The sequence below is a fragment of the Danio aesculapii genome, chromosome 10 (genome assembly GCF_903798145.1).
Source record: "Danio aesculapii chromosome 10, fDanAes4.1, whole genome shotgun sequence".
NCBI classification, from domain to species: Eukaryota; Metazoa; Chordata; class Actinopteri; order Cypriniformes; family Danionidae; genus Danio; species Danio aesculapii.
The window spans coordinates 31,432,887-31,700,386 of record NC_079444.1 but is presented as its reverse complement, the minus strand read 5'-3'; the positions used below and the strand labels follow the sequence as shown (position 1 = coordinate 31,700,386).

General features: G+C 35.4%; 5 protein-coding genes across 5 annotated transcripts in view; 2 read left to right on the top strand and 3 right to left on the bottom strand.

Moving 5' to 3' along the window:
• Window positions 1-49,671, bottom strand: part of foxo1b (forkhead box O1 b) — a 65,424-nt gene extending 15,753 nt beyond the window's left edge. Inside the window, exon 1 of the mRNA XM_056466133.1 lies at window positions 48,947-49,671. Coding sequence (XP_056322108.1) covers window positions 48,947-49,504 — 558 coding nt within the window. The 5' untranslated portion in view covers window positions 49,505-49,671. The remainder of the gene's footprint in view (window positions 1-48,946) is intronic.
• A 4,298-nt stretch (window positions 49,672-53,969) lies between these two features.
• vps26bl (vacuolar protein sorting 26 homolog B, like) lies at window positions 53,970-63,626 on the top strand. Its single transcript, XM_056466134.1, has 6 exons — window positions 53,970-54,431; window positions 55,494-55,650; window positions 56,168-56,332; window positions 58,599-58,774; window positions 58,896-59,038; window positions 60,446-63,626. Exons 1-6 carry the CDS (start codon window positions 54,209-54,211, stop codon window positions 60,569-60,571), a joined length of 990 nt encoding a protein of 329 aa, XP_056322109.1. The 5' UTR covers window positions 53,970-54,208; the 3' UTR covers window positions 60,572-63,626.
• A 15,147-nt stretch (window positions 63,627-78,773) lies between these two features.
• On the top strand, window positions 78,774-106,499 carry fez1 (fasciculation and elongation protein zeta 1 (zygin I)). The gene is made up of 10 exons (XM_056467372.1): window positions 78,774-79,031; window positions 83,192-83,561; window positions 88,787-88,886; window positions 91,255-91,341; window positions 92,931-93,096; window positions 95,292-95,566; window positions 100,287-100,367; window positions 100,479-100,554; window positions 100,775-100,840; window positions 105,596-106,499. The coding sequence occupies exons 2-10, from the start codon at window positions 83,245-83,247 to the stop codon at window positions 105,610-105,612; spliced, it is 1,185 nt and encodes a 394-aa protein (XP_056323347.1). The 5' UTR covers window positions 78,774-79,031; window positions 83,192-83,244; the 3' UTR covers window positions 105,613-106,499.
• Window positions 106,500-108,052: 1,553 nt separating this feature from the next.
• esama (endothelial cell adhesion molecule a) lies at window positions 108,053-190,954 on the bottom strand. Its single transcript, XM_056467116.1, has 7 exons — window positions 190,519-190,954; window positions 124,632-124,780; window positions 117,464-117,665; window positions 113,769-113,924; window positions 113,136-113,258; window positions 110,902-111,031; window positions 108,053-110,824 (listed from the first exon to the last, which is right to left on the bottom strand). Exons 1-7 carry the CDS (start codon window positions 190,589-190,591, stop codon window positions 110,371-110,373), a joined length of 1,287 nt encoding a protein of 428 aa, XP_056323091.1. The 5' UTR covers window positions 190,592-190,954; the 3' UTR covers window positions 108,053-110,370.
• Window positions 190,955-204,542: 13,588 nt separating this feature from the next.
• On the bottom strand, window positions 204,543-212,981 carry LOC130236223 (myb/SANT-like DNA-binding domain-containing protein 2). Its single transcript, XM_056466877.1, has 4 exons — window positions 212,529-212,981; window positions 209,322-209,577; window positions 206,298-206,361; window positions 204,543-206,215 (listed from the first exon to the last, which is right to left on the bottom strand). The coding sequence occupies exons 1-4, from the start codon at window positions 212,967-212,969 to the stop codon at window positions 205,357-205,359; spliced, it is 1,620 nt and encodes a 539-aa protein (XP_056322852.1). The 5' UTR covers window positions 212,970-212,981; the 3' UTR covers window positions 204,543-205,356.
• Between the last annotated feature and the right edge of the window lie 54,519 nt (window positions 212,982-267,500).

The window sequence follows — 267,500 nt, the reverse complement described above, 5'->3', positions numbered from 1 at the left end:
TTATGTCAAAATAATATTTTGCAATTTTACAGATTTTATTGTATATTAGATTAAATAAATGAAGTCTTGTTGAGCAGAAGAGGCTTCTTTTTTTATAAACATTTTAAAAATCTTACTGATCCCAAACCTTCTCAATGCATTATATGGGGCCTTTGCCTCTCTCTACCCTATGTCTTATCACAGGTATGCAAGGTATTTCAAGGCCACGGGATGACCTTTGGTCACAGATCTGGGATCTCCCCTACTGATACGCCACAGCAAAGAAAAATGTGCATTAAAATCCCCTTTAGGTAAGATCTGAGTCAGTTGAAGTGTGAGATGAGAAAACCGTGGAGCTATGCACCAATTTCTACTACACAAAGGTGGGAAGTGTGCTCAGGCTTGCACAAACTGAAACTCTTCTTATTTCAGACAGTTACATAAAAGCTTGTCAGTCAGACAGAATCATTTCCACAGGCAAAGAAAAAAAAATCAGTTGATATGAAGCATTTCTCTGACGTGCAGCCATCAGCAGGAAAAATGAACTTTCAAAACATGTGGTGTTTTACTTATCATTTTTTAAAGTTGAGCAATAAATAAAATACATATATTAGATAAAATAAATAATATATTTAAATACATTTCATTTATTATTCAGATGTTAAAACATTTGACATATTTATACATTTAAATTTATTTCTTTTATTTAACTATTTATTTATTTATTTATTTATTTATTTTCTTATATTAGCCCTCTTGTGAAATTTAAACTCTTTTTAAAATGTTATAATATTCATAAAGTGATGTTCAATGGAGCAATGACATTTTCACAGTATTTCCAATATTATATTTTAACATTTTGTTTTAAATAATTCTTAATGTCAACATTATTAGCCCCTCAAAGGTCAGCTATGTTGAAAATCATGTTTAGTAAGCTGTTTGGACAGAACTGTGTGTAGGTATAGTGTGTCCACAATCCTATTAGAGTGATATAAAGACAATAAGTCTCTTTTTTTTTATTTCTTGACGTTAAAATAGGATGCAAATCCCTCCCATTGAGGCCCACCAAATTGATTGACAGACGTGTATTAACATGTCTCACATGACGTGCGCAAAGCAACTGGAATTAAAAGATCTGTTCAGCTCGCTGTGATCATCAATCATCCTCAAATGTGATCAAGAATCAGTTTTTTAAAAAGTCTAAAACGCTTGTAAAACAGTTCATGTTTATAATGAATTACAGCAATTTCACCGTCTTTACTTCATCACTGCAGCCACGTGTCAGTACAATTATAAAAGACGACTCTAATTTTGTAGATTAACATAATGGATATCCATACAGCAGTGGATATTAACGTGTATTCTGTCACATTTGCCATGCAAAAACAGTGCAAAGGTAAACGCGTGCTTTGTAACAACATTGTGTGTGACTCATCGTTGCAAAAAGGCTTGAATTAACTCCACAACAAATACATCAAATAATCATTGTGAAAGTTCTTACTTTAGTATTTCTCACAAACGTTACACAAGATCTGTGTCCTTCATGTCTGTCACTGTGCTGTTTATCTGACGCAGACGAGGCAGAGATTGAGGCACACTCTGACTGGCGGGGAGAACTACCATTAAAGGCACAGGCAACAAAAACAGCCACATTGTGTTCAGAGCAGAACATTCCAATATTCTGAAAGGTTTAATAAATAATCTGATGGATGTTTTGAGGTGAAACTTTAAAGACACATTCTGGAGGCACAAAAGACTTAAATCTAGAAAAAGGGTAAAATAGGTGGCCTTTAGGTAGGGGTGTCAAAATTAATTGTTTCTTCGGTGCACCACGATGCAGACGTGGACAATTAGGTATCAGTTCAGTAATAATCATAACCTGTTATCATGTACTGATGTCATTAATCTCATATGCGCTATGACGCTTTAGCTTACTATGGCGAGGGAGGTGAGCAAATTACAGCGCTCCAACTATTTAAAAACGCAGAAACTGTGCACAATTTCACTGCGTGTGTGTTTTCTGGATCAGTCTTTCACTGACACTTACAGCAGAAACCCCTTCACTGCGATTGAGAGAATGACAGTAAACTCCATTTCTCTCTCTCTCTCTCTCTCTCTCACTGTGGCCCATTTAACCTGCTGGCATGACTTTTCCTCTCCTTTTCCTCTTCTTCTCCTTTTGGCTGTTTTACAGCGATACTTCTGGATACGGACACTAGCCCGTGCCTGCAAAGTTTTCTCCATCGTGTCTATAGCTGTGATTTCTGCTGCCGCTTTCAAGTGTCACTCATCTGTAAAGAGCGCAGTGAGCAAGAGCCCATTTTGTTGAGCGCATGACCAATCAAAGGGGTGAAAGAGAACTTGGTAGACAAGGATCAAAAAGGGAGCGGGATATTTATCTTTGTTTATATTATTTGCTATAAATGCTCATGTTGTTTGAAGGTACAGTTTATATATCTGACTGATGACAAAATGACAAAATGTATTACAAATAGTATTTAAATATAAATATATTTAAACATTTTAATACGAGAATTGCTGCTGTGAAGAAAATATAAAACTATATGGAAAGCATCGTCGATGCACCGTGATGCACCGAGATATCGAATTGAACCGAATCGATGGCATGATAATCGTAACTGAACCGAACCGTGAGACCAGTGTAGGTTCACAACTCTACCTTTAAGACTTTTTTTCTCCGTTAAACAGGACTTGGGAAACATTTGAAAAAGTATTACAATTTCAGAGGAAGGCTAATCATTTTGCTTTCAAATATTCACTAAACATATCATCAAAAAAAGTTATTTCTGCAGGTCAGTATATGACAAACTGGTAAACAGAAGTGAATTTGCCTTTAGTGCCAGGTGCAGTCTCAAATAAGTGTGTGTGACACTATAATGTATGTGTGTGTGTGTATATGTGTGAAAAACACATTTCTATTCTAATCCTCAGAGCTATTTCTGCAGTGATAGATGCCAATAGGCCACGCTTAAGGGGTCACTATGTGTTTGAGCGAGTGTGTGTGTGCACGTGTGCAAGCGTCAGATCTCCTGAGGGATTTATAAACAAGTCCGAGAAACCCCATCTGTATCCTGTCTGACACCCCAGACAGCACACACTGACTGCCACTCAATAACAAGCAGGCATTATTAATCAGCCATCACCTTCACAACTTACAGCTCATCGGCAAAACCAAACCAACACTCACACTCGCACATCAGGTGCTCAAAGAAAACCATGCTTTCAAACTAATCATCCTAATTAGATCATGCAATTTTGTTCCGCCATGGTATAAAGAAAAAAGAAAGATAACTGTTAGATAACGCTAACGATAATAATCAAAAACAGATATATATAAATTCGGTAACACTTTACTTGATAAACAATGTATTTGAAACATGTAATAAATGTGAATGAGATTTTATGCATGCTTATAACACCTGTCATTAAAGGTGCAGTAGGTGATCTGCCAAAATGCTAGCATAATATCTTTGAAAACAATCGCTCCCCTGCCATCCAAAGCCACGCCTCATGAAATCACGAACAGGCACCTTAAAGACGACAGTAGACAACCCACTAGATGATGTCATTCGCACTAGTAAGAAAACTTTATAGTACTTCATAATACCACAATTCCGAATAAAAAAACTGTATTATACCTAGCACGCTTTCAGTTGTGTATCAAGCTAAACTTGTCATAACGTGCAATATTTAATGCACGCAAGGATCGCTGGTCTCACTCTCTCACACGCTTTGTTCAAAAGCGACTACTGTATGCTTAGTGCTTGGCTGGCGGTGTGCAGGAATTACACTTATTACTAAGCCATACTTACATGCTATTTCAGAGCGAATATTCAGAGTAGCACGGTAAACAATATAAGGAGCGCGTCACAATATAAAACCAACTTCACCTCGGTAAAGCAGGCTAGGTGGAATAGCGCTATTTACTGATGTTTGGTTGTTAAACTAAATAAAAATCTACATTATTGATGCTGTAAATAGTCACGTCAATCTTTCGCCGGAAGATTTCAGTGGCTGAACAATCTGTGCATTTAACCCATTCGTAAAACAACACAATCTAATGTTATATAAGCTTTATGTGACTAATATAGTTTTAAAACATAACATTACCTGTCTAAAAGAAATACTACAGCCATGGTGTCGTCCTATCTCCTGCGTGCAAAACTAACTCCAATATTGATTCATGATTTGAAAAGGTTTTGATTAGCATTTGTTTTACTGCTGTCACTCCCTCTCTTGTGTGCATGCCTAAACGACTGATCTGCGTAAACGGGTGCGCGGATGTACAAATCTACATTTGTTGACAAAGAGTTTGGGCTACTTATCAGAATTATGAGAATTATCGGAATGACAAATTTTAATTGGATGAACATTTTTTAGTTTTATCCCTTATCCGGAATATAAAAATACATACATTTAGATTATTAACTTTAATCATTACTATTGAAATGTGAAGAGACTTTTAACCAGCACAACAAAAAATGTTTCTGAAGACAATCACCTACTGCACCTTTAAATTTCAATCGCTCAGTTATGACATTTTAAATGCAAAAATGACATTGTTTGTTATGCCAACTTTCATTCATTCATTTTCCATCAGCTTAGTCTCCATTTCAGAGGACGCCACAGCCAACCGCCAACCATTCCGGCATATGTTTTACGCAGTGGATGCTGCATCAGTATTCGACTGACACATTAAGAGGTATCGAACACAAAAAGTTGCATTATGAAAGGCTCAGCCCCAATTATGTGATATAAAATTATATTTATGACACATTAAGTCACTATTATGAGATATAAAGTCATTAATTAAGATATTAAGTTGCATGATGAGACATTAAATCACAAAACTGTGAGGCATCATTGATACATTAAGGGATAGTTGTCCCAAAATTGAAAATTGTGCCATCATTTACTCACTCTTAACTTGTTCCAAACCTGTTTATCTTTCTTTGTTCTATTGAACACAAAAGAAGATGTGTTGGAAACCTGTAACTATTGACTTCCATACTATTTGTTTATCCTACTATGAAAGTAAATGATTACAGGTTTTTAGCCTTCTTCAAAATATCTTCCTGGAACCACTTGAAGGTTTGTAAATAGGTATATGTCGAGCTAGTGCGTTTCCCATACTGATAAACTTCCGGTGACCTGTTATTGTGAGTTTTTTTCCATTTTATACGGTTCCTTTTACAGGATGTAATGAAATTAAAATACAATCGGTTAAACAGACTTTGGCATTCATTTAGTTGCTCAAGCGTAAAACGAGACAAAAAGCCATTTACTCGCACGCGCCCGTCAGAATCGGCAGGCTAGCGCAGAAGCTCCATTGAATATACTGTGGTAAAATAAATGTTCATATTATAAAAACATGGCGGGGAAAAATGTTATTTAATGCAGTGCTTCTTGTACCATCTGAGACCCACTTTATATCGGTTATCCCTTAGCCAGTGGAGATCGCTGATTTTTAAAGAAAACAAACCTTAAACGCGCCGATTTTGCATTGGTATAAAATTCACCAGAAACGATTAACCCAGGTTACTGGCAAACTAAAAGTCCTATTAGCATGCTTCGCTATATACCCCATAGTGAGTAAATTTTCACTTTTGGTTGGACTATCCCTCTAAATTGCAGAATATAATGCTCAATTGAAAGATATTTTTACCATAAAACAAGAAATGGAAAGTGTAAAGTCATTATTATTGAAACCTAATGCCACTTTTGAGAGTTATGAAAACTTTCAGGATTACAAAATAATGATATGGACACTTAGAGCTACTTTATCATCAGTATTCAACTGACACTACATGCCCTACAATTCTTTATAGAGTTGCTTTATAATGCTAATAACTGGAAGGCTCTTCTAGATTGCTGTGTATATGTGGTGTAAATGCTCTATTGAGAACACATTCAAACATTGGCGCCGGTGGACTGCATCAGTCCTGCACAGCTGTTTGACTGCAGTCGGTCAGGCGTGACGTCTTCACAACGAATGCCAGTCCAAGTAAACAAGCAGAGACACAAAGACCAGGTGCGACGTGACAGACACACACATATAACATACACCTCCCTCAAGCCATACGTTTACAAAGCGGCAAACATGCATTAGGCAAGAGATCGCAAAAGTTTTTTTGAGAGCGAGAGAGGAAAGTATTTGGATGAAGAGATGAGGAATGGATGTTTAATTGGTCAGCAAATGCTTTAGAAAATTAAATAAAAATTGGAAAATAAGTAGCTCTAAAGTTTTATGCACACCAAGACATAACTAAACATAATAGTTTTAATAACTCATTTCTAATAACTGATTTATTTTACCATTGTCATGATGACAGTGCATAATATTTTACTAGATATTTTTCAAGATACTAGTATACAGCTTAAAGTGACATTTAAAGGCTTAACTCGGTTAATTAGATAAGTAACTAAGTCATTGTATAAAAAAAAAATTGCATAAGGGGGCAAATAATATTGACCTTAAAATGTTGTAGATTACTTTAATGCTCTATTGGCTGGTGACCCAGCATCCTCTATTAATGAACTTCATTTAGTGCAAAATGCAGCTGCCAGAGTTCTTACCAGATCAAGAAAATCAAGAAAGATCAAGCAAAGAAAAATGACCATATCACCCCAATTTTGTCCTCCTTACACTGGCTGCCAGTTAAGTTCTGTATTGATTATAAAATATGGCTTCTTACCTATAAAGCTTTAAATAATCTAGCTCCTGTTTATCAAATCAACCTTCTGTCTCCCTTCAATACAACTTGCTCTTTAAGATCTTAAAACTCAGGCTTCTAGTAGTACAAAGGACAGCAAAGTCAACTAAAGGAGGTCTAGCCTTCTCATTAATGACTCCTAAACTCTGAAATAGCCTACTTGATAATGTCAGAGGCTCAGACACACTCTTTCAGTTTTTATAAATTTGAGTAGATTGAACATAAAGCAATTAAGTTGTCCCAACAAAATCTCAAAAATTCTGTGGTTTCAGTTCATTTTATATAAGTTGCTTGAACAAGCAATGAAACAATTGAGTGCACTCCAAAAATGACTTTAGAGACTTGTCTAAACTAAAAAAACTGTTAAACTGAAGACTGCTTTTATCCTAAAACAATTAAGACTTTCTCCAGAAGAAAAAATATCACGGGAAATACTGTGAAAAATTTCTTCTCTGTTAAACATAATTTGGGAAATATTTGAAAAGTAAAACTGCACAAGAGAGCTAATAATTCTGACTTTAACTGTATATATGTTTAGCTATGATGTCAAATTAGCAAAATGAGATCCTGTATCCATGCGTACACAGATGCTCTGGTCACGAATTCTGTTATTATAATGTGGAAACCACTTAAAATACACATTTCTTTGCATAAAAGTGAAAAAACGTGTAAGGAGCATGTGTATATTTGTATATTATCGATGCATATTAAATACAAAACAGTGTGCTTTTATAAAATAAGCAGGAACTTGTTCATGTTGTCTGTTGTTTATTAGTATATCTTGTAAAAATGACATTGAGGGTGGCACGGTGGCTCAATGGTTAGCACTGTCGCCTCACAGCAAGATGGCTGTTGGCGTGGGCTTCCTCCAAGTGCTTCGGTTTACCCCACAGTCCAAAGACATGCGTTATAGATGAATTAGATTAACTAAATTGGCCGTAGTTTGTATGTTTAAATGAGTGTGTATGGGTGTTCCCCAGTACTGGGTTGCGGCTGGAAGGGCATCCGCTGTGTAAAACATATGCTGGAATAGTTGGCGGTTCATTCCGCTGTGGCGACCTCTGATAAATAAGGGACTAAGCCGAAGGAAAATGAATGAATTAATGCTACTATTAAAATTATTATTATTTATATAAATGAAAATTATTATTACAAAACAAACTTTCATCCTTATCAGTTTCCTTAAATTTTGCATCAGAAAAGTATTGAAAACTTTTAGAATTTTTTTTCTTTTTTAATGTTAATTAATTAAAATTTTTTATTTCAGTTCCTTTCTTTCTTTGAAATAACTTATATTTTCTGCAGTGTTTGTGGTATTTTTTAGAAGGTCACAGGCATTCATTTTAAGTTAACGTTACAATCTAATCTTGTCTATTAGGGTTACTGATCGATTGACAAGCGTTGGTGTTCGGTGGGGAAAAATAACTGAAATGTACACCCCTAGAATTAGAGCAATATGCAGGTCAAGCCCAAAACCGTTTTCTCTCGCTTTATGACTAAGAAATGTGACTAAAAGTGCTTTTACCCCCCAAGTTCTGATCTAGACAAAAGTGTCAGTGGGTGAGATTTGAGCGAGAGGAGATAAACACAAGTGGAATGCACAAGTTCAACAGAGAATGGCGAGAGGTCCTCAGAGATAAGCTGTGACAAGAGACTTCAATGGGCTAACCACTTCCGCCTGCGCACATCCGCTTTATCTCCCTCTCTCTCCTTCATTGTAAATATTTAGCACTCAAGTGAAAAATAAGACAATAAATACGTGTGTGTGTGTGTGTGAGTATATGTGTCAGTGAAGAGGTTATGAATGGAAAAAACAGAAAAGGAATAAAATTATCTTGATGAAGTTTTATATGACAGTTTTTCCATCAATCTGTTCAGTATTTTCTGTGTGAATGTTTGTGTACACCTTGTATTCCTCATGTTGTGGGGACCAGATGTCCCCATAAGTAAAGCAAAACTAGTACATTTAGATCTTGTGGGTATATTTTGTTGGTCCCCATGAAGAAAACAGCTCATCAATTATACAAAATTGAGTATTTTTAAAATGTGAAAATGCTGATTGCTTTGTGTGAGGGGTAGGGTTTCTTTAAGGGGATACACAGTCTGTAAAAACCATAACATATATGGGAAGTCCACATAAAGATAGTATGTGTGTGTGTTTCCAGGTAAAGTGATTTAAGAATTGGGTTACACATTATTTCTATGATCCCCTTCAGTCATTCTGTTGATGATAAGGACTTTTGCCACTATTATTAGCAGACTTTGTTTATGTTTGTGAAATAGGTTGACTTGCACTAGCAAGGTTTACAGTAAAAAAATGGAGGGTTCCACACAATTCATTTATGTTGTCCCAACACAAATCATTGAATTGAACATAACACAATTAAGTTTAACCAAAAAAAAACCTCAAAAGTTGTGTCCTTTCAGCTCATTTTAAATAAATATGCAGAAATAATAATAATAATAATAATAATAATAATAATAATAATGATAATAATAATAATAATAATGGTGATAATAATAATAATAATAATGATGATAATAATAATAATAATAATAATAATAATAATAATAATAATGATAATAATAATGATAATAATAATAATAATAATAATAATAATAATAATATAAATAATAATAATAATAATAATGATGATGATGATGATAATAATAACAATAATAATAATTATTATTATTATTATAATAATGATAATAATAATAATAATAATAATAATAATAATATAAATAATAATAATAATAATGATGATGATGATAATAATAATAATAATAATAATAATAATAATAATAATAATAATAATAGATTTGAGTGTTGCTTCTAGTTTGGATACTCTAATGACTGCTGAATGATATGGAGTTACTTACAGTACAGTTATCAAATAATAAACTGTTCCCATGAACAGACCTTGCAGATGACTTGACCATAGCAACAACCCAGAACACCCTATAAGCCGCATAGAAAACCACTAAAATCTAATTAAAGCACCTTAGCAACCACATACTGTAGGTAACCACAGGCACACATTAGTTGGTGAATTTTGCATGGATAAATGTGCTAAATACATAATAATTTTGTAACATTGCTTTATTTCATTATGAAAAAAAAATATTTTACATACGTAGTTTGAACAAGCACCAAAAGTATTTTTGAGTGTATTTAAATATATTAAAATGTTTATATTGAAAAGATTTATTTGTTTAACTTTTAAAATATATATTAAAAAGAAAAAAAAGTGGTAAATATCATTATATATGCAAACAAATCCTATAACAGACCTCAAGCACTTTTCCTGCCTTTCCATGCCTGCACATTTATATAGCACATCTATTGTAAATTGCCATACACCCATTAAAACATCCATTAAAACAGGAAGTAATACGTCAGAGATGTAACCAAGCATGATATGTGAATCTGATCTAGCATGGAGGAAAAGACATAGGTGAAAAAAAGTTGGTGCACAAAGGAGTTCTTGGAGCTTCGAGTGATTACAGTTGAAAGCACATGGACTGTTTTGACAATGGTTCAATTTCAGGATCGTTGCTGTCTATGATGGATGAGAGAGCTCTTGGATTTCATCTAAAATATCCTAATTTGTGTTACGAAGATGAACAAAACTATAAGAGGATTGATTAATAATGACAGAAAATTAATTTGTGAATGAACTAACCCTTTAGTAGGGCCAGACAGAATCTGCAGACATTTTTTGCTATTTCTGCTGAGAATTTAGTAAAATAGTCTGCGGATTTAGGAGTATCGTAACTAAATACATAAAAATAATAACTTTTATTTAACGTTTTCAATGCAAATCCAATTAGATCCACTAATTTGGTAAACAAAGCAAGTCTCTCATATAATATATCAACTAAAAGACGAAATATTACTTTACAAACTGTATTGTAAATAAAGCATTTGAACATTTTCATTCATTCATTCATTTTCTTTTCGGCTTAGCCCCTTAATTAATCAGGGGTCGCCACAGCGGAATGAACCACCAACTTATCCAGCATATGTTTTACGCAGCGGATGCCCTTCCAGCTGCAACCCATCACTGGGAAACATCCATATATACTCATTCACACACATACGCCACGGACAATTTCGGGTGCCTTCACACTTAGTTCAATTGCCTGGACCGTACCCAAATTCGATTGTCTCCCTTTGCCACGTTCTCGGTTGGTTTGTGTGGACATCATCTTTTTCCCTTCTGAACCCCGGTACGCTTGCATCATCGAGCTGTTTTGTGTATGGTTGTTGCTAGGTGACGGCCACGAAAGCAAAGCGCCAAAATGCAAAGACGTACGCACATCGCGGCCGTTTTGCTTTTACTGAATCTTTTGGTTTTGGACAGAAAGCGACTGGCATCTGTCAGCTGCAAAAATATTATAAACATTCAGAACATAACGTGATGTCTGCAGAAGCTGTTTTTGGTGGAGACAAGCAGACATTATCATTGTGTTTGCCCTGAGTTAGTCCCGCTTGTCACCAAGGTAGAGTACGTGATACACACACACACACACACACAGACGAATGAACGTTATGAACGTTTGTTGTACGGTTAGCGGTTCATTTCCATTATTTTGGTACGATTGCATTTATACCAGAAGTGAACCAGACCAGAGTTCGCACAAACCGTACCCCAGACCATCTCTTTCAGTACGTTTCGTGGGTGTGCACCAGAATTCAGAAGACATGTTCACACTAGTTACTACTCTGACATCAAACGAACCAGGGTGCAGACTAAAATAGTGTAAAAGCACCCTTAGTTTACCCAATTCACCTATAGCGCATGTCTTTGGACTGTGGGGGAAACCGGAGCACCCGGAGGAAACCCACACCAACACGGGAAGAACATGTGAACTTCCACACTGAAATGCCAACTGCCCCAGCTAAGGTTCGAACCAGCGACCTTCTTGCTGTGAGGCAATCGTGCAACCCACTGCGCCACCGTGATGCCTGAATATTTTCATATAGAGTGGAGGAACTATGATGTCAATTTGTATGCAAAAACCCGGGGACCTCGTCCCAAAGTCAATGGGTATTTTGAATGGGATTTTAGTAAAATCGCTTAAATAAGCTTCGTGGCAAACACAAACTCAAAATACTTTCACGTTTTGTTCTACGACATAAAACACATCAGTTACACCTCATTTTTGATTTTTAAAATCGGTTACGCTTCTTTATAAAGACGTTTGCTATCACGTTGTCGGAGACATTATACGTCATCGAGCTAAACTGGTCTGGAGAGCAGCTCGATTGTGTTGGGCATTTGGATTTGTCTGTTATTAAAACCTTTTCATGAATAGTGTTTTATAGTTTGTAGTATTTTTTTCTAATTAGGAATTCATATTGTGTGTAGATAATGCCTTTACTTGTAAAGACTGTCAAGACAGATTCATTTGTTAATCATTTATTTTTAATTAAACGATATTATGGGGACACAGCTTACCAGTGCAGCCTGTCTCTTTCCTGCTCTCAGTAATGCAAACGTGTGAATAAATGTGTAAGAAATACATAAATATTAACTGCCATTTTAACGTGGTCAATACATTTTTCGTCATTTTTTCTTCATCTAAACACATTTAACTCTGTCATAACTGCAGTGTTTACACTCCTTCTCAAAATTTATAGCATGTGACTGTATGGGCTGCTTTTCACTGTGCTTCGTGACAAAAAAAGAATATTGAATGTTGTTCTCCGTCTATGATGGGACTTACAGGCATAAAGACCTCATTTCTGTCATTTAAGGTAAGCCGGCTGTGTGCATTTATTTGTTTATAATATATAGCGTGGATTATAATAAACAGAGAGAGTAAATCTTTGTCATGGATCATATTTCTAAAAATAAGCTTGAAAAGTTGTCTGTAGCAGGACGGTGCTGACGTCACAGGCGAGCGCCCCGAAGGCACTGTAGTCCGTTTATAGCCTAATGTTAGCTTTTCAATTCTTGCGTTCGCGTTTAAGACCCAAAAGTAATAAATGTTGTATTTTTATGTGAGGATTATCTGGTTGGACAAAACGTATAAGTGTAATGAACAGTGTTTGAACACAGAGCTTATTATTTGCAATTTTAGAAATGCCTATGGGAAAATCCTATGGGGATTTTATTGAGAGATCCAGTTTTATGCTAGCAGCCGATTAGCCTACAAGGTGACGTCATAGTTCCTCCACTCTATTGGTCAATAATATTACTAAAAATTAATTTTATATATTTACACAGTTGAAGTCAGAATTGTCAGCGCCCCTTTGATTTTTTTTTTACTTTTTTAAAAACCATTTTAAGTTCAAAATTATTAGCCCCATAAGCTATATATTTTTTCGATAGTCTACAGAACAAACCATCGTTATACAATAACTTAGTTACCCTAACCTGCCGAGTTAACCTAATTAACCTAGTTAAGCCTTTAAATGTCACTTTAAGCTGTATAGAAGTGTCTTGAAAAATATCTAGTAAAATATTATTTACTGTCACCTTGGTAAAGATAAAAGAAATCAGTTATTAGAAATTAGTTATTAAAACTATTATGTTTAGAAATGTGTTGAAAAAATCTGCTCTCTGTTAAACAGAAATTAGAGAAACAATTAAACAGGGGGGCTTGGAAATGATGGGCAAAAAATCTGTAAATCTGCGGATTTCTGCGTGTGCAGATTCTGTGTGGGCCTACCATTTAGATATAAATACAGGGGGAAACATTTGATTATTAATGCTAAAGAGTAACAACTAATCGATAAAATCAATAATTATAGATTATGAAATTCATTGTCAACGACTGCCATCATTGGTTATTAGAGCTGCTCATGTTACATCATGCAACCTCAAGCACTTTTCCTGCCTTTCAATGAGTTCAGTAAGTGACGTCTAAGGTATTTTCTGAGTACTACAGATAACCAGTAGCACTGCCCTCTACTATACGTTCTCACTGCAGTACTGAAAGCACCTGCGCTTCTAAAGAAATCTTTAGCTACATTAAACACACAAGGCTGCACTTTACCTTCATTTCATGTGGTGGAGGGACAGGAAAAGACAAAACGATAGACGCAATATGACACACACACTCACACACACAGTCTCTTTGTATGCTGAGAACTGTAATCGGTCTGATACTGTAAAGAATAACACAATCCTGCTCATGCTTAACGTAAGGGATAAACATATAAACTGGGCAGATAATCTTGCTTGTTCAAAGTCTGTTTGCTTTCTTTCTTTTTTTGGTTAGTAGTTAATAAGCATGAGTGTAAGTGCATGTCTTCTGAAACTGAAACGGGTGACAGAAAGAGAGAGAACTGGGCAAAGTGAGAAGAACAAAGAGAAAAACTTGACGTCCCACATGCGTAATTTGTGCCCTCCATGGCCCATCCGTTCAGGAAAAGCTGCACGGAGCTGATAGGAGCTCTGTCTGCCCTCTTGCTCGGGGCTCCGCATGGGCACACACACCAGAACCACACAGCGGCCCACAATCAGACTAAAAATGCCCTAATAAATGATACTAAGACCTATGATGTAGTAGAGAGACAGAGTGCCAAACAGGAAGTTACCTTTGATAAGAGGAAGCGCTTCTCTGTGTTATCTGGCATGTGAAGAGAGTCCTTGATTGCGGTATTGTTTATCAAGTTGCTCTCTGTAATGAGTAAATGACGTTTTTCGCAGCTCTAAGCTCCAGCGCTAAGTAGCCCGGCGGCGAAAAATGACTGATTAACTGTAGTTTCAAATAAAAGTAAGCCATTTAGCACTTTGAACCCTTTAATCTCGCCCCAAGAAACTGTTTTATTGCTCAGAAGTTGCCCTTTTACAGGATTTATTGGTTTTCAGTTTTGACAATGTCAGCTTTGTTTAAAAAAAATGTTTAAAAGATTACACTCATTAAGCCTGCATTTCTTTTCATTAAAAAAACTTGGTCCAAATAGTAATACTGTGAAATATTATGGTAATTTAAACTTGTGTGTTAATTTAAAGTGTTAATTTGCCCAAAAAGCATCCTTTGTTCATCTTCAACACAAGTTAAGATATTTTAGATGAAATACGAGCGCTCCCTCATCCTCCATAGAGAGCAATAATAATAATTATAATAATTCCTTACATTTATATAGCGCTTTTCTAGACACTCAAAGCACTTTACACAATTGGGGGAATCTTCTCATCCACCACCAGTGTGCAGCATCCACCTGGATGACACGACGGCAGCCATATTGTGCCAGACCGCACACCACAAACCAGCTGATATTTGGCACCCCCCACCAAAAACCCCACCCTTATTTTCGTTACCTTATGACATTCTGGGATTTAACGACCACAGAGAGTCAGGACCTCGGTTTAACATCTCATCCAAAAGACGGCGCTCACGAGCAGTATAGAGTCCCCATCAATTATACTGGGGCGTTAGGACCCACACAGAACCGCAGGTTGAGCGCCCCCTGTGGGCTCACTAAGACCACTTCTGGCAGCAACCTAGCTTCCCATGTGGGTCTACCATCCAGGTTCTGACAGAGCGCAACCCTGCTTAGCTTCCAGTGGGCGTCCCATGTGAGAGTTGCCGAGAGCTAGCTGCTGAAAATGGTTGCGGACTCGTTTCAGAATAAAAAGACGACAAAATAATACAACTTTTAAAACAGACCATATGCTTTCAGTGGTTCAATCGAAATAAAAACATAGCTATGAAAATTCCTTTTTTTGCACACATAAGAGAAGATAACAGCTTTATTCAATATCATGGCAAATATAAAATAAATCAGTTATAAGAAATGAGTTGAAAAAATCTTTCCATTAAACAGAACTTAGGAAAAAAATAAAAAATAAACAGGGGGCTATTAATTTTAGGAGGGCTATTAATTCTGACCTCAACTGTATTTATAACATTTTTTGCGTATTGCCATGCACTCATTAAAACACATGTTAAAACAGGATGCAATGCCGGCACCAATAGCCTAGTGGTTAAAGTGCTGACACAAGGAAAAGTAACACTGAGGTGCTCACAGCAACCTGAGTTCGATTCCTGGCTCGAGGTCCAATCCCGAATCCTCCCCCTCTCTCTGCTCCCCACACTTTCCTGTCTTTAATCTTCACTATCCAGTCCAATAAAGAGGAAGATAGAGGAGTAGACAATGGCGAACAAAGTCCTTTTAACAGTTTTTTGCCGCACAAAAGTGTTCTTGGAGCTTTGTCTGACTACAGTTGTAGTCACATTCAATGTTTTGACAATGCGCTCAGTTAATTTTCAAGACCGTTGCTCTCTATGAAGGACGAGGGAGCTCTCGAATTTAATCAATAATATCTTAATTTGTGTTCTGAAGATGACTGAAGATCTCAGGAGATTGATTAATTAATGATAGAATTTTCATTTTTGAACGAGCTAATCCTTTAGATATAAATACAAAGGGAAATGTAAGAATTCTTAATGCTGAGAGTCTAGAGCTGCAACAGCTAATCTATAAATCGATAATGAAATTCGTTTTCAATGATTGCCGTTGGGCTGCTCATGTTACGTCACGTTATGTTACACAGCCGCTCGCATGGCTTAAAGAACTGAACTGGCTGCTAGAAAAAGCCTGCATCCCAAGTACAAGAAAACGGCACGGCAGCTCAGTGGTTAGCACTGTCACCTCACTGCAACAAGGTCACTGGTTTGAGTCCCGGCTGGGCCAGATGGCGTTTCTGTGTGTAGTTTACATGTTCTCCCCGTGCTCACGTGGGTTTCCCCTGGGTATTCCGGTTTCCTCCCACAGTCCAAAGACATGCAGTTTAAGTGAATTGAATAAACCAAATTGGCACAGTATATAAGTGTTTCAATACTGGGCATACACCGCATAACCATATGCTGGTATAGTTGGCAGTTCATTCCGCCGTGGCCCCTAATAATCAAGAAATAGGCCGAGTGAGTAAATTTGGGGGAGCTCTCAAGATCTACCTGAGCTCAGACTCGCCTCTCTCCTGATGAAACAGAAGGGATCTCCAGGCTCAAGGAAGTGTGAACTTTTGAAAGATGATTAAACTTGTGGCTTTTATACATAAACAATAGCCTGATTTATGGTTTTTATATAGTTATAATAAGCAAAACATCAACAAAAACAAAAATAATATCTAATTAATCAATTAAGTGAAAAAACAATCACCCAACGAATCTATTATCAAAATAAACATTAGTCACAGCCCTAAAAGACCCCAAAATGCTCTACATTGAACTTCATTGCTGACTAGAAAAATCAGCAGTGACAGAGATTTCATTTGTGTATTTTGTGGTTCCACACATTTATTTCACACATATGTATACAGGAACAAAGACGGCAGGCGGTCGCAATCATCTCGACACCCGCTGAGGTTTATCATGCTTGTCTAACTGCTTTCCACACCCCACCCAACCAATCCAGTCCCACCTTTACAAACCAACTCTCTTACACACACAGAGGCACACACACATACACACGCACGCGCAAACACCTGGGCTGAACTCAGATCTGTCGTTTTATCATTTCATGCGGCCGTTCTAGGGAGGGGCAGGAAAGGCAGAGACAACTAAAAAGCTTGTAAGGGAACAGCTTGAAACCAAACTCGCCCTCAGTGATTCAGCTCTTCTGTTAAATCAAATGATTGGCTGATTGGTTTACATTTTCATTTCCGATGACAGATCGTGATGTGACATTTCAAATAAATTATATATTTATATGTTTTTGAAAGAACGTTTGTGTGTGTGTGTGTGTGTTTTGGGGGCTGAGAAACCAGAGCAACCTGCTGCGGCTTCGTTTTTTTTCTTCTACTCATTCCGCTCCAATAACAGGGTGACCCGACATGAACTCTGTCACTCACAAAATCACTTTGACTGTTCAATTTACCCTTTTAAGTCTTTTGCATTTTCTTCAACTTGCTCTCATCTTTGGCTCTGGGTCAATTGGAAAGACTTCGGCTTATGGCACACTGTTTTTTAAGCATATACACAGGAGAAAGCTGGTTTGTACTGGAAGAGCTTCTGAAGGTCTCAGATCTACACTCCTTTGTCTATTCAAGGGTGTGTTTATACTTGTCACTTTAAGCATTTTCTCAACACATGTTTCCACCTGATATTAAAGGTCCCGTAAAGTGCTTTGAAATGTGCATTTTTATTCGATGTTTGATGTTGTCTCAGACCCCCTAGTTTTTCACGATTATTTTTGTGATTTTTTGCGATAAAAATGACTGATTGTATGCTGGTAATTCCCAGAAATTTGCAGATAATTTAGCGATTAAAAAAGTATATAAATATAAAAAAATTATTATATTATTTATTATTTGTTAATCATAAAAATAAAGCTTCTTTATTTTGGTCTCTTGTCAAGACATGATCTAAAACAGATCTAAAACTGTAGCGATTAAGCCAAAGGAAGGTTGTATAACTCTTAATTTTATCCACGATCTTACTTTCTCTCAGATTTCACTCCACCGAGCATCTGACATCATGAACCTCACTAGGGCACATTAGGGCTTTCGCTGCCGTAATACACCTAAAACACAGACTGCCATAAGACTCGTCAATGGCAGGGAAGCGTTTTCTCTCGTTAACTGCAGGGAAAAAGTTCAGCGAAATCATTTATCAATTTTACGCAGATCATAATACCGACCATACATGTAAAGCACAAATAATGTCTTTCAATTTGGTAACGCCCAGCAGCCGTCATCTTTGAATCGACCTCCATCATTGTAAGCTGCTTGCTTTTCTGTTTGTTCCATTGCTCCGTTTGTTAGATGTTTGCTCCAACTTTCTTTTGCAGTCTGAAGCGCACAAAATTCCTAATTCGCGCCACATGATGCATTGACTTCACATGTAAATCACTCGTGCTTCATCCGCGTCTGCTAACTGCACAGGCTGCAAAACATTTCCCGCCAACTCTCATGTAATGTTTGGTTAGTGATGGCGCAGGTGACGTAATTTTTTTGAGACAAATACATCACATGCGCTGCGTATGCAATGTCTATTAGTCACTTTAAACAACTAATTACAAACTAAAATACATATAATTTGATTATATGGTTTGGAATTGGATGTTTTATGAGATTATTTATATTTTTTGCAATTATTTTGCTTTTAGATTAAGAATTTTGCAGGATTGCAAAAATTTGCGACTTCTTGTTGATTTTGTGTTGAATCACGAAAAACTGTAGGGTCTAAAATCTCAACTGAACCATTTTTATAAAACAGCCAATAGAGTTTTGCTTTATCACCACTATGCCAGTGAGAGTGGTTAAGCTCAAGCGCACAAAATGAGAAGCGTCTTGAAGGGGCGGGGCATGCCAAATACTAGAGCACTTCATCGGTCACAATGTGATGAGAAACTGAAGGTATGAGGTGATGTGAAAAAAAAACGTTGATCCATTTATGACAAACTACAAGCCTTACATATTCATATCCATTTTATATCTTCTAAATGTGAATTTTGTCACTGTTTTGGAGCACACTATATCCCAAAAATGAACAACACTGATTTTAACATATGAAAAACTTCATATATATCATTTTTAAGTGTCCTAATATTGTCTCTGCCTCCCCTACAACAGGTTTAAATGCATCTAAGGTTAAAAAAACATTATAATATTTTAAAATATAATATATATTTTTAAATTAATTTAATATTATAATAGTGGCAACACGGTGGCTCAGTGGTTAGCACTGTCGCCTCACAGCAAGAAGGTCGCTGGTTTGTATCACGTTCTCCCCGTGTTGGTGTTTCTACAGGTGTTCCGGTTTCCCCCAAAGTCCAAAGACGTGCGCTATAGGTGAATTGAATAAACTAAATTGGCCGTGGTGTGTGTGTGTGTGTGTGTGTGTGTGTGTGTGTGTGTGTGTGTGTGTGTGTGTGTGTGAGTGTGTGTGTGTGTGAATGAATGTGTATGGATGTTTCCCAGTACTGGTTTGCAGCTAGAAGAGCATCCGCTGTGTAAAACATATGCTGGATAAGTTGGCGGTTCATTCCGTTGTGGCCGTCAAAGTGAATAAATGAATGATATTATAATAGTTTTAAAATGATTTTAACGCAGTTTGTTTGAATCAATTCAGGGTCTAAGGTCTGTAAGCCCCTCCCATTTATAAGCCAACTCTGCTCTGATTGGTCAGCCGGACAAGTCTGTTTTGATTAGTCTTTCTGTATATGTATTCCATGTTGATAATGAAATTTCATGGGCAGGCAGATATGTTACTTTTATTGTGTAGATCTAGGGCTGGGCGATATGGCAAAAATGCAATCTCGATAATTAGTTTCCATATTGAACGATAATGATATGAGTAATTCCAGCGTTATGGATGTGACATATGCAGTAAAAACTCAAAACATAAATTCACAGAGAAAGTATATGTGTAACTTTATATTGAAACATCTGTTTATATTTTCCAGAACAACTAACCACAGAGTTGTGGGAGCAGAAAAATATCAATCTGTAAACACTTTTTATATTTTAAATGAGGAAAATAAACGTGTGCTATGGATGTGACAAAAAAAGTTTACAGTATACAACATACTTTGTAGAAATTCTGTGAATTAAACTGCACAACCCAAAAGAAACAATGCTAATCAAAAAGATAAGAGTCAGCTCACTATAAAACAAAAATGATTGACTTTATTTTATTGAATATTATTGGATTTATGAGGAAAACGTGTTGTTATGGATGTGACACCTCTCCGTTATGGATGTGACAGAAGTGAAATTTCCACTTGTGTGACTTTAGTAGATCAAATATAATAGTTTGAAAACACTGACTTTCAGAGAACTCTTAGTATTTCTAAAGTACTGTAAAATACTTGCTTACACAAAAAACTTAAAAATGGTTTCTCTATTTTGGCGAAAACATAATTTTTTTCATGGCAAGATGGACATTTGCATGGAATTGCTCATACATATTTTGATATAAGTGGTTAATGCTTCCAGATTTTAAAAGGGTTTCCCAACAATGACTGAAGCCACAAAAATTAGAGGGTCCATTAAATGGCATGACAGTTTTGACGATACATTTTTGATGGCCAAAAATTAGGTACATCTCTAATATCAACACTCTTTTAGATTCCCATTGTTGCACATTTTTGCTGTGTGATTGGCTCTTCAGAGTTCAGAGCTTATCCTTGTTTTTGACATAAAATTATATCACGATTTGATAAAATATCATTTATCAGCCCAGCCCTATGTCGATCACTGAGATTTAAAAAAATTGAATTGTCGAAAATATAATGACTTCATAGGGTGACTGAGAACTTACTTTTTCCTTTTGAGAGACAATCTCTTATTTATTTTTTATGCATTTTTTGATGAACAACTTCACATAGAAGGACAGCTATGCTACAATGTAACTGCAAATAAGATATTTAAGTACAATAAAATACAGATCTGTGCATTCTTTTCCAATATCTTTAAGTAAAAGATCAGCTTTACATGTGAAAAAGACTGAAATTGAAATGATCGCTCACAGATAATCTTCACTGCGTTCATGTATTTGCTTATTTAAGCAATGTTTTCCAGTGTCACCAACATCAAAACGACTTCAATCAAGTTTAAATGTACTTGAATTACTTAAAAGGGCAACTGCATGACCTTTAAAGCACTTTTCTGCCTTTTTTTCCAGCTTAGCAGTCCTGTTCACCCTTTATTTTCAATGTAACAGCACAATGGGATTCTGGAAAATAACTGCTTTTGTGCACCACTAAAGAAAGAAAGTCTAACCAAAGATATCACATAAAATGAATTATTGTTGAGTAAACAATCCCTTCATGATTTGCTAGCTCTAAAACAGCTCCCAGTCTTGCATACATTGGGGCCCATGAAGAAGTGATTACCGTCAACCACACTTAATGTAATACAATGAGCCAACATGCCTCACATACCAGTGTCACACAAACACTCAAAGACCCCCTGCACTGTATTCAAGCGAGTCCACACACACGCACACACAGACCCTTACAACCCATAAACTGAACACTCACAGAAAAGTCTCTGCAGTTTTCATTGAGTATTTTAAATGATTTACATGGCTGGTTACCTCCAAAATCAATAAAAAAAATAATCAGGTTTTACTATACTTGTGGGAACAAAGTGATGTTGTTTTAGTTTAAGACAGAAATTTATATTTTTGGGCAAACTATGTTTTTGTATTTTCTTTCTTCATGCATATTTATGTTTTATTATGACCAGTGGTGTAAAGTAATAAATTCTCTACTAATACCCTACTACTGTAATTGAGTAGTTTTTCTCAGGAATTGTAATTTATGACGTAGTTTTAAAAATGTGTACTTTTACTTTATCTTGAGTACATTTTTAGTGCAGTATTGTTACTTTTACTCCACTACTTTCCTTCAACCTGCAGTCACTACTTTATTCTTGTCTATGAGGATTAGAAAAAACAGTCCTGTGATTCCTGTCCCATCAAATCGCACATAGAAGGTAAATCGCATCATAATGAACTACCTCAAGACATTGGCGATTTATAATTGCAGCAAACTGTTTGGAAGCATTAAAAGTGTTCAAGAAGATGTCCAAAATCTTTACATGCAATGACCCAGAGACTGTTTAGATGCATGTCACTGATGAGAAGATGACGGATGTTTACTGTATGATGACCGAAATGACCTTAAACACCCAGCAGGTACAAGACGTCAACATGATGTTAAATTGAAGTTGTACCTCAACGTCGTGGGGACGTTGCGTTTTGTTTGGAAATGAAAATCAGGTTGACGTCAGAACTCAACGTCAGGCCGACATCAATGTCCAACGTCCAACCTAAAATCAATCAAATATCAACGTTTAATGATGTTACAGTTTAGTGAACGTTACCACTATGACGTCTATCAGATGTTGGATTTTGGTTGCCATACCTGAGGAATAAAAGTCAGTTTTTGACATCAATATGAGTTAAGATGTTGGCTTGACGTTGGATTTTCATCACTTTCCAACACTTAAAATCAAACCTAAACCAACTTAAAATCAACAAAATATCATCACTATTTGACGTTGTTATTGGTGATATAAATAACGTTGTCCTTAGACAATGGCTGAACATTGAATGTTGGTCACCTGACGTCACAACCTAAATCTAACCTACTAGTAACGTCTTATGACATTCTGTGCCTGCTGAGCAATAACTAAATGCACTACAGAATGTTACGTTTACACACATCCACAAATTACAAGTAAACGCATCAGCTTTTTACAATGTAATATACACTACTCATGAGTACTTTTGAAAGGGCTACTTTTTACTCATACTTTGAGTGATATTCACAACAGATACTTTTACTCTACTTGCACTACATTTTTAGGCAAGTAATGGTGCTTTAACTTAAGTATGATTTTTCACTACTCTTTCCACCACTGGTTATGATTTGTGTTGTATTTGTAATTAATCAAACAATAATTTTGGTTTGAATATCTCAAAAACTACACTTCTGATGGAAACGTTTGGGGTCTCTTAGATTTCTGCAAGTCTCTTTTCCTCAACATTTTATGAAATCAAAAAATTGAATTAAACTAATATTTTTTAAACATAAAACAATGACTTCTCATTTGAATATATTTTACAAATGCAATGTATTCCTGTTAATGACAAAGCTGAATATTCAGCATTACTCTTCCAGTCTCCAATGTCACACAATCCTTCAGAAATCAATCTTCAAGGCATCTTTGAATAACAGAAAGAACAAAAGAATAACTTTTATTAGTCATAATGTCATCACCTTGGAATTATAAGGTTCTATTTGCGTTCTGAAGGATTTTGAGATATTGAGCTTCAAAGTTTTTGCATTCCAAAGCAAACAATATGTGTAACATTTGTTTTTTAAATAAAAGACTTAAAATGTAAACAACTTAAAAAAAAAACACCCATAATGTAAATAAGTTGCTATTCATTAAGAATATGTCAATGACTCAATTTTGACAAAAATGTCAAATAGAACCTTATAATTCTAAGGTGACGATGTATTATTATTATTCTGCAGCAAATGTAACAATTATTGCCACTTTTGTTCCGATTAATGCATCTTTTATGGATGGAAAAAAATATATATCCCAAACCAAACTTCTGAAATATACATCTTGGCAACAGCTCAATGAAATATCTCAAAAACAAGGACACACATAGGAAGTGACAACACAACTTTGCGGAGGAAGAAGAATGGACACAGAGTTCCAGGCCAAGGTCATGCGAGCTTGCCTTATCTACAGAACGCTCTCCTCATCTCGCAAACACAAAACCATGTACACACACACATACACACACTCATCCTCTTTATCACAGCTTTCCCACATCAACAAGTGTCTACTCACTTCCTTTAACCCTCCAGGTGAATGCTGATGAGCATAATGCTTTTGAGAAAAATGTACACTTTTCTAACACTCATATATGTTTGAAAAGCGGTCGCGTCGTTGATGCAGAACCTGATTTGACCAAGTGCATCTTTGTTGATCTTGAAACAACTTTCCAAACAATCAATCAATCAGATCTAAGGGGAAAGTTTACAGTTTATGTTCTGTCCAGGCTTGCAATCAGGGTTAGCCGTGTTTACATCAATATTTTTAGGATATCACTTAAAAAATACTGAATGGAAATACCAGGATGTGCTTCAATTATACAAATCAACTGAGTCAGATAAATGTATAATCCAGGGAAAAGATACATACATATAAGCTTTGACGAAAACACATTTAAAGAATAAATAAACGTAATAATGTGCATTAAAAAGTCATGTGATTTTGCTTCAACAGTTGGATTACTAGGCTAACCAGAAGACTGATCTGAACATCTGAGCAATTTAAATCTCAAAATGATTTCGTACAGTTACCTCCTAGGAGGATGTTGAGGCTTGTGTACACTGGGATGATTTTCGCTCACTGTTTAATGCTGTGTGACTAAACAAAAGATGTGCCACTGTGAGTGTACACACCAACGCACAAAATGCTTGCCGAAAAATTCGTTTTTAAAAATGGCTTTTAAATTAAAATGTAAAACTTCTCAAAATGTAAAAATCTTTTTTGTTTTTGGTTTGACGCAACATGATAAATATGTTGTGTAGTTGTGTTATGTTGCGCAGAACCAACTTGTGCACGAATGTATTTCTGTTTTTCCTTCTAGTGCTATCTAGTGTCAGGGAGTGCTTTTGCACTTGGTTCATCTTTAGGGAAAATCACTTCGGTCTCAAAAAACACCAACAACACTATCCCGGTATGCATGAGCCTCTTCAGTACAACAATCATTTTACAAATGCAAACTCCCCAAACCCATAACATGAGTTTGATATTGTGTGTCAAGGCACAACTGATGTACAATGGAGGAAAAAAGATTTCTCAGCTTACAGAACCGATCATTTTTGTCATTAACATGTTATGCTATTTTCCTTTATGACACATCGAAAGGAAATGGGTGGTGTTTTTCTCACAAATGTTTTACACAATTAGCATCTTTGCATGGAAACATAGCTATTTTCATTCACCTATTAATTCTCTAAGATTTTATGAATAAATTATTGGTAGGGTTAGGTTTAGGTATAGAAATTAAGGATCTATTTTTTTGTTGTACGATATATTGCATCAATATATTGCGATAAAATATATTATTGTCATTTTATAATGCCACGCATTATAAAATGCCAGAATGACAATATAATATCCTCACAATGCAGATACACTCCTCCAATATTTTATTCTTTAATTTAATTATAGTTGTTTTAACAATTTAATAATTAGTTATTGGAATTAAGATAACACTTTAAGTGCCAATACACACTATTAACTAGTTGCCTATTTTTACTGTCTAATATTAAGATATTAGCTGTTTTTTAGTACTTATAAAATACATATTTTTCATGAGCTTATTTTACATCTCAAATCCAATACATAAACCCAATTATCCCTTATGAACAGGTTATAAGCAGCAAATTAGGAGTTTATTGAGGCAAAATCATAGTCAATGGTTTATTAATGTACCTTAAAAGGTGCCATGAAGTGCTTTGAAGTATGCATTTTTATTCGATGTTTGGCATAATCTCAACCGAAACAAGATGAGAGGGTTGGACAGCTCCTCCCCTTTTTAAAAAACAGCCAATAGGGTTTTGTTTTATCACAGCTCTGTCAGTGAAAGTGGTTGAGATCAAGTGAATCAAATGAAAAGCAAATGCGAAGTGCCTTGAAGGGGGCGGGGCATGTCAGATACTAGAGAGCATTTGATTGGTTATGATGTGATGGGAAATATAAGGTGACGTGAATAAAACCGTTGATCCATTTAGGCGAAAGTGAAGAACTACTGTACAAGCTTTACATGTTTATATCAGTTTTATATCTTCTAAATGTGAATTTTGTGACTGTTTTGGAGCACACTAGCTTATAGATATCCTAAAAACAAACAATACTGATACAAACATCTAAGAAATATGGTAATTTTATGGGAATGACGTTTCAGGATGAACAAAATATGTTGACCTAGGAACAAGTCTATAGTCTAATTCTGCAAATTCAGAACGTGCGCCAGTTGACATACTGCACGTGTGTTAACGGTTCATGTCACAAGCCACTGAGAAAAACACAGACTTCCAGTAAAGCGCGAGGCATCGAGGGTCTTTCTGCGGACCGGTATCCAGTGAACAGCAGCTCCCCTGAGAGAAAAAGTGAGAGAAATGGAGCGGAGGGACCCCCGCGTGAGGGAACACCCTCTGAAGACCAGCACCTGGCCTTTATGTGAACGCATTCGAGCAAACGTGCCTTTGAGGGTGTGTTTATGTTATGAGTGTGCGTTTGCACGTGTATGTGTGTATGTTACAGGATGCGGAGCCCCCGCAATGAGCCCCCAGAGGCCGGCAGGGGTGTGTGCGTGTGTTATTGTGAGACGTTGTAAAGAATAACACTCCTCCTGTCCACTCCCCTGTTATTTCTTGATCTGTCACTCATTCTCACCCCCAACCAAAATAGCTTAAATAATAATAAATAAAGCGACAATTATTACTTGTAATATTTGTAATACCCTTACTTGTAATAATTGTAATACAGTGTCATTATTATTACTGTGTGTGTGTTTCTATGGTTGATCAGTGATTTTTTGTCATCAGTTTGATCTCAATATTCATATTTTTTGCCTAATTTTTGGTTGAACGTTCTCTTTAAATAGCTTATTTATTTATTTATTTATTATTTATTTTATTGGTTGAATGATGAATGGGAAGGGAAATATTATCTGTTTAAATCAGAGGCATATGAATAAATCGCCAGGGAAATTTAGTGCTTTTAAACAATTAATCACAATACAAAATAAAAGTCTGCATTGACATAATACAGAACACACAAAAGTATTATGTATATTGAAATACAAACATTCATGTATGCACATGTAAAGTTGAAGTCAGAATTATTAGCCCCCCTGTTTATTTTTTTCCCCAACTTCTGTTTAACGAAGAGATTTTTTTTCAACACATTTCTAAACATAATAGTTTTAATAACTCATTTCTAATAACTGATTAATTTTATCTTTGACAGTAAATAATATTTTACTAGATATTTTTCAAAAAAATATTAAAAAAATAAATAAATAAATTCAAAGTGGAGCTAATTATTCTGATTTCAACTGTTTTTAAAACTGTATTTATATTTATAGCACATTATATATATAAATATTCATATTATGGATGCTCTGATCAGGATTTTTGCAGCTCATACGGAGTACTGATTCCTTGTCGTGGTGATCGGCCGATACTGAGTACCGATTACTCCTGAAAATGTATCTATTTAGCTTGGCTTTTTAATATTTTTTAATAGTCCTTTCTACTGCTTCTTTTTTATATTTATTCAGTTGTTTCTCCTGGTTTGTTTTTATGTTTTACAGCACTTTGGTCAGTCTTGTGGCTGTTTTTAAATTTGCTCTACAAATAAATGAACTTGCACTTGATTCTGATTCTTCAAGCTTTATATAAGTTTGCCATTGCATAAGCACAATTACCCTTTAAGTATGAGATCTTGATTACCCAATATAATAAAGTAAGGATGTTGCATACATGTAATGGTCAGAAGCAGCTTTACAAACAAAAAAAAAAATAGATAAAACAGATTTTAAAAAATGGTATGAAAAATGACTAACAATGCAATTTGGAAACATTGCTCATGTTGTAGCGCTGCTGATGCATCGCCCGGGCGTGGACGTGCATCTTCCTCTGAGTTTGTTATAAACTTGTGAACAAACACTTGCAATCGGTTCATGAGATCAGCCAGATCAATGAGTACCGATTGAGTCATGAAAAGTGATTATCGGCTGATACCGATCTTCTGCCAATCCCCTATTAATATATATGTAAATAACTGTATAAAACATATACACAGTTCACGCAAAATTATGAAAATTCGAACTTTTATTTTTTATGCAGTTAGCCATGATTAATCACTATTAATGAAATTTACCAAAATTAAATTATACTAAAGGGCACCTATTTCACCCCTTTTTCAAGATTTAATTTTAAGTATTTTGTGTCTCCAGAATGTTTCTGTAAAGTTTTAGCTCAAAACACCCATCAGATTATTTATTATACCTTTCAGAACAATAGAATTTTCTGCTTTGAACCCAATGTAGCTGTTTTTGTGGCCTGTGCCTTTAATTCTAGTTCTCCCTGCCCACTGTTCCCATGTGCCAGAGTGTGTCTGAATCTCCCGCTGCATCAGATAAACAGCACAGTGACATACATGAAGGGGGCAGATCTCAAATAAAGGTTTGTGAGAGATACTACAGTAAGAACATTCCTATTGATTTTTTTATGTATTTGTTGTGTAGTTAACTCAAGCCTTTCTGCAACGAGTCACACACTATGTCGTTCCTATATTCACACACAGACACACAGCGTGCGCATTTAACTTTGCACGCAAATGTGACAGGATATACGTTGATATCCACTGCTGTATGGATATCCGTTATGTTAATGTACAAAATAAACTTGATTTAACATCCACAAACCAGGATTGAAGCGTCTTCTTTTATAAGTGTACTAACACACAGCTGCGGTGATGAAGTAAAAACGGTAAAATCGCTATAATTCATTACAAACATGCATTGTTTTAAAAAGGTTTTAAACTTGTAAAACTGATTCTTGATCACATTTGATGATGATTGATGATCACAGAGAGCTGAACAGATCTTTTAATCCTAATTGTTTTGCGCTCTTCCTGTCTTGTTGATATGATTATACACTTTACTATGGAGACATGTTAATATGTGGCTGTCAATCAATTCGGTGGGCGGGGAAACCGCACTCCTATGTCACGTTGCCGTGGACCTCAAAATGGGAGGGATTTGGATCCTATTTTAACGTCAGGAAATTAAAAAAGAGACTTATTGTGTTTATATCACCCCAATATGACTGTGGACACACTGTACCTACACACAGTTCTGTCCAAACAGCTTACAAAAGATCATTTTCATCATAGCTGCCCTTTAAAAATAACATTTTTCTCCACTAAACATCACAGACATCACATTGAACAAAATGCTTTTTGTCCTTTATCTATTCTGACTTAATATGACCCATTTAATGTGTTGGTTAATCTGATAACGCTTTTGGAAGATGATAAGTGTGTAGGACTTTTATTTCCATTGCACAGAACTGCACTGATTTTCCATAGACAATCAGTGCATAACACATGAACAAAAGCACAAATAACTCTGGACATTTTTTCACAAGGATTTTCCCCATCCTCAGCTTAGAGTTTTATCCAATCTGAGTGGGAGTGAGGATCCTCATCTTTAATTTCATGTGCTTTTATTGTACAACTGCTTCATACAGTCGAGTCTGTATTCTGGAATGAACCAGACAGGCTGACGACGAGTTTTGTTGTCAAACTCTGGTGCCCCCCGTCTCTCTGGCCAGGGTTAGAGACTTTTTTTTCAGGGAAGGGAATGTCGCTATTTTCCAGCCACTCAGCAGGAAACGCATCATCACTCATTGTGGGAGACGTGTGCACTGTTTTTACAGGAAAGTGCAAAAATAACCTCAAGCCAAAGGTTCCACCAGAGCCACTGGACTCGACATGACAAAGCTTCAGTAGCGGCTTAAGTTTTATTTGAAAGGAAAAGGATATCATTGTTGAAGGGAGAGAAAAGGGTGATGCTTGATTTTGTCAGGGTTTTAATGATGCCTCTGGGGAAACATGTTTAAGATAGTAAGCACTAAGCAGAATTTTATATATTAACTTTATATATATATATAAATATATAAATGAACAAATTAATATATATAACAAATGAAAAAAAGCAAAAAAGTTCCTGGACAGTTAAAATCAATTGTGAATATGCTTTCTCTCCTATGGAGTTCCTTAAACACAACGCAAGTCAGTTTGGATAAATGTGTCTGCCAAATAAGTAAATGTAAATGGATGAAAAGATTAAGGCTTTCAAATGTGACAAATCGGATCTGTTCTATGACCGTGTAAACACAAAAAAAAAACGCATGCATTCGGATACTTAGAGATTGGTTTCATGCCTCCTTCACGTGTGGAAATAAATCAGATATAAATCGGATATGTGACTATGCGACTATCATGTAAACAGGCAGATCGGATTTATTGAGGCATTCCGTTTTGTAGGTCATTAAACTTGAGATAATGCGGTACTACTCCGCGGTTTATTGACATAGAAGGAAGAGCGTGTGTGGAGAAGCCGACGCAGTAAACTACAACAACAGAGAAAACATGGAGGAGGAAAGTGGTCAGTCGCCACAATTTGCTCCCTCCAAACCTTAGATCTCTCTCGTACCCACAAATTCCACTGAATGGTGGAGGACACCATGTTTAAACCATAGGCGCAAGTTGCGATGATGACCCTTTCCCTCCTCCTCTGCGTCAAAATCATTTTAAAGTTGAGCGAACTTCGCATATTTAGCAGAGCCAACAGCAAGACAACTGCTGCGTCCAAAACCGCATACTTCCATACTATATAGTATGCTAAAATCAGTATGCGAGCCGAGTAGTATGTCAGAATTCATAGAATTCGAAAATCAGTATGCGAGAAGTACCCGGAGGACTTACTACTTTCGGCGAGACTCTGAAGTGAGCATCCCATGCATGCTGCGCTATCCCATGATGCCCCGTGAGAGAATTCATTAATGGGACTGAAGTGACGCAACTGACGCATGTAGGTCACGTAACCATGAGAAAATGGCAGATGTAGTACATACTTCTCACATTCAAACTGTATAGAATGTACTTTTCTAACGGCTGAGTAGTACATTCAAATTCAAATGCAGTTTGTTTCGGATGTAACCAATTTCTTCCATCATGGCTAGTGTGACAAAGACGCTAGAACCCGCCTTTACACATGCGCAACGTCAAAAATTGTATGGCAAGTGTAAACACATTAGAGATGCCACGATTCTCAATATAATAATGAACCGTTTTGTACGACATCCACGGTTCAATACGCGCTTGTAAATTGTGGTTTTCTCGGTTTTACGTTCAAATAATTTATGTGCGTTTTATATCTCCCGAATTGATTGTTTGCCTGTAAGTCTACGAGCTGAAATGAGGAAACTCCTCCCCGCGAGTAAATATACAATCACTATGCTCTAAAGATAGGGGGCGCTTAACCATCATTCCACACTTTAACATGGTGAGCGGCGGTGAAGTAAGGGCAACAGTACGAGGAAGCGCCGGTGTTTTTCAAATCTGCGGTGTTAGGACATTTAGATTTGCCGGTAAGTATAATGCCAATGAAAGAAAAAAGGTGAACAAAAAAAAAAACTGTAAGCATTGTTTTACACGTATAACCATGACTGCACATCTGCAGCACCATCACCCAGCAATATCACTGTCTGAAGGCAGGATAGCAGAAAAGGTAATAAAGTCTTCCAAAAAGCAACAATCCCATGGAAGTGGGGGTGTTCATTGCTAAAGATCTGCAGCCGTTTTTGGTGATTAGAGATGCGGACTTTTGTCATCATATAAAAGCACTCGATCCGAGTTACAGACTACCATTTCACACTTTTTTCAGCACCAAGATAATTCAGATGGTTTATTTATGTTTACTTAAGTACAAATATGTTTATTTGAAATGGCCATTTTATCTTTATTAACTTCACATGTATGTTTATTTTCAAAATGTAGGAATGTGTTCCCCGGTTTGTACATAGACTAACGTTACCAGCAGCTGTGAGATTTCAGTGTTAATTTTTATTTTACAATACACAAGGAACTAGTGTACTTTTCTTGGCTTTTATGTAAAACAAAAGGAGTATTACAATAAATCGTTTTTATTTTTTTCTCCTTAACCTCTTACTGTTCCTGTTGCCTATAGAACAACAAAACAAAAAAAAAAAAAAACACGTGTCAAGCCATGAGAACCGAACCGAAAACCGTGTTAAAAAACTGAGGTATGTATTGAACCGTAGGCTAACAGTATTGTTGCATCCCTAAAACACATGAATTGGATATGGGTCACAATTAAAAGAAGTGTGAATGGATGGGCAAAAAAATCTGATATGAGCAACAAATCGAAATCGGGCATCATGACCTGACAGTGTAAACGGGGCCTAAGCATCTCTTTTTTGTGAGTTTTGCAGGACTGAGCATTATAACCAATCACACACATTCCTGCTGACATTATAAAAGTAGCAGCCAATCAGAGGTGCTTAGATTAGTCATTGCTGAAGCTGCAGAAATTTTGTTAAGTGCTCATGCTTACTCACTCAATTCTGCATGCTTTCTCATAAGAGGTGCTAAAACAAAGTAAGAGATTCCTTTCACAACTTCAGTGATTATAATAAGAACTATTGCATAACTTGTGCTAGGCTAGCATTATTGATCAACATATTTTCTGTGTGAAGCCGGAATATGTTGTGCCATATCGCTAAACGTAGTACTAAAAAATAAACATTTATATTTGTGTAGCTGTCAGACGCATCAACAACACGCTCTAAATTGGTATCAGCTTATATATTACAAAAATCTGTAGTCAATATTGGCCATGCCAAACTGTTTCATGGTTCCATGGCCATTAAGCAACCTTTTTTTATTATTTGTTGGATTAAAATGTTTGTATTTATATTTAATTGTATGCTGCAACAAAGTAATTTTAGGTGGTTCTTATGTTATTTATATATATATATATACTGTATATATAAATACTAAAAGAAACTAATGACAAAATATTCATAACTATTTACAAAAATGTGGGGGGGAGAGTGTGTGCAGGAATTCTTTGAGCACGAATTACTCACACAGGAAGGACAAGCCAAGTCTAATCAATTCTGAGAATGATTAGTGTTAGAAAATAAAATGGGGAAGTTATTCATCAGTGTTTTCTCAGATACTGCATCTCTTTAACAGAGAAGCAAGAGACACATTGCTAGATCAGTAACTCTTAAGAAGAAGGAAAATTTTGAGTCACATAAAACAACTTTTAAAGGATATTATTTAAAGTTAAAAAGAACCATTTGACTTTTAAAACACTCAACGGAGATGTTGTGAATAATCACATATAAAATCTAATCTACAGTAAAAAAAAAATGCTGGGTTGTTTTAAAGGGCACCCATCATGAAAAATTAGCTTTTGGAAAGCAGTTTGGACAGTTGTGTGTAGGTATAGTGTGTCCACAGCCATATGGGAGTGATATAAACAAAACAAGTCTCTTTTTTATAATTTCCTGATGTTAAAATATGATCAAAATCTCAGCAATTTTGAGGTGGTTTTCAATATTGATTGACAGGCACGTATTATCATGTCTCATAATGAGAAAGAACCAAATCTCCTACCACAGCTATGGTGATGACACTCAGATCTACTTAGCCTTACTGCCTAATGACTACAGCCCCATTGACACCCTCTGCCAATGCATTGATGAAATGAACAGTTGGATGTGCCAAAACTTTCTTCAGTTAAACAAAGAGAAAACTGAAGTCATTGCATTTGGGAAAAGAGATGAGGTTCTCAAGGTGAATGCGTACCTTGGCTCTAGAGGTCAAAGAACAAAAAATAAGGTCAAGAATCTTGGTGTTATTCTGGAGTCAGATATTAATTTCAATAGCCATGTCAAAGCAGTTAGTAAATCAGCATACTATCATCTCAAAAACATTGCAAAAATTAGATGCTTCACTTCCAGTGAGGACTTAGAGAAACTTGTTCATGCTTTTATCACCAGCAGGGTGGATTACTGTAATGGACTCCTCACCGGCCTTTCCATAAAGACAGTCAGACATATGCAGCTCATCCAAAACACTGCTGCCAGGACTCTGACCAGAACCAAAAAAATCAGAGCACATCACGCCTGTCCTCTGGTCTTTACACTGGCTCCCAGTTACATTCAGAATACATTTTAAAGTATTATTACTGGTCTATAAATCACTAAATGGCCTAGGACCTCGAAACATTACAAATATGCTCACTGAATACAAACCTAACAGACCACTCAGATCTTTAGTATTTTATAAACTAGAAATTCCAAGGGTTCAGTCAAAGCAGGGTGAATCCACCTTAAGCTACTACGCCCCATGCTGCTGGAATCAGCTTCCAGAAATGATCAGATGTGCTCCAACATTAGGTACATTCAAATCAAGACCTAATACAAATGCTGCGCCTGACAGATCACACCATTATGTCTTACCTTTCTTTTATTACCTGTTTTGACACATTTTAATCTGTTTTTAATCATTTTTATTCTTTGTTTTTATTCTCTTAAGCTTGTCTCTTTTATTCCGGTTTATGTAAAGCATTGTGTATAAAACTTGCCTTGCCTCAGTATTATTGAGCATAATCATGTCCACAAGACAGTATTTGCAAAGAAACTGGAATTAAAAGATCTGTTTCAACTCTCTGTGATCCAACTGCATTTCAAGAAGCAGTAAGTGCTACTCTTTGTGTTTTTATAGCATTTTCAACAATACTTTTTGAGCTACGTATTTCATAAATCGCTGTAATCAGCACAGCTGCATAGTGTGTACAACTATAAACAAGGCTTAGGCTCCATATGCGATATCTAGTGTATATATCTATTACACTTGCGTTCCCAAGGCACAACTGATGCATCTTTTAAAATGACATTCCAAAAAGCTCTATTATCAGCACCACCATGGAAAACGAAACCGTATTTATGGTGAATGGCCTGGATCTGCATGGAATGGAACAGGGAAAACCATTAGTAGAAATGTAGCTACAATTTACACACTGAAGTTAATGTTGTTTAAGTGTCACCAATCAACAATAGTACATGATTTTCAGTGTTTGCATCTAAAGTGAAAAACAGCAGACAAAAAGACATGACACTATAGATGTTTAGTATCGGAAACACTGCATGATGTCGATGCTACACATCCAACTGAATAAATAAAGAGGTTAAAGCCAGCTTCACTGATGTCCCTCTGTAAACACAGGTTGCTGAGGAAATACTTTAAGGAACACGCGCAGATGGAAATGAGCGCAGTGCTCAGGAATGGAGGATGTTTGACGCTTTTCCCTCATAACCCCCTTTCCTTCATTCCTCCTCCTTTTCTCCTTCTCTCCACAATGCTGGAGGAGCTGTTGTCACCTCCTGTCATTGTGCAGTAAGGCTGGAGTAAAGCAGGGCCTCCATAATACCCTCAGCTGCCCTTTAGTGACCCCAGATGCCTCTGAACTCTCAGCAAGAGGAATCCCATGAGTGAGAATTTTTAGACAGAAATGGGAAGAATTATATATATATATATATATATATATATATATATATATATATATATATATATATATATATATATATATATATATATATATATATATATATATATATATATATATATATATATATAATGCTCTGCAGGGTGTAGTCGTGCTTTAACAACAATGCAGACCTCCCATGATTCCTGCACTACTACAGACATGGCGCCACCGAAGTGAGCTCTTCTACATGACTGACAGGAGCTGACAGTGAGAAGTGGTGGTTTACCACAGTCTGGACGTTCTTGACCTTTTGAAGATGTTGACTTAGAGAAACTAATCACAGCTGTGCTGAATAACCTGAAGCTTGAACCCTCTAGTTTTGCTCTTTGCATTGTTTTATATACAAACAATAAATAACAATACTATAGTATAATAAATGTAAAATATAGACAGAACGACCAACCGACCGACAGACAGACAGACAGACAGACAGATAGATAGATAGATAGATAGATCATTTTAATTCATATCTAATGTTATAATCAGCCTGGCCTCCATATAAAAATAATTTGCAGGTAATTGTAATTTGTATTATGAATTATAATAAATACATAAATAAAATAAAAAATACTACTAATAATTATAATAATATAAAAAATAATGAATATAATAAATAATAAAAAAAAATTAAAAAGTACCTCTGCGGTACTGTAAACAATACCAAATCTTGGATATGATTTCTTGTGGTGTCAATTTGCAAGAAACACAAATGCCTTATTGTCTTCTTGAATAATCGGCTGAAGTTGGCATGACTTCAGCTCTGATGAGTCCAGGGAATGTTTCCATCTAAAATGCATATATCTTTCCGTAGCAAGTGCAAACAAGTTTTTTTTTTTTAGGAAAGTCTCTGACAAGCCAAAGTGTAAATTCCAGTATATCCTATTACTATTGCTGTGTCTTCATGAAGAATGCATCAAGTTTTCATGGTTCGATCTTACAGTACCTGCCGGAAAGCTTCACTTCAATGCAATTTGATAGCAATCATTTCAATTCAAGTTCAGTTTTCAACTACAGATGTGTGATCTGACCAATCACAAACAACAAGAAAAAAAAAATCTGTTTGCTGAATTCAACTGATTGGAGTTCATTAATTCACTCCAAAACAAAAGTACTGATATCATTTACTCACCCTCAAGTCTACAAATCCTAAATCATCCACTCATTCATTTTCCATCGGCTTAGTCCCTTATTTATCAGTGATCACCACAGCAAAATGAACCGGCAACTATTCTAGCATATGTTTTACGTAGCGTATACCCTTTCAGCCACTTATAGCCCTTTTCATCCATTACTGGGAAACACCCATACACTACGGCCAATTTAATTCATCCAATTCACCTATAGCACATGTCTTTGAACTGTGGGGGAAACCGGAGCACCAGGAGGAAACCCACGTGAACACGGGGAGGACATGCAAACTCCACATAGAAATGCCAACTGCCACAGCCAAGACTCGAACCAGCAACCTTCTTGCTGTGAGGCGTCAGCGCTAACCACTGAGCCACCATGCCGCCCCAAATCCAAAATCATGGATTATTATGTTTGGTTCCAACTAGTTCCGTCAAATGATAAACTGCATACAAAATTAAAGTTAATATTTACATAATATTCATGTGTGCATTTATATATGCATAATATACAAACCACACAGAGAAATAGATCATGCAATTTAGGGCTGCACAATATAAAAAAAAAATCTGACAAAATTGTATTGTGCTGTGATTATCACAATAAGACTACAATTTCGACTTGAATAGCTCTATTTAGAATAAAATCATTAACTTAGTAATAATCTTTTAGAGGAGTGAATCAAAGAAACTGCAATAATAAATGAATAAAATAGAGCAAAGATAAAAGTGAAATAAATATTCAGATATTCAGGTACAGTAATACGATACGATATTATCATGATATTTGCCCCTGATAATGATAGATCACTTTTTTCTTTTATTAATAGCACATATATACTGTAGAACGGCAATACTGATATGTGTAATAGCCATCACATTTCGCTATATATGCATTATTGAATAATCAAATGTAATGTAAAAATGTAAACACTGTATGTACACTGCAGATCAACTTTAATAATCCAACTCCACATTGCAGATGCTGTGATGTTGGGCTGTGCGATTAATCGAAATTGAATCGCAATTCCAATTTGAAACGTTGCCATTAACTAATTGCATGAGGTTACAATATGAAATATACATGCGTAGTCTTAATAACCAGTTGAGTGAGCACACTTTCATTCTGCCCAATCAGAATTGCTCAATCATGCGGAACACCGCATAGTTAAAAAATATTAAATATTTTTAAAAAATAAGACATCTGTAATATGGGAATTTTTTTTGGTTTCAAAGTCACAGACACCAAGCAGGTGTCACAGAATTGTTGGCACAACTTACAGATTATTGAGTTAAAGCTTGACTACAAAATTAAATCGCAAATCAAATCGAATTTGCAATATCGCAATTACATACTTTCCCCAAATCGCACAGCCCTACTGCGATGTGACTATTGCGAATGCACGCATTGCGATATTGATGCTGAAACGATATATTGTGCAGCCCCAATGCAAATTCAACCTTTTATTTTGGATGTGACTGATCAAGCTTAATCATTTGACTGCACAAGTTCCAACCAAAAAACGCACACAATGAAAATAACATTTGACATTTTTCTTCATTACACCTTTGGCGTCGACATCCGGTTGTCGTCATTTGACATTTCAATTCAGGGACTTTTTTTTTTTTTGTTCCCCGATATCTGATGATTTCAGAGGGTTTTCACATGTAACTTTCTGTCACGCTACTGTCCCATGCATGCACACCGATGCAGCTCTAGATTAAAAGCCACACGTACCCCACAGAGCCAAAATCTGCACCAACTCGCAGAGCCACATCGAAAGAGGTCTTTCATGTGTCTGTGGTACAGCTCAGCAGCAGTGTTTCATTTCATCTTCAGCTCTTTCCTCCCTTTCCTTTCGCTCTTTCATTTTGACTGTGTGTGTATGTGTGTGTAAAAAAAAAAGAGCAAAGTGGCCCTCAATTCTGCTGCAGCTTGCACAATGCTAATGCGTGCACTACACACATTATGTAGAGCAGGTATCACCTACAAAACCACAAAACTTATACCTCCCAACACTTCACCTGTACATACTGATATTTATCTCTGGGATACATTCTGAGAATCTGCTTCAGAGTTCACAAAAGTCGAATTTCGAGTCAAACGTATAACGATTTTGAGTTAAAAACTAGCTGATACGCCTTCAAATCCACAAGCAGGTCAGAAGTGAGTGGGTTTTGAAGAACCGGTGGCCAGTACGCCTACAGTCGAAACTTATTGACTAGGATACAAATTAGTATCTGCTCAAGATAAGCTTGAACAAATATTTTGTGTGGCTTGAAATGGCCTGAAAACTCTGTCATATCATCTGAATGTATAGCTTGCATGTTTGTGCATGCATGTCTGTGTGTGTGTTAGCGAGAGAGGTGAAAGCCTATGGTGAACTTCAAAGCATGTAGAGGTAACAGGGTTCATGTGCTGTAAGTAGGACTCAGAGTTAAACATTTTTTAAAAGCCTGAGAACGAGGGGGAAGTGAAAAAACATGTTTGGTTTTCTTTCTTTTTTTTTTTTTTAAATAACTTAATGAAAACCACATGAGTTCATTTATTAATTCGGGTGAGTAACTCTTAAAGCTGTTAGTGGCATGAATGGATTTAAAACAGCGAAACTGCCTATGACATGAATGGTAAAGTGTGTGTTCCGTTACACAAGACAGGCGAGCTATAGTAGGGCTTAACACAAGATAGTATCACTGTACCACAGACATATAAATACATCTGTAGCTCTGGGTGCAGCCTGCCAGGTCTCGAAAAGCAGAAAGTGTGTGCAATTTTTAAAAGATGTCAGAGGTTATGAGTTGCAAAGTTTGACTCACGTTGCATTCAACTTGTCTGTTAATGTGAGCTTGACTACTTAAGGAGCATTAAGAACAGTGAGCATTTTTAAAGACACGAGAGAGTTATAAAACCACATACTGGGTGCCAAAACCTCATAAAATAAGCCTGAATAGTATTCTCATTATTTTGCTTTGACTCAAACATGGACTCCTATGACATGCTCCACAAACTTGGTGGTATGACCTTTAAAATTTTGACCTCTGAACCCTGGAAACATTTGAACTGCAGGGTAGCATTTTCACTTCAAACTTTTTGACTTCTAACAGCTACAGCCACCATCATAACATAGAACTAACTAACTAACTACACTGTAAAAATATTTAATAGTATAATAATAGTTTTTTTGTATTTGGTGATTTATGTGTTTTACTACTTATTTAGGCTTTTGAATTGGCATTATGGGATCTTGATCTTTCCTCCAAAAGCTTTTGATGTTGAATAGTTTGAAGTGATATATTGTTTGTGTTTGTATTTTAAATAACGGTACAAGTCTGGTAACAAACTGCCAATACTTTTGGTAGCACTTTATTTTGATGGTCCATTTGAGTATTAGTAGACTGTCTGCTTAATATATGTTGATACTGCTGCTAAACAGACATTTAACTGACTCTAAGAAACTTTGCAAGTGCATGTCAACTTACACTAACCCTAACCCCAACCTAACAGTGTACTTATAATCTAATGAGAATTAATTGGCATGTAGATTCAGTGTAACTTAAATTCAACAAACGGACCGTCAAAATAAAGTGTGACCATACTTGTTACTGTTATTTTACAAACCTAATTCTCTCAATTTTATTTCTTAAACAATATCTTGTCTCAAACTACTAAAATGTCAATAAGAGTCACTTTCAACATCAAAAGTCAATGACAAAAATCCCATAATGCAATTCACAGCAGTAAATAAACAGAAAATAGGTAACCTGTTAATTACTGGATATGTTTTTACAGTGTAACTAACTAACGTAATGTAATGTGTATTTATATAGCAAATTTTTTGTGTATGGCCATACACTCAAAGCGCTTCACAATCATGAGAAGAGGTCTTGCCACACCACCACCAGTGTGCAGCATCCACTTGGATGATGTGACAGCAGCCACAGGACAACGGCGCCAGTGCGCTTACAACACACCAGCTATTGGTGGAGTGCAGAGACAGTGATAGAGCCAATTCAGTGGATGAGGATGGTTGGGAGGCCATGATCTGTAAGGGCCGATGGAGAAAATTTGGCCAGAACACTGGTGTTACACCCCTACACTTTACAAGAAGTGCCATGGGATTTTTAACGTAATGTTGATTTCTTTTGCAAAGATGAATATGGCCACGGTATAAATGCACAGTACATTAACGATCTTATTACCATATTATATCGTTATGATAACATGATATATGCCTTCAGTGATTTCCTGAAGATAAATACTTAAAATTAACCCAACTGGAATAACTACAGCAGTCGCGTTCGTCGATCTCATATGAAGTAAGAGATCGCGATGACATATGATGACGTGTGCAGGTGCTGCAGTGCTGTCGCATTTCTTAGGGGTAAATTTTTGAAGCCCTTCCCCTTCACACTCCATTTGAAGGGCCAAGGAAATGGGGTACAAAATAGAATTGGGACTGGGCATAACTAACTAACTAACTAACTCATCAACTAACTCTATAGCCTATAAGAATTGTCTAAAAAAGAGAATTGCAGATGTAATTCAGTAGCGATAGTGAACCTAAAACTGATGAATCGGACGTGCACTTGGTTACGACCTACAAGTATGAACCCAAAATCTACATTAAAGGTTGACAAAAGCTAATAAGAATATATTTGATAAGAATCCACAATCAGGTTCACAGAGGGAAGGCAATTCAGCTAACAGAAGCCACAACCAACCAGACAACTACTTATCTTGTTGCTTATCATGGCTAGTCAATACAAAAACCTCTTTAGCATTTAGTGCATGTTTAATATAAGGAGGGAAAAGCATATGCGAATATATAGCTATGTCACTTGCACTGTTACATAGAGTACTTTGAATAGTCATATAAGCTACAGTTTGTATATAATTCATGATTGAACACTGGATTCTCTTTCTGATTTAAATATGTCATCATGTACAATCTGTCCAGCTGGCTTAGACAGATGAGGTTTTCTCACAATTGCAAGAATAATTTGTGGTGTCTTTCAAGCATAAATCAGATTTGTTATTTTTTTTTAAATTGCAGTATGACACAATTTTCCAGCAAAAGTGGATTTATGAATTTACAGCAGCCATGCAGTCACATAATTTCCAGCTATTACTGCAAATTCAAAACCTAATAAATTATTTGCTGAAGCTTGTTATGTCTAAAAATATACACAAATATATATTTATAAAATATTTTTCTATATCTAGGGAAAAAAACATATGGCAAGCAAAAATAAATCCAAACGTTTGACATAACTAAGCCAGAAAAAAAACAAAACATGTACTAACAAACATGAACTAACATAAAATATTTCTGGCTAAGCCCTGCATTATAATTAGGGCTGCAAAATATTTAAATATATATATATATATATATATATATATATATATATATATATTATATATATATATATATATATATATATATATATATATTCCTGTGATACAGTATATATTGTTAGGGTTGCACAATATATTGCTTCAGCATTGATATTGCAATGTGTGCATTCCCAATAGTCACATGACAGCATCTGCAATGTTGAGTATTATAGTTGCTCCGCAATGAAGAATGTACAGTGTTTACTTTTCTATTACATATAATTATTTAATAATAAGGGGCAAGAAAAAATATCGATATGCTGATTTATTGTGATTATTCCATCCGCGATGCATTATCGATGTAGCCATGTATTGATTTATTTAAAGGTACAAAAGATCTGAATGAATTCATCAGCCTTGCACTGCTACCGTTTACCACTTAGGCAGCAGTACATTAGATGGCACTTCTCGTAATGCTGGATCGAACACATATCAATGTTGCAGTTCTACAGAATATATGTGCTGTTAATAGAAGAAATACATCTTATAACTTTTTGATGCATTATTCCTGCTTTACTAATATTTGGACTCTCAGTAGTGATTATTAAACCACACTGAACTGAGCTAAACTGAACTGAACTTAAACACTACAAACTGAATTACACTGTTCCTATTTACTATTTACTATGACCTTTTATGTGAAGCTGCTTTGACACAATCTACATTGTATAAGCGCTATACAAATAAAGGTGAATTGAATTGAAAATTACTTACAAATATCATGATATATTTTGGATGGTTTTCTTCTGATGTATCGCTAATATTGTGATCTATCATTATCAAGAGCAAAATATCATAATAATATCATATCGTATTACTGTACCTGAATATCTGACTACTTATTTCACTTTTATCTTATTTTTTTACACTTGCAATTTCTTTTATTCACTCTACAAGATTTTTTTTCAATCAAAGTTAATGATATCCTTCCAAATAGAGCTAATCAAGTCATCTGCCGAAATTGTTTTCATATCGCAAAAAAATTTATATGTCAGATTTTTCCAATATCGTGCAGCCCTATATATTGTGATATGAAATATTTCACCCAATGGCTTAAATACATATTTTTGTGAATAATGCATTACTTCAGAATGGTTGGGGTGATTTTAAATAAATAATTACACTCTAAAAAAAGCTGGGTTGTTGTGTGGGTTAAAAAGTCTAACTTAAGTTTAATAAAAATTTAAAAAATTATAAAAATAAAAAAAACACCGGGTTTGTCCATGTTTGACCGTGTTTGCACCTGCCTTTAAGATTTTCTTAGATGTGCGCATGCTAGCTATGTTTCCATCCAAAGATGCAAATTAAATTTATGCACAAAACTGGAATATTGCATAAAAGACGTGCGAAAAAAGCAATGTTTACATCCAACGAATAAAAGAGAACAAAATCGTCACTTCCTGATTCACCAGCGACAAATATCAATAGTAAAAAGGGAATTTATCGAGGTAGGAGAAGCTGTGTGAATCTTTTTCTTATTTAATAAATGACTTGCGCCTCAGAAGACAAATGCCGACACACAATGAACACGTGGTGGCGTTTGAATGCATGAGACGCAGAGCACAAACGCTCTTGACAGTTCTGGAGGTAATTAATAATATAATAACACTAATACTGAAATAGTTAAGGCGTATTAGAATGACCAAAACAACATTTCAGATGTTTTACAGTGAGCTCAGCTTGCTAGCTTGTCCATTCACACATTTCTATCACCACATGATTTCTTATAATAAAATCACATGACTTTTTTTGCGCATACTGGAATTTGTTCGGTAAAAGTGATTCCATCATAGTTCATGCGCATCTTTTCTTATTGAATAAAAAGTTTATACATTTTTGATACGTATTTTTATAATTGATGCGCATCTTGCCGTTTTCATCAACTGTTTTTTTTTTTATAATTATTTTTTAGGGGTTTTCACCTTTATTTGGACAGGACAGTAGAGAGAAATGACAGGAAAGTGTGGGGAGCAGAGAGAGGGAAAAGATCGGCATAGTACCTCGAGGCGGGAATCGAACCCAGGTCGCCGCGAACACCGGAGTGCATGTGTCGGTGCACTTTTCCACCACGCCATTGGCACCGACCATCAACAATTTTTTTTGAATGCTCATCTCCAAAATTAATATGAAAATAGGTGGATGGAAACAAAGCTACTAATGTTTTTCTTACAACACTCTCAGAAATAAAGGTACAGGAGCTGTCACCGGGGCAGTACCTTTTCAAAAGACACATATTTGTACCCAAAGAGATCACAATGGTACATCAAAGGTGCATATTAGTACCCAAATGTACCTAAATAGTACCTTTGAGGTATCATTATTGACCCTTCTGGTGCAAATATGTACCTTTTGAAAAGGTACTGCCCCGGAGACAGCCCATGTACCTTTATTTAATAGAATTATTTCTATTTATATGAACAAAGCATTTTTAGAGTGTAAACTAGTTAAATTTAACTAAAAACTTGATGCAAATGAGGAAAAAACTGGTGTTTTATATTTTTCCAGCAAGTCTCAATTGTAATTGGATGCAAATATTGAAAAAGCGAATGTAAAATGACACTTCACAGTCTTCACTATATAAAGGAAATGTAATTAATATTTGTTAAAGCTATGTTTTTACACATATGTTTTTGTTTCTTGCCTAACTCATGCCTAAACTCACTTGATATGTTTAACAAACATGTCAATTCCACAATGTTTAAATGTCGCAGTCAATCTGCAAATTACATGCCTTCAAAACCGTGGCTCCTAGTTGGCTGTAATCATAGATGACACTGAAGATCTAGCGATGTGACTATTGTACATACTGTATGTGTACATTGCGCTCTCCATGTTGAAACAATATATTGTGCAACCCTAATTATAATCCTATAACCATACGACAGTGAACACTAGCATCATGGCAAACCCCTGATTTTGCTCAGGTTTTACTATGTTAATGGGACAGCAACTGATGGGAATCTACCAGCCCAGGACAGAAACAAAACTCTCTTTTAGTCTCAGGTATGCAGACAGTAAGATAAAGAACAGTCCAACCCCTACAAACATCCTACGAGTGACTGGAATGCTGAAACTATGATGTCACAGGTGGAGGAGTCCAGACAGTGTTTTGTCGTGGCGTGTAGAGCCCATGGCGGTGAGGAGGGGGGCCAACCACACCTTTCAGGTAAATGTGTCTCCCTGTAATGACAGGTAATCCTGCCGGTATTTTTAGCTCAGCGATGGGAGGAGGCCTTGACATGTGTGTGACGGTAAGGATTTGTGTTTCCATTTACGCACCGAACAAGCAATGAAACAAAAAGCGGCTTGTATGGAGGGGTGAATCAGAGACAGGAACAAGTGCTCTAGAGATAAATGACAGGCTGACAAAGACCCTTTCAACACTGAAACCGCTCTCTGTTTGCTCCACCTCACTCGTGGCGGCTTTCTTCTCCTGGACTCATGACAGCTGGCTTTAGTCATCAGGCACCTCAAAAGACCTCAAGAGCTTTACAAACGTGACGTCCAATCACAAGACTCGCCACATACCTACGCATGAGTGTTAGTATAGGTCACACGATGACTACTACTAATCAAAATGACCACACTCGCATATCTAGATGAATTGCATAACTTAGAAACAGTAACTTCGTTAAAAGTAAAGAGATCGATCACCCGAAAAATCTCAAACATTTATGATTTTTGTTCTTCTTTTAAACACAAACGAAGATATTTTGAAGAATGCTGGTTGCTTGTACCCATCGACTTTTGTTTCTGTGGGAGTCAATGGGTGCCAGGTATTAGCATTCTTCAAAATATCTTATTCTGTGTTCAACCTCCGCATGAGTGTTAGTATAATAGGTCACATGATGACTACAACTAATCAAAATGACCACACTCGCATATCTAGATTACTTGCAGAACTTAGAAACACTAACTATAACAGATTTGTTCAAATTAAAGTGATCGTTCACCCGAAAAATCGCAAACATTTATGATTTTCGTTCTTCTGTTGAACACAAAAGAAGATACTTTGAAGAATGCTGGTTGCTTGTACCCATCGACTTCTGTTTCTATGGGAGTTAGTGGGTGCCAGGTATTAGCATTCTTCAAAATATCTTATTCTGTGTTTAACCTCCGCATGAGTGTTAGTATAATAGGTCATATGATGACTACAACTAATCAAACTGACCACACTTGCATATCTAGATTACTTGCATAACTTAGAAACACTAACTTTAACAGACTAGTTAAAATTAAAGCGATCGTTCACCCAAAAAGAATCTCAAACATTTATGATTTTCGTTCTTCTGTTGAACACAAAAGAAGATACTTTGAAGAATGATGGTTGCTTGTACCCATCGACTTCTGTTTAAACTGGTAATAAGCACATAGTTTACTAATTGTGTAATGGTCAGAGACCAACTCTGGATAGCCATGCGTCCCTTTTTAAAGTCTTATATGTCTGACTTTCTAAACTAAAATGGCAGTTCCACAATAGCAATTCTAATCTTAAACTGTTTTTTTTTCTTTAGCATTTCAAAAGTGCTCTGTTTTCACAGGTTGATTTCAAAATAGTATGGATGCCATGCATAATAAAATAAAATAAGCATAAGTAGTTCACATGCAGAATAATTGGTTACCATTGACTTTCACTTAAACTTAATGGTCACCATTTACATCTGTGGTATTTTTTCCCTACTATGGAAACTGTTTGGATACCAACAATTAAAATAATAATAATAATAATGATAATAATAATAATTATTATTATTATTATTATTTATTTTTTGTTGTTTTGAAATTTATACCGTTAACAAGTGGATGGTGTGTAAATAATGACAGAATTTTAATTAGAAAATTAGAAGTAAACTACTCCTTTAAGCATTTATTAAAATAATTAATAACATTTAATAACAGTGTAATAAATCTATTACTGGACAAACTAAAGGTCCGTCTTTTCATTTTATTTCATCATAGAAATACTGTTTTTGCATGCTGTTTGAAGACTGACAGCATCAGCACAAAAAAAAAACAAACGTTACATTTTTAAGCTTCAAAGAAAGCTCAAAGTCAAACGGGTTTGAAACGACATTTTTTTTTACATAAGCAAGTGATTTAAGTGAGTCATTTAACCCTCTCTCTACGTCAGGGTGACGACAGACCGACAAACCACAACCATTTCTGTCAAGGATATTAAACAACGATTAAACTGAACTGGCATCACCATATGCGCAGCTGATACTGGGTTGTTACGCATTCTTCTGAACGCTGTGAGTTTGGGTCCCTCCTCCTTCGTGCCTCAAATTCCATAACAAACCGCATGTCATTCTTTTGCTTTGAGAGGGAATCCGCATTTGCGCTTTGAAGGGCTAATTTACTGTCTTAAATTATGCTGCACCTTTTTCAGAGACCTACATATGTGGGGGGGGGGGGGGGGGGGGGGGGGGGGGGGCTAAAAGCTAAAGTTGCCTACACTACACACAAAATTAGCAAGTCAAAAAAAACATCAGTAAAGCATTCAGCTCTAAGTTTGAAGGTGGGCATCCTTAAAAATCCAAGACCCACTGTAAAGAAACCTGACTGCTTAAAGGCTTGGAAGTACTTGAGGGTGAGTAAACAGTGAGTAAATTTTCATTTTTGGGTGAACTATACCTTTAATAAAAAACATGATTTAAAGACATGTAGAAAAAAAAACCTTAATATACAACTGCACAAACAGATACACACATATAAATCTTGATTTTGTTAGTTTTGTACTTGAAAGGATAAAAGATTAATTCAAGTCTTAAGGACTTACATGCAAGTTTAAGCAATTTTACAGGGAATGAAGATGAACTGATTAAGATGCTCTTGTTTGAAGAAGATCACTATCAGGTAGAACTTGCTCTTTTAAGCCAACAACTGCACTTTTTTTTCTTTTTCATGCACAGTTTTTACTTTTTTCAGTTTTAAATCATTATGGGTGACTTCAAATCACTTCAGTGTAATTATATACTTCTATAAAGGTGAGTGTGTTTAAATCTTAAAGATAGTTCAAGTTTTTTTTCTTCTATTGAACTCAAGAGAAGATATTTTGAAGAATGTTAGCAACCTGTAACTATTGACTTCCATAGTATTTGTTTTTCCTACTATTGAAGTCAGTGGTTACCGGTTTCCAACATTCTTCAAAATATCTTCTTGTGTTCAACAGAACACTCAAACAGGATTGGAACAAAGTGGATGGTGAGTAAATGATGACATCAACTATAGAACTAACGAAGGATTTCATTTTTTACGTTAAAAGTGGGATATCCCAATAGTATCTAGACATGCATTGCACATAAAATGGTACTTCTAGTGCTACTTTTAAGGACACTTCTACTTGATTGAAGAAACGTTGGTTTTATATTCACACATTCATTTATTTTTGAACAGTGACAATCGTGGCATGCTCAATAAGTTGTTTAAATCAACGCTACTTTGAATATTGGGCCTGAAGTTGCATGTTAGAATGACTTCAAAACAACATCAGCACTATTTAATTGACTGTAAACAATGCTGTACTAGATAGTCCTTGGTTGATAATTTGATTCCACTATTTAGAATTTGCAAATAACACTTCCCCAGTACTGGATTGCAGCTAGTTGGCGGTTCATTCCGCAGTGGCGACCTCTGATAAATATGGAACTAAGCCCGAAGGAAAATGAATGAATGAAATATGTTTCTGAAACAATACTATTAAGGTGGAAGTCTCAATGTGCCAATACCTCAATTTCTACTTATTGAGGTAAAGTTGGTTTACTATTCACACATTCTGACTTTCTCCTTAATATTATGTTTTCAGAAAAGCATTCTTTTCCAAAAAGGGAAATCATATTAACAGCCAAAGACTATCAAAGCACAACATTGTTCACAGTCAATTAAATAGTGCTAGACTTGTTTTGATGCTTGCATGCTATTTTTGACAGAATATTCAAAGCAGCATGGTAAACAATATAGGGGCCGTGTCACAAGTTGTCACTGAACGAATGTGTGAATATAAAACCAACTTTACCTTAATTTTCTACTTGGCCTATGAGAGCCATTACCTTCCAGCCGGCTGAGCTGTTGCTGTCTCCCTTATCTTTAAAGTAAGGCACGCTCTTCACCATCCACTCGTAGATCTGCGACAGGGTGAGCCGCTTCTCAGGGGAGCTCTCGATCGCCTTGGTGATGAGATCAGCATATGACATATTCCCCCATGCGTTTCTACGAGACGAGCTGCTCTTCCTCTGGGCCGCTGCGGGGCTGGAGCCGCTGGCCGGGGCGGGGAGCGGCGGCACCTGTTGCGGGTGCGTCAGCTGGGGATTCGGCTGCTGGGGATGCTGTTGCTGGGGATGCGCGCAGTTGTCCTGGCAGTGGAAGTCGTTCAAAAGCACGGGCTTCTCGTCAGGGTAGTCCTCGGTCTCTTCTAGTAAACTTAGGCTGTTGATAAAGTCCACGATGCCTTGCTCTGGTTTGACGGACGGCGCCGGCGAGGACGTGTTCGAGTTGCTTGGCTGCTCGCTGAACTCTGGTCGGTGCAGCGGCCAGGTGCATGAGCGCGGCCGGGAGAGAGGCTCAAAATCCGGGTCGATGTCAACCAGCTGTTGCTGCGGTTCTGCCATCACCAAAAAAAAAAAATCAAAGCCGAATCAGCTGAGTGTCCTTAAACTAATGATAAGTTCAGGTTTTATTGTAGTTTATTAACACTAATAGTAGTAATCGCACATGATCGGATCTGACTTGCAACTCAAGAGATGAGTGACTGCTTTCATGCCTACCGCGGTTTTCAATGAAATGCCAGTTATGAAGCGCGCTCAGGGTGCAGCGTGTTTTAGAGTAGAGTGATCTGGCCATGCCTACACCCAGAGTGACGTACGAGAGAGCCAATCACAAGCGCCTATTCAAAAGGTAAACAGAGATTACGTTTGCATAACCCACGCTATACTCTGGTTTATCCTTGTTACGGCAAGCTCTTTTAACATTTTTTTTCTCGTTATGATCAATTTTGTTACTCTATTTACGAGTGAGACATTAAAAAGTGATTAGTACGAGAACAAATACAAATACTAGGCTAGTTTCAGTTTCATCAGCAGACTAAATATGTAATTTGTTCATTATAAACAATCAAGCGCTGCAGATTTGTGGTTTGCGCATTGATTGTTTGAGATCTTTAAAGCAGGATGAATTCTAATTTGCTGACAATATAATTAGTTTATAATATTTTGATTCAATTAATATAATAGCCTACCATTTATGGCAGGGGTGTCCAAACTCGGTCCTGGAGGGCCGGTGTCCTGCAGATTTTAGCTCCAACTTGCCTCAACACACCTGCACGGATGTTTCTAGAAAGCCTAGTAAGTGCTTGATTAGCTAGCCCAGGTGTGTCTGATTGTGGTTGGAACTAAACTTTGCAGGACACCGGCCCTCCAGGACCGAGCTTGGACATGCCTGATTTATGTAATAGATGTGGTGTAAGCTTTGGTATTCTTTTATAACTACTGTATAAATGTTTTGCGTTTCTTTATCATTACTGTCTTAATCGTTCTTTTTATAGTTACTGTCCTTGGTGTGAGTGACGGCATAAGTTCATAAGACGTCAGTCACCACTACTGTAAGGCACACTATCTCTTGCAGTTGTGACTAGAAGCATTTCTTAAAGAGGTAGTTCACCCAAAAACAAAAATTTACTCAATATTTACTTGCCATCAAGAGGTTCCAAACCTTTAATCGTTTCTTTCTTCTGTAGAACACTAAAGAAGATATTGTGGAAAAAAAGCTGAAACCTGTAACCATTGACTTCCACAGGGAAAACAAATATGGAAGTTAATTGATACAGGTTGTCAGCTTTCTTCCAAAAAAATTCATATTGTGTTCAAAAGAAGAAAGAATTTCAGTCAGGTTTAGTGAAGTGTAAGTAAATGACGACAGAATTTTCAGTTTTTAGTGAATTATCCCTTTAACTCAATAGTTAAGAAGTAAATAGTTCATGTTTCAGGTTTGCAAATTAATAAGCTACCATTACCAGCAGTGGAATAGCCTATTTGTCACCGTTAACTGACTCAATCAATATTTAGTTACTGGAAAAAGCTCTAACTCATATACTGAAAAGCTTTTGGTGAAATAAAAAATATGCTGGATTGTATGAGTACTAGATTTATACGAGTAACAAATATAGATATTGGTTAAAATGGCTTGCCTTACTTTCAGTTAAACGGGATTTACAGAGGATTATGACCTGCCAGGAAAGAATTTGACCACACAGTTTAGCTTTCTATTCACCTTTTTAGTTGTCTAATATCAAATAATCAGTTTAATATATTTTGTTAATAGGCTTTAAAAAGCGGCCCTTTTATCAAGATTTAGAAGGCCGAGTGCACTTGAATTTAAAAACCATTTGGCACTTAATCTGCCTGTCAAACAGTCTATATATCTCGTTGGACCCGGCTTCCTTAGTTTGTACGATGATGCTTTATGTTTTAAGCATACAGTGACGTGTGTGGCAAAGATATGTTAGTATTTGTGCTGACAAAATTATGCTCACTAGAGGGAGACATTACACATTAAATTCAGTGACACCAAAGCCAAAAAGATGTCAATAAAACCTAGTTTTACCAGTTTTAACACAGAAATATACAGTAGGTCACAAGTGAACAAAAATATCTAACTAATATAACTATTTGCACCTGAATTTGAAAATGGGTTGGTCATGTCTTATTATAATTTCCTATTATTTTCTTTCCTACCTTTTTCATGAATTTACCGGTAAAGTCATTCCGGAAAATTTTCTGGATATTTACCGGTATCACTATGTGAAAGGGGCTAATATTTTAGCATTTTAAAATACACTTTCAAAAAGTATGAAGGTTTCATACTTTCTTGCCACATGGTTATATGTGAATGGTTGCAAAACAGGAATCTCATAATGACTGATGTATAATTAATATTAATGTCAAAATATTATAATATGTTAATAACATTTAGCTATTTAAAATAATTCTGTGCTTTTCAAACCAATAAAAATTTAAAGCACCAACTCCCTAAATACAATATTTTTTTTCTTATTTTTTATTGATGCATGTAACTGACAAGCATACAGGATTATATGATGATGTAACAGTCATACAAAATATAGTCAGTGATGCAGAACATACATAAAATAATATATATATATATATATATATATATATATATATATATATATATATATATATATATATATATATATACATACATACATACATACATACACACACACACACACACACACACACACACACACACACACACACACACACACCACACACACACACACAGACACATACATATATATATATATATATATATATATATATATATATATATATATATATATATATATATATATATATATATATATATATATATATATATATATATATATATATATATATATATATATATATATATAATGGGGGCTCCATCATATTTAAATTATTAGATTGTCCAGATTATTTTTTTCATATTCTTTTCATTATTATGGATGTTTTTATAGCCTTCTTGTTTCTTGTAATTGAGGTCAAAGAATTTTAAAATATTTTTAAATCTTTGCAGAAAAAATTAAAGGAGGGAGTACTAGACATTACTTTTGCCTCATGTATGTGAAACTTCCCAAGAAAAATGATCAACTTCAAAGCATTACCGAGTGAATCATAGCCAGTTTTACAATTTAAAAAGAGAATCATGTATTCGTCAAAGTTAATTATTTTGTAAAATGAATCAAAAACCAACCCTGAAACCTGTTTTCAAATATCATCAGAAAATTTACAAGTACAAAATAGATGTAAAAGACTTTCAGGCTCAGTGTTACAAAATAAACATTGTGGTGAAATGTCTTTTTAAAATGTATTAATAAACATATTGCAGAGATAGTACCTGTGTAATATTTTGAAATGAATTTCTTTTACCTTATTTGGGAATAAAAACGTATTACTTGTTGACCAAATATCATCTATAAAAGGTAAAGAAAAATATTGTTACCATTTCAAAATTGCTTTCGAGAAACAACTATCTTGAATAAGACATTTTCTGATATAGAAGTTATTACACTTATTATCTAAGATACTGATACCACCAAGTACAGTTTTTGGAATTTGCTTTAAGACTGAGTTATAGGTAAGATGAATTTCATTAGGTAAAGCAGTTTATTAGAGATGCTTTTCACAATCAAATTATAATCATTATGCAAAAAACTATCACTGAAGAAGAAAGAATTTCTTGATGAGTATAAATCTCCCCACTGCTATTTAGTAAATCTGAAACAAAAATAATTTCCTTGTCAAACCAATATTTTTTAAATATACTTTTGTTTTAATGCAGCACATGTAGGTACACATTTTATTATGCACGTATGTGGAGAAAAGTTATGTTTAAATTTTCCATGCTACTAATGATTGCGTATAAAAGTTTGATAATTTAATGGGAAGTTTATTACATTTGTAGTCACAAGAAAGCAAAATGTTTATTCCACCGCATTTTTCAAAGAAAAGATTTGGAATATAAAACCATAGTGAATTACTTTGGGAAAGGCAGTGTTTTATCCAATTAATAAAAAAATAAATGCATTAATAGTTGTAAAATCAAAAACATGGAGTCCACCTTTAGAAAAGCTTCTAATTAGTTTTTCTTTTTACATATTCTGTCCCATTTTTCAAATGAACTTAAATAGAGCCCTATCAATCTCTGTACACATTTTTGGATTAACATATAAGGAGAGAGAGCGTGATAGACCAGCCTTGATATTCCTTCAGCCTTAAGTAGAACACATCCATGGATAGTCAGATTCCAGCAATTAAACATAGTTTTTACTTTCTTTAAACACTTAGAAAAGTTATTTTCGACCCTTTCAGAAGAACATTTATTGATTGTAAAAACCTAAATATGTAATGGTTTGCTTGACCTTAATTCCACAAACATCTGAGACATCAGAATGATGAATTTCCCTAAATACAATCACTTCTACGTAGGCTACAGTTGCCATTTTCTTCATTTAATTTCGAACTGACGCTCAAGACTTTTATTTTGAAAACAATATGACGTGGACTACCCGGTAGTAAAATCATTTCTGAAGCTTGTGCCTGTTTTTACATAGCTGGAAAATCCTCCGCAGGTATTAATTCAGTAGCTGTATGAAGAATTAGCCCACGTTTGCTTGCAAACAGCATATTATAAAGGCGCATGCATCGCTGCAGATCGCTAGTGAAGAAGACGGGATTGTAACGTTATATTGATGTGGAATTGGACCAGGTGTTAGAATTCAAAAGCAGTCCAATCCAGCACAAGGTGTCGGGATGAGCTTCTTCAGTTTCGGACAAAGTGCTGAGATTGACATAGTTCTGAATGATGCCGAGACGAGAAAAAAGGCCGAGCACAAAACGGAGGACGGGAAAAAAGACAAGTACTTTCTGTTTTACGACGGAGAGACGGTCTCAGGGAAAGTAAACGTAACCCTGAAGACCCCGGGAAAGAGGCTCGAGCATCAGGGCATCAAAATAGAGTTTATCGGGCAAATCGGTAAGTACGAGCGATGCTTGTGACGTATTTGTTTTTAATGTGACCGCGCGACACATTTCAAGATTTGTATGTATACGTTTACAGGTATGTTGTCAAATTTGTTTCAAATAAGTAGTATGCCGACTGAAGCATCGGACATGCAGAAGTGTCACATTTCATTCAGTTAGTCTCGTGACATATGACACATTAACGATGTTTGATTCGTGAATGAATCGTTCTTTTAGGTTCGTCAGTTTGAGTGAATCGAACGAACCGGTGTTATTTTAATTCTTTCACGATTAAGACTGACTCGTTAACAAATAACAAGTATGTTTTTCTGAATTCATCCAACAACTTATCGACCTGTTGATTTTCAAAATAGTCGAACACTAGTGAGTGAGGTGAAATGTTTAATAGTCGAATAGTACAAAGGAGAACATGAAAGGTTTGTCTATGATTTGATTACATGATCTAAACACATACGTAGTTGGTATTAGTGCAGTTTTTTTGCGAATTGTGTTCAAACTATGCAGCAGTTAATGAAGAATGAACACTTTATATACAAATAAAGCATAATGAACAGATATGCAATACCGCTACATATTAAAGATTCACTGAATCGTTTCTAACCTGTTCTTTGAGACGAAATGTTCAAAAGAATCGGTTCTCTTAGACGATTCGACTCCCTAGTAAATCTCTAGTAAAATCAAAAAGATGGTATAATAGGTTCTAGTCACAAGTTATGGTGTTTCATTAAAGCGTGTTACTCTCTGTCCTAGGTTATTAAAAGTCATACATAATGTATCACAAAAAAATGTGAAAAAAATTATATGTAAAATTATTCCTCCCACTACACTTATTCTTGATAAATTCTCAAGATCTTTATGGTTTTAATCATTGTACTTTTAAAAGGAAAGTTTAAACAAAAATCAATCATCCTCATGTTTTTTCAAATGTCCAAAGCGTAAAAAGAACTGATCTCAATTGAAAGAACGCTACAAAATATGCAAACGTATTAAGAAATCATGTCAAAACTTGTGCATGCACTAATGTTGTTCTCTTGTGTAATTTATTTTCCCCTAGAATTGTACTATGACAGAGGAAACCATCATGAGTTTGTCTCGCTGGTAAAGGATTTAGCTCGGCCTGGAGAAATGGCTCAGTCTCAAACTTTTGATTTTGAGTTCACGCATGTAGAGAAACCATACGAGTCCTACACAGGCCAGAATGTAAAACTACGGTATGTGCTCCTGTCATTGTGTAGCTCAGTAGACTGTATTTGTGAGTTCCCACTAGGACACAATAGGCCATTTCAGTCTCGATATTGCAGTGCGTGCCATATAAAATAATTACGTTTATTTACTGTGCTTTTTAAAGCCTGTGATTGTGTGAGTATTTGAAGAGTTACCGTAAGAGGCTTTTACCATTTATACAATGAAGTCTACACAGTGTTATTTTACATTTGATATTTCAGTTCCATACCTGAATACTGTTAGACTCCCAAGAAATCTATAAAGCTCTTTATTTCATTTGTATATTTATTCTATTGTTTTTGCTTTAGCTTGAAATATTTTTAATTATAGTTTATACATGAAACACTTCCCTACAATGTCATCAATCTGAATGAATGAATTAATAGTGGAACTTCATATTCATGTTGCAGAAAAACTAAACATCAGAATGTAAATCTAAATATCCCACACTATTTTCTACACTTGGTTGATACCTAAAGTCCTTTCTAAATCTGTTTGTTTCAGCTATTTCCTGCGGGCGACTGTCAGCCGGAGACTGAATGACGTCTGCAAAGAGATGGACATCGTCGTGCACACACTCAGCACATATCCAGAGCTCAACTCCTCCATTAAGATGGAGGTGGGAATAGAGGACTGTCTGCACATCGAGTTTGAGTACAACAAGTCCAAGTAAGTCTAAAAAACAGCCAGAGGATTGGAGGTTTTTATTGCTTGGATCATTACATTAATATATAAAACATTTAATTAGCCAACCACTGACAGGGTTTATACGGGTGCTGGAAATCCTTAAAACATGCTTAAAATTGAATCTAGCTTTTTTAAGAGTTGACATAATTTTGGATAAAGTGCTTGAAAATGTCATTTTAGGGCCCAGTGTAAGCGAAGTAGTGATCAGGCTTTTGCTGTTATTGACCCAAAACTCTGGAACGGGCTTCCACCCCACATTAGACACGCTCCAACTCTCTGTTTTTAAAAAGCTGCTGAAATTGCATCTTTGTTCTTTAGCATTTGAGCCTTTTAATGTTGAGAGGTTTGCCTTCTGTTTTGTTTATTGTTATGTATGTGATGTAAGACTTATTTTAATTAGCATTGATTGTGTTCAATGGGCAATGTTGTGTTGTAAAGAATGTGCTATATAAATTAACTAACTAACTAATTGTGTTGCTTTTAAAATTTGTTGATACATAGGCAATAATAATTAATAATAATACTAATAAATTATAATTAACCATCTTTTTTATATTTGCACCCTTTGCTTAATCAGTTGGAGTAGACAAAATGCATGGATCTTACTGCTTCATGAGTGAACAATACATGAAATTAAAATAAATATTAACTTAAGATGAAAGATGACACATTTATATGTGAATAAATGTCATTTTAAGAGAGTAAATGACAATATTTTAATGTGAAGCTTAAAGGCAAACATGCCACAAAAATCCTTTGATTACTTTACTGTTGTTTATTATTTATTCATCATTGTTATTATAACAATAGCATTTGATATATGATTAATATTAATATTTAGATGTACAGTTGAAGTAAAAATTATTAGCCCTCCTGTGTTTATTTTTTAAATTTTTTTAAATATTTCCCAAATGTTGTTTGACAGAGCAAGACAATTTTTACTGTATTTCCTATAATTTCTTTCTTCTGGAGGAAGTCTAATTTGTTTTATTTGGGCAGTTTTAAAAACATTTTAAGGTCACTATTATTAGCCCTCTTAAGCAATATTTTTTGGAATGTCTACAGCAGTGGTCTTCAATCTTTTTATTACCGTGGACCATCAATCGTTTTCTCAGAGGATGACAAGCTGACAAAACATTGCTGTCACTCTGATGCAAGTTTTATAAATGGAAAAAAAAAAATACAAAGCACTGCTGTGTTTGTCTGAGATAATTAGTCTATTGAAATGTTTATATTTTATACAAGCTGAAGCTGATCGGTCAATTCTTGTCAAGTGGCTCACGGACGCGGAGCACTCGCGGGATTCGTTCAACAAACCACGCACCTCCATTAGAAACAACAAACTTGTGCGAACTCTAAAATACGACGTGATATGCAGACAGCCCCTAAAAGGCCGCCATCATTTGCGATCTCCAGCAGTTGATCTTTTTGCACAGACATGCTGGATTCACCTGATTTGTTGGCAAATGGGTTGCGGATCCATTCCTTGGCAGTTCAGGGTTCCTTCACTGGGTCTTTTCCCCTTAGCAAAGAAACATTCCAAAGACGACAGTTTCTTACTCATTTTGCTGCTTGTGAATTAAATTTGTGCGCTTAAGTGACCGAGATGTACGATAGAAAATACGGTCATTTTTCAAAATGAAACACTTTTCAAAATAAAAGATTGTTCAGACTCAGATAATAAATAAAATGGAAATAATTATTGATTAATTGATTATTATTGATTTCTTGTGCAGCCCGGTACCTATTGATCTGTCCATGGCCCGGTGGTTAAGGACCACTGGTCTACATAGCAAACCATCATTATACAATGACTTGCCTAATTACCATAACTCACCTAATTAACCTAGTTAAGCCTTTAAATTGCACTTTAAGCTGAATACTAGTCTCTTATTAATCTAAATATCTAGTAAAATATTATGTACTGTCATCATGGCAAAGATAAAAGAAATCAGTTATTAGAGATGAGTTATTAACACGATTAAACAGAAATTTCCGTTAAACAGAAATTGGGGAAAAAATATACAGGTAAAAGCTACTAATTCAGGAGGGCCAATAATTCTGACGTCAACTGTATGTAAATATGTAATTTGCCACAATTGTAAAGTGCTGGATAAGTTTAAAAGAGCATCTGGAAAGTATTAATTTTCCAAAATTAATAATTAAATTTTGGAAAAGGTGTGTAAGAACCCTGCACTGAAATCTTGTTTGCAATTTTCCTTGTTTCTCCCCTCCCTAAAAATGTCAGGTATCACTTGAAAGATGTGATTGTGGGAAAGATCTATTTCCTTTTGGTGCGAATTAAGATCAAACACATGGAAATCGATATTATTAAACGGGAGACGACGGGGACGGGGCCAAACGTGTACCATGAAAATGACACCATTGCAAAATATGAGATCATGGATGGAGCTCCAGTTCGAGGTATGAAACCGTTTCCTAAAACATTCCCGTGGTTTCTGTTGGATTAAAGTGAAACATATTTATTAACTGACTCAGATTTTCTGTATAGTCCAATTTTTAGCTTTGTCTCTGCTTGCTTTAGGTGAATCCATCCCTATCCGTCTTTTTCTGGCTGGATATGAAATGACGCCCACCATGAGGGATATTAATAAGAAATTCTCTGTTCGTTATTACCTGAACCTTGTACTCATTGATGAAGAGGAGAGGCGATACTTCAAACAACAGGTTGATGTTACTTTCTTCCTACTATGTTTTCTGGAATATACGTTATGATTTTTATGTGCTGAAACTAAATTTAAAATCGTTTTATCTTCTATAATGGGATTAACATTGAGGAAACAGCACACACATTAGGATGTGTCGAATGAGAGACCAGAGTATCTGTATTGTTCAATTTTTCCACACACTGCTAATTTAAATTTGTCAATAGATTAACTCATTATTTGTTTATAGTAGATGTTTTCAAAGGGATTAAATTAATAAAGACTATATCATTTATAACAAATTAAATATGAGTATATCATTTAAAATAAATAATGACACATCTGACCAAGATATACATGTTAAAATGAAAGGGAAGCATATAATTAAAAAGTATTTCATAAAAGTGCTAAATTATAAGGAATAAACTGTACTATATTGATTGAAATAGAAAAATCATTTAAAATTTTATAATTTTATGCTTGAAGCATATTTTGATTAAAAATTGCATAATCAGTTGTAAATAAATTAAAATAATGCTGTAATGTTGTTTATTGTAATATTATGCCTTAATAGAATAATATTTTAGATGCATTTAAACAAGATAATAAATAGATATTTAACTTATTCATATTAATAGTTATAATAATATTTTAGAATGCGGTCCCTTGCACAAGCTTATTAATAAGCTTACATTAATAAAATAATAATAATATTTTAGAATTGGGTCCCTTGCACAAGCTTATTAATAACAAGCTTACGTTAATAGAAATAATAGTATATTAATAATACTATTTAGAATGGGGTCTTTTGCACAAGCTTATTAATAAGCTTACATTAATAAAAATAATACAATAATAATAATAATATTTTAGAATTGGGTCCCTTGCACAAGCTTATTAATAACAAGCTTACATTAATAAAAATAATAATATTTTAAAATGGGGTTTCTTGCACAAGCTTATTAATAAAAAATATATATATATTAACAATAATATTTTAGAATAGGGTTTTTTTGCACAAGCTTATTTTACATGATGTCCACATTAGATTATTAAATGTTAGTGATTATGAAACCACTTATCGGTTTTATTTTTTCCATTCAACAGTGTGACCTTGATGCAATGCTATTTGTCAGAGGTGACTTATTTTACACAAAATATGTTGAAATAAAAAAATAACATAAAAAATGGCAACCAAAATGTATAAACGAGCAATCTATGTAAAAGAATATATATATATATATATATATATATATATATATATATATATATATATATATATATATATATATTGAATAGAAAAAAATATGGCAGGTCATTTTTGATCACTTGCTGTATGGATTTTAGGAACCTAGGGAACAGAAGGACTCTAAAACATGATAATTTTTGTGTAACAAGGTTTTTTTGTGTGTTATTTTTTGTATTTTAGGAGATTACACTATGGAGGAAGGGAGACGTAGTGAGGAAGAGCATGTCTCATCAAGCTGCCATCGCCTCTCAGCGCTTCGAGGGCTCAGAGAAAACACTTCCTCAAGCGAAAGAGGACAGCAACTAAACCTAACCACGTCAGCTCATCATCTCAAGTGTGTGTATGTGTTAGAGAAAGAGAGTGTGTGTGTGTGTGTATAGATTTAAAGAAAAAAGTGTGCTCTTAATATAGACTGGGCAGCGTAAACCTTATATTTCACATTCCTAAATATTTTAGTTTATGATCAACAAGTAGCTTTTAAAAAGGGATGAATGTGAAAAGCGAAAACACTGATTCCAAAAAAACATTCGATATTTACAAGTTCTCCCTGGCGGTTCCTCTGAGATTGTTTACTTTTATTTCTGCCACCCTGGATTTAATTCAGTCTTTATTTAAATCAAACATTTCAGACGTTCCACAGACGTTGTTGTGGATTTTTCATTATACATGCATAGCTTACAGTGTTCAGTTTAAATGCTATTTAACAAAGTCACCATTTTATGTCTTTTTTTATACAATATGCTTACCGATACATGCCTTTTTACTTTTGTTGCCATTCCCGAAGATAAATTATAAGCACTTCAGGGGTTTTGCCAATGCGATTTCAGTGTCTCTGGAGGAACCCTAAAATAGTTTAGACATTTCTCTTTAAATTGAACTAACAAACCAAATTAATTCCCCTATATATATGTAGCTGAACTGAATTGCACCTATATTTTATTTTTAAGATACGATACTTTGATACGATAACTAGCTTGCCAGTTTTTTTTTAATGTAGAAAAATAAATACAATTTAATTCAGTATTATTGCTATTGGGGTTGGTTTTGGGGAACTAAATTTATTGATGTTGTTGGTAACACTTAATAAGGTAAAAAACATTCATGAACTAACAATAGATGTATCCAAAATCACCTCCTATAATTTCAAATAGTGCACTATTATGAGGGAGCAGCCATTTGTATTGGTGTCTGAATCTATAGTGCTCTTAATTAATCCCACAATGCACCACAATTACGAATGTACAATCAATGTACATCAATGGCTAGAGAATACCCATAATACACTGTGAGATTTCATGTGGCAAATTTATCTCCGCGTCTGACCACAAGATGGCATAGACAGAGGAATCCTATTGGTAAAATTTTCAAAAATAAATTCATTTGGTAATTTTCCTTTAGCGACCTTTGATAAATCACAGACTAAGCCACAGTGGAACGAACCGCCAAATATTCCAGCATATATTTCACGCAGCAGATTCCAGCTGCAACCCAGTACTGGGAAACACCCATACACACTCACTCACACACATACACTACAGCCAATTTAGTTTATTCAATTCACCTATACCACATGTCTTTGGACTTGTGGGGGAAACCGGGAGCACCCAGAGAAAACCCCTACACCAACACAGGGAGAACATGCCAACTAACCCAGCCCGGACTCGAACCAGTGACCTTCTTGCTGTGAGGCGACAGTGCTAACCACTGAGCCAACGTTCTGTCTTTCAAAATAAATTATTTAGTTATTAAATTGACATTTGAATACATGGCAAAGTTTGCAAAGTGTTTAAAAAAACTAGCACAAGGGCTAACCAAGAAGTTTAAAAGCTAATAATTTGAGGATTGATCAACCAGCGGCTCAAACAAAATGGCATCCTTCCAGTGCACTCGAATTCTCGAATTCACTCACTCGTTTTTATTCACTACTTTGAGTGGACTAATGTATGGAATAGTGAATGAGGGTATGGGGGAGATTTCGGATACAGCCAATTAACTATTTTGATTGCATCTTTTATACATTTATTAGTCTTAATTAAATGTTTAGGTTAAATGTTGTTTTGTAGGAATATAAGTAACTTAAAGGTTGAAGTAACAAAGTCAATATTAGAATTGTTTTAAGAAACAGTTCAATTTGTTTGTTAGAAACGTTTCAACAATGTAAACAGTGTTTATTTATGATTGAACTATTTTTCTTTTTAAATGAGTTTCTTTTGGCCAGTAATAACTAACATTAACACGTGCCAGTTGTAAAAATGAAATTAATGAATGCTGTTAAAAGATGGTTCAAATTGACCAATAATAACTAACATTAGCACATGCCACTTTTAACGTAAAAATGAAGCTCAACGTTAGTTCGTTAACTATGAATAAACCTTATTGTAAAGTGTTACTAACTTGTCTTTAGCTTTTTTGAGGATTAAAGTGATAAGTTCACAAAAGTGAAAATTCTGTCATCATTTACTCACCCTTCACTTGTTCCAAACCGGTTTGAATTTCTTTATTTTGTTGAACACAAAAGAGGATATTTTGATGGAAGCTGAAAACATGTAACCATTGACTTTCATAGTAGGAAAAACTAATTCTATGGAGGTCACTGCTCTTTTCAGCTTATCTGGTGTTCAACCTAATAAAGGAACTCATGCAGGTTTTGAGCCACTTTAGTAAATACTGAGTAAATTTTCATTTTTGTGTGAATGATTTCTTTAACTCTGTTTAAGTCTTGTCATCATTTCTCTAATGCATTTGTCTTATTTTTGTTCTCGTTTTTACTGACAATGGAGATCAACTCTCATAGCAGTGCATCTTAAAGTGTGTGATCAGGATGAAAAGCAGAAGTATTAGCTCTTAGCATAATATAAGAGTTGTCTTGTTTTTGAGATTGCAGGCCCATTACAGTGGTGTTTTGTTACTGCCGTGATTATTTCGGGTGATTATCTATCCAAAAAACAAGGATAAATCTATCTGCCTTCTATGAGACTGCTATTTCACAATATTGGTCTTTTATCAGTAGTGTTTCTCGACCACCATCACTGCGTGTTTTGGATGTCTTCATTGTCTGTCACACCCATTACAGGTCTTTCAGTCTCTGCTAATGAGCTGATGATCTGAATCAGGGGTGTTTGGTTAAGGAGACATGGATATGTGCAGAGCTGGTGGTCCTCCAGGAACGTGGTTGAGAAACACTGTATTAGTATTTACTTCTAGTGCTGGTAAATGATTAATTGTGACTAACCACATACAAGATTAAAGTTGGCATTTACATATTTTTGTGTGTACTATGCTATAGGACAACTTTGATGAAAGATGATGATTTACTTTAAATGTTGACACATACACACACACACACACACACACACACACATATACATATATATATATATATATATATATATATATATATATATATATATAAATATATATATATATATATATATATATATATATATATATATATATATATATATATATATATATATATATATATATATATTATTCTAAAAAAATTTTTTAAGTATATACATCTATGTGGATGTATTTATATATACATAATACATATAAACTTTTATTTTCTTTGTGATTAGTAGGACATTTCTAGCTATTTCTGTGCAGAATTTTGTTTAAAAATCTGCGGCTTTAAGCAGAATAATTTTGGGAGTATCATAACTAAAACCTTAATATATGAAATAAAAAGTAATACCTTTTTAACTTTTATTTAATGTTTACAATGCAAATCCAATTAGATCCACTTTGTATTTGGTAAACAAATCAAGTCTTCTATATAATATATCTACTAAAAGACAGAAAATATTACTTTACAAACAGTATTGTAAATAAATAATATGAAAAAATTCATATTAGTCAATAATATTACTGAAAATTATTTAAAAAATGGAATAAATATAAATTTACACTCATTTATATAAGTAAATAAACAGATTCAATGAAGGGCTAAAAATCTGCGGAATTAATCATTAAGCAGCACTACTTCCTTCTACCTGAATCACTTAAATAGAAATAAATAATTGCGGTAGAGAATGAATATTACCTGAGATTTAGATCTGTGCTGTTTTAAAAACAATCCTGACATGCTGATCACACACTAGACTCTGAATATTGCCTTTTTTTTAACATTGCCTGTATAGGAATCTTTGCTAGTCCAGTCACAGAGGGCTAAAGCTCGTATTTCTATGTGTAAGAGACATATATATTGGCAGAAAACTCATGGCTCTATGTGCCAGACTGTGTTTACTGACTTCACTTGTATGATTTTTACAAATTAGCACTGTGTATCTTTTCAACAAGAACAAAGAACTGATTGTTTCCTAACTTTCGTTACATTTACCATCATGCAAACAAATAAAGTGCTGCTTCAAACAGCATTAGATAACCATATTTCTATATTAATATTATGTATGTACAGTATATATATTTACAGAATTGTAAGTATATGATTTTGAAATGATTTAGAAAGTGCTCTAAGGTACTATCAGAGTTTACAAAAGGGATTTTAGAACTGTGCTAATGTAAACTAGGAGTGCAGAACACATGATCTAACTGCTTTTTCAGTTCTTGTGCTGTATATGACATTTGTTTTTACTCTAATTCCTCTGATTAAAATGAAACAATGTTCATCTTTTCCCTCATAGAAGATTCAGCGTGTTGTGTGTCTTTATTTTGTTAGAAAATATACTTATGGGCTTATGGATTTGTAGTGCTGACATTTTTTATTTGGTTAGTTTGTTTGTTTTTAACATAAGAACCTTATATTTCAAGTGATATGTGGGTCTTTTCATATATCAGAACAATAGAAGTACTTTAATACCCCCACCCACACCTGTACTTTAGAAGGTATATTAGGCTCCTGTTGACATTTTATTCTGTGAAAAAATTATATTTATATATATAAAAAATTATATATATTTATTCATTAATTTTCAGGTATATTATACAAGGTTAATTTATTTATTTACTTAAATGTGAAAACTTTTTGTAAGGCAGTCCCCAGTACATGAATGTTTCTTGTTGATTTTGGCCTGTACCAAACACAATATTAAAAACATTGATCAAAAAGTTTTTATAATTTACAGAAAGTAAATATCAATCAGTGTGTCAGTAGATTTTTTCATATGCGAAATGTTGTCTTGAGATATTAAACATTTTATTTTAAGTATGTTGTTTCATTTTGACATAAATATGTGTTCAATTTAATTCAATATAAAGATATATTTAAATATATGTATTAAATATTCTGAATGATGAAAGAACATTCACCAATCATTTTTAGAAAGTTTAAAACATTCAAATAAAGCTTTACTTGCACTTTGCACTTTCACCTTTGAACCCTGTCAAAATCTTTTAAAACGAATCTTAAAAATGAAGACAACTGATGTACCTTAAATATCCTTTACTTTCTCATTTTTAAATATTTCCCCAAAACATTTAGATTATACGATTTTTATACTTTTAATAGGGTTTCAAAAATCCTTCAAATCAGTCAGCATTTGCTCTCTACAACCCCTAGAGGGCAGACTCAAACCTCATTTATCAGCAATGACATTCAGTACACATTTCATGAGAAAAGCCTTAAATCAAGCAAATTTTGCATATTTTACCAAGCACACTGTAAGAAATGTACTACGGTTTCATGAAAATGAGCAGCTCAATCTTTCAACATGATAATATTAAACATTTCTTGAGCACAAAACCTACTTTTTTGAGTGATTTCAGGAGGATCACGTGATCCAGAAGATTGGAGAAATTATGATAAATTTGATTTCGGCTTTGACATTAGAGCAGTAATATAATATGCAAAAAAATACACTACCAGTCCAAAACTAAAAAAAAAAGGTTTGCAAGGTTTAAAAGACGTATAAAGGATTATTTTAATATGTTTTTGTAATCTTGTAAAAGTGTGTTTGTTCATTCAGTGTTGCATCTATTTGTAATTGAGCACTTAGTTGAATTGAAGTTGTGTTGTTTTACTTTCTTTATAATTCAGAGACTTTAAAATAATTGCTCTTTGTAATCTCTAAAAATCAATCAATCAACCGGTCAATAAAATTACATAAAATCTTGTGCATACAAAATTCAATTAACCGGAAATAAAAAAAAAAAAATAATAATTTTGTGCATATAAAATTCAATCAAATAATATAAATAAAATAAAATAATCTTGTTTATAAAGTTTATAAAATAGAAAACAAAATGATTATTATTGTTATAATGTTATATTAATTGAATTGTTATTATTTTTGTAATTTTTATGTTACAAAATTATTATATAATAGTAATAATAATAATAATAATAATAATAATAATAATAATAATATAAATAAGATAATAATGTAAACAACATTAATAATAGAAAATATTATTATATTTATTATTAAAATAACTAAATCAGCCAGTCAATAAAATTAAATAAGTTATTAATATTTTTTAATTTTTTAATAATTTTTATTTTATCATAAATAAATTATTAATAAAATAAAAATGTGGGGCAAACTTTTAAAATGAGGCTTTAAAATAATTCAATCAACTGGTCAATAAAATAAAATAAAATAATAGTGCGGGGCAAACGTCTGACTGGAAGTAAAGTAAAGTCCAACACAACACAACAGAAAATAACAAAACAAAAATAAAAATGTGGGGCAAACATTCGACTGGTAGTGCGTTTCTGCTTTATTTTACTGTAGATGCAATCAGATCTAAGCTGGTTTTTTTACCAGTCACTTACTGTAATGGTTTGAGATGGACAGGTATAACGGCTGGTGAGTTTTCAGTGGTGTGTGTAAGTCCTCTGGCTTTCAGGAGATGCTGTTATCGATCGTCTGAGCGTTGTGCTGACAGCTGTATTTTCCGAGTGAATTCTGAAGCTGAGAAGAGAAACTGGATGAGTATTGATCATTGCTGAAGGCCTCTTTTTCTACATCTGCACAATTCAAGCCCGTGCTCTCTTTCTAATGAGGCCTAAGGAGAAATAACAAGCCTTTGTGCTCAAATCCTGAACTCAATCTGTCACACAATATTAAGAGTAGCCATACAGTCGACGTATTCCTCAGGGAAACATTTTGATGTTGCTCCTGGTGAGCACTGAAATCTTTTTATCTTGGAGTATTGGAAAATTGGATTTCTGTAAGGCACTGGTGGAAATTATGCAAAAAGTAAAGCAAATAAAAATATTATGCTATATTATATCAGGTACTTTTTGCTTTTTTATATGCTTGTATTTTTAATATTATTATATATTATAAATAAAATGACAAATAATAGTAACAATGATGATAATAATAATAATAATAATAATAAGATAATATTAAAAACAACACTTATAACAATAATAATAATAAATATAACAATAATAATTATTATTATTGCTATATCTATTATTATTATTATTAAAGAAAACCGACATTTATTAATATTATTGTAAATGTACCAATATTATTATTTTTTACTTTAGTCTCCTAAAATGACCATCCACATGACATTAGTATATTAAGGTTAATTACAACAACAAAATTACTACATTAACGTTAGAAAATAGAGAACAAAATGTTTATTATTATTTTTATTATTCATTTGTTATTATTTTGTTATTTTTATGTTATAAATAAAACAAATAATAGTAACAATAATAATAATAAATAAGATAATAATGTAAACAACACTAATAATAATAATAAAAATAATCCTATTTATTGCTTATCCTCATTAATCATTATTCATTATTATTTTATTAAAATAGGAAAATAGACATTGATTAATATGATTATAAATGTATTATTATTTTTTCACTTCAGTCTCTTAAAACGACCATACAAAATTGTATAATTTAATATATTAAGGTTATTTACAACAACAAAATTACTACATTAAGGCTAGAAAATAGAGAATTATTTTATTATTGTTATTATGTTGTTAGAATTCAGTTGTTGTTATTATTTTTGTTGTTTTTTATTACTAGAGTTGAAGTCAGAATTATTAGCCCCCGTTTAATTTTTTCCCAATTTATGTTTAACGGAGAGAAGATTTAACACATTTCTAAACATATTAGTTTTAATAATTCATTTCTAATAACTGATTTATTTTATCTTTGCAACTGTATTATGACAGTAAATAATATTTGACTAGATATTTTTCAAGACATTTCTATACAGCTTAAAGTGACATTTAAAGGCTTAACTAGGTTAATTAGCTTAACTAGGCACGTTAGGGTAATTAGGCAAGTTTTTGTATAACGATGGTTTGTTCTGTAGACTATAAAAAAAATATAGCTTAAAGGGGCTATGAATTTTGACCCTAAAATGGTTTTTAAAAATTAAAAACTGCTTTTATTCTAGCCAAAATAAAACAAATAAGACTTTCTCCAGAAGAAAAAATATTATCAGACATACTGTGAAAATTTCTTGCTCTGTTAAACATATTTGGGAAATATTTTAAAAAGAAAGAAAAATTCTAAGTGGGTTCAACAATTCTGATTTCAACTGTATATGTTATAAATAAAACGCGGTGGCATAGTGGGTAGCACGTTCGCCTCACAGCAAGAAGGGTGCCGGTTCGAGCCTCGGCTGGGTCAGTTGGCGTTTCTGTGTGGAATTTGCATGTTCTCCCCGTGTTCGCGTTGGTTTCCTCCGGGTGCTCCGGTTTACCACACAAGTCCAAAGACATGTGGTATAGGTGAATTGGGTAAGCTAATTTGTCTATAGTGTATGTGTGTGAATGAGTGTGTGTGGATGTTTCCCAGTGATAGGTTGTGGCTGGAAGGGCATCTACAGCGTAAAAACAAGTGCTGGATAAGTTGGCGGTTCATTCCACTGTGGCGACCCCAGATTAATAAAGGGACTAAGCTGAAAAGAAAATGAATGAATGAATGAAGATAATAATGTAAACAACACTAATAATAATAATAATAATAATATATGTATTATTAATTTATTACTTTTATTATTATTTTATTATAATTAATATTAAGGAAAATAGACATTAATATTACTGTAAATGTACCAATGTTATTATTTTTTCATTTTAGTCTCTTAAAATCACAATACAGAATTGTATAATTTAATATATTAAGGTTATTTACAACAACAAAATTACTACATTAAGGTTATAAAACAGAGAACAAAATGTTTATTAGTATTATCATTATTATTCATTTGTTGTCATTACTATTTGTATTATTCCATTATTATTCATATATTTTTTATCAAATAATCAAATGCATGGTTTAATTGTTTTATGATTAAATATTTCATATGCAGTTTATAATAATAATAATAATAATAATAATAATAATAATAATAATAATAATAATAATAATAATAATAATAATAATAATAATAATAATAAATTATGCTCATTAATAAACAATTATTTTTATCATTACACTTTTGTTTTATTTGGTCAAAGGTCACAGTGGCACGCGGGAAAAAAAAACCCATCTCGCCTTTCAAAAAGAATTGTAGGTTCATTTGTTCAACAAACAGTGACTTCCTATGACAACATAAATATTAAATGTCAACTGCAGCACCGTCTTAGCTTAATAAATCCAGCGTCCACATTACGCTTTCTCCATTGCTGTTCAGTGTTTGGAGGCGTTCAGCGAATGGTCCAGCTCCAATCCTTCACCAATAACCACGGCAACGGCTCCAAACGCAATGCTCAGCTGCATAGCCCCGGTTACCATGGCGATGGGGCCTCCGTCACTCCAGTCTTTTCACTGTATTGTGGAGAAAAGCAGAGCTGCATCTGCGAGAGAGAGAGAGAGAGAGCACAGCAAACCAGGTCATTGTGTGCGCATGCCGGTTTTCATATTAACTCGTCAAATACGACTGCATATAATGTAACAAGCATGGAAAGCTAACATTTAAATACAAGGAATGACATCATCTGTGAATTTAAACTAGTATTATTGTCGGTTTTTCATTTAAAAGAGGACACTACAGGTAAGCGCAGTAAACAAATACTAATATTCATTCATTCATTTTCCTTTAGCTTAGACCCTTTATTCATCAGGGGTCGCCACAGCCGAATGAACCGCCAACTTATCCAGCATATGTTTTACACAGCGGATGCCCTTCCAGCTGCAACCCAAACATACATACACACTTATTCACACACGGACTCACACACTAATTTGGTTAGTGTGGTTTTGGTAACTAATTTGGCCAATTTGGTTTATTCAATTAACCTATAGCGCATGTCTTTGGACTGTGTGGAGAAACTGAAGCACCCGGAAGAAACCCACACGAACATGAGGAGAACATGCAAACTCCACACAGAAATGCAAACTGACTCAGCCTCGGCCCGAACTAGCAACTTTCTTGCTGTGAGGCGAATGTGCTAACCACTGAGCCACAGTGTCTCCCAAATACTAATATATAATATAATAATATATTATACAGTTGAAATCAGAATTATTAGCCCCCCTTTGATTTTTCTTTTTTAAATATTTCCCGAATTATTTTAAACAGAGCAAGGAAATTTTCACAGTATGTCTGATAATATTTTTTCTTCTGGAGAAAGTCCTATTTGTTTTATTTCGACTAGAATAAAAGCAGTTTTTAATTTTTTTAAACCATTTTAAGGTCAAAATAATTAGCCCCTTTAAGCTATATATTTTTTCGATAGTCTACAGAACAAACCATCATTATACAATAACTTGCCTAATTACCCTAACCTGCCTAGTTAACCTAATTAACCAAGTTAAGCCTTTAAATGTCACTTTAAGCTGTATAGAAGTGTCTTGAAAAATATCTATTCAAATATTATGTAGTCATCATGGCAAAGATAAAATAAATTAGTTATTAGAAATGAGTTATTAAAATTATTATGTTTAGAAATGTGTTGAAAAAATCTCTTCGTTAAACAGAAATTGGAAAAAAAATAAACAGAGGGGCTTATAATTTAGGGGGGCTAATAATTCTGAATTCAACTGTATATCAATATATTTTCCCCAGCTAATTGATAACATTTTGAATATTATGCCTTTTTTGAATGACAAGTTTTGCAAATGATATGCTTAAATATGTAAATGAGGCATTTTTTCTTCAAATATGTGCTGGTTTAAATGAGCTAATTTAAATAACAGCTAATTTGCCAGGCCAGAGACACAGTAATGTTATAGCAGAGAAAGCTAAAATGCCACCCAAATGCTGCTATTTCCACAGAGACTGTTCTGTTTCTGTATTTATGCTTCCAAATGACACGACACAAGAGAAAAGCTTACAATTTAACTATGTTCCAGAGAATTATAAAAATATATAGCTAGCATTTGACAAAGGAGAACTTCCAGAATTTCTCTCAGTTCAGTGCTGGATTCGGCTAAAAACTCCTCCAACCGACGAAGCTGTGGATTGTGAGCCACAACCTGTAAGTGTTTTTGTTTGTTAAAATTGATCAACTACATGCACACTTTCTAGCGTTAATGGTACAGTATGTTGTAGCAAGGACGTAAACAAAGATCTAAACAACAGGAAATGCCGTTAACAATTTAGCTACAAATTCATTTTTATTCATCAGGCCGCTGATAAAAGCCACAATCTTCACCAGCGATGCACTGTCTCTCCATGCGTGTGCATTCTACATCTCAAATAACAAACTCGCAAAAGAGCACTCATTGCTTTGCATCTTGTAAACACAACCAAGCCTTAAAAATACATTGTGGACCACCCCTTTAATAGCTCATCTTTTAGAGTGGAATTTATTTACACTATATAATTTATAAAATACTGTCAACAGCATGAATATTTTAGATATAACCATAAAATAAACGTCTTTTTTTTTAACTGTAGAATAAAATGTTGTATATAATCAGGCAAACAATTAATATAGATATTAATAAATCTGATATTTGATGTATACGTGCTGTTGAAGTGCAAATTTATAGCTTAGTGGATGAGAAAAAAAGAGAACTGAGAAGGCAAATTCCTAAAGTGCAATAAAAGAAATACTCAAAAGTGTATTTTGGGTGTTTTCTTTAGATTATACTGAAAAAAAATGTAAATGTAAAAGCTAAACACACAAAACAGGTTTATAAAAAGCAGTTTTGTCTGTGTTTTGACAGAGATCCCTATTTTTGCTTTGAAAAGACTGTTTTGACTGGGTTTTCGCATAAAAACACTGTGTCTTTGACGATGAAAATAGGCTGATTTGTGATCTAACAGTCCTATAATTGTTAAATACACTAGACAATGATTGACACTCCCATTGGAGATGATGTCATATTTGTCTTTGAGCTTTGCAGAAAATTCCTCCCCCTTCATCAAGACCCACTACTATTACTTTCTGCTCTCTCCTCCTCTTTATTAACCATTAATGGACTCACATGGTTTGAAGTAGACAAAAGCAGAGGCACATACATACTGTATACAGCCAACAAGCTGTTAACATCAAAAATATATAAATACAATAAAAGGAACCCCAGTTTTTTTATAAGTTGCATGGCTTAATGTTACATTTATGATGTCTATTACTGAAATATGTCATAGAAAACCCATGAAAGATTCACATTATTAAAAAAGTCCACATTAATTATATCGAGCATATCCAGAGGTGTTTAGACTCCTTGTAGTGAAAAAAATATATACAGATGGTAGTGAAGACTCGCATCACTTCTGTTGATGCCCTTTACAATCAAAATCACAACCAGAAGCGGCACAATGTGGCATCATCTCAGTAGCTAATATATATTTCTGGGTTGTGTTGTGATAAAAATAGCAACAGGCAGTGCCAGTAGAGCCAAGCGCAACCATCTGGCATCACACAACGTGCACCTTAAATAATGACCAAAATAAATGCAATTTTCTTTTAAATTAACGTAAATCATTATTAAAAATCTGTTAGTTTCCCATTTGTTTCCAATATTGTCATATTTGAGTGCAAATAACAAAAGCGTGACTATTTTAGGATCATTTAAAAATGTTTATCAGTCCAAACAATTGTTCTAAATAGCACTAAAAATGGTTCTTTGGCTCAGAATCATATGAAAACCATTTTAAGTACTACATAGCATCTCTATTGCAGTGGTAAAAACAAGGTTCAAATTTCCAATTGGATTTTTTTTATGTTTGGTCTTTTTTCTAGCCTACTATGGGAGGTGTTGGTGCAATTATCTGACGAGTGCAAAGCACAATGGATGGAACCAAAAAAGACTTGATGCTCCACATGTTTATCAGGGGTCGCCACAGAGGAATGAACCGTCAACTATTCCAGCATAAGTTTTACGCAGCGGATGCCGTTTCAGCTGCAACCCAGTACTGGGAAACACCCATACACTCTCGTACTCATACACTACAGCCAAATGTAGTTTGTTCATTTATTCCATACTGGCCCAGCTGGTACTCGAACCACCAACCTTCTTGCTGTGAGGTGACAGTGCTAACCACTGAGCCACCGTGCCACCCCCACAAGTTTATTTGTTTACAAATAAACTGAATATCAAAATTAAACAAACAAACTTAAAGACGGTTTGGTTGGGGTGCGTATCAAACTGGCAAAGGTCATGTGATTTCAAATAACAAGGCTTTGTTACATCAAGACTGCTTTGAAACTTTTCAAAAATGGAATCGTTCTGCACTTGGGGGCGAATATCATAAAATCCACATCATGTTGCTTCATTCAGATTGCCCCCAGTGGTCAATAGGTGAACATGTTTCATAGTTTTAACTGACCTCGGATCAGTTTTATAAGTTTGTAGATGTTTTAATGAGACATTTGTAAAAATTTAAATAAATAATTGTGAATAGTCTCTGTTGGCCTGTTTAGCAGAGCCCCAATGGAACAAACAATACATAAGTCTTGAAAATTGTGAAACGATTAACAATTGTTTTGAAGCTTAAAAAAAATGTTTTTCTTATCGCTATTAGAGGCTAGTTACACCATGCCATTCTAGCTTCACGTGGATGGTAAAAACAAGTGTGCTCTTGCACCAGCGCCCCCCTCCTGTCAGGATTAAGATTTTGTTTTAAAATGTGTTTTATTATTTTTCACACACCTATTGTAAATTGTCGGGGTACAACAGGGGTGCGGATCCAAATGCAGTTTATTTGGACAAATGTCAGGCATGCAATGGTCAAAACAGGGACAGTCAGAGGCATGCAGATAATCCAAAAATCATAAATAGACTACAGGCGAATCGTTAGGACAGGCGGCAAAATGAAGACAACAGTAAAACAAACGTCCAAAAAATACAAAAGGCAAGACGAAAAAAAACACTAGGAAATGTTCACTTACAGTAACCCGGACTCAGAAACAATGTCTGTGTCCTAGCCCTGAACAGCTTCAGCTGTGTGTGCTTGCAATCAGGAGGAATCTGGGCCATGTGTGTGAGTGAAGTGCATGATGGGATCTTTAGTTAATTAAAGTGGCAGATTTGTAGTTCTCCAGCGATCTGCAAACGCTTGATCGCTGGTGATCGTGACACCTATAGAGGGCACACTCAGAGAAATAAACAATATTAACAAATGTATTAAATCATTTTAGAAACACAAATGAATACAAATGCAAATAAATGGTAATATGGCTCATACATCTATCATTTAGGATAGTGATTTATAGCACCTCAACCCCAAAGAATCGCTGAAGAAGCCTTTTTTTGTGTAAGTTTACGATTCAGATTTAGTAAAAAAAAAAAATAGGCTAAAAATGGCAGAACAGCTCCAGAGGGTTTTTCATTTTTGTCTTGAGAGTTGTACAGAATTGTGGTAAATATAGCAACAGGCAACACCAGTAGTTCACAGAATGCATCTGACGTCGAGTACTGCACACCTTAAATAATCCCATAATAATTTTTTTAAATAACATTGCTCTTTCATGGTCTTTTCACTATTTTTCAGTACGAGACACAACATTTAGAATAAATTAATCCATTCGAGTCTAATTACCCAGGGTTACTTTTAAAGTATGAGCAGTTCAAATTCAAGCAGCCAGAAATAATTAAGCATGTATGCTTAGATCTGTATTTCAGTCACGCCGCATGCTTCAAGCGCAGCATTGCATTTCTGAGTAAATCTGGCCACATAGACAGGAAGCTTTACTATATAAGGACTGGACATCCTGAGCTCTGTTAATGCAGCGTGTGCCGCACATTTGTTGTTTCTCACAGTCATCTGCTCAAAACTGCGAAAGCATTGTCTGTAATCCACAAAATCAGATGCTAATCCCTGGAATATGGCAAGCCAATTTTGAGCAGCTTGTATGCATGCAGACACACTCATGCAGGATAGCGTCTCTAACTGTATGGGTCTTTTTAAAGGCTGAGACGCCGATTAAGAGCCGTGAAGGATTAAGGGCAGCAGGGAGAGTGGCGTAACACATGGGAGGTGTGGGTATGTGTTACGTAGAGGGCGGATGGGTGATCCTATAACCAGACTAAATGAGCTCTTCATGCCCCATCAGGTCCTATAAAACCAAGGTCTTTGCCTTGCCTGCGTTTCTCTGTCTTATGGCCTGCAGAGTCAGACAAATCTATAGCTTCAACGAAACAGTCTAATAGCCTGTAGGGGTGACAATCTGTGATTAAATAACATGCATTTGAAAATATCAGGATTTAGGTGTCTGATGCACCAATTCAAATCTAGGCAACTATACTAAAGATATCAAATTTTTAATGCTACACTGTTAGCGATTTTTGTAAATTACATAGTATTTAACTGTAATATGAACTGTATTTTACCCTAGGACAGTTATGCAGTATCTTACTGTATTTTAAGGTTTCATTGTGGAAATTACTGTATATTTTACAGTGAAGATATACATACAATACTTTAAATGTACAAACAGCAAGATAAATGGTGCTGTAAATGTAAATACAGTATTTTTGCTGTAATTGATTTACAGTAAGTTACTGGCGAACTGCTCCAGTAAGTTACTGTAGATTCCATAGGACATTGTTAACAGTGTATGTCTTAACAGTGTACAGTCTAAAAACTGTGGGTTGTTGAAACTTAATGTTGGGTCAAATATTGTCAAAACCAACTGTTGGGTTAAAAAGTGTAATCTAAATTTAATAAAAAAATTTGACTACATGTTGAATTTGTCCATATTTGACCCAATGTATGGTCTCAATTATGGTATGTTCAATTTACCTAGATTGCATGTTTTTGTACTGTGGGAGGAAACCAGAGAACCCGGGGAAAATCAATCATGGGTTGATGCAGAAACAGCTGAGAACAATCATAAGCACGTGATCCTCTCGAAATTAGTTTATAAATAAACTTCACAAGATTATGACCATAATAATCTGTAGTATTCAAATGTACATCTAAAAAAAGATACTCATTATGAGATGGGATAATGTTCTTCATAAAAAAGTTTATTAACTATTAGTTGTTTTTTTTTTTGAAAGATTATGGCAATTTAAGGTAACTTATTTGTATCCGTCTGTTAAGTGTGACGTCAAATGAAGCAGCTTCTGGGTCCAAGCGCTATATCAAACTGTATGGGGAGACTCATCAAATGGTAATAATGAATGTTTACAAAGCGATGTAATACTTTTGAAAATCATGATCGCAATATATATATATATATATATATATATATATATATATATATCCATGCCTAATATCTGATGGCCAGAAAAGTGATTTTTTTTATTTTTTACAAACTGTTAAAATATTGGTGTCTGAGATGCAGCAAGTCCAGAAACTGTTGTGTACACCATGATTTTATATAAACTTAACTTTAATGTTTGTTTAATGACTAAAAAGTGGTCATAAACGAATATTTTCGCAATTCATATTAGAAGCGGCTTGGACCCGGAGACAGTATTCTATACATCATGACTTAACAAGCGGATAATAACAACAACAACAACAATAAAAATATTATTAATAATAATAAATATATAAATAAAATAATAATAACAACAATAAATGCACAATTAAATGTACAAAACATTCACCTAACAATGTTTCTGATATAATGAGAAATTGTGTAGTATTTAGCAAGTTACTGAACTTACTAATAAAGTGACAATTTTAATATTTAAATATATGCAATTTTACCTTTTAACTTTGTGATTTCAAATTTATCAATGATAAATTAGAAGCAATTTCAGTCTCCAACTTTTGGGCCAAATTGCATATTTATTTCACATAAGCTATTTTATGATACTGAACTATATTCATGCAGTAAGTAAATTTGATATATTTTCTATAGTGCTTTTACAATGCAGATTGTGTCAAAGCAGCTTAACATAGAAGTTCTGGTGAACTGAAATTGAAACTGTGTCAGTCCAGTTTTCAGAGTTGAAGTTCAGTTTAGTTCAGTTCAGTGTGGTTTAAATTTCACTGCTGAAAGTCCAAACACTGAAGAGCAAATCCATTGATGCGCAGCTCCACAAGTCCCAAGCCAAGCAAGCCAGTGGCAACAGTGACGAGGACAAACTTCACCAAGTGACGAAAGTAAAGAAGAAAAAACGACCATTTCTCCTCTAGCCAAAACTCTCATGCAGAACTGCAGTCTAGGCAGTGGAGGCTGGAGAATGCTGGACGTCCATGCTGTAGAAGCTGCAGGTGTGAGTAGGTCACAGGCGGATGTTCAGGCTGGCCCAAGGGATCAATGCAAAGACTTGTCTGTCACTGGGGTCTTTTAGGAGTCTCATGCTTTCCACTCCTTCATGACTGCCACAGCATTTGCTCAGAATACGGCCTGGTCCAAGATTACGGATACCTCTAGAAATGCTCTGTGGTTGGCATCATAAATGTGTTTTAATGAAATAAAAATAAATAATAATGCTTAAAGCATAAAGAATTGGCTTTCCGATGTAAGGTTAATATCTTAATATTTAAGGTTAATTGGCTTTCCGTGTCACTTTTATTTGGGTGCAGTACCCCATATTTCTGCAATGTGAAATTATAAATTTCTAATGCAGCCAATTTTTACCACAAACAGCACAAGTTTGACATATTTTATCATCATTTAACCTTTTAAAACAATTAAATTTGAGTTTTGTAGCATTTATATAGTAAACAATCAACTTTTTTGGTCAAAAATGACTAAATGGCACCAGAGGCTTAATAATATTCCATAAGCTGTTTCATTAGTCATAAATAATTCTAAAAACTACTAATATATATATAAATATAATGCAAATAATTATAATAATAATAAAATCATTATCGTTTCTGACTTTCAGACCACAACGACTATGCTACATTACCACTCTATACAAATATACACCACAATCCTACCAGATTTATAGCCTTCATTTCAATAGTAAATGAGTGACAGTAAAGAGCCGGCGTTCATATTGTTAGCCAAGTGTTCTCACAGAAAATCCCTTGAGCGTGCTTTGAGGCGTAATGAGAATAGATCGTGCCAGGAGACCCCCGATGAGGCTGATGACAAGCGGGTTCAAGGTGCGAATAAAGCCTTCGTACAGTTTTTTCTTTCCTCCATCCTCATGAATATGGAGGGATTTGGCTCCTGGCAGCGGGAGGGGAAAGTGGGCGGAGAGAGAGGTGCATGAGGAGAGCGGAAGGGGGAGGGGGAATCCATCCGTCAGTGCGCAGGCTCTGTGGAGGAGACGACAGGACGACTGCTGCTTAATGCTCAGAAAACAACACTCTGAGCCTCGGCTGGCTTAGACAAGACGCCGTGGACTAGAACAGGGAGCCGGGCGGCCATCACGACTGCAGCTTGTGTGTTTGTGATGGGAATGACTGTGTTCTTTCATCCTGACTGATGGTGGATTCACTCTGACTATATCGGAATAGGAGGGGCTTTTTTCAACCCAGATACAGAAGGAGAGATTCTTCTGCAGGTAATTTGTTCCTCCCTCTTTTTTTTCTATCCTCATCACTCCATCGTCTCCATCCTGCCATTGTTTCCCCATTATTCCCTTCAGGATATATTGGGTAACCTTAATCTCTGTTCATTCTGCATCCATCCATTTCTATTTTTTTCTTCTTATTATTTTTTTATTTCTGTGCAGATTTATTTCCAATTATTTATTTATTTCTATTTATTTTTATTTCAGTTTCAACATATTCCTTCAGTTGGATTATTCCAAAATATGAATTTATATCCATGTGGTGTTACTTAAAGATATGCTTGAAAAATTTGTCCTCCAGATCTGACATGGTGTGATGTTGTACTTCATCTCTGCCATGCTTTATGATGTGATCGGCCATATTTCTTCCCATCATGGCTCGTCAGTTCATCTGATCTAATAACACGGCTGATATTGCACAACACAGGTCACACCGTCACTCAAAAAATTAATCTTATAATCACAAATATTTCTCTATTTCAGAAATATCTCTCACAGTTTCGTCTCTTATTATTATGAATGTGATGCACAATTCTGTGACGTCATCCTCGGTGGATGTCCCACAGCAAAAATAGTTCTATTCCATTGGTACAGTTTGTGTTTCATTGATTGATTTGGGGTCAATATGCTATTTAAACTCCTGCTCAATTTCACATCCCCTTCCCCAGGAAATGTGAATAAGGGGAAGCGGTTTATCACTGTAACGTTGCGTAGATAATGATAGTCAGATTTTTTAAAATCTGGTTCTCATCATAGGCGCAGACTTATGCGTGGCGGACAAACAAATCAATGCTTATCCACAAAAACTAAGGAGGGGGAAAGGTCATAACAATAATTCTGACATGGCACAGACAGTGTATTAGTGGAATGGCACTTTGCTGACTAATGTAATGTTGGGGTAAAAGCTTACGCAAGCCTGTTTTAAATGGATTTTGATCCTTTTACAGCCTGACTCTAAGCCTGATAAAGCCTTTTGTGCCCATTCACAGGAACTGTCAGTTGACAGGACAAAAAAAGGAGGTGTGAACGATAATGGGTGGATGTTATATTTACCCTGAACTTGATCATTTCATAATTCAATGCACTGCATTTTAAAGAGTAAATCGATTCTTGGAAGTCATCTTGGACTGATCAGAATGTAAATAGCGGTTGTTATGGAAAATCAGCCATGTAGAAACTTATACCATAGTATTATAAAGGTTTTCATTCATTCATTCATTTTCCTTTAGCTTAGTCCCTTTATTCATCAAGGGTCGCCACAGCGGAATGAACCGCCAACTTATCCAGCATATGTTTTACACAGCGGATGCCCTTCCAGCTGCAACCCAGTACTGGGAAACATCCATAAACACTCATTCATACACTCACACTACGGCCAATTTTCATTCATTCATTTTCTTTTCGGATTAGTCCCTTTATTAATCAGGGGTCGCCACAGTGGATTGAACCGTCAACTTATCCAGCATATATTTTACGCGGCGGATGCCCTTCCAGCTGCAACCCATCACTGGGAAACACCCATACACACTCATTCACACACATACACTACGGCCAATTTAGTTTATTCAATTCACCTATAGCGCATGTCTTTGGACTGTGGGGGACACTGCTGCAAAAAATATATACAAAATTAAATTAAATGTTAAAATACAGGTCAAATAATGTGCCATTGTCATTCAGTGACACAACGTACTTATTCTGTGTGTAAATAAAAATAAGCGATTATATTAAATTATATTTAAAAAAACTAAAAGATTGACAAACAGGCAAGACCTTGTGTTTTAAGGATAAAGAGGAAACATTTAATCAATTACTTTTTATTTCGAGGCTACTTTTTGAGCCTTAAATAAAGTCTTTTAATATGACACCAGATGATTCTTGTTCTAAATATGCCTAAAATATCTGGTGTATAAACAAGTTACACTTCTCTTACATTGTCTGCTGTAAATAACTTTAATTATTTAAATTAATTCAAATAGTATAATTATTTAAATAAAGTCCCTAAATATTTATCTATTTGATGTGAAAAAATAAGGTAAAAATGTAAAGATGTATTACACTTATTAGTTTAATGCTTGAAAACCACTTTTCTCTGATCGTCATGTATTAAATCAATATAGAGTTTTATAAAGCACTAATGGCTGCAGAGAAAATGCTAATGCTAATGTACTTCCTCGTTGACTCTTTTTCATTTGTTTTAGAAAGTGAATCTGAATGAGCACCAGCTATAATTGCTGTCTGACTTTGGCTACAGCACAGTCCCAGTATTTATTGGGGAAAACTCCCAGAGGTTCTGCTGAATCAACCGCTACCCAGATTAAACACAATTACTTTCAGTCTTCTTGAGCGAAATGCAGTCACTGGTGCTCTACGCTTGCTTAGTGGAAGAGAACAAAATTAATCTAATGAGATGTCATCTGAGAGAAATCCTATTTTATAGTCTAAATATTCAGTTAATAAGCCTCACAAAATGTTTCCGCTTCTGAGGCAGTCACTGTTATATAACTTATACTTATATAACTCAATATAAACATATTTAAATTCATTTTTAGCTGTTTAAGAGAAGTGAGCTCTGTTTGAATAATGCATTTAATTTGAGGTATTGAATATGGAACCAGAGCAGTCTAAAAAAGAATTAATTTACAAAATAAGATTCATATACAATTCACATTTAAATTGTAAATTCAAAACACATTTAATAGTGGTAATTATTAAAAAATGTCTTTAAATATTTATATGACTTATTTGCTCAGAAAAAAAATATTACTTTAAATATTACATTATTTTACTGCTTGAGAACCACTTTTCTTTGAAAGACAATTCATAAATATGCAAATTCAATTTGTAAGTTTACAATACATAAGTACGCAAATCCAATTCGTAAATTCAAAACACGATTCAAATACACAAATCCAATTCAAAATTCAAAAGACAATTCATAAGTACGCAAATGCAGTTCGTAAATTCAAAAGATAATTAAAAAATACGCAAATCCAATTCGTAAATTTAAAAGACAATTCATAAGTACGCAGATCTAATTCATAAATTCAAAAGACAATTCATAAGTACGCAGATCTAATTTGTAAATTCAAAAGACAATTCATAAGTACGCAGATCTAATTCATAAATTCAAAAGACAATTCATAAGTACGCAGATCTAATTCGTAAATTCAAAAGACAATTCATAAGTACGCAGATCTAATTCATAAATTTAAAAGACAATTCATAAGTACGCAGATCTAATTCGTAAATTCAAAAGACAATTCATAAGTACGCAGATCTAATTCATAAATTCAAAAGACAATTCATAAGTACGCAGATCTAATTCATAAATTCAAAAGACAATTCATAAGTACGCAGATCTAATTCATAAATTCAAATGACAATTCATAAGTACGCAGATCTAATTCATAAATTCAAAAGACAATTCATCAATATGCAAATCCAATTCGTAAATTCAAGACAATTTAAAATTACAAAAATCCAATTCGTAAAGTTAAAAAACAATTCATAAGAACGCAAAGATAATTCGGAAATTCAAAAGACAATTCATGAATACACAAATCCAATTCATAAATTCTAAACACAATTCATAAATAAGCAAATCCCTTTCGTGAATTCAAAACACAATTTATAAATATGAAAATCCAATTCGTAAATTCAAAACAACTCATAAATATAAAAATCCAATTCATAAATTCAAAACACAATACATAAATACGCAAATACAATTCGTAAATTTGAAACAACTCATAAATACGCAAATCCAATTTAAAAATCCAATGTGTAACACAATGTGTATATTCAAAACACAATTTGTAAATTTAAAGAACTAAATCCTAAATTCATAAATGCACACATCCAATTCATTTGGGGAAATACTTATGATTTTTACTTGTGAGTTTACGCATTGTGATTTCAATTTACGAATTGGATTTATGCATTTATGAATTGTGTTTTGAATTTATGAACTGGATTTTGTTAATTAGATTTTTTTAAATTTAAAATAAATGAAATTTAGTTTTATTTTTGCAAATGTATTATTTTTGAGACTGATCTGGCTCCATAATTGAACAGCTGCTTTGGAATGATAGTTATTGTGAAAGGCATTATACAAATAAACTTGAACTGATTATCCTATTTTTACCCAGGGATTGTTCCAGCGCCATCCTCCACGTGACAGTGTGATTACGAGGGCATCAGGATGGAGGCCCCTCTGGTGTGCCTGGATGAAGAATTCGAGGATCTGCGGCCCTGCAAGATGGAGGAGCTTGAATGCGAACAACCTCCCTGTCGACCTCACAAAACCATTCCCTTGGCCCCGCTATGCCGTGAAGACTTCTCTGAGCTGGAGAACTTCTCCGAAATGATGAGCTTCAAGTCCATGGAGGACCTGGTCAACGAGTTTGACGAGAAGCTGAACGTGTGCTTCCACAATTACAACACCAAGACAGAAGGTCTGGCACCCGTACGCAACCAATCACACGCTGAGGAGGATGAGGAGAGGCTTCAGGATGAAGAGTAAGCACAATCTCTTCCATTCCCAGTGTGCAAATAGATGTAGATAGTCAGCAGTCCAGGCTCACGGGAAATAAGTGCCTCAGAATATATTTTTCTGAGGCACATTTTATTGCACGTTTCAGATGACAAATCCACTAGAGGGCGATGTCCACATTTTTGTGAATCTGAAATTAGTTACTTAGGTCAGGTACATTTTGTTGTATGTTTCAGATACACGTCCTTGTACATGTCCACGAGAAGGCAGGTCTTGTAAAGATCACTAAGTGAACTGCTGATATAAACCCTTCCCTAAACCTAACCCCTAATAGTGTTTTCCAAAGCAAACGTATAAAAAAGTGCAAAGTGATCATAGTTTTACCTTGATTTTACATTGCTTTTATCTCTTTTGTGGAACCGTTCTTCATCGGGCTCAAACCTGAACGCTCTGTATCACAAAAGCAAAACCTTAAAAAGTGAGCTACCAAGCAAACTGACCTCGCCAGAAAAGTTGTTCATTTGGAGATAGATAGATGAGGTGAATGCATTCGATTGCCAACCACAGACACTACGGCTGCACGATATTGGAAAAATCTGACATTGCAATATTCCATTTTTTCTGTGGTAAATATTGAGATATGAATACAGTTTCACGAGATTTTTCTAACAGTATTCAGGTACAGAAATGGAATAATCACATTGCAAAAAATTATTTTATTACTTTGTTTGGTCTCGTTTTTAATCCAAACATCAACAAAATTCTTAGATCAAGTAAAGAATATTGTTTTGTTTTTAACTTCAGGAGAGGGTTAAGTGGGTTAAGTGAAACAATTCTTGTTTTAGATATTTGGACTAGAAACAAGACAAAAATTCTAAGACGACGACTTTTTTTTTTTTTTTTTTTTTGCATGAATCATGTAAATTCTGTATAAATACAATACTTAAATACAACTCTGTAGCTCCTGGTCAACTATAATTCAGACCCAACATTGCATTGCATTTTGGAGCCATAGTATTGCGGTGCTACTAAAGTACTGGTAAACCGTGCAACCCTAGTGCAAAGAACTGCACAAAAAGAATGATTTATTTGTCGATAATACGTTCCTATCAATATCATTAGTGTGAAAAGGAACAATAGTTGTTGCCGTCATACTGCTCTGTATTTGTTACCTAAAAACTAATGTTGAAGTATGTTTCTGTGGTTTCATAAAAATGTAGACTGAAGCATATATTTCCAATGAGCCTGTGTTGGTAGTTACAGTACAGTCAACCCAAAAATGATCCAGACACCAGTGGGTGCAGAACACTATAGTACATTTCTGTAAGTAATGAAAGCAAAAGAAAGCGTGAGAGATTTTTGCCTAAACATTATTTATACAGTCGACTAAATACCTGTTGAGTCTGGAAAAATATTACAATTCAGTTCTGCTTAATCTGACACTAGACACTACAGGCTGTCATTGAGGATGAACAAAGTATTGGTATTTCTGTAAATATTATCATACTAACAGTTGTCTGGATTATTTTTGATTCATTGTGATTCATTACATACTGTACCTTTTTATCAAAGCTATATTAAACTCAAGATGAACTTGTTTCTGACAGTTAACTTGTTATATATTATTAGCAATTTCTACAGTTAATACATTGGGATAATGAGAGTACTTTTGACTGTTTCTGAATAATTTTTGGTTTGACTGTAGAATAATTAGGGGTGTCATGGTGGCGCAGTGGGTAGCACGATCGCCTCACAGCAAGGTCGCTGGTTCAAGCCCCGGCCTGGTCAGTAGGCATTTCTGTGGAGTTTGCATGTTCTCCCCGTGTTCACGTGTGTTACCTCCAGTTGCTCAGGTTTTCCCCACAGTCCAAATACATGCGGTATAGGTGAATTGAATAAGCTAAATTGGCCGTAGTGCATGTGTGTAAATACAAGACTTTATGGGTGTTTCCCAGTGTTGGGTTGCAGCTGGAAGGGCATCCGCTGCGTAAAACATATGCTGGATAAGTTCATTTCACTGTGGCGACCCCTGATTAATAAAGGGACTAAGCCGAAAAGAAAATGAATGAATGAATGTAGAATAATTAATGAATATTCAATGAATGACCCTTTAACTAATTGGCTTCTACCAGGTTATATATCGTTATTGTTGGGCTCATAAATATGCCAATATTTAGTTGGCTGACTCTCTGCCAATCAAAAAGTGAAGACATGTCTGACATCCACGCCAACTGGCTTTCCAATCAGATTCTGTAAAAACACCCTTTGTCCATCACCAGTGCCGGTCTGTGTGTCTGTGTGCATGTGTCCGTGGTTTGGCCGTGAATTATTCAGCAAATTTTTATACGCCTCAGTGCTTTTGTTTGTCCTGACTTGTCTGCGCTGCCAGGCTGTCACCATGTTCTCATTGCTGTCAAATCTGCCTCTCGCAAAATGGGCCGAAAAAAAAACCCTGGGTCTAAATTTAGCACACACTCTTGTTGATGTAAAACAGTTAAAACCTCATCGCTGATTGAGGCTGTACTGTAATTGCACAAATATTAGGAGAAGCAGATAGTGTGTATGTGCTTTAAACGTTTTCAATTGTAACCTTTAAAACGATATTTAACTGGGATTTCCAGTATCTGAGCATGATGTTCATTACACTCTTAGATTGTGCTGTAAATACGGCAGTGATTTATGATTTGTTAGCATGTTTTTTTCTGTGCTTCCCGCTGTGATGTGTTCTCATTGCCCGTGGCTTTTGTTCTTGGCTTGCATTCAGACAAAAATCTGTCCCTGCGCTAGAATTCAGCCTGTGGCCGTAAATCTGACGAATTATAGAAACAAGCCTGCTGCAGTTCTCAGGGCTTCGTAAATATTCTAGCTAAGATGTTACCTTCACAGAAATTAAACTCCTTCAGACAATGACATATGGGTAGACGATGAGTCTGTACCAGTTTGGTGCTGTTGCAGGGGCTGAGATGGAGGCTGGTAGGCTTGTGTCTGTGTGTCCTCAGAGGTCAGCACTCTTTGAATGGTCACTTGTTCTCTGGATGACTAGACAGAGGCACAAAGAAAGCGTGGAGAATAATTTTAGTACGTAGATAAATAGATAGAAACTAGCAAAGAAAGAAATCGTTGTCACTGGACTGGTTTAATAAACATAGAAAGCAGCTACTTAAAGAGCATCTTAAAGGGTTAGTTCACCCAAAGAAATTTAATTCTGCTATTATATACGTTATCCTTGCACACCTGAGACCTTTGGTTTTCTTCGTAACACAAATTATTATGTTTTAGATGAACTGTCTTATCCTCCTTAAACAGCAACAGTCTCAAGATGTTCAAAGTCCAAAAAAGGAACCAAAAATATTGTCAAAAGATTTAATGTGACTTCAGTGGTTCAACTTTAATCATACTAAGGCTCAACGAACACATGTGTGTGCCAAAATTACTTTGTTTGCCTTTGTCTTCTGCATCAGATTAGGGTGCACATTTTCTATGGGCAATATGACACTTGTGTGCTGCACTGCTTACTAATGGCAATATGTCGTATGGCTAGGCCCACACGAAATTTTCAGCAGATATTCCGCAGATTTTTATCCCATCATTAATTCTGTTTATTTACTTGAGTAAATGTGTGTAAATCTATATTTATTCAGTTTTTAAATTAATTTCAGAAATATTATTGACTAATATGAAAATATTCATATGATTTATGTACAATGCAGTTTGTAAAGTAATATTTTCTGTCTTTTAGTAGAGATATTATTTGAGACTTGCTTTGTTTACCAAATAAAGTGGATCTAATTGGATTTATTGGAAATTGGATTTATTTCACATAGGTTTTAGTTATGATACTCCCAAAATAACTATTTTTACCAAAATTTTCAGCAAAAATAGCAACAAATGTCTGCATATTCCATCTGGTCCCACGTATGGCCCATAGTAAAATGTACCCCGATGACCTGATTTTTTTTGTCGCACGTTTTCTTGTAGCTTTGTGTTATTACAGTTGAACCACTAATATCCCATTGAATGTTTTGACAACCTTTTTGCTTTCTTTTCTGGACTTTGAACATCTCGGGACCATTACTGTTTAAGGAGGATGAGAGAGGTTTCATCTAAAATATCCTAATTTGTGTTTAAAATGACACGAGGGTGAGTGATTCATAACAGAATTCTTATTTTTGGGTGAACTAATTTTACTAATTTGATTGTAGAATCAGAGTTGCACACAAATGCACTTAACCCAGTCTTTCGGATGAGACGTTAAACCGAGGTCCTGACTCTCTGTGGTCATTAAAAATCACAGGATGTCCTTCGAAAAAGAGTAGGGGTTTAACCCCGGCATCCTGGCCAAATCTGCCCACTGGCCTCTGCCCATCATGGCCTCCTAACTATCCCCATATGATAATTGGCTTCATCACTCTGTCTCCTCTCCACCAATCAGCTGGTGTGTGGTGTGCGGTTTGGCGCAAAATGGCTGCCGTCGCGTCATCCAGGTGGATGTTGCACACTGGTGGTGGTTGAGGAGATCCCCCCCTATATGTAAAGCGCATTGAGTGCCCAGAAAAGCACTATATAAATGTAAGGAATTATTATTATTATAATTAAATCTGGAGAATTAATACTGTACTAGATTTGTCACTATATATTTTTGTGTGACAGTTCTTATTTTTGTAATTGCTAAAGAATGTATTGCCAACTAGGTCTATGCAAAGGAACTTTTCATTTTCAGTAAACCAGCTCAAGTGATTACGGTGAACTGTCATGCCATTATAAAATCGCTGCATTTAAGATCTGGTTTCTTTAAAAGTCAATGATCTTTGCTGCTTGATTGTTACCGTATATGGTTTAATGTGGGTCTCAGATCGGACAAAAAGCACTGCATTAAATTCCATTGTTCGGCGTTATGTCTTTAAAACATGGAAATTTATTTTACCACAGTATTTTCAAAAGAGTTTCAGCGCTCGCCTGCTGCTCCTGATGGCGCTTGCGTTTAAATGGCCTTTCGTCTCGTTTTATGCTTAAACAACTAAATAAATGCTGAAGTCTATTTAACGAACTGTATTTTAATCAAATTAAATTATTAATGCTGTTAAAGAAACCTTATGTAATTTAAAATAGTCACTTTAACTGGAGGTTTATTGGTGGCTGAAAAACACTTGCTGTGCCCACTGTGAGAATAGATGTCTCATTTGTTTCACTTTCATTGTGTGTCAGTTGGAACATTGTGTATTTAAATGTCCATGCGTGTGTGTTTTTGTAGTGTGTGGGATGCTCTGACTGACAACTACATGCCCTCCTCTGTGTCCAGCTGGGACGACCCCACCTCGGAAACACTCAACGGCAACCTCTCAGATCAGGAGGTAAACATCTGCTCTGCTTCTGATAACTGTTAATGGTGTTGACATGATAATAGACTATTCGTATTTCCAGCATGGTTCCTGATTACTGCTATAGGATGTGAATGAAATTTACATCTACTTAAATTAATTGGTTTTTTACAACAAAACAAAGAGGTGTAGAGCACAGCTAATAATATCAAGTACATATTATTATGCAAAAAAAAAAATAATAATAATAAAAAATAAATGTATTTATTTTTAATAAATTTATTTTAAAATGTATTTTTAATTAAAATATATACACTGTGTGTCAAAAAAAACTAAGCAATAATATATTATACAAAAATAAGACTGTCTCTCGTACAACAGGAATAACAGCGCAATCTGTGCATTATAATCTTTTATTTACTTTCCTTGGCGATGACGTAATGATGGCGTAATAATGGCGTAATGATGACGTATTTATTTTTAGCTGCGTAAGGTTTAAATAAAAATGGTGTTTTCGAATGAAGACAAGAGTTTGATCAAAGGTTTATGAAAACTGAAAAGCTACAGTGCTTCATGTTTTCTTCGTAAATTTCTGACTAAAACTGGACAAAAGGTGCATTGGATTACTTGTTGATGAAAATTGATCGCACTTGATCAGTATGTTGTGTGGCGTGGAGTGGTCATCCACGCACTGCCTGTGGTGTTGAAAATATCACCACTGTGGAAGACATGGTACTGATCCAAGAAGACACACCACACATTATGACATTGATATGTAAATGTTGCTTTATTTCTGTGTGTTAATTTAGTTTGCTAGTGATAAAATTGAAGCATGCTGTCAATATTTAGTTCCACATTAACAATGTGGAAAACAAATAGATAATATATAATTTCATCTATTTGTCATCTAATTACAAAATATAAGTAAAGTTGGAGGTATTTTGATGAAAATCTGACAGAATTACTTTTGCTTGGATTTTTTTGAGACACGGTGTATATTCTTATTAATTTTATTTAACTTATTTCAAAGAAAAAATTCTTATTTTAATCTAAACTGAAATTAATAAGTCAAATTAAATAAAACACGTATTGATATATTATACAAAAATCCAATTTAAATTATTAAATTTAAATTTACATATTAAAACTAATTCAACAAATTAATAGAAATAATACTACACTTCTCTATTTTTAATTGATACTTAAATAAAACTGATGCAAATACGTTTTCCTTAATATTTAGCTATACGTTTATATTCCATATTGTTATTATATTAACATTCACATAGTTATATTATGTTTTTTTAACAATGATGTATATTCTTATTTATTTTATTTAACTTATTTCAAATAGTAAATCGGATTTTAATCTAAACTAAAATTAATAAATCAAATAAAAATAAAACAAATACAAGTATCAATAGAAATTATACAAAAAATCTAATTTCTCAGTGATACTAAAAACATAAAACATACCATATTAGAAGAAATGATACTACACTCCTTTATTTTTAATTGATCCTAAAATAAAAGTGATGCAAATACGTTTTCCTTAATATTTAGCTATACATTTATTTTATATATTGTTATTATTTTAACATTCACATACTGTATAATAGCTGTATTATGGATTTCTTATATTTACAGTAATGAAATCAAATACAATTTCTTCCATAAAAATAAAGAATAATTCTTATTGTTTTTATTATCAACAAATACTTTTGTAAGGGTGATTTATCATTATTATTAACCATATTATATTAACGGAGCAGATATATCATTATCACTATAGCACTGGCCATCAGAAAAACCTTTCTTGAAATAATATCGTCCTGCTTTTATTTCCTGTAAGCAAATGACTGCAGCACTATATGAGAGTGTTTGCTTTCTCCGTTCAGGGTGTGGTGTGTATATTTATGCCAAATGCACAGCAAATACAGTGAATGGCTGCCAAAAACCCCAACCTGATCTACTTTGTTTGGCATCAAGCCTGTCACAAGCTTTGCAATAAGGAGTTTAGACACCATAAAATCCCACAGAAGCTCTGAAAACATCATAAGTCTCCATGACTGACCGGCAGATATCATTTCTGCATTTTCCTGTCACATTTTGCCATCATGTGAGCTATAGTCTAATGCTCAACTAATGTGAAATATCTAATGTGAGCTTTTTGATTAGTTCTAGCAGTGGAGTACAGTAGACTCTGTTGTAAATCAGTGTGGGCCAGAAGAGCTGTCAAGCTAACATTTTGAAAGCACTCTCCTCAGCACATTACCAATGAGTATAATGGAGCAATATGGAGCCATTACTCTTAGCCGTCTTGTCATATTGATACCGCTGATGATCTTAACCATGTTGGCAAAATTTCACCAACTGTGTCTTCTGTGTCTTGGCTTTGAAGATACACGAAAAAGAGGAGGATGAGATGAACGAGAAGAATGAAAATGCCAACTGTCTGAATGAAGAACCTCTTATAACAGCTGATCAGGTGAGCTTTTTAACTCTTCCAGCTCAATTTTTAAAATGGGAATTTATTTTATTTGGGTAAACATACAGTTGAAGTCAGAATTATTGGCCCTCCTGAATTATTAGCCCCCTTCTATTTCCCCCCAATTTCTGTTTAACGGAGAGAAGATTTTTTCAGCACATTTCTAAACATGATAGTTTTAATAACTCATTTCTAATAACTGATTTATTTTATCTTTGCCATGATGACAGTAAATAATATTTGACTAGATATTTTTCAAGACACTTCTATACAGCTTAAAGTGACATTTAAAGGCTTAACTAGGTTAATTAGGTTAACTAGGCAGGTTAGGGAAATTAGGCAAGTTACTGTATAACGATGGTTTGTTCTGTAGACTATCAAAAAAATATAGTTTAAAGGGGATAATATTTTTGACTTTAAAATGGTTTTTGAATTAAAAACTGCTTTTATTCTAGCCAAAATAAAACAAATAAGACTTTCTCCAAAAGAAAAAAATATTTTCAGACATATTGTGAAAATTTCCTTGCTCTGTTAAACACCATTAGTGAAAAATTTTTAAAAAAGAAAAAAAAAAATTTAAAAGGGGGCTAATAGTTCTGACTTCAGCTGTATGTTACACTGGCAGAAAAGACTGCAAAGTGTTGTGTTATTGTTTATAAATAATAATATTATTAATAATAATACCGACAAAAAAAACAGCAACAACAACATTTCATATTATTATGTATTCATTATTAATTATTATTACTATATATTATATAATTATTATAACTTTTTATTATTATTATTATTATTATAGATATATTATTATATATAGATCAATAATTATTTATAATAATACAAATATGTGAAAAGAACCTCTGATTACAGGTGATCAGATGAGTTTTTTAACTCTTTCAGGTCGATCTTTAAAATGGTGATTTATATTAGTTGGGTAAACATGTTACACTTGCGGAAAAGACTGAAAAGTATTGTGTTTTTGTTTATAAATAATAATAATAATAATAACAACAACAACAACAACAACAACAACAACAACAACAACAACAACAACAACAACAACAACAACAATAATAATTCATATTATTATGTATTTATTATTAATAATTATTACTATATATTATAATTATTATAGGTTTTTATTATTATTATAGATATTATCATATATAGATAATTAATCATTTATAATATTAAACATATTTATTAAAATTCATTATTATTTGATTTATTTATAAAAATTTTATATTTACTTTATATATTACTTACTATATATTAAGTGACTACACTTTAAGAAAATCTATTAGATAAATTAGGTAAATAATATTATATTATAAAAAATGTTTTAGAAAAAAACTACAAATTAAATTAAATCTTAAAAATGTATCTGGTTTTATTCAAATTATTATTAGTAAAATTTGTTTAAATAAAAGTCTAAATTTAATTTAATATGCCAAGATTTACACACACTTATTCTATTCTTTTCTATCATACCATTTCATATTATATTAGTATTGGTAACATATTTATTAAATGCATATTAAGGTTAAATTAAAAGCTCACTCAAATTTGGCATGTATTCCCTGATTTAGGTGATTGAGGAGATTGTGGAGATGATGGAAAACTCACCAGATCCTGGAGAGACAGAGGAAGAGGAGGAGGATGATATCGGGGTCTCTTCCTCTAAAAGCAGCCCGTCCCTTCTGGAGGAGATCCGCATGCTGTCTCAGGCTTCCAATAACAACTGCTCCTACGAAGGTGACAGTTAATAAATATACGTGACCTTTGGGTGACATTTAAAATGTTTCATTCTTCAGATGTAAGTTCCTCAGCCATTCCCAACCTTTACTTAAAGGTCTCGCATTGTCCACAATGATATTAACAAACCAGCAATAAAACTAAATTAGCTGAATAAAGCAGAATGTCATAGAGTATGGAAATTTGGATGAATAAATCAAAAGTGGGTCAGCAAAATTTTTTCTTGCTGTTTTTTTTTTTTCAGAAATCTGTGAAGCAGGAAAAAACTATATGGTATTAAAATGATATCTGAAGACTCATTATTTAGATTTTAAATAATGTTCATATTTAATTTGAGAATGGACATCCTGAATTTTAGCTGATTAAAAGAGTTGGTGAAACTTTAAAATATAAAAAAAGCATTATAATTATTAAGTAGCACATTACTATAAAGCTATTTTCATGTCATGGTTGATAACAGATAAATGCCAGGTATTATTATTCTCCTTTATTAGTTTTTTAAAAATACTTATATGATTAAACATAAATGAATGTCATCAAAACATTCTTATGCATCATTTGATATCATCTTTGCATTTGAGCATCAGACTAAGGGCCCTATAATACACCCAGTGCAATAAGGTGCAAGACGTGCATGATTTATACATTTTTTTCAGACCAGCACAACCCTTATTTTCATGTTCTGTGCCACATTGTTTAAATAGCAAATCTATTAGTTAGAGCACGTTAGTTATGCGCCTGTGTGGGTTCAAACTCTTACACATTTTTTAATACACACAGAATGTACAGCAATACACAAATATCTTTACATTTGAAAATAAAAACCACTGCCTCCATGCCTTCTTTATGCCTCAATGGCTTTTTTTCAGTTAATTCATGACAATCTGCATTTGTATAATATTATTATTATTAGCAGTATTATTTATTAAATGCATATTTATATTTGTTTTAATTAAAAACATATTTAGATTTGTCAACCTGTCAGGTTTTGGAGATGTATGTGTCACTATATAGGGCATAAGAAAAGGACATGTGTTTGGATATAACTCCATTTTTTGACCACACTTATTATTTTTGACCACATTATTATTGTTCATTTATTCGTTTGCTACAAATTAGAACTGAATGTAGGAATAGTTTTGAAACAAATCTTTGCACTTAGCAAACAAAATTATAAATGTAGACTAATGGATGTCTTCAGTGGAGTGCGTACAACACCGTTTCCTTACCCACAAAAGTAAAGGAGTAAAGAGTAAAAATAAAGAAAAAGTAAAGAGGCCGAATGGAGGAGGCTCATTCTTTATCCTTGCGCTGCAGATGCTCTGTTTAACTGTTTTCTCGCTAGTGAAGTGTTCAGGTTTTCCATTTACAAAGTCCGCCATGTAAATAGCAAATGTGCCATGTCGCGACGCAACTGACTCTTAAAGGGAATGGGAGATGAGATTCTGATTGGTTTAAAGCACATTATGCTCAAAACACACCCATAACTCATTAAGAGAATAAGAACAACCCTGTTAGACCATGTGCCGTGGTGCAGACAGTATTTTTCCATCCTTAAAATAGCAAAAGCTTTTGCACCATGCGCTTTAGACTTTGTGCCTAGATCATTAAAATAGAGCCCTAACACTGTTTTACCACTCTAGCTGGTATCACACATATTTGGGTGACCTTTTGTCCATAGGTTATCATTAAACAAAAAAAAAAACATACCATTTGCATAAAGAGCTATCAGAAACACAATTTAACCATAGAAATAGGTTTAAAAAGTGTTAGAAAAATATTAAAAATATTTAAGTTATTTATAATAAAAGCTCTTTATAATAAAAAAAGTGCTAAGTTGACTCCTTATAATAAAAATGATTAACTGTTGCTAGCTCTTTATAATAAAAGAAGTGCCTTGATATTAGGAGGTCAGGTTCAATGCAAACGTGCTCTGCATCTCCCAGGAATACAAACAGGACTCTATCGAGCACATAGGGAAGCTTTCTATTTTAAACCCTGTTGTTTCAGCATTTCTTCATCCTATATGGACAGATGAAACGGGTCATATTTTAGAAACCGAAGATGCACTAGAGCAAAAGCGAATGAAAAATAGCCAACTGGAGAAACATCACAACATTAGTCAGAGTGTGAATGTCAAGTGCTGGTTTGATCAATGGGAGTCTTTTGAAATGAGAATGCTGTTTTTCATGCAGGTCTGAGGCTGATGCCGAGCTCTGCACTGCTTGACATCTTGTGCCGGATGGAGGTGGCGATTCGAGAGTATTCAGAGGAACTGGTGGCTCAGCTGGCCCGGAGAGATGAGCTGGAGTTCGAGAAGGAGGTGAAGAACACCTTCATCACAGCTCTGATGGAGGTGCAGAACAGACAGAAGGAGCAGAGGGAGCTGAGCAAGCGCAGGCGTAAAGACAAGGCCATGAGTCTACAGGGATCCACGCGCCCCGAGAAGACTGGCAGCATGCCTGCGAAAGTGAGTGAGCCCACTGTACACAGCACATCAAGAGTTCGGCATCAGAAACAGAGAGAGAGAGAGAGAGATTCATGGTTTTAATGTTCTCTGCTCACCAACACTGGATTATTTAATCAAAAATACAGTCAAATGAAATGATTGTTTTAATATTTAAATGTTTTAAAGCTAAAACAATGCAGTCAAAAATACTTTTAGGTGTCACGGTGGTGCAGTGGGTAGCACGATCGCCTCACAGCAAGAAGGTCGCTGGTTCGAGCCTCGGCTGGGTCAGTTGGCATTTCTGTGTCAAGTTTGCATGTTCTCCTTGTGTTCGCGTGGGTTTCCAGTGGGTTCTCCGGTTTCCCCCACAAGTCCCCCCCCCAAAGACATGTGGTATAGGGGAATTGGGTGAGCTAAATTGTCAGTAGTGTATGTGTGTGAATGAGTGTGTATGGATGTTTCCCAGTAATGGGTTACAGCTGGAGAGGCATCTGCTGTGTGAAACATATGCTGGATAAGTTCATAACCGGTTCATTCCACTGTGGCGACCCAGATTATTAAAGAGACTAGGCTGAAAACGAAAATGAATGAATGAAAATACTTTTACTGCTTGTTCAAGCTACGTATTTAAAATTAGTAAAACAACACAATTCTTAAGTGTTTTTCTGGGACAATTTAAGTGTTTTATGTTTCATCCACTTAAATTTGTAAAAACAATTATGTTAACTTAATCGATTTGTGTTGGGTCAACATGAAGGAATTGTGTGGAACCCAACATTTTTTAAACATTTACTTGACATTATTATTATTTATTAAGATATTTTAGAGGAGCTAACTGTGGCTCTTAAAAGGATAGTTCACCCAAAAATACACATTTACTCTCTGTTTACTCACCCTCATGTTATTTCCAATCTTTATTAGTTTCTTTATTATGTTGAATACTAAAGAAGATAATTTTTTAAAATGTTGGAAACCTGTAACCACTGACTATCATAGTATAAAGACAAATACTGGAAGCAAACTGTTTTCTAGATATTAATATTCCCAGAAATACAGTACCAGTGTTATTTTGTTATTAATATTAAATCATTATTATTGTTTATTAATATTTAAACTTTTATTTAAAATAAAGAAAATTGTTCAATTATTTGTTTTTAAAGTAATTACATATATAATGTAAAAACTAATAAAAACATTTTACTTCAAATAAATGCTGTTATTTTGACATTTTTTCTCACGAAAGAATACTAAGCAATAAAAAAGTTAGCCTTTTTCAAGATAAAAACATTTTAAAGATTGATATTATAGACATTTCTGAAGGAGCACTGAAGACTAATGTAATGATGCTGAAAATTCTGCTTTTGCAGGAAAATTAATCAATTCTGTTCTTTATTTTATAGCATTTTATTTATTAGATATTTAATCTTTTTTTGTTCAGTTTCAGTTTTAGTTTTTTAGTAAGTGCATTTAGCACAGGGGTGCCCAACCCTGTTCCTGGAGATCTATCTTCCTGCAGACTTAGGCTGTAACATTGCTCAAACACACCTGTCTTTAGTTACCAAGTGCTACTTCAGATCCTACTAATGCCGCAGTCACATTAGAGCATGCGAAATTCTGTTGTACTGAAAAGGGGCAGGATCAAACAAGATGATTAGACATTAAACAAGCGAGCGATTGGTCCATATTTTACATTTCTGTCCAGAGTGGTCATGTTTTGATTTTCAATTGGTCTCAGGCAATCACGGGATGCGATTGCGCAGGTCAGAGTTCAGCAAGCTTTCCAACGCAGTGAACTGTGAAACAGCTTGCGTTTCTGGTCTACCTCATTGACGTGCATATGATTGGAAGTCTACGGGGAGAAAAGTGCAGTGTGACTGCAGATTTAGTTGGTTTAGTTGTGTTTGATCAGGGTTGGAGTTAAACTCTATTCACCTTATTCTCCGCGTACGAGTGGGCGCAGCCATTTGAATCATTTTGGCTCGAGACTTCCGGTCTCATTCACTTCCATTCATTTTTAGACGTTAAAAACAGCTCGTTTTGCTGCTTGGTGTTGCAAACTGATATTTTCTTATTATAATTTTCTACTTTGTCTGTATTGTCATGCAAACACTTGTTTGTAGAGTAAGTAGTTTGACCGTTTTCTGCTGTTTATTATTCCCAGTCATTTCTCCCATAGGCAGCTGAATCGGAAGTTCTAAAACAATCGCAAAAACGCACGCACTTCCGCATTGAAGAATAAGGTCAATAGGAAGGAAGGTAGATCTCCAGGTTGAGCACCCCAATTTAGCAGCTACTTTCTCTGACATAGAATAAATTTCATTTGACATTTTAAATAAAATGTTATGTAAAGATTTTCATCATTGAAAGTTGAGACATTATTAGCGGTTTATATTTTCAGGCAGTTTTTATTTGAAATTTTAGTTCATTTTAGTAATTTGGTTGTGTTTTGAACACTATATTAGCATTTTGTTTTATTTTCTTACAGAGTTTCATTTAATCTTCACTTTTAGTAGTTTTAGCTCAATAAATTACATTAAATTAATAGACTAAGCAAAACTGCAGAATAAGAACACGAGAACTGTTGTTTTGGCAGTTAAAACACATTTATTTTGTATAATTTGTGTGTGTGTGTGTGTGTGTGTGTAAATAGATTACCTTCAATAACTAAGAAAACTATTATTTTAAAGTGTAATTTTATATGTACAATTGTACAGTTTTGATCAATTAAATGCAGCCTTGGTGAGCTTCTTTTAAAAGCATTTACTGATGCTGAACTTTTGAGAGATGGTGTATGTGCATGATGTTTACCTCTTCATTCAGTCTCCATGCACAGTTAATGGATCTCAGCAAATTAGACTTGAGCTGCACTTAGCACTTACTGGAAGAGCAGAGAAATCATTCCCCTGCAGCAGGAGCTGTGAAGGCAATAGCAGCTTCCTCTTACAGTAATGCTGCTCTGATTCCATTACATCATGCAAGTAACTGCATCTCCACTTCCTATATGTTCTCTCTGAACATTTTAGACGCTGATGAGTTCAGAAATGTGGTAAATTGTGAATCTCAGATTTAATATATGTTTGCACCATTTTCATCAGAAGTCTAGTATTTTAGGCATAAAAGATGAAATGTTATTATTCTATACAAAAAGCATGTCTAGGTTATTCATTCATTCATTTTCCTTCGGCTTAGTCCCTTTATTAATCAGAGGTCGCCACAGCGGAATGAACCACCAACTTATCCAGCACGTTTTACACAGCAGATGCCCTTTCAGCTGCAACCCAGTACTAGGAAACATCCATACACTCACTATGGCCAATTTAGTTTCTTCAATTCACCTATAGCGCATATCTTTAGACTGTAGGGAAAACCGGAGCACTCGGAGGAAACCCACGTGAACATGGGGAGAACATCCAAACTTCACACAGAAATACCAACTGACCCAGCCGGGACTCAAAACAGTGACCTTCTTGCTGTGAGGCGACAGTGCTAACCACTGAGCAATTGCTAACATTTTCTGAGCTTGGGAGACTACAATTTGGGCTAAAAAAAGAGGTAAACTAAATGAAATAAGATACAAGATATTAGGATATATAATAAGGAAATAGGTCAGAGTATCTTTTGGTCTTTGAATTTTCATTTTAGAAACAGATATTGAAAAATGAAAAACGAGCCGTTTTTTTTTTATTTTCATTTTAAAATTAAAAAACGAAAATTGAAATTCAAAGCATTTTTTTGATTTTTGTTTTTGAATTTTAAAACGAAAAATTAAAAATCGACTCAATTTTCGTTTTCATGATGAAAAACGAAAAAACAAAATTCAAAAATGATTTGATTTTTATTTTTTATTTTGAATAACACAAACTAAAATCACCAGAAAACAAAAACGAATACTTGTTTTTTTATATTTTGAAACCAGATAGGCAGACGCATTTACGATGACGCAATGCTGTTACACACATTTTTCAATCATTTTTTTTATTTAGTTTTTCCGTTTTTCATCATGAAAACAAAAACGAGTCGTTTTTTGTTTTAAAATTCAAAAACGAAAATCAAAAAATGCTTTGAATTTCAATTTTCGTTTTTTAATTTTAAAATGAAAATAAAAAAAAAACGGCTCGTTTTTCATTTTTCAATATCTGTTTTTTAAAATTAAAATCCAATGACCAAAAGATACACTGACCTATAAAACATTTCTTTGTTCTGTTAAACAGCATTTGGGAGAAATATTTCAATATATATTAAAGATTTATATTAAGTTGTATACTTTTAATAATAGTATTTTTTATTTACTCTATCATAATTAAATTATTTCGATTTTAAATAATGTTAAAAAAAAGATGACATCTAGAATTTTCACTGTTAAAAATATTTAATTTTCACTATTCCTAATATACTATATTATAATATTGCTAATAACTGATACATGACAGATATTATAATTCTACTTTATTATTTTTTCATAAATATAAATATAAATTTAATTTAATGTCACCAAAACATTATAGAGCACAGTTAGTATTATATACTGTATAGTTAGACTGGAAAGACTAACCAAGGGAAGCAGCCATTTTACAAACATTTGCGGAAAGATTTCAGCAGTTTTTACATCAGATCCCCAGCTGATGCTTTCTGCAGTCTGACGTAGGAGACATTGGTGCAGATGAGTGATGCTGTGCTGTACAGTAGATGAGCAGAAGAGAGCCTCTGGTATTTAATATTTCATGTTTTGGTGTTTTCGCAGCGCTTCAGCATGGAGGGTCTGTCCAACATCCTGCAGACAGGCATCAGACAGACCTTCGGGAGCTCAGGCACAGAAAAACAGGTGAGGAGGAACATTTCACTTCATCTTCCGAACTAGAAATATATCCATATATGCAGGAAGAAGATCAGATTTTGTTTGTGGTGATAACTGTGTGTGATGATTAAATTTCAGTACTTGAACACAGTCATCCCGTATGAGAAAAAAGGGACTCCTCCATCTGTGGATGACTTGCAAATGCTCACAAAAAGTAAGTGAAGTGAACTACTCTAATGGTATTAATATTGATCTCGGTCAAAGCGAGAGACTTTTCTATAAAAATCACCATAATATTTCATACTTTGCTGAAGTAATTGCACCTTAGTGTTAAACTATTATTAGTAATCAAATAATACAAAATGCAAGCTGTCAAAAAAAAAAAGAAAAGGTGTATTGATCTCATCATTCATTTAACTGCTGTTGTTTTTCAGTTCTTTATGCCATGAAAGAAGACAGCGAGAAGGTCCCAACCCTCCTGACTGACTATATATTAAAAGGTAAATCTGACATTCTCCCTTTTCCAGAATTAGATTATATAATATATTAATTTATGAATATATTTTTCTATTGATTTGTGATGTATAGTGTATTTTTAAATGAATTTAATATAATATTATTATTTAGTAAAGGATTTTAGAGAAGCTAACTGTGGCTCTTAAATAAGATTTAAAAAAAAATGTGAAAAGGATGTTTTTCAAAACTAGAAAATGTTCTTTTAGGATGATAACACATTTATAAAGCGATGTTATTTAAGTTTTGTTATTATCTACTGTTTAATTTTATTTTTAAAGTTTTAATAAATTGTGTTTGTTTACGTTTGTATTTTATTTGAATTTTTTTATGTATTTAAATGTGTTTTTTTATGTTAGATTTAGATATTTCAGTGCATCAAAAGTTAATCTGCAGCTTGTTGAAATAAAATAAGTTTAAGTTTATAATTCAATAAAAATTACATTCAAACTACGGCTGCACGATATTGGAGAAATGTGGTATTTTAATTTTCTGCTATAAATATTGTGATATGAATACAGTTTCACAAGATAGTTTGTATAGCTCTATTTGATGGTTTTCTGGACAGTCAAACAGTATTTAGGTACAGAAACTGAATAATCACAATGCAGAAAATGCTTTCCTTTGTTTTGTCTAGTTTCTAGTCCAAATATCAAACAAAAAACTTAGACCAAGTCAAAAATAGTGTTTCATTTTCACTGTCAGAAGAAATAAGTGAAATTTAAGAGTTTTCCCTTAAAACAAGCTAAATTATCTGCCAGTGAAGTAAGTGAAATGATTTTGTTTTTGCTTTGACATGTAGATTTTTAGACTAGAAACAAGACAAAATTGTAAGAATTTATTTTCATCAATTCCATATAAACACAGTAATTAAATACAAATCTGTAGCAACTGGTCAACTGTATTGCAGACTCAACATTACATATCTTTGCGATGTGACTATTGCAGATGCACACATTGCAATATCGATGCTGAAACAATATATTGAGCAGTCCTAATTCAAACATTACATTTAAAAGACATTATTGGAGGATAATGTTTTTGATGAGTTCTCATATTATATTTTTGTAAAGTTAAGCAAGTTTGTTGTTTTGAATATTTTTTATTTAATTTATTTGCTTACATTCTTTTACATAGTTTTAGTAATTTAGTGCATGACTTTTTTGACATTTATCTAAAATAACATGTTTTGTTTAATTGTGTTATTTTTATGTTTTTTCCCCACACAGTTTATTTCTAATTACCAAAACGCTAGCCTAAAGTAGCCTATTTGTTTTATATACCTACATGCACAGTCGAATGCACAGCATTTCAAAGCATTCTTCATTTGATAGCATGCTCAAACACATGCACACTTTAAAAGATTCATTCATGTCCAGTCTCTGTACTTTTTCACTTTTATTATGCTGAGAGCAATAAAAATGGCTTGTACTCATTTTCAAATATAAATATATTTCTCATATATTGTTATGCTTTGATTCCACTCACCAATGCACTCGTCAACGCGACGTCTATTATTTTGGTCATCTTCAGTAATTTGTTGTTCGTCTCCATTTCTTTACCAACTATGAAATAGCGGCTCAGTGTTGCCATCTTGTGGACAAAATAAATAATACAAAACCGAGTGCATGCGCAAGGTTAGAAAATAATGCTACATGCTAATAACCAAGCACATGCATAAAACGATATATCTAACGTTACTGTGAGCTTTAGTTAATGTTTAATATGCAGAAGTGAAAAGTTGAATTGAAACCTTTTTCCTAAAACCAAATTATGTAGGCTATTTAATTAACAATACCAATAATGTTCAATATCAGTATTTATTAAATAAGTTCAAAAAATGTATATTAATCATATATTAATTATACAATGACAATATTTCTAATTCATTTCAAATATTGTAGTACAGTGTATAAATGTAGGCAACAGACAAGTGCCGATATTTAATAAGTCAATATAATGAACATGCACAATATTTCTATCGTGGGCACGGCGAAATACAGTGAATCATTTATTATAATTTTTTATCAATTTTTTAAGAGTGCTTTTTAAGAATATTCACATTATAATTGCAGCAATATTCATTACAGCATCAAATGCTTAGAGACTTGTTAACAATTCAAAAGTTTAAACCAGGTGCCCAAACTTTTTCTTATGAAGGGCCAAAAACCAAACTTGATTATTATTAGTGTTATTTTTAATATTTTTAAATGAACTTATTACAGTGAAAACATAAACAGTTCATTTTAGAACACAATAAAGTTCAATGCTTAAAACACTAGTGAATCTGCTTCTCCCTTTGCTTTCATTTTTTCTCTATCTGTTGAGCGACAATATGTTCATTTAAAAAAAAAAAAATCAACATTTAAATTGAGTTAGCTTTTTTGTAGCTAAACAATAAAACAAACAAATAAAAGGTTATATAATATAATAATTATATGATATTAAAAGAATATAATAAAATTATAAATGGCAATTTCTATTAAAGTCATTCTGTCCAACCCATCGCCTAGTTTGGCCATCTCTGGTTTAAACATTAACATTTTCACATGTTAATCTAGCTGAACATGCTGAAATATTGTTTCATTTAATTAATTTGTTTGTTTAAATTCAGCCCAAACAAATTGTTTACAACCACTTAACTTAAAAAAATAGCCAATCCAAGGAATCCTCTTTGAAAAGGATTAACTTTAAAGATTAAAAGATTAAAACTACTAAAGCTTTGATTAATCTTAGGTGATGTTAATTTTTAAGATAATGCCTAATAGCGTGTTAAAAAATCTTAGCTTTAATCTGATTACAATTTATTAAATAAATTAATATTTTAAAAATAATATTAACTGCTATCCCAAAAGAATTAATACATCTAACAAAAGTTCATATTTTATATATAAATAAAAGAACCATAGAACCCTCCTTATTATTAGAAGGTATTAGTATATATGATAAGAAATGCAACAACAAACTTATTCTTCGAATTCTCCAGAAAAATAAAATGAATCAAAAGGGAAAAGGGAAATCATATTGGTCAGTGTTATTACAAGATATTGATTGGAAAAGAACATGGCTTCTCCCCATATACATAATCCTAAACAAAGCAAAAAATAAAAATAAATCATTTTAAAATTCTACACAAAATATATCCAGTCAATGCATTCATCTCAAAATGTACTGATATTGCAGATACTTGTTCTGTCTGTCAGGAAAGTGAGGAAACTTTGACTAACTTTTTTAAATTATATGCTAAATTCTTTATCCGTTATGCCAAATTTCTTAAATGCTCTCCCTGATTTGCCCATTTCTTAATTGAAATTGATTCCTTGCTTAAAGCTATACATTTATCTAACAAATAACAATTCTGCAAGTTAATAGAAACCTATGAAACTATCATGCTTCCAGTAAGTTAGTCTTTGATGCTTTCTGTGTTTTTTATTTAATTGTGTACTTCCCCTTTCTTTATTTTGTTCTCTTTTCTTTTTTCCTTTCTATTTCCAATTTGTTACTTATTGTTCTTATCACTTTGTAATTGCATGTACTTGTATTCCAGTCTCTAACAGATTACTTCCTGATTTATATTGTACAGTTCTTCTTTTCAAAATAATCGTTTTCAGAAAAAAATAAATCAATAAAAATAATAATATTAACTGTAATAATTCAGACTTTTTCTCACAGTTAATTCGAATAACTAACATTTACTAAAGAGATTTTATTGTAACGTGTTAACTATTCTACTTATAATACTTTTGCAGTTTAATTTGGTTGAAACATTTGTTTATTCTGAACATGTATATAATAAAGCAATAAGTATTTTTTTACAGTAAACTTGTTGAAGTAACATTTTTGCAGCATAGGGGAGTGCAGGTAATGCAGGGTAAAATGTAACACAGAGTTTTAAGGTATTTGCTTAGAGTTAACCATGGCATGTTTCCGAGGTTTGCACTACAGTGTCGGCAGACGTCTTCCTGGCAATTATTGGAAAAAGTTTGGCTAAATTTGGATGAGAAACACAGAAGAAACCATTTTTGCAGCATAAAAGAATTTTTTATTATACTCAATATTTTTTTTATTAAAATTAAATCTGTAGTCAATGCAATAGGCAAAAAATGAGTTGGATCGTTTACAATCCTTTATAATGTAATATAATGTAAAATCTTATATTGTTGTGATTACCGTCTTCTAGAGTAAAAGATGAAACCATTTTGTAAGATGTAAAAAACACACAGTGACTGCTAGCCAGTTTTGAGGAAAACACGACACAGCAGGGTTAGGTGTAAAGGGGGGACACCAATTAAACTAACAAAATAATTGTTGAAATTTGAGTGAAATGAAGGGAACTTTTGAAATAAAACATGTTTTTTAGAAAATATTTTTTTATTGACAAAATGTCACATACACATACACTTTCCCCACAGGTGTAAATAGTAACATTTTTACTCCTGGCACTACTGCACAGAAACCACAGGTCTGGCGATCATACAACCAGTGCTCATGTGTAGGAGAGGCTTGTGTGTTGTTGGTAAAAAAATATGGTTTGTCTAACCCCATTACTTTGTTCAATATTTGGCCAAAACCAAAAAGTGTTACTTTGTGCCCTGCTCTCCCCTAGGTCAATACCGTGATAATACCGTATATCGTGATAAAAGCTTCAGCAATTATTCGCAACAATATAATTTGATACCGTTTTATGCCTATAGATTACAAATGCTCTGATCTCAATGAATTTTCCCATCTTCATTCCACAGTTCTGTGTCCTACCTAAAGTCCAGCGTGCGATCTGCTGTTGGTGAGACCGTGAAGAGGACAAGCGTCTCCATTCATCCTCAAATCAGATCTCCAGTCCAGCTGCATGAGCTCCCTTACCCAATATCAGCGAGGGACCCTGAACATCTAACCATCCTTCTCTTGCTTATCTAACGACCTTCAACCTTGCTCATCTCACTGCCCTTCCCGTATTCACACATATCCACGAGGTTCAGACCACCACAGCGCCTGGTGCTTTACATGTTTTCTACTACATATGTTACAACGGGCCAAAAGCCATATGGAACGTGTAAGAGTAACAGGTGAACTCTAAACGGTTTAACTCTTCGATCAGGTACTATTTTTATTTTTCTTTGTAAAGATATGCCTGACATAAGGCACATACTGTACTACTCTGTCATTCACATCTGTTCAGAACACAGGAGATGAGGAGAAGGGCATTATTATTCACAATCTTCTTAGATGCATCGTTTCGAGAGCACATCTGAAAATAATCCATCCAGACATTCTGCTTTTTGCCGTTTTAGTATTGTACCGAGGAGGTTGGTTGGAGATACAGCATGTTTTAGTGTTCTACATTAATGCCAATTTATAGGGAAAACAAAACCTTGTGACATCTTTTTTTTATTTAGGGTAATTTGAGATTTTTTGGTTTTGTTTTGTTCATTCTGTGTATGATATATACTACATGATGTTGTTTAATTGACGATCCATTTGTCTAATAAAACATTATGTTTGATTTTTTTTTTTACTTTAACATTAACTGTCATTCATGCCTTGTGGTTACATCTTTAATGTATATATTTCTTATTTACTAAGGGACATGGAGGAATGTGAAGTATTGCTGAGTTATAGTTCCAATAAATGTTAAACCCTGTGAAAATATGAATGGCTTTCATTGCAATGCCGCAATTTTCTACTAGAGGTCAGTCATATGCAAGGTTATTGAAATTCACCATGCACGCAAGGTAGGTTGTCATCAATACACGTTATTTAAACGCTTGTTTGTTTGTTTGTTTGTTTTAAACCACGGGGAAAGACGATTCAGGCCTATTGTCATTGTTGTAAGTAAATGACGTTTCTGTCTGGTATCAGTGTAAAGCAGGCTAAATCATTGTTTATTCTGAACTAATTTAATACTTAGGGGTAGGCCTGCGTTTATTACGCAACGTATGTTTTTATTCGTCGAATACCTTAAATAATGATAACTAAAATGATTAGGCTACTAGTCCCAAACACTATACAATGTTCACTGTATTTGTTTGCGTTTGTTTGTTTCATAACCATTCGTTTGCACCACCTCACAGTTGGCCATGCAGGCTAGCTAAACTGCCATGACAGAATTAGCTTCTTCTACTTTTCGAAATAATTACAAGTAACAAGTAGTTATATAATAATATAATATAGTTATATAATAATATAATATAATATAATATAATATAATATAATATAATAATTACAAGTAGTTATATGTAAGTATTTTTATCAGTATCTTACCTTACCATTAGTTCATCCATTCGGAAGACATAACTGATTCGCCTTCCTTGGTCACTTTCACATGAAAAGCGCGCGAAAAATAATGGACCCTTTTCAATTCAGTTCAATTCATCTTTATTTGTATAGTGCTTATACAATGTAGATTGTGTCAAAGCAGCTTCACATAAAAGGTCACAGTAAATAGGAACAGTGTAATTCACAAGATTGTTATGACGCGTTTAACGGTCATCAGCATCTTAAATCCTTGGACGTTTTTATTACTTTGATTTTTGTGCTCTGGTTTCCTCCACAAGTCCAAAGACATGTGGTACAGGTGAATTGGGTAAGCTAAATTGACTGTAGTATATTCATATAATATGTAGTAAAACATATTCTGGATAAGTTGGCAGTTCATTCTGCTGTGGTGACCTCAGATTAATAAAGGGACTAAGCTGAAAAGAAAATGAATGTTTTTATTTTATTTTTTTTTATTTTATTATTTCAGCAAATGGGATTGTAAAAAAATATTTGTTGTACTCTCCCATTCACTGTGATCTAAGTTTACCCAGATATGACCTTGACGAGACTTACTTTATGTATGAAGTAAGTTCATACATGTATTATGTATTACAGTATGTAGGCTTATAAGGTTTTGCCATCAAAAATAAGTTTATATAAGCTGTTTGTCAACATTTACATATTTTAAACCCATTAAACTTGTATGTAATAAGCCATATTTGGAAGATCATTAATTCAATGGTAAAACTATAGTGTGCAGTAGCTAGCTTGTAATTCGTTGTTGGTTTGTTGTAAATAGGGTTAATTAAAATAACCATTTTTGTTTGTTTTGTGTTAGTGGAAGTGGATCCATGGTTTATTATCAAATAAAATTAGGGAAGGGTTACATTTCAGACTCAGTAATCGATAATATATTTCCTTGAAATGAAACATTTAGACGTAACTTTTGCAGCTGCTTTATTTTAATCAAAAAATATGAATACAAAGTGTTTTGATGTCCATAGACAGTACATGTCCTATATACAGATGGGTTTGAGGTTTTCCAGTCTACAGATGACAAAAGATCTACATAGTACAGGCAATAAAACAATAATAATAAAATAAAATAAACTAACTAAACTAAAACAGATCTGTGCTCAAAAAGCAGTCAGTTGCACTGTTAAGTACATAAAAGCTTTAAAAAAGAATACAGCAGTTGTATAAAAAGCAATTATCAGGTAAATGTAATTGAAAACACACACACACACACACACACACACACACACACACATGCACAAAATGCAACATGTTTTTTGGCATACTTACAGATATGCTATTGTGATGTATTTAAGTGAACTTCCATTCGCAACCTATTTTTACTATAATACGACATTTCTGAGTAAAGTGTTCAGTTATTAAGAAAATAAATAGGGTTGTTTTTCAGTTTATGATTCACTGGTGTTTATTTGCTGGAAGTGGACCGTATTTGCGAACTGTAGCCTAATAATGCCCATGTGCATGTCACATATTTGTTAAACTACCATGTCAGAAAGTTATCACCTGTATGACAGTAGCAGTGCTTTGGATCAAAGCTGATAAAAATTAGAAGGAAAACTAGATTCCCCACATCAACAACCATTGAAATGTTTGGTTTCATATCTACTCAACATAGGCTCATTCTGAAAACGTAGCCCTATGTACATTTCTGAACACAGTGAATTATGTAGCTAGAAGTACGTATGGCTGCATTTCATCTTTAAAACGAACGCTACAGGGTGGTAAGACGCCGTTCCTTTTCGCGCTTACCATGTGACCGCTTACCTTCGTATGGACGGCTTTGCCATTGTTACTAGTTTGTCAAGTTAGTCGCCATATACGTTGGTGGAATTGAGACACAAAGAGGAGTTCCAGAAAGCAGGTAAGACAAAAGCAAAAGCCAAAAAATATAATAAACAAGTAAATAACATAGTGAGAATGTGGTAAAATTTGAAAACATGGTAAAAAAATCAGGCGAGGTCTTTTCTTTTTTTGGATTGCTTTTTAAAACGGTCGGTTGGGTTTAGTGAAAGTGGATGGGCGGGTCAATCGGTGCTTTTGAAAACATTATTGGTTGGGTTTAGGGAAGGAGGAGGGTGGGTCAGTCGATAAGTCACTCATTCAGGAAATCAGTGAGTCAGTCGACAGCGCCTCTGGTGGATTTACGTGAGAACAGCAGGCACGAATGGCACTCGTGAAATAAATCTGAGATCTGAAAAACCATACACAGCGGGCTCTGGTGGATGTGCGAAAACAAAAACTGCAAAAAAAAACAGCTCCTGGACGTATTTGGCGCTCTCCAGAAGTGTATATAGGGGTAAATTTTTAGAATGAGCCTGGATTGTATCTACTATACAATAAACATAATGAACTTATTTGCTGCCTTTAAATAACCACAGACCTACAATGAGAAATAAATACCTTATTTACAGTAAGGTAAAGGAATGTCCATAATTATAGTTCACATGTACATAATCAGTATCATATAAATATAGTTTTGTTTTTTAAAAATATTTGGCCATGAAACATTAAAAGGCAAAAACAGCAACTTAATGTCGCACATGATGACATTCCCTTTAACTCATAGGTCTCAAACTCAATTCCTAGAGGGCCGCAGCTCTGCACAGTTTTGCTTCAACCCTAATCAAACACAGCTGATCCAACTAATCAAGGTGTTCAAGAATACTAGAGACTATTAAGCAGGTGTGAGTTGGAGGTGGTTGGAGCTAAACTGTGCAGAGCTGCTGCCCTCCAGGAATTGAGTTTGAGACCATTGCTTTAACTGAAGCTGCTATGAACAATGCGCAACTGGCTGCATATTAAACACACGTAAACGTAATTTATTTAGGAGTGTCTGCAAATAATATGGAATAGAACTTTCATTTGCTTTCATCAAGGCAAGTCAGCATCTTTAGTTAGCAAAAGAACGAATGTGAAGCAGTAACGAGAAGCACACAAAAATGCATGTTTAAAACAGTGAAGAATTCAAACATCTCAGTGTCTTTTTGTTTACCAGAGTACAGAAAGTCGAACAGTAGAAAACTATGAATTTATAAAACAATAAAATGAGCGTCTTTACATATATTTGTTGACATTTTTTTATATTAAGAAAAAGAAAACTACATCAAGCTGTTTCCATACTGAGGCAATAAGCTTATCTATTCCAGTCCGTTCATTCAATTTACTTCAGTCTGTGATATTAGGCTATTTTTTTCCTCTTCAAATTTTCAGCAGAAGTGGTTTAGTCCTACACCAGAGAGCCGGCTTGGTTTTGTGCTGGGACCATAATGGGCACCCCTCCCATGCGGGAGATATTGGCAGCAGTTACGGTGGTGGGGAGGACAGGCGGACGGGGAATCTGAGGCTGAGCAGGGGCTGTCCGGGGCATGGAGGTGTGCTGGGAGCCTCCATTGGTACTAGGAGGTCCAAATGGCCCACGGGTCGGGGCTGGGTTGGTGTTGTACCCTGGCAATGAGCGCTCCAGGGTGGCATCGGCTGGAGGTTGCGAACGGTATCCGGCTGTGCTGCCTGTGGCTGTAATAATGGACGCGGTGTCGGAGTGAGGGTAATGATGGTGGTTGTGGGCATCTCGTGGGTAAGAGCTAGTTTGAATGGAGGACAGGGTGCCGTTTTTAGAGATGATGTCAGAGCCTGTGCCACTCTTGGCCCATGAGACGCGTTTGGGAGCCTGAGCATCCTCCCTGTAACACATAAAAACACTTAGCGCCCACATAAGTCGTAAATGATTGATTCAGTCAATAAATGATAATCATTATACTTGATGTCATTAGCCAGATCCTCCTCTGTGTCTTTCCGTCTTGTCCACATGAAGATGAGAAAGATAACAATCAGGATGAGAGCCACAATACAGCCGAATGTAACGCCAGCGATCATCCCGGCATTAGTCGCTGTGCAAAGGGAACAGACAAAGTTAATGTTTACCTCGCTACTTTTTTAAAATCTTAATTAAAACCCCAAATGTGTTGTAGAAAAAAGACATACTTTGATATCGGCTTGATAAAGTGTGACCTGCAGGTAGTAGTTTTTTAGTCTGAATTAGGCTAATATGACTAGGTAGATGAAGGATATATATATATCTTAAGATTGCTATTAGCATGTTTTTGTACTGTGCTAGCATATTTTTTAACATGTTGTACAGTATGTAGTTGCTGACATGTTTTAACACATTGCTAATTAGATAGACAGACATACAGAAAGGCAGACAGACCAATAGTCATGTTATTACAAATATTAACATTGCTATTATCATGTTTTAGTACTTTGTTTAGTACTTCTAGCATGTTGTACCTAGCCTAGTTGCAAACATGTTTTAACACATTCCTAATTTTAACACATTCCTAATTAGATAGACAGACATACAGACATACAGATAGATAGATAGATAGATAGATAGATAGATAGATAGATAGACAGACAGACAGACAGACAGACAGACAGACAGACAGACAGACAGACAGACAGACAGACAGACAGACAGACAGACAGATAGATAGATAGATAGATAGATAGATAGATAGATAGATAGATAGATAGATAGACAGATAGAAGGCATGTTATTATAAATATTAACAATGCTATTCTCATGTTTTAGTACTTTGTTTAGAACTTCTAGCATGTTGTACCTAGCCTAGTTGCTAACATGTTTTAAGACATTCCTAATTTTAACACATTCCTAATTAGATAGACAGACAGACAGACATACAGATAGATATATAGATAGATAGATAGATAGATAGATAGATAGATAGACAGACAGACAGACAGACAGACAGACAGACAGACAGACAGACAGACAGACAGACAGACAGACAGACAGATAGATAGATAGATAGATAGATAGATAGACAGATAGAAGGCATGTTATTATAAATATTAACATTGCTATTCTCATGTTTTAGTACTTTGTTTAGTACTTCTAGCATGTTGTACCTAGCCTAGTTGCTAACATGTTTTAACACATTCCTAATTTTAACACATTCCTAATTAGATAGACAGACATACAGATAGACAGACAGACAGACAGACAGACAGACAGACAGACAGATAGATAGATAGATAGATAGAAGGCATGTTATTATAAATATTAACATTGCTATTCTCATGTTTTAGTACTTTGCTATCATATTTCTAGCATGTTGTACCTAGCCTAGTGGCTAACATGTTTTTAACACATTCCTATATTTTTAGCAAACCACTTTGGCAATTTGCAAGCATGTTTTGCCACAGTGTTTATCATGTAATGTATCATTTATCATATCATGTATTATTTAATAAGTTACTAGCATGTTTTATGGTCAATCAAGAATAGGCATGCAGTTGTCTGTACACTAAATGACAATAGAACATTATTTTACTCATATTTTGACATTTTATTTTTCACAAGCTATTTTATACCAATTAAGCACTCTTTTTATTATGCTACATCTTTATAAATCACCTTTGATGCAGACACTGATGTCCCTTTAACATATTTTTAGCAAAAAACATTGAGTTGAACCGTGATAATTTCTTAGCTCTTTAGTTAAACAAAGCTGACAGAAACAAAAAAGCGGCCCACACTAACCTGCACGTTCATTTTTTAGTCACAAGATGGCGACAAACAGCCAAGATCAACAGTATTGAAAGATAAGCAACACTAACCTACACGCTTATTTTTCAGTCACCAGGTGGCGACAAACAGCCAAGAACAACAGTGTAAAAGATAAGCATATAAATATGGTCGAGATGATTCGAAGTACCTGGATGTGTTATTATTACTTCCAGTGGTTGTTATCATGGACTTTCATAGAGGATCTTTTGCTAGCATATTGTTAGCTTGTTCATTACATTTGAAAATGTGGCTAAAATTACTAGTATTACTATTTTGCTAGTATGTTTAACAAATCGCTAACGTGTTAAGGAATGTTATTAGCATGTTTATAACCTGTTTAGCAAGTTGTTAGCATGACAGAGTTTTGACAGAAGTGTAATGACCAAAACAAAAATACATACATGTGATGACCTCCAGGTTGATGTAGCAGGTCTCCGCTCCTGCAGAGTTGGTTGAAGTGCACACGTATTTCCCTGACATGTTACTGCTTAGGTTGTTAAGTTTTAAAGTTCCGGCCGTTTCATCTGCAATAACACCACAGTGTGAAGTTAACAACGCATTTATTTAATATTAACTAGAGATCAGAGGGTCACAGTAGCTGATAATTCCACTGATGACTCTAAAATTACATAACAGGTCAACAAATATATGGTTTTAAAGTTTAATCTCAGCTCAAACTGTTTCCCCATCATGCTTAGAGGATTAGTTAGTCGAGCCAAAGATGAAAATCCTGAAATCATTTACTCACATTCATGCTGTTTAAAACACACATCACTTATTCGCTTTTGTTATGAGCAGGAAAGTATTTTTGTTTAGTTTTTTCCCATTGAAATTTTCAGAAAGGACATCATAAATTGTCCAGTGCTGTATTCCAAATCTCCTGAAGTCACATGGCTAATATAATGTTTTAGTGTGTTTGTCATTTAACTGGATCATTATAAAAAAATCCCCATGCTTGGAACAACATTACAGTAGGGTGAGTACATTTTAATTTGGGTAAAAAATTAGGTAGACATACAAGTAGACAGACTCACTCAGTGCAGGAGAGAAGAAGACTTCTGGTGCGGGGCTGGTTTTGATCCACTTGTATTTGGGGGCCGGTTTACCCTCATTGGAGTTACAGGAAAGAGTAATGTTTCCCTTAAGGACAGGCTTTTCTTTAACTTTACACACCGGTATAGAAGGAGGGACTGAAAGAGACAGAATGGTTTATAATGTATGCATGTGTATTCATTATTATATTAGCATCCACATTGTAATGTTTTAGGACACCCGAACTGAAAATCCAACACAATCTCACGGCAATTCGTAACTTTTTTTTAGTGGCTAATTCGTACGAATTCGTACGATCTAATTCGTACAATTTAGTACGATTTGCTCATCCTCCAATGACGGTTGGGTTTAGGGGCGGGGTTAGGTGCCACGCCTCCTTTTTAAAATCGTACAATTTCATACGACTGAACTCGTACGAATTCATACGAATTAGCCACTAAACTGTCAAAACGTAAAATACTTACGTTTTCTCGTGAGATCAGGCTGGAAAATCTGCAATTATTGACTCATACCACATACACGTATTTTTAGCTTTCTTTATTGGTTTTATAAAGCAATACATTTTCTTGAGAAAATAGTGTTGCTCTTTTTTTCCCCTTAGCATGATCTGGCAACATGAATGAGTTAAGACTCAGGCTGCATTCACTTCTCATTTGAACATATACTCGCAAACTTCCACTTCCCTTCAGGAGAATTAATTTTAAAGTGTGTTCCACTTCATCTAGGGCCTCATGTACGAAGACGTGCATTGAAATCATACTAAAAAATTGCGTACGCACAAAGCTGTAAATGTGCGTACGCAGTAAAAAATTCAGATGTATTATACACTGCGTATGTGGAATCCCACGCATATTTGCTTTGTACATCCGAATTAACGAGAAACGCAAAACCCTTCCCTGCCTCCTCCGCCGTATGAATATGGTAATGACTCTACTTTGGAAAAACCAAACGAAAAAGCAATGGCAAAAGCAAGCAAAAAGAGAAACTTTGAACAGAATGTGAATTGGAGGTGCTCCTATCAGAGGTAGACCAGAGAAGAACTGTGTTATTTGCAAGTTTGTACTCCGGAATTAATAACAAAAGAAAAACATAGAGTGGGAAATGGTCTGATGTAAAGGTGTAAAATTTTGTAGCGTCTATAGCAGCGTGAGTGGCGTAGCTTGTAAAGCGCATGGCAACATGTTTTGACACATTCGATCATGGACTCGGTTCGAACCCAGCGTCTGATGGACTCATTCTTCTTTTTTTCCCCACTACATATCAGATTTTGCCTACTCATCATCACGAGGAAGACAATTAGGAATCATTAATAAGTGTGTGTATTATGTTAAGCGCATTAGAGCATCACATATTATCTGCACGTTTCGTCTTCAGATGGTGCCTTTATTGCAATGTGCGTGCAGTCGATCACTCCGATTACATTGGGAAAACCGGCGATCGCTGCAAATTGCGCTTTAATGTTTGTCTGGTCAACTGCATGGTATGGAAACCTTATATACCTGCTACACATGCAGATGATCCTGTCCCATACAGCTGCCATTGCACGGCTCAAAGATACTTTGTAGTGTGCAATTTAACATAATTGCCTCTAGGAGTCGCCAATGGAAATAAAACAAACACACACACGAAATGCACGTACGCCACACATGAAGTTGGCGTGAACCAATGCACATTCTCACGTTCATTTCATCGTTAGTAAATCCAAACGTGAGCGTTAAATCTGGCATACGCAAAGCTTTTATGTGTACGCAGCGCTGATACATGAGGCCCCTGGTGAATGAGGGAAGCTTACATTGACATACCCTCTACCCCTCGATTCCGACTGAGGGAGCGAGTCGGCTTGTCCACTCTAGCATCCATATGTCCCAGAATGCAATGCGATTGTGATGTCACAACAGTGTAGTTTCCAAGTGCTCAAGAGATTAGGGCATTCCATTTAAACCCATTCAGATGTTTCGCCAGTAGTGCACACTAGTGTGATGTAATAAATGATGTACATCCAAGTCAACGAGATGGAGGGAAGTTAGTGAGTGAAGGGCATAAAACAATTCGACTGGAATGCAGCCTCATACCTTGATCCCTTGATTTCATGCTGGGGTTTTATTCTATGGTTATTTGGCAACATATATTAGTCAACACTTCTTTCCTTTTGGTTTTGTGCTGTTATAGCATATCTGGCAACACAAATAACTCAGAATTTGTACTTTGATTCCAGTGATTTCCTGTTTGTTTTGCTAGTATGATCTGGCAACATAAATGTGTCAAGACTTATACCACTACACTTTAATTTCTTGCTGTTTTATCTAGCATGATTTGGCAACACGAATAAGTCAACACCTTTGGAACCTTGTTAATTTTATTAATTACAGTTTTTATAATGCCTAGCAACATAAAAGAGTCAATCAAACCTAGTTTACCTAATTTCTTATTGTTTTTTTCTTTTCTAGTATGATCTGGCAACATGAATGAGTAAAGACTCAGGCTGCGTTCCACTTCAATTTTAGACAACTTCACAACATGCCCTAAGCACTTAATATATTGTAAAGTGTGTTCCACTTCGTCAAGTGAATGAGGGAAGCTTACATTGACATACCCTCAACCCCTCGATTCTGACTGAGGGAGCGAGTCGGCTTCACATATCCACTCTAGCACCCATATGTCCCAGAATGCAATGAGATTGTGATGTCACAACAGTGTAGCTTCCAAGTGCTCTAGAGATTAGGGCATTCCATTTAAACCTATTCAAATGATCCGCCAGTAGTGCACACTAGTGTGATGTAAAAATGGCGTACATCCAAGTCAACGAGAGGGAAGTCAGTAAGTGACGGGAATAAAAAATGGACTGGAATACAGCCTTGTACTTTGTTACCTTGATTTCATGTTGGGGTTTTATTTTAGGGTTATTTGGCAAAATAAATTAGTCAACACTCATACTTCTTTCCATATGGTTTGTGCTGTTCTAGCATATCTGGCAACACAAATAACTCAAATCCCAGTGATTTCTAATTGGTTTTGCTAGTATGATCTGGCAACACGAATCTGTCAAGACTCATACCCCTATTCTTTGATTTCTCGCTGTTTTATCTTGCATGATTTGGCTACACGAACAAATCAACATGTGTACCTTGTTAATTTAATTAATTACAGTTTTTTCAAAATGCCTAGCAACATAAAAGAGTCAATCAAAAATAGTTTTTTGCGTTTATGATCTGGCAACATGAATGTGTTAAGACTCATACCCCTATTCTTTGATTTCTTGCTTTTTTATCTAGCATGATTTGGCAACACAAATAAGTCAACATGTGTGCCTTGTTAATTTAACTAATTACAGGTTTTTTTAATGCCTAGCAACATAAAAGAGTCAATCAAAATGGGGTACCTAATTTATTATTGTTGTTTTTTTTGCTAGTATGATCTGGCAACATTAATGATTCAACATTTGTACCATGATCCTTGTGATTTCTTGCTGTATGTTTTTTAGCATGATCTGGCAACATTATTAAGTCACTTATAAAACACTTATTACATACTATTTTCCATGTTACTTCTTATAGTTGCTCAGTTCAGTTTAGTTAACACTTCATAGAGTTAATTTGATTATAAAATACATTTGTTACTCTTTCTTACGCTTTATGACTTTGCATGTGTTTGGCACAGTGTGGCAGCAAGCACTCACCTTTAACATTAAGGTTTAGCGTTCCAGTGAGTCCTGAGGCCCCAGGGATCATGACCTGGCACACATACCGCCCTGAGTCCGATACTTTGGTGTTGTTAATGTATAGGGACAGGTTGGTGTTGGGCATATTGTGGAAAAAACCAACTCGACCAGCAAACTGAGAGGTGCCATGGCTGAAGTCTCCATTGACAAATGAGATGATCTGAAGAAAGATAGAGAGGGAGGTCACCATTATAAATAAATGAGGAAGGAATATTTAAAAACAAGCTTGGTGAGATTTAAATCTTTCATAACATATAGGTATTAATGTGCAAATAAAAGTGTATCATGGTTTCCTCATAAATATTAAGCAGCAAAAATTTGACAATCACATAGTAGAAGAGTATCATTTTTAAGTAAATATTTAAAATATAGATGTATTTACAGTATATAACAAACTAAGAGAGACATGAATTGATCAGTTAAAGCAGTAATATTATTAAAAAATATGTACATTTCAATGTTATTTCTTTCACTATTGTCAATGCTGAATTTTGTGGTATCATTCAGAAATAATTCTAGTCTGCTGATTTAGTGCTCAAGAAATGTTTTATCAGACTAGTTTTCGTTAAGTAAAAAGTAGGGCCAGATAGAATCTCTGGACATATTTAGCTATTTCTGCTATTTTGTAAAAATCTGCTCATTTATACAGAATGATTTGGGAGCATAATAACTAAAACTTAATATATAAAATAAAAAATAATACAGTACCTTATTAATTTTTATTTAATATTTACAATTCAAATCCAATTAGAGCCACCTATTTGGTAAACAAAGTACAACTACTTTTTTTTCTTTTAATATATCTTTTGCACATTTGCATGTTCTCTCCACGTTCGCGTGGGTTTCCTGCGGGTGCTCCGGTTTCCCCCACAGTCCAGACATGCGCTATAGGTGAATTTGTTCATTCATTTATTTTCTTTTTGGCTTAGTCCCTTTATTAATCAGCTGTTGCCACAGCGGAATGAACCGCCAACCTATCCAGCATATGCTTTAAACAGCGGATGCCCTTCCAGCTGCAACCCATTACTGGGAAATATACTGTAGGTGAATTAGGTAAGCTAAAAATTGTCCGTAGTGTATGCGTGTGAATGAGAATGTATGGGTGTCAACTGACCCAGCTAAAGCTCAAACCAACGACCTTCTTGCTGTGAGGCCACTGAGCCACCACGTCGCCCCTTTTTCCAAATTGAACACTATATATTTTTTAAAGAAACATCCGAAACGTCAATAACATGCGAGTCTAAATAATTAAATTAATCATTGTTGACATCTGCTGTTTTCATTAGATTCTTCTGGAGATAATTTCCCCCTAATAAACTAAATTAAATAGTCTTAACACACTTAAAAAAACATACAAACAAACTTTTTTTACATATGTTGTAGGAACAGTATAACAGAAAATCTTAGCGGTTTTAAAACCTTGACTTTTCCAAACCACGGTAAACCTTGAAAGCGGTTATCGTCCCATGCCTATTCTATAGAGACAACTCTTATGCTATTGATTAGCATTATTTCTTTTGTGTTGTGCAGTTTAATTTACAGAATCTTTACATATTACTGTGCTGTAAATTTGCATACTTTTCAGTCACATCCATAACACACGCTTATTTCCCTCAATTAAAATCTAAAACATGTTTACAGTTTAATATTTGTGATTCCTTAACTCTGTGGTTAGTTGCTTTGAAAAATATAAACAAATGTTTCAATACACTGTACACATACTGTACGTTTCCTGTGAAGTTTTTATTGCAAATATCACATCCATAATGCTGGAATTGCTCAGCATATTAGACATTTACAACAACAAATCCTAGTTATGAGACAAAAATATGTTACATTTAAAAAAAAAAAAGTATTTTTTTAAAGCAATGCAAAGATACAGTTAAAAACAAAAAGAAAAGTGAGTGATTTAAGGTCATTAATCTGTCAGCAGGGACTGGATTTCTCAGCGGACAGGTCTAAAAGACTCAAATCAGTTGATCCTTCAGTTAATCTCAACTGAAGAAAACGCAGGGTAGAGGATTTTTGCAATCTGCAGATAATGCTTTCTTACAGAGTAATGAGATACCATGTGATGATGCAAAATGAAGGACAATTGCTGCCAAGAGTGGACTTTTTCAATCACAGTATTATACTAGTTCTTAAAATAAGATCTTCTGAGCCTGCAGGCAATATGAAATAGATGACCCACATGAACACTTGTACTCTCAATATGATAAAATAAACTGTGATTCTGTGATGACAAAATATACATCTGAGTATCTGTTCTATATACATTTATTAAAAATATATAGGCTGTTTCCCAATAGTAGACAGATTTCTTAGCATGTTGACTTAATCATAGCAAGTTTTGGTGATAACTAATGGAGTGTTTGGGTCACACTTTATTTTAAGGTACAATTGATGACTTCAGATTAGGGCTGTTTGGGGTGGCATGGTGGTGCAATAGGTCGCCTCACAGCAAGAAGTTCGCTGGTTTGAGCCTCAGCTGGGTCAGATGGCATTTCTGTGTTGAGTTTGCATGTTCTCCGGGTGCTCCGGTTTCCCCCACAAGTCCAAAGACATGCGCTATAGGTGAACTGGGTAATCTAAATTGTCCGTAGTGACATCGTAAAACATATGCTGGATAAGTTGGCGGTTTATTCCACTGTGGCGACCCCAGATTAATAAAGGGATTAAGCCGAAAAGAAAATGAATGAATGAATTTCAAGTATTTTTTTTTGAGGCCAGTGACTTTGTGAGGGTTTTAAAGGTATTCAGGCCTAAGAAAATGTACTGTTTGTAATGTTGCCAAATTAATAGCGATACATTTTATTGAATTGTTTATAAAAGGAAGATGGCGCAGTATTATTTTGCATTTGGTTATTCAATTACTGTATACCTGAATACAGTTGGACTCCTGAGAAAACATTAAAATGCTGTTTATTTACTTTGTTTCTTTTTCATTATTGAGTTGTAGAATGGTTTCTATATGCACTCCCCGACTGAATCACCCCAATAAATCTAAAATGATAAATTCTACCAAATAGGTATTCAACAAATTTAGTGAAAATGTATTCCTATCGCAATATATATCGCAGAATAAAACAATATCGAAATGTTAGATTTTTCCAATACCGTGCAGCCCTATTTCAGATGCAAACACCTCTAAGTGCCATCTGAAATTTTCTTCTAAAATGCACTTTTATCTCTGGCTCCCTTTATAGGTTCAGTAATTTCACTTTTATGGCAAAGAATATGTTTTTTTCATCGTCTTTAAAAATTACTGGACATAAACATTTGACGCTGAGAAAAAAATGTGAATTTTAGAAGAAAATTTTAGATGGTTTTTGCATCTGAGCTCTTCAATTTTAACTATTACCAAACAATTCACTATGACTGTTAGCTCAATAAACTTCTAATTTTCTTGCTTTAAAATGAAGTTGTTGTTGGGGTTAGGTATTGGATTAGAGATGCACTACCTGACAAAAGACTTGTCGCCTATTTACAGTAAGTTTTAGGAACAACAAATAATAACTTGACTTCTAGTTGATCATTTAACATCAGAAGTGGTTTATATGAAAGGCCTTTAAATTACACTTATTTTACCAAAATAAAATATGATCATGCCTTGATTATTAATTATTTAATTAAAACATTAAGGTCTGACTTTACTTAGACAAAAGTCTTGTCACTTAACAGAAATAATGATAAGTATTGAATATAAAGTCATGGTGCAGTGGAAAAAGAATGAATATTGTGTATGACTCCCATGAGCTTGGACGACTGCATCCATACATCTCTGCAACAACTCAAATATCTTATTAATAAAGTCATCTGGAATGGCAAAGAAAGCGTTCTTGCAGGACTCCCAGAGTCCATCAAGATTCTGTGTATTCATCTTCAATGCCTCCTCCATCTTACCCCAGACATACTCAATAATGTACAAATCTGGTGACTGGGCTGGCCAATCCTGGAACATCTTGACCTTCTTATATAGCCTTCAGGAACATTGATGTGGAGGCTGAAGTATGAGAAGGTGCGCTATCCTGCTGAAGAATTTGCCCTCTCCTGTGGTTTGTAATGTAATTGGCAGCACAAATGTCTTGATGCCTCAGGCTGTTGATGTTGCCATCCACTCTGCAGATCTCTCGCACACCCCCATACTGAATGTAACCCCAAACCATGATTTTTCCTTCACCAAACTTGACTGATTTCTGTGAGAATCTTGGGTCCATGCGGGTTCCAGTAGGTCTTCTGCAGTGTTTGTGATGATTAGGATGCAGTTCAACAGGTGATTCATCATGAAAATCTAACTTCTGACATTTTTCCATTTTAGCAACTAGAAGTCAAGTTATTATTTGCTGCTTTTACAACTGGGATTGACGACAAGACTTTAGTCTTTACACTATTCTAGTGTAGAATAGATAGATAAAGGTAGAATAAGATCACGCAGAATATGTACAAGTATAAGTACAAATAAACAGCCAATATCTTAATAATAAGCCACTTTAATTAAATGTAATAATTAGCACTTTAATTAAAATGTTACTAATATTTGCTCACTACAACACTAACTTCTCACTAGAAATGACATAGAAAGTGGAACAAGTTGGTTAAAAATCTACATTTACATACAAAATGACAGCCAAGTGGAGCTTCAGAACTTTACAGTATTGATGGATATGAAAAGCAATAGGGCTGTGCATTATTATAGAGTGATGTATGATATTATGAAATATATTCATATAATGATTGAAACATTGAAAATGTGCATAGTTGCGATATACATATTAAAATGGTTGCGTTAAATGAGCTAATTTATCTTAACACCACTGCAAATACAATCTGAACATTTTAAAAACTACTCTACAAGTTGAAATAATGAATAAATATTAACATTATATTGAAGTGTGCATGTTATCAATATTGTGCATGTTCATTTTCACACTATATTGGATATCAGCATATGTCTAAACATAACAATGAGTTCAATATTCTGAAATTCCCTCCACAGTCCCCAGACAGAGCACCTTTGGGCTGTGCTATGATAATTTAGGAGCTTTTTGACACCTTTAAAAATAATAATAGTAATAATTCATAATGATAAATTCATAATCCAAATCCTAATACGCACAGATGGTGCTAAACTTTCTGGCGTCTGCGAATGACTACAGTCCCATGGATAATACTGCTTCCAAATCTAATTTGCACTGACATGACATTATCGGATTTCATTATAAATCTACGCTGAATCCTTTGGCTTCACGTGAGAAATTCTTGTGATCATGAGATGAGGGTTTATTCTGTGCGCACTCTTGACCTCTGAGAGTGACCATTATATTACATCAGTAAGATCCACCCTGAAGACAGATAGCATTATAAATCATTGAAATATTCACATATTTATGAAATCTGATTGATGATGAGGTCAAATAAATTGCACACCACACAGGATACTGCATTGATTAGCAACCACAATATGCCTAGTTAATAAATTATATTACTTCATAAAGTTTGTATTATGATTATTATTAATAGTGAGATACATGCATTTAAATTTTTTTGGATTTTTTCCCCTGGAAAGTTATTACTATGAAGATTTGTAACGATCGCGGAGAGATCAATCTCGGGTCATTCAAATCACATGTATGAAAGCAAGATTTAGGCTTTCCTATAAAATAGAATGATGACAGAAACAGTCTTGGTTAGCCTGCATTAATGCAAGATCAGGATCTCAACACCCATGCAACAAATTATTATTAATTAATTAGTTTGCATATGTTTATAAATCCTTCAAATCGCTGCATTCAAATCTGTGTTTGAAAAACGCAAAAATCAAGAAAGAGATTCAGTCTTTTGAGTTAGTTATGAAATTACAAACAGTCAAATAACACAGAAGTACTGGGATAACAGTTTATAGTTTAGATGAAACCACTGATGTCAAAGATTAAATTCACCGTCATATGCATTTAACGAAGCTCAAAAATGAAAGTTGTTGGCAGCATTTACATTATTTAACCAATAGGTGGCGACAAGCAGCCATCAAAAATATGCCACTGAATAATTCTACAAAAATGACAAATCTAGCTATGAAACATGAAGTTTTATGACTGAATAGCTGAATCATTTATTAAAAATGAGACTAAAAATAAATATGGGATGTACAAATTATAATGTTATACTTATACATTTAGCGTTATCAGCAACAGTAGTAGTAACAGTGTTTTCACAACCATTTTCACAACAATTTTTGACAGTACTGAATATTTTTACTATTTATTTTTATTCAGCTGAGCGGACTTTTTCTTAATTTTATTTGTAGTATTTTTCAATATGCTTTTGTAATAAATGAAAACCAAATGACATTTGTTTCCTCCCCTTTTTGGCTGATCCAAAAAATGGTCCGATCCGTGGCTAAATAACATAATGTGGAACTCCAAATAACAGAAAGACAACACAATTAAATTAAATTAAAATGTGAAACTGAAAACATACTAATAAGACTAATAGACTATAATTAATAAAAACTTTAGTTGCTTAAATAATCCATAAAATTTCCTGTTGCATATTTGAAGTGATATCATTATATTTTATAAAAATGCATGTCTTAACAACTCCACCAAAAAATATATTTAATTAATTCATAATAATTTTTTCCTTTTTTTAAAATAGCCTTTTACCCCAAATTATTTAGTACTAATAATTATTAAACTGCTTATTAATAGCTAAAGACTTAAATTATAATGCTAATAATAAGCAATTTTGTACTTTCTTTTATACGTACACACATAACAATATTTAATTTTACACAAAATTCTTATTTATTAGTAATTATTTAAACATGTCTTTAGCAGTGTGACAGATCAATTCATATCAAGCACAGTTACTTTATATTTCTTAACAAATGATAATTTCAAAGAGCTTTTATCAAATAATATGAATAAAATGAAATGTGTTATGAGTCAATAAATATATATTATATATAAGTAAATATGTATTAAAAATCAGAAGATCTTATATGTGTAAAAATACTTGTACATAGTAAATACCAAGTACAGCATATCAGACTGCAGGACAGTTCTGTCACTGCCACATACAAATTTACAATGGACAAATAAATAGTAATTAAAAAAAAGGCACTCACCATTTCTGTGCTGGTAGCCGACTGCATGTAGTTCCAGACCACTGTGTTTTTCTGAAAGTCAGTACTCGAATATGATGCCTGCAGCACCACCATCTTCCCTTGGATCACTTCCACATTTTCATAAGGCAACACGAGTTGGGCCAGCTCACCTGCACAGAGAAAGAACAAAAACAAAAATCAGATTAAAACCCTTCAAACACTAAATTCAGACATTAAACTCACTGCCTGGAACATCTTTACATGCTGCCACAGTGTTTAGTGTGATGTATAGTGCACACTAACCAGTGACCAAATCAAATCAATGCCATAAATTAACAATAGTGTATTGACTAACATGAACACACAATGAATAATACATGTAGGACATTATTTTTTCATATTTTTATATGTAATGAAAATACAGTAATTCGTAGTTAGTCAACTCACAATCCATTAACTGATGCTAACAAGCTCAGGTTTTAATAATGCATTAGCAAATGTTGACCTATGATTAATAAATGATGTACAAGTGAAGAGTTCAGATGCAAAAGCTGCTAAATGCCATTTCTGCCAAAATTGAGATAATGACATTGAGTGAATGCTTTAGGCACATTGTACAGTACATGTTCAACAAATCGATTTGCTTCAAATCATCTGAATCCCAGTGTCAGCGCATTCAGAAATACAGTTTCTTAGCAAAAGCCGCTAAACGCCACTTGCCTTTGACAGCAAAAGTCGTTATATCCTGAGAACCGATCAGAAAGCGCGAATCAAATCATATGTTTTCAATGTAACGGCGTGCTGATACGTTTTATTCCGCTGTTGAATGAGCCCGATTTACTATACATTAAACGCCAACTGCGTTTCACAAAAGACAGTTAAGATGCCGTTCTTTTCTCCCACTAGGACGCTATAAGGATAAACAAGGGACCAATACCTTATGTATGGTGAGAATGAATGAATGACAGCTTCGAAAATTGTCTGAGAGGCATCCCCTTTTTGCCCAGTAGGCTAACCTTGTGTTTTATTTGCTGATTTAAGCTATTTTTTAAAAAGATAAATATAATATATAAAACTACACATTATTTGAATTACTTCATATTACCTATACATCTGATAAGCTTTTATATTAATGGACACTGCACAGATATTGATGTTTCATAATGTTTTACACTACATTATTTGAACCTAACAAGCTTAGTTTACAATGTTTACATTACTTGCATTAAATCTAAATCCCAAATATCAGAAATGCCAATAGATTTAATTAAAGTCAGTTTTAATGATATTAAAGCATTTACTTGACAGATTTCAGTCATTGATTTTCCTTCTGCTTTTTCTTTGGTTTATCACAGTGGAATGAACCGCCACTTGGCAGATTTATATATTTTTAATTTAAGTGTTTTATGTTTAGTAAAATAATTTCTAATTGCATCTTTACTGATTTTTCAGCTAATTACACTGTCTTGTCCCAATAGGTAAATTTAGAGGTTTTTGCAAAACAAGCAGAAGTGAATTTGGCTGGTTTTGACGCAAAAGAAAATGCATCTTGTTAAAAACCAAAGAATTGTCTAAAGTGACATTCATGAAAAAGGTTTGTTTATTTACTAGCTAATAACCTTATCATTACATATAAAATGAAACCTCTGAACCTAATCAGAGGAGCCTGATAGAAAATGCTCATTTACAAGAAAAGAGGTCAGATGGATTTAGAGGGTTTTGCATCTGAACTCTTTAAGTACAGTATTGTTCTTCAGTATTCTTAGTTCATGTCAGTACTGTAAATACATTACATTACAACTAATGCAACCTTATTGTAAAGTGTGACCATTAGGAGTATATCATTCATTCATTCATTCATTTTCCTTCGGCTTAGTCCCTTATTTATCAGGGATTGCCACAGCGGAATGAACTGCAAACTATTCCAGCATATGTTTTTTTAAAAAAAAATCGACACGTAACCTGAACACCTGTATTACACCATTACACTGTAAAAAAAATAAAAATGCAGGGTTCCACACAAGCCATTCATGTTGTCCCAACACAAATCGATTAAGTTAACATAAACAAACATAAGTGGACTGAACATAAAACAATTAAGATTTACCAGAAAAATTTCAAGAACTGTATTCTTTCAGCTCATTTTAAATAAGCAGTTTGACCCAGGAGCAAAAAGCACCTTTTGAGTGTATTCAACCCAGCTGACAGACCACAAATCCAGATTCACTCCTTTAAAATCAAAGTTTAACACTCTGAAACATCCAATAATGACTTACACTCCCCCAGCTGGAGGTAGACAAGCTGAATCCAGCCGTCCCGTTTGTTCTCCTGTTCCGCCAGTTTGTCCAAAACGCTTCGACTCGGCTTTTGAAGAAACGAATACGAGCCACACACAGCAATAAGTGAATCTGCTTTTCAAATCCTCTGTCATTAGGAACAAAAAATAGATGACGCAACTGCTGAACATCTTGTTTTGGGATTAGCGAAAGGTAGAGAGAGAGAGCCTCAATGCCATGTGTACGTCCAATTCCCCTCCCTGAAGTGTAAAAGCACTAATCCTCAACTAGAATCAGACTTTTTCCTCTGCTTTACGTTGGGCTGGCTTGTCTTTAGCCCGATTACAAACTAGCAATGATAGATGGTGTAATTGCTTGCATTGACCGTCGGTGAATAAAGCCGGTCAAATTAGAAATTTAGCCTATACTGTATGTGGGGCAGGGGGATAAAACACTGAGTCGCATTATGAATGTATAAAGGAATTAATCTGCTTTCATGGAAAAAATCTTGATCAACATTTGATCTCTTGGGTCAAAGGGGAAAGAGATTTCAGGGTTGGATCCCTTCCAGATTTGTTTTAAAAGCAGTGTCAGTTGTACTGTTTATCAAAAGAAGACAAATATAAATCTTAATCCCGTGTTTTAGTTTTCCTCTCACTGATGTTATTAGGAATTGAAGAAATCAAAAGGTCACATAAGAAATGAACTGGCTCCAATTGGACCATGAATCGCACATTTAAGCTAAGATCATAAATAAAAGAGATGTTTTAGTGGTTTGTGGTACTGTCGCTGTTAACTGTTGTTATGTAACAATTAATGAACCATTTAATTGTTTTTTAAAACTTATAATATGCAGTAATCAGCATCTGAAGTGAATCAAAACTTATCAAAGGTGTCCTAAAACCTTTGAACAACACCCATTTTATCTTTTTTGATCCACTTCAAATGTTGACTATATTTATTTTGATTCATTTATTTATCATAATATATTATGGGGGCGACACTGTGGCTTACTGTCGCCTCACAGCAAGAAGGTCGCTGGTCGAGTCTCGGCTGGCTCAGTTGGCATTTCTGTGTGGAGTTTGCATGTTTTCCCCCTGTCCATGTGGGTTTCCTCCGGGTGCTCCGGTTTCCCCCACAAGTCCAAAGACATGCGCTATAGGTGAAATTAATACATTGGCCGTAGTGTTTGAGTGTAAATGAGTGTGTATGGATGTTTGCCAGTACTGGGTAGCAGCTGGAAGGGCATCCGCTGTGTAAAACATATGCTGGATAAGTTGGCGGTTCATTCCGCTGTGGTGACCCCTGAAGAATAAAGGGACCAAGCCGAAGGAAAACGAATGACCCAACTGACCCAGCAGAGGCTCAAACCAGCGACCTTTTTGCTGTGAGGCCAACGTGCTACCCACTGCGCCACTGTGCAGCCTGGCTCCATTTATTTTTTATATATTTTAATTGGAAGCATAATTAGATAGACCCGTATGGTTTTCTTTCATTAAGTGAAAACTAATATTTTTTATTTGGTTAATTTTGTCACATTTACACAATTCATTAATTAAGACTGGCTTTTGTTTATGCACTTAAATTGCAATTATTTGACTTCTACATTTATTATCTGATATCTTTGAAATTTACAATGATATTATCATGTACATCTAAAATAATTGCAGCCATCAAATTTCAATATTTACCTATGTATTTCATACAATTCTACACTGTAATTTTGATGTAAAAGCATAATCGATCAACTATTTTAAAAATGTGTTACTTTTATATTGGTATATATGTCTTTACATGACGTCATTGATGACGTGCGAAATTCAGATGGAGGACAGGAAGTGATACATCTACATAGGAATCGCTATCAGAACATCAAAATATTTCTGTTTTGTGTTGTTTATCATTGTTTAAATCGGCCAAAATAAGAAATGCCGAACAGCTTTTGTAGACTTCCAAAAGTTTTAGCTTATGAATGGAAGAAAGTTCAAGAAACATGAAAAATGGAAGAAAAGGCGGCATGTAATAAAAATGTTTTCAGTACATTCATGTGTACTAGGCATGAGCCGGTATCAGATTCTGACGGTATGATAACCTTGGATAAAAATATTAGTTTCACGATATTATGATCACTGCACTTTTAAAATGTCTGGGTAAAAACAAAAACTTTTTTCCCTTTTGAAAACAATATATTCTATTTTTTTGAAGGATTCATAATATTTTAGACAAGTAAACACATCAGGCTATATAATTCAAATAAATCACCCACTTCTACGGTCATCAATTGTTTCAAAAGCACAGATTTCTTTCGAATTTAAAACGGCATCTTTGTATATTTTTTCTGCTAGAGATACTGTTGTCGTAAAAAAAAAGTAAATAAAAATGTAGGCGGTTTTAAAACCTTGACTTGAATGCGGTATACCTTAAAAAAACGGTTATCATCTCATGCCTAATGTGTACAAACTTTTTTTGAACACCATAATTCATTTGACAGCACCAATAAAAATGATATACAGGGTTAGCTATGTGTAAAAATATGTTAATGTGTTATTTAAAAATCAGATACCAACACCACCACACAAAATCCAGGAGAACATAAATAACGTAACGTTACCCTGCCATGTAATCGCTGCAATGAAATCTCCGTCTTATTTTGCAATAATCCAAGTCTTTACTGGCATTTCAGCGGAATAAACAACTGTAACGTGAACTTCGAGATGCGCAGCAGCGGTGAATGTTTGTTGATGGGAAGTTAATCGACAGAACAAAAGAAATGCAACCCTTGCGACAAACTACTGTGGAGCACTTTTTCCTCTTTTGTACACTTTCATCTGTTATTTCATGATGTCTGGAAGATATCTGCATGGGGAAACTACAGTAATTTATAATAAACATGTTTTTGAACTACATAGTAAAGTGTATAATGTGTACAACTCTTTGTTACAAAATACTGTAGCATAGTAAACTGATAAACTGTAATAAATACTGTAACATTAGTGTAAACTGTGGTGCATCGTGATGGTGTATAATAATAGTGTAGAAAACTGAAGCCTGTTGAATTTATTACTACAGTTGTACCACAGAAACACAATAATTACTAGGACAGTTTAATTCAAGTAATTATCTATAGTATGCTTGCTTCCATACACTAGTTACTATAGTATTTTATAGTACAGTACCTACCGCCTCGATGAGGCAAATATATTTTAGTTCAGTAGAAAACGCGGCCCTCTTCATGATATAGCCTAAGGATCATGCCCAATATATGTGGTTATTTTCTATTTAAATCTCCTTTGAAATATGGTATGAATCACGAAAATAAGGTCAAGTTGAATCTAATTTTGGAAGTATGGATACATAAAATTGATTAAAAGTGTAAACAAACATATATTAATGATTTCACATTCAGTTTGGTTAGTTAGAGTTTATTATATCCTCCACCTTTCTAGCATTGACGATTAACAATGTTCATTCATCATAACAAAAACTTCTCAAACGCTTTCAATAATCTGCATGCAAGAATACACACACAAAGCATGTAAAGCCCTAAGCAGCTTAAAAAGTAATGCTTAAAGACAAAAAAAATCATTGGACCCCTTGAAACTGTACTTAAATCACAATTAAGTGCTCACAATTACCAGTAGAGGGCAGCAAATACTACACAGGAAACTCACTCGGATTCACTTCAACGCCACTTGAGATTTTTTCCAATGAAATAAATGAATAAATATTTAATTAATAAAAAAATATTACTTATAAATGATATTAAATATAATTAAGTTACAATCAGAAATGCAAAAAAATAGTACATGGCTTCAATAATTCCTCAATTGCAAGCCGGAATGACGCCAAATATTTAGGTCTGACAAAAAATGTGCTTGGGCTGTTAAATCTCAAGTCTGCTCCTCATCTTATTTCTCTACTAAAGCGTCAATAGGAGATGAATCAAGCAGCTCAGTAGGGAACCTGTGTCTCATTAATCAGAGCACTTTTGGGAGTGTTTCCCTCTCTTATGAAAACACAAGCTGTCAGATCCAAATGAGGATCTTAGCAGTGTTTAAATTCTCCAATTAAACTCGCTGATTGGAAGAACAACGTCAAACAAACATGGAAAGATTTACTTGCTGCCACAGAATGTGATGTCATGTCCAGTGTGATGTTAAGTGCACGCTTACTAGTGACCACATCAAGTCAGATAATAGAATCACAGAATCCAGTCATCAAAATAGTATTAGGGGAGAGCGGGGCACAAAGGAACTCTTTTTGGTTTTGGCCAAATAATGAACAAAGTAATGGGGTTAGACAAACCATTTGTTTTTTACCAACAACACACAAGCCTCTTCTACAAATGAGCACTGATCATGATCGCCGGACTTATGGTTTCTGTGCAGTGTTGCCAAAAGTGCCAGGAGTAAAAATGTTACTATTTACCCCTCCAGTGGGGCAAGTTGTAACAGACAGAGGGTTAGTTGTAACACATGCTTACAAAGGCAGATTTCACACAGTTTAGTTTCTGTTTACTTTAAATAGTAGCTATATTTCCTCAGTACTTTAAATTTACTTTTAAATATAATTATTAAACTTTTAAAGCTCAATTAATTTTTTATTCAACATAGCACAGTATGTTTATTCATTCATTAATTTTCTTTTGGCTAAGACCCTTTATTAATCCGGGGTCACCACAGCGGAATGAACCGGCAACTTATCCAGCACGTTTTACACAGCGGATGCCCTTCCAGCCACAACCCATCTCTGGGAAAAGCACAGTATGTTTATTTATTTATTTATTTATTTTATTTATTTATTTATTTTTTATGTATTTATCTACTGGATAAGCACATTTGGATTTATTAGCATTATTATCCATTTATCCATTATTATACAGTGCTTTTTTTGCATTATTAGCAATAAAATATTTTTTTCTATTAAAAAATAATATTTTCTATTAAAAAACATTTTTATATAATAAGTTCCCAACATTACACTCAAAATTCAACAATTATTTTGTTAGTTAAATTGGTGTCCAACAGTGTGTGGCTTAATTGTAACACCATGTTACAACTAACCCCGCTGTGTCGTGTTTTCCTCGAAACTGGCTAGCAGTCTTTGCCATGACTGTATTGAAGTTGTGTATGCACCCTATACGTACACTTGCTGTGCATTTGTTTGACGCTTGAGGGCTTTATATTTGCAGACTGTTAGCTATGTATATCTTCTGTTAAAGCCACAAAAGGGAAAGTAGTGTTGGGGATATTTGTTTGTTTATTTTGTTTTGTTGTTGTTGACTGTTTGTTTTTTTCTGTTTTGTGCAAATGTATAAAAAAAATCCTTATAAATAAAGTTTTAAATAAAACTGGCTAGCAGTCACTGTGTGTGTTTTACATCTTTCAAAATGGTTTCATCTTTTAGCCTAGAAGACGGTAATCAAAGCAATATAAGATTTTACACACATACGTTCACAGATTTTCTTTAAATAAAAAAATATTGACTATAAAAAAAACACTTTTATGCTGCAAACATGGTTTCTCCTGTGTTTCTCACCCAAACTTTGCCAAACTTTTTCAATAATTGACAGGAAGATGTCTGCTGACACTATGATGAAAATCTTGGAAGCATGCCATGGTTAACCCTGAGCAAATACCTTAAAACTCTGTGTTACATTTTACCCCGCGTTACTTTGTGCTCCGCTCTCCCCTAGACCATAGGATGTTGTGGAATTTGGCACTTATTTTAGGAAATAGATTTCCTCAAAATGTACTTCCAGTATTATTATTAACCGTCTATTACAGTCTTTTTTTTTTTTTTGTTAACATGAGTTAATAAAAGTACAGTAGTTCATTATTAGTACTTGTTGACTAGAAGTGGATTAACGTATGTTAACAAGCCTAAAAGAATAGGATGGGACCCCGCCAAAAAATAATTGAATACATTGTGGAATTGCACAAATCTAATGGTAAAAATGATAAATGTATGATTAATGAATAAACAATACTTTAAAAAAAAGTGAATATATTAAGAATAAATATGTAAAATTGTTACAAATTTTCGTGATTTCCAATATGTAGAGAATATATTTTGACAAAAATGATATGATATATGACAAAAATGGCATCTAAAATACACATGAATAAACATGCTTCAAAAAAGAGAAAAAAGTGAATAGATTAAGAAAAAATATGTAAAATAGTTTTAAAAATTATCATGATTCCCAATATGTAGACAAGATTTTTGAAATATTCACACTGACAAATTTTACGATGATATTAAGTACATCCAGAATAAACATATTTCGAAAAAGAAACAAGTAAATATACTGGGAAACATAATTAGAATTGACAATACGTTTCATGATTTCCAATCTATAGACATCATTTTTGAAATATTCAAATTGAGAAAAATTACAATAATAATAATAATAATAATAATAATAATAATAATAATAATAATAAATATAGTCAGGAATAAACATATTTCAAAAAAGAAACAAGTAAATATACTGGGAAAAATAATTAGAATTGATAATACGTTTCATGACTTATATATGGACAATATATAGACATAATTTTTATAATAAATATTCAAATTGATAAATTCAATAATAATTGAATATTATTCAATAATAATAATAATAATAATAATAATAATAATATAGTTCAGAATAAACATATTTAAAAAAAGAAACAAGTAAATATACTGGGAAAAGTAAAATAATTAAAAATATCAATATACAAAATAAGCAATATCATGTTTAAAATATTCAAACTGACAAATATGACATCAATGATAAAAACAACCAGAATATATAACATAAAAAAATAAATTAAAAAATAAAAATAAAAAATAAATAAAAAATAAACATATAGCAACAAAAAGAAGAGAAAAATAGCATGGGGGGGGGGGGGGGGGGGGGGGGGCATTACAGTACAATGTCTTAAATAATAGATAGTTCCTCCAGTATAGTAAAGCTCATTTCAGGTTGAGGGCTCAAAATCTGCCTTGAAACGTGAAATAAACATATATTTGTCATTTATTATCACAAGTAACAACATCAATTGAAATGTGTGATCATTATTTTGTGATCATATCGGCCACTACTGTAAAAATAACTGAAAGAAGAAAAAAAAGATGAGAGAGGTTTTCTGAACCTTCGAGCATACAAACATCACAACATCTCTCCTAATGACAAAACATTCAAGCACCGTCCCAATCCCATCAGCCTAATGAGCCTGCAAATGATTTCTGCCATTATAGACCTCCAAATCTCACATTCGCATACATAAATGTTTAGCTGTTGCAAATGTGCTTTTGTTTGTTCGGTTTAGAAATGTATGAAGAAATGAGAAGAACACACAAGGAGAAAAAGCACATCATGTGAAAGTCAAATACTTTATGTGGACTTTGGAAATCCTCTTTATAATGGATGGGGAGTGAAGTAAGACTAAAAGAGATGAAGGGGGAGTTATAAATCTGCTCACATCATTCCCACAGGTCTGATCTGAATAATATATGCTGGAGTCTGGAGAATGGCGTGGAGATGGAAAGATCGTCAATTAAAGCTACATGTGACTTGAATTAATTTGGCTCCTGTCACGCCGCTGGAGATGTGATGAGGCGTCATCAACCAAAATCTATGTGGATAGCAGTAATGTTGGCACATATATCATATAACACTCTACATATAACACTGGAAACTTAATACAAAATATTTATTCATTCATTTTCCTTCGGCTTAGTCCCTTTATTCATCAGGGGTCGCCACAGCGGAATGAACCACCAGCTTATCCAGCCTATGTTTTACACAGCGGATGCCCTTCCAGCACCCAACACCCATACACTCTTTCATTTACACTTATACACTATGGCCAATTTAGCTTATTTAATTCACCTATAGCGCATGCCTTTGGACTGTGGGGGAAACCGGAGCACCTTAAGGAAACTCACGTAAACACAAGGAGAACATGCAAACTTCACGCAGAAATGCCAACTGACCCAGTCGGGACTCGAACAAGCAATCTTCTTGCTGTGAGGCCACAGTGCTAATCACTGAGCCACCGTGTCACCCCTAATAATAATATAATACTTCAAAATAGTAGCGTTAGGCTGCACGGTGGCGTAGTGGGTAGCACGTTCGCCTCACAGTAAGAAGGTCGCTGGTTTGAGCCTCGGCTTAGTTAGTTCGTGTTTCTGTGTGGAGTTTGCATGTTCTCCCCGTGTTCGTGTGGGTGTCCTCTGGGTGCTCCGGTTTCCCAGTCCAAAGACATGCGCTATAGGTGAATTGGGTAGGCTAAAATTGTCCGTAGTGTATGTGTGAGTGAGTGAGTGTGTATGGATGTTTCCCAGTGATGTGAAGGGCATCCACTGCATAAAAAAAAACATGCTGGATAAGTTGGCTTCCGCTGTGGCGACTCCAGATTAATAAAGGAACTAAGCTGAAAAGATATTGAATGAATGAATGAATAATAGCGTTAAAGACTTGAGAAGCAGAAGGCGTTTCAAAAACATAAAGTAAAAAATGTATATATATTACATAAACATATACATTAATTTAAAGCTTTGTTTTTATATATTAATTTAGATCTTCTGCGGTATGATATTGGAACAAAATGGCAATATTGCAATATTTAGTTTTTATGTGATATGTATTGCAATATGAAATACTCCTTTGACATACTATTTTATTTTTTAATTAATTTTATTTAATAATTTAAATAGAATTATTCTGTCAATCAAGGTGGCATTCATTAAATGTAAAAAAAAAGTTAAATTGTTAAATACTTATTTATGAAATATTTATTTATTACTTATTGTATGTATTTTCAAATAAAATGATCACTCTAGTAATTATTGCTTTTAATATTACTATTACCATTAATAATAATATTAATAATAATAATAACAATAATAATTAATAGTAGAGTGATTTCTAAAGGATCATGTGACTAAAGACTGGAGTAATGAGGCTGAAAATTCATCATTAAAATCACTGAAATAAATCAATAAAATTAATTATAAACTACTTTATAGTGTAATAACATTTCACAATTCTACAATTTTTACTGTATTTTTGATTAAATAAATGCAGCCTTGGTGAGCAGAAGAAGCTTATTTTAAATCATTTAAAAACCCTACTAACCCCAAACTTTTGAACAGTAGTGTATATTTCACTAAATGGCTTGAATAACTTTTGAATATAAAAATCATTATGTCAATATGGTTGGGTGCATTTTATAGGGGAGTGCATCTCAATAAATTATTATAAACTAGTTACAATTAACAATAAAATTGACAAAAAAAAATACAAATGAAGGGTTAAAAATAGTGCTAGCCAGACACAAAATTTGAAAAATCTAATGTAAAATTACACTTCGTAGTTTAAAAGATTATATAATTATATAATTATATAAAAGAAATGTAATTGACCTTTATTAAAGCTACAAATGTTATTGTTTTTTGTGCCTGAATGCTTTAATCTCACTTAATATGTGGGGAAAAGGGGGAAAAAATCCCATGAAAAAAACAAATTATAAACTTTAATTCCACAATGGTTACACTTTGCAATTAATTTACAAATTATAATATACAAGCATTCCAAATTGTGGCTCCTGGTTAACAATAATAACGCCTACTTGACACGCGATGTGGAAATGCACATTGTGATGTTGATGCTATACAATTGTACAAATAACCATATATTTATAAATCATATAATTGATCTGTGATATGCTATAAGTGCTACAGTAGGTTTTTAAAGAATGTTTCAATGCACTGCATCTGTTTAACATCAGCTCAGTCTGAGCTTCAATCAAGAGGTTTTTGCTGATTCCAAGATTCTGAAATACATAAAACCAAAAATAGCATAATTTCTGAGATAACCTCATTATTCTAAAGTGCTGCGCTAGCATAAATCAAGACTCTTGATAATCGTGCCGTGCAAAGCCAGAGTAAAACAATTAGTTAAAAGTCATCATGAATTCACAAAGTCATTTTGACTCTAATAAACCCGAGACATTCTGTTGACTATAAGCGACTAAATATTAACTTACTCACATTTAAATGTTTGTAGACTGTTAGTTAATAAAGTTACAAGAATAAGTTGACATGCTTTGCCAAATTACTTATAGTCAACAAAAGCCAAAGGGGACCATAGGAACAAAAAGCGTTACCTAACCTTCTTAAGGGAATCATGGATAACGTGATTCACAATGACACGAACACGGTCATTCAAGCACAATAAGTTTGTCCCTTGCGTACATTTATGTGCATGACTGAGATATGGAGAGATGTTGATGCTTTTAATTGCAGGAAGAGTGTTATTTATTTTTCAGAAGTTGGCTCTGATAGTGAGTTCAGGAAAGGACTTTGATGCATCTGTCGGTTTGCGTGGACGTTGAGTGTTGGGTGGAGGCCATCATTTCCCTTCTTTATTCTATCTACACTGCAAAGTCACAGTTAAAGCATTCCTTATTTGCATCTTCAGTGAGGATTTTTTTTAGATTTTAGACAAGATGCTCTGAGAAAATGAGCAATCTGAAACTGACAAATCTAATCAGATGAAGTGGAGAGCTGAAGGCCAGGGTGGAGATGTACATACTGTAAATGAACTGGAGATCTGAAAAGGAGTTGGACTGATGGCTTGCTTTCATGTTACTGATAAAACATTTACGTAGTGGTTTCATAACGATGGCTCTGGATGTATTAGGGAGGATTTTTCTTTGTGTGCCTTTACGGGGAAAATCACAATGTCTGGGACAAATTTTTAAAATGGTGAGTAAAAGATGGTAGAGATGTATGATTAGGTTAAAAGGTTGGGATCTTGATTCAAGAACAAATCACAATGTTTTGTCTATGTAAATATACACTTTTGTGCAACCCCAAATCAGAAACAGTTGGGACAGTACAGAAAACGCAAAATAAAAAAGAAAGCAGTGATTTCCAAATTTACTTTGGCATGTACTTCATTGCAGACAATATGAACAAAATTTTTCATGTTTTGTCTCATCAACTTAATGTCATTTGTAAATACTGTATACATAATTTCCTGAAAAACATGAGCAATTTAGGGCTAGTAATCAGGTAAATCGGCTAAATAATTATGTCATTTGACTGTTATTATGATTTGGTACAAAAGCAGCATCCAAGAAAGGTCTAGTCCTTCAGGAGCAAACATGGGCCGAGGATCTCCAGTTTGCCAACGTGAGAACATACTGAAATGTTTAAAAACAATGTTCCTCAAAGAAAGATAGGAAGACATTTGGATATTTCTCCCTCAACATAATTAAAATATTCAAGGAATTTGGAAGAATTTCCATCCGTAAAGGACAAGCCTAAGCTTAACAACTGTGAACTCCGATCCCTCAGGTGGCACTACATCAAGAATCATCATTCATCTATAAGGCTGCATTTACACTGCATGGTTCAAGTGACTCAATTCAGATTTTTTCTCTCATGTGGCACAGATCCGATATGGCCCATGTACATGTAAGCAGGGAAAAAAAAAAATCACATGGATTCCGATTTACTCAAATCAGATTCAGGCCTTGTTCATATGTGGAAATTTATCAGATATGAATCAGATCTGTGATTTCGTGTCTGCAGTGTGAGCAGGTAGATCGGATTTTCACCTGTCAATGCGAGTCGCGCATCATTAAAAACCACAGCGAATGATGTAAACTCTGACGCTTTCATTTCAGAACAGACTTCAGCAGAGTCGCGAACCTTAGAAGACATACACAAGGACTAAAAAAGCTTTTATATTGTCATATAGCATACATATTTAAGCATGTTAGAGAGAGACAGAAAAAAAGAGAGAGAAAGAGAGAGCGTAACATCTGCCATGTAACCAATATAAACTAATTTAAAATTATTGCATACCTCATGTGCATAAATCATGTCATTACATTACATTAAGATTCCAACTGGTTTAAAAATGCCTAGATTAAAAGAAGATGGCCAAACGAGAACTTTTCTGTCATAAACTGCAGTAAAACAACTTGTCAAAAAGAATTAAAAAAAATTAAACCCTGTGAACAGATTAAATATAGGAACGGAGAAAAGGGTGCTCTTTTATTATCAGCTTTCAGTCAGCGCCCGCTCTTTTTTTCCCGTTGTGCTGTGTAAAAGCAGAAAATCGGATACGAGTCACTTTTAAAAGATAATGTAAGCAGGTCAGCAAAAACATCAGATACAGTCACAAAATCGGAATTGACCATCAAGATCTGCAGTGTAAATGTGATATCACCACAGGATTTATTTGGCAAACCTTTGTCAAGTACCACAATATATAGTTACATCCACAAGTTACATTTAAAACTGTACTGTGCCAAAAGAAAGCCCTATGTTAACAGTGTCCAGAAGCGCCATCAACTTCTCTGGGCTCGGAGGCATTTGGCATAGACCATCACACAGTGGAAACGTGTATGTGGTCATAAAACATTTGGTAGTTCTTCCAAAAAAGCAATGTCATTTTAAAAATATAGTTTCAAAATTATTTTCACCCACCAAATCCTAGTCAGTGTGTTACGGGCATAAAACCAACAACAGCATAGATTGGTGTCATGTGCCAGTAAACCCATTAAGCTTATTAAAACCAGCAATTTCAGTAGAGCAAAAATCATGAATAAATAATTCATCACCAACAACACAAAAGTTACATAAATAACTCAACATGTGCGAAGGTTATTATTATTATTATTATTATTATTATTATTATTATTATTATTAAACACAATATTATTATTATTATTTTAAATCTTGTTTTATATAATTTGAATATCCTAAATTGTTGCAGAAACCAATGAAGTTCGCTTTCTGTGACCTTTTTTATCTGGAAAAAGAAGAATTAACTTCTTATCTGACAAGGAACGTCTTACAATTCCCTTGTCTCATTTTGACTCTGTTGGTGCTTCTTTTTCCAATCTCCTCTTCTCCTCTCTCTATCTCTTCATAATTACAGACAATTCTTGAAAGCGGATTGAGAGCATCAGTTCTATCAAACTGTGACTCTGTTTGGCTCATTTGAGAAATATTTGTGAGTCATTAGTTTAATTGCTGAAGCAAGATTGCGTGTAAGCCACAATATCTGTGTGTGTTGGGTTGTGATGATGAAAGTGACTGATAGAAGTGTCTTCGATTGACTTTAGTGAGGCTGAGCAGCTCAAGGTTAATTGAAGCAGTAATGAGGGTGCAGAGAGAAATCTGATTCATGTGGAGAGTGGAAAATGGACAGGCAGAGACTATATGAAGACAACTGAAGAAACGTCTTCTAAAAGTGTCTGCAGTATGAATATTTTTTTTCTGCCAAATTATTTTAAGAGCCAATTGAGCACATTTCTCTTAATAATACAAAAGCAAATTTTATCTAATATATACATTTCTTATATTTAATGTAAAACAAAATTATGAATTGGACATTAAGCATAATTTGCCCCAAAATACAAAAAGTAATTCATATTTAAAAATAAACATTTCCTATAATCATTTAAATTAATAAATAATAAAAGAATATGAACATTTAATTGGTAATCAAGCATATTTTCCCCAAAAATACTTACAAAATCCTTACATTCCCTACAAAAAGCAAATGATATATAAAATATTTAGATAATACAGGATAATAAATGTGAATTGATAACAAATTTATTTTTTTATTTTACTTAACTAAATGGCCAACTTAATATGTTAATTATAAATGTAAAATATATATTTTTAAAATAATACTTGTAAAATAAAATTTAAAGAATGTAAAATATTTTTTTAACAATTAAACACTTTTTTGAAATTAAAATCTTATTTTTAAATTAATTAACAAATCGATGAATGAACAAATAGAAAAAATAAAAAGTCAGATTATGAAATAAAAGTAATTTCTCATATTCAGTGTTATTTTATTAGCAATTTAGCATATATATATATATATATATCTATATATATATATATATATATATATATATATATATATATAGATATATATATATATATATATATATATATATATATATATATATATATATATATATATATATATATATATATATATATATATATATATATATATATTAGGGGTGTCAGAATTAATTTTTTCTTTGATGCACCGCGATGCAGACGTGGAAAATTTGGTATCGGTTATTAATTGGTTATAACGTATTGACTTTCACTGCTGTGGAGAAAATAAAAGTATACTCCATTTCTCTCTCTCTCTCTCTCTCTCTCTCTCTTCACTCAGCAGTTATAGCGATACTTGTGGATCCAAACACGAGAGTGTTCAACATATACACACATATATACATATATATACACATATATACATATATATACACACATACATACAACACATTTTGTTTTTTGGAGTGAAATATGACCTAGACATGGGAAATGTCATGGGAAAATTGAGTTTAGATGAGAAATACCGAGAACTCACACATATGCTGATCTGAAACCAGTTATGCTTGTTAATTAAACCATTACTGCTGTATTTTGGTTGAGAAACACTGAACGAACAAATAAGGGCAAAGCTGGAAGTGAAGACAGAGTGTTAAATCCAGTGTATTCCTGTTTCCTTCTTTCCGGTTTCCTGTGCATTGTATGAAAACAGCAAGACAGGAAAGAGAGCAGAGTCAGATAAGACAAAGACTGGGACTCACTCCAACAGTATGTAAAGGATGCAGGATCACACACACACACACACGCACACGCACACACACACGCACACACACCTGCATCTCCATTTAAGGCAGCATTTTCACTAGTGTTTTGTCTTATTAAAATGCACAATGCTAGTTATGTTTATGCCTGCCATTCACAGTCATTCAGAGTTTCTTACCCTCGAAAACTGAAAGTCAGTAAACACTTCAGACCCTGTTTTAATTTGAAATCTCTGAGGTTGCATTTCAGTGTTGACAGACCAAAACACAGACTTTTCAAAAGAAATAAAAAATTAAATAAAATAATCACTGAGTATGTTCCCTGATTCGTCAAGCCTCTGTCATATGACTATTAGGCTGACATTTATTTTATTTTTATCATGCACATCTTACGTTTACAGAATCCATTAGGGCAGAAAGCAGCGTTTATGTTCTCTTTATTTTAAGTCACCATGAAATAGATTGTCCCTTTTTCCGGCTATCATGACATACATCCACTTGAAACGCTCCTGATATTGTGGTGCGGAGCAAAAAAAAAGGAAAGGATTGGATCTCGGAAGTTGGGTCTCGCTAACTAAATGAAGAAGGACTGATGAATGGACAAAAGCAGTGCAGAAACAAGACACAACCTGATAGCCCCATCCTAAAGAACTGATAGGCTGATTGATAAAATCCACACACATTTAAGTAAACCAACAATAATTTAATAAGTTGTTTCCACAGTTGTAATGACAACTCTAAAATGACATCTCTCGACTTCTCCATCAGTACAATTTTAATCATTCATTCATTTTCCTTTCCCTTGACCTTTGAAACCACAGTGAAATGAACCAACAACTATTCCAGCATATATCACAGCAGATGCTCTTCCAGCTGCAACGCAGTACTGGGAAACACCCATACACTCTCACATTCACATTCACACTCATACACTATGGCCAGTTTAGTTTATTCAGTTCACCTATACTGTCTTTGGACTGTGGAGTAACCATAGGAAACCCACGCCAACACGGGGAGAACATGCAAACTCCACACAGAAATGCCAACTTGCCCAGCCGGGACTCGAACCAGCGACATTCCTGCTTTGAGGTGACAGTGCTAATCAATTGGCAATTAAATTGTGCTTATTTATTCACTTCAACAATAATTTTGCTGCTTGTTCAAACTACTTATTTAAGATGAGTTGAAACAACACAATTGTTATGTTTTTTGGGATAACTTTATATTTTTTATGTTCAGTCCACTTAAATTTGTAAAAAAAATTAAGTGAACTTAATCGATTTGTGTAGGGACAACATGAAGGACTTGAGTGGAACCCAACATTGTTTACAGGGATGCTTTGTGTTTTAAAAAAAAGTCACAAAATTTGGTTAAATTAAAAAGTCATGCAAATTACTGAATATTATTTAATGAAATAATAAATAATCATTACGCAGCCTTTTCTGTTTTCGGTTTCTAACTATCATTTTTCATTCTGTGTACTTATGAAATACATATAAAATGGTAAACTGTGCAATTTTAATGGTCAGTTGTACAGTCTGTGTCGTTTCATAACACAAAAATAAAAAGATCGTAACATTTGGATGTGAAAATACCCTTTACAGTATGACACAATAAACATTTATTCCCAAATATGAGACATTTGTTCATCTTTAAATCAATTTGAATTAAAAAAATATTTATATACAAGACCTTTAATTATAAAGAATGCCATTATAATTTGTGTTTTATTTATTAGGCTACTTGTACATAAACAGTTTCAGATGTCTGACTCAAATGTGATGTGTTTATACTATATGATTATATTTATACTAATAATTACTATAATTTATTGCATAACGGTACATATAAATTGATTATAATTGTATATACAGCTCCTATATTTATCATATAGTTCATTTTTATCTTGTTCTTTTCTGAATACAAGTATTTCATAGATTTGCTAGCAACTTAGATGTTTTTTTTTTTTCTTCGAAAGCATTTAAATATTAGTTGTTTACAATAAGGCATTATAATTTGTCTTTATTACATTTCTGTATATAGAGGACAGTTTTGTACTATAACTTTAGCTACCTAAAGCATCTGACATGCATTTTTAATCATGTAATGTGGATCTGGAAATGCAAATACGGTCGAGGACACTTTTCATTTTAAATCGCAGTGTCAAAATAAAAACACGTGAGTGCAAACATAGCCCTAGAGTCTGAAATTTCAATATGACAGCTGTGAGTGTGATTTGTGCAACACTGAGAGCTGGCAGGTGATGCAGTCAGTCTGAGAGACACTGGATTAACATGATGAGCTGCTGTTGGATTACCCTGTTTTACAGGAGATGCAAAATGTGATCATCCGTGACACACAAACCTCATGCCTTTAATCTGACTCAGAGACACCGTCGATCATCTTTGTTTTTATTAAACCTCACACCACTGCTGTCACAATAAAAGACCCAGATCCATGCTTTAGATGTCTTAAATTGACAAGATGCATTCATTGGATCAAAAGTCACAAATAGTTTCAAATAAATGCTGTTCTTTAAGCTTCATATTCATTAAATAATCCTTCCCTTTTTTCAAGATTTCCATTAAAACATATTCATTCATTCATTTTCCTTCGGCTTAGTCCCTTTAATCACCAGGGGTCGCCACAGCAGAATGAACTGCCAATTTATCCGGCATATGTTTTACACAGCGGATGCCCTTTCAGCTGCAACCCAGTAAATATCCATGCACACTCATTCACACACATACACTACAGCCAATTTAGTTTATTCATTACACCGATAGCGCATGTTTTTGGACTGTAGGGGAAACCGGAGCACCCGGAGGAAACCCACGCCAACATGCAAAGAACATGCTAACTCCACACAGAAATGCCAACTGGCCCAGCTGGGACTCGAAACAATGACCATTGAGCCATTGTGTCGCCATTCATTAATATATATATATATATATATATACACATATATATATATATATATATATATATATATATATATATATATACATAATTAATGACATATTATGATGATTTCTAAAGGACCACGTGACAGTAAAGACTGGAATAGTGATGCTGCTTTGCAACACAGAAAAAAACATTTTAGTATGAGTTTAGTTTTTAATTCTAGTTTGAATCTCAACTTTGCTTCCTGTCTACACTGTCCCGTTGTAATCAAGGCTAAAATGCCAAATAATTTTGAGGGTAGAGGGAAAATTTTACATAATCACTGCTTTTACTGTAGGTCTGAATAAAAATGCTTATTTTATTTCTGCTAGTTGCCCAGGAAATATCTCTCAATATTTGATCTTTAGTTTAGCTTGATTAACTAAAATAACAAATATTTGAAACAAAATGTGAAGGCAAACTATTAAGATATATATATATATATATATTTAAAATTTATTTTGAAAATTTGTTTTTTATAATTTATAGTAGCAAAAATAACAAAGTAAATTACAGAAAAAAGTAACCAAAAAGTCATGAAAATGACAAAAACACAAAATAATGACCAAGAATTATAATGAAATGACAAATAGGTCCCACGTTATATTAAGTGGTCTTAACTAATATGTACAGTATCTCTTACATGAAAAGATTTCACCCATATTTTGACATTTCACTTTCAATCATTCAGTCATTTTCCTTCAGCTTAGTCCCTTTATTAATCAGGGGTCACCACAGTGGAATGAACCGCCAAGTTATCCAGCATATGTTTACCACAGTGGCTGCCCTTCCCGCTGCAACCCAGTACTGGGAAACATCCATACACACATTCACACACATACACTATGGAAAATTTTGTTTATTCGATTCACCTAAAGCGCATGTATTTTGACTGGGAGAAACCGGAGCGCCCGGAGGAAACCCACGCCAACACCAGGAGATCATGCACCAGGAGAACAACACCAGGAGAACTCCACACAGAAATGCTAACTAACCCAGCCGGGACTCGAACCAGCAACCTTCCTGCTGTGGGACGACAGTGCTAACCACTGAGCCACCATGACGCCCCATTTCACTTTTATAAAAGCTACTTGAAACATTAAAGTAGGAGACACTTGCATTTGCATTTAATGTGCTTTCTATGTATATAAATTTGCACATTGAAATGTTGTTGACCCATATGCATATTTCTAATTTCAATGTTTAGATGATTATGTAAATATGTCATTCAAACTTTCTTTTCAATAACGGAGTAACACACTAAGGTTGGGTCAATAGACGATGCCATCGTCCATCGCCGATGACAGGTAGACATCATGACATCATGTCGCAGCAGCAACCCGCTCGCAAAACACACACACTTAGGCCTCGTTTACACTTATACGTCTCAGTTTTAAAATGGCATTTTAGAACAAAAATGATCGACGTCCACACTGTGTTTTACCTTGCAATTCTGAACAGCTCTCCATCCACACTATACCACTGAAAATGCACACCGAGTGACCACATACATACATACACACATGCACACACACACACTCTGGCATGCGCTTCAGCAGTATATGCCCATGTCTGAGCTCCAGGCAGTCAGCATGGGGTGCTTTGAGCCCAAAACCCCAGAGAGCAGTGCACGTCGGACAGTTTATTAAGGATGTACCGCTGGATCAATTCTCACTATAGATATTTAATTAATCTTGTCCTGATCTAACGACTCTTCGGTCTTTTGAATCTATCGGGTAAACTGTCACAGCATCAGTACACTGCTTCAATCTTTCGCTTTCACGCTTGTACTTAGTAATTTTTTTGAAAACCTCAGATACTGTTGCTTGGTTCCTGTTGGTTGTGCAACTTTTTTACCAACTAAGTTTGACGACGCCATTATAACGACACAGATCACTCTGCCTATTCATGCCAAAGTCCCACGGAAAAAGTAATTGACAGGTGGCAGTTTGTGTGTAACTCATCTTTATTTATTTATGGTTTGATTACTTATAGGTCAAACAAAGACCATGAGGGTTAAGTAGTTGAATCGGTAGGCTACAAATAATTTATTCGTTATGAATTAATTAAATATTCACAGATAATTAATTCACTGCCGCCTAAAATGACGATGCCATTGTCCATCGCGATGTTTCACATTAGACATCTTACGGTGCCAAATTGGTCGACATCGCCCAACCCTAAGACACACACATGCACAGGCACACATACAATGACAAATATACACAAAATCAATCAATGGCACTGCATAGTGATATAATGTTGGCAGACTGAGTAAAAAAAAAATCACATTATGATAGACTGATGATAAAATATGCTAATATTTGAGACTATATACTATGTAGATCTGACTGTGCAAATGATAGTTTGAAAACACAACAGAAGTTACGGTACAATGAAACCGTAACAAATTATTAATGTACTTACTGTGTAAATGCATGTTTTTACATTGTACTAATGGCTGATTAAATACCAGCATGTAATTGCATCTGTAATTACATCTTTATTTACATTGTTGACCATCCCGTACACCTTAACCCACCTTTAAACCTACCAGTATCCCACACATTAAGTACATTGTATTTATATTTTGATGTAAGTACATAGTAGTTAAGGCCACTTAATAGAAAGTGAGACCGACAAATATAACAAATTAAAACTGCAACAGCATCTCAGCGATATTAAAATAGCCCTAATCCAATTATCCATAAGTGATGCTAATAATCCAATAATGATTTCATGTGCGACAACTAATAAACAGGATTAGTTATGGAAAAGTTTATTCAAGCAAAAATTAGCATCCAGTACAAAAACAACAACTAATAATAAATCAAAGTGAATCATATGATGCATATGTCTCCTCAAAAAAGCTAAATATGTCCAGTAAAATGAAAATAAGTTAACCATTTGATAACCAGACGACAAATGTCCCAAAAGTATTTATCCAACTGTGAAGACGATGTGATTAGCACAGAGCTCCAGCCCTCTAAATAATATGTAAAAAAGTGCAGATGAATCAACAAGACCAAAGCCTTATCTCTCCTCTCTGCAGAGCTGGAGAAAGCTTGCTTCTATCAGGAAAGAGATACGGTTGGGATGGATGCAGTTTATCGGATTGAGTTTGAGAAGCAGCGTGGACACTCTTCGATTAAGACTTGCATTTATACTTCACACTCCTGACCACAGCTGTAGATAAAGCTTTTCTGGTAGGCAGAGTGAGACATTAATCTTAATTTGACATGAGAACCGATAAAACAAATGTTTTTAGAGCTGAAAAAAGAATCACTCGGCCCAAATGCCATCAGAAAGAAAAACACACAGCTTTCTTTAAGCCCCCTTCTGTCCTTTAACTTTCTAGAACTACGTAACTTTGAAATTATTTTCATATGTAAGAAAAAAAAAGTCAGTTTTGAGCCAAAATTATAAGTAATATTTGCAACAGCACCAGATGGGCCAAGCTTCATGGGGGATGGATTACATTACGCTCTCAGAAGACTTAACATTTCCATGGTGTCACATCGCTTTAGAGATTCTGTCGCAAAAAATACACACTACAGTATACAGGCCAGATCTACTGCTGCAGTTCCAGGGTTAGAGCTATTTTAAAGGCCATAACTGATGAGAAAATCCCAAAGAGTATATGTACTTTCCAGGTCTTTCAAGAAGTCTGGGAACCCTGTAATAATAATAATAATAATAATAATAATAATAATAATAATAATAATAATAATAATAATAATAATAATAATAAATTTATTTTATATAGCATCATTAAAAGTTTACAAAGTGCTTTAGAAGCAAGGAATACATAAGAAAAAAAGCACACATTAATAAAACAAATACATGACAAACAATACAGTAGGGTTACAATTTAAAAGTCCTTTAAAAGAGAATTTATTTGCCTGATGTATACTGGAAGAATGTTTCACAAAATAAAATTAAATTAAATAAATATTAATAAATAAAATTTAAAAGACATGTTCACTAGATTACGCATAACATAATTTTATACTTGATAATAGTGTCTGAAAGGCCAAAGGTCATCCATGAGCAAGAACAGCAGGTCGTGATGTTGTTTTTGGGCGTAATTAATCATCTCTGTTTTGTCTTTTTGTTTCTGATGAGCTCTGATTAACCTGAGGATCAACAGAAACAAACAGAAGCGGAGAGGATGTGGATCCTGTGTCACGTCTCCATGTATAAACACACACACACACACACACACACACACACACACACACACACACACACACACACACACACACACACACACACACACACACACACACACACACTTCCCGGAGCAGGTCGCGTTTCCTTCTGCTGGGGTCGAATCTGTGATCAAACTCTCAAGCTGCGTCTTTAACAGCACATCCCAGCATGAAAACTAAAGTCTGTGGCGAACGCTTCAACAGCCAATGAGAACAAAGCAAAACTATTTCATTTGAAAACAACAGATTTTGAAAACACTGAGCCCCTGAGAGGACAGAGATGACGGGTTTATGGAAAAACAGCAATTTACGGAGCATCACCACCCTTGACAAAAACTCCTGCAGGGACAATTTCAAATAACAGCTAACACTCCCATGAAGCAACACAAAGCCATCACAAAAGACAGTAGATAAATCTGTACGGAACCAGCAAGTTATAATGTGAATAAACTAGACTAGCGGTTCTTAAATGTCCTGACGTATAACACTGCTCTGCACATTTTGTATGTTTCTCTTATGGATTCAGAGGTTTGTTTCATTCGACCATAAGTGCCCTGTGAAGTGGACATCACAGGATATTCTGCCGTTATTACCTCTATATACATTTCTGGAGTGTGCCAAATACATTCCAGGAGCTACGTTTTTTTTTGCAGTTTCTGTTTTCGCAAATCCACCAGAAGCCGCTGTGTACGCTTTTTCAGATGTCAAATTTCTCTCATAAGTGCCATTTGCGCCTGCTGTCCTCGCGTAAATCCACCAGAGGCCACTGTCGACTGACTGACTAACCGATCCACTGACCCACCCTCTTCCTTCCCTGAACCCAACCAATAGTGTTTTCAAGAGAACAGATTGACCCGCCCACCCACTTCCCTAAAGCCAACGGACAGTTTTGAAAAACAATCCAGAAAAAGAAAAGCCCTCGCCTGGTTTTTACCACGTTGTCAGATTACTTGTTTATTTTATTTTTGGATTCTGTTTTTGTCTAACCTGCTTTCTGGACCTGCTCTTCACCAGACTAAAACCCCGTCATCGTGGTAAACTTCTCTTTGCGTCTCAAGTCTGCCGACGAACATGACGAGCTAACTGGACAAACTGGTAACAGCAGAAAAGCCTCCATACAGAGGTCAGCAGTCAGTTGGTAAGTGCGGAAAGAAACTACGTCATACCGCTCAATCAAACTTCTGGCTGCATAATTCGCAATCTCCAGAAATGTATATAGGGATACGTTTTCAGAATGAGCCTACGTTGGAATAAAGAGGTATAAAACCAAGTTAAGACTTGTATGTAAATGTGTGGATTTCAGTTAAATAACCCTAATATATAACCCTAAATAAGCAAACAGTGGGGTGCAAATCTTTTTTTAAAGTAAACTTCTAGTTCCTTCTTAGTGCGCTCTTAATGAGCTGGTTATCTAAATCAGGATCAGAATCTATATTCTAGCTTTATTATAGCTTTATTGCCAGGTATGTTCACGCATAGGAGGAATTTGTTTTCGCAACAGAAGCTTCTACAGTGCTAAAGAATGACAGAGACAGGACAAAAAAACAGATAATAAATATATTTAAAAAAATAGAAGTAAATAGTCAATGCAAATATACAAATTGACAAGGTATGTACAGGTATATTACTATATACATTGTTACCTGTATATGTGCAGCTCATTCATTCATTCATTTTCTTTTTCGGCTTAGTCCCTTTTTTTTTTAAATCTGGGGCCGCCACAGCGGAATGAACCTTATCCAGCACATGTTTTATGCAACTGATGCCCTTCCAGCCGCAACCCATCTCCGGGAATAATCCATACACATTCATACACTACGGACAATTTAGCCTACCCAATTCACCTGTACCGCATGTCTTTGGACTGTGGGGGAAACCGGAGCACCCAGAGGAAACCCACACGAACGCAGGGAGAACATGCAAGCTCCACACAGAAATGCCAACTGACCCAGCCGAGGCTCGAAGCAGCGACCTTCTTGCTGTGAGGTGACAGCACTACCTACTGCACTCTATATGTGCAGCTGTTATGTGCAAATTGGCTTATCAGGTGTGTTAAACAAAAGAGACATGCAAAATATGCAGAGTGGTGGTATGCCAGGACCAGTATTAAAAATGTTTAGCTAGACGATTTCATAAATGTGAAGCCTGTACTTTTATTTATCTTTACTATACATTTTTGGCAAACACAATTTGATACAATTATATATATATATATATATATATATATATATATATATATATATATATATATATATATATATATATATATATATATATATATATATATATATATATATATATATATACATACATATACACACATACTGTATACATACATATACATATATATATATTTTTTTTCACATAGGAAAGTCTTATTTCTTTTAGCGTGGCTTGAATACAACCATATTATATATATATATATATATATATATATATTTTGTTTTAAGATCAATATTAATAGACCCCTTAAGATTTTTTGAGGATCAGATACAGACCAAAACAACCTAGTTTACCTAATAACCTAGTTAATCCTTTAAATTGCACTTTAAGCTGAATACTACTATCTCGCAATATATTATCTACTGTCATCATGACAAAGGCGAAAGAAATTAGTCATTAGAAAGTAGTTATTTGAACGAGTTATAAAAACTGTATTCTATCAGGTTCATCAGTATGCTCATCTCTCCATCATTTTAAAAGGCTTCACTAATGTGCCCGATGTCATAAAAAGCCAGCTGATGGCACATCAGTGATGTCATCTTTATTTCATGCCACTGACAGGTGGTCCGACTCTGAATGTAAAACATCCATCAAGCTGCTCACGGTTTAATCATGATTTAGACGCCCCCGACCCAGATAAAGCTTAACCACAGCTATGGGCTCGATATTCCTAATGCGTAACAAATCTCATTACAGGCCTGCTGGTCTACCATCATATTTGTGATGTTTATAGCGGCTCAGGTGATTGCATTATGACACACGGAGACATTACCTGTGTCATAATCCTTTTACTGGTGTTTTCAGAGACATCTGATCTGCAGGCCATGGGCTCAAGGGGAGCCGTAGCCGAGATAAATAGGGGTTTTTCACTCATCAGCAGTTCCCCAGCAGGTTTTGAATATGACGCTCAGCCTGAGCTGATCTCATAAAAAGCAAATCCAGCCCCAACTTCAAAGTGTTTTTCAGAATAATTCCTGACATTGACTGAAATCTGTGTACTCCAAGCGGAGATGTGACAAATCCAGCTTTTTAAATAACTCACTTCAAGGACTGTCTATAATGTAACATCATTTTTATTATTCAATATAAGAAAATACTAGATTTTTATAACATTAAAATAAAAATAAAAAAAATCAAGTAATAATTAAACAAAATAAATGGAAAAGATAAGTAAAAAAAATTTAATTTAAAGGACAAATAGCAAAATAAAAAACTATCATAAACAGCTGAAGTCAGAATTATTAGCCCCACAGAATTATTAGCCCCCCTGTTTATTTTTTCTCCAATTTCTGTTTAACGGAGAGCAGATGTTTTCTGCGCATTTCTAAACATAACAGTTTTAATAACTCATTTCTAATAACTGATTTATTTTATCTTTGCCATGATGAAAAAAATAATATAAATAATATTTGACTAGATATTTTTCAAGACACTTCTATACAGCTTTAAGGGCTTAACTAGGTTAATTGGGTTAACTAGGCAGGTTATGGTAATTAGGCAAGTTATTGTATGACGATGGTTTGTTCTGTAGACTATTGAAAAATGTACCTTAAAGGGGCTAATAATTTTGACCTTAAAACAGCTTTAAAAAATTTAAAACTACTTTTATTCTAGCCGAAATAAAACAAATAAGACTTTCTCCAGAAGAAAAAATATTATCAGACATACTGTGAAAATTTCCTTGCTCTGTTAAACATCATTTGAGAAATATTTAAAAAAGAAAAAAAAAAACAAAGGGGGCTAATATTTCTGACTTCAACTGTATGTCTTTAATTTAATATGATTTTTAAAAATAACACATGTTATAAAATTATCTATTAATAAGGAAAATAAAGATAAAAATAGAAAGATAGAAAAAATAGAAATACACATATTACTATGCACATCATATACAGTTTGTTGTAAATTGTGTGGGATTTAGGGTGGTCTATTTATGATGTTTTTTAATAATATTTTTTACTGTTATATATTTGTATTTTTTTCTATATGTGCTGCTATTTTCTCTTTTATTCTTGTTTGTTTAACTGTCATAATATCTGATAAATAACTCTTTAAAAAAGAAACACACAAATAACATTTTAAAAATAAATTAAATACAGAAGCTATATAAAATATTATTAAACAAAAACAAACAAATGAAAAAAAAGATCAATAAAATGTCTATAACTTAAAGATTTTCATAGTACAAATATAAGAAAATGATTTATAATTATAAAATAATATAAAAAATAAGGTGTCATTTATAAAAAAAAAAAATCAAATAAAGTCCAACTATCAAATAGAAAAGGCAAATTGAATGAATAAATGAATGAACAAATGAGCAAATGAATCAATGAATTAATGAGTGAGTGAATGATGAATGAGTGAATGAATGAACGAACAAATGAATGAAGGAATAAATGAATGAAAGAGTGAATAAATAAGTAAGTGAATGAATGGATGTACGAGTGAATGTATAAATGAACAAAGGAATAAATGAAAAAATGAATGAACGAACAAATATATGAATGAATGAACGAACAAATTAATGAATGAATAATTGAGTAAGGGAATAATTGAGTGAGTGACTGAATGAATGGATGGATGAATGAACAAAGGAATGAATTAATGAGTGAATTAAAAAATGTATGAATTATTGAATGAATGAATGAATGCATGAACAAATAAACGAATTATTTATGAATGAGTGAGTGAATGAACGAAAAAATGAATGAAGGAATGGATGAATGAATTAATTAATGAGTGAATGAACAAATGAATGAATGAACGAACGAATGAGTGAATGAATGAGTGAACAAACAAATAAATGAATGAGTGAATGAACAAACGAATGAATGAATAAATAAATGAATGAACGATTGAACAAATGAATGAATGAATGAATGAATGAATGAATGAATGAATGAACAAAAATATTTGACTCATAGATCACTCATACTGAAAAAACTACTAGTAACCCAATTCGCCTCTCCAGTCTCCTCATCCAAACGCACCCGCAAGCAGGCTGGTTGCATCTCAGTGTGATTTCTGTCAAGGGCTCTCTGGTGTGTGCACTTCCATAGAAAACTTATTTGCACTCGAGTGCACAGTCTGACCTTGATCAGCAATGAGTTCAAAACGAGAAATAGCCGAGGCCCAGTGGTCCACCAGGAGCATCTAAGCATTTATCAGCCTCCCATTGCGGATGAGAGCTAAAAGAGTGTAGACCGATGTGTTACACACCGCGGAGGGCACAGAAATGCAGCAGAACAAGCCTCACGGTTGTCATCTCCTTCACGCCTCCCTAGTGCATGAGATTGTGTGTATGTCCACCGGAGCGACAATAAACTCTGACTTCTTTGATATTGGATTTGATCCTTATTTCAGAGTGTTTGATCAACATTTCATTCCATTTCCAGAGCAAATATGAAAGCTAATAAGATGTTGGTCGCACAAAGAGATGGCAGTAGATTTTGAGATATACTGTAAACAGAAATGACTTATGGTTATGGTTTACAATGGTGGGAGAAGATTCTCTGAGATAAATGTATATGAAATAAAAAAAACTTTGCAGATACTTTCAGCAAATGCCAATGTAAAAATAAATAATGCCAAAAATGATCAGAGAGTGCTGGGTTTGCATAATAGTTAATACCTATGATAGTAATACATTTGCTGTTGATTGCGGTTTTACACAATCGATTGAACACAGGCTCATTCTGAAAACGTAGCCCTATATACAGTTCTGGAGATCTTGAATTACGTTGATACACGTATGTAGACGTATGGCTACATTTAGACTTTAAAACGAACGCTATGAGGTGGTATAACACTGTTCCTTTTCATGCTTATGAGCTTACCGCTTACCTCCGTATGGATGGCTTTTCTGCTATTACCAGAGGCTCATCGAGTATGTTGACGGACTTGAGACGCAAAGAAGAGTTGACCTCTAAGAATAGCTCCCGAAAGCAAAAAAAGAAAAGCCAAAAAATGAAATAAATAACGGTGAGAATGTAGTAAAATCTGAAAACATGGTAAAAATCAGGCTGCAACGAGGGCTTTTCTTTTTCTGGATTGCTTTTTAAAACTGTCGGTTGGGTTTAGGGAAGTAGGTCGGCAGGTCAGTCGGTGCTTTTTAAAACACTATCGGTTGGGTTTAGGGAAAGAGGAGGGTGGGTCAGTTGATCGGTCGGTCAGTCATTCAGTCAGTCAGTCGACAGCAGCCTGGTGGATTTACGCGAGAAGAGCAGGCGTGAAAAGGCACTCGCGGTAAAAATTTGTGATCTCAAAAAGCATACACAGCGGCCGCTGGCAGATTCGCAAAAACAAAAACTGCAATAACGTAGCTCCTGGTACTTATCTGGAGCTCACCAATGTATATATAGGGGTAGACTGTAAAAAGTGATTAATTACTTAAAGGGGAAATGAAGCACTCAGCCAAGTTTACATTAATTTGTAAATTTATTTCCACTTTAATGGAAATATATATAACAAACTAGATTAATAACCATTTAGCATTACACGGCATGTTTTACTATAGATTTTAGACCTAGGGTGCTGCCATCTTGGAAATGTTGCTGTATGTGACGTCAGGGGGTTGGTTCCTTTTCCTCAGCTGAACAGATACAGCGAAAGTAAAGGACTGAACACAGAGACTGCAAAGCCTAATTTAACCCAATGAGTGAAGTTATGGGCATTGAGCTGGTGCAAATACAAGCATCAGATGTGTGTCTAATATAAAAATATATATTTATTCAATTTTTTCCCCCACTTTTAATAAAGGATCATTTGATGCGCTTTGCTCCACTCTCTGTATTACGCTGTCTGACAGCCTGTCTGTGTATTACCCAAGGTAGTAACGGACTGAGCAGAGACTGGACAGTTTACTCGCTTTAAGTAACCAATGCTGGGTTTCACACAATTCCTTCACAGTCACAACACAAATTGATTTAGTGGAATTAATTGTTTAATTTAAGTTTGTTAAACATAAAACAATTAGGTTATTCCAAAAAAAATGTGTTAGTAGTTTGAAAAGCAGTAAAAATATATTTTTTGAGTGTATATAATTGAAAATGTCACTCACTTTGCCAAAACTACTGAGCAAAAACACATTAAGAGACAAAAAGAATTGATTCCATGGTGAAACGAGTTTGAATGCAGGTATAATGAACTTATAAATGTACGTTTTGAAAAAATATTCCTTTGTGGGTTTTTGTATTACAGTAGATTTTAGTAAAATAAGTCATGTAAATAAGACTGCAGTTGTCCTGAACGTGATTGTAAATGTGGCACAAATATTACATAAACAGTTCACCAAACAAGAAGTCAATTTTGAGTAAGTTATATTTCATACACAATATTATAATGATTCAGAACATTTGTTTCAATGCGACACTTCAATATTTCATACCTAAATGAATCTACTTTGAAATGAATCAATTGATAAAATCATCAGAAACTCACTGAATTTTTAGCCGTCAAAAAATTGAGCAAAATATGAAATTTGAATATTCGATAGACAATAATCCAGTGCTAATAATTTTCTCAATTGATTCATTGAAAAATAGATTCATTTAGATAATTACCATAGAGAAAAATGGCTGAAAATGCAAGCCAAAAACAGGCTGACACAGCAGTGGACTAGCTTGGTCGAAGTTCACCCAAATTATAGAGATATTGTGATTTCATCAGTATTGAAAACCTCTGGAAAGTGCATTTAATATGATTATTGGTCTTCTGCTATGCTTTAGATGTGAGAATGACAAATAAACCAATCAGCCAATGTGTGAATTAAGAAGATGGCAAGATAATCCAGAAAGTTTAGCACTGAATGTTCAAGGTTAATGATCTGTCTGATCAAGAAATCCTGTTCCTGAAATCCCTCTCACACTCAAGACACAAGAAAAGACATGTAGGCTTCAAAACTACCACATTTCGCAATGTATACACAATAGCTACAGTCTGTGAAACTACATTTTTCATTACTATTATTTATTATGTCAATGTGACAGAAACATCAGTAAAACGTCTAGGTGGAATTCGGTGGCATTAGCTTCAGCAACCAATTTGCCATGTATCTACCAGAATAGAAAAAGTGTGGGAAATAAACATTCTTCCACTGCCCACATGACTGTATAGGTCAAAATCTAGGCCAATAAGTCCCACAGATCAGCAAAGACCTCTCAAATATATATTTTTCAGCCTCAACATACATAAAATTGAGTACTTGTGAGAAGGATGATTTATTTCAGGATCAGTTTTTTTTGCTATGATTTATCCACAGTACACCACAGCCAAAAACCTGATCCTGAAACGAATTTAAATCATATTGAAAACAGCATTTTGAAGGAATTTTTTATATTTTATGTAGAACACTAATTTGTAATTAATTTTGCTAACTGGTAACTTGGATGCAAATGCTTAAACAGAAAAATGTGATCAGATCTCCACATTAACTGTGAAAAATATATTTATAAAATGTATTTATTCTGTCACGATTACCAGTGATCGAGCGTTAGAGAACTACATGCATACCAATTTAATGAAGTACAGCTCCCATCATGCAACTTCCACACGCCAGTTCCTGATTACACACAAACACAACTGATTCTCGTAGTAACTGATTTTCAGGACTATAAAGAGACCTCGTACACACACACACACACACACACACACACACACACACACACACACACACGCACACACACGCACACACACGCACACACACACACACTTTGCTGAGTCTTGTATACTGTGAGCGAACGAAGCGATCTTGTCTTGCTTTTTTTGACCTTTGCTTTGTTTTTGTTATTTTCTTCATGCTTATGACTGTCCCTGTTTTGGCCATTGCCTGCCTGACATTTCTCCTAATAAACTGCGTTTGGATCCGCACCCCTGTTGTACCCCGACTTGTTACACATTAATTTTTCTTCGGCTTAGTCCCTGATTCATCAGGGGGCGCCACAGCGGCATGAACCGCCAACAACTCCAACATATGTTTTACGCAGCGAATGCCCTTCCAGCCACAATATAAAGCAATAGCTGCCCAATGCTCCAGGTGTATGTTCACTGTGTGTTTGTGTGTGTGCTCTCACTCTTCACTCAAAATGTGTGTGAGTGCACTTGGATGATTTAAAAGCAAAGGACCAAATTGGAGTATAGCTAAAACCATACTTGACAAGGCTCACTTCACTTTCACTTACGTACTTTAGTTACATGCTATCTTGTTAAATGAATATTTAAAATCCAATACTCACCGATCTCGCAATGTGTGTATCCGCAATAGTCACATTGCAGGACTAGATTATTTATTAAAGATTAAAGGATAAAGATATTATTAAAGATTATTTTTATATTATTGTATAAATAAATACAATGATAACAGTGTTATTTTACGTTTGATTCTTCAATTTCTTTATTGAAATACTGTTAGACTCTCCAGAAAACCATAAAGAACTGTTGATTTATCTTTTATTTTTGCTCTGTCATATTTATATGTAACAAGGGCTGCACGATACTGGAAAATCTAACATTGCGATATTTAGTTTTTTTGCTGGATATAATGCGATATAAAAAACTATTTCATCAGATGGCTTGAATAGGAAAAAGGGAAAAAATCATTCATTTAGATTGAGTGTGAATCATGTATAAAAAAACAAAAACAAATTGCAAGCCAGAATAATTACAATATGGCAGAGAAAAAAAGTCACATAAACTGTGGTTCCGTACACTTAAACAGTATTCAGGTACAGAAATTGAATTATGAAATGTAAAATAACACTGTATAGTCTTCATTGTATCAGTAAAGGGAAATGTAACTATTCAGTAAAATTATTCTTCATTAAAAGTTACAAGTATTCTACAGAATTGTGCTCAAAGGCTTTACACTTTCTTGAAATTCCTTTAAAACATGTGCAAATGATGTTCAAAGTCACTCTGTTATGGTTATACAGTACTTTGCAGTAACTCCAAAAATGTCTTGTATTCTCAACATTGCATAACCTGCGATGTGACTATTGCAGACACACATTGTGATATCGATGCTGAAATGATATATGGTGCAGCCCTACTTGTAATCTATTATATTTTATGCAGATGCACTGCATAGAAAAAGACTTGATCTGCCCAGTCGGTTTAAATTAATGAAATCTTTCCTAATAGAGCTATTCAAATCATCTGGTGAAATTATATTCATATTGCAATATATATTGAAGCAAAACAAAATATATAATTTTTCCAGTATCGTGCAGCCCTAATGTTTTGTATTAGGCACCATTAGCACCTGCATTTAGCACTTTTCACATGTGCGTCTTGATACTAAGTGTAAACAGGTACAATAAAGGTAAAGGTGTACCTTCAGTAGGGGTTTTGTTTAAGATGATTACATGGAGGTGAGATAAGTCTATAGACGTTGACCTCCTTCCCTCCTGTGCACTTTCTGAGATTGGCAGTGTCTAAGCCTTGTCTCTTTCCTTTAATCTTCTCATGGCTCAAAGCTGTCTTTACTTTTCAAGCAGCTCCGCACACGCTCAATCCAAGACTTTGACACAATAGAAGAAAGATAGCTTCAGGTAACACTTTCAATACCTGAGATTACTGCTGCGAAGGTGCTGACCGGACAAAAAGTCAAGCAACTTAACAATATGAAAGAGAAGAGACAGAATTAGCAATGAACAAAAAGTGTCGCAATAGCAGCCAGACTAGTTGTGTTAAGAGGATCAGAGTCGTAAGATCTTCATGCCACTTTGAAGAGCGAAAGCTTCACTCTTGTTTCAGTGATTCACGGATGAGCTGTCAGGACCAGGGCTTAAAACTAACATTTTGCCATATCTGCTGAAGGCCAGTGACTTAAGAATATTTCAAGGGCATTATGTTTTTTACTGGTCATAACACTGCTTGTAGATTGTTTCATAAATTAAAGTTTGTTTTTTTATATAATAATTTTTCAGGGGTTTTCACCTTTGTTGGGATAGGACAGTGGAGATTTTACAGACAGGAAAGTGTGGGAAGCAGAGATAGGGGAAGGATCCACAAAGGACCTCGAGCCAGGAATCGAACTCAGGTCACCCTGAGCACCTTGTCGCTATGTGTCGACGCACTAACCACTAGGCTATTGGCGCCAACAAATTAAAGTATTTTATATAAAAAAATTACATCTACAAAACTGGACTCTTAAAAAACACTTAATAGTTTCAACCAAAATGTAGGTAGAATTTGTGACCCTAGACCACAAGAATCAGTCATAACTCATTCATTCTTTCTGCTTAGTCCCATTATTATCAGGGGTCACCACAGCGGATTGAACCACCAACTATTCTGGCATATGTTTTGTGTAGAAGATGCCCTTCCAGCTGCAATCCAGTACTGGGAAACACCCATACACTCTTACATTCACACACGCACCCATACACTATGGCCAATTTCGTTTTTCCAATTCACCTATAGCGCACATCTTTGGACTGTGGGGGAAACCGTGGAGGAAACCTACGCCAACACTGTGAGAACATGCAAACTCCTCCTACACACAAATGCCAACTGGTCTAGCTGGGACTCAAACCAGTGAGGCGACAATGCTAACCACCATCTAAATTCTGAATAACTACGTTTTCCATTGATGTATTGTTTGTTGGATAAGACAATATTTGGCCAGAGATATAACTATTTGAAAGTCTGGAATCTTAAGATTAAAAAAATAAATAAATAAAAATACTGAGAAAATCACTTTAAATTTTGACCAAACTAAATGCTTAGCAACGCACTAATTGTGCATTATTAATTAAATATTGTGTTTTTGTTAAATTTATTGTAAAAAATATACAAAATATCTTCATAGAACATGATCTTTGTTTAATATTTGAACGATTTTTGGCATAAAATTTTACTTTAACCCATAATTTTAATGTGTGTTTTTGGTTGTTGACAAAAATATACTCATGGTTCAGAGTCACATATGGACAATGTGTCCAAAATATAAAAATATAATCTGTAAAATAATAAATAATGTAAAAAAGTACCAAATGCTCGGGTTTATCCAGATTTCCATTAAAATAACCCATTTGAGAGTAAAAAAAAATAAAATAAAATGATATATATATATATATATATATATATATATATATATATATATATATATATATATATATATATATATATATATATCTTACTTGTCAAATGTCTCTTATTCTGTTAAAATTGATAATAAAAAATTACCTACTACAAAAAAGCTGCTGCATTAATTTTTTTAAGTTGAATCAAAGTAATTTTGGGCACCAGGCAGCATGGTGACTAAGCAGTTAGCACTGTCGCCTTACAGCAAGAAGGTCGCTGGTTTGAATCCCGGCTGGGTCAGTTGGCATTTCTGTGTGGAGTTTACATGTTCTCACCGCGTTTCCTCCGGGTGCTCCGGTTTCCATTTGCTATAGGTGAACTGAATAAACTAAATTGGCCGTAGTGTATGTGTATGCACGTGAGAGTGTATGGGTGTTTCCCAGTACTGGGTTGCAGCTGGAAGGGCATCCGTTGTGTAAAGCATATACTAGATAAGTTGGCAATTCATTCGCTGATTAATAAAGGGACTAAGCCAAAGGAAAATTAATGAATAAATGACTTTTGGCATAAAAGAAAAAATGTATAATTTTGACCAATAATTTTTATGTGTGTTTTTGGCTGTTGACGAAAATACACTCATCCAACATAAGACTGATTTTGTGGTTCAGGGCCACATTTGTAAAAGATTTACAAAAAAAATTACTAAATGGTTGGGTTTATCCAGATTTGACCCAGATTTGCATTGAAATAACCCATTTGAGTGTAATGATCAATAAATTCTCTATTTTTTGTCAAATGTATCTTATTCTGTTAGAATTAATAATAAAAAATGACTTACTGTAAAAAAGAGGTGCTGCCTTAAATTAAGTTAATTCAAAGTAAACTTTATAAGTAATTTCTACTTTCATCAAAGAAACTGACACAAAACGTATGTAAAAGTTGCTTAAAAGTTAAAAAATAAAGTTGATTATTAGATATAACCCATATATCTATTATATCTTATTTTCGGCTTAGTCCCTTTATTAATCAGGGGTCGCCACAGCGGAATGAACCGCCAACTTATCCAGCATACACAGGGGGAGAACATGCAAACTCCACACAGAAATCCCAACTGACCCAGCCGGGGCTCATACCAGCGATGTTCTTGCTGTGAAGCGATCGTGCTACCCACTGCGCCACTGTGACGCCTTATTTATTTATATATTTATTCTTTTTTCAGTTGGTTTATAATTTATATATATATGTGTCTTGATTCATATTTGCATATTTATTGAAGGCCTCAGGAATTAGGGAGGGGTGGGAGATGGGAGGGATGGTGCATAGAAGGGGGTAGAAACATTTAGATTTGATTTAAGAGTTCTACAGTGTTCTTGTTTTTGTTGTTGCTATATATTTGATTGTCATCTCTTTGCTGAAAGGACTTTTATTTTTCATATACATTAGAAGTTTGTGTATTATCTGTAATAAAAATAAATCAATAAAGTTGAAACATGATTAGCTTACTAAAATATGTAACAAAGACATATGTTGTCATGTCTTTCTTTTAGATTATATAATTTTTTACATGGCTGATAATTACTTTTTAAGCCTTTTTAAGGCACACAGTCAAAAACACTTCACTATCAAAAACAATTTCTACCATGTCTTTACCAATACGTTCAGTGTGCGTCTGCAAGATGACTCTCTGCGGCAGCGAAGCCCAAGGGACAATAAACAATAGCGTTGACTACCGAATCCCAACAAAGCCTTCCTTTACAAGCCTCTTTTTCCAGCATGGGGTTCGTTTTCAGGAAGGATGGGTGGAGGCCTGGCAAAAAGCGTCACATTTCCCTTGAAACTTTGGAGATTAGATTGCAGACCTTCCAAACAGCGACTGTGATAATCTGCTGCCACTTCTTCAGCCATGATGGAAATCTCATTCTGGGAAGCAGGCCTGAAAAATCCCTCGAATTGCAGAACAACCCATTTTCAAGATAAAAGTTTTACGACACACAAACCCGCCGCTCTCAAAGTCTTCTTATAAACCGTAATTCTTCACACTGACAGACATTTTTTTTCAAGTTTCACAGGTTCTTTCAGTGGTGGTTTCTGCATTAGTCAGAGGACAGCGAAATGTATTTATTTATTTGGTGGCGTTATCGAGGTGATCTGGGAGCAGTGGAATTGCCTGGTGAGGGAATGCTGGGGCTTATCAGGGAGTGCCAGGCGGTTGCAGAGGAAGTGGAGAGTTAGAAAAAGGAAAGGCCTAAATGCTGTCTCTTCCTTAATTTATTGCTCTCTCTCTCTCTCTCTCTCTCTCTCTCTCTCTCTCGCTCTCTCTCTCTCTTTTTTTTTCTCCCACCCTTTTTCTGCTTGCGTTCTTCCATTTGGTATTTCAAACGACAACATGCTGGCAGAAAGATATGTGGGCAATATCAAATTGTGTAAACAGATTGATGGCACAAACAAGTGTGTAAATAAAAAGAAATGCTCTCACTTTATTTTAAGCTACAATACTCGCAATTAATAAACCAATAATGTTGTAAAAACACATTATTTCAAAGATCTCATTTGAGAGGATACCCGCAAAGTTGGTTGAATAATGCATTAGATAAGGTAAATAAGCCTACTAAAAAACTAAAACAGTTTTCAGTAAATTGCTCATTAACATATAATGAACATTGGGGTTGGGCGATGTCGACCAATTTGGTATCATACGATGTCTAATCTGAAACATTGCGATAGACAATGGCATCGTCGTCGTAGGCGGCGGTGAATTAATTATTTATGAATAATTTATTAATTCATAACGAATTAATTATTTGTAGCCTACAGTTTCAACTACCTGAACCAAATCATGATTGAATAAAGATAAGTTGCACACAAATTACCACCTGTCAATTACTTTTTTCGCAGGACTCTGACATGAATGGGTGATCTGTGTCGTTAGGTGCACAACCAACAGGAACCAACCAACAGTATCCGAAGTACAAGCATAAAAGCGAAAGATTGAAGCAGTGTACTGACGCTGCGACAGTTTACCTGATAGATTCAAAAGACCAAAGAGTCCTTAGATAGAAACAACATTAATTAAGTACCACGTTTAACAACTATAGTGAGACGCCATCCAGGGGTACATCCTTGATAAATTGTCCAACGTGCACTGCTCTCTGGGGTTGTGCTCAAAGCACCCGCTGACTGCGTTTTCAGCGGTATAGTGTGGACGGAGATCTTTTCAGAATTGCTAGATGAAACGCCACTGTGGTCGTGGATCGTTTTCGTTTTAAAATCCCATTTTAAAACTATAACGTATTAGGCAAGGCAAGTTTATTTATACTGTATAACACATTTCATACACAGTGGCAATTTAAAGTGCTTTACATAAACAGGAATCAAAAACAAATAATAAAAAGGATTAAAAAAACAGATAAAAACAGTTAAAAATGTGTTAAAATAGGTTATAAAATAATGAAAAAGAAGAGAAAAACATAGTGCAATCTGTCGGACGTAGCACAGTGCGATTAGTGTAAACGGGACCTAAGTGTGTATTTTTCACAAGCGGGTTGCTGCTGCGACAGGGCGGGACGGAGGATCACGATGTCGGCTCAGCATCGTGATGTCTATCGGCCATCGGCGATGGAATCGCCTATCGACCCAGCCCTATTGAACATTTTATTAAATCAGTTATCCATAAACATTGGCATAGATTATCTACAGATAAATCATTAAATAATTAATTTCAACATCATCCATTATTTACTTTTAAAAGTTTCCAAAATTTAGCAGATATGATGACTAACTCAGATATAGTACGAAATAAGAAATCCATTTTTATACAACGTTGTTTTCCATGCAGAAATTGTGCCACATGTCAGAATTTAATAAAGTAAAAAGAATTATTGAATCCAACAACAGGTAAAAATCTAAAAATAAAAAACCTGTATTACCTGCTCTATTTGTAATGTGGTCTACATGTTAAAATGTCCGTGCCAAAGGATATATACATAGGGAAGACATCTCATCAGTTGAATTTGTGAATTAGTGAACATAAATGAAGTACACGATGACAAGATATAACTTCGGCAGTAGCAAGACATTTTCGAGAGTTCGGAGATGATGTTAAACAACTAGAATGTATATGAATTGAGGAAGCGTTTGAATCACATAGAGGAGGTAATTTGAATAAAAGATGATTACAAAGAGAAGCGTTCAGGGTTTATAAATTAAAAGCACGTACACCAAGAGGAATAAAAGAGGAATTGGACCTTTCTGTGTTTCTTTAAAGTTTTATTGTTTATCTATAATATTGTGAATCATGGATTTTGAGGACGTAATGATATAAATAATGAGATAAAAATGTATTTTTAATGATTACTATCGAAATTTCATTGCATTGACGTAGACATAAATAGAACGTTCAATGCGGCATCAAATTGCTTGTCTTCTCAATCACCACTATTTAATAATATTGTTTATATCAATATCGTTTTTAGGCAAATATTAGTTATTGAACAACATTTTTAATAAACTACAATATTGATATGCTAGGCAAATCATCAAAGGAACAATATAACATTTAATATATATAAAGCTCTAGAAAAAATCATTTTAACAGATGATTTAGATCAAATAGATATAAAACACATATTTGAAGTTTGAAGAACTACATTCTCACCTAAAAATTATAAAAAAATGCATTATGGTGATGACAACAACAGACTACAGGGATATTAGTCTGTCATACCATGATACACTAAACTCTCAAACTGTCCAAAAGAGCTAAGCAATTAAAAATATACTCATACCACGAAACCCAGAGACCCACAGATTATGTTTTATATGGCAATTGACTAAAATAAGCTCACAAACAATAACATATTACCACCGACATTATAAACGACATTTGATTTGAAACAAACACATCAATTAAACAGCTAGACTGTATCATTCAGGGTTATTTGTGGCATTTTCAACCACAAAATTAAAGGCGGTAAACAGTTTCACTATGGAGCAGCGCATTATTGAATTTATTGCCAATGGCTTTTTAATTACATGTGAGACATTTACACAGTGATTTAAGCATTATGATATAACAGCTTCACTTTTGGTAAACAAACTTGCTACTAATGGGACTGCAATGATGCATATCGAATGCACATGCAAATGACTGCTTCATGTAATTACTTTTCATGGACGGGAAAGCGAAAACTAGTGTTCAACTCATAAATAGATGAAATCATCATCAAAACGAACAGTCAAAGCACAGAAATTTACTGATTAAAATGCAGCTCTGCATATACTGCTAATATTGCCAATATACAATTTTGCTTAAATACTAATTCTCTCCATTAGCTAGTGGCTTTTACTTGACTTTTATTAATATATTGTGTGCTTTTCTATTCATAAAGTACATATTATGCATGATCATTATGTGCATATGTGTGCAATAATACATTAACACACGTTATGTACATACATACTGTCCATTCATACATACACACACACTCAACGTGTTGTCTGGCTCATCTTGCCCAAGCATTTCACTGTATTTTTGGCCGTGTGTTGACATGCATATAACAAATAAACTTATTCTACATCCCTAATCCTACCCAACCCAAATATTACCTTAATAACTATTAATAAGGAGCGAATTATGAGTTTATTATGGCAAAACTTCTAGTTAATTGTTTATTAATTATTGAGAATTGTACCTTAAAATAAAATGTGACCCATTTACATTGTATTGCTATGTAGCAGTATGCTTAGAAATTCCGGAAGAGTTTCACAACTCACTCCTCAGGATAACTCAAGATAATGAGTTAATCAATCGACGTTCGCTCTTCCTATTAGTATTATCAGTCTAAGCCTGAATAAAGCAGGTCATTATTTCCTGTCTAAAGAGTCTACATGGCAAAAACTTTGACCAATCATATAGTGCAAGCCTTTAATCAGTAGCCAAGTAATTATGAAAGTACCATTGTGCATCATGTGTGTGTGTGTGACTTGTATTCCTTAATAGATGTCCACATAAGTATAGCAATACCAGTAAATTTAGACCTTGCGGTTTTGGTCCCCATTAGGAAAACAGCCAATAATCCAAACAGAAAGAAGTATTTTGAATGTAAAAATGTTTAATGTGAGGGTTGGGGTATAAAATGTACAGTATCTAGTAGAGCTGTGAACCTACACTGGTCTCACGGTTCAGTTCTGTTACGATTATCATGCCATCGATTCGGTTCAATTCGATATCTCGGTGCATCACGGTGCATTGACGATGCTTTCCAAATAGTTTTATATTTTCTTTACAGCAGCAATTCTTGTATTCAAATGTATAAATATATTTAGATTTATTTACCATTTGTAATACAATTTTGTCATTTAATCCAAACAGTCAGATATATAAACTGTACCTTTAAACAACATGAGCATTTATAGCAAATAATATAAACAAAGATAAATATCACGCTCCCTTTCTGATCCTTGTCTACCAAGTTCTCTAACACTCCTTTGATTGGTCACATGCTCAACAGAAAGGGCTGCGATTGGCTCTTGCACGCTGCGCTCTTCACAGATAAGTGACACTGATAAGCGGCAGCGGCGATTACAGCTGATCCATGATAGACACGGTGGAGAAAACTCTGCAGACACGCTCGTGTCTGTATCAAGAAGTATCGCTGTAACAGCCGAGAGGAGAGGAAAAATCACGCCAGCAGGTCAAGTGGGCCACAGTGAGAGAGAGAGAGAAACTGAGTGTTCTTTCACTCTCTCAATCGCAGTAAAATCAGCTGTAAGTGTCAGTAAAAGACTGTCCAGAAAACACACACGCAGTGAAATTGTGCACATTTTCTGTGTTTTTAAGCAGTTGTAGCGCTGTAAATACTCACGTTCGCCTACCTCACCCTAGTAAGCTATGGTGACATAGCGCATTTGAGATGAATGATGTCCCTACATAATAACCGGTTATCATTATTACTGAACGATACCGAATTATCAGCGTCTGCATCGTGGTGCACCGAAGAAACAATTAATTTTGACACCCCTAGTATATAGAGTATAAACATCATTACGTCAATGGGAAGTCCCCATAAAGATAGCTGTAAAAGTACATGTATGTGTGTTAGCCTCTAGAGATTTGTTTCTGGAGGACAGAAGTCAAACCTTTCATCTTATCTTATAAATGTTTCAAAGAACAAATAAAATCTCAATTACTTGCAGCTCCACATTAAACCTGCACGTCTCGTCATGTTCAAGCCATTCAATTCAGTTTCAATCAAAATTTAGAAAACAGTTTTTTTTTTTTTAGCAAATCGGCATTTAGAAAATATATTGCAAAAGCTTTGCACAAATCTATGATGAAAATCAGACTACTGACTCATTACTTTACTTCCTGCGTGTGAAAAGTGCACATGTGCACACTTCAGTGTTGATGCTGAAATTATATATCGTTTAGTCCCAATACATAATTATCAAATGCGGTGTGTTTGTCACAAAGGAATGAAATTGTTTCACACGTTCATCTCTTACAATGCAGTGAATTCTAAACAACTAAAAATCAATATAATTGATCAACCAAAAACATAAAAAGTGTAATTATATTAGTTCAAGGTCTCGCAAAGTGCTTTGAAATGTGCATTTTTTTATTCAGTGCTTGACGTAATCTAAACTGAAACATAAAGAGAGGACGGGGACATAGAGTAGCTCCTCCCCTTTCAAAAAAACAGCCAATAGAGTTTTGTTTCAAGAGCAGTTGAGCTCAAGCACATCAAATGAAAAGCAAATGAGAAGCGTCTTGAAAGGGGCGGGGCATGTCAGACACTAGAGAGCATTTGATTGGTCAAGATTTGATGAGCAACTGAAGTATGAGGTAACGATGATGATCCATTTAGGCGGAAGTGACAAACTCCAAGCTTTGGAAGTTTATATCAGTCTTATATCTTATCAATGGGAATTTTGTCACTGTTTTGAAACACACGGGCTTATAGATAACCTTAAGACAAGCATACTGATACTAACATTTAAAAACGTATTTTTATTTCACTGGACCTTTAAATACCCTAAACGTGTTTTTATCACAATAAAATCCCAAACTCTGATTTAGCAGGCTAATTGCTATCATTTTTACTTTTTCATTTAGTTTGAATGATGTCATATCAGACACATGCATTTCAATTATTAAAACTTTAGTAGGCAAAACACTGTTTATACAATAAATCTGTGTTTAGGGATAGTTTACCCAAAAATTTTAATTCTGCCATGATTTACTCATCCTCCATTTTTTTCAAACTGAGTTTCTTTCTTCTGTTGCACACAATGAAAGATATACCGAATAATGTTGGAACAGAGAGCCATTTAATTTTTGTTCCTGCAATGGATGTCAATAGCAGCTTTTTCCCAAATTTCTTCAGAATATCTAGTTTCGTACTCATAAGCCATAAGTGGGCCCACACGGAATCTGGGCGCGCAGAATTCCGCAGATTTTCAGCAGATTTCTAGCCCATCATTAATTCTGTTTATTTACTTGTGTAAATGTGTGTAAATCTATATTTATTATATTTTAAATTAATTACAGTAATATTATTGACTAATATGAAAATATTCATCTGATTCATGTACAATGCAGTTTGTACAGTAATATTTTCTGTCATTTAGTAGATATATTATGAGAGACTTACTTTGTTTACCAAATAAAGTGAATCTAATTGGATTTGCATTTTAAACATTAAATAAACTTAAAAAGATATTATTTTTTATTTCATATATTAAGGTTTTAGTTATGATCCTCCCAAAATAATTCCACAAAAATTCGCAGATTTTTACCAAAATTATCAGCAAAATATTTTATTAATTATTTTATTTTATTAATATTAAATATTTTATATTTTAAAAATATTTAAATTATAGCAAAAAAAAAACATCCGCAGATTCCGTCTGGCCCTAATCTTAAATTGTTTACGACACTACTTAAACAACACACTTAAATGCAAGTAAATGGTGAAGAAATTGTAAGTTTTGGGTGAACTATCCCATTAAAACCAATACTTTAATATTCCTTTTGTTGTTGTTTTAAATGATATTTTATTGTTTGAAGAGCGTATACAAAAGAGCACCAAAAGCTTTTGATTTTAAGAACATCTGTCTTATGTGAGAGCGTTCTATGATATAAAAGTGACTAAATATAATGTGATGGTCATAGTCTTTTAGCTCTCTTTCCTCTGTGACTGTGACGATTTGATCAGTCAACCCAGGACAAACTTCCGTACTTCACTGTAGTCCCCTAATAACTTCAGTAAGCAAGTTCTGTACCCAGCGTTGAGTATTAATAAATAATTCTTCAGATGTTCGACTTTAAGTTTTTCTTGCAGATCTTCTCTGCTCAGTCAGTCATGAGAATTGGACGACTTGAGATTTACCTTAAATCTGCAAGCAGAAATAGAAAACTCACTCTGGTACAGATTTTTTTTTTTACTGACGCACAATTTTATCACCTGCGTGCAGGTTTGACATCTGTTTCACTCACAAACATTTACAGACAAAACATTTAAAGGAAGCCGAGAATAATCCCTGCGTTAATTTGCGACAGCTAAATGTTGAACAACGCAAATCTGAAGGTGTTTCCACACTTATCCTGGAATCCCATGCATGGCGGCTCTTAAAATGGAGTAAATTTGCAGTTATGCTGAAATGTATGAAATCCTCAGGCTGTGTGGTAATCCTCAGCAACTGTGCATTTCAAATCTCTCCTGACTTTATAAAGCTTTGGAGAATGATTTCAATGTCACCACCAACATATCAACCTGCGCATGATGTAATTGAGTATGGTGATTAGAAACAGCACACAGGGCTCCAGACAAATATTGATAGCATTAAGCTCTACAGATGGAGGCACCACATTTGATATATAATATTGGTCACACTTTACATTAAGGTTACATTAGTTAATGTTAGGACGACACGATGGCGCAGTGGTTAGCACTGTCACCTCACAGCAAGAAGCTCGCAGGTTCGAGTCCTTACTGGGTCTGTTGGCATTTCTGTGTGGAGTTTGCATGTTCTCCCCGTGTTGGCGTGGGTTTCCTCCGGGTGCTCCTGTTTCCGCCAAAGTCATGTGGTATTGGTGAATTGGATAAACTAAATTAGTTGTAGTGTATGAGTGTGTGTGTGAATGAGTGTGTATGGATGTTTCCCAGTACTGAATTGCAGCTGGAAGGGCATATGCTGTGTAAAACATATGCTGGATCGCCCCCTGATGAATAAAGGGACTAAGCTGAAGTAAAATGAATGAATTGGTTAATGACTTACATGAATAACATGAATTATGACTGAACAATTTATCCTTGTTAAAGCAAACTGCATGTTGAAATGAAGCGAGTAAACTCAAATGTTTAAGCGTGTAAATATGCATGAATAACATGATTTACTCGCACAAGGAACGTCTGGTGTGAACATTAAACTCGTGATTCACACGAATTTACGCAATTTATTTACACGATTTAGACCAGTCAAACACCCAAAATGGTCAATTATAGCCGTGTCATTCACACGAACCGCGCCTCAGGATGTCTTTCGCTTCTTTAGATAAACAAAATGTAGATCACTCAAACTTAGTGCAAATCAAATGTGTGTCTAGTGTGAACGCACCATTAGAAATGCACATTTGACAGTAGCTTGTGTTGAGAGTTGTAGGAGTGCGAGTTAGAATGTAGATCATTTTAATGACCAAAAACAGTACCATCTGACAGCATCATCTTTTCTGCATTTGTGTAGATCATCATGTACATGTTCAGCAAATGCATACTATTCAAAAATAGCTAAATGTGAGTAAAAAGTAGCCTTTTTTAGGTCAGGATCACACAGATTTTGTGTCTGATTTTACCAGTGAAATGGTCTATTTGCAGTATATGTGGTCAATGACAGAGTGCAAGCATATGTGTTTAATTAATAATTCAACTTCAGAATTATGAATAATTGTATTATGATGTCATCACTGTCCTGTGCATTGAGGACTAGGACCAATTTCAAATCTATTTTGTATAAGTCTATTTTTTATATGGTTAAAAAGGCATTTTAACCAATAGTAAGCCAAGATTTGGAGTCAAATATGAGTTTCAATAGTCATGTCAAGGCAGTAAGTAAATCAACATACTATCATCTCAAAAACATTGCAAGAATTAGATGCTTTGTTTCCAGTGAGAACTTCATACTTTTATCACCAGCAGGGTGGATTACTGTAATGGACTCCTCACTGGCCATCCCAAAAAGACAGTTAGACAGTTGCAGCTCATCCAGAACGCTGCGGCTAGAATTCCAGCCAGAACCAGAAAATCAGAGCACATCACATCTGTCCCCAGGTCTTTACACTGGCTCCCAGTTAAATTAAAAATAGATTTTGAAAGTACTATTACTTGTCTATAAATCTGTCATTGGCCTAGGACCTTATATACACATTACAGATATGCTCACTGAATACAAACCTAACAGATCACTCAGATAATTAAGATTGAGGAAATTAGAAATTCCAAGAGTTCAGTCAAGAAGGGTGAATGGAGCAAAGTGCTGGAATCAGCTTCCAGAAATGATCAGATGTGCTCCAACATTAGACACATTCAAATCAAGACTGAAAACACGTCTGTTTAGCTGAGCACTGTGCTACGTCCGTCAGATCGCACTATTATGTCTTTCTTTTCCTTTTCATTATTTTATAACCTTTTTAACACATTTTAATCTGTTTTTATCTGTCTTTTAATTATTTTATCATTTGTTTTTGTCTCTTTTATTCCTGTTTTTGTAAAGCACTTTGAATTGCCACTGTGTATGAAATGTGCTATATAAATAAACTTGCCTTGCCTTACATATTATAATATAGTGTTATCTTTTTTTTGTTATAAGTGTGAGAAATAACAACAATAATAATAACTTTAACCTCTTGTAGCATACAATACTGAGATAATATTGTGTCATGATGACTCATGAGTTCATTATCAAGATACATATCAAATCATAACATGAGTGTATCGTTACACCCCTTAGTAAATAAATATTATAAAATTATTTATTACTTCAAACAAACTCACAAAAGGTCCTATAATATTACTATTTACTAACAGTCTGGAGCTCTGGGACATGATACTGTATGAAGCCTCAAACCTGAATTTACACAGATCTCAGTTTCGGTTTTGTGAAAATGTGAGAAGGACCTATAATACTTCACAAGTGAAAGGATAATAGGAAAACCTAAAGATATCCATATCAAATGACTAGTATGAGCACATCTCATGAAACCAAAAGTCTCGAAATGGTTATTCTTTACAAATATGTCAGTCATATCACATATCGCGATTACATATTCCCTCCACACACACTCAAACAGCATCTGTGCTCATACTGTGTGTGTCCAATTCTTGGATTAAACCCACAAGCTAATTTGCTGATTCTTTGCAATGCTTAAATAATCCAACCCTAATCCTTCAGGGCTCGATTAAACAGGCAAATCTGGAGCTCAGAATCTTTCAGTGTTTCTTAGAGACACTTTGCTTCACTTCGTTCTGATCCGGACACTGCCTATGGGGTTTCCTCACAGCCTCGGCTCCATGTTTTACAGTGTGTTCATTTATCCCAGACAGAGTTATTCCTATCTCTGCCCACCGACCACTGAGGATGACTGTCAGCATTCAGTCCATTTTTGACTGTAATTAACATAATCAAAGTTCATATTCAATATTGCTCAAATATTTTATAGTAAAACCATTCATTTTAAAGTACATTACCACATTATATAAATACTATATCATGTAATCATAGTAATAATATTCAAAATTATACTAATAATAATAATAAATAATGAATAAAACTTAAAGTAAAGAAAAATAGTTATAACATATTCTATTAATAATAATAATAATAATAATAATAATAATAATAATAATAATAATAATAATAATAGAAAATCAAGATAACATTGTTTAAAACTGTACTATGGAAAATTAATAATTATTTTTATCCTTGAATTCATCCTAATAATAATAATAATAATAATAATAATAATAATAATAATAATAATTCATTCATTTATTTTCAACCGTTTTTCCAGGGCCTTGTCGCAGGGGCTGCAATCTTAGGAGAGAACCCCAGACTTCCCTCTTCCCAGACACTTCCTCCAGCCTCTCCGGGGGGATCCTGAGACGTTCCCAGGCCAGGCAAGAGACATAGTCCCTCCAGAGTGTCCTGGGTCTTCCCCGAGGCCTCCTCCCGGTGGGACACGCCCGGAAAACCTCCCTAGGTAGGCGTCCAGGAGGCATCCGAAACAGATGCCCGAGCCACCTCAGCTGACTTCTCTCGATGTGGAGGAGCAGCGGCTCTACTCCGAGCTCCTCCCGGGTGACAGAGCTCTTCACCCTATCTATAAGGGTGCACCCTGCCACCCTGCGAAGGAAACTCATTTTGGTCGTTTGTATCCAAGATCTTGTCCTTTCGTTCATGACCCAAAGCTCATGACCATAGGTGAGAGTAGGAACATAGATTGACGTAAATCGAGAGATTTGCCTTTCAGCTCATAATATTATTATTATTAATAATAATAATAATAATAATAATAATAATAATAATAATAATAATAATAATAATAATGTAAAATAATCCTGCTTTAAACTGTTTTACAGATATATATGGAATAATATAGAATATATAGATAATACAGAAAATATGTTATTGCTGTAACGTCTATTGTTGTTGTTATTATTATTACTACTTCATCTATACATCTATAAAATACAAGCATAGATGCATATTACAAACAGAAGATGACTAATAAAAATAATTACCACTATTTTAAATACTTAATAAAAACTAAGAAATTATATTTATTAATTATAAGAAAGGATATCAATTAATGAATTTGAATAAAATACATTCTAAATGAAAACTGAGAATATTAAGTACCAAAATGAATATACTCATACCTTTATTTTTAATGTGTGTGATAAGACCTTTTTGTTCCATAAATCTCCAACAAAAATGCTCGATTTCCTATCATCCCAAATCTCATTAGTATTCGGCACCTCTCCCAAGTCTGCACTATAGCGAGAGGCAGCAGGTTAAAGGTGGAACAGTTTAAATGAACATTCACAGGTTTTCATCAAGTGCTCAATTATGTATCACTCAGTAATTAGGAGTCTGAATTATCGATAGTGGAAGTGGGGGAAAAAAAGCAGGGCCTGCTCCTGACAGCTCTGGCTATTTTTACACTGACGGAGAGAAGATGAACTCCCTGGTGCGTCTCCTGTACTGATTATTTCTGAGTGCTGAGTGGGAATGAATGGCTAATGACAGCGACTGGCAGTAATGGACTGGGCACGGGGTGAGAACGGGACATCTCTCCCATTCGCTTTAATGTGTTTTTGAAAAGCGACGCTCAGTTGGGGGACCCTGGGCTATTATTTTCATAAGTGTTTCCACAAATGTCAAGAGCGAACTGGGATGCGTGGAGTGCTGCCTGTATAAATTAAAGGGAAAAAAATGTTACTCCAGAGATTGCAGTGGCAGAACATTGAGAAAATGATCTGTGGTTGAGCTTAGAGGAACACGCTGTAACATAACAGGGAAATTAAAAGTGTATTTGATGCAAAGCCGAGGTTGGCTGACAATCGAAAACATGGGTTTAACTGGAAGGGATTTGGATTGGATGGAGTATTGATGGCCTTAGGCGTGTTGCAATCCACAGACTGTGAAACTCTGGGTAATAAGCAGTGCATTCTGGGATTTAAGATATTCGAGATATCCAGATAGATATTGGGCCACAGGTTTATCTCATGTCGTAATGCCATACTGTATTTCCAAACTGCATGCTTGATGTAGCTGATGGAGGTATGAGCGTGTGAGATATTAGCTCGATATATATACCGCAGAGAGCGCAGCAGCAGCATCACCCCTGGGCTTTCTTAGGAGGATAAAATTATCATATACTATCATAGAAATAGACTATATGCTTAGATTTGAAGAAATGAAAACAGGGGACACTAATATCTGCTTTATGTCTTGCGGTGAAGGGAAAGCTGCATGGAATAAAATGCGCAGATTTTGAGAATTCTGCTTTACCTTCCTCTGTGGCAAAAATGAGCGCTAAAGAAACATCATCTGTGGATTCTCTAGATCAGAGGTCTCTAAACTGGGTCTTGGGCTGGTGTCCTGCAGAGTTTAGTTCTAACCCCCGTTAGACACACCTGAACCAGCTAATCAAGCTCTTTCTAGGTACATGTATACTAGAAACTTCCAAGCAAGTGTGTTGAAGGAAGTTAAACTAAAGAGCTAACTATGCAGGATCCCGACCCTCCAGGACTGAGTTTTGACACCCTTGCTATAGATCAGACATTCCCAATTGGATTTCTCTGTTAACGAGCTGATAATCTGAATCAGGTGTGTCAACTAAACACAGAGAACGAATTTGCATTCTCATGGAGAGCGTTCTTGCCAGGTTACTTCAGAAGAACGAACTTGGAAGACCGTAAGAACACAGAACGCATCCTCTGAGAAATGAGATGCAGCATTCTTCCTGATGATCACATGACCTTCAGGTATTTTTAACAGAAAATTATTAAACATTAAAGTATTAATACAATATAGCTTTTTCCCATTTTTAATATATGTAAAACATGCATTCAAACCTTAGAAATATAATAATACAATAACATTTTGTAGCTTGCTTTCTATGTAGATGCTGCAAAACCTAATATACTGTAAATGGCAAGCAACTTGCTGTGACAACACTAGAACTTTGATTTTAATCCAGATGAAGACAGTCAGCATCAGAAGCTGAAGGGGCTGATCAGTCACTGACATTTCAGACAGTGTTTAAGCACAAAAGCACTTGGTGAAACTGATTTCTGACAGACTTCTGAGGAAGCTTAGTGCTTTCTACAACAATATAAGAGAGTGCTTTGGTGACTACTGATCAAATGATTAAATACTACAATCTTAAAAATAAAAGACGTGTATTGAGATTGTTGGTTGGCTCCATGAAGAATCTTTAATATAAAACCATCATATTCCACAAAAAGGTTTTTTTATAGAGGATGTTCTTCACAGTAAAGAAATGAAAGGATTTTTAGGGAACCCAATGTTGTTCTTTAATTGCAGCACATCAAAAACCTTTTATTGGAACCTTTACTTTTATTATTGTGTAGAACATCAATTTCTCACTACAAATTTACAAATGACTTCAAAAAGTGACCAACAAACTGACCACCAGAGCTTTAAAAAATAAGTCTTAGTGTAAAGAGCATCTGATTTAATATCTCTGTTATAAAGTAAGTCTGCTTTCAAACGCAGCAACAGTTTAAATAAAAAATATGTATTTGTACTTTATATAAATACACACAACTTCATATCCCATGTGATCATAAATCACACCTATGCTAAATCGAAAAAACCTATAAAAACACAAAAGCCCATAATCTAATTATAAAATTAATAAGACCATAATAGGCTACACATTCTTTAATTAAGACATAAATATTGTAATTTTACTGCTGTAATATAATGTACAAATAATAAATATAATTGCTATAAAATACTAATAAATTATGAAATATTTTTCAACTATAAAGTAAAAAGTGTAATCATAAATTATATGAATCAAAATCAGTAATTATTTCTCAATAATTTCTAAATTAACAGTATTTATATATTCATTTTCTCTTTGGCTAAGTCCATTTATTAAAGAGGGGTCACCATAGTGAATAAACTGCCAACTTATCCAGCAAATGTTTTAAGCAGCGGATTCCCTTCCAGCTGCAACCCATCACTAGGAAACACCCATACACTCTCATTCATACACACACTACAGACAATGTGGCTTACCCAATTCACCTATACAGCATGTCTTTGGACTTGTGAGGAAAACCGGAGCACCCGGAGAAACCAGACTGGGAGAACATGCAAACTCCATACAGAAATGCCAACTGACCCAGCCTGACCTTCTTGCTGTGAGGCGATGCTACCCACTGCGCCACTACGCAACCCTACAGTTTTTAATATTATTTATTATTTCTAATAATTCCTAAATTAACAGTTTTTATTTAGCACAGCCAAGAAAATACACGCAACAAAAACTGACAACCCTTTCCAACTGAAATCCTGCAAACGGGAGTTAAAAATAACTCCATTATGAGCCCAAGAGGATCCACCTTAATGACTAAAGGGGTTAAAGTGAGAAAATCAATGACAGTAATGATCAGCCACTAATGAGGAAAGAAACACACTCTACAAACGTCAATGAGGGTCCGACCAGCGACAGCCAGAAGTTTAATCACAATTCTGAATACTTAAATTAACATACTCTAAACTTTTTTTTTAAGATTTCAGGCAAGCATTAATGAAAAACTCAATGTGTTTCAATAAGATTCATGACTGTTGCCACACAACAAAGCCATACTTTCTCATCCACTTCCTCAGTGTTTGCTCAGACTTGGCTTAAGATCTGTGACTGCCAAACAATAGGGTTTAAATCTAAACATATAAGTCCATTTTGGAGCGTTTAACCCCTTAATACTACTAATGAAAGCGCATGAAACAAGAGGTCAGTGCCTCAGGCTTGGGCCCCTAAATCAATCCCTCAATTACCTCGTGTGTGACCAAAAACCATTCGGTCAGTGCTCAAAACTCATGGTTGCGTCGGATTTTCCCCGAAAATCACATTTGGACTAAACTAAGTTTGTCATCCTCCTGACACCCTTGATTAAATTAGAGTAAAATGGGAAACGAATGGAAATTAAAGAGAATAACAGGAACAACACAAATTAAATCAGTGTTCATTCATACAGTTGATGTTGTGAAACGACAGTCTTTTTTGTAAAAGCCCGATGGGAGGATAAAACCAGCGAGACAGAGGGTCTTTACCTCCAAGCTGTCATTAACATAATGAAGTCTTGGTGCTCCAAAACACTGGTGCGCGCCAATGATCTCAACACTCCCTCTGAGAGTCTATAATTACAGCTTATAATGAGAGCCGCGCCAAAATTATTGTTATAGTCACCAGAATGTAAACACAGGTTCAGGACCCTTCAGTTCAAGTCTGAAGTGCGAGTGTGTAATTATATGTGAAGATGACTGTTCTCGAAGGTTGCAGGCTGTTTTTTTCTGTACAGTAATGAGGTTTTGAGGCTGAACCAGGCCGCAGGAGCTGAAATAGTGCTGATGAGCGGTAAAGTTTTCTGTCGTCTAATGGTTGATGAGGATGACAGGTGGGCATAACCTCAGTGACAGCTCATTTCTGATTCCTTCTCTTTATTCTCTCTCTCTCTCTCTCTCTCTCTCTCTCTCTCTCTCTCTCTCTCTCTCCATAACTATCCACATATTTTTTTCTCCTTCATGTATGTGTGTCTCTGGGCATTTCTTTGAAGAACGAGGTGGTTTTCAGGAGCAGGGATGCTTTATACATCACAGTGACCCAAAGGCCACCGGTTGTGCCTGAAGAAACTCTTGATCAGTGACTGAAAGCTGAAAATAAGGAAAAAATAACTGTCTAAAGCACAGTCTAAACAAATACGGCAATTATAAAAGCATTTATTATTAAGAAGCTACAGGGATATTTTATACATTGAGTATTTTTGCTAGGGAAGCACCGATATGGAATATTTAACCACACTGCTGTAATGGCAAATTATTTTCTCTCATTCACAAGAAATATGTTTTAACGTAAAGACTGAAATTGAATAAAGTCAGAAAAAGTTTGTCTTTTAATTGCTCTAATTCTCTAGAGAATGATCAGTTTACACACAGACAGCCTTTGTGAGCAAAAGGGTCCCAGATGGGCTCAGAGGCGTTTTTAAAGACAATGATTTAGGTAAGAATTTCTTTACAGCTCCTTAACTCTTAAACAACCAATAGATGACACATGATTGTCTCGATGATAATAATGCATTTGATCTTTACTTTAGCAAATCCTTAATTAATTTATAATATCAATATATAATTGTCAATCATCAATTTATGATCATCAATATTAAAAATTTCCATCACACTGTAAAAATGCTGGGTTCCACATTTGTGTTAGAGCAGCATAAAGGAATCAAGTTAATTTATCAGTTTTTACAAATTTAAGTGGATTGAACATAAAATAGTTAAGTTGTCCCCTAAAAAACTCAAGAATTGTGTCGATTCAGCTCGTTTTAAATAAGTAGTTTGAACAAACAACAAATGTCATTTTTAATGCAATACAGATACTACAACTTTTCTGCATTATTGCAAAAATACATACGCAATAAAGGCAAACATAAGGATTGAACACATATTCAAATCCTAACTTCAGAAAGGTTTTAACTGATCATTTTAATGTTTTAATTAACTTTGTTGCATGTAAATAAATCTAAAAATCTGTTTACAGATAGATCATGAATAAAGTCAACCCAGGCTCATTCTCTGTGTCTCTAATGCGGTTCAATATAATATTGCTTAACGGCCCAGCCCTAAGCACCATGTCATTAATTATCTCTATTATTAAAAATTAGTTTCTTTATTTCATCTATATTTATTGGTGTATTGATGAAACATCATAGACATACTCAGTTTATGCATGAAACGTATCTGTTAAAAATTGGTATAAATAGTCCCCTACTAATACAAATTTTTCACAACATCTTTTCAGAGACAGACAGTAAGTTGCTGTCACTGCATTTCAGGACTGGATGATTCCTGACCAGCCATATGAGATTACACTGGATTTCAGCACTGGTAATTACTCTGTCACTTCCTTTACAGAAGCTCACCAAGATTACTGTTTTCCTGAGTTGCATTAACTGGATTTTCAGGATTCATTTAGTTTCATGTCACTAGTTTGATGCTCCATTATCAAAAAATAAATAAATAACAATCAAAAAAAGAGGAGTGAAGATAAGGTGAATCAACATGAACATGATTGGAATGTATTATGAATATGATTTTGAATAAATTGCTTTCATATCACAATATGCAAGTACAATGGAAACCTACTAAGAATGAAATGCACTCGTTGACATTCATTTCCATGCACTGTTTGCATAGATTTATGTAGTAATTATGCAAATTAGGAAATGATGCATAGATACCCCTAAAATAACAATTTTCTTTAATTTAAATGTACATCGCTTGGTTAACCTGAACTTTATGTTGTTAGCTAGTAAAAACGCCTGAATTGCATCCTGCTAAATGAACCCACATTGATTTTAGGTTTGAGTGAGGATCTGTACATGCCTTTGCGGGCTGACAGGAAGGAGTCTCAGCGTCTGACCTTGGTGTCTCTAATCATGAATTGTTACACAGTTTCCTGTTAGATCAAACAGAGGGCAGAGAAAAAGCGTCCGCACACCGTCAGCCTGCATGAGCTCAGTATATACTAAACTGACACATCGGAGAGACAACCTGCCACTACACCACATCGAGTTAAATCGAATGGAAAAAAAAGAATGGACACACACTTGTGTTTTGAGCTGCACTGGGATTCAAAATGATCATTGGTCAATAAAATAACTATAATAATTAAAAAACAATCACTGAAATATAAATACATGAGCTTTCAAATTAAAAAAAAAATTAAAAAAAGTTATATTATTAAAGTGGAAAAATGTCTACATGTGGTTGAAAATGTTTCCTCAGTGTTTCTCAACCATGTTCCTGGAGGACCACCAGCTCTGCACATTTAACCAAACACACCTGATTCAGATCATCTGCTCAATAGCAGATCCTGAAAGATCTGTATTGTGTGTGACAGACAAAGGAAACATCCAAACATGTGGGCTGCATCCGAAAGCGCATACAGTATAGTATGCTAAAAACAGTATGTGAGCCGAGTAGTATGTCCGAATTCATAGAATTCGAAAAAAAATAAAAGTCCATCCGATGCACGCTATGCTATCCCATGATGCCCCATGAAAGAATTCATGAAAGGGAGTGAAGCGATGCAACTGACATGAGTAGGTCATGTGTCATGACAAAATGACAGATGTAGTACGTCCAAGTTCCATTCATACTACTCACATGAATACTGTACTGAACCTACTTTTCTAACAGTCGAGTAAACTTAAATTAAAATGCAGTACCTACAGAGTAGTATGGGATTTTAGATGCAGCTGTAGTGTTGGTGGTCCTTCAGGAGAGTGGTTGAAAAACACTGGTGTAATAAATAAAACTACCGTATTTACCATAAGGCGCACCAGATTTTAAGACGCAATCTTAATTACGGGGTCTATTTCTGTACTAAACCTATACATAAGGCACACCGTATTATAAGGCGCATGCTAAAACATATGATCTCACAAAACGGTGAGTTTAGTTAACTTTATTCTACTAATTAACAATACACACATTATTTTTTAATCAATCTTCTCACACAAATCCATCAAAGTCCTCATCTTCTGTGTCTGAATTAAACAGCTGGGTAATTTCTCCATCAAACATGCCGGGTCATTATTGTCGGAGTCAGTCTCATTGCCAGTTGGCTGTTGAGCAAAGAAGCCGGCTTTCGCGAAAGCTCGGACAACAGTTAAAACAGGCATCCAGGGCGCTGCCTACCAGTCTTAGTAAAGGTGTGTTCACCATCTGTCATCAATCGCTCCCACGTTGCTCACAACTTCATTTTGAACGCCCTGTTTAAACCAATGTCCAGCAGTTGGAGTTCTTTTATTAATCGCTGCTAGTGTACGTAGTGTACGTATTACATCCCTGTGTCAGCGGGAAATGCTCCGACAGTCAATCTAGTGGAGCGCTTACCAATGTCGCACAACAACATTTTTACAGATTTTTGAACACATAAGGCGCACTGGATTATCTGGCGCACGGCTGATTTTTGACAAAATTTATATATATATATATATATATATATATATATATATATATATATATATATATATATATATATTTATATATACATATGAGTATCATCAGATTAATGCTCATTTTATAGTTAAATGTTATCATCATCTGCCTGATAAGTAAATACGGTCCCAGTTTATATTAAGTGGCCTTAATTATGTACTTACACTGAAATTAATCATTTGTTGAAATGTACTTATTGTGTAAATACATGTTTACACTGTACTTATGCTTGTGCTTGATTAAATACCTGCATAATTACATCTGTAATTAATGTCTGTAATTACATTTATATTTACACTGTTGACCATCCCTTACAAAATTAACTCACCCTCAAACCAAACACCAAACCTGTAGCTAAACTTACCTGTATCCCTGTATATGTAAGTACATATTAGTTAAGGACACTTAATATAAAGTGGGACCATTTTTAAATTAAAACACAGCTGTCTAATGTATCTATGTGCATTTAGTTTTTGTAAATCAGCCTCATAAAAGTGTATATCAAGTAGCGCTGGGCGATATGGCAAAAATGCAGTCAATATTAATTATTTTCCATACAAAACAATAGTTATCTATATATTCAATATCAGTTGTTAAAGTGTCCAAATTGAAAAAAAAAATCCCAATAACGACTGAAGCTACAAATTAGAGGGTCCATTAAATATCATAACCTATTTTCAGTGGCCGATAATCTTTGGCGGATGAAAATTTAGTACATCTCTAATATCAACACAGTTCTAGATTCCAATTGTTGCACATTGCTGCTGTGTGATTGGCTCTTAGATCAATATAGGATAAAAAAGTCCAGGGCTTTTCATTATCGCAAATTTTATTGCGATTCGTTTATTGGCCCAGCCCTAATATCAAGATTAGTTTTTGTGATAATACTACATTATATTTAAAATGATCCAGAAACGTTTCCTAGTGATGGGTTGCAGCTGGAAGGGCATCCGCTGCGTAAAACATATTGGACAAGTTGGAGGTTCAATCCGCTGTGTCAACCCCAGATTAATAAAGGGATGATCAAATGATTCTTGTCCTAAATATGTCTGGAAATATTTTTCGGTCTATTGTTATACTCAATTGTATTTTAGCCTGTGTCATAAAAATAACTTTCATTGTTTCTTACAAAAACATGTTTTCTCTGATGAGGCCGGTCACAATATTCAATATATCGACTTATCACACAACACGTGGACATGTCATTTTTGGTGATGCAATATAAAATCGCCCATCCATAAAAAACTATTCGAACATTTTAGCTGATTGCACAGCCTTGCTATCTCTATTGAAGGTGTCATTGTAAGAATGGTTAATAAAACACTATAGTATTTACTATAAATTACTATACTATATTTTCATGTGGATATGAGATGATCAAAAATAGAACTGTCACTTTTTTTCTAGATCTTTCTTATTTCACCTTGGACATTTTTGTTAGTATTATTTATTATTAATATCATTCATTAATTCATTTTCTTTTCGGCTTAGTCCCTTTATAAATATCCATTATTAATAAATATTTAACATTTATTATTATTATTTATTTGTTTATGATATCGGTTCCAATACCTAATTATTAAATCGTTAAAATGACTGTAATTAAATCAAATATTCTTGAGAATAAAATATTACGTGTTCTTTGGAAGAGTGTTCTTGCATTATGATGTTATTATAATGTCAAAATGGTCTTAAAATAACAATAATATAGTTTATCGCATTACATTTTGCTGCTATATCTCGTACCACAAAAAATAGATCTAACAGGCCTACTGATGATGTTTATTGATGTAAGTGTGGGGCAACCTGTCAATCACATGAGATCGACCAATAGCAAAGAGCAATCATCTAATTAATTCTCAATAAATAAAAAAAATTCCTCGTCTGAGAAGCAGATTTATTTGCAAATAAGGGGAAAAAACCAACCTTCTAGATAACAATTTAGGCCAGTGAGTCTAACTTCGATGGATTTATGTGTATCATGCATCTGTGTAATGTTTATTCTTAGCTCATAATGCATGGAAAAATTGTCAACACAAAGACACAATAGAAAGTCAAAAGACAATTGGTGGTTTGTGTGTAAAAACAAACAGCATCTATAAATATTTCCCTGAGCAATAACACATGTGCTATACATCATCACTGTACAAGCCATGTGATGTAAAAACCTCATCAAGCGGATAAGGCATGTGTTCTTAAAAATGGATTATGATGCCATTACGCTTATATGTGTGTGTATGTGTGTGTGTGTGTGTGTTTCCAAGAATGTCAATAGGCGAGGAAGAGAGTTGGGAAAGTCGCCCACTAGTTTTCTCATGACCCCAGACCGCACTGAGCATGTTCCTCTTGGGACCTAGCACTAAGAGAGGGACTCCTCTTGCTTCCGTATATGGGACATCCTGATACACAACACACCCCATATCTCAAACCCCAACCAACATGGCAGGAATGGGAAAACTTCAACTCCTACTGCAATGACCCCAAAAAGTGTTTGGACACTTAAGACACAAAGTCTGAATCATGCTGCATTACATGAAAGCCTTTTCTCTGATTTGAAAAACAAAAGATATTTCTGAAATGTATAGTTAGGGCTGAGCACTTGATTGGTGATAGCATGCTAAATAATGCAGTATTCGATAAGTGACACGATGTTGTAATATTGGTTTCAAATGAAAAAATTAGACACACCTGTCCAATTGCTTGCTAACACAAATTTCTAATCATTTCCAATCAAATAGCAGCAACTCAATGCATTTAGGCATGTTGACATGGTCAAAACGACATGCTGCAGGTTAAACTGAGCATCAGAATGGGGAAGAAAGGTGATTTCAGTGACATTAAACGTGGCATGGTTGTTGGTGCCAGACAGGCTGCTCTGAGTATTTCAGAAACGGCTGATCTACTGAGATTTTCACGCACAACCATCTCTAGGATTTACAGAATATGGTTCGAAAAAGAGAAAATATCCAGTGAGCGGCAGTTTTGTGGGTGCAAATGCCTTGTTAATGCCAGAGGTCAAAGGTAAATGGCCAAACTGCTTCAACTTAATAGAAAGGCAACAGTAACTCAAATAACCACTTGTTACAACTAAGGTATGCAGAAGAGCATATATGAACGCACAACACATCGAACCTTGCGACAGATGGGCTACAACAGCAGAGAAACAGACTGAGTGCCGCTCCTGTCAGCTAAGAACAGGAAACTGAGGCTACAATTTGCACAGGTTCACCAAAATTGGACAATAGAAGATTGGAAAAACGTTGCCTGGTCTGATGAGTCTCGATGCCTCTTTCTGCTGCGACATTCGGATGTTAGGGGCAGAATTTGGCGTGAACAACATGAAAGCATGGTCCATCCCTTTATGACCACAGTGTACCCATCTTCTAATGGTTACTTCAAGCAGGATAACACTTCATGTCATAAAGCACAAATCATCTCAGACTGGTTTCCTGAACATGACAATGAGTCTTGACCCAAAGGATTAAGGCAGTTCTGAAGGCAAAAGGAGGTCCAACCCAGTACTAGTAAGGTGCACCTAAAAAAGTGGCCGGTGAGTGTATATTTAATATTACTTTAGGGAAAATAAAAGCACCACTACAACTTCTGAAAGTGCACAGCCATGTGATAGATAAATAAATCAATGTTCGATATACAATACAATATTTTCACATCGGTTTCAAATGATATAACCAACATAAAGTTCATATTATTTTAGGGAACTACTGAAAGTTAACAGCCAAATTATACTGCTGCATAAAACAAATCAGACATTTTAACATGTAAACAAACAAAAATAAATCAAATTAATATAATTAATATAATTAATATTAATAAATAATAATAATTAATAACCACTTTGCTCCACTGAGTTACAGTATATCAACCTGAACTCATCAACATTAGGAAAACTTGACACAGTAAATTATGATATACATATAGCACACCATAATGTGATATATTGCACATTTGCGATGTTTTGATAAGTTCAATATATTGTTAAATCCCTATTTATGTTACAAATTTCCATAGATAAAATAATGCATGTCCGATATATGTTTATGCTTTATATTGGAATAAAACAGTGCTGATCTGACCTGAAACTTGCATGGGTTTTGATTTGCTTTAATGTACATGAGAAGTGTTAAATTGCTTGAAAATATGAGAACAAAACACAGAAATCTTGTGATTTAGTTTAAAGCCATATCAAACAGAGCTGACATTCTCAATTGCACTGACAAACAGTGTGGATGAATGTTCTAGTAAGAAAGCTATTCATGGATTTACTGTAGTGAATGGTATTGTTGTGGGAGCATTTAAATATGATTTGTGTCATATTACTAATGTAAAAAGTAATTGAATATAATTACTGTAGCTGTTAGTATTAAGCTAGCATTCATGCATTTGTTATTATTATTAATGCATTGGGCGTCACGGTGGCGCAGTGGGTAGGATGATCGCCTCACAGCAAGAAGGTATTTCTGTGTGGAGTTTGCATGTTCTCGCTGTGCTCGCGTGGGTTTTCTCCTGGTGCTCCGGTTTCCCCATGTCCAAAGACATGCACTATAGCTGAATTGGGTAAGCTAAAACTGTGCGTAGTGTATGTGTGTGAATGAGTATGTATGGATGTTTCCCAGTGTTGGGTTGCAGCTGGAAGGGCATAAGCTGCGTAAAACATATGCTGGATAAGTTGGTGGTTCATTCCGCTGTGGCGACCCTTGATTAATAAAAGGACTAAGCCGAAAAAGAAAATGAATGAATGAAGGACTTAATGCAATCAGGTTAGTGTTTCTTCATATAATTATGAGCATAGTAATTCCGAGGTATTACCTACTGTATATGATATTGTGAATGAAAATATTGCTACACTTTAAACCTATTAAAATATTTTTTTACTGGACAAATTTCAGGTTTCGTGATTTGATTTAAACATGAAGGATTTAAGAAATGTCAAAATTTGCATTAAAACTCTAAAGCACGGGTGCCCAATCTTTTGGAGGGCAAAACCAAATATCGTTGACAGCCTATAAACTATATTACATTAAAGTTGCCAAGGGTAGTTTCCTAATTTATTTCATAATATTTCAAAATAAATAGAAAAGATTACTTTAAATTGTATTATCTAATGCACTATAACTTTTTAAATGATAACTTATTGCAATAAAAACATAAACAATCACATTTATAACACACTTGAGTTCAATGTTGAATAAACTAGTCAAGCAGAGTCTGCCTTCGGCTTGATTTGCTCATCATATTCTCTGCATTGTCAGGTGACAGCATGTACATTTAAACAAAATATGATTCATTTACACCGTTCAATTGAAACATTCTCCCGCTCTTCATAGATGTCATGGCTGGCCAAATCAAAAGTTATTATGGGCCAGCTTTGGCCCGCGGGCCCTAGTTTGGGCATCTCTGCTCTAAAGAAATAAAGATTTAAATTTATTGTGATAATTATCTATATTAACTGATATGAAACATGTTATTGTGCTAATTTTTGGGTCATATCTCCAGGCCTATGGTTTGTTTTACAGTGTTGTAACAGTTTATCCTGAACATTGTTCCAACAGAATTAAACAGAGATATTTAGATATTTGAAGTCCTCAAATACATTTTCATTTACATTTCACAGTAGCAGTATAATGAGTTGCTCCTCTATATCTAAAAATAAAGATCGGACACACAAACACTTCAGCCTGAAATTACTTTCTTCAAACCATGTCGCCAAAAGGCCAACAGGGGGTTTTATCAAAAGCCATGCTTTGACTTGCGCACGCTAGCAGAGCCATGCAGGATTATAGTAACTTATGATGTTCTTCTGAACTAATTTTATCCCTACCACCTGGGCTTAACGCAGAAACCTGCGATGGTATTTTCCTCCGCTATTTCATTCCAACAGGCTTAGTAAATCCTCAGTTTGCACTACAAACATGAAACCTGCAGCTCCAGATTTCACATTCATTAAACCTTTTCCTGTGGACAAATCACAATTCGCAATTTCTCAGTTGCTTCGTATCTCTAAACAGCAACTAAGTTGTCGATTTTTTGGTGTCTAATCTATAGTCAAGGAAACACCCTGCTGTTTATCATTTCACATTATTTTGCACTGGCAAGAAGAGGATGCACCTGCGAAATGAGTGTGTATGTGTGCATGTATGCATGAGAAAACAAAGATCCGTAATCTCAGTTGCCTCATAAGTCAGATCCTGTTACTTACTGCACAACTGCTACAGTCTTACTACGTCACTCGGTTTCAAACAATATAAATTGTTTATGCTTCACACTCAGGATAATTCAAGGAAAATGACATTACTGCCCAGAAAAGGACTTTGTCAAAGGACTCCTTATAAGTATAAAACCACACCCAGGCTGAAATGTATCTGGTGTACTGAGGTGTTTTGATAACAGTGCTTTATAAGGGTATGTGACTCATCTGCCATTCTAAGTGGAATACATATGAATTGCACTTTACACATTTATAATAGTGCATAAATTAATACATTATATATTCATTCATTTTCTTTTCGGCTTGGTCCCTTTAATAATCCGGGGCCACCACAGCGGAATGAACCACCAACTTATCCAGCACATGTTTTACATAGCGGATGCCCTTCCAGCTGCAACCCATCTCTGGGAAACATCCATACACTCTCATTCACACTCATACACTACAGACAATTTAGCAAACATAAAGTTGGTTCATTCTAAATTCATGTAACTCACAGTGCATTAATGCTAACCAAGCACAACTTTGGATTTTAATGATGCATTAGTGGATTTTAGGATTAATAAATCATGTACAAGTATTGTTCATTATTAGTTCATGTATACACTGACTAATAGAACCTTATTTTAAAGTGTGACTGGACTATTATATATTTTTATACATTGATGTTGTTCCTTCCTAGGTCATGTATACATTAATAGAAGCATATTGTAAAGTATGACTGGATTATTATATTTCAATGCATATACATATTGTTCAATCTTATATCATGTATACATTAATAGAAGTGTATTGTAAAGTGTGACTGGAATAATATATACTTTTATGCATTGATATTGTTCCTTTTTAGTTAATGTACATAACAGAAGATTTTATTGTAAAGTGTGACTGGAATATTATATTTTTATGTATATACATTGATATTGTTCATTCTTAGTTCATGTATACATTAATAGAACCCTATTGTAAAGTATGACTGGAATATTATATATTTTTATACATTGATTTTGTTCATTCTTAGTTCATCATTACATTAATAGAAACTTATTGTAAAGTATGACTTTAATGTTATATTTTAAGTATATACACAGATCAATACTGTTGCCATTATACGTTTAATAATGGTAAAACTTTTTAATAAGGTATATGCTTATTAGTTAATGTATTTACTAATAAGGACAAACAACAAACAACGCATTTATTACAGTAATTGTTCATCTTCGTTAACGTTATTTAATGAAAATAAACTTTAGTTTATGCTAACTCTCAGTGCATTAACTAATGTTAAAACACAAAATATAACTCAATAATGTATTAGTAAATGCTAAACTATATTCATTTTTAGTTTATGCTAGTAAATATATTATCAAACATTAACTAATTAAACCAAAGTGTGACCTTTACAATCTATAAACTCTGACAACAGCTCTGACAAAACTGAACTCAAATACTGTAGCTAACCAATCACCCGAAATGAGAAAACATGAAGTATTTACGCTACTAACAAACACAGTAACAGTTTACACAACGTTGTAAAAGCAAGCCTACCTGAAGAGAAACAGCAGAGAAATGTGAATATTGACAGGTAGGTGTGAAGTTTTGCTGAAGTTCGTGTCTCCATGGTTCAGCATGTGAAGAAGAGTGTCCGCTCTGCGCGCGCGCTCGTCCGTATTAACAGTGCGCGTGAAGTAGATAACGTTTATCTACAAAACAAATCAAAGCACCGAGACGCTTTCAAGTGTCTCAAAAACTGAGTGCTCTCCTCAAAACAACGACGCTGTTCACCGCAGGAAGACCGACGCAACATCCAAGCTGGAACACATCTTTGGCTCTTCGGAATTCAGTGGTATGAGAGTGAACAAGTGTCCGTTTGTTTCGCGCGAATATCCCAGTGGATTCTATCAGCGCGGGAGTTTCTTTACGCACCACACAGACAGACTGCGAGTGAACACTGAACAGTGCCTGCACTTCAGTCTGAGCGGAGTGAATATCTGCTGGCGAGTTGTTGCACCTGCACTCGCGCGGAACGCCCCCCTGTGCGCTGACACGTCATCACTACTGTTACAGGTGAATTCAGCTTGATGAGACCCCACTGAGCTTACATATGAACTGATGAAATAATTATAGATAGATGATAGATATTACATGGGTGGATGGAAAATGTTATAACCACATAATCTAAATAATATATGGATGGATGGATGGATGGATGGATGGATGGATGGATGGATGGATGGATGGATGGATGGAAGAATGTAAAGACACACGCGTGCATAGATAGATAGATAGATAGATAGATAGATAGATAGATAGATAGATAGATAGATAGAAGGATGGACGGACGGACGGACGGACGGACGGACAGACAGACAGACAGACAGACAGACAGACAGACAGACAGACAGACAGACAGATAGATAGATAGATAGATAGATAGATAGATAGATAGATAGATAGATAGATAGATAGATAGATAGATAGATAGATAGATAGATAGATAGATAGATAGATAGATAGATAAATGAATAGATGGATGGAAAATGTTAAAACGAAATCATCTAAATAATGGATGGATGGATGGATGGATGGATGGATGGATGGATGGATGGATGGATGGATGGATGGATGAAAACGTTTTTACAAAATAACATAGATAGATAAATGGATGGATGGATGGATGGATGGATGGATGGATGGACGGATGGATGGATGGATAAAAAAGTTGTTACAAAATAACGGATGGATGGATGGATGGATGGATGGATAGATAGATAGATAGATAGATAGATAGATAGATAGATAGATAGATAGATAGATAGATAGATAGATAGATAGATAGATAGATAGATAGATAGATATTTTATTAAACTACATAATATTTATAATAAACCTTATTATCAGATAATATTTAATGAACTATATTAATTGTATTAATTATTTAATTAAATTATTATATATTTCTATTTAATAAACCTTTTTTTATTGTGTTTTCCATATGGGAAACTTTTTTATCACTTTCAATTACTTTTTGTTTTTCTTTCATTACCAAGTTTAAGAACTCTCTATAATGCTTCACAGATCAGTAGTTCATTCATGGTTAATGACTGACCATGAATGCAGTCACAGGTCAAGTCACACAGTGTCAGTTACCCAGGCCGAGTTTCCGAGTTCCATTGAACTCTTTAAAAGAAAGAATAAAAAACACAGGCAGGCTGCACGAGTGCTGTTCAGCGAGACAGCAGCACTAATGTTGTGTAAGTTAGTGTATCTCTTGGAATGATAATGCAGCAGGACAGGGAGTGGAGCTCGTCGCGGCGGTACAGTGGCCTCAGCCCTCGGAGGTGAATACCGTATCACTCCTGTGTCTTTAGGACGGCGTGTTTCCATGGAAACAAGGCTGAGGTGGATGCGGTCGGACTGCTGGATTATTAGGGGCAGATGAGCTCAGGTCTGTGATTACACCCAGGGCTACTCGGACACAATCATGTGGTTCTGCAGTCAAAGCTAATATCTTAAACACACTGGAGCACCTCGCGGGCAAAGTGCATCTACAAAACAGTCAAAGGGAAGGCTGAGCTGGGAGTTTGGGATGGAATAAACAGATGTTTAAGGCAGGTTTTTTTCATGGGTCTGTCAATTTTATGAGTCTGTTTTTATAACATTTTTTTCGGTCTAATGTAAAGAAAACTTTCTCAATTTGTGTTTTTAGATTTCAATTACAAAACTTTTAATTGTTGATTTCTCAAAATGAACAACCTGTCAACCAATAATAAATAAAGTACCTACGATATCAATATTGTGCATGTTCATTATCGCAATATATAGTCTATTTTCAGCCAGTCATCTCTTCATAGTAATCAATAATGCAAAATGCAGGATATACGGATTGTACATTTATTCAGCCAACCCAGGCTCATTCAAGAAACGTACTCCCATATAAATTTCTGAAGAGCCCCAAATACATCCCAGAAGCTACTTTTTTGCAGTTTTTGTTTTCGCATATCCACCAGAGGCCACTGTTGACTGACTGACGACTGACCCATCCTCCACCTTCTGTAAACCTAACCAATAGTGTTTTAAAAAGCACCGACTGACCCGCCCACCCCCTTCGACAGTTTTAAAAAGCAATCCAGAAAAAGAAAAGCCCTCATCTGATTTTTACCATGTTTTCAGATTTTACCACATGCTCATCCTGTTATTTATTTGTTTATTTTATTTTTTGGCTTCTGTTTTTGTCTTGCCTGCTTTCTGGAACCGTTCTTCACCAGACTTAAACCCTGTTGTCGTGATCAACTCCTCTGTGTCTTAAGTCCGCCATCGTACATGGTGAGCTAACTGGACAAACTGGTAAGCGTGAAAAGGTATGGCATCATACCGCCCCGTAGCGTTCATTTTAAAGACGAAATGCAGCCATGTGTACTTTTGGCTACATAATTTGCAATTTCCAGAAATATATGGCTATGTTTTCAGAATGAGCCTATGTTCCTATGTCATTTTCCTGAAGTGAAAAGACAACAATACACTTTATTAAACTTGTCTGGTATGCAGAGGTTGATACCACATGTTAAATCTTCAAAATACAACCATAAATACATCCCTATTGGTCTCTTTTGTCAAGTATAATTATAATTTAGCTTATATTTCATCCATAACACAACTTAGGAGCAAAATTGGTTATGCTGTTAAATATTAGATTAAAGATTAGACTAAATAAACTTCTCTATCAATCATTTGAAAAGATTTTACAACACATGCACTCAATTTGCTAAAATATTTTAGAGTATATCATATCACGTGTGTGTGAGCTTGTGAGTAAGAGAGCAGGCTCTGAGGTGCGGGAGCATCAGAGCATTCCTGGCAACATCTGTCCCCGAAAATCCGGTAGGGGTTGGGTGTTAGGTTCGGGGTTAAGTTGTCTGAATAACACTGTGGTACTTATACCAATGTTGGCGACCCGGGGGTCATACCGTACCAAAATGCTGAGGACAGGGGATGGGGACGCTGTTGAAATAACAGGAGTTTTCCGGGATAAATAACAAAATGTAAAATGGGTGGGTGGCTGAAGATGGGTCTGAAATACGGGAGAATCCCGGGAAAAACAGGAGTGTTGGCTGGTATGCTCACACATACACTATGCATTCTGACTACTTCCATATTGTAGATATGCTGGGCATTTTACTCTGTCTTGCGCTGAACGCTGGCGACCAATCGCAACAGGCTGTCATCGGTCCAATCAGCACAGATTAGCTTCGCGCTAAGGAGGGGCTTAGGAACAAATTAATCACTGAATGAATCATATAGGAGTCGTTGGGATAATTAGGTAAAAATAAATGCATATTATACAGTAAGACAATGAAAGTGTTTTTTTCCCTTGCATGCGGATCAGCCTGTTGTTGGAGACCCTTAAAACCAAAATATGACCCTTTTTAATGTATAATAGGGGCTCTTTAATAAATCACACAACATAATAACGATTCTTTGCCGTTTTACTGTTTTGCGAGGGTATGACATCCTTAGCATGGTGGCATGGATATGTAGATATCAGAGAACAATTTTACGTATTGAATCAATACCCTAAATGGCACCTTTAAAGGTACAGTATGTAATTTTCGCCAATAGAGGGCGTGTAATCACAACAAACAATGCCACAGTCCACCGCTTCTGACTGGTCATGGTCATGTGGAGATTAATGAGCACTGTTTTATCATACTAAATACATTTTAGGGTGTTATAATGCTGTTCTGTGCAGTCTAATGAAACACAACATATTAACGATTCTTTGGTGTTTCACTGTTTTCTAATACATCAAACTGGAAATTGCAAGGGTATGACATCATTAGCATGGCAGCATGGATATGTTGATTTCAGAGAACAATTTAACATTGAATCAATACCCATATGGCACCTTTAAAGGCACAGTATGTAGTTTTCGCCACTAGAGGGCATGTATTCACAACAAACAATGCCACACTCCACCGCTTCTGATTGAATTAGCACAGGGCGACACAGGACACAGTCCATGTCACTAGTTAAAAATCTTTATTGCTCTAGATTTGAAGATTCTTCAAAACATTTGGTATAATGTACACTGGTAGGCAAAATATTTAACACTGTTCTAGTGTTTTTGGGGCATTTTAATGAAACAATTTTACATATTATGCCTTCAATTAAACAATGCCTTGTTTGCATATTTAAAAATTACATTGTCTGACACTTGGTGAAAACTATTAGTTAATTACCCCCCCCCCCCCCCCATTTATCTGCAGTGTTTTGCCTTAAGCTACAATTTCACGCACTCCTTCATTTATACTCTTTAAAGGCTGCATGGAAATAATGACACAACACATTAAAAGGCATGCTCTAGAGGATGTTCCCAAGGCAAAGTGAAGCGATTCCGAGCTGTAAAAGCAACGTCAGATCAAAGGTCAGTGCTGTTAGTCATACAGGTAGGCTGAATGCAGAGCTACAATCAGCTTACAGCTCTCAGACCAGCAAATAGAAAAGATAATGAAGTGGACATGAGTTTCTGTTATGAAGCGGACAGGAGACAGAGGTAAGGAAACGTTAGGGTGTTTATTAGATGACAACAAGGAGCACATGAAGGATAGCCAGGAGGATCAGGAATGATGTTGGGGTCTTTTCCTCCGTGGCTGGGTAACAGGAATACACGAGGATGGACAGCACACACCAGATACAGCTGACAGAGGATGACACAGACTTGGAAGGACTGGAAGACAGGACGATTCGGGAGGACCAGGAAGACTAGGAGGAATACAAAGAGAACAGGTAAGTAAATCGTTTGTTTTAGCTGAGGATGACTACGCTGAGTGGTCGCTCAGTTGTCCGCTTTCGTCGAGACGAGCCCGGACAATGAGCGACTGGAGTGCTGTGCTTTTATCTGGTGCTCGTGAATGTGATGCAGCTGTGTGCTCATTAGAAGTCAGGTGATGGTGATCTTCGTGAGTGGGGGTCGTGAGAGCCTGACCAATCCATGACAGTACCCCCCTCCCCAGGGCCCGCTCCTGAGGGCCGACACCTCCGACGCCGTGGTGGTCTCCCTCTGCCTCTAGGCGCTGGGAACTCAGGGTGGCTCTCATGAAACTCCACCATGAGACTAGGATCGAGAATATCAGCTCTGGGAACCCATGTCCTTTCTTCGGGGCCATACCCTTCCCAGTCCACCAGGTACTCCAACTGGCCACCACGACGTCGGGAACGCAAGATCTCCTTCACTGCGTAGACGGCTCCTTCTTCTAGGAGCAGTGGAGGAGGGGGTTCCTCTTCGTGGTCAGGCTCTGTGGAGGGAAGAACAGGATCGTGATAGGGTTTCAGGAGTGATACGTGGAATGTAGGGTGAATACGGTAGTGAGAGGGTAATTGTAGTTTGTAGGTGACGGGGTTAACCTGTTCCACGATGGTGAAGGGACCAACAAATCGGGGACTTAACTTGCGAGAGGGCAGTCGCATGCGTATGTCCCGGGTGGATAGCCACACCTTTTGTCCGGGTGTGTATCTGGGTTCTTCAGACCTTCTCCTATCGGCGGTTACCTTGCTTCGACGGACTGCCCTCTGCAGATGTTGATGAGCCTCGTCCCAGACTCTCTCGCTCTCCCGGAACCAGTGATCCACTGCGGGGACATCAGATGGTTCGCCATCCCAGGGAAAGAGCGGTGGTTGGAAGCCCAGGACGCACTGGAATGGCGTGAGTCCGGTGGAGGGTTGCCGCAGTGAATTTTGGGCATATTCTGCCCAGCCCAAATACTGGCTCCAGGAGTTCTGGTGACCACTGCAGAAGGTCCTCAGGAACCGTCCCACCTCCTGAATCTTCCTCTCTGTCTGCCCGTTGGTTTGGGGATGATATCCAGAAGAGAGGCTGACGGCCACACCTAGGAGCTTGAAGAAGGCTTTCCATAGACGTGAGATGAACTGTGGACCTCTGTCCGACACAATATCTTCTGGAATACCAAATGACCTGAAGACTTGATTAAAGATATTGTCGGCAGTTTCAAAGGCTGTGGGAAGACCTTTCAGAGGGATTAGTTTGACAAACTTTGAGAATCTATCTACTATGACTAGAATACAGGTATTACCTTCTGACGAAGGGAGGTCAGTGATAAAGTCCACTCCTAGGTGTGACCAGGGACGGTTCGGAATCGGCAAGGGATGGAGCTTTCCAGCGGGTAGATGACGTGGGCTCTTGGATTGGGCACAGTCCTTACAGCCCTGAACATATTGCCTCACATCCCTTGCCATGTTTGGCCACCAGAATCGTTGGGATACTAGCGAGAGAGTATTGTTGATCCCTGGATGTCCAGTGCCTAGCGAGGTATGTAAGGAGTGGATCAGATCTACCCGGTGTTCAGGTGGTATGAACTGCCGATGAGGAGGGCATCCCGGCGGAGCAGGGGCTTCCGGAGTGGCAACGACTGGAGGAGCGTTCCAGGTGATCGGACAAATGGAGATGTGTTCGGGAAGAATCTTCGTTGGGAGTTCTTCATGATCGTGATGCTCGTGTAAACGAGAGAGAGCGTCTGCTCTTAGATTCTTGGGTCCTGGACGATAGGAAATGGAGAAATCAAAACGTGAGAAGAAAAGTGACCATCTGGCTTGACGTGGACATAGTCTCTTGGCCTCTTTGATGTATTGGAGGTTTTTGTGATCTGTGATCACCTGGAACGGATGTTTGGCTCCCTCCAACCAGTGACGCCACTCCTCCAAGGCTAGCTTGATTGCTAGAAGCTCCCTGTCTCCTATGCTGTAATTCTGCTCCGCCGGGCTCAACTTCCGAGAGAAATAGGCACAGGGATGCAGTCGGGGCGGTGTATCATGATGTTGAGATAATACTGCCCCGACGCCGGTGGTGGATGCGTCCACTTCCACCACGAAAGGAAGATTTGGGTCAGGATGAGTCAGGAGTGGGGCCCTTGTGAACTCCTTCTTAAGAAGGCGGAAGGCTGCGGCTGCTTCTTTGGTCCACTCCAGTCCTTTGGGTTTACCCTTGAGGAGATTAGTGAGAGGTGATGTAATCCTGCTGTAGTCCTTGATAAACCGTCTATAAAAGTTAGCAAACCCAAGAAACCTCTGGAGCTCCTTAATGGAAGTGGGTTCTGACCAGGATAGAACAGCCTCAATTTTCTTCCCATCCATACGTATACCGGTTTGGTCAATGATGTATCCCAAGAAATGAATCGACTTCTGGTGGAATGAGCATTTCTCCGCTTTGAGGTAGAGGTGATGTTCTCTCAATGTGTGTAGGACCTCCGCAACGTGTTGGCGATGTTCGGCCTCACTCCGGGAGTAAATGAGGATGTCATCTATGTACACTATTACACAGTGGTGAAGAAACTCCCGGAGGACTTCATGAATGAAGTTTTGGAATACGGAGGGGGCGTTGACCAGACCGTAAGGCATGACCTCATATTCATAGTGGCCAGTAGGGGTCACGAATGCTGTCTTCTATTGGTCCCCCTCACGTATTCTTATCAGATTATACGCGCTGCGGAGGTCCAATTTAGTGAAGACTTTAGCTTCTCGGAGCTGTTCCAAAGCGGCTGGTACCAGAGGAAGGGGATATCGGTAGTATCTGGTATATATGCGAGGACGCCTCAGTACGGAGGTGGAGTTGACGACAGAGGGATTGGGAGATGAAGTTCCCTGCTGACCCGGAGTCGATGAGGGCTGTGACAAGGAGAGAAATAGAGGCAGTAGTTATTTGTACGGTGGTAGTAAGTGGTTTACATTGTTCAATATTCGTACTGAATACACTCACTGAAGTCCGAATGGGACGAAGGGGACACTCCATACGGGTGTGTCCACTGACACCGCAGTATAGACACAGACCCCGGGTCAGCCTCCTCTGTCGTTCCGCTGATGTCAGTCTTCCAGACTCTATTATCATGGGTTCTGGTTCTGGAGAGGCTGTTGACTCAGGCGATTGGAGGAGTGCAGACGAGGGGGTGATGGTGTCCTGTTGATAGGAACGGAGACGATCGGAACATCGGAGAGAATGTTGGATGAATCTCTCCAGACCCATTGTATCATCTAATGTGGCCAGTTGGATTCGGAGAGTGGGTTCCAAGCCGAGCCGGTACGTGGTCAACAACGATCTCTCATTCCATCCACTTGCAGCTGCTAGAGTGCGAAACCGGAGAGCATATTCCTGTGTAGATAGAGTACCTTGCTTTAGATGATACAGCTGCTCTCCAGCGGCTACTTCCCCATCAGAACGTCCAAACACCTCTTTGAAATACTCCGTGAAGGTAGTGATGGAATTCATGACCGGCCCGGCTTGGTTCCAGATCGTCTCAGCCCATTTAAGTGCAGGTCCAGAGAGTAGAGATACGATGTAGGCGATCTTCGACTTATCTGTGGGATATAGAGAAGGTTGCATTTCGAATATGAGGGAACATTGTAACAGAAAACCATTGCACTCCCCCGCTCCGCCTGAGTAGGGCGCTGGTCGGGCCATGGGACTGGAAGGAAGGGCCGAAGAAGAAACTGTGGAGGCGGAAGTGCTCGGTGCTGGTGGTGCGTTGGAAAGTGGAGCTGGTGGCTGTAGAATCCGCTTCAACTGGTCCACCAGCTCTTGAAGGTGATCGGGGGTGCTCATGTTGTCGTCGATTAATGGTCCGGGCTTCTGTTATGAAGCGGACAGGAGACAGAGGTAAGGAAACGTTAGGGTGTTTATTAGATGACAACAAGGAGCACATGAAGGATAGCCAGGAGGATCAGGAATGATGTTGGGGTCTTTTCCTCCGTGGCTGGGTAACAGGAATACACGAGGATGGACAGCACACACCAGATACAGCTGACAGAGGATGACACAGACTTGGAAGGACTGGAAGACAGGACGATTCGGGAGGACCAGGAAGACTAGGAGGAATACAAAGAGAACAGGTAAGTAAATCGTTTGTTTTAGCTGAGGATGACTACGCTGAGTGGTCGCTCAGTTGTCCGCTTTCGTCGAGACGAGCCCGGACAATGAGCGACTGGAGTGCTGTGCTTTTATCTGGTGCTCGTGAATGTGATGCAGCTGTGTGCTCATTAGAAGTCAGGTGATGGTGATCTTCGTGAGTGGGGGTCGTGAGAGCCTGACCAATCCATGACAGTTTCAGTGTAATTTAGGCCCATCATTTATGACCACACACACCTCACATATGAACCACTTGGAGATAAGATTGAAAATGTCTTTGTTATTGTTTTACTTTATATGCCAGCCTATGGGAAAATGTAGTCTGAGTATAAACATACATGTATTCATAATGTTTGTTTATTTAATGATTACTAATTATCATTTCATATATGCATATATTATGAGCAAATTATATTCATAATAAAATTTGTTATTAATTTGTATGTTTGTATATTAGGTTATTCATATGTCTGCAAAATTGTATCTGTATTAAGTACAAAAAAGCATATTATTTTGTTGTGAAAAAGGAATATATTTTTTATTATTTTTGTCTCTTTTTCTTTTCAAACAATTGTATTTGTATTGCTTAAAATGATATATATGTTAAACAAACTTCTTCTCGAGTGTGATATGTCTCGCATACTAATGAAGCATTTTTGCAGAAGTAGATAAAGCTTGTCTAAAATTAACTTGAGCTCTGCAGCGTAACTTCCTGTGAGTACAGAATTTGCAGTTGAGAATGTCTTATGCTTTTAATGTTGTGTAGAGAATTCGTAGAAAAAGAGGACGTATGTATGGGTGCGGCCAATGGAGGGCTGAAGAATGATTGATGAAGGACGAATTCCACTAAAGTCCGCCTGTTAATATCAGCTACGTATAAAAGAGCGAATCGGGAAATGAAATTTGTTGTGCACCCCTGAATGTAACTCTTGCATTGCATTGAGGATAACAGAATTCTGTGAATTGAATTATTCATTTGTATCCAATAAATTGCTAATATGTTAAACCTTGAAGAAAAACCTCTCCTGACCTTTTTTTTATTGAACACTCGAAAGATTTATTGAAATATTCCAACAATGCATATATTTCTATAATAATATATCTATACATAAGTTATATTTACTCATTTATTTATCTTTATTATAAGTTATTAATAACTGTAAACTGTAAGTTATTAATAATTGCATTTTATATTGGTCATTAAAGCATCCTCAACAAAAATGTTATTACAAAACCATATTTATAATTTTGAGCCCCAGCTGGGATAGTTGGCATTTCTGTGAGGAGTTTGCATGTTCTCCCTGTGTTGGCATGGGTTTCCTCTGGGTGCTCCGGTTTCCCCCTCAAGTCCAAAGACATGTGCTAAAGATGAATTGGGTAAACTAAATTGAGCATAGTGTTTGTGTGAACGTCCTGGTCCTCCAGGTTGGGGGTTAAGCGTTGGCCTAACAACTCACCTGGTAAAAAGTAGATGTTACGAAACCAACATGGTGTGGCTATTTATCAACTTCGATATAAACGGCCCTGCGAGTAAGTAAAGAATATAAAAGCTGAAACATTTGGAAGGTTTGTCTATTAGCCATTTTAAGAGATCTAGACTTCAACATTTACGTTATTTGTGATTAAACATTTAAGTTAATTCAATGAAGAGACCACATTTGGTCAACTCAGTTATTAAGTCGATTTCCCGTTACTCAAACGAACTGAGGGAATCACTCTTCATTTGACTCAATTTATTTGGGTTTACAGTGTACAGGTGAATTGAACAAACTAAACTCGCTGTTGTGTGTATGCGTGTGAATGGTGTTTCCCAGTACTGGCATGCAGCTGGAAGGGCATCTGCTGTGTAAAACATTTGCTGTACAAGTTGGCGGTTCATTCCGCTGTGGTGACCCCTCGTGAATAAAGGGACTAAGCCGAAGGAAAATCAATGACTATTTATTTGTATATGTTCCAATATTAAGTTTTTCAAATGTCTAAAAAAAGGTAATCTGAGTTTAGTACACAATGACATATTATTTATATATTTCTGTAATAATATTTTACTCATTATTCACTCATTTACTTATCTTTAATTTATTAATATCTGTAAAATAGCTCCTGATGTTTATTGTTTAACTGCGGAGATAGATTTTAGTAGGTTATTTTGTTAATACATTTTGTATCAATTTTTAATTTGTTAATATCAGAACGTTTTTTCATTATTATTATTTTTATTATTATTATTATTATTATTATTATTTTAAAAAGCTAAATAAAGATATAAAATTAAAATAAAAACACAACTACACAACTACACAACCAAGGAGACCGAATAAGCACCCATGAGATAAATGTACTATAATACATTGGGATCGATATACATGTAGAAACACTTATCTTTTACTCAATCAATACTTTAACCAGAGAAATGAATCAATAAAGATAATAATAAATGTTTGTGGTTAGATTAAAGTGTTGCAAGCTCCTCTGGGAGTGTTTTTTTTTTCTCTCTGGTCGAGAGAGAAAGTCATCTCATATGACAGGCTAAGCAGGGAAATTAGAGTTTGCGTTTGAATTATTGATTCTCTTAGTACATGCTCGACCTACGCCAGCACTTCAGCTACCTTTGCAACACCACAAAAGAGGTTTACTACACAAACAGTTCAAAGTGAAAATGCACACTGTTAAATAAAACACTATAAAGTTTTTTTGAATTGTACCATGATTCACTGCACCGGGGTCAAATTGTACTAATGTACTGCATGCTTTTAGGATTACAAAATGCACTTCACTTCAAATGTTAGACAGATTCTATAACTTGCACTACTTAGGGGCTCACTAATGCATAATTTACTACTCCAGAATGTGAAATTAATAGACGTTTATTTAATGGACACATCTAACTGTCACTACAAGATCTGCTGCGTCATCTGCTGGTCACAAAAACAAACTGTCGCCTGTCGCCTCACAGCAAGAAGGTCGCTCGTTCGAATTAGTTGGCATTTCTGTGTGGAGTTTGTATGTTCTCCCCGTGTTTGTGTGTGTTTCCTCCAGGTGCTCTGGTTTCCCCCACAGTCCGGAGACATGAGCTATAGGTGAATTGGATGAACTAAATAGGATGAACTAAATTGGATATGTTGGTGTTCATTCCGCTGTGGCGATCTCTGATGAATACATGGACTAGCTGAAGGGGAATGAATGAATCACACTCAATAAAGATAAATGAATGTATTAATGCACTGTAAAAAAATCTTGTCACTTTATTTTTTTAAGCTGAATCAAATGGACCTTTAGTGATCTCAACTTAAATCAACTTAAAACATTAAGTTAAACGTTACATAACTTAAAAATGTGATTGAAACCTGATTAGCTTATTAAAATAAGTTAAAGTAACATAAAAACATTTGTAGTCATGACTTTTTGTCATAACATTTTTACGGTGTGGTAACAATTTACAACGATCCTATAAACTAAAATTAGCTAACAGTGTACTATGGTATCTATTAATTATATGTTTATGTTAGTTAATGGTGTCATAGCAGCACGGTGGCTCAGTGGATACCACTGTCACCTCACAAGAAGGTCGCTGGTTTGAGTCCCAGCTGGACCAGATGGCATTTCTGTGTGAAGTTTGCATGTTCTCCCCATGTTTGAGTGGGTTTGCGGCTGGAAGGGCATCCGCTGTGTAAAAAATATACTGGAATAGTTGGCGGTTCATTTCGCTGTGGCGACCCAGGATTAATAAAGGGACTAAGCCAAAAAGAAAATGAAAGCATGAATGAATGAATCAACAAACCTGGCACTTTTTTGTTATTTTATGGAAACAAATATAAATGACAATATTTTAAAACAATTTAAATTAGACTACAGTTAATTCAGAATTCAGCAGCTAGGATAGTTACCTGCTTGTGTGCTTCTGATCACATAACTCCAATTCACTTTCACCTGCCCTGACTCCCTGTTCACTATCTTATACAATACAAAATCCTCCTCTTAACAAACAAAGCTCCTCATAACTTGGCACCTCACTATCTTTCTGATCTTCTTCATTTGTGCACTCCTTTGCGCTCACTGAGATCATCTTCTGCTGAATTGTTATCTGTTTCAAACTTTAAGACGAAGTCATTTGGTGGCAGGGCTATTAGTTGTACAGTACCAAAGTTATGGAGCTCCCTGCCTTTGCACATTCGCCAGGTGGACTCTATTTCCAATTTTAAATCTCAGATAAAAACGTTTCTGTTTAGGATAGCTTTTAATGATTTGCTGGTTTAATATTATGTTGATTGTTATTTTTACTGCTTGTAAGTTTATGTTGTGCTTGCAATATGCTGTAAGGTGTCCATGAGTGCTTTGAAAGGTGCCTAAATAGATGGTATTATTACTACTATTATTAATAAATTTGGAAGAAATGTCATCAGTAGTTTACAGAATAAAACAAAAATTACAGTTTACTCAAACACAATACTGTAAATGGTAAATGCAGAGAAATTTTAAATTCTCAACTAGTTTCCCAATTTTCCTCCCATAATGTAAATATATTGGTCAACTTTTCTGTCCTTCATATATCTCCAAAAAGGAAGAAAAATATTCATTTATAGATCATCAGCGAATAAACAGCACTTCAATTCATCAATTTATTTTTTGTCCTTCCAAACATGTAAACAAGACTGTGACCTGGAAACAATACATAAAGACACTGTGTGATCTCACAAATAAAAAACAAACAAACAAATATCAATAAACGTTTTGTGAAAAACATTCTTTGAATGTTAAAACTGTAAATGCTGGAATGCTCGACAATATCAATATATACTCTTAAATATATATTTATACTTCTATATAGATAGACTTTATACTTAGAATAATTAAGAACTCTTGTTGAGGATTCTTTTTTTTTCTGGACAGTTCCTGCATTTGGAGAGATTTAAAGGGACAGTTCACTCAAATCTACTCACTATTTCCTCACTCTCCCTCAAGTGGTTCCAAACCAAAACCATTGACCTCCATAGTAAAAAAACAAACAAACAAATACTACAGAAGTCAAAGATACCTTTTTTATGTTCCACACACTCAAAAAAATGTGTTTGCCATTTGTTCAAACTACACATTTAAAATAAGCTGAAACAGCACAATTCTTGAGTTTTACTTGAGGATAACTTAACTGTTTTATGTTCAATTTACCTAAATTTGTAAAAACTAATAGGTTAACTTAAGTCCTTCATGTTGTCCCAACATAAATTGATTGTGTGGAACCCAACAATTTTACAGCGCAGAAGATAGAAACTCAAACAACAAATGAAGCGTGAGTAAACAATGACTGAATTTTCAATTTTGTGTGAACTATCCCTTTAAATAAAAGGCAGTTGCTTCCATTTACAATCCCTGATAACAAAAAAATACTGCAAAGCACCCTCTTTCCCAACAGACGCACAACATAAATACTTTAAGTTCAAGTCTAAACTTCAGGATCCTGGCTTTAAAAAGCTTCAAAATTACAATGCATCCTTCTTGTTGAACTTTAACGAATAACCGACGGCGGTCTCTAAACATTCCACTAAAGATCCAGCGGAGAGAAAGTCCAGCTCCACTTCGATGAATTTAATATAGATGTGTAATCCAGAAAGCGTGTCCTCTGTGGCCTGGCGGCCGCAGTTGTCCTGCAGGAACCGGGTTATAGCCGACGGCTCTCCGCGTCCGTAGTGTTTTCCTGAATTCTGAAAGTGCTGGAACAGGCATTGCTGTAGCGTCCTTTCCTCCGCAATACCGAGGTAACAGTATGTGACTTTGGCGGACGTCCTCTTGTCCTTCTCAATGCTTTCACAATTGTCCATCTCTTCCTCCTCTGATGAAGGAGAAATTTTCTCATCTGAATTGTCCGACTGGCTTGTCTCCTCGTAGCCGATAGCGTACAGGCCGTAAGTTTTGGGGATTCCCCCTGGTAAGAGATATTGGGAGCCATTACTGCAGCCGGTCGCCCTCGTCTGTGCAATCGGTATCCACTCGACTTCCATGTGCAACTCCAAACAGCGCGCCTCGCTAATAGTGATGTCCAGGAATTTATAATACACATTTTTCCAGTTCATCTTCTGCACTTTTGTCATGATGACCCTTCCTTCGGCTTTCTCTGGGTTGAAGTATTCACGTAGGCGCTTACCCAGAGGGACCTGCGAGCTGATTTCTGCGTAATGGTACCGGATTTCTTCTCTCCATCGGGTGTTGTAGCCTACGCCGAAAATGGCAAGTTTGTTGGAGAGGTGGAGGCGGGAGAAGTCCGTCCACGTTTGGAAGTGCTCCCATTTGACTTCTACAGAATCCAGGATACGCATCACGTTCTGCATCACTTCCTGGCGTCTGTGTGAAGAAGGGTGCGTGTAAGATAATATTCGGTTGTGCGTTTAAATGTATTGGAAAATGTACAGAGGATTGGACTTACTGTGTGTGCTCAGACGGCTCCAGTCGTATCTGAAGGACTCGGGTCTTTGGAAGCTGGTTCTCTTCTGTTAGAATAAACAGTGAAATTTATATTAGAAAATCTGAGTATTTGATTGAAGTGTGTCTAGTTGTTGCAAGACATTCGATAGCACTCTTTTGGAAGAATATAGAAAGAATGGTTGAAAGATTTGTCACATTACATTTGACTGGAAAGAATAATCTACAGTATAAAGGGGCAAACTAAAGGACTACCAGAAAATTTGGAATCTGTTTATATCGTTTCTGAAACAAAATCAAACATTGGCACAAGCAACAAATACCTCTCATGCTACTGATTGACTGACTGATATGTGCACATATTTATTTTTGTATGCGGAAATACAGTATATTGTTTTATTTCTCTTTGTCCAATTATATCAACATCTTTACCTGTATAACTGAATTTGGATGCTTTGGGGGAGTTAAAATGTAAAAAATAAAGAGAAGTTTAATTTCATGTGGCTTTTTTTTTTTTACAATAAAAAAGTAAAAAAAAAAAAATCTGAGATTGAGGTTAGCATAAAATGAGCTGATGTTAGACAGATTTTGAATGATAGATGTTAACCAGCTTTCATCAGCTGTCTTGGTGAACTTCTACCGCTGCACAATAGAAAGCATCCTGACCAACTGCGTCACAGTCTGGTATGGAAGCTGCTCTGTTGCTGAGCGTAAGGCACTGCAGCGGGTGGTGAAAACTGCCCAACGCATCACAGGGACTACACTGCCAGCCATAGAGGATATCCAAAAGAAACACTGTCTGCGTCGAGCACGCAGTATTCTTAAGGACACCTCTCACCCTGCTCACAGACTGTTTTCTCTCCTGCCTTCCAGCAGGCGCTTCAGGCTCCGGCAGACAAAAACCAGCAGACTGAGGAACAGCTTTTTCCCCAGAGCTGTCTTCCTTTTGAACTCTGCCCCTCACTGACTCTTTTGCCCCCCCAATACACCCCCCACACTCCTCTAACTTATAGTCCTCACAATCACTGCACTATTTAACATTTGCACATTTAAAGTTTGCACATATTCATTGCACTGATTCATTTATTTGAACTGGACATACCCACAGCACATGGACATTTGTAATTATGTTTATCTATCTGCACACTCCTGATTATTAATAGCATCCTGTACATATATTCATTTATTGTAAATCTGTTCATAGCTAATACAACCTGTATATAATGTTCATATTACATCCATCTGTAAATATTACCATAATTTTTCTATAACTTCACTTTATAACTTATACCTATATCCTGCACTTGCTGCTATTGCACTGCTGGTTAGACAGAAACTGCATTTTGTTGCCCTGTACTTGTACATGTGTAATGACAATAAAGTTGAATCTAATCTAAATCTAATCTAATATAAATATAGATCATGGAACATATTTGGGGAATTTAATTATTGGAGGAAGAGTCAGAATTATATTAAATTGTAATACTATTGAACAATAAATAAATGATATAGCTGTGGAAAAAATAACACGTTGACTTTTTGGATTTACTAGGTATGTGATTGAATACAATGCTAATATTTGTTGTATTCTGTAAAATGTCTGATAATTTTTCTTGCACATTTCAAATAAAAACAGTCATTTGTTTTGATTTGCTGTGACAGAAAATAAGGGGCTTTCTACCAAATACAAAGACTATAGAATACACAAGACGTGTCACTCGTCACTTACTATATGGTGAATAAATCCCAACTTCTAGTACAGAAGCCAATCAACGATCACTATAGATTGACAATACTCCGGGGGAGGGGCTCAGACCAGGCGTGAGTTTCTGCAGATTTTGTGTGATTTGGACGTTTAGAAATGAAACTAAAGGGATAGTTGTTGTTTAATTTCATTGGTGATTCCTAATATGAAATTTAGTCGAAAGCTTGGCAAGCAGTTTTGGAGAATTTGATGTTTCCCCATTCAGACAGAATGCCCGAGCATACTGCCTGAGATGTGTTTCAAAGATGGCCGCCAAGTGAAATGACTTGCCTTAAAGGGACTTTGCCAAATATTAGAGTTATTTCTTAACTCAACTGAAATGGAAACACATTTACCTGTATAACTGAGTTTGGATGCTTTGGGAAAGGAAGGGGGTGTGGGTTAAAACATAAAAAAGGTGTAATTTCATGTCAAATTTCATGTGCCCTTTTTATGCGGTTAGCATAAAATGAGCTGATTTTAGACAGATTTGGAATAATAGATATTATATAGACATAGATAATGTAATCGATATTTGGGGAATTTAATTATTGGAGGAAAAACTAAAATTGACTGAAAATGAGGGTTATTCTACCAAATATTACAGTCTTATCTGTCTTATTATCTCTTAACTCAACTGAAATGGAAACATTTGTATTGTTTTCATTTGAAAATAGACTATACATTGTAAATTGAAGAAACCGAAGACTTCTTAAGAGTCTCTTTATTTTTTCCATAGTTTTGTGTGTGTGCATCATATATAGAGTCAAACCTGAAATTATACATACCCCTGACAAATTCTGACTTAAACATTTAGAGAAATGTTTTTGTACACTGTTTTATTATCTTTGAGAGAACCCTGTGTCATTTCTGGTCCAAAAAAAACCCCTTGCTGGTAGGCTTGACTGTACAGTATACATAATCATTACAATTTACCAATACTTTTTTTCATGATTATCTGATTAATAGAAATAATTCAATCAAAACCATTACATAAAGAGAACAGCATTTATCGGACGTGAATTTTTCAGTTTCAATTCTTTACTGTCACTCGTATTCAACTTATTCCATCTGGAATTATAGTGTAAGTATATACTGTATGTATCAAAGCATGTAAATAAATGATATGTGGAGCTTTATGTGAAATTCTGTTTTCTGAAAGCTAACAAGTTGACATTTTCAGTTCACATTTTTAACCAACAGGCTACACCACTTCTCTTTAGGGAGAACTTTTAAAGTATTACTTTAAACATATTTGCATTTTGACGATATTATAGCATTCACCTGTCTCTATATCTCCCTCATTGAAGGCCGCGGAGAGGTCCTGATTGCACCAGTCTTCCTGAGAGTAATCCTCCATTGTGCTGCCGTCTGACTCCATCTCCTGGTAGAGGCCGCTGCTGTTGATCAGCACAGGCTGACAGCTTTGGGAATCCCAACCTCCCTGTCCGAAGACCTTCTCCAGCTGCTCGATGGAGTAACTGCTCTTCCTCTTCCCAATGCCATGCTCCTTTACTCGGCTATAACACCGTCTAAGAGTCTGCAGAACACAGAGGTCAAGGTCATGATGTAAAATCTGAAATAAATCTGAAGATGACACATTTAACCAGAAAATGCAGATAGAATTGTGGAATCATAATAGAGCTGCTTAATATATTTAGTTTCATAATAGTTTTGATATTGTATATTATTTCAGCATTTGCAATAGTCACATGTGCCTTAGGGAGGGATCATAGCTGACCAGATACTGGAGTTTGGAAAGCATTAACTGCAAATTTTGACCATAATAGAGTAAAAGTTTAGCACTTTACATGTATTTTTTCTACATCTGTTAATATGTAAACACGCCAAGCATTTTAAAGCCTTCAGTTTCAAGAAATGATTGAATGTTTGAAGCTTTAACGATGAAATATAAGATTTCCCCTTGGCTTAGTCCTTTAATTATCAGAAGTCGCCACAGCAGAATGAACTGCCAACTATTTCAGCATATGTTTTATGTAGCAGATGCCCTTCCACCTGCAACCCAATACTGGGAAACACCAATACACAGTCACATTCATGCACGCACTCATACACTATGGCCAATTTAGTTCATCCAATTCATCTATAGCACGTCCTCAGAATGTGGGGGAAACTAGAGCACCAAGAGAAAACCCGCGCCAACATGGCATGATTCTGCTAACCACTGAGCCATTGTGGCACCCTTATACTTTTTATTTAATATTATAAAAATCTTTCATTTTATAGCAATCGTCACTGTTATTTTACAAATGATTATTCAAATGCTGGATCTAAATAGTGTTAGCATTCAAAATAGAAAATTAATAAATTGAATTATGGGAAAAATCATATGGAATTTGTTAAAAAAAACAACAACAATAACAACAACAACAACAAAAGGGCCCTCTGCACACTGTAGTAGAACTACTTACTTATTATATACTAATTACCACACACACACACACACACATACTATATGACAGCCTTTTAAGTAGGCCACTTGCACAAAAAGGGTACACTTGTTTGGTCAAACTTCACAACAGATAATGAAGTTACTAACATTTATTTACTAACATGGACTATGAATATGGCTGCACGATATTGGAAAAATCTAACAATGCAATTTTTAAACATTTTTTATGATATACAGTCAACATCAAAATTATTAGCCCCCTTTGAATTTTTTTCTTTTTTAAATATTTCCCAAATAATGTTAACAGAGCAAGAAAATTTTCACAGTATGTCTGATAATATTTTTTTTTCTGGAGAAAGTTTATTTCGGCTAGAATAAAAGCAGTTTTTAATTGTTTAAACCCATTTTAAGGTCAAAATTATTAGCCCCTTTAAGCTATATATTTTGCAATAGTCTACAGAACAAACCATCGTTATACAGTAACTTGCCTAATTACCCTAACCTGCCTAGTTAACCTAATTAACCTAGTTAAGCTTTTAAATGTCACTTTAAGCTGTATAGAAGTGTCTTGAAAAATATCTAGTAAAATATTATTTACTGTCATCATGACAAAGATAAAATAAATCAGTTATTAGAAATGAGTTATTAAAACTATTATGTTTTGAAATGTGTTGAAAAAAATCTCTTTGTTAAACAGAAATCGGGGAAAAAACAAGGGCTAATGATTCAGGGAGGCTAATAATTCTGACTTCAACTGTATATTGCAATATGAATACAATTTCATCAGATTACTTAATATCTCTATTTGGATATAATTTATCGTGTTAGATTGATTGGGATGATTCTGCATCACCATAAAATCTAATAAACAATCTAGCATTTTCGTTTGTTGTCTGTGCTACTTGCAGTGCATTTCTGCATTTGCATGTGTTGTATTTTCATGCTCGTGTTTAGTCAGAGAATGATGAATGTTAACTATTTGCATCTCCATAAAATCCAATAAACAATCAATAAACTTGTTGTATTTGCATGCATAACAGTCTATAAATACAACCAAGAAAAAGATACAATTGAAATAAAGTGTTTTATCATTTCCCGTAACAATATTCAAATATAGTATCTGAATGATAAAAACAATTCAACAAAATTAATCATAGATAAGGTCACAAATGGTACAATTTCTTTTAAACCCGAATGCTTTTAAAATCATTATACAATCACAGGCATCAAAAACGCATGCAAATGATAAATTATAATACAAACTCAACATTGCATATGTCCTGATGTGACTATTGCGAATGATCACATTGCAATATCGATACTGAAACAATATATTGTGCAACCCTGAGTACGAACAACACTTACAGCATTATTTAATCATAGTTCAACATTTAATAATGCATTATTAATATCCAAAGTAATGTGTTAATGAGTTAACATGAACTAACAATGAAAACTGTATTTCCATTAACTATCAAAGATGAATAAATACTATAATAAATGCATTGTTCAATCATGTCAGTAAATAAACACATTAACTAATACAACCTTATATTGAAAAGTGTTAACAATGTATGTGATTTGAAACAATTAGACACACTATTATAAAAGTAAATCAGTAAGAGTAATAAATAATAAAATATGATAAGTAATACTTATATGACTTGCTCATGTATAGTGTATAAAATATGATAAGTAATACTTATATGACTTGCTCATGTATAGTGTATAAAATATGATAAGTAATACTTATATGACTCGCTCATGTATAGTGTTACAATGGAAAACATACGTGATTAAAATTTATAGCACATTAAACATTGAAGCTTTAATATGTCATTTCAATGTGTGATGTCTAATATTCAGTCTCTCAATCACTGTCTTGTGTTTTGCTTTTGTTATCTTCACCAAACCTCTGTTGGTCAACACGATGAGCATAAGCTTTTGATTTTGACAGCTCCACCAAAGCTCTGTGTAATAAAAAGCAACTGCCAAATAGACATGACAACAAGTCTCCGAGCATATGTGAGTGACAGCCATGTGCGTGGATGTGTTATTTGGTGTCTGTGTTGATTTACCTTCATCCTCTCTCGACACTGGGACGGGGTTCTCTCGTAGCCGAGCTCTGACAGCGCTCTGGACACTCGCTCGTACATCGCTGGTCCCGGAGCCTTGCCAGAAAACACCGTCCCGGCCACCTCCAGCTGCTGCATCCGCGCCTCCGCCAACCGCTCGTTGCCCCACACGGCGATCAGCGCGTTGGTTTCGGACGGGGTCCAGGACATGCCCCGGCAGGCGGTGAAGCTGTTGGAAGCAGAGGCCGATCCGCTTCGGCCTGCGCCCCCGGACAGCGAAACCCCGACGTTCAGAGGAGAGAATCTGTTAGGGGTGGAGGGGTTGGAATGGTATTGGTTACTGTCACTCAGATCCTCGGATTCCGGAGAAGGAACCTCGGTTTTGGGAATCTTCAGCGGCACCGATGGATCAGGAGAACGCTCAGCGTTACTGGGGGCCGCCATCTTGCTTCTGTTGCTAAGGGGAGGGGGCAGAGAGAGGAAGCGTGCGCGTGCACTCACTACAGGCACGACCGACGGCTTCATTATGACAGTTCAGAGTTTTCTGTTATTTTTGAAGTCAGTCCTATATTAATATCGCGTAGAAATGATATAAATACGCAATATTAGTACAGCTGTTTTATAAAAATTATATGGCCACAAACACAGTATCACTTTCTATTCTAAATTCTCTAATAATAAACATAATTATCTATTCTCTAATTCTTCTATACATATAATTCATATTATATTCTAAGCTACGTTGTAATCTATTTTTTATTTTATTTTTTAAAACAAAAGATCACTTTATAAATCTATTTTCTATTCTTTATTTTTATATATAGAAATATCGTCACATATTTGAAAAAAAATGTGTTAAATGTAAATGTTTTGTGTTAAAATATAGGATATTGCACTTGCAAAATCATTACAGTCAGGCAGACTAGTTTACAGAGAAGTGAGTGTGGACTGGGAGTGAAAGCTGATTTGATTTGGCTTGTTTTTTAAGTAAATGTTTTACAAAAGAATAATTGCTGTGTGAATTTACACTCAGTTTAAAATAAAATAAAATAAAATAAATAAAATATTGCGCTCTTGGAAAACAAGGAATGGATCTTGAGTCGCTGTACTCCCAGAATGCTTCAAGAAGCACAGGGAAATCTGTCGATCCGTTCCACTTCTACAGAAAGGTCAAGACAGACTTTCAAAGATCATTTCTTGCGATTTTTGTTGAGCTAACATATTTTTGACTGTTTGGAGTCCACACCTCAAGAAGTTGTTCATATGTTGCTTCAAGACATTTGTCAGGTATTTCTATCTTTCTTACTGCTCTCATTTAAAGCCCCAGTAGCTTCCAAAATCTCAAAGTTCAAGTTTAGTAATTGAGGCTTTTGTTGTGGAGATATTAACCAAAGAAAGGTATGGAGAGAGATAGAGAGAGAGAGAGAGACACACACAGAGAGAGAAAGAGAGAGAGAGAGAGAGAGAGAGAGAGAGAGAGAGAGAGAGAGAGAGAGAGAGAGAGAGAGAGAGAGAGAGAGAGAGAGAGAGAGAGAGAGAGAGAGAGATATCGTGTGTGTTACCCATGCCTGTGCATCTCTTAACAGTTTAGCAGCGTTTCTACTGTTAGCCAAAACACGCTTACCTGCTTCAAACCAGACTCTAGACGGCCTTAAAAGGACTTTGTAAAACTACCCAATCGGGCCGACATCCATCCAATCACCAACAACCCATCTTAATAAAATCAGGGAAAGAAAACTAAAAAGTTACACAGTTAGTCATGATAATAACAGAGCAAATATCTCTTTACGTTATCTTCCCTTCATTCAAAATCTATTTACAAGAAGTAAGGGTGAGTAGAGTTTCCCAGTGATGGATTGCAGATGGAAGGGCATCCGCTGTGTAAAACATATGCAGGATAAGTTGGCGGTTCATTCTGCTGTGGTGACCCCTGATTAATAAATGGTTTAAGCTGAAAAGAAAATGAATGAATGAACAAAGGGCGAGTAGACTGAAGGTTTTAACAGAAACACATTAAGTTGAATAGAAGTTACTCAATCAATTTGGACCAAAAACCAACAAATATGTATTTTTATTTATGTAATTGTCTCCACAATAAGTATAGTTTGAACAATGTTAAACTTGTTATTTATTAAAAAAAAAAATATATATATATATATAGTGTTTACAACTACAGTTTTCTTGTTTTGACACATTAAAGTATGTTGCTAAGAAAAAATTACATTTGATTTTTTTTTTTGTGGCAAGCAAAAAATAAATAAAAAAAATTCAGTTGAGCCATTAGAAATAATCATTAGTGTTTATTCTTATATAAGTCTAAAATTTTATTTACAATGGTCTTAAAAGGGTCTTAAAAAGTCTTAAATTTGACTTGATGAAACCTGCAGAAACCCTGTAATAAATAATGTTTTTAGATTAAATGATTTATTGATAAACTTGAGAAACCCGTTTCTGCACGGCGGTTTGTTTCGGGGTGTTTGTATGAGAGCTTTCCAAATACAGTGATTGTAATTAATGTGAAAAATAACGGTACTAAGCTGAAAAGAAAATGAATGAATGAATGAACATGGGAGAAATGTCATTTTTATCTTACATTTATTCTGTCTATTTACTTCTGTATGGCTTTGGCTCTTTTGCAATTGTAAACTTTAAAAACCTTTGTGGTTATGCGGTAAAGTGATTTGGACTGTGGCCTATTTTAGAGTTAAAGGGATAGTTCACCCAAAACTGAAAATTCTGTCATCACTATTTGCTTGTTCCTAAACTTGTTTGACTTTCTTTCTTCTCTTAAACACAAAAGAAGAATTTTTTACTTCCATAGTAGGCTATTGTTGTTTCCTTGGTAGCATGGTAGCTAAGTGGTTAGTTATCATGGTTTTCTCACAGCAAGAAGGTCAGTGGTTCGAGTCCCAGCTGAATCGGAGTTAGCATTTTCTCCCCGTTTTCGTGCAGGTTTTCTCAGGGTGCTCTGCTTTCCCCACTGTCCAAAGACATGCGCTATAGGTGAATTGGATAATCTAAATGGGATATATGCACAGGGACTTTTAAATTTCAGTCAGCCAGACCAAGTGCTTCCGGTGAACTCTCTTTCCATTACAAAATACCCACTTTTAAGATCTGATTTCTTTAAAAATCAGTGATCTTCACTGCCTGATAGATATTTGATATAAAATAGGTCTCAGACAAAGAAAAGTGGGTGTCAAAACAAAGAAAGTTACTAAGGTTTGAAACCACATAAGGATGAGTAAAAAGTATGTATATTATTTTAATATAAATAAAATTATATATATATATATATATATATATATATATATATATATATATATATATATATATATATATATATATATATATATATATATATATATATATATATATATAATATAGGGTGCTATCCCTTTAACAAAATTAAACAAATCCAAGCCAGGTTCAACACTTGAAAACAGAAATGTTCCAAAAGAGTTAAAGCTCAATTATTTTAAACTATTCAGTATAATAAATTACTTATTTATTAAATTACTTTTAGAGTAATGGTTAAATGAATTATATTAATTGTTCTTAATTGTAATCCATGTAATATAAATACACTAGTCATTGTACATAAAACATGGATAAAAAGCAAAGTTGTCCTAAAACAAAAATGTGTATCAAACAGCACGCTTCAGACAATTTTGATTATTATTACTCTTTTTGATCAACTCCAGATGTTAACTAAGGTATAACAAATAATTACCAGCAAAAGCTAACCAGTTTCATCTTTTTTGTAATTAAAGACACAGAGGGACTGCTTATCTGTTTTGTCTAGTGTTGATTTGGAATTTCTCTAATCCAGAATAAAACATGCTTCAGAGTGGGTTAGCTGATTAAAGTGACTGAATGTCAATAAAACCAGCTCAAAACCAGCCCACTTTCCTGAGCCTGAAAACTCTGTGTAAAAAATGAAACCGGCAATGTGCAACAGGTGCAATTTTCTAAATACCATTGAACCATTTCAGCAGTCTAATTATGTAACAGCAAGTTCTCATAATACAAATGAAAAGCATATGTACAATTCTTTTTATTTTATTCTAAACTATAATAATGTACTGGATTATTATTATTTTAAATGATAGACGTTGTCCACAGCAGAACATGTCTGTTATGCTTTTCTACACTAAAGGAAAGTACCACAGCCGACCACTAGGCGGGGTTGCTCAACTTTGTTAATAAATTCTACGTTGTCTCTGACAGACTTTGCCAGAAACATTGGCAACAGAATTGACAGATTTTGCTTGCATGTGTTTCAACCACAAGAAATAAAGCTAAATGAGTAATAGGCAAATTATGTCTCTAAAAATGCATTTAATCATGCTTTTCTAGTGTGGAGATATATTTTATACATTGCATAAAACAGTGTTTCCATGTTGCAGGATTGTTCTTTCTTTATGCTTGGATTAATTCAGCAAGTTTTTGATGATTAGTCAGCCATCTGGCACATACAAATATGCATAAAAGAAAAATCACACACAGAAGCCTAGTTATCTGCTTCTTATTATGCATGGATCACACCTTAAGTAATGCTGATGATTTAGTAAGGGTGTTGAGGTTATTTCTGTTTTCAAAAATCTTACATTTTTCATCCTATAGGGAATACAGTTTAACTGAGCTGCAGTCTCACAGCTGCTCACATGATCTAACAGAAAGTCTATTTAAGGTCAAAGGTCATGGCCCGTCCTAAGAACAGCGAACCATCCTGACACTATTTTCTGCCCATTGCTGAGAGTTTTCTGACAACTTCATTGTGTTTGATGTCCGCTAAAGGTTAGATGTAGAGTCAGGAGACAGCATAACCTTTTAAAAAAACCCAAAGATGACAGGATAGGGTCTCCGTAGTTCATGAAGATATGCTGAAGCTGCATACAGGGTGATTATAAAGACACATGCAATGTGTTTTTCATCAACTTTTTTTTTCAATTCCCTATTATCTTACGAATTAGTAGCAACCCCATCATGCAGATGATTCAATTCAATTGTGTGCAAATTTTGCCTAAGGTGTTTCTCATCAAAGATGCGTTATAAAGAATCCTTCAACCATGATGAATATGAATAATGAATAGCCACAACCCGGTATTGTAAAAGAATTGCCTTTGTAGTACATCACTGGACAATACATTTGTGAATGCAAATCTGAAATAGAAATCTCTTAGCGTATGCATATTATACCCCACGGACATGCATTGCCATACCTTGGGCTTAATGAGGAAACGGATATGTTTACTCATGATCAGAAGCATGGCCTTCTGATTAGACTCGCTCTAGAGGCATATCTAAACGCCTTACCGACATTAAGAAGAGCACTTCTTAGTCAGATCACATAGTAACTCACAGCTTCGTGAAATCAAGCGCTTTTTTTATTTCATCAGCGAAGTCACGAAAGCCCTTTAAATGGCTGAATGTGAGAGAAATTCTAATGACCCTTCGAAACATTAAGGGGCGTTGTGAAAGCACAGATAATTACGATTATTATTTCATAATTTAGCATTTTAGCCAAGATGCTGGAAGCGTTTAAGCGAGTTTGTGTCGGAGAGATTGCTTTTAGGATTGGCAGTCCAAATTCATCTGCATTTTTATAAAGCCCAAAGTGCTTATTTGCATAATATCTAATGGGCAGAGATATGCCAGTTTATCCCCTACGAACAAAAAAATGCGCACATGCATTCACAGTCAATTAGAGCAAATTGGGATTTTTTTTCGTGCATTTTGGAAGTGAGAATATTTTTATAAACAACCCCTCCATTGCATGATGGTTGCCAGACCGCAATTTTGCATATTCAGGATGTCCATGTGTGAACGAACCCCTACAGGGTCACAGATGTGCTACTTGTCCTACAAAGTGAGCTCTGCCAAGATTCCTCCTGTGATGCCCTTCCTTGCTTTAACCTCTAAGTCACACAAACCCTAGAAATCCTGATTGGGATCCACATGTCAGAATCCCACCAATGATACCAATGCTGTTATATATATATATATATATATATATATATATATATATATATATATATATATATATATATATATATATATATATATATATATATATATATATATATATATATATATATATATATATATATATCAGTATCAGTGAGTTGTCAATGATGGGAGCTTTTTACATCCATCTTCAAATTCTGTTTCATCTCATCTCCCTCGACTGGCTTTAGATCAGATCATTATCACGGTGGTGTGAATGATCATTAGATTCAGTCAGCGGCGCGGCTGATTGCAGCACCTGCAGACTCCAGTTCAGAGAAAAAAAACACATTTTTTTGTGTTGGAGGCTTTCATTATGAGGCAGGCTTCTCTCTTTTTTTCACCAAAGGCATCATGAAAGCAGACTGAAATACTAAAGTGTGCATTTTTTTCCCCCTTTTATCCATACACTTTGTGTTATGCATGATGTTAAAGACAGCTAAGGAGTTTTGTACATTGAGAAATTTATTGTTTATTGGTGTTATTTTACAATTATTTAATCTTTATTTTTTCTCTTTCTGAATTTATTCACTATTGTTATATTTACATTACTTTATTGTCATTCACCTGTATGTACACTGCCTGACAAAAGTCTTGTCATTGATCCCAGTTGTACTAGCAACAAATAATAACTTGACTTAGTTGATCATTTGGGAAAGTGTAGATGTTCATGATGAATCATCTGTTGAACTGCTTCCCAATCATCACAAATACTGCAGAAGACCTAATGGAACCCACATGGACCCAAGATTCTCACATACATCTCACAGTCAAGTTTGATAAAGGAAAAATCATGGTTTGGGGTTACATTCAGTATAGGGGCATGTGGGAGATCTGCAAAGTGCATTGCAACATCAGCAGCCTGAGGTATCAAGTCATTTGTGCTGCCCATTACATTACAAACCACAGGAGAGAGCAAATTCTTCAGCAGGAGAGCACATCTCATACTTCAGCATGAAAGTTCCTGCAAGCAAAGAAGGTTAAGGTGCTCCAGGATTGGCCAGCCCAGTCACCAGACATGAACATTATTGAGCATGTCTGCGGTAAGATGAAGGAGGAGGCATTTAAGATGAATCCAAAGAATCTTGATGAATTCTGGGAGTCCTGCATGAACGCTCTCTTTGTCATTCCAGATGACTTTATTAATAAGTTATTTGAGTCATTGCGGAGATATATGGATGCAGTCCTCCAAGCTCATGGGAGTCACAAACAAAACATTTTTTTTTTTCACTGCACTACGACTTTATATCCTATACTGTACATTATTTCTGTTAAGTGACAAGACTTTTGTCTAAGCAAAGTCAGACTTTACTGTCCTAATTAAATAATTAAAAATCAAGGCATGATCATATTTTATTTTGGTAAAATAAGTGGAATCTTGAGGCCTTTGCCTTTTTATATAAACCACTTCTGATACCAAATGATCAACTAGAAGTCAAGTTATTATTTGTTGTTCCTAAAACTTGGATATAGGCGACAAGACGTTTGTCAGCTAGTGTAAACACAGAACAAAAATTTGTAGCATTGGCTCTGAAGTTTCAATAAAAATAAGACTAATCTATAAATAATTAAGTAATATAATATTTAAAAAAATCATATACATGGCAACTGACTAACGGTCCTCATCGTCAGACGGATTTACAGTGCAAATCACAATAGTGCATACAAGTTTTAGAGTAAAAAATATAAAAAATTACCAATATGTACTCTTTTATGTACTGTTTGGCAATACAGTGGATCTTTCCTTGACATTTGTTTACTTTTGTATGCCATAAGCAAGTGTTAAAAAAAAAACATACATTTACAAACATACACTACGGCCAATAGTTTATTCAATTCACCCATACCGGTGCATGTCTTTGGACTGTGGGGGAAACCGGAGCACCCAGAGGAAACTAACATGAACACGGGGAGAACATGCAAACTTCACACAGAAACGCCAACTGATCCAGAAGGGACTCGAACCAGCGACCTTCTTGCTGTGAGGTGATAGTTGCTACCCACTGAGCCACCATGTTGCCCATATTGAAATTGCAAACTATATTTATATGATTTTGTTTGCAGCTTTAAAGATGAAAAAAATTTACATATACAAAATTTGCGTGTAAATTTGAAAATAATTTGCTAATTGGTGTCTTAAAGAAATACATAAGTTTAATTGGGTTGACTCAGTTTATATGTGTTCATATCTATAAATTGAGACATAAATTTTTACTTGTATTTTATTTGCAGGAAGTTCAGTAAATCTTGGGTGAAGGATTTTTGGTGAGTAAAGTTCAATTTCTTGGTATTATTGTATTATTATAAATTGAATCTAATTGAATTCAAAACAATACATCAAAAATCACACTGTGGAAAAAAGTCCGGTGCAAACATTTAACATTTTTCTAAATTTAATTTTGTGAATCTTAAGCAGTACAGCATGCCATCAACAGAAAAATCTGAGCAAATTTAGTTTTTAAACCAGATGCACTGCAGTGTATTTCTTCACATAAAAGCATCTGTGAAATTTGAAAATGCACTTTGCCCTCAGATGTAATTAAGAACCCCAAAAAATACACCAAAGAATGTACAGTATATTTATACAGCTGCCATTAACAATCACACAAGACATCATAATATTTTTTGCTGACTTAAAAATTGTCATAAGATAAAAAAGAACCTAGGTTGGCCATTATTTCTTATTTTTTGTAACAAAAATACACTAAAAAGTAATAACAAAGTGAGTCAGATATGTTAAAAAAGTTCTTTATTTAGTAGCTCAGTGAGGTAAGTGTCTAGACTTTAGTCTGAAAGACCTTGATTCAGTGATTCATTTGAATCCCCGAATAATTAATAGCAATGTGTTCCCCATACATAATTCTCTGCTTAATCTTCTATAATACATTGGTGTGGAATCTAGTCTCAACTGTTTCCTGATACGTTTAACTTGGTTAAACTTAAAAATGAAAGTTCATGCCTTAAAATCGTAAACTTGAAGAAGACCTTTGTTGCAATTTATACACTGTAAAACCCAAAAAGTTAAGGCAACTCAATCCGTTTGAGGAAACCGATTGCAACAAACCATTTGAGTTAAAAAACTAATCTATATGAGTACTGTGAACTTACCCATTAAAGTTAAATTAATGAGGTATTTAATTGACTCATTACCTTCAACACTGAGTTCAAAACTCTTTTCAAATGAGTAGAATTAACTTTCAGTCAATTTTGAGTTCACTACACTCGTTTCATTTGATACATTTGACTGTTGGGTTTTACAGTTAAGTAATCTTGAATTTGAAGTCCAAAACTTGTCTCATGAGTTGTAGATAAAGGCAAAAATTAAGCTAATATAACCGAATGTGGCTTAAACAGTTTGGCTACTTTGTCACACATTTATTTGAAGTATTTATTTGATTTTGTTTGTTTGTTCGTTCACATGTATCCTAGATTTATGGATTTTACTGGCAAATTTCAGTCATTTCAATAAATAGTAATCAGTGCAAATGGTAGTTTTGCTTGAAGGCCAAAAAAGATTCTTTATGCAAATGTGAGGTGGTTCAAGGTGAAGTTGGTCAAACTAATTTAGCTTGTTGACCAATAGAAAGTTGGTTGGTTTGGAAGTGAACGGTGCTTCATACATTTTTGAAAATGGATTTAGAATAAGTGATTTTCAAAAAACTGTGCTAACATGACTACACCTTTATTTAAAAATATTATTGTTTACTTTGTCCTCTTTGTATGTGTAATTGTGCATTGGATGCAATGGAACAAAAATGCATATAAAACATTAATATTTATCTACTTGAACCAATGCACTCATTTCAACAAAAAAGTTTTCATCCTCTTGACAAACAGAAACTTAAACTTTTATGTATTAAATAAAAAATCTAGATTGCACTGCTTATTTGCTTATTATCCTTTACCAAAAGCATGATCTGTTCTCATATGTCACATTAACAAGAAACTATTTTTCTAACCACATTTAGTTTCTAGAACTATATTTTGGGAAACACTGAATTGTTAAACTATGCTGCTGACAGACGATTTTTTGACTATAATAATAGCAAATAGTGCTTTTTGAGAAATTTTGTAGCTCACTTTTTTTTTTAAATACAGTTTTTGACTTTTTCTTGTCTGTCCACATTAAGTTCAAATAAAAGCATTTTTTTTCCAAATATATTTTTATCAAACGTTTTTAGTAAGGATGTCCAGATCCGATCACGTAATCGAAAATTGGGCCCAAACATGCGGTTTCAGACTCGATCGGAATCGGATGTTACCTCCTGATCAGGACTTGAATAGATACAGTTGAAGTCAGAATTATTAGCCCCCCTTTGAATTTTTTTTCTTTTTTTAAATATTTCCCAAATTATGTTTAACAGAGCAAGGAAATTTTCACACTATGTCTTATAATATTTTGTCTTCTGGAGAAAGTCTAATTTGTTTTATTTTGGCTAGAATAAAAGCAGTTTTTAATTTTTCATGAACCATTTTAAGGTCAAAATTATAAGCCCCTTTAAGCTATTTTTTTCCGACTGTCTACAGAACAAACCATCGTTATACAATAACTTGCCTAATTACCCTAACCTGCCTAGTTAACCATATTAACTTAGTCAAGCATTTACATTAAATGTCACTTTAAGCTGTATAGAAGTGTCTTGAAAAATATCAGGTAAAATATTATTTACTGTCATCATAGCAAAATAAAATAACTAACTAAATAAATAAAAAAATCAGTTATTAGAAATGAGTTATTAACACTATTATGTTTAGAAATGTGTTGAATGTGTTGACGGGGGGCTAATAATTCTGACTTCAACTGTATGTGTATATATATATATATATATATATATATATATATATATATATATATATATATATATATATATATATAAAAATATAAATAAACAGTCTCATTATATTTTTTAACACATCTATATTTATGCTGTGTCACAGAGTTAGATCTATTTCCTGACTTCACACAGAAACAGCAACATGTGTGGTATGACATCACTTTGTTGCAAAGACACAATTGGTTAATTGCCGGCAAAGTAGAACACGGAAGCAGCTTAAAGCAGAAAGCGCGAGTATGTCTGCGGTCTGGAGGCATTATAAAGTTGATGAAGACAACATTCTCATAGTAAACTGTGAGATATGTAAACTTGGGATTGCCTGTCGGGTATTTTAAGTTGAGATGTTATTTGTTTTTATTAGATTTTTTTTATATTTACTGTTACACAAAAGTCCAAAAGTGAAGAATTGATGTTATTTATTACTTGATTGTTCAAGCTAATTCAAGTTAATTCTTTTTTTATGTATTATAGAAGAATAAGATCGATTTCAGTATTAGCAAGACCTTAAAATCAAATGACTTGGACTCTAGGCCAAAAAAAGCTGAAATCCCTAGTTTTTAGTGTAAAAACATGTCAGAAATTTACATTGAGTGTAAGGTAATATCCATCATTCATATAATTTAAATCCTGACCCCCACAGTTATAATAAGTTATAATAACAAAAATTAAATAAAGAAATAAACACAAATGATACATAAAATACAAAATTATTTTACAAAAAGGCAAATTACATTTCTTTGTCCAGAAATGTCTAACAGACAAGCTTGTAGTCTTAGAGACTTGGAGGTTCCTAGATAATCAAAGAAAGGATCCCAGATCTGAAAATAGAAGCATTTTAACAAAAGAATATTTCCCCTTTATGTACAGTGATTTATGCAAATAGGTGATCATTCGCTACCTTGAGTGGAAAACCACTCCTACATCCTCACCGTGCCAAATGAATACCTAAACAGACAAATGAAAATGACACCACATGCCAGAGAGATTCATATGGGCAGCATCCTTTAGTTCATTATGTTATTCCGTCATCCCAAATTCTCTCGCATGTCTTCAAACAAAAGCCTCTCATGGCCATCAGACAGATAAAGACGAGGTCTCTCATGGAGCCACCCGCTGTCCCGATGAGAATTTACCTCAGCACCTCTCGCAGATGGGACCCTGTCCCGTGGGAGCACCGTAGCCGCGACTAACCCCTATCCGGCGGCGAGGCCCAGGTGTCTCCTCTCAGTCAGACGCCAAGGTAATTCAACAATAGCTCCAAAACACACGCGCACCCTCATCAGCAGGCCCTCGCCGGAGAACAACTTTACATTAAAGACTTGTCTCATTAGAGCGCAGCGGACACGGCCAAGGCTAATGAGAGAGGCTGTGATGACGGCAGACTCTGTTATTCGATTGCAATAACAGATCACGGTCAGGGCCAAAGCCATGTCACGCCTGGGCGACGGTGAATAGGAACGGTGTCGCGACGTTGGCATTGACGCCATCCAAGTTCAAGGCTCAGCAAGATTGTATTGGTGTTGGCTGTCTCTCTAAGTGTGTCAGGGGAGATGCTGTTTACGGGACGCATCTTGTAATGAGCTGGGCCACGGACAGATGTAAACAGACTTCGAGTGTGTTTTTGTGTTGGTGAAAATCTCCTCAGATCGTAAGAGGTTGCTGTTGTATGATAGTGATGTGCTAATGTGAAGAAATTATTATTATCATTCATTCATTTTCCTTTCGGCTAACTCCCTTATTTATCAGGGATCACCACAGCGGAATGAACCACCAACTGTTCTGGCATATATTTTTTGCAGTGGATTCCCTTCTAGCTGCAACCCAATACTGGGAAAAACCTATTAACACACACTCATATACTTCGACCAATTTTTCACAGTATTTCCTATAATATTTTTTCCTCTGGAGAAAGTCTTATTTAGTTTATTTCAGCTGGTATAAAAGCGGTTTTGAATTTTTAAAATAACATTATAAGGTCAATATTATTAGCCCCCTTAAGCCATATTTTTACATCGTTATACAATGACTTGCCTAATGACCCTAACTCACCTAATTAACCTGGTTAAGCCTTTAAATGTCACTTTAAGCTGAATCCTTGGTTCTTGAAAAAATTCTTGTAAAATATTATGTACTGTCGTCATGGCAAAGACATTAGAAATTAGTTATTAAAACCATTATGTTTAGAAATATGTTGAAAAAATCTGAACCAATTAAAAACAGAAATTGGGGAAAAATATACAGGGGGGCTAATAATTCAGGAGGGCTAATAATTCTGACTTCAACTGAGTAATAAAATTGCCATTCCAATCCCCCCTTCACATTCCAAAAAACAGAACGAAATCAAAACAAAGCTCTGAGAACACTTTTGTGCACCACACAAAAAAGAAAAAAAAACCAGAAAAAAATTTGGAAAAGGACTTTGCTCGTCAATGTGTTCTGCGTCAGATTAAGGTGTGCATTAGCTATGGGTAGGCCCACACGGAATCTGCTGCAGATTTATGCAGATTTTTAGCCCATCAAGTTTATCTATTTACTTGTGTAAATGTCCGTAAATTTATATTTATTCAGGTTTTGAAATTAATTTCACTTACATTTTTGTGATGTAATAATACACCACTGAGACTACAGCTCTGCACAAGACGTTTGGCCAGCGGAGAAATTAAAATGATCGTGCCCAACTGAGCCTGGTTTCTCTCAAGGTTTTTTTCTTCACTTCCGCCATTAGTGAAGTTTTTTTTCCCTCTCCGCTGTCGCCACTGGCTTGCATGGTTCGGGATCTGTAGAGCTGTGGATCGTTGGATTTGCCCTTCAATATTTGGACTTTCAGTAGTGATTATTAAATCACACTGAACTGAGCTCAACTGAACTGAACTTAAACACTACAAACTGAACTACACTGTTCCTATTTACTGTGACCTTTTATGTGAAGCTGCTTTGACACAATCTACATTGTATAAGCGCTTTACAAATAAAGGTGAATTGAATTGAATTAATAGTAATATTAAAATGTTCATATTATTTATTTACAAAACAGCAGAGTCACTTGCTGTCTTCAAGAAACGACTAAAAACTCAACTGTTTAGTCTCCACTTTCCTTCCTAATCTTAACTGCCTCTCTGGCTATACCACTTACTGTACTCTCTCTCACAAAAAAAAAAAAATAAATTACTAATGCTCAGCTTCTTAGACTTTACACACCTGAAACTTGTCTATAGCACTTGTTCACTGCTGCTCTTATAGTTGTGTAAACTGCTTCCTTGTCCTCATTTGTAAGTCGCTTTGGATAAAAGCGTCTGCTAAATGACTAAATGTAAATGTAAATGTAAAACAGTGTGTAAAGTAATATGTTCTGACTTGCTTTGTTTAACAAATAAGTGGATCTAGATGGATTTGCATTGTAAACATTAAAAAAGTTAAAATTCTTTTTTTATTTCAAATATTAAGTTTTTAGTTATGATACTCCACAAAAATCATTTCGCATAAATCCGCAGATTTTTTACAAAATTCTCTACAGAAATAGCAAAAAATGTCCGCAGATTCTGTTTGGCCCTAGCTATGGGCAATGTAGTTTGTGTTGCTTTGCTGACTCTAATACCAATACATTGTATTCCCTGTATTAAACACTCACCTTGACCTGTCGCAGAAGAGAAGACAAAGGTAAACAAAGTTGTTTACTGGTTGTTGGCTCACAAAATTATTCTTAGCACTTCATATGATTACAGTTGAACCGCTGAAGTTACATGGGATGTTTTTTTTTTTTTTCTGGACTTTGAACGTCTCTCAGGTTGCATCAAAAATATTTTATTTTGTATTCTGATGATGAACGAAGGTCTCAGGGGATTGGAACAATAAGAGGGTGAGACAGTAATAATAGCATTTTCATTTTTGGTTGAGCTTTCTCTTTAACCCAGATCTGCGAGCATGTCTAAAGGCACTGCATGGCTGGCCAGTACATGGCGATGTCATTTTGCATGCATGCACGTTAATAGACTGAACATGTATTATGCATGAGTTCATAGTTTTCACATTCTTGTGCTTTTTTATTTTTATTTTACAAAGCTGTGATTGAAAGCATAATACGCTATGGATTTTCGGTGTGTTATGTAAACATTATAGTTCAATCTAAAGTCAAGCTTGGACGTTTGGTGAAGACAGCCATGAGAATCCTATTGAAATTTCTATAAGCAATCAGTTCTTGATGGCTGTATTAAAATATTAGCTGACCCCTTGCATAGTTTATTTTGTGAGTAAGAGTTACTGCATTCCGGTAGACGGTACAGGCTGCCTGTGTGCAGATACAATAGTTTTAAGAAATCTTTTTTTACCTACAACAATTAGACATTTTAATATGTAATATAGAGTTTGCGTGTTCTCCCCGTGTTGGCGTGGGTTTCCTCTGGGTGCACCGGTTTCCCCCACAGTCCGAAGAAATGCGCTATAGGTAAATTGAATAAACTAAATTGGTCGTAGTGTGTGTGTGAATGAGTGTGTATGGATGTTTCCCAGTATTGGGTTGCAGCTGGAAGTGCATCCGCTGCGTAAAACATATGCTGGACAAGTTGGCGGTTCATTCCGCTGTGGCGACCCCTGATGAATAAAGGAAATAAGCCGAAGGAAAATGAATGAATGAATGATATTCATACCATTCAATGAATATTTGTGTTGATGATTGAATGTTTGTTTTGATTTGTGTTGTCTGTTTTTGTTTAGTGTATGCAAATGTGGGTTTAGAGTCCAAAGACAAATTTCCCCATTGGGCACAATAAAGTGTATTAAGTCAGTAGTTTTGTAGCTTGCGCATTGGAAATAAAGATTTTGTTAATAATAAGTTTTATACATTTGTGTATTCAGACTTACTTAACTTTTTTTTTTTTTTTTTGCTTCCCCAGGCAGTAGATGGCGATCACTTTTCTAAAGAAATACTATGTGCCTATGCACATATGGCCCTGTAGTTCACCATTTTCATTTTGGTTGAGACTAAATATGACTAAACATTAGTAACTTTGTAATTATCATTTCATCACTGTTTTCACAAAACTGTGTTTTTTTTGTAGTTTGAAGCAAATAATAAAAAAATATTGCTTTCAAAATACTGTAAGTACTCTCAAAAGTAGATCATTTAGGCCAATAATGGTATCATAAAAAAACAGACAAAGAAAATACTCCAAAAGATTTAAAAGTTAGCATTTTCAGGCTCCCAAAATGCACCTGTTACCATGTAAAGAGTGCCATTCAGCTTGCTGCTTGTGAGTGCTTTTTTTTAGTTGATTGGATTTAAGTGCACATGTAAAGTGTTTTGTTATTTTGTCATTTGATTCTTTGTTAGAATTGCCAACACTTTCAGAACAGACTCAGGGCACATCCTCAAATATGTAGTGCAATCACATGTACGGTTGTGATGTGAAATTTGAATGACAGTAATTTCAACAGGAATCCACGTAATTGACAGATTCAGATAAGGGGAACTTTTTAATGCTAATAGTGTTCTAGTTGTTTATGAAAAATTGCTGCACTGACTAACAGAAAGCTGCTTGATTTAAAAATGACTTCTGTGATTCATGCATTGCTCTACTATTACTATGGAAAATAGATTTTTAGTTACAAGATGCATGTCTCTTACTTGTTACAGCAGTCAATTGCATATTATCATTTAGAGCTTTTATATAATTTAGCAAAAATGAGTATAGGTCGATAAAAAATATTCCATCTTTTTAAACCTTTAGAAAAAAATGTATATGTACATATGAATACATGGAATATTTTATAGGAAGCCTTGCATTTTCTTAAATAAATGATTTTAATGATAATACTTTTTTTTTTTACATTTTAACACAAATTATGGGCAAAATAAAAATGCAAATGAGACTTTGTACTTTATTAATGGTAAATTCAGAGAACCAAGATTAACTTTATAGTGGTCTCTTATTTTTTCATAGCTGTAGATCAGCACATTATACACTCACTGACCACTTTATTAGGTACACCTGTCCCAATTGCTTGTTAACGCAAATTTCTAATCAGCCAATCACATGGCAGCAACTCAATGCATTTAGCCATGTAGACATGGTCAAGACGGTCGGTCTGCTGCAGTTTAATCTGAGCATCAGATTGGGGAAGAAAGGTGATTTAAGTGACTTTGAACATGGCATTGTTGTTGGTGCCAGACTGGCTGGTCTGAGTATTTTAGAAACTGCTGATCTACTGGGGTTTTCACGCACAAACATCTCTAGGGTTTATAGAGAATGGTCCAAAAAAGAGAGAATATCCAGTGAGCAGCAGTTCTGGGGGCGCGAATGTCTTGTTGATGCCAGAGGTCAGAGGAGTATGGCCAGACAGGTTCAAGCTGATAGAAAGGCAACAGTAACTCAAATAACCACTCAATACAATCGAAATATGCAGAAGAGCATCTCTGAATGCACAACACGTTCAACCTTGAGGTGGATGGGCTACAGCAGCAGAAGACCACACCTGGTTCCACTCCTGTCAGCAAAGAACAAGAAACTGAGGCTACAATTCACACAGGCTCACCAAAATTGGACAATAGAAGATGGAAAACGTTGCCTGGTCTGATCAGTCTCTATTTCTGCTATGACATTCAGATGGTAGGGTCAGAATTTGGCACCAACAACATGAAAGCATGGATCCATCCTGCCTTGTATCAATGGTTCCGGCTGGTGGTGGTGGTGTAATGGTGTGGGGGATATTTTCTTGGCACACTTTGGGCCCATTAGTACCAATTGAGCATCGTGTTATTGACAGCCTACCTGAGTATTGTTGCTGACCATGTCTATCTCTTTATGACCACAGTGTACCCAGGATAACACACCATGTCATAAAGAACAAATCATTCTCAGACTGGTTTCTTGAACATGACAATGAGTTCACTGTTCTCAAATGGCCTCTACAGCACCAGATTTCAATCCAATAGAGCACATTTGGGATGTGGTGGAACGGGCGATTCGCATCATGGATGTGCAGCCGACAAATCTGCAGCAACTGCTATCATGTCAATATGAACCAAAATCTCTGAGGAATATTTCCAGTAACTTGTGGAATCTATGCCACAAAGGATTAGGGCCGTTCAGAAGGCAATTAGGAGTTCAACCCGGTACTAGTAATGTGAAATTAATAAAGTTGCAAAATTACATAATGAACCTCTTTAAGGGACTATCAAAATAAATTATTTAATAAAAGTTTAGTTTTGAGTGCAAGAAAAGTTTGAGAATTTTGAGAAGTTGAGAAGTTTCTTTCTCAAATTGAAAGCCAGTGTATATTCGGGTCCTCCTGCAAATTTTCAAAAGCATAAAAAGCATTACATTAATAAATTGAAATAATAATATGTAATAAAATGGCAATACATTAAAATTTTAAAATCTCAAAATAATCATATTTCATATGTCCTTTGAATATTGTGTTGGACAATGAGCTTTTGTGTTAGTAATGTGTCAAAACTGCCATTTTAAGTAAACAGATATGATTCTGAGATGTAATCACAGGAAGATCAAAGAATTGGATGAGTACATTAATCATCTTTCAGCTTAACGTAAAACAGAAACAGAGCTTTGTGTTGTTAAAGTGTTGTATTAGGGGTCAAAGATGAACACTGCTGCCCTCATTATCCCGTTATCCCCTCACCTTCTGGACCTCTTCATTTGCAAATAAAATAAGATTGGGTGAAAACATTCCAGAGAAAATCACTTCATATCCATTGATTTTTTTATTTTTTTTTTCTATGACCAGCACTTCAAAAGCTGAAGGATTTACAAGGGAGCTTTTCATGCACAAGTAGTCTCATGAAAGCAAATTAAGGACTCTAAACCAAACAAAAACATTTGAAAATTACTTTCAGAGATTTTGAAGCCCAAATGAGCACTTACCGAAGCATATCCGGCTTTCTGATAATTTATGTTTCTTCCTTCGATGCGCAATCAGTCCTGATAAATCTCAGTCAGGAAGACCAACTGTGAATAGAGACTCAATAAAGGCATCAAGACGGAGATGAGTTTGATAAATGAGTTGATTGAGTAGTCGGCTATAGTTTGTATTGATGTACTTGGTGAGCAATGAACTGGGATGGTCAGTTCTCTGATCCTCTGTAGGCCCAGGTGTGGGGCAGCTGCATCTTGTCGGGATGGATCCGAGGGGTCCGGCCCCTGACCTCAGCACTGTCCGTCGTTCAATACACCATTACCCTCAGCAGCTGGACTGACCGCTGATATCTCACATGCCTCGGCCTCTGCTCATTATGACAGGGGGCTCGCAGGACACATGGCAGCTTTGACAGGGAACGCAAACAGATTGCAGCTAATTTGGCCATGACTTCATTTATTTGTGAGCAGCAATTGACCAGGCTGATCAATAGTTGATTGGTGGTAATTTTGAGACAATTTGGTTATCCAAAAGGAAACATTATTGCTTTTGTACGAGACATTTTTTCTTTAAAATAAGTGTAAAATTGCCCAAGTATTTGATCTATTTGTCTGTATATATTGTTTGTTTGTTTGTTCTTTCTATTAAAAATCAATAATAAATAATAATAATAATAAATTTATTACATTATATTGTGAATGGATTTGTATAAAATTATTTTATAAGTAACACAACAAAATTGTATATGTATGTTCTATCTGTATGTCTGTCTGCCTGTCTTTGTCTATTATTTGTTTGTCTGTTTGTCATTTGTTTACTTTGTTTGTCTTTCTGTCACTTGTTTTATCTGTCGGGCATTTGTTTGATCTGTTTGTCATTTGTTTGTTTTATCTGTTTGTCATTTGTTTGCTTTTTCTGTCTCTCTGTCATTTGTTTTTGTTTGTCTGTCATTTATTTGTTTTGTATGTCATTTGTTATGTCTGTCACTCATTTGTTTTTGTCTGTCTGTCAATTGTTTTTGTCTGTCTGTCATTTGTTTTGTCTGTCAGTCATTTGTTTGTTTCGTCTCTCTGTCATTTGTTTTGTCTGTCACTCGTTTGTTTTGTCTGTCTGTCATTTATTTGTTTTGTCTGTCACTCATTTGTTTGTTTTGTCTGTCTTGTCATTTGTTTTGTCTGTCAGTCGTTTGTTTGGTTTCTCTGTCATTTGTTTTGTCTGTCACTCGTATGTTTTGTCTGTCACTCATTTGTTTGTTTTGTCTGTCTGTCAGTCATTTGCTTGTTTGGTCTCTTTGTAATTTGTTTTGTCTGTCACTAGTTTGTTTTGTCTGTCTGTCATTTGTTTTGTCTGTCACTCATTTGTTTGTCTGTCTGTCATTTTTTTGTCCATCAGCCATTTGTCTGTTTTGTCTGTTTGTCATTTGTTTGTTTTGTCTGTCACTCATTTGTTTTTGTCTGTCTGTCAATTGTTTTGTCTGCCACTCATTTGTTTGTTTTGTCTGTTAAATATTTGTTTTCTCTGCGTGTCGGTTATTCTGTTGGTCAGTCATTTGTTTGTTTTGTCTGTCAGTTATTTGTTCTGTCTGTCTGTCTGTCTGTCATTTGTTAGTTGTGACTGACTTTCATTTGTTTCTGTCTGTTTATCTGTGTGTCTGGCTGTCATTTGTTCTGTATGCCTGCAAATCTATCTATCCATCTGTCCGTCCATCCAGAGTTCCATCCATCCATCCATCCATCCATCCATCCATCCGCACTGTCTATCTAACACTTACTTAGTTCACTTTTACATTAGCTTGTAAGTCAAGTTGGCATGAAATCCAAATATACAATCCCTGATATCATTGACGTTTTCAATAAGAATTTTGACCTCTGATTTTTCCACCGAGGCCATAGCGTGTGATTGAGGCGTATGAAATCCATCACAGCATGCTGTGTCAGACAACGACCCTCTAAATCTCTGCACGGTGATTCATTCAGTCGACACCTTTCAGCTGCCTCATAATGAGAACACTCTGCATGTGGAAATTGGCTCACTTGCTGTCCCCTGACTTTGTGCGCTTCTTGATTGATAACCACAATAGAGGCTCAAGAGGATACGTGGTGAATGTGTGTCTTATCTCTTCCCGCTGAGGGTGTTCAGTTTGCTGTCTACGGTTAGGATTGCTTTATTACTAGGGTCTCATACATGAAATCATGCTATTGCATATGTTTACATCAAGGAAGTACATTAAGCCTGTGATTCAGAACCAGTTTACCTAGAACATAATGTAAGTGGTTATAGATTGCTCTTTTAAAGCTTAAAAGGCAGAGTTGTACTTGAGATCAGTCTGCATGTTTTTTGCGTTTGTGCCAATGAATGGCAGTTTGGTTTATTACTACACATTAGGGTTAGGTAATTTTTTTTTATGATATCAGTGCCAAATCAATACTCTTAGGGTGCTTTCACACTCCGCACCCGGGTTCGTTTCCCGTCAAAGTACGGTACGTTTAGCTGGTGTGAACGATGTCTTCTGAACTTAGTTGCACACCCATGAACCGTACCCAAGTCCCCCTGAAAGAGATGGTTTGGGGTACGGTTTGCGCGAACTCTGGTCCAGTTCACTTCTGAAATGAATGCAACTGTACTAAATCACGAAAGTGAACCGCCAACTGTACAACAAACTTTAGTTTGCATAACGTTCATTTGTGTGTGTATTATAACGTTACCTTGGCGTCAAGCAGGACTGTCGAAGTACAAACAAAGTGATAATGTCTGCTTGTCTCCTCCAAAAACAATTTCTGCATCTCGTGATATTCTGAATGTTTTTTATATTTTTGAGGCAGATAGACGCAAGTTGCTCTCTGTATGTTACTAAAACCAAAAGATTCAATAAAAGCAGAACCACCGTGATGTGCATACATCTCCATTTTGGCACCTTGGCTTTTGTGGCCGTGATCAGCAACAGCTATACACAGAACAGTAGCTTGATGACACAAGCATACTGGGGTTCAGAAGGAAAAAAGACTGTGTGTGCACAAACCAGCTGAGAAGGTGGCAAAGGGGGACAATCGAACTTTGGTTCGGACCAGGCAATTGAACCAAGTGTAAAAGCACCCTTAAAGGCATACTTCACTTGTTTTTCCCCAAAGTTAAAATTTGAGTTTTACTATTTTTTAATATGTTCAGTACTTTGTTGCTATTCCATGGCTGCAGCAGGCACAATAACATAACATATTGTTGATTATAAGTTACTTTGCTACATGCCAACTAATTCTCAGAGTATTAGTAGACTGCAAAATTAGTAACATAGGCTCATTCTGAAAACGTAGCCCTATATATATTTTTGGACATCATGAATTATGTAGCCAGAGATATGTATGGCTGCATTTTTTCTTTTTAAAATGAACGCTACGGGGTGGTATGATGCTGTTCCTTTTCTTGCTTACCAGCTGACCACTTACTTCCATGTGGACGGCTTTTCCGCTTTTACCAGTTGGTCCGGTAGCTCGACATGTACGTCAGTGGACTTGAGACGCAGAGTGGTGTTGACCGTGAAAATGGGGTTTGAGTCTGGTGAAGAATGGTTTCAGAAAGTGGGTAAGACAAAAACAAAAGCTAAAAAATAAAATAATAAAGTAAATAACATAGTGAGAATGTGTTAAAATCTGAAAACATGATAAAACTCAGGGGGCTTTTCTTTTTCTGGATTGTCGGTTGGGTTTAGGGAAGGGGGTGGGCGCTGGTCAATCGATGCTTTTTAAAACGCTACCGGTTGGGTTTAGGGAAGGGGATTGGTGGCAGGTCAGTCGGTCGGTCAGTCATGTAGTCAGTCAGAATACAGCGGCCTTTGGTGGATTTATGTGAGAACAGCAGGCATGAATGACACTTGCGAGAGTGTCATTCACGAGATCTGAAAATGCGTACATTTGAAAACAATTACGCCTCTGGTGGGTTTGTGAAAACAAAAACTGCAAAAACGTAGTTCCTGGGACGTATTTTGCTCTCTTCAGAAATATTTATATGGGTACGTAATCAGAATGAGCCTGGGTTGACAAGAAATCAAGCCTCTATACAGGTTGTAGCATCACTTAATTTTAATGGTCCCTTTAAAACAAATTGTCGATTATAACTTATATTGCAAAAACATGCCGAATAATTCTCATTAGAGTATTAGTCAGGGCTTGACATTAACACCTGCTAAATGCTGGTTGATTTTAGCTGTGGTGGGTAAGACAGCCATGCCAACTAGCCACTTTGACTGGTTAAAAATATATATTTTTAATTGCCAGTGCTGCTTTGTGACAAAAGATTAGAATTTTAGTTAAATTTGTATCAACATGCTTGCAAATGTGATCTTAGAATCGAGAAACAGCTTGACTGATAAAAATAACTGTTCATGAGAGCTAAAGAAAGCAGGTTAATACGGAATGAGAGGATGATCAGGTGCATGGGGATTCACAGGCGATCCTCACTCAGGGCTTCGATGTCACGCGCACAGCTGATGTGAAGTGCGAGATTGCTTAAAGCTCCCCTGTCCCTTTTTCTTTGTGCAAAGCAACCATGCCTAGAAACGAAACTGGTGTGATAATTTCTCTTTGAAATAGACTGAAAAAAATAAATAAATCAGTGCCCATGCATGCACAGCCATGCTTCAAGAAGTCCAGATTTTTTTGTAAGCAGCAGCGATTGCCGATTTTGCTTTAACCATTTTTTGAACAGCTTATTAATGGGCCTAACGTTAACTGTGTGAATGTTTTTCACCTGCTTTCTTTTGCTTACAGTTATTTTTCTTAATATGATTTAATTATCATCCTTTACAAGAACATTGCTCTCATATGAGATTAACTCTTCATTTATCTATAGTTAACTGGTGATCTGGGACCTTTAGCCTGGACAGACTGTTTGAAGATTTTGATACATCAGAATATTTTTTTTTAAATCTCAGTTGTTTTTTTTAACATTTTGTTGAATAAAAATTGCATACAGCTATATTTAGCTTGTTTTGATACATTATTTAAAATTTGTGGCAAGGAAATAATTAGTTTGGTGTGGCCAGAGAAAAAAATCCTTAGCAAATCCTTACTAAAATTGTTAAATCCTTAGTATTGAGCCCTAAAAAGATATGTGAAATAAGAACTAATTGCAATACGACTCTATGAAAGCACAACCCATTTGCTTATGCACATTGAGCAAGCTCATACACAACACACACAAAAGTAAAATGAACGAGGAGGCATGTGGATATAACACAAACTCTAAATCAAGTAATTTTAGCATGCCAAAGTCAAATTTATGCATTTAAAATATATTTTCCCAACAAAATTGAGGCTAGTGAAAAGGGCCAGTGGCTAGTAATGTTAGAAAACTACTAGCCACAGTGGTAAGTTGCCATAGATGTGCACAGTTTCACAGTCTGATGGTGGAGCATGTCAGCAGATGTTAAAAAGACAGTCTACTAATACTCTAATGAGAATTAGTTGGCATGTAGTTGCAGTACAACTTGTAGTCTATAAAATGTGCAAAAAGCACCATCAAATTAAAGTGATACCCAAATTAATAGTTGGTCTTGGTCCTGGGCTTTGGAATTGTCAAATTGGCATTTGTGTAAGAGTTGAAGTTCTTTTAAGTTGACACAGTGTCTTAAAAATGCGTCATCATAATATTATACACATTCGTCAAGCGCATTTACATATTAAAACAACAGAAATGTAGCGCATTGGAATGGAAAACGTGTTGTGAGTGAATGGCCCCTTAAGATGTCAAAAGTGGCCCATTGTCTTCCTGCAAATCATAATTAATGAATCGCATTGTATTGTGGGTGTTATTCTGTTTCGGGGGTTGAGTGGTTGTTGTCCTGGGGTGAAAACTCTGTGGCATGACATTTTCCAGCAGGGTTAAAGGTCTACAGCCAATGTCAGCGCGCAGGGGACTGGGCAGATGGCCAGCAACACTTCCAATACTCCTATTTGGTAATAAGCATCCTGTTATCCCAAAATGGACAGGTATTCTTTACATTTCTCTTAGAAGCTTACATTTTTCAACACACTCTGAGTCCTGTACAAACTATTTAAATCCTTATACAATCCTCTTCATTTGATCATTAGCATGAAATGAAATGAAATTCAGGCCGTTTGTCACACTTTTAGTTATTTAATATTGGTTGCTGACAGACCGTGGCAGGGAAATGGTCTTTTGAGCACATGACTATGATTATGTTCTGGTCCCACTGGGGCTCGCAGACAGTAACTCATATACTGGGTGGAGGGGATGAGCGGATGATAGAGTGATGGAGAGAGTGAAACAGAGAGGCACGTGTGTGTGGGTACGGTGTCCCTGCTGTGAGTCTAATTAAAAGGGGCTTGAAACAGAGGGGCTGCAGTGAGGCCCACCAGGGTTCTTCCTTTCCCTCTGCCTTTGATTAACGGCATGCACTAATGACCCTTCAGACAATAAACATTTACTGTAAACATCATATCGCAACCTAACATTTCTTTGTTATGTGGTAACTTTTGAACTGGACTTAACCACAAGATTCGTCCTGCATCATTTCAAGTGTACATTGATAATATAATGATGGTAATGATTAAAGGAAAGACGGACTAATTTTGGTGTGCGAAAGGCAAAAAACCCCACTTGAGAGCCAGAATAACAAAGACTTTCAGTTGAGTCCTTTAGTTTTAATCAATTAGACACTACCAAGGAATCACATAAGTACCTTATTAAAAACTTCTTAGTGGTTGCTAGGGAATAACTTTTTTACCACTTACCAACCACCTAGCGACCACTTATCAAGGCCATGACAACTAACCAAAACACCATGGAACCAATTAGCAGATCTATTGAAACTACCCACAAGACCCAAGTAACCAATTAATGTAGCAGCTCCATATAAACCATTCACAACACCCTAGCAACCACTTATAAGCTCCCTAGAAACCACCCACAACACCCTAGTAACCTATTATTGTAGCAACTCCATAGAAACCATCCACCACACCCTCGCAACCAATTATAAGTTTCCTATAAACAACATCAACACCCTAGTTATCAATTACTATAGCAGCTCCATAGAAACCATCCACCACAACATAGCAACCACTTATAAACTCCCTATAAACAACCAACAACACCTTAGTTACAAATTACTGTAGCAGCTCCATAGAAACCATCTACCACACCCTAGTAATCAATTACTGTAGCAGCTCCATAGAAACCATCCACCGCAACCTAGCAACCACGTATAAGCTACCTGTAAACTACCAACAACACTCTAGTAACCAATTATGGTAGCAAAACCCTAGAAATCACCTACAACACCCTAGTAATCAATTACTGTAGCAGCTCCATAGAAACCATCCACTACAACATAGCAACCCCTTATAAACTCCCTATAAACAACCAACAACACCCTAGTTACCAATTACTGTAGCAACTCCCTAGAAACCACCCACAACACCCTAGCAATCAATTACTGTAGCGGCTCCATAGAAACCATCCACCACACCCTAGCAACCAATTATAAGCTCCCTATAAACTACCAAACTACCAACAACACCTTAGTAACCAATTATTTTAGCAACTCCCAAGAAACCACTCACAACACCCTATTAACTCTTACTCTAACATCTTCCTAGCAACCACCCACTACTAACTAGTAATGTGTGTATCCCCTTCCCATGTGTTACATCAGATAAACAGCAGTCAGTGACAGACAGACACTGGCTATGTTTACATGGACATCAGTAATCAATTATTTGCCTTAATCTGAATAAGACAATAATATGATTAAGGTGTTTACATGAGTTGCTTTTTGAATTTTCCTTTCATTTTCCCATTTTACATGTTATAGCACATAATTAGATTAACGTCATTGCGTCACCACGCTATGCGCATTTCCTCCAGAGTTTCATGTAACTTTGGGTGTTTCATTTTTAATTTGTCGACTTTAACTGCAGTCCGGCACTTTCACTTTCATTTGGGAATTTTTTATGCATGCCCCCATGACAAACGAGATATTGGATGCAACTATGAACTGTTGGAAGAGTGTTGTTTTAATGGAATTAGATACTGCATGCTGTATGAGAAAAAAAACTCCTTATTTCGTGGTGTGTGTGTATCTGTGGTCCTGTGCAGAGAACAGTGTCAGACAGCCATGTGTATGGAATACCCTGTCTCAAAATGCGGCAAAAATCCTACACGACAGTGATTAAGGTGTTTACATGTCTGTGTTGCACTTCAATAATGCCACTAAAATCGGCATACTCCACATGTCTTAATTAGATTTCTGTTTAGTTCGATTATGACCATAATCGGATTAAATCAAAAATTGCTGTTTACACGGTAGACTCATAATCAAAGTATTGTTCTTAATCGTATTAAAATCTTATTATCAGTGTCCATGTAAATGTATTCACTGATGAAACAGAAATCCAGCTTATTGGTCAAAAATAAAAAAGTAAGTTCATTTTCTTGTATTTGTGGTGGAGTTTGTTCAAGCCTTGCTGAAACGATAAGTGTGCTGTTACAAAGTTTGCAGTACACACACACACACGTTTAACCTTTTTGCTCTCATATATTGTTGCTACTCGAGTCCTCGTATATAGTTGTACTGACTCTATGCAGCTGTTTTGATTTCAGCAGTTATGAATTAAATAACGATTTTACGGTCTTTTCTTTATTACAAACATGCACTGTTTTAAGTGAAGTTTATTTATAAACTAACTTTGAGAGGAGCACGTGCTTATGATTGACTGCAGCTGATCCTGCAGTAGCTAATGCATGATCCACCAATCAGATGATTCCTAAATTGCTATAAATAACCAGAGTATCTTACCATAGCCATCTTTGTTTTGAAGAATCCCCCCTTTTACCCCTACTCCTCCCCTTTCCTTGACAGGGCCGCACGGAGGCCCAGTGGTTAGCACTGTTGCCTCACAGCAAGAATGTTACTGGTTCAAGTCTTTACCTGGCCAAGTTGACATTTCTCTGCGGAGTTTACATGTTCTCCCAGTGTTTGCGTTGGTTTTCCCCGTTCTCTCTGGTTCCTCCCACAGGTCAAAAACATGAAACATAAGTATATTGACCAAACTAAATCGATACCATAGACGAGCGATTAATCAGCAATATTTCTCTCCATAGTTATTCGTAATTTGCATTCACTATCAAGCAGGGGAGTTCTCAAGACCTACCTGAGCTCAAACTCCCCTCTAGCCCTGCAAACCCAGCTCGAGGATCTCATAAGCTCAGGGCATGCCTAACACGCTTTATAATCAATCATCAGCTAAGTGTAAACTCTTGAAAAACATTTTAAACTTGTAAAATTCATTCTTGAGGGTCAGCTCATCACTGAGAGTTGGAACAGGTCTTTTAACCCCAGTTTCTCTGCAAATCCTGTTCTGTGGACATGTTCATGCGTGTTATTATGAAGGCATGTTAATACGTGGCTGTTAATCAATTCAGTGGCCATGAATAACCACACTGCTACATCACAAATTAAAATCACTAGGATTTGGATCCTATTTTAACATCAGGAAAGTAAAAAAAAAGAGACTTGTTGTGTTTATATCACTCCAATATGACAGTGGACACACTATACCAGGGGTCGGGGATCTTTTTTTAGCAAAGAGCCATTTCTGATTTTTTTTGGCAAATAAATTTTTTTAAAGAGCCACTGGGGTGTATATTATATTCTTTCTTCGTTTATTTCCCTGCACAGCTCAAAAATAAACAAATATGAAGCATCCCATGTTGAGCAAGTCCATAAATGAAGAAAGGACAATTTATAGAATTTTTCTCTTTCGCCATGACCATTAATGAATGTTGTTTGAATTTATGTGCACGAGGTAACCATAAAAATGTTAGTTGCATGCCCTTTATTGGTGTCGCGATTCAAGTTAATCCACAGCAACGCTTTTATTGTAAACTGAGTTCTTATTAATTTTACTGTAAAAATACATTAAAAAGGGAATTATAATTGTATTTTCAACAGGAAAGTGATTTCCTGGCTCCCGAGCTATAGGTTCCCTACCCCTGCACTATATCTTCACACAGTACTGTCCAAAAGTTGTTCGGTTTCCAAAAGTTGATTTGGCATCAAAGGTGGCCTTTAAGTAAAACATTACATTAAAAACAACAGTTTTTATTTTCACCAAATTTGTACCTATAGTCACACTATTGTGCTACTGTTGTAAAAAGTGGTTGCGTGCCAGCTTGTTTTGACTTGTTTTGACTTGTTTGCAAATAAATGTCAGGGAGCACTTGTGTTGCATTGTGGTCTCATTCACAATCTAACCCTGCCATATTTCAAAAACATCTAATTGCATTCATCAGATGATGGTGCTATTGTTGATTAGAAAAGTCAATATTTGTTTGGTCTGGAAAAATGTAAGAAGCAAAATGTTTATATCCAACCCAGGCTAATTCTGATTACGCACCGCTATATATATATTTCTGAAGAGAGCAAAATACTTCCCAGGAGCTATGTTTTTTTTTTTTGCAGTTTTTGTTTTCGTGAATCCACCAGAGGCCAGTGTGTGCTTTATCAGATCTCAGATTTCTCTCGTGAGTACCATTCGCCCCTGCTGTTCTCAACTAAATCCACCACAGGCCAATGTCGACTGACTGACTGACTGACTGACCAATCGTCTGACCCACCCTCCCCCTTCCCTAAACCCAACCAATAGTGTTTTAAACAGCACTGATTGAACCGATCACCTATAAGCCTATGTATATTGTCCGTATCTAGACCCAATAAAGTTGTTGAAGGGGTTGTACGTATCGAGGGAGCAATAGTCTTTTTTATTTTATATATTATATATATATATATATATATATATATATATATATATATATATATATATATATATATATATATATATATATATATATATATAAATATATATATATATATATATATATATATTTATATTTTTACAATACTTCCTAACTGAAGAGAGGTTTATATTCGTGGGATTTTCCATTTTTAATGTCAAGGGCCACCAAATATTTGAGGGAACAGTTAGCTATTTTTCACAGTATGAGAATTTTGGAATAAAATGATTAAGAAAAAAAACTACAGAATTTTTAATTTTGATAAGATTAATGCATCACCGCAAATAGAAATACTGTAAAAAAACACTAATATAATTGAGTAACAAACTTTTTTTAATCAAAGTTTTGTATATATATGTTTATTAAGTTTTTACTTTTATAAAAAAATAACATCTTTGCAAAATAATGATGATACAATGTCAACAACCCTGAAACAAATAACAAAAAACAAACAAACAAACAAACAAGAAAGTTCAATTCAGCTCACATACACAAATAGGGCTTACAGGTGCACACATGGGAGTTCAGTAGGTCTGGAAAATTAAAAGAATATTACTTAATAGTAAGTGTAAAACAATCAATGTCAAACATTCTTAAATAAATCTTCTTGTCAGGATAGAAGCAATATCAAAATCAACATATACCAGGAAAGGTTCCTAAATTTTATGAAAAACTCTCTCACTTTTATCATGTACAGTAGAGGTCAGATAATCTAACGACACGTATTCAAGAGTAGTTCGATATAGTTTTCTTGCATTAAAAATTACAAAATTGAAAAGCCTCATTTTGCACTTATCAAGACTTACAGTACAGGAGGGGACATTCCTAACAGATAAGATGCTGGATCTGGAACCACGGAAACACCCAAAACTTTACTTACTTCTTCAAAAATCCCCTACCAGAAGCTCTGTATTTTGTATAAGGTTACCTATTTTTGTCTTGCATTTGGGATAGAGTGGAGAGAAATCAGCCCTAATCTTACTGCGCTGGAAAGGAGAAATATAAGCTCTATGAAGAATCTTAAGTTGGATATCTTTTACTTTATTAACAAACATTATAAAACTTGTATATGTTGCGCACACATTAACTTTCGTTCATTTAAACTTCAAGTAGACAAGGGAGATGTACCTATGCTGATTGCTGTGTTTTTTTTTTATAATTAGTGCTGGGTAGAGTAATAATTATTAGTTATTTATAGAGCTGGTTATTAAAATACTGCTGGTTAATTTTTTATTTATTCATTCATTTTCTTGTCGGCTTAGTCCCTTTATTAATCTGGGGTCGCCACAGCGGAATGAACCGCCAACTTATCCAGCATTTGTTTTACGCAGCGGATGCCCTTCCAGCTGCAACCCATCTCTGGGAAACATCCACACACACTCAATCACACTCATACACTACGGACAATTTAGCCTTCCCAATTCACCTGTACTGCATGTCTTTGGACTGTGGGGCAAACCGGAGCACCCGGAGGAAACCCACGCAAACGCAGGGAGAACATGCAAACTCCACACAGAAACGCCAACTGACTCAGCCGAGGCTCGAACCAGCGACCTTCTTGCTGTGAGGCGATTTTTTTTATTTTTTATTTTATTTATATATATATATATATATATATATATATATATATATATATATATATATATATATATATATATTTTACCAAACTTGATTTCAGACTGTAAACTTTAAAATACCATCTGGCTAGTGCACTTCAGCAACACATCCTGTTTACGAATTAAGTCAGTTGATAGAGAATAACTAGTCTTTTGTGTTAGTCCGAATGCATTTGACCATGTGTGTCTACACAACATAAGCAATATGTTTTGTGCTACAGTACCTCTGGGAGTGATCAAAAGACTCCAGTTATACATATATTTATTAGGATAGTCAATTGGAACTTTATTAATCCAAAATGAGTCTTAATATCAGATGTAAACAAGGCCGGAGCCTCCTACAAAGTATGCATTATTTGTCTGGAATAAGTGCTTACTGCGAGAGCGTGTGTGTGGATGGAGGCAGAATGAAAATGAGATCAAGAGAAACAAAAGAGTCTAGGTGTCTTATAAAAAAAAAAGCTGATTGCTGTATTGAATTCACAATCAGCTGCTTAATATCCTGGAGCTTCATCACACACCATCACCTACAACACTATTTGAAACATCCATGGGTACCGCATAACTTTCAATCTTCGTTCCTGACCTTTACTGCATGGTCAACTTTCCTCAAAGGTAAACTTTTAACCAGCTTGTCTGAACTCTACACCGAATCATCTTTCGGGCACTTAACCAAATTAATTCCGTATTTATCTCATCAGGAATTCTCCCATGTCGTCTTTTAGAAAGTGTCCGAAAATTCCATCTCTCGCTTCTGGAACTCTCTTCTCCAGTGTTGGCATGTCCCTCATTAGCATGGCCCCTTCATTAGCCGTGTTAAAGTCTGGGGGTCTGGACTGCTCTTTGTTCTCTGATCCCCCCTCTGGATGATGCCATGCGTCCTCGTCCATCACTCTGTCATTGGTTGATACTCTTGGGGACTGGACCATACCAGCCCATGCATATTCAACCCATACCCCCACAAGCCCCCTAAAGCAGGACAAATGTGTCCCTGGTAAGGGAAGTAGTGCCATATCAACCCCCCAAATATTAAAATGCACTAATAAAGACCACATGGATTTCCCCCAGTAATGCTTCCCATGAGAACGACCGGGTAATTAAAGGCCTCACGCCATATACCAACACCTATCATTCATCTCCAGAGTGGACATGTTCATACATACAAATTACATGGTGTGTTTTACAGAACTGTTGTAAGTTTAACTATAGTAACTCTTTGACAATTTCTAGTTGGGTTTCTTTCACTCTATGTTTTAATGCAAATTTCAAAGTATAGAGAATGAGAACGTAACGAGAAATGAGTAATGGAAATTTAAAATTTCAGATAAATTTCGATTATTTCGCAAAAGTATTTGTATTTGCACTCAAGACATGTCACTCGTATAGGGCGGCATGGTGACTCAATGGTTAGCACTGTCGTCACACAGCAAAAAGGTCACTGGTTGGCATTTTTGTGTGTAGTGTGCTTGTTTTCTCGGTGTTGGCGTAGGTTTCCTTCGGGTGCTCTGCTTTCCCCCACAATGCATAGACATGCAGTATAAGTAAGTTGGGTAAACAAAAACTTGCCGTAGTGTATGAGTGCATGTCTGAATGTGAGAGTGTATGGGTGCTTCCTAGTACTAGGTTGAGGCTGGAAGGGCATCCACTGAGTAAAACATATGCTGGAATAGTTGGCGGTTCATTCCGCTGTGGTGACCCCTGATAAATAAGCGACTAAGCTGAAGGAAAATGAATGAATAAAAGAATGAATGAATGAACTTGAATCAACTTAAATAATTAAGTATAAATAATAAATATAAATAATCGTTGTAATCTGAAGCTACAAAAATTAGGCTCTTAAGTAAACTGCAAACGCTTAATAATAATCACAGGATTAATAACATGCAAATTATAAACTTTCATTACGTTATGGATATACTTTGCACCAACAAACTATTGTACCTGATCAGCTACAATATAATCACGACTGGTCATTGCACATGCTACGATGTGATTATTGCGGATGTGTACATTGCGATATCGATGCTGAAACGAAATATTGTACAACCCTACTATAGACCATTTTTGTGCAGTGCGCTTTGAATAAAACTTCCTTTAACCAGGTAATTTTACAAGTTAATAATAAAGTGAATGCAGGGGCGTAGCAACCGGGGGGGACGGGGGGGATCTGTTCCCCTTACTTTTAGAGACAGACCATTTAGAAACAGGTGATTAATAATTATATGAACATATGATCTCATACAGCCTTGCCCTTAATTTTAAAATGTCCGCTACGCCCCTGAGTGAATGTCACTTGAATAATTATTTGACATCTTGATCTTGGGCGGCACGGTGGCTTAGTGGTAAGCACTGTCACCTCAAAACAAGAAGGTCACTGGTTCGAGTCCCGGCTGGGCCAGTTGGTATTTCTGTATGGAGTTTGCATGTTCTCCCCGTGTTCATGTGGGTTTCCTCTGTGTGTTTCGGTTTTCCCCACATTCTAAAGACATGCGCTATAAGTGAATTGAATAAACCCAAAAATGGCTTTAGTGTATGAGTGTGTGTGTGAATGTGGGAGTTATATGGGTGTTTCCCAGTACAAGGTTGTGGCTAGAAGGGCATCCGCTGCGTAAAACATAGGTCAGAATAGTTGACGGTTCATTCCGCTGTGGTAACCCTTGATAAATAGGGGGAAATTAATGAATGAATAATTGATCTTGAATCTGTTCAACTCTTACAGAATATTTGGAAACAGAGATAATTTGTTTTTTTGCATATCGCCCAGTTCTATTTTCCAATGCGAGGCAGCTTGTAGTTGCTATTTTTTAGGCACTAATTCACCCAGTTCTCCAAGGACAGTCCAAATTTGTTTTGTCCTTTTGGAGATCTCACTAGAATAGAGGGATACATTTTTTATATGAATTGCAAGAAGTGCAAATGAAGGGCAAGGCCTTAATAAAGCCTCTTATTAGGAAAAAAAAAGAATGGCAGTAATGAGTCGGATAAGGTAGAGCCCTCTCTGCATTTGGTATTCCAGCGCTGCTTTTGTTATTGTTAGACAGGAGCAAATTGATACAAATAGAGGACAGAGGAAATACACAAGAGCATCGTGACTCAAATGCAATGTAGCTTTTTTTTTTCGGACGGTTTAAAAATGGCCAGCGAGTGCGGCTTTAGAGTTTCGCTGAAAAAAAACAAGCGAAAGATAACACTGGAGGAGAGAGCAAACAGAAATATGTGTCTCAAGGAAACTTTTAATTGTGTTTGGCAAATATAAGCTTGTTTGTGTATGCGGGAGCACATAGGTCGGCTCCGTGCACTTCAGGCCTCTTCAGAAAGTTGATTGTGCGTCAAATTGTGACAAGGGTGTGATGATTATGTGAATGAAAAGATGCGAACCTAATTACGAGGCACTCTTTGGTTGTGCGAGAGAGGGTTTGGGAATAAGCTTTGTGTTTAGAGGGTGATGGGGGTCCTCGGGGATGCAGCTCTTGCCCTGCTTGTTCTGTTATCAGTTTATCAGCCTTTGTGTGTGTGTGTGTGTGTGTGTGTGTGTGTATTATGAAATTATGACATTAAGTACTTTGTTTTTGACATGTGATGTTATTTATCGAATTAAAAAAGTTAACTAAAGAGAAGGAATGATAACTATGACTATGAAGTTTTAATGAGATTTTCAGATTTCAGAGCATTTTATAAGGTGTTCTACAATTAAAGGTGCCTTGAAGTGCTTTGAAATGTAAATTTTTTTTTGTTTGACGTAATCTCAACTGAAAAATAAAGAGAGGGTGGGACATATAGTAGCTCCTCTCCTTTAAAAAAACAGCCAATAGCGTTTCATTTTCATCACAGCTCTGCCAGGGTGAATGGTTGAGATCAAGCGCATCAAATAAAAAGCAAATGAGAAGCGTCTTGATGGGGTGGGGCATGTCAAAAGCTAGACAACATTTAATTGGTCAATATTTGATGAGAAACTGAAGCATGAGGTGACATGAAATAAATCCATTTAGGCAGACATAACTGCAAGCTTTGGATGTTTCTATCAGTTTTATGTCTTCAAAACACGTATTTTATCACTGTTTTGCAGCATACTAGCTAATACATATCATTAAAACTAACAGACTGAAACTAACATCTTAATTTTTTTATTTTAATTTCACAGGAGCTTTAAGAACATTAACATCCAATCAGATTCAACTTACTCAGATATTTAGCATTTAAAGCAGTAGATGACATACAGACGAGGTAGATGTTGTTGGCACGCTTGAATTTTGTCCAGGCCAGATTCATTAGTTTGTTATTTATTAATGCTTCTCTTGAACCTTAATTCGAAGCAGTATCTGATTTTCAGCATTTATTTTCAGTAATTTTTTTTCTTTTTTTCAGTTTTAAGTTATTTCAGTGACCGCTGTAGTTTTTCTTTTTTCAATGGAAGGGTACCAACTATTTCGTTCACATCTGTAACTGTTAAAGTGACCAGCGATGTAGCTACTGCAGATCGCTGGAGAACCTGGACTACAATTCTGCCACCACATGAACTACAAATCCTGTCATGCACCTCATACACACCTGTTCCTGTTTACATTGATTAAATTCGGGACTTAATTTGTGCCAGAACAGGCCGGATACAGATCCGGCACCTCTGAAATCTGATCCGGCACCTCATTTTACCGATCCCCCTCCTCACACGCATCCCTGCCCTGCCCCGCTTTCCCCAACCATCTTCACTTTCGTCCGTAACACCTCTCCCTCCTCTGGTAACATGCTGGATCCATTACCCCGATCAGTTCTGGGACCTCGCAATTTCCAAATTAAACTGATTATACTCACACAGCCAGATCATGATGAACCGATTACATGGACTATACATACACCACACTTGCACACACAGGCTGGGTCTTGTTTGGTTTATACCCTGTAACATTTTGAAGTGTTCCATTGTCTTGTCTTGCCCTGTTTTCTGACCCTCACCTTGTTTATTGTTTTATGTTGTTTGCCGCCTGAACTGACCACTCGCCTTTGACTATGATACACTTCTGGATTTCACTGCATGTATCCGTTTGCTCTTGTGTTTGACTGCTGTCTGCTTGAACATACTCTATTCCATAAACTGCACGTGGATCCTCACCTCCGTTGTCCAGCATCCCTAAAGTTACAGTAACTGAAGTGTACTTATTATAAACTACATTATTTTGCGCTGAAGAGGTAGCTGATGTATTTTCGTCGTATTATTATTGGTATAATTAACATTCTTCCAATGAATGGACTTTACAACATTTTATTTTCTAACTAACGATTAAAAAAATCAATCCACTGAGATTCAATAATCTTCAATAATCTCAAGCATTTAACTCGACAGACAACAGAACTCAGTGACTATGTTTACATGGACATCAGTAATCTAATAGTTTGCCTTAATCTGAATAAGACAATAATATGATTATGGTGTCTAAATGAGTTGGTTTTTGAATGTTCCTTTTATGTTCCTGTTTAACATGTTATATAGTACATAGTACAATTACTGTCATTACATCACCATTCACGGTTGTTTTCTTTGGGGTTTTATGTTCGTCATGACACCATATGTTTTTCATCAGCCAGATCTCACGAGAAATCATAAGTATTTTACATTTTGTCAGTTTAGAACTCATACGAAAATAGGCGTGACACTAAGCTCCACCCCTAAACCCAACAGTCACTGGGGGATAAGCAAATCGTACTAAATTGTATGAATTAAATCGTACGAAGTCACACCAATTAGCCACTAAATCAAAAAGTTACGAATTGCCATAAGATTGTGTTGGTTTTATTGTTAATTTTGCAGTAAGTTCAACTGCAGTTAATTTCTCACACTATGCATGCAAACAGATAACGGCAGATACTAATTCTCAAGCAACAGGCCACCTCTGTCATTTCATTCACTCATGTCTTGTCATTTCATTCACTAACTTTTCAGTCAACTCGGAGGTACTAGATAAGAGCACAGTCATCATTTTTTACTCAAACCAAAAAACTACTCACTTGCTTGAAGCCATTCTCATTTGTTTGTTTGTCAAACACCTGACAACTGCCGTATGTGCATCCTGTCGTAAAATGTAGCAAAAAATACAACAAAACTGTATATTAGGGTTCATTCGTTCATTCATTTTCTTTTCGGCTTGGTCCCTTAATTATTAATCAGTGGTTGAAAGTTCACTGAAGAAACGCTGAAGAGCAAATCCATCGATGCGCAGCTTCACAAGTCCACAAGTCACAAATCCACATGACATTTAAGAGTAATTAAATGTACAGTTTCATATGGATATACAGTCGTCAACATTTGAAGTGGATCAAAATCCCATTCTTGTCTTTAAACAATTTTTTAGGCCGACGTCAATAGTCTAGTGGTTAAGTGTGTTGTCATATAGCACCATGGTGCTCACAGCGACCCGATTTGATTCTTGATTCTCAGCTGGAGGTTCTTTCCCAACTCTTCCCTCTCTCTGCTCCAAGTACTTTCCTGTTTGGAACCTCCACAGTCCTATCACAATTAAAGGTAAAAAAAAACCCTAAATAATAATATTAATAATAATAAAAAACAAATTTTAGAACTTTTTTGATTCACTTCAATCAAAATGTATGTTCAGTTCAATCATTACTGTATTTATATATTTTAAAAAAAAAACTGAATTTGATCTGCACTTGCCACTGGATTTTTCATCACTGGATTTCTTCTTCATCATCTACATTTTTATGTAATCGACCTGTAAATTGGTTTTGAAATCACTTCCATTTTCCTATTGCGTTTGACACGTCCGCAGTCAATCATTTAAGGGATTTCTGACCTCCGAACCAAATTTTAGCCTAGATTTTTTCCTGTCCTCTTGCAGTGAAGCCAGTCTTCAATGAAACAGTTCCTCAGATCTGCAAGAAATATCATTATAACCCTGTCATTTCCTCTGAACGTCGTTAGCTCTCGGCCTCGGCGCGAGTCCTAATAGCTTCAGTGTGCGAGATCTGAGGGAAGAGCCGTGGCAGGTCTCAGTCTTTACCTGGAGGATGTCAGCGGGTGATGGAGCCCAACCAGCCGCTTCCCTTCATTTGTTTAACTAATAAAAGAGCCTCTTGCTTCCTCTGTAATTGCCCCCAAACTTCAGCAGGCTGGGGTCCTGAGGGGTAGAGGGGCTTGAGGAGGATAAGCCTCATTCGAGAGGTTTGTTAAGCAGCTTGTACCCTCAGGAGACTAAGAAGGGCAGCAAAATGGACATCAGAGAGCAGCAGAAAAAAATAGACAGGGGTCTGGTTAGAGAGAATGAGTTTGGTAAATATTTTACTCATTGAAACCATTAAAAAAAAGATGTACAGTAGCACAATTGTTTTCTTCTACTAAGTTTTTTTTATTGTATTATTTTTATTTCAACGTTGTCTTAGTTTGACAGCTAATTCCCACCACAAAATATACAAAACCGTGGATTTTTAAAATATACTTCTGACCTTTTTTCACTCTATACAGATCTTGCAGTTCTATCTGAGTTCTCCAAGATGAAAAAGTTCATATGCAAGTTCAAATGCTTTCTCACGACTGACTTTATTTCTTGAAATGGTGAGTTTATATCTCAAAATCCTGACTTTTTCCAAGTTTATAACTCAAAATAGGAAAATATTGTTAAAATTCTGAGGAAAAATGAGATACTAACTTTATAACTTGACATAAAAAATAGATCTTTTTGTTTTTTATTCTGTGGTGGAAACACTTCCTAGTCATATTAGCCACAATTTTAAAAAAACACCAACTCCTAAATATGATTTTTTTGGTATTTTATTCATTCTTTAAACTGTAAAATTCATTTACTTAGCATGTTGTTTGATCAAATATAAATGGTGTACTCCAGACAGTGTTATTATTTAGTTGTTTCTTTGATGTGTGAAACTAAATTAAACCACGCGCAAAGAAATATGGGCAAAATCCCAGAGAGGACAAACAGTTTACCAAAATCACTGGAAGGCTTTTCATTGTCTGCGGAGCAACTTTTAATTTTCCAGCATGTGATCACCGTGGACACAGTTAACCAAGCGAGCCCTTTTGCATTTGCATCTTGGAAGGAGCGAATAGAAAAAAATAAGCGAATTAAATTGCGTCGGAGAGGCTGAAGACGAGCAAACCTCATTGTCCCATCCGTTAATCATTCGCTCACCCCTCTGGCTTCAATAAAGGGTTATAAAAGAGTATAAAAGAACAATTTGGCCAGCCCAGCTGTGAATAGCCGGCCCATCAGATACACAATAGTTGAGTGACGGCCACCGTAATTTAGCGTGTGATCTCGGAAACGCCCCCCTCTACCTCGGTCTTTGTTTAACTCGTCCGGGCGATGGGACTTTCTTCACCGGGCCAGATGGGCAAATCCATAATGCAGAGAAGGGTTTAGCAGAGCCCCCCCTCCTCTTTTCCTCCCATCTCTTCATCTTTTTCTCAGCGCACCCCATTCTAGCTTCACAAACTGGCCCATTACTGGCCAATGGGGGCTCCCTCTCGGCTAATTAAGCGCAGCTTTGCTAGCGCTGTGCGCGATGGGTTAGCGACCCCGCTGAAGCTCCAGCACCTGGGGATGCTACCTGTTACTCTACCCCTCCCGCCAGCCCTGCGGAGGGGCCCCAGCTGTTGGGGATGGGCCCCTGGCCAGAGCTGACTGGTGATGCATGGTGTTCATATTACATTGTGCATACACTGTTTTTCTAACAGACCCGATGGGCGGTTTGATGTCTCTGTGTAGGGTGAACAATAGATGGGCAGCTTCAACAATGGATCTAATGCTGTCATAGTTTCATATACTCTTGGCATTTGGAATAAGTCTTCGCACGAGTTGTGGAATTTGCACTTGAATTTCTTATTCATGCCTGAATATTTTACTTATTTATGCGTGTATATATATATATATATATATATATATATATATATATATATATATATATATATATATATATATATATATATATATATATATATATTCTTTTTAAAATATTTCCCAAGTGATGAGCAAGGAGATTTTTACAGTATGTCTGATGATATTTTTTCTTCTAGAGAAAGTCTTATTTGTTTTATTTCGGCTAGAATAAAAGCAGTTTTTAATTTTTCAAAAAACGTTTTAAGGTCAAAATTATTAGCCCCCTTAAGCTATATATATTTTTTAAAGTCTATAGAACAAACCCTCGTCATACAATAACTTGCCTAATTACCCTAACCTGCCTAGTTAACCTAATTAATCTAGTTAAGCCTTTAAATGCCACTTTATATAAGTGTCTTAAAAAATATCTAATAAAATATTATTTACTGTCATCATTTTAAAGATAAAATAAATCAGTTATTAGAAATGAGTTATTAAAACTATTATATTAGAAATGTGTTGAGAAAATGTTCTCTCCGTCAAACAGAAATTAGGGAATGTATATATTCATTCAATCATTTTCTTTTTGGCTTAGTCCCTTTATTAATTCGGGGTCACCACAACGGAATGAACCGCCAACTTATCCAGCACATGTTTTATGTAGCGGATGCCCTTCCAGCCGCAACCTATCTCTGGGAAACATCCACACACACTCACTCACACTCATACACTATGGCCAATTTAGCTTACCCAATTCACCTATAGCGCATGTCTTTGGACTGTGGGTGAAACCCACGTGAACACAGGGAGAACATGCAAACTCCACACAGAAACGCCAACTGACCCAGCCGAGGCTCAAACCAGTGACCTTGTGAGGACATATGTATATAAATATAAATATATATATATATATATATATATATATATATATATATATATATATATATATATATATATACACTATTTAATACAATTTAAGAGTATTAAATAATAAGATTTTTACAAATACTTTATTATAACAAACGACAAACTAAATTAAGTATATAACAATAAATAGATTTTTTAAATTTGTTTACACTTTATTGAAAAACAAAATTACATATTACACAATATATGAACTTCCAAGTACACATTTTGCAAGCAGAATATTTTATTGTGTAATTTCCAGTCATAATTTATGTGTTATGCAAAAAGTGTGAAAATATCATTTAATTGTGTGTACAAATACAAATGAGTCAAACATTTTATTCCAAATATATTTTATAACTGTGATTTACAGAAGACCTCTGCTAAAACATAATTTATCGTAACAATAAAATTAAATCAAATTATCACAGTTTAGGCCCAACATATAGTACCAGTTATGACTGTAATGACGAATGACTGTAAATGTGAAAAAAGTATGTGTTTAGAGATTTAGTCAAAGTCAAGTCAAAGTCAGCTTTATTGTCAATTCAACCACATGTACAGGACCCCAGGTGCCTAACATATAATATTAATAGAAAAGTAGAATTTTAAAAGGAAATTACAATAAATACAATTTCACAAATATAATCTGAAAATATAAGTAAAAGGTAAAAATTTGTAAACAACACAATTACACTTAAGAGCACATGACAAGAAAAGCAAACCAGAGTTGTGCAGATGCAAAAAAGTATATAGTGCAAAATTAGTAGTTATTTTCTAAGCTCTCTACATTTAAACAAAGATTCTTCTATTTCAGTGAGATTGATGTGTTCTACACTCTTTGTAAACAGATCAAATTTCATGCTGACTTTCTGGTTCTCCGAATGCAATTGATCACTAGCGCAGCCTTAAACAACTAAACACAACAAACGAGATGGAATCTCTCGCATACGTGGAAGTGCTTTGTAAGGATTTGCTCAATGACAACAACCTTTCCATTGGCAAATTGCTTTGTGAATAAGTCGAAATTCTTCTCCAAGGGACTTGATCAGACTAGCATTGATTTTCCGCAAGGTTAATTCACCTGCAGAGGTCTGTCCTTCTCAGCAAGCTGCTGAAAGGCAGTTTTCCCGAAGCGAAGCCAATCACTGGACTCTTTTTAGACTACTTGGGAGCGAAAACAAATAGTTCATCTTTCCTCAACAGTCAATATGGAGCCCTCTTCTGTCGCGTCTGCCTTGATTGAGATGAACTCTCCTGTGTTCAAAGCCAGATACGCTGATTGTAGGAGAGCGAGGGGCTTTGCTAAGTACATGTGAGGTCTTTCAGAATTGTGAATGCTGTGCTCAATCCAGAGCTAGTTATTTGCTGATTTAAGCTTTAAGCTTCAGACGCAGACATGAGCCAGACATGCTCTGTAGGTTTTTTAAATTAGCACATTTTAGACGGGGGCACTGCTCTATGCATATTTAAATGAGCGTTTAGCATTTTCACAAATGAGAACAAAAAAAGTGGGGGAATTAAAATAAAATGAGAGATTGGGGCACAAAAAATGGATGATAATGCAAATGTCTGAAGGGCATGAATCATAGGGGTGTGTTTTCCGAGCTAATATCCATGGGGTTACGGCTAATTGTGCCATTGTTGTGCGATTATGCTGAGTTTGCTTAGCGTTTATGGAGAGTTAACTCTGTTTACTGAGGCTGAGGGTTTGTTTGAGATCTCTGCACCTTTGCCCCCAGTCTTCCCCAGGCCACCTAGCGGCGAGTAGTCCCTTGGTACCTTAACATATTGCTTCTGTCACCCCAAACTGCCTCCCATCTCAACATCCACAAAAGAGGGGATCTTGTTAGACCCTTTTTATCATTTACCCTCTATATTATTATTATTATTATTATTATTATTATTATTATTATTATTATTATTATCATGCTATTTCTGGATAAACATGAAATATAAACATAAAATATATACAAATTTGGCTGGTTTATAGTAAACTTTATTTTTACAACATTTTCTTAATTTATTTTGATACTCCCAATTCTGCAGACTAAAGATGACTGCAAATGTCAATTAGCAGTCATCAGAATATTAGGGTGTTTTCCCTTTTGGTGCGGTTCATTTGGGCAGGTGTGAATGTAGCAGTTGCACTTGACTGTGCACCAAAAGTGGACCAAAAAAGCGAACCGAGACCTCCTTGAAGAGGTGGTCTCTGTACACTTTCAAACAAACCCTGGAGCGGTTCGTTTTTGGTGAGGACATGATCCGAATTAGAACTTGTACTGCACCTTTTTGGACTAATCCAGCTGCCATAGTTTGATGCGCTGTGCATTGTCGGATGTGGAGGAAAAATATTTGTTGACAGCACTTTACCAACAATTTTAAACAGAGAGAGGGAAAAACATTACCTGATGGATCGTTGGTAATATTTCTGAAAGATGACCATAATAATTCACGGCTAGTCCTCCTGAAGTGACTTGCGATGGATGCACCTTCACTGTTTGCAATGTATTAAAACATTGTTTTCCAGCTGCAGCAGCGCTTCATTCTCAAAATGTATAGTTTGTCTAAAGTGATGTATACAAACTATATAGTATACTATGACCAGGGATACAATCAGCCAGCGCAGCCGTCCTTCCATAGTAAAAAGTGACTCCATTGTCGTTTTCCCGCACGTTAGGAAATCAATTCAATAACATCTGGCCAATGAGTGATGTGGAGTTTGTCACATGACTGCATTTTGGTTCTTTTCAACTTGTTCACACCAAAGCAATCAGTGTGGTGTTAAAAGGACCCAAAGACAGCAGAAAAATGCTACAATGTATCATTTGTTGACCTTGGTCCGAACCAAATAAACCAAACCACAGATGTGAAAGCACCCTTAGACTTCTAGTTAGTATCTGAAAACACTTTATTTTGATGTTCCTTCAACAAACACTCTGACTATAACTTTGCAAGTAAAAGTCAATTTATTTTACAAATCTTAATCCTAACCCACTGTTTCACAAGCCTGTTCATGGAGCGACACCAACACATCTCATTTTTTGAACTCTCACTAATCAAAAAGTGCTATAAGGTTGTTAAAGGAACTGAGTTATAGGAACTCTGCTACAACAGTGGTTGTCCAAGAACTATATTTTACCTCTAGGGCCATTTTCCCAGTTGCATTTGTGCTGCTAGTACAATTTGTTGTACTACACTGTTTTATTTTAAATAAGTGATAATGTACTGTATGATGCAATCGATATTGGAAAGTTTGATATGAACAGTTGTGTAAAGTAACAAATACTCAAACTACTGCAATTGAGTAGTTTTCTCAGGAATTGTAATTTACTAAGTAGTTAAAAAAATGTGTACTTTTACTTTCCTTTGAGTGCATTTCTAGTGCAGTATCGGTACTTTTACTCCACTACTTTCCTTCAACCTGCAGTCACTACTTTATTAGAAGGTACATAGAAAGTAAATCACATCATAATGAACTACCTCAAGACATGGGTGATTTATAAATGTGGCAAACTGTTTGGAAGCACTAAAAGTGTCCAAAAAGATGCCCAAAATCTTTACACACATTGACCCAAAGACTGTTTAGATGCATGTCACTGATGAGAAGATGACGGATGTTTACTGGATGATTACTGAAATGGCCTTAAACACCCAGCTGGTACAAGACGTCAACATGACGTCAAGTTGATGTTGTTCCCCAGCATCGTGGAGACGTTGCATTTTGTTTGGAAATTAAAATTGGGTTGACATCAGAACTTGATGTTGTGTGGACGGTACCACTGTGACGTCTATCAGATGTTGGATTTTTGGTTGCCATACCTGATGAATAGATGTCAGTATTTAATTAATATGACGCTTGTTTAAAATGTTGGCTCGACGTTGGATTTTGGTCACATTTTAACACAACCTAAAATCAACCAAATTGACTGCTGGGCAATAACTAAATGGACTACAGAATGTTACATTTACACACATCCACAAAGTACATGTAAAAGCATTAGCTTTTAAAGCATAATACTCACTATTCACTACTCTTGAGTACTTTTGAAAGGGCTACTATTTACTCATACTTTGAGTAATATTTACAACAGATACTTTTACTCGCACTACATTTTTGGACAAGTAGTAGTACTTTCACCTAAGTATCATTTTTCACTACTCTTTCCACTACCGGATATGAATATCTGCTGAATAGAATAACATGTCATACTGTGTTTTTTTAAATTTATGAATAAATTGAATTATTTAAGAATATTTTGACATTTTTACTAGCGTTTATGATATAGCCACCTTTTTAAATAACATTTTTAATAGCATTTATGATATAGCCACCTTTTAAATAATTATATCTCCGAAATGATGAAACAGGAACTCGTAATGATGAAACAGGTCACATATTGTGCTTGTCAACACAACGTTTAGCTTTCTGTCTATAGAAGCATAGAAACTGGTGAAGAACCTTTCCATGTTGAATCATTTTCTCTCAAGAGACGATGAACGTTGAACGCTAAATCGAGGAGGATAGCACCAATTATATCTCTTAGCATATGGACAGTCAGCCTAATGATGAAGAAGACCAAATGCTCAGCCATCAAAGGTCAGAACCCGTTTGCACCCGAGCCAAAAGACGCCCAATTACAAAAAGGGTTTTTCTTTACCCTGCTGGAGCTTTTACATCCAGCTGTGGGACCTGGTGGCTGCACCTGGATTCTGGGCTCCCTGAGATCACCAATCTGTCAGATGGTCCCAAACCAAGACCATCGCATCTTTCCAAAACCTCCTGACAGGTCTGTAACATAAGCATCCCAGCAGAGAGCTAAACCAGACCCGGGCCCAGCTGCTTCAGACAGCCCTGGCACAGCTTGGCACGCTGGCGGTGATCTTTATTATCGTAGCCGGAGGTCTTTTGAGAGAATATGTCCCCCACGTCCAAACCCCAGACCCTCCAGACACATCTCGATATCTTTCACCGTGCGCAGGATGGCACGTGTCAGCTTGCTGTGTGTTTGCGAGCTCACATGTCAACATGCCCACTGATTATTCTGCTCTTAAATCATGTGTATAACCTTCTGTTTTGTCACATGAATTATTTAGCATCCTCCCAGTTAGATGAGAAGTATAATATATGCTGAATGCAATGCAGATGTTCGCTGTGTTGTTGAAATGGTTAAACTGACTACACTGAGTGCCGATTTAACATGAAAATGTAGAGAAGTTAAGAAATGAAAAGTGACATCAATTCATCACGCACTTAACTCATAAATACCATGAACAGCAAATTATAGGTATATTTATAAGATTTTTAATTGATAAAATCTTGAAAATAATAAAAAAAGTGTATGTTAAGTTAAACTTAAATAACAAAAAATGCAGCCCAGGCTTATTATAGATATATACCCATCCAATATACATTTTTGGAGAGCGAGAAATACATCCCAGGAGATTTTTTGCAGATGTTTTCGCAAATCCACAAGAGGCCACTGTGTATGCTTTTTGAGATCTCAAATTTCTCTCATGAGTGCCATTCGTTCCTGCTTTTCTTGCGTAAATCCACCAGAGGCCGCTGTCGACTGACTGACTGACTGAATAACTGACCGATCACCCCACCACCCCCTTCCCTAAACTGTTTATTTTATTTTTTGTCTATTGTTTTTATTTTACCTGCTTTCTGGAACTGCTTTTCGCCAGACTTGAACCCTGTCATCACGGTTCGCAGACGTACACGGCAAGTCACTGGGCAAACTGGTAGCAGAAATTATTATTGCAATGCCAAAAAGGTGTTCATAGCTGCCAAAAATCATCTGATTTTTGATGTATGCCATAGGTGAGATTCTCAAAAATAGCATACTTGAGACAACCACATTTCAAACAAGGGTATCTGAGGAGATGACCACAATAAAAGTATACATTTCTTTGCCAGATAAACCAAGATTAAAAACAATTGCTTGGTGTGGGAGTCCAACACATTCTCCACTCCATCATATAACAAAGTAAAGACATTTTTAATGTTATAAACAAAATATATATTTACTTTTAAGTATATGTATTAATGAATAATTATTTAAATTTGTTAGTTGAATTGACAGATCAACAGCAACAAACAGCAGCAGACTTAGAGTTCAATAAAATCAATCTGTGACAAAAACACAAATTAAACACTCTGGCAGCTGGCATTACAAAGAGCAAGCCTAATAGCATTTCAAGAAAACAAAGCCGGTATCTCATCTTTGCTCCTGCGGCTGTGTAAAGTTTTATCAATGAGGTGTCTCTTAATTGAGTCAGACTCATTGCTCTGGAGTCTGCGGAGAGACTGGAGGAATCTGTGGTAATGAGTGTTCGATTGCGACGGTGTTGAGCAGGTAAAGGGAAAACAGTGCTGTTGCACAGTATTGATTCCTCTCACAGAGCGCTTTAGCCATGATGTGACTGTTAGGGACCATTTTTAAAACATTGTATAGGATTCCTAAAAGAATGTTGAAAACACTTATTTAAAACAACAAGATGCTGCTGTTAACAGCCTGGTAAATGGCATTAAATAAAATCCGCTATTGTAGAGTTGTCCATAGTGATTGGTACTACAATTATTGGCTAATTCTCTAAAAGCCTTTGGATTTTGCATTTGTAGATAAAAATTGGCCTATAGTTTTTATTTTGGAGTGTGATGTCATGTATAGGCTTAAAGGTGCACTAAGAAATGATTTTTGCCGAATGATCAGGGTTGCCAGGTCCAAAAACATTGTCCAGCCCAATCACAACTTAAAACCTACCCAAAAGGATTGAAAAGTAACCTAATTAGTCAATTGCTAAACTGAAACTGAGAGAAAGGTTTACCATATCTTCTCTTATATTTTGTAATACACATATTTATAGACAGATTTCATGTACTGACTGACTTTTCCCACAACAAACAACACTTTTAAGCACCTCATCAGATGTTGGCGTAACTTATGTTCAGCTAATTAAATATGCTACCTGCCATCAGGTTTTTACTTGCAGTGGTGTTTGGGTTGCCAGGTATGTATAGAATTCCAGGATCAATGTCCATTAAGAAATGATTTTCATGTTGTATTCATTCATTCATTTTCTTTTTCGGCTTAGTCGCTTTATTAATCTGGGGTCGCCACAGGGGAATGAAACGTTGACTTATCCAGCATGTTTTATGCAGTGGATGCCCTTCCTGCTGCAACCCATCACTGGGACACATCCATACACACTCATTCACATACATACACTACGAACAGTTCAGCTTACCCAATTCACCTATACCAAATGTCTTTGGACTGGGGGAAACCGGAGCACCCGGAAACACACACGAACATGGGAAGAACACTCCTCACAGAAATGCCAACTGACCCAGCCGAGGCACGAACCAGCGACCTTCTTGCTGTGAGGCGATCGTGTTACCCACTGCGCCACCGTGACGCCCTCCTTGATTTATTTGTAGGAAAAAAAAATTGGTGGCCAAAGCACTACCTTCAACTTCAAAAGAGTCCAATTGAATAAAAACTTCAACACTGGCAACAGTGCAAATTATATTGATATTCAAAAGCACCATACAAACATGCCAGTGTCCCAACGGGGATCACCCCTTTTTTATGTCTCTGCTATTGTTAATAGACACGCCCCTTACTGCTGATTGGCTGAAAGTGTGTTTTGGTGTCCATCAGACGCTGGGGTCAAAAACATTTTTTCAAGGCACCTGGTGCACCTTTAATTTTTTTAGTAGACACCTACCAATACTGTATAAACATGCTGAATATTCGATTTTTACCTTTTTATTTAACAATATAGAGAATTCATAATATGTTGCTTGTTAAAGCACTACTTTTCAGGATTTTGCCACTTTGGTCTTGTCAATTCTTGTTTTGGTGGCAGACACTAGTCCAGACACTAGTCCTGTCCTGTCTTGTATGTTGTGCTAGGCTTGAGTTTTCTTGTGTTGAACACTCTTATTCTGTCCTTTAATGTCTTCGTTTTTTATTTGAGCCTGCTTGACATGGGCGTGAGGTCTGGGCGTGCTCTGGATGTGCACTCTCATCCTGGTGTTTGTGTTTGTTCTGTCTACAGCGTGCTGTTTCATTCTCAGCATGTCTGTCTAGTTGGTTTTGGTTTCAGTTGGCACTGGGATGAAGCATGCACGTTGCATGTGTGAGTGCACGGTAAGTGTTTTATTTATCGTGTACTTGTGTCTTGCGTTAAGTCTTCTGTTGGTGTTGTGTTTAGCGCGTGGTTCATGTTTACATGGGCCGCATGCTTTAGTGTCGTGTTTCATGTGAACACACGGTTAATGGCTGCGCGTTCTAGTCCTGTTTTTTACATGAGCACATGGTTTGTGTTGTTTCTTTGTGTCATGTGCTCCTGTCTATTGTCTAGTCCCACCCTCATTCACCCATTATTAGTTTATATGTTCACCTGTTTGTTTGTTTGTTTGTTTGTTTGTTAATTATTTCTGCTTACGACTGTTTCTTGTCTGCTGTCCTGTGCTAGTTCGTCATCTTTCTTTCAAGTGTAAAGTCCAGCCCTACTCTTCCCTGGCTGCCCTGTCAAGTTTGTTTTAGTTATGCCCCCCCACCGGGGTTGTTTTTGTCCCCTTTTTGTTCCTGCATTTGAGTCCTTGTCCTTCCCTTTCCTGAAAAATGACACTACTACACTCTATATAGACTGTTGACATAGTTTTGCATTTGTATCTGTGTCTTATTAGTTCAGAAACATTTAAAATAATTTCCTTCAGAATTGTTTGACTTTGATTGGAGCAACAATTAATTTTACTGAACTTTCACTGGAAAAATGGAAGTGCCCTTGAGAGAGCAATAACTTCATAACGAGGCCCACAGAAGAGAGAATATGGTAATAACAAGATCATTATACTCTCCTGAACCAAAGACACTTCATTTCTGATGATTTTTTATTATTCATTTTTAATGCTTCATATAAACTCCTCAGTACTGTTCGGTGGAGGAATGATTAAAAGAGTGTATTTAGCATTTTTTTTTACCTATTAAAGGTTTGGTTGTTTGTTGTATGACTGCACTTCAGTAGCATATTAGAAGATAAAATATTAGAGCTGAGCATGTCTTTTAACTTCACACAAAGCTTTAATGCTTGACAGAGCGACAGAATGAACTGGTTTCTAAAATAATGATGTTATGTATAGCTAGTGTTTCCATAGCTGCTGCATTGAGTGCATATCACATCTATTGACAAGCTATTCTGTTGCATTCAGAGGAAACTGCTGTGTAAGTGGGCTGTTGTTTGCAAGATCAAACTTCATTAATATGTGCGACACTGCATTATGTCTTATAGGGAAGAACTACAGTATAAGATCTCAGATATGTCTCACTATGTGCTCAAATTCAGATAGTGTTATGAGGGATTTTAATGTCAACTCGGTACATTCTCATCAAAATCAATAAATGTATTGTGAGTCACTTTCAATAAAGAGTATTTTAAGATCTTTAAGTTTTTTTTTCTTACAGAAAGCAGTGAGATGCAGTGAATACTTTTTTTCCTTACAATTTTTTTTTGTTACAAAAAAGTGTAGTCCTACATAGGTAACCTTTAGAAATATATGAATGAGAAAATCCAATTGTATCTTAATTTAGCAGGAATTTAGCAGGATACCAAATTCTTAATCTAAATTCTTAAGGAAACTCAGTATAGACTCAAATTGTAAATTTCAAATCAACTAATTTATTGCTAAAGCCATTTTGAATAACAATTTCTTTTAGATCCCTCAGTTGTTTCTCCTGCATTAGAAGGAGGTACAATGGGGAAGAAATGGACATTTTTTTTTGTGAAAATCATCTGAGTAGTCTTACAAGTGTCTTTCTGAATGTGTAACAATAAACAATATTTTATGGCATGCGTTACTCAGTCAACACTTGTAAATCCTAACCAACTAATTTGATACTAATGTGTAGCATATCTAAACAATTTTAATGTCCAGATTATTAAAAATGGACTTTTTTATGACATTTTGAATGGTAATATAACTATATTTGTTGTATAAACTGTGTAATTACAATAATAAATTATAATGATAATCATTCAGCACAATGGACTATATAAAATACAATTGGTATAGTTTGATCGCAATACTATTGCAACATTTCTTCTGTATACAGTTTATAAAATCTCTCTAACTCTAACTAATTGCAGTTTTTTTATTTTAAGTATACAGCATATATATTAATAAATGTGTAAATTTCCATCATATGTGATTAATATATCATATAAAATTGGATTAATGGATAATTTGTTAATCAACATTATTATAATGTTACCTAATGGAAGCAAATTAACGTGTTACCATTTTATATAACAACCCCCACCCCAAAAGATGCCCATATTAATAACAATGAACATTTCAATACATTTTCCATGATAATGCCAATATATTCTCAGTATGCACTGTGTAAACACCATAGTATGTGATTATGATAATCATTCAGCACAATGGACTGTATCAAAGTAACATGGTATTACCATCTGATACCCTTTATTCGCTATAGTTCTGAGTCTCTTCTGTATAAGTCTCGCAGTCTACAAAATCCCCCTAACTCTGTGAAGATTGGCACCCTGTGTAGAAGCCTTTGGCACAACTACCCCATGAATACAAAGCATTGCTGACAGAAACGGGGGCAGGGCTGAAAACTTCCTTTCCGAAAGTGCTCGTTGGGGGTCGTCACGCTAACTTTGTACCGCCGATGCGTTTCTTTGTCTGCTGATGAACAGGGGAAGGGCCACACTAATGGGCAGCACACTGATCCTGTCAAACGCCGTACCAACAGCACATGCGTCCAGTGAAAGCGCATTCACATACATGCATACATACATGCATGCACACGTAACAATCCCAGCGGCCTCCTGCTGAGTGTTGTGTGGACATGCACAAAAGCTTTCTCTCACAGGAGTGACACTGCTCAGTCTTGTGCATATGGTGATGATGGGCGCAAGAAAACAGATGGGGGAAATGGATTTTCTCTTTTTTGCATTTCGCTTGTTGGAGGATGTTAATGAAATGCCATTTGATTACTAGTCTGATTATTACAAAGTTTATACAGAGTATGCGCCTGTACTTTTGGAGATCTACAAGAACAGCAGAAATGCATAAAAGTTTCAATTGTTAACTCTAAAAGTGAGCCCTGTTTTTGCGAAAGTCAACACCACAATGGTATTCAGGAGATTAAGGCAACGCAGGCTCATTCTAAAAAACGTACCTCTGTATACATTTCTGGAGAGCACCAAAGTTTTTGTTTTTCGTGAATCCACCAGAGCCCTCTGTGTACGCTTTTTCAGATCTCGAATTTCTTTCGCGAGTGCCATTCGCACCTGCTGCTGTCGACTGAGTGTCTGACTGAATGACTGAATGACTGAATGACTGACTGACTGACTGACTGACTGACTGACTGACTGATCGACTGACCCACCCTCCCCCTTCCCTAAACCCAACCAATAGTGTTTTCAAAAGCACCGATTGACCCGCCTACCCACTTCCCTAAACACAACTGACAGTTTTTAAAAGAAAAAAAGAGAATGTTGGATTAAGGGCACGATTAAGGGAGCTGAAATTGGCGGTGCTCTTCTAAAAACGCTCAGCTGAGATTTGCAGCCCTGCTTTTAAAAGCCATTCAATTTATCATCATTCTAAAAAACATTTTTAAAAATGTTGCGCACATCGAAATCATCATTGAAAAAAAAATGCTTGCCTTGGCTGTGGACATGTGCCCTGCTACAGTGGCACTGCTTAGGAGCTTTTTAAATTTAGGGCAGAGTATGCCTTTTCTTCTATCTTATGCAACTCAGGTTCATTGAAAATATTTGTGCCCAGGGCTACATTTTTGCAAACCGAAAAATATTTTCCTGGACTAAGTGTGCTTGCAGTTTTTGTTTTCACAAATCTTAGGCACTTTTAACAATCTCAAATTCGTTACTGGAGTACGTTTTCTCATACGTGCCATTTTTTTGTAAATCCACCAGAGGTCGCTGTGTACATTTCTGCTGATCTCAACGTCCTCGTTTTCATCCATGTGGGAAGCAGTTCGGCTTGTTGCTCATAATATATCAACTTGATATCGACTGACCCACCCACCCCTTCTCTTAACCCAACCGATAATGTTTTCAAAAGTTAACAACAAAACTAGAAGAGAAATGCTATTGCGGCTGCATACTTGTCCCACAGTTTTGGGGGGTTTCTAGAACCTTGCTTTGCTGAACTCAGACCCTGGACTGCTTATGTCTAACATCATTACTGGTAAGCTACCAAGCAAATCACCCACATAGGCTCATTCTGAAAATGTAGCCCTATATAGGTTTCTGGAGATTGAAAATTATGGAGCCAGAAGTATGTATAGCTGCATTTAGTTTTTCAAACAAATGCTATGGGGCGTTATGACGCTGTTCCTTTTCTCGCTAATAGCTAACCGCGTTGCTCCAAATGGACGGCTTTTTATATAAACATATATATATATATATATATATATATATATATATATATATACTTGTTTTATTGATTATTTTAGATTTGTCAAAAGGCAGATTCAATCTAAATATCAGTTTGGGTAAGACGGTGGCTCAGTGGTTAGCACTGTCGCCTCACAGCAAGAAGGTCGCTGGTTGGAGTTATCGCTGGGTCAGTTGGCGTTTCTGTGTGGAGTTTGCATGTTCTCCCCGTGTTTGGGTGGGTGTGTTTCGGGTGCTCCAGCTTCCCCCACATTCCAAAGACATGCGCTATAGGTGAATTGAATAAACTAAATTGGGCATAGTGTATGGTTGTGTGAATGTGAGAGTGTATAGGTGTTTCCCAGTACTGGGTTGCAGCTGGAAGGGCATCCGCTGTGTAGAATATATATACTGGAGAAGTTGGCGGTTCATTCAGCTGTGATGAATAAAGAAACTAAGCCGGAGGAAAATGAATGAATGAATATCCGTTCACAGACACCTAAAAATATTGGTTAATGAACTTTAACATTTTGTACACCATTTCATCAACCAAGTCGATATAATGGCTCTTTTCAAGGCAGAGGTTTGATCAAACCCCAACCCCTAAGTACCGAGCAAATGCCAGTTACTACAAGTTGACTGAAATAAATAGCCACAGATGGATTCTTAAAACTGGCAATGGAACAAAAGATAAATAAATATATAAATAAACAAAACACATCTCCACTGATTCCAACTGTTACCCAGAAAAACACTTCAGAAAAATATCCTCTTTTAGGATCTCCAACGCACACCCGAGCTCCTCTGAGATCTCTCCAAAGTGAAATTGGTGGAAAAAGTCTATTACTGTAAAGGAGCAGATCTCAGCGTGAGCTCGCAGCCACTGCTTGTGCCGAAAAAGACAATGTAGCAGTAATTGACACATCAGCTTTGGCCATATTGCCAGACGGCTGGAGTTTGTGCTGCATCATGTTTGTTTGTTTGTGTCTTCAGAAACACACATCCACGTATTCCGGTCCGCCGACGGGACAGTGTATCGTCCCTGTTTATGTACGCCTCCAGGGATGATTATTAATCCAATAATTAAACATTTATTGCCAACAGCACCTGCTCTCCGTTCTTTTCTGCTGACCCTGGGGACTCAATCACACCATCGCTGGAAGCCGGAGGACGGGGAGGAGTGATGGAGGCGGGAGCGCGAGACGGAGCGAGGGATGGTGGGAGGGGTGTGGAAAAAGAGCAGCAATTCGGGAGGGTCATCAGATAGCCAGATTCTTTCACACCAGCGAGGTGTTATTGTGCAGACGGACAAACGTGTGTGTGAAGTTATTTGACTCCTGAACAAAAGGACAAAAAGGACCAGGACGAATTTAACACTAGAAGAACAACAGAGGGATCAAAGAGGGGGGTCTTGGAGACACCCCTCCCAGCGCTGACAACTAATGAGAAAAGTTTCCTCCTGGATGAATGGAGTTTTATTGTCATTTTTGGTGATTTGGAGTTTTTTTTTTTTAAAGAAGGACTGATTTTTTTTTTGGTTGAGAAAAGGACTTGAGTGTTTTCAGTCAATCGCCTACAGGAGAGAGAGGGAGAGAGAGAATAAAGCAGAGTATTAGAGGGTCCGCGTCCCCTCCGCTGCCTAAAGAA

What these genes read in the sequence shown, in the direction of transcription:
- esama (XM_056467116.1), bottom strand. Translation starts at nt 190,591, where the DNA reads ATGGAGACACGAACTTCAGCAAAACTTCACACCTACCTGTCAATATTC. An exon ending in CTTCTTCTCTCCTGCACTGA is followed by an intron (nt 113,259 to 113,768) that starts GTGAGTCTGTCT and finishes GTGTTATTGCAG; the next exon opens with ATGAAACGGCCGGAACTTTA. An exon ending in GATCTGGCTAATGACATCAA is followed by an intron (nt 110,825 to 110,901) that starts GTATAATGATTA and finishes TATGTGTTACAG; the next exon opens with GGAGGATGCTCAGGCTCCCA.
- fez1 (XM_056467372.1), top strand. Translation starts at nt 83,245, where the DNA reads ATGGAGGCCCCTCTGGTGTGCCTGGATGAAGAATTCGAGGATCTGCGG. An exon ending in GAGAGGCTTCAGGATGAAGA is followed by an intron (nt 83,562 to 88,786) that starts GTAAGCACAATC and finishes GTGTTTTTGTAG; the next exon opens with TGTGTGGGATGCTCTGACTG. An exon ending in CTTGCAAATGCTCACAAAAA is followed by an intron (nt 100,555 to 100,774) that starts GTAAGTGAAGTG and finishes GTTGTTTTTCAG; the next exon opens with TTCTTTATGCCATGAAAGAA.
- LOC130236223 (XM_056466877.1), bottom strand. Translation starts at nt 212,969, where the DNA reads ATGGCGGCCCCCAGTAACGCTGAGCGTTCTCCTGATCCATCGGTGCCG. An exon ending in TGAGGGAGATATAGAGACAG is followed by an intron (nt 206,362 to 209,321) that starts GTGAATGCTATA and finishes TTATTCTAACAG; the next exon opens with AAGAGAACCAGCTTCCAAAG. An exon ending in GAGCCGTCTGAGCACACACA is followed by an intron (nt 206,216 to 206,297) that starts GTAAGTCCAATC and finishes TTCTTCACACAG; the next exon opens with ACGCCAGGAAGTGATGCAGA.
- vps26bl (XM_056466134.1), top strand. Translation starts at nt 54,209, where the DNA reads ATGAGCTTCTTCAGTTTCGGACAAAGTGCTGAGATTGACATAGTTCTG. An exon ending in TTTGAGTACAACAAGTCCAA is followed by an intron (nt 56,333 to 58,598) that starts GTAAGTCTAAAA and finishes TAAAAATGTCAG; the next exon opens with GTATCACTTGAAAGATGTGA. An exon ending in GGCGATACTTCAAACAACAG is followed by an intron (nt 59,039 to 60,445) that starts GTTGATGTTACT and finishes TTTGTATTTTAG; the next exon opens with GAGATTACACTATGGAGGAA.